This window comes from Diadema antillarum, unplaced genomic scaffold, assembly GCF_040938485.1.
Source record: "Diadema antillarum isolate AM-2024a unplaced genomic scaffold, OU_Dant_1.0 scf00000028, whole genome shotgun sequence".
In the NCBI taxonomy this organism is placed as follows: Eukaryota; Metazoa; Echinodermata; class Echinoidea; order Diadematoida; family Diadematidae; genus Diadema; species Diadema antillarum.
The window spans coordinates 437286-659101 of record NW_027270917.1 but is presented as its reverse complement, the minus strand read 5'-3'; the positions used below and the strand labels follow the sequence as shown (position 1 = coordinate 659101).

The window sequence follows — 221816 nt, the reverse complement described above, 5'->3', positions numbered from 1 at the left end:
AAAGCTTATTCAACAAGGATCCTAAAAATTATAATGAAGTTCAAACATACGGGTTGGCCTTGATATTGTACAGGGTGAAGAAAAAGATAAAGTGTTAAAATTAAGCATTTACTTATATACCAGTGCAGTGCACATTAGCATGACATGTAAGGATCAATGTACTTTTCATATTTCATGCATTTCAATTTTTCAAGTAGTGATATTAGAGTGGAGACAATGTTTAGTCTGTTTATAATTCATTCATTTCTCTGAGGTAACCATGTTTAAAGGTCGAGGGTCAATTAACTTTTCCATGTATATTTATCCATGCCTTCAACCAAGAGTATATGTGAGTTAACCAATGGCCAAGATAAAGAGTAAGTAAACTATACATTCTTGAAAGACACTTGCTGGTAGATTGCTCGGTGCAGGCAAGCGGATGTTTGGCATTTCCTATGTTTCATGTTTTGCTCCTAATTAATGCATTCATTTCAGATGAGTAATGAATTTCTGGCCAAAACTTCCGGGCCACCTGTTGCCACAACCACTGGGCCACTTGTTGCCACAACCACTGGGCCACCTGTTGCTACAACCACTGGGCCACCTGTTGCTACAACCACTGGGCCACTTATATATATATATATATATAAAAGGGCCGAGGGCGCCCTTTGCATGGAAGATTTGGTACGAGGTCAGTTCGGACGTCAGGACCTAGGGTCAGGTCAAATCAGAAAACCAGTTTCTAAACTTAAGCCTAATGAGCGCCGCGCGGAGATCGTCAGCTTAGCTGTGAGGGAACATGACGACATCCAGTATGTCCGCGCGGTCCAGATGTCGGTGCAAGGGGCATGGACTTCGTGGGAAATGTGCGACAGAGACAGCTTTCATACAGAAATCTCTTCGACACGAGTCCTAGACTTGCTTCAATTTCTACTTGGCGCGACGTATGATACCACACCATCACCTGTTAACCTAAAACGATGGGGTATAGCGCATGAAGACTCTTGCAACCTGTGCAAAGAGAGAGCCACCACTACACATATTCTCGCGGGATGCCCCACGAGTCTCTGACAGGGAAGATACACTTGGCGGCATAATCGAGTTCTGCGCGTTATCGCTGAGGCATGCAGCAATCAAATTGGACAATGCAACACCAAACCTATGCAAGCCAGACGATGTCATGTGAATTTTGTGAAGGAAGGTGAACAAAGCAAGACAAAATCACAGAGGGCCTTTTCTTCGTGCTTAGATGAGGTAAACGATTGCAAAATCTTGGCGGATCTAGACAAAAAACTTGTCTTCCCTCAAATTGTTTTCGTCACCAGCCTACGCCCGGATATCGTGATATGGTCAGAGGAAAAAAGGCAGGTGTTTATCATTGAACTGACTGTCCCAGATGAAGCAGGCATGCAAAGAGCTCGCGAGAGAAAACGTGACAAATACGAATACCTCTTTTTGGAGATTCAAAAACGGAGATGGAAGGTAGACCTTTGGACAATAGAGGTCGGCTGCCGTGGATTCTCCAATGGGTCTTTAGCTTACGTCCTACGACGTCTAGGTAGTGGAACGAGGACGACAAGGAAAGTAGAAGGAGAAGCATGCAGCCGTGCCAAGAGGGCCTCGTTTCACTTGTGGTTGATGAGAAATGAGACTCAGTGGTCCACGCCTACCTATATGACGTCATAATAACTACTTAGAGACAATAACCATGGTGCCCAACAACGCGAGTACAACAGTACTGTGGCAACGCGCCTACAACTCTTGCAACGAGCGCGCATGGTTTCATCACCTACTCGGATCATTTGAAATCCTTAAAGCCATCGAAGAAGCTGTTGAGAAAGCCATGAATAAGCAAATGACAAAGTTTGTCCAGCGCCTTGACCCAGTTGAGCAAAAGTGCACCAGTCTCAAGGAGAAGTCCGATCAACATGATGGCTGCATCTTTGACCTGGAAGCATCCCTCAAAGCAAAAGATGCTGAAATAAAACGTCTCACCACCGCTCTTGATGATCAAGCAACAGCCGTCAACAATCTCAAACTGACGATGAATGAAGCAGAGCAATATTCCCGCCGCAACTCCCTGAAGTTCCATGGTGTCAAAGAGAGCAGACTAGAAGACACAGACCAACTCATCCGCCAGCTCTGTTCCGACCAGCTCGATGTGCCCATTACTCTCAATGATCTTGACAGATCGCATCGTGTTGCCCCCCACAACGACATCGCGACATCCCAGCCGTCAAACTCCAACAATAACAGCAACAAGCCACGCACGATCATAGTGAAATTCAGTTCTTACCGTATTCGCAATGCGGTTATCCGTGCCTGTAGGAAACTCAAAGGCAGTGGTATGTCTGTTACGGAAGCTCTCACTCCCATGAATCAGGAACTCCTCTGGTCAGCAAAAAAACATCCCAAGGTCAAAGACGCTTGGTCAATGGATGGACGAATCATCGTACTCTTGCCAGCAACAAACAGAAAGACAATAAAGAAGACCATCCGTAGTAAATGTGACTTGGAAAAGCTTTGACATGGGCCTAAATTGATCCCAAATAGGCACTCAGATATTGGGTAACTTGTTGAATTTTGTATATTTTTTTTTCTTTTGAATTATATGTACACACTTGTATATCTCTGATTTTCTGTATAACTTTTGCACTTCTTTTCTTTTTTCTTTTTTTTTTCCCCAAATGTTTGAGCCTTGTAATAGTTTGATTACTCAAGTGGTCGAAGACAACGGAACCTCAGATACTTTATATACAGATACTCCAGTAATAGTGCATGATGATGTGAGGGTTTCTCCCTTAACATCTGTTTTTCAGGAAGAATCAACTACATCTTCCAATTTCTGTAGTGAACAAAATGAAAATGTTGAAAATGAAGAAACTCACTCAAGTGTAGTCAAGTATTATCTGGCTAACGAGTTTGATGTAACAGTTCAGCAATTAATGTTAACAGATAATTTTAGTATGTTACATTTTAATGCAAGGAGTCTGTCCCGAAATTTTGATCAAATTCACAGTTATATCTCAAGTATCCAATTTTCGTTCTCAGTGATAGGAATATCAGAGACATGGATAAACTCATCTTTGACTTTACCATTTGTGATTGATGGCTACAAATTTGTCCATGTGGATAGACCCAGTGGCCGTGGTGGTGGAGTTGGTTTGTTTATACATGAAAGCTTGAATTTTACGTTAAAGAATAATTATGAGGAATGTGAAGGTGTTGATTATCTGATTGTAGAAATTGAACGTAAATCCCGTAATAATATAATTGTAGGAGTCGTGTATCGACAGCCCAAATCATCAGTGTCTGCATTTACATCTTTCTTTGATAACTTGTTGAACACTGAGGATTGGAAGAGTAAAAAAGTGTACCTTATGGGAGATACTAATATTGATTTGATGAAAAAACAAGACAATGCACAGGTATTTGATTTTGTTAATACAGTTGTTTCATCCGGGTTTTGCTCAACTATAGACAAACCCACAAGGGTGAATTCATTATCGGCCACTCTTATCGACAACATCTATACAAATGATGTGGGATACTGTAATCTGTGTGGTATTTTATTGACTGAAATATCAGATCATTTTCCTGTATTCTATTTATCTAATGAAGCTGTCTGTGATGATAATGTTGAGCAGGTATCCTTTTGTTACAGGAATGTAACGAGGGCAAGTATCGGTGAGCTAATAGAAGGGTTGAAAACAACAGATTGGTCAGATGTGTATAAGGAAGATGATCCTGATGCATCATATAATGTATTTTGTGCAATATTTACAGGTTTATATAACACACACTTGCCGAAAATTATTAAGCATGTGAAGAAATGTAAGAAAAGTAGGAAACCATGGGTAACCTCTCGTATTTTAAAGATCATCAATAAGAAAAACAAAGTTTATAGAGAATATCTTCAATGCCCGTCAGAATATAGATATGAAAAATACAAGAAATTACGTAATCATGTTACAGCTTGTTTGCGAAGAGCAAAAAGGAGTTATTATTTTAGTAAATTTGACTCAGTAAAAAATAATTCAAAAAAGATGTAGTTTCATATAAATTCTATACTCGGTAAGAAAAATAATGTGCAAAGTGAAGGTATCATATTTCATTTCATTAGTACTTCAGTTTAAGTAGTTACAATATATCGTTTGATGATGTGTCGAATTGTTAATTGACTATCATGTATCTATATGTGCATGTGCATTTATATGTGATCTGTTTGTTATTCTTGTCATGTTATGCTCTGTTATCTTGCCAGTGGAGGAAGATTTTCTGTATTTTTTAAATCAGACAATAAATGATTGAATCTTGAATCTTGAATAAAATAAATATTTTGTCGAATATATTTTGGTTGAATGAAATTTTACTGGATGAAATAGTTTTTTAGTTGGTGTCGAACATAAATATTTGATTCCCTTCTGGCGCGCCATATATACCCCATTGTTGTCCGCTACTGTGATGCAGACACCACAGAAATTTCGATATCACTTCTTTCTGTTCCATCTTGTCACACTGATGCGATGGGAGAGGGCATATTTCAAGTGCTCCAAAGCGAAATAAAAAAAAAAGAACACGTGTTGGCGCAACTGTTGTGCCTTTGGCAGTGATACTGCAAGTGTGATGACAGGGCACAGCAAAGGCTGCATAGCCTTCACAAGAAAGAAGCAGGAGAACATTTATCTGTCAGGTTACCCCTGCCATCTTTTGCACCTTTGTGCTGAAAAGGCTGGAAAGGAATTGGAGGTTGGAGAAGAAATTTTGATTGATATCTACTACCATCTTCATAAGATTGCCAAGAGATTGTCTCGGCTCCAGGATTTTCAGAGCCTATGTGGGAAAGAGCAACGAAAAATTCTGAAGGTGAGCAACCTGGGCCCTGTTTCATAAAGTTGTTCGTAAAGTTACGAACAACTTACGAGCGACTGGTGATCAGTTCTGGGGGGTGTTTCATAAAGCTGTTCGTAAAGTTACGAATGACTTACGAGCGACTGGTGATCAGTTCTTGTGCTGAATCATGGAAATTCTGCTAATTATAGCACATCAGAACTGATCACCAGTTGCTCATGAGTCATTCGTAACTTTACGAACAACTTTATGAAACGGCCCCCTGATGTGCTATACTTATCAGAATTTCAATAATTCAGCATAAGAACTGATCACCAGTCGCTCGTAAGTCGTTCGTAACTTTACGAACAGCTTTATGAAACACCCCCCTGGTACTGTAGGCCTATGTACTTGTTTTTAAGTCAGTGAAAAGTAATTGTTGTTGTCAAGCATAAGTTCTGTAATCAGACATTAAGTGGATTTTTTTTTTCAAGGAAAAGTTCTATTACAGTCACTGTAACTTCACTTTTTAGTTTTTACATACTTTGTGTGCATTATTCAATATATTTGTCCTGTATTAAAGCATAAGAATAAGCCTATAAAGTAAGATTGAATAAGGGTTAGAACACAATAATCTCTCGAAATCGAGAATGGACATCGTCTCGGGGTTTGTTTGTTAAATTTGACAAAATCTGGAGAAGCCACTGTTATTGAACAGTTATTACAGAGCGTAACAGAGCAAAACTGCAATAAACTGTCAACTCTTTCAAAACACGGCTACTCATGTGGTTCTTCAGCGTCACTCCAGACTAAGTGCAAACCCTAAGACATTCACCATTCACCATCATTCACCACTTACACCCACCATCGAAGCTTATCTTGGCATATCGAAAGTAAACATCAGAGCCGGCACAGCCACGATTGCAAGCAGTGCGGAAAGCTATTCTCCAGGAGAGATAGCCTCTTGACTCACTACAGGAGGCTGCATCGGGGTCATACAGGAGATTCCCCAACAGCTGGAAGGGACAAGTGCGACCACTCCTGCGAACTCCGCAGCCGCAAAGCTGCTGCAAAGTAGATGAAGAGCACTGTTTAGATTCCTGAGACTCCAACTCCCTGTGCAGATATTGAGGTGCAGTCTCACCGGGAACACGGCAAGACGTGCAAGAAGGACGTGGGAAGCCATGTGGTATGCTAGCTGTGTGATGATGGGGCCTCCAGATCCCGAATCCGAGATGTCAGACTCGGAGCCGGACAACCAAGTATCCGAGCTGGATGACACCATGGAACTTCATATAAGACAGGTACAGGCAAACCAGCCTGTCAGAGAACTACCAATCCCGGATCTCCTTCAAAATCAGCGGGTGAACATGGGTGAAGAATCCTCTCGGTCGATTTATTGTGTAGGCGAAAAGATATGGGAGTAGAGCCAAGACAGGCAGTATGAAGTGGTGCTCCTTCGAGCAGGGAGCAAAAACGCACCTCAACATCTCATAAAGTTGCACCATGTGGAGGCTTGGACACCAGGTCAACTTATGACGGAGGGGGAATTGACCAAGGTTCTTGTTGGCCGGGTACACATGATCACAGAGACCGTCTGCGAGATGACATACAAGGACGGAGTCTTGTTCAACAAGCTGGAACGACGCAAGGAATTCTTTGTTGATGCTGTGGTGGGAGTTCAGACCTAGCGAAGAGGTTCAATGACTAGCGACGCTCCAGTGTTTTATATGTGTATAAGATAATATGGACTGCTATCAAGAGAGCTTTGTTTATTTTTGTTTATTCATGCAATCAAGTGTAAATACAATTCAATCTACCGTAAGAGCTACCACTGGTAAAGTACAAATCACCTCAACGACAGGAATGGTAATACATACACAAGGTGCTCTTAATTTCAGATTTATGTCATAACAAAGTCGGAAGGCCAAACTCTCGGGACCTATAAATAACTCAAACGCAAAGTAATGATTCAGCTTTTACCATTGTGTTGATAAGAGTTACGTACGTTCATGCAAAGTTGCAAGAAAGTGTTTCATGTTTTCATGTAAGATATTTGTTTTAGAGTGCTTAGAAGAAGAGGTAAAGACTACTATGCTAATTGGAGAGGTTCAAATAAGCAGGTCAACATTGCGTTATTGTTTATGTTTCTAACTGTAAGGGAGACGGAATTTTAGTGTCCGGTCTTGGTCATTTCATTGTGTATAAGAAGCCATGCCCCAGTCAAGGGACTGACTAGTCTTAGGGAGGGGCTGTGTAATGAAATGAGATTAGAGCACTGGAAGTAGGCGTCTCTGGTACGTCTAGTAGGACGTAGGTGGCGTGCGGTGACCCCATGACCCAAGGGCAGAGTGGGGGGCACGGGTCACACATGGGTATAATCTCACTCGGGCTGTGGGAGGGAGAAGCTCTTAGCTGATTCTCTACAGAGGCCAACATGGTCCATGGTGTGTCTCCCTTTCTTTGTTGTGTATTGCATAAAAGGCACTGTGTATCGGCTCTTTCTTGTGGTAATCAATTATGCACCGTGGCCGACAAACTCTCCGGATGGGCGAGTACAGTAATAAAGTTTCTTCTTTATACGCACTTATTGTCGCTTGTGAAATAACGATGTGTACTCGGCGTGATATGGAAATGTGGTCTGACCCCTGTGAGCTTGAGTGAAGTGTCTGTGAATATAAACCCCCCAAAAATCCCACACATGAACTGGAGAAATCAGGTTGTATTACAATATTGATGTAAACTTATACATTCAATCCAAGCTCAGAAAAAGTGTGAATTTTGCATGACATGCAAAATATAGCAATGTGATATTGATATAATATGCTCACGTTGCATGAGTTTTTAGCTCATCTGATTACCACTGCCACTGCTTAAGTTGAACTTGAGGCCAAGGTCATATATAAGTGAAGACATTCCTGAAATTGGAAGCTTGAGGCAAGCTGATGGTGAGTTTGTAGTAGACACTGCATCGGGTTTGAACAGGTAAATAAGTTTTTTAACCTAGCTTGGCCTTTATTAAATATGTCTCATCCCTACATCCACCTCTGGAATAAGTGCTGCATATCATTCTTCTTGAAAGCGTAAAGTTTGCCCTGGTTTTACGACAGATATTTCGTTCTCTGAGAAACAAAAAACAACTTTCACATATCTGGGTAACTTGGATGTATGATGACTTTCTCCAACAACACAGGTATTTGGCACTATCATCACATAATTTTGCAACTGACGCAGCATTTAAAAAGATACTGACTACTCCGTACCGAAGTGCTAGTGTACAACTGCATACAGCGCATCCATAGCGATAATGCCACATAACTGCACTTTTGGTACCTTTTGTCTCGGCAGGTCACATATATAACATTGCATATTGAAGGCTTCACTTTGAAGTGAAATTGTCATCCTTTACTTTAAATGACCATAGACCACATAAGAGATGATTCCAGTGTCCATGCTTACTGTGGAAAGCTAATTCACACACTGTGTCATCTGTCCCCAATCTCTTCAGCTTGGTCTGCTAGTGAAGGCAAGCTCTGGTCAGCTGACTCTGATTCTCCACCAGAGGGCGCTACATAGATTGTTACTCTCCTCCTTGGGTTGTTCACTTCCAAGTCGATCCTTTGCACACTCCAGCTGAAGAGAAAGTGGAAAAAAATGTTTTGAGAGAGAACTTTTAGATTGATCATGTATACACAAAGGTCTATGAATATTTCAGTCTGTGTTTAGTGGCTACTAGGACACACACTGCTCCATAAGAAGATAGTATAAAAATGGATTATTTTTGTGAAGTAATTTTTCAAGCTCTGCTGAGTATGTTAAAATTTTGTGTGTTTTAAAATTCTTTGGAGTCAAAATCTTTACATCATGGTACATAAAAACTGTATGACATGCAAACTCATTTGGGTGCTCTTACTTTTGCATTAGTTTCTGGTCATGCAACATGCGTGAAAATTTCCACTTTTACAGGACACACATTATGGAACTTAAAATAAACAATGGAGCTTTGAACATCTTTATGCTGTTATCTGTATTGCCACAAACAAAGATAAAATTAAAGGGGACCTCCGGATGATTTTCAGACTTTTACATTTGAACAACTATAAATCAATTAAACTGAATACAGAGTTTCAGAATTTATAGTGATTGGGATGAGGAATGAGAATGTTTTCAAAATTTATAACAAATTGCAATGAACAAAGATGATGACATGGCAGCCTCACCATAAGAATGCATGAGTTGGGGCTCAAGGAAGCAGTACAAAAGAAGAAGGCATGCATACATTCTTAACAGGTGAAGTTATTGAGCAGGTGGTATTGTAATGGAATTGCACTGCTACATTTTTGAAATATATGAGGCTCTGATGTCATCAACACTGTTCAGTGTAATTTGTTTAAGATTTGCAATTTATTGGTTTCTCTGCTCAAGGACCACAACAAATTCCACGAATCTATACATGGAACTATTGATTTATGTACTACATGATGTGAAATTATGAAAATCGTCCGGAATGTCCCTTTAATGATATCCAAAATCTGAAGAACAAAAATCCTGACTGATCGATTTCAGATACAAAGAATTTTGACTCACTCATCCTGCATACTGGCTCGGGAGGACCATGTGTAGAGAGTTCCTTGTCGGACAGCTCCTCTTACTGGGATGGCTAGCTGTAGCAGTTGAAAGCAAGATCAACCCAGAGCGCAAGATTGCATTATTTCATCAGTAAGACGGATGCTTTCTTTCCTGATCTAAATGACACTCCTGGTTTAGCTTAGAAACATGGGTCATAATTTCCAAAAGGGATACTGTATACACTGCATGTGACTGTTATATGGGATAAAATTCAAGGATTCCATGTACATACTCAGTATACAATGTATTGCTGTTAAATCTTGAACATTAACATCCACAGATATTTTTTTTTAAACATACAAACATACTTAGATGGAAACATTCATGACAGTCATTATAGGTAGAGTTTCATATATGCTATGTCAACTACCTCAGAGATACTAAAACTTATCAATTTGAAATTTACTTGGCTTTTATCTTGCTGAATCACCAGGTTTTTTGTGAACCATAACACTTACATTTGCTTGAAGAGCAGCGATGCCATTGAATCTATTTCCAAGGTCAACAAACTTTGTCTTGATAGGAAGGCCCAGGACTTCTGTTGCCCCATTGTGTTGACGGACGATCTCTAAAGTCTTGGAGTAATATGAGCCAGATGCAACATTGTCTGTAGCAAAACACAAAAATGAAAATGAATCAGAAAATTGCCTCTATTACACACATCTTTTCACACAAAAAAGGCATGGTACTCTGAAATAGATATATAAATATTGTAAAATGGACAAGGCAATGCAGTTTGTAATTCAGAAATATCTTAGTATGGCATAACTTAAAGATAATATAGAGTTTTGGTACCTCAAGTTTCCCTGAGTTTCCTTGTCTTAGTTTGTGTTTCAGGTTAAAGTACCTTTCATATAACTAACACTGTGAGACTTACTCGCCCCAAAGTGCTCTCATGTCTTAGTAATCATGCAATAATGGTTTCGTACAATACGTGTATATTGATTGTCGCGGTACCGCGTCGAGTCAAACTAACGGCTCGTTCTAATTTTTCAGAGCCCACTCTGCTCTGATACGAAACCATTATTGCATGATCACTAAGCCATGAGAGCACTTTGGGGCGAGTAAGTCTCACAGTGTTAGTTATATGAAAGGTACTTTAACCTGAAACACAAACTAAGACAAGGAAACTCCGGGAAACTTTTGAGGTACCCAAACTTTATATTATCTTTAAGGGAAAGCATGTGCTTTTTAATTTGAATCTACTGGAGAAAAACAGCTGCATTGAGTGTCTTTGATAGCAAGGTAATCACAATTCACAAGTTCAGTTACTCACACCCGACAAGGATTGTGGTAGAAATCACACAAGAAAAGACTCTCTATTGGGCAATATCAAAATCTACACAATGAATCATTAATTTCATTCCTTGGTATATTACCAAATGTATAGAAAATAAAATCAAGTACAAAATAGGAAACCTTTAGTTCCTAATGAGAGGCCAAGCAGTAAATCAATAACAACAATATCACTTTTAATCTCTGTAACTTTGCTCTAGAAATGTTGGGTCTTTTTTTTTTTTTTTTTTTTTGTACGGTAAAATTTTGTTGGCAATTAAAGACTTTTTACTGGCATGGCCACTATATCACACTATAATATTTGTATTCAGCAAGAAAACTGTGTGAAAATTACTCTTGAGACAATAACAGAGGATCTTGTTATAAGACCCTTGTGTCATGGCTGAGTGGATAAGAGCGCTCGTCAGTGAACGACATGAGCGTGGTATGGTTCGTGAGCGTATGAGCCATGCCAAGCCCGACAAGTTTGCCTTTCAGCAAGGCACTTTGTCCACATTGCTGCTCTCCACCCAGGAGTATGAATTGGTACCCAGTAGGATGAGAAAGCTTATGTTGATTGATCAGCATGTGCGCGGCTGTAAAATGGCGACTGGCTGGAATGCTCCCCAGGGATTGGAGAGTGAGCACTGTTAGTGCTGGTTGGAAATAATGTATCCAGTGACAAGGGTAATAATAGGATGTAAAGTGCATTGAGATATTCATGTAACAAGTGTGAAATGAGCTATATCAAATCAAGCAATTATTATCATTATTGAAAGAAAGATATTATTCAGAGGGGTGAAGGCTCAGGTTTGCGTTTCTTCAGTTTGTCTCCCTCTACAAATGAAAATTTGTTAAGATCGCAACTGCTGATCTATAAATTAACAAACATGTCATTAAGTTGTCCGCCTTGGACTACTTAACATAACAATGTCGGAATTTTGGAGCTTGGGCATATGTTCCATGTTCATCGTGTCACTGCCGGCAACCAGGGACAGCCTGGTGGTAGTGTCGCTGCCCGGAAAGCAGTAGATGACAGGTTTGAGTCCCACTGGTTCTTTTTCCGACATGTTTGTTAATTTATAGATCAGCAGTTGCGATCCTAACAAATTTTCATTTGTAGAGGGGCAATTCCACGGTAACTAGGACACAGGTGCCAAAAATTCAAAATGATATTTGTTTCAAACACCATACATTTTCAGACAGTACTTGAGTTGAAGTTTTAAGAATCATTATGTTTTTCAATAAAAGCGGCCATTTTGAATTTCAAAATGGCTGCCAGAATATGCCTATAACTCAATGGCGAAAAGAGTGTATTGTCGCATAAATTACTCTCTGTATATCCACTTTATTAGTACTCTAAACAACAATCTTTCATATGTATGCAGTTACCAAAGAAGTCTTTTACCACACGATAGAAAAAAAAGCTGGTAGCTTTAAAGAATTTGATAAAAACTGTTAATTACTTTGATAATGATGGATGTAACGTCAGTTACCAAAAACAAGGAATTTTTAAGTTTATTCATCAAAGGAAGTGACCTGTATGATGTAACTTGGGATTTCTAATGTATGCCCATATGCCTTTATTTTAATACCAGAAATAAGGATACTTGGCATACTGGCGAGTCAAAATGAACACTACAAAATGTGGAACGTCAGTTACCGAAACGTCATACATGAGTATGTAACGTCAGTTACCATGACAGTAATTATAACTGAGGCAAATTTTTTGACTTTTGACCATTTCAATACATCTGGGAAGTCAACTTACAACAAAGAGCAGCTATCCCTTTCATAGGGAATGATGTCATTGCCATGGTATGTCCATGGATATTTTTTTAAAATTTTATTTTATTTCTAAATTCATTTATTCATTCATTTACCTTTTTTTTTTTTTGATTCAGCACAAGTTTAAGGTTAAATCATCTGGAAGTTTAGTTTGCCACATGCAGTATATGCACTCAAATTAGTACATTCCCAGTCCTACAGGATGATAAAGCTACCAAAGTTTGTAGGCCTAATCAGTGACATGATTGCATGTTAACCACATTTTCTATAAAAACAAACAAACAAACAAACAAACTTCTGCACAGCTGTATGTTAGTACCAACAGTTTAACAATCTTCACCAATGTTCGCTTTTGCTGGCATTTTTTTTTTTCAGGAAGCTTAGTCAAGTTTCTACCTCAAGGCAAATGCACAAACAGATATTTCTTCTCTTGCACTTAAATGTGTGGTGTAGTTAACATGGCTCATCTTGTATTATGGTACGTAGGGCATGTACTCATTATTGTTTGAAACTTAACACTGATGCAGAGACTCCAACTCTCCCGTTTTCGACGGGAGATCTCCCGCCGAAAGCCTATTTTTGCACAATCTCCCGTTCTCCCGTTTGAGATTTGATTTCTCCCGCCCTGGCTCTGTGTCTCCCGGTGGAAAGGATTTCTAACTTATTTCTATCGTATGTTGAAAAAATAAACCTTAGATAGCAACAGAGAACATCTAGAATCCTAGGAACTCCGCGCTCCGCACACATCAACTTGGAGTCTCCCGTTTGCTAGGGGTTTCCGGCGGGAGAATCTCCAGATCAGAAGGTGCTTGGGGTTGGAGTCTCTGCTGATGTTGCTCAAAGTGAGAGAGGATTCTATAGGGTTTTAAAAAAATTGTTCATACAGTGTGTATTTGTTGATTACTTTATTCTATTCATGCAGGGACATTTTGTAATACAACACATGATAATTATGAACAGGAAGAGTTTTTATATTGATTTTAGTATTCTTTCATTGCAAAGTCCAATTTCTTGGTATCTCGAATGTATTTGCAAGCCGTGATATATCAGTGAAAAGGAAAAGAAAAACAGTTAAATTACTTCAAGCTAGGTATAAAACAGTAATGCTCTTTTGACCAAAAAAGCATTTCTTTTTCTTCTTCACAGAGAAATATTAAAAATGCAGCACTTTTCATTTAAATCAATTGATGATGGAGATCATCAGGAGTAAAATAAAGAAAAGAAGGAGAAATACATCACAATAGATTTCATACATATTTATGCATATTTATGAGTTGATACATGTTTTTTTCCCCATGACCTGGAAGATATTCTGATATTTTTTTCAAGCACAAAAATATCCATGTTTTGTGTAGTACTACAAGGTATTATGGGTGGAGCACAAGATAAAAACTTTCCTGTTCATTAAAAAACAAACAAACAAACAAACAAACAAAAAAGCCCTTAGTCATGTCAATATATTTATACTTGGAACTGCTTAATCTATTAATGGCTCTGTGTAATCATAAATGTTGAATAAAAGTTAAATCTTCAGACAAATGTCAAGAAATATCCTCTTGTGCATTTACATTATTTTTGCCCAACTGTGCTATGGCATGGGGGGGGGGGGGTGCCCCCTAAGGTCCCACCCAATATTATTTGTGTCTTTAGATTTTGTTTTAATTTGTTGCTGGAGTTGCCTGGGATTGTCACTGGTACATTGCAGCAGTATAATAGCCTGTTAAATAAATTAGTTCTCTGTAAACCCCACGGCAAAGTATGTGTAACGTCAGTTACGTAACGTCAGTTACGTAACGTCAGTTACTGACATGTTTACCTTTAAGTTTTCATAGAACACAAAGAAAATGGACTACTGTTTCATTTCATTGTGTATTTATGACTGATGAACCAAGGTATGACTCCATATCAACCAAATCATTCTGAATGGTCAAAATTATGAAATATCACATAGCTATTCCCAATCATGATTTTGCATGTGTAAACCCTATGGCAAATGTAAGCGTAACGTCAGTTACGTAACGTCAGTTACCGTCATGCCTTCACTGAAATTGGCATGGTGGTAAAAGGAGACAACTAAAGTGCACATTATTTTGCACACCTGTTCCTAAGAACCTAGGTGTATTGCCATATTAAACACATAAAGGCTAAAAGTCAGGGACATGAGATATTTCCATTTACATCTACACCATAATTTCCCATGTCCTTTTTCCGTAACGTCAGTTACCGACACATTTTCACTTGCTATGTGATAAGAAATGCAGTTTGAGAGAAAAACTTTCCACCTATTTCTTCATTCTCATGAACTTATTCATCAATGCTAATAGCAAGCCCAAGGTGCTTTCCTTCACAAAACTACAAGGTAAACAATTTCATGAAAATCCTTACGTGTAACGTCAGTTACCATGGAATTGCCCAGAGGGAGACAAACTGAAGAAACTCAAACCTGATTATCATTATTATTTGAGGGACTGCCAGGATATGGTTTTACCTTGTATTCTCTTGTAGAAGTAGGCTGCTCCTCCAAGTGAGATTATCCCTCCAACAGCTGCAATCTGCTTGAGGGCAGCTGTACTTACAGGCACTGTACTTCTTAATGTGTGATACCTGAGGGTGTGATTAAAGAAAAATGGGATATTTTCAATCAATAAAAAAAAGTTTCTTTTCAACCAATTCAATCTTGAGTTTATGAATTCAAGACATCCATTTAATATTCAAACACTAAGATTTTTTCTGCAATATATCTTAAAAAACAACTGAATGACAAAAGTGGGAACGTATCAGATTGTGTGTTGATACTGGTGATAAGTGTACACATTCCTGTGCAGTATTAACCAATTAGACTACACAGTACATGATTTCTGTGACAAATACAGGAATGTGTAATGTATACAGACTTATTTGCTTCATGTTACCACAGGGTGCCATCAAGAACACAGCTTTCTGAAATTGTAGAATTGAGAACTGATGATTAGTGGGTTAAGGCAATGTCATGTTACTAGCTAGACCTACTATCTATCCACGAGTGTCAGTAATTGCCATGTGTGGCATTGCAGAGTACCCTACATGTTAACCCTGAGGTGCTCCTTTACACAGTTGTACCGTACTGTGGGAGCTGAATGCAAGAAGCATCGGGGCTAGTCGCAGTTTAATAGCTAGCTGTCAGCCTTCTCTGCTCTGCTCTTAATACGACAGACTGAGGAAATCAAAACTATTTTATGGTGTGCAAATTCCACTGCACTGCTTCCCTTCAGTGGTAATAAAAACATGGCAAAAAATCAAATCAAATAATAATAATAATAGGCCTATTTCTACTACTACTACTACTAATAATAACAATAATATTAAAATAGAATATAAAGACGTCTTGTTCTTTCAGTATCATTTTCATGTCTGCACATTCTGTCAAAGTTCTTATTGTTGATTTGATTGGCTTACAAATGAGTGACCATAATAACAATATTTGAGCAAAGATTCCTACTCTTTTAATGTGCCACATTCGCACGTACAACTCAGTCGACTGCATGCCAAGTGCGCATATTCTGCTCGAATACAGAAACCCACCCACACCGATTGATATAATTTAAATTGCTAAATGACACAGTACAATGAAAGCATTTCTCGCAATTCCATCCCTGTCACATGTAGCTTCCATTTTGTGTGGTGATGTACTATGAAGTGGTGGTCCCTCCTAAACTTGAGAGTATTAAAATTCCAAATTTCTGACACTGTTTTGTGTATATATTCAAGTCATAATAATAATGTACAATAATGAATTGCTACTGTACAATAATGTGTAGCTATACAATGTACATGTATAGCTACTGGCACTGCACTGGTCAATTGAAAACAATCATATGTAGATTTGTCATACAATTTGTACATGTAAATCTACATCAAAACAAAGCTTGGCATTTTCTCAACAAACTTTGCTCACGGCATGTCCAGGGTAACCATGGTAACACTGTCAATAGTCCAACCAGATGCTGTTCAAAGCACAGATTATAACAATACAGTGACTGGGCTGTGGCCTGTAATAGTAAAACACTGTCAACAGGAATGTATCAAACTTCAAAGTAACATAGATTTGAAAAACAGAACATTTTCCCAAAGCATGACTATATTATGTTGGTGTCTTAACAAAATGATCAGGGATGATCATTTTTTCCGGCAGCGTATTGATCCAGACAGAGCCAGATGATGTGGCACACACCCAACAGGGGCGAGGGGGGTTTTCCACCCCAGCACATACAAAAATTTAGTTACACCTGATTATGAAAGGTGTCCGTGCCTGACTGTGCAGCTTTGTGGCGGTGACGGCCGATGGCCTGGTCGCGATGGTCTGACGTCTGTGCAGTAGAAGAAAGGAAAAATGTAACAGCACCAAAAATGCATCTGTTATGTTGTGCTGGTCATTGATTATTTGACAAAACATATGGTCCATGGGTGTGCAAATGTAATACCAACTAGAAATGTCTACCGCTAACTGTTTAATACTCACAAAACTTTCAGAACTCCCTTGATGCCGACGTGTGTACCGGTATATACGCTGGTGTGTCGCTTCGCTGCTTATGACTTCGCTGCGGACGAGAATCTCGAGCTCGACGGAGTTTGTGACTGTTTGTTTTTTCCTCGGGTGAGCTAACACCAGTTGCTGTAAAGCTGAACACCTAATACATCAAATATGAGAGGCTGTGCCCTAGACACAAACGGTACCCCTGAATCTTGACGAACGTTCAAGGATCACAACCCTGTTAGTGATTTCCAGGAGGATCTAGAGTCTTCTACACCACGGAGGGTGGTCTCTTCGATTGTATATTAACTCGTCTCAGCTCTATAGCATTTCTACAGAACACATAACATACACGTGCGCGCGAGTATGGCACGCCAGTTGTATTACTCCAGTACCAGTCAAAGAAAATTACAATTTGGCAATAAGATATTTCGCTGTGCTGATGCATGATGCTAGCATCTTGGAAAGGTCAAAAAGCAAAAATTTTGCTCATTCGACAGCTAGGAATGCAACAAGAGCAAAGAGAATGGTCATACGATGTATGCAGTAATACAAGCACGTCGGATGAATTCGGTAAAATTCGGCGAAGGTTTTATCAAACGTCTACAATGGACCAATCTAACAGCAGCAGACGACGTGTCACAGCTGAAAAAAACAAATTCGTGAATTGTAGGTGCATACCGAACACCTAACTTCGAATTACGCTAATTGTAATATTCTTCGAAAGAAAAGGTGGACCTGCAACCGCCCCGAACACGTACTTTGGTAATCTTAAATCATTGTCAGCATTACTATTTAGATTTTGCTTGGTCTTGCTACCGTTTTGAGTTATGCATCCCGATGGAATCCATACCATTTTAGCTCATTTTCTCTGCTCATTTTTCCACGGAAGAAAAGGTGGCACGCGCACAGAACGCTACTATTGGCGTTGCCCGGCTTAGAAACCATCACTGGAAAGGCGAGGACCATTTTTTTAAAATCTTTTATTTATTTTATTATCTATTATTTATCTTTTTATTTTTTCAGTTTGGAAAGCCCGTCTAACAACGATGAATGTGAATGAACAGCGGGCAAATGCATGAGGCTGATGCATAGGCCTAACTCAAACGGTAGCAAGACCATGCAAATCCTAATGGTATTAATGCTGACAATGATTCAAAATTGCAGAAGTACGTTTTCGGGACGGGCGCACGTGCGTGGGGGACATGGAACTCTTCCTTTTTGAAAGATCGTCGTTAGCCTACTCAGGGTGTTTCAAAGCATACATCATTCAAATGACACGGAAAAGCTTTAGATTCACTTTGTATTAGTATGACATGTATCCCGGTTAAATATCAATAAAACGCTCACCAAAGAAAACAGTTACTAGTACACTAGCAGGTGGTTACCGGTAATACTGACGGACGGACGTATGTGTACATCAAAGCCTAATCTTGAGGCATTTCGTGGCGGAGGCATAAAAACAGCGACAGCTACAATATGATATACGCTTGTATCACCGCATTGACGAAATACAGGAAATACAAGAAATATTCTGAGGATATAATTGACCAATACGATTATTAAATTAATGATCACTTAAAGATATAAACCTCCATGCATGAATCAAACCTGGCCTGTATTGCACCTACAAGTGTGACGCGGCGGCGGCAGCAAGACGCTATACTGAATCCAAAGATAAACTTTAGGCCTATATATAATTACCATCTGGTACACGTCCCGGAGGAATGCAGTTATCTCATTCATTTCAAAACCGATTTTCATCAAACAAACTGATAATTCCTGTTAATATCTTATGCTCTTTTAAGATTTCATAAAGTGGGTTCCAAGTATCGCACAAAAAGTTAAAAGCTGAATCCGTGTCTCAGTGGCCGACTATCCTTTTTTTTTTTCCCCACTTGATCTTTGATTCTGCGGCCCAACATTTTCTTTGGATAATCACGGACGACTCTATCCAACTATCACATCTAAGTATACTTCCACTTTATTCCCTTTTCTCTTCTTTCTTTTACCTTGTTTTTTTTTAAGCACTTTAAAATGCTGTTTTAGGGAGTTATTTTGCAAAAGAAAATGAAAGGTAGGCCTACATGAAAACCATAAACTGACAACTCAGAAACTATAGAAAATAAGATTGGTATATGATAGCCAATAATCAAAACATAAAATTATTACAATGTAACAGGGCTGGCGGAACGGGGGGGGGGGGGGGGGGGCTCGGGCCCCACCTTTTTTGGCACCATGCAAAGGAATACATATAAGGTGTCACCACCTTGGCCCCCATGCACTTTTCTTTTTTTCTTTTTTTTTACCCCGGAAGTGAGGTAGTGGCACTATAGAAAGAAATACGGTGTAGATAGAAACCTTGAATTGTGAGCGCTGTAAGGCTTGGTTTTTGCGCTGAAGACCCTTTTTTATCATGATTTTTTGCTGGTCTTAGCTGATGAAACCCGGAAGTGGCACCAAAAGTCTGAAGTGCCCCCCACTTTTGAAAAACGTGGCGCCTGCCATGTGTAAATTATTTGGAGAGGGGGAGAAAAGAAGGTGGCAACGATATCATAGTGCAGATAAGGACGGATGGAGAATGTGGTAACTTACAAATTAATTTCATTTCCTAGTTATCCTATTCCATTTACTTTTTCTTCTTCAATATAATCGTAAAATGATTGCACTATTTGTTTTGGTGTAAAACATGTTAACCTTCACTTTTTAATTCCCTTGCTTTATACATAATTGATTTTCATGATCGTGTGTCATTTCGAGTGCTGTTCATTATTCCAAAGGTTTGTTAATCCGAAAATGAAATCAGGTTTGTTATTCCAAAGGTTTGTAATTCCGAAACACGCAAATTCCCTACACCTAGATGTTTTTTAATCCGAAAATGGGGAAAAAAGGTTCGTTAATCTGAACATTTGTGGTGTTATTCCGAAGGTTCGTTATTCCAAAGGTTCGTTCATCCAAAATGAAATACACTTCATTAATCCGAAGGTTCGTTAGTCCGAAAATGAAATAAGGTTAGTTAATCTGATACGAAGAGACGGTGCGTACCAACGAACCTATATGGAATTACGAACCCTTTCATTTTGTACCGCACCTTCGGATCAAGAAGCGTATTTCATTTTTCGGATTAATGAAAAAGAACTCTCGGCTCTCGGGGTATACCTTGGGGGTATAGGGCCTATACACGTATAATGCGCCTGCTGTTAAGCATATCATTTAGGATCTGTGAGTAGGGAAATGGTTTTTACACTATTCAAATGGGAAAATTTGAAGAAAAAAAATACACGTAGGCCTATTGTTGTGTATGCACCTATACACTTGATGAAGCCTGATTTCTTCCTTACTGAATTGAATTAAAGTATTCTTTTCATGGTTTTCAATTTCAGTTAATCAATTTATCCCAACCCCCCCCCCCAAATCCCGATTAATTTTCACAAATAATGGCATGTAAATTTCCGGTTGAAGCATCTTACGAGAATGCATGTGTGTGATGTGAGTGTGTTTGTGTGTGTGTTGCAGTTTAGTTGCAGTTGTTGTAGACATATCATTTTAATAAAACAACAAAAAAAGTACCCCCAATCGAAATGGCGTAATTTTCCACCAAAAAAAAAAAAAAGAGTTCTTGATGAGCAAATGATTTGGAAGGGGGGGGGGGGGGTCTGCACTTATCAACTAACATCTGTTTGAAAATGAGAATAATTTGTTGAGTCGGTTACAGGCTCGTTGATCCGAAAATGAAGGGAAAAAAAAGGTTAGTAATTCTGAGGGTTCGTTAGTAAGCACCTTCTTTTCATTTTCCGATCTACAAAAACCTTCGGAAAAACAAACCTTATTTCATTTTCAGATAAACAAATCTTCCGAAAACAAACCTTATTTCATTCTCAGATTTACGAACCTTCAGATGTTTTCAGATTTACGAACCTTCAGATCAGAATAATGAACCTTTCAAACAATGCCAAAATGTTTCGATTTATAAACACTTCTTCATTTTTCAGATCAACGAATGTCTATAGGTGTAGGAAATTGGTGAGTTCTGGAATATCGAATCTTCGGAATAACGAACCTTATTTCATTTTCGGATTAACGAATCTTTAGAATAACGAACATTGCCCATTGAGTCATGCATGAATGAGCACACATTAGAGTGAAGGTGGTAACTTTTCAAAAGTCATAAGAGTCATTATTTGTGGTTTGTGAGTCAATGTTTTGACAAAGCCTGTTTCTGGAGAATGTTTAGGTGCTGCTTTTTATCATCTATCATTTGATCATCTCACACATTTCCTGACACTTTGCACGTCTGAACACAATTCTAAGGTAAAACTGATTATGTTCAACTCTCATAGAACTACAAAAATCCATTCAGTTTATTGAAAAAATGACATCAGATATTGTTACAAAGATGTAAAAACACATGTATGAACTTAAAGGACAAGTCCACCTTTATATACATGTGGATTGAGTGAATGCAGCAATACTAGTAGAACACATCAGCGAAAGTTTGGGGAAAATCGGACAATCCGTTCAAAAGTTATGAATTCTTTAAGTATCTGCGTAGTCACTGCTGGATGAGAAGACTACTAAAGTGTATGATGTCATATGCGTACAACCATTATAAAGAAAATAAAAAGAGAATTTCACAAAACTTTACTTTTTGAATAAAGTGCACATTTCTTCGACTTGTTACTGACGTATGTTAAGGGTAATATTATTCCCCCTGTCTTCCGAAAGAGAGCAGTCAAGTGTTCTTTTGCTATGCAAGAAAAGTGAAAATATGTTGAATTTTCTTTATTCTTTCTTTATATCGTTGTACTCATGTGACATCACAAGCTATAGTAGTCTTCTCATCCAGCCTTGAGTGAGCAGAAACTTCAAAAATTCATAACTTTTGAACGGATTGTCCAATTTTGCTCAATTTTGCTCAAACTCTCACTGATGTGTTCTACTAATATTGCTGCATTCACTCAACCCATTATGTCTATGAAGGTGAACTTGTCCTTTAAGAGGTACGGGTATTCGTTGCGCCATGTTTTAAAGATATAAATAAGAAATACTGTCATTGTAGGCCTACTGTTAATATTTAATGGCATATGGGTCAAACGGTGGATGATATAACAAAAACGTCACTTAAACATACACCACGCAGAAACAGAATTTGTATATAACTGTATTTACATAGCGTAAACTAAGATCTTTATAATTTTTCTTTGCTAAAAAAAAGTGTATCAGAAATATTGAAATCTACTCTGTATGTACATGGAGAATGCAGAAATAGAATAATGGTAGTCTTCGGAGGGAATACAAATTTGAAAACACTGTAACAATCACAACTGAATGATACTATTCAAATTAATGAATTTTTGTGGCGAGTTGTTTTTATTGCAACTGATTGACAAACTGCCTTCATCAGCGTAAATTGATAAATTTGGGGCATATTTATGTCATTGTAGGGCAATTTGCAAGAATTACAGTGTCTGATTTCACATCCATCAATATATTTAATAATGATACGTGTCAAAAATCAAAAGCATTCTGTATCATACATAAAAGAAAAGTTGATGTGCCTTATGTTTTGTGTCTAAATAAGCTGATCTCACTTTTGAGGTTTTCATTCTGACTTTTTGTGCTCAAACACCATTCTGACTTTTTGTGCTTAAACTCCATTCTGACTTTTTTGTGCTCAAACTCCAGACTTTTTTGTGCTCAAACTCCATTCTGACTTTTTTGTGCTCAAACTTCATTCTGACTTTTCTGTGCTCAAACTCCATTCTGACTCTTTGTGCTCAAACTCCATTCTGACTTTTCTGTGCTCAAACTCCATTCTGACTCTTTGTGCTCAAACTCCATTCTGACTTTTGGTGCTAAAACTCCATTCTGATTTGTTGTGCTCAAACTCCATTTTGACTCTGTGCTCAAACTCCATTCTGACTCTTTGTGCTTAAACTCCATTCTGAATCTTTGTGCTCAAACTCCATGCTGACTCTTTGTGCTGAAACTCCATGACTTTTTGTGCTCAAACTCCACTTTGACTTTTTGTGCTCAAACTCCATTCTGACTCTTTGTGCTTAAACTCCATTCTGACTCTTTGTTCTTAAACTCCATTCTGACTTTTTGTGCTCAAACTCCATTGACTTTTTGTGCTTAAACTCCATTCTGACTCTTTGTGCTCAAACTCCATTCTGATTATCTTGCTGGCATATGATACTTCCCCACAAGAACTATTTCATTCATATCTACATTGAAAGCAATTTAGTTTTTAATTTTTGAAAAGAAGTCTAGCCTCCATACATGCTGTATTATGTAGAATTCACCTTCATTAACCAGTGTCATATAGCATAGTTTTTGTTACACAAATTTGAAGCCTCAATATGAACTAAATATGCAATATCATCATCAGCAGCAGCAGCAGCCTCACTTTTATCATTATCATCATCGTCGTCATCAGCATCACTACGACCATCCTCCTCCTCCTCATCATCATCATCAGCAGCAGCATCACATCAATTACCATTCATCATCATCACCATCATAGTCATCATCACCATCATAGTCATCATCCCCATCATCATCATCACCACTGATAACAATCTTGTATAATTATATACCAGCCTATATCATCACTATTCATCACAGCTTTCTCATCATAATTTCTTCCTCCCATACTACTCTGGCACTAACAAATATATTTCCAGAAATCACAGGCAAAAAGAACTGAATAACAGCAGCCTTTGAGGTACAATCCAACTTTCCACTTTATTAATCCTGCTAGTCATAGACAAGTGCACTTCTATTAAATTCCAACATTTGTGTGTCTGTGTGTGTTTATGTGTGTTATGTGTGTGTGTTTGTGAATCAATCAATTATTAAAAACCATCCTCTGCAAGCGTTCTCTGATACTTAATTAGGCATTGAGTTTCATACAAAATACATATAACTCTTCACGTCCTCCTGTACATCAGCGAGAAAACTGACCAATCAGAACAGAGCTCAAGTAAACAGAACTCTGTCCCTCTGGTCCTCGCTCTTTTATTTATCAAATCCATCATAAATAATAGTTGCAAGAAAAATAGAAAGAGGAATAACACATCCGCTACGAGACATTAAAGAGTGAAGCTTAATAATTTTGCACATCTTACAAATACAAATAAAATTACAGTCATTATTTTTGTTGTTTCCTCATTTATATACAGACACATAGGGGTGGAGACCACACGGCAGGGCTCAGGCACTGGCATGGAAAAACATGACTGGAGAACCTTCAGGAAACATTTCAAATAGGCAGCATCCATCAAACACTGACAGCCAGATTGCCGATAAATGGAATCGATAAAAACATTTTACTGCTCAGGGCTGTTGAATAATGCTCAAGTTATATGGTGACAATTCCTTTATATCCACGAGAAATAAATACTGAATCTTCAACGACAGACAATCACCTTGGATGTGGAAGACCCAAAACTTCCTGATAGCAGAAAAAGAATAGAAAATTCTATTGAGAGTGAATGAAAACGTAAATTGTGCACTTGGATTATCACCTACTTGTAATTGTTTATGAAATCACTGCAGTTAAATGAAATGGCAGTGCATGCATGGTTGACCCCGACAAACTTGCTAATTTGAGACTATGAATGCTTGCTGTAAAGTTTGTATGGCCAAAAAGACAAAAATGACTGCATTTAATGAACCTGCTGATTGTCACATATTCTGATCAAATGAGAGGACAAGAAAATGGTGGATCTTTGATCCATTCTATCTTCGAAGAAGACAACTGTACTGAAATGTCCAATTTGGAGTAATCATGAAATTTGAACAAAACTGATCTATAGACACTACTCTATGCATAACCTGATTCCAAGCAAACAATAATCATCTGCTATTTACATTTGGTAATATACTGACACACTTGCTATATATGACGATACCATACATACATGCCATCAAAGATGACATTTGCTTGAATTCATGATCATGCAGCTATCTGACATCCATAGAGACTTTGGACTTTACATCGGAATTGGCATCTTTGATCAATTCTTCCAGGTATTTTGGGTCAAATCAGTAAGTACCTATTATACACATACAAGGCCTATTTGTTAACACTTTCTCCTGTAGGACAAAGTATGCCCCTGCCTGTGCTAGTTGAAGTAACCCAGAGGCTCACTCTCTGGCCTGGGAAACAACTCATAACCTTCAGTCCTGCAGAATATCAACATAAAACTCACATCCTGTTGGTTTGGATCATTGTAACACAAAAACCTGGCTGAGAGAATGAATACAAGGCTAGGTCTGTGGCTTTAAAGCTACAATAATACAAGGCCAATTCAACTCTCAATCTGCCCAACCATCACAATTCAACACAAATATTACCTTAGGGAATGAACACATTTTGACTTTAAACATTTTTTAGTCACAGAGGATATTGTTTTCCTTGGTTGATTTGAACACATTTCATCATTGAGGAAAGGACAAAATGAGACAAAAAATAAAAGAGAGGAAATATCATAATTTCAGCATACTTCAAAGGTCCCTTGTTTGCTTAGTACTTTCCACCATAAACTTCACGCTTGTCTCAGAACCCTCCCTTTAATGAAGTATGACCAATCAGACAAACTGTGCTGCCTACGAGTATAGAAACCCCTTGATGTAATATAATCATTTTTTTTTTTTTTTTTTTTTTTTGGCTGGTTAAATAAATGAAAGAAATTGGTACATGCTAACTTGAGTCTACTAGGGCTTCAGAGTGAAAAAAAAAGATGAAAAGACAATAGTTATTCTCATGATGCATTTCATTTGTTAACCCATTGAGGACGGACTGATTTTGTTACAACACTCATTTCAAATAGACACCTGCCCGAGTATACTTGGGACTCGTCCTCGACGGGTTAAAAAGCAAGGTGGATAAACTCTGCGCACAAAGAGCTCTACACTACTTCCAGTTGTTCATTTTGTAGCATTTAAGCAACCCACATGAAATTACCAGTCATCTCATTTAGTCCTTGTTTGATAAAAACTTTCTTGCAGTAAAGCATAGACACACTCATGTTCCAAAGAAGGTAGGCTACACTGCCTCAATGTCTTTTCTAGCAAGTCTACTTCTATCTGTCACACCCATCTTCACTTCTACCTATCTCTCCCTCCATCCCTCAAGGGGTTAAGGGCATCTCTGCCAATCATACATGATCTTACAATAAAGCTAATATGAAAGCAAAGAGAAGTTTCATGTTGGGGGAGAGGTTGATTCATTCCTGATAGCTGTACTGGCTGTACAGTTGAGGGCGCTACACTCAAATATGAAATAGCAGCTTTTGATGACCAAAAATTTGAAGCTGACTCCTTACCATATCTGACTGGATACTGTATATATCTGATTATATGTCACATTATTGAAGACAGGAAGGGAGAAATATGGCACATTCTATGGCAAACTTTACATTCGATATTTCTCCAATCATTCAAATGATGTTATCTACAGAGGTGATTATACATTCAATCTGAAACTTCTTTACCTACCTACACAAGTACATGACATCTTAGTATTCTATAAGAAAAGAGACATAACTCTAAGATGTGTAATATGCTCTTTTTTTTTTTCCAATGAAGAAACGGAGGAGAAACTGCAGCGTTGATGCACACATTACATCTAATGCCATTAAACTGGCACACTACTGGAATGTATCACAGGTTCAAAAAAACCTAAAAACATCAACAATAGACTGTGACCACATCTATCAGAATGGTTCCCTGCCTCAAAGTCTCTTTTTAGGGTAAACTACACTTTTGACAATAACTTGCAGTTCTTCAATTTTCTCTGAATACTACTTTGTATGATACCTTATTCTGAAAGAAAGTCTGAAAATACTCTCTGCAAATTTGCATTGAACATATAAACTCAAATGATTTTCAGAGGATAGCATGAAACTCTTTTGGATCATCTCTTTGATGAAAGAAAAAATCCTGAAGTCTGACATGGAACTCCATGACATTGAACTCTATCATCATGTTTTTGAGACTTCACTGACCTGACTGAGCCTAGTATAGCTAGTGAAGTGAGTTTCCAAACAAAAATCTTTCATTTCTACAATACTGTTTCATTTTGATAGACAAGATCACAGCTTACATGTTCTAGCATCATACAAATGAAAATTCACGAGTTGTTCTGACTGATGATATCCTTCTGTTCAGTTCATTTAAAAATTCCCCGTCAAAATATATATATATAAATATGTATATAACATTTGATGGTGCCTCCTGTGCTCTCCACCCCTATTCACCACATGCTTCGTTCCAGCTCATAAATACATTTACATGTGAGCGTAGGGCATGTCCATTTGTCTCCCAGGGGGGTGCTGTCCATGGTACCAGCCATACGAGGAACGCAGGGGATCCGGGCAGCCTATTTGACCGAAGGAGGGACCATTCCTGAGCTTACATTGTTCATCGCTACCCATCCAGTGAAAACGTCCCTGGTTACAAAAAAAGAAGACAAATGCAAATATCATTTAGAGGATGCAACAGGTATGTCATGAATGATTCCTACTGCCAATAATGCATCACCTTCAGCAAAGATTTAATCCCTCCAATGTCATAGGAGGTGGTCAAAGTAATTAGTCTACCTTTTTGTACTGAGCTGTGTGTTAACCACTACTGCTTGTGGTGCAAAAGTCCTGTCATATTGGAATGTATAAAGGAAAAACAAAAAGTGTCTGTGTTGCCATGATATTCAAAGAATATACTAAGCCATGGAATCAAAATCCTTGCCAATTGCATCTTATAGCAATTCATAGATATAAGATTCAAAATAAGCAATGGCACAGATTAGTGAAGAAAAAAAAAAATAGTGTGTTTACAATTAGATCTCTAATATAAGTAGTAACTTATATGGATGGCTATGCAGTAATATGTCATGCTGTAATAAATACATATGCAGAGTTCATTCTTGATAAGTTATGCAAACTGATTAATATGGCAGATAAATGGGTTAGATTTTGCAACCAGCATGAGAGTTAATTATACGTTAATTTTTTTTTTAGCTCTGAAAAACAATGCATAAGGTGCAAGACACAACAAATATGCATGATGAAAAAGTGTAGGATACATAATTCACCCAAAGAATTTATAAAAAAAAGAAAGTATAAAGGGCATTTTGCTTTATTGTATAGCAAATATGATATTCTGTTTCCTCCTTGTTTTGACACCCATACTAAGAGACTTTAAGGAAAATCTAATATGTGTCATGCCAAGAATTATTTGTATATCCCCTGTCCCCTGTCATGACGTAAAAGGAACAATAATGTTGGTATACAGTAATCTGCCATGATTCAGAAACTGACCTCAGCAAGAGCAACAGTATAAAGAAGTTATAATCTTTTGCAACAAAAGACAGTAAGAAATACATGTCTACTCTTTGAGATGGAAACATTGAGATTTTCTTGTATGGAGTGCTGTGTGAAGGTGTAAAACAACTGCAAATCATTGAAATACTCTGTTTCCACAACACAAAACTCTGCAGGTGGAAAAACTATCATACTACTAGCCAATTAGTGCAACTTTAAGTACATTTTTTCTCTGTCCGTACTCTTGCTTCCACTAAATGAAAATTGAGATTTTTTTTACCCTTTGTGAATGCAAACATTCCATGTTAAGAGAGAAAAATGGAGGAAAGGATAGCTGAAGGGTATCCTTCACCACATTATAAGAATACCACCAATATCCTGTGTTCCTACAATGTACCAATATATGGTTAAAATTTGAATGCTTGATCAATCTACTAGTATGTCCTACTTTCTACATGAATAGATATGTGCATATATGAATATGCTAGACCTGTATGGAAGGAAATATTTCAAACTTGCATACATGAAATGAAGGTTAGTTTAGATTAATCCATGATGCATAGCAAGTAAGGCACACTCATCAAACCAACAAGCAGATTTACGGGTATTACATACAAAATGCAACATGCATAAAGGAGTGCAAAAACAGCATTAACAGATAACAACAACATAAACAATGGCAAACAAAGAGAAAATTTGTCAATCAATGTTTCACACACAGTCACAGATTCCATGAGTTCCCATAGCATAAATGTATTATAAAGAAAGTGCTTGCATAGCTCATGAGAGATTAGGACAAAGTGCACTTTTCTAGATCAAAGCATGAAGCTAGCCCATGTCCAAGTGGATCAAAACCAGTTTCATATTGACATGACTAGAATGAATGCTGAATAGGAAATGTATCATGTTATAAGCCAGCAGATAAAGTTCTTATCTAAAGGGGATTTCACACCAGGCCTGTGTAGAGTTGCTGAAATAATTCACATTCTTGGGGGAAAAAATGAAGAAAGCAAATGATTACAAGAATGAGAAGTTTTGGGGTAAATACTTGGATCCAGCCTCAGAGGATTCTTTATTGGACTGGTGTGGGGTAGCGTACTATTGTGTAGACATGGTGTACAGCGGTGTAGTGTGAAGTACATTTGTAAATAAACTTCATGTTTTTGTGCCCTGTGCTCTACACTGAAAGTATGTTTAAAAAAAAGAGAGAAATAAAATAAAAATAAACATGTTTAATTCTTCTTTTTTTTTTGCAGCCATCTTGTGTACCCATTGGCATCACTTGGCATAATTATTGTTATGTAGGCCAGTGTAGGCACAGTGTAGGGTAGGGCAAGCTCAGTGCAGCTTGCATAAAATCCTGTGCAACTCTATGCAGGCTTGGTGTGAAAGTCACTTAAACTAAAAGAGCTTGTGGTAGTGAGATTACACTCCCCTTCAATCAAATATTACAGACAGTTCATAGAGATTCAAAGGAGGGATGAGGATGAATCTGTCCTTAGTCTTATTCATTAAAGTCCAAGCCTTTCTCTACTCCATTCATCTCTGAGACCCTCTACCAAACTTGAATAGTAGTACTGAGCCCTCTCATCAATAGGAAGCAGTAACAATGGGATGTTGACTCAGTTGTCACAAACTAACACAGAACTATTTACAGACTCCCACCAGAGCGAGGTAAGAAGTCATACACACGCCTTTTTTTCTCTTTGTTGTCATCCTTGTAGGGATAATGGTCCATGGAGTGTTTCTATGGCAACATCTGCTTCGGTCACGGAGCACCATATTCTAATGGTTTGATTGAAAGATCCCACTTCCATCAGATCTTTCATCCTCTACTTGTATCTTTACTCTTTTGGACATCAGTATTCAAAAGGTCACTTCAAGTAACAAACTCTAGAGACTGAATAAATTGATTTAAAATCATCCAGTGTGGTGAGGGAGCTAGAAGAGAAATTGAACTATATATATATATATATATATATATATATATATATATATATATATATATATATATATATATATATTGTTTGTTTTCAATGAATCCCCACTTAATCTGAATTTTTATCCATAATGTGATTTCTGTGAGGAATGTAACAACCTTCCCTACCCTCACTCTTCTCTAATTGACATCAATTTCAGGATTAAATCAATCTAAACCAAGTGAATTACTTGAATAAAGATGTTCTGAAATCGAATTAATCTTTATAATCCTGCCATTTACAACATGGTTTTCCAAGGGTATTGTGATCATGATTAATGACTTTTTTTCTGGAAGAAAAAACTTTCATGTATTCCTTGATGCCTATGAAGAAAAATTCACTTTATGTGGCGTGAGGTTAGCTTTTTGAACAGCTCCCTCACTTGATGCTAAAATGCCACTGAAATAATAGGTATGCGATGGATTTGAAAGAGGACACTTGGTTAAAAAAAGCAACAGAAAGACCAGATTGGCTGCTTCTACCGGCCCTAATGTCTTAGTATGAACTGATGGGTATAGACTAAGCTTGAAGATGTGGTTATAATACATAATTTTCTTTTCCTTTGAACGCCCATGAGTGATGAGATGAGAATGTGAAATGCTTGAGATACACTGAACTAATTTTAGAAGACCAAGCTAAACCAAGGGTTAGAATTGTGAGTGAGGGTTATTTATGATAGAATGGTGAGACGAAAGAAGCCATCTTGTATTAGTACCATGCATACACTCTCTTCTTTTATCAAGAGACCTGGAATAGGATTACTTGGCTTTAATTTCAATTTCAGTGATAACTTCCTACTTCTAGAGGGCTGGATTGAATTTCATCTCGGGACACTTAAAGCAACACAAAATGGATGCTGAATACTGAATGGCTGATTCTGCTCCCCCCCCCCCCCCCCCCCCCCCCCCCCGCACTATAAGATTTCTGCCAATTATAGACACTTTGTCAATTAATAGACATGTCTTCATTCAAGACAATTTGTCAAATTAAGTTTGGTGCAGGAGGACTCTGTGGCATAGTATCTGAGATTCTTTTCCCCCTGATTTTGTCAAAACGCCATGATAGAACCAGTATCACCATGGCTAAACTCTCGGCATAGCGGCTCAAATAGCTTTGATATATTCTGGGTCAATATATTCCATCAAAAAAGGACACTTTATTCTTCAAAACAGTAATTATTTTGGCTCATATTCTTCCAAATTTGTTCAAAACAAGTATGCATGGTTTGTGTATCCATTTATAGAAAGTTTGTATGCATACTTATATGCATACAGAAATATGGAATGGTGATAAGTGAGTTGGCAAACATAAATGAAGTGATATCAGAGTTCATTGACTCAATTCATATCAAGTTAAAGTGAAGAACGGGATATTTATATCTGGCTATGCCGGGGATTTCATAATTCTTCATTGTTTGAATATGATTTCAAGAAAAGCCAAATATGATATATCTTCATGATAAAAAAGGGCAGTGGTTAACATCGTTTTTTTTTGCATGATGTTACTTTTACTAGATGCTCCTACATGATGTCACAATGTTTAATGAGTCTTATCATTTTAACGAAGAGTGAGTGAGGATTTCTCATAAACATGTCACATTTACTTCTTTCAGCTCAGTTATAAAAAGTCAACCCTTTACTGCCCCCCTTTTTCCTGGAAAGTTTAGAGAGAAAATTGTTGAAGTGTGGTTGTATACCTGCAGTGGTCTACAACACATTGCGTACTGCAATATTCATTGTCCCAATCGGGACTAGGGATAGACGGCCTGTTACACCCATTACGCGTACACAGCTGCTGTTGTGGCTCTACTATGGCTGTCGGAGGCGTCTGTTGCCAAGGAAACATATGATGCCATCACAAAGGAGAAAGAGTGAGAGAATGAGAGAAGGGAATAAAAACAAGGAAAGAAAACAAAGAGAAAAACTAATGTTTAGTTTCATTTATCTCCTATAAGGTGTAAATATTTTGCAAATTCAATTTTATACAACCTTAAAAGTTCATTACAAAAATCATAACTTTACTCCTGGAGTATCCGTAACGGGTTTAATACTGACTATGTATTACCATAACCAAAATCCTTTTGTAACAAGAATCTGCTGCTGACTTAACTCTTAAACTAATGTCTAATAAACCTTTTTGTTTTATCTAATAGCTCAGACTGACGGTTCTTGGAGTGAAAAGATTGATGTTGGGGTATGAGTTTTCTTCAATTTGTATCCCTCTGTATAAACAGCTCATCTACATTTTAACAAACATTTCCGACATGTTTGTTAAAATGTAGATCAGCAGTTGCGATCTTTCAAATGTCATTTTTACAGAGGGAGACAAATTGAGGAAAAGTCATGCCCCATATCTTCACCCCTCTGCTTAATAATCTCTTGCCTTCATGATTGTTATTTTCCAATTCAATGAGTAAATTTATCATCCTGCTTTCTGCATCCTTTGATATTTATTCTTATAACTTCCTTCTCTCAGCTAATACACCTAGCTAAATGGTACCACAAACTCATGTTTTGCATGCAAAATAAAATCTGCACATTAAGACACACATTGTTATCACAACATTTTGACACATCACTGGCAGACCTGCACCTCAAGAGGCTTGGAATATTTTTAATCCATCTCTTTACCATCAACAAAAATATCACATGTTATTTGCCTTCAGTTGTGATAGCCTCGCAATAATTTCTACAGAGATGCACGATTATGACATCTATCAATTATTGAATAAATCCTTTTTATTGTTCCTTCTTGTAAAAATCTAAAATTCTTCCCTTCCATGCTCCAATAGTCACATGTAGTATAGCAACAACAGGCGAGTTAATCTTTGTATTCTAAAGAGAAATTTCATTTGGAAAACAAGATTTGATATACCTGAAAATCATGTCCACAACATGATCCAGTTTAGTTTTTCTACTGTCAGAGAGGGATCTTCTTGACATGCTAGTTATCGTAAAGAGATAATTGATTTACCTTAATCTCTATATCTCACATATTTTTCTATATCTCCATTAATATTTAGATGTGATGTTGGACACGATAACAAAATTGTGCAGGTCTGCAAAAAGACAGACATAACATACAGGGAAACAAACAAAGAACCAAACTTTGTTGTATTAATGACATTGACACAAACACCAAACATGATACAATTAGCTCTGACATGAAATTTGGGTGGCTGGAAAGATCAGTGTACTTACCATGGGCTTGACCACTCTCTGGACATTCTGCATGGGTGGGACCATGGCCGCTGGCTGGGCGAAGGGACTGGCCGCTGATGTCATGGTAGCACTGACCGGAACGTTACTGGACGTTGGTGGCTTGGGGGCAATGATACGAGGGGCAATGGTCTGGTGCTGACCAAGAGCTCCTGCACCTCCTCCATTGGCTCCATGGGGAGGAGAGACAGAGACAGGACCGGTCAGTCTCTGCTGCTTGCTGGGAGATTGTTCCTCTGGGTCCATCTGGTCTACTGCAGCCTGCATGAACGATACAGACACACACAGCTGGTTACTCTTGGTAAATGTTGGTTGAACATGGTATAAAACTTGTACTTAAAAATTCAATGTTACCATGCCTTCCACTCTATAAAATTCCAGACTCATTCACCAAAGGGAGTCATTCAGAAGAAACTGGGTAAGGAAGTGGTGATTACCTACTTTAACCCCATAAGGAAGGGCTGATTTTGCTATAACACACATTTTCCATGGACAACTACCGGAGCATACCCGGGCTAGTCTTCAATGGGTTAAGGCATCATTTATGATGTTAAGATATTCTGTTTTAAATGGAGAAATGTATTTCAATATCATTTGGCTCAGCAGTTCTACCTCCACTTTCACAGCTTCTTCTAGAAGAATGTAGAGACTCTTTTGGATGGTGATAAATGTCTTTCTTATTTCTGACTTTTTGTGGCAATTTATGAAAACTACTGACCCACAAATTGATATTCTTTCTTTTTTTTAATATAGGTACAGCATTTTCCTTCTTTGAGGATGGGACTGCAGTTGCTTCCCTTTCAAATAATATTTCATCGTTCTAAATCCCTCATCTTTACCATTGAAACCCCAGCAAAAGAAAATTTCATCTTCTCTTGTCATTGAAAGACGTTGATAGAAACAGATAGTGAAGTTGTTCGAAGACTTTGAGAACTTTATCTTTCTAGCACAGAAAATTCGCGAGATACCTGGTAGTCACCTCCTACAGTTAGGATGAAAACTATGATCAATGCATCAAATTGTGTGTATCAATGCCCAGATAGACAGAGTTTATTCCCACTGTGACAATGTTTTAGTAACTGGAACCTTTAAGCTGTTCATAACCTTGCCCTTCACTTTAAACTGAACTCCGGCCTTGATGATGGCTGGAATACTTCACAATGGCATGGTATCCACTAACTACATGAGGCAGGTGGTTTGGTATGCCCCCAGTAGCAGGCCAAGAAATGGTTCCTCAGGCTAATGGTGAGATGACATGGAATAAACCACAGAACTTGTTTGAAATGGGTGCTCTAATTAGATCAGACGAGTTTCTTTTTCTCATGCACACTATGCTCCTTGCCTCTGTCTGTCTTTCCCATCCAGTCTGCCAAAGTGTGTACACTTCTCTTTCTCTCACTCTCTCCCTGAATACACATTTGAGCTGGCCTTATTGTTTTGATTAGCCTGTCTGTATAGATAATCCAGATGCCAGTGAAGACACAAGTACATATTTCTGCCCCTCTGGCTGAATGTCACAGGTGTAATTGAATTCAATTCCAACAAGGACTGACATTTCCCAAGGTAAATTCAAGTTCCAGAAGAGAAGCCAACATGTCTTCCTGCCTTTTTACATCTCTCCACACTGGATGTGGATTTCTCCTGGTTCCAAGCTTTCAAACTCATTATATCCTCCTCTCAACTCTCAGGACTCTTTCTAGATAATGTGTCTTGTCAGAAATAGTTCACATGCCTTGATTTAGTCTGCTTCCTTCTCTCACTCTATCATTGCATTATGTGGTTGACTACAGTCCTTCAACCAAATATATTGCTTAATCGGCAAAAAATGCTCTTGTATATATAAATTACTATGACAGTAGGAAATTTCGTTAACCTTTTGCTTACTTTTGTTAATATCAAATTCTTGAACTTTGTAGCTTTAATTAGATGATCAAAATACAACTATTCATCTGTTTCTTTCTTTCTGTTAATAAGCACTATGATAAATATGGCTCAATATTCAATGTTTGAAAAAATAAGTGTAATAAGCTGCAGCTCATATATATGTGTATGTTAGTCCCAAAGTGTGGTTTCAATGGAAGATGGCACCCTGTTGTAGATTCCATACATACACCCTTACACCTTCGCCATTGGCAAAATTTGATTTGATTTTCGGCAATGAAGATCTGAACTACAAAGAATGACCATGAAAAATCCTTGATAAAATATAGATCCCCTATTTCAACTTATTTTCCTGCCCATATAACAAACTATCAAACACTGTTGACTCAATTTGATAATAACACAAATTAGTTTGAATTACCATGTTTTTGTGTCCTTTTCTGTGACACTTTCCCATGCAAAGAGTCATATTTCTATAAACCATTACAAGCTTGATTCAATGATTCGTAAATAATCTAGATCCTGCATTCTCTCATGATAACCTCCGTAAGTCTGAAGAAAATATGATAAAAAAAACTTATGGTGAACTTCTACATGCAAAGGAATCATTTCAATATCAATGATGTTCATGTAATAGGCTGGGCATGGTTGCCGTGGTTAATCTCCTCTTGAACCTTTGAAAGCAAGAACCTTAATGGACTGTGGTCATCTGCTACTTCTAACTTGTAAACAAAGCACTTGAATACTTCATAGTATCAATTGCTTTGTTCTAAATTCATGATAAAAAAAAAACCAAGGCAAGAAGAGAGAGAAAAAAATGTGTAGCTTGTGAATCAGAGAGAAAATTAAGAGTGTGCTTTCATTTCTCCTTCCAAAGTTGAGCTGATTCCTCTTCAAGGTTACGTGGATCAAATCCTTCAGTCTGTTCCACCATGTCAATCAAGGGAACAATATGTAATAGGTGCTCTAGAGAAAACAAACTCTGCTTCTGTGCAAAGCATGTGTCAAGTTACGATCAATGTACTTCTAGCCAGCTTCCCCCATCCTTGAGATGGGAAAGACGAGGAGGAGGAGAAGGGGGAGGAGGATGATGTGTTCCTCTCCTTCACGACGTCAACCAACAATCAAACAAGGCCAGGCTTGGGGAAGGAGATGGATGCTATTTACCCCTCCTCCCTGAATCAACCCAAACAACCCAGAGAAAAGCCTCTAGAAAGAGAGAAAAAAAAGACATCTAATACTCATGACATCAAGAGGATCATACTTTCTGGAGTTGTCCTGCCATGTCAAACTCAAACAGATTTGGGGAGGAGCAATGGTTGAAAAAAAAATCAATACTTTTGATTCCATTTGATATTCCATCACTTAAACATCATTTTGATACTACTATTACAGGAATATAAACCTAAGTTTTATAATGTTTGCTTTTTGTGTCAAGTTGGAAGTACACAAAAATGAATATACAGTAATAATGTGGAGATACCATGCAGTACTGCCTTGAAAAACATTCTCCTCCTCATTCAATGTAAAAAAAAAAGTGATTTGAATATCACATGTATTATTCTAAACATGTCAATCCACTTAGTAATAATTTATTTCATGCATAGTCATAGAAAAATTTGCCAATAAAATCATAAATTTTTGTTGTTTTGCTTATTATATTACATAAATGTTGTCTAACTGGAGGATGATCTAAATTTTAGAAGTGGCATACTTTTATCAGTGGAATGTGATAACTTCTTTCCCTAATGGACAAAGATTAAATTATAATATTCCATGCTGAGTATCTGGGTTGAACTCCTTCTACAAACCCATGGTGTTTTCTTTCTCTCAAATCCCTCACTCTCATAATAATTACACCCAACATCAACAATGCATTTTGCAGATTTCGAAGTAAATTCATCAGATTATGAAAAGTAATGTCAGTGTCCCAGAATTCTGCTTTTTGTAACAAATTACTTGTGGCAATTCCTAATGACTCCTTGCAGTAAGATGTTCCTTAATATTGCACAAAGCCTGCCGTTTCTCTCACCCACGATGTGAGAGTGGGATCGTGAACAGTGATCAGCTTAGAGATGGATATTTGGAGGAAACAGGATTCTTTTTTTCTCTTTAAAAAAAAAAGGAGAAATATTCTGAGAATGAGAATTCAGAGAAAAAATGGAAGCATCCAACACTTTGGGAACTTGTTAGTCAGACAAATTGAGTTATGCTGGCATGGAGATCTAGCACATATTATTGATTACTGCACAAGATGATGGCTGTGTCGTGCACTGACCCAGTTGGCTTGTTTGTGTTGTGTGTTATTCTTCACTCCAGAGATTGGTGAGTGAGATAGAGTAAATGTTAGCATAGCTGATTACTCCAGGGATGGGCAGGTGGTAGAAGGAGGAGGAGGACAAGGGAATAGGATGAGAAGGGAAAGGGGGGGGGGGGATATTCACTACAAGTATATACACCTTACAAGATACTTGACTATCATCTTTTTCACTTGTCATGTTAAAGCAATAATTCTCTCCCTATATAAGTTTTTCATCATGACTATCCACTATTCCTCCACTCTTTTTATCAACATTCGATTCACATTCACCATTTCTCCCATGCATTATTTTCACTAACATCATCATCCATACCTCCATCAGTCAATGGAGGATGTAAAAGTATGTTCACTTAAGATACATTTGTATGCTAGACTTTGGCATCAAGAGCAAACTATACCTGCATTGGCTATTTCTATCTCTGTCAATCCTATGAGCTGAAATATCTCAGACGCTATTACCTTGTATTAAACCCTGATTGTCAAATTTAAGTCTTTTTTTTCAGCTGAACTTTGTCCCTATAGAGATGAATCTCAAATCCTTTAGCCAAGAAAATGTGACAGTAGCTTATATCTTTTACACTTCACCATCAAGAAGTGCAGTGAAGTAGAAATGTACATGTAGCAAAACAAGTCACAACAAATCGGCACAATCAGCAACACACATCCCTGCATACACACTAAACAGCTGATGAACACATTAAACACAGCTGTACATGCATCGAAGTTTGAGAAACAACTGCCTGCAACTCAAATCCACACTTCTATATCACATGTTAAGCATGTGTATATCAATCAGCTATAATAGCTTTTATTGACAGTCATCAAAGGATGGAAAAGGACTGGGTTATGATGCCTCTGGGAAACATACTCATATCTACCATTACTATATGAATTTTTAGAAATATCATATTCCTTGAAGGTGACTTCACCAAACCATGGTTATAAGCATAAATTCTTAAGTAAAAATCAAAATGTAGAAGCGCTACATTTACCCAGGAGTAAAGAGGGATTGGTTGCTCATCACCCAGGAGTAAAGGGAGATTAGTAGCTTGCTATCCAGGACTAAATCAGGACTAGTAGCCTACTACCCAAGAGTAAAGTAGGACTATAGTAGCCTGTAGCCTGCAACCCAGAGGTAGTGTAAGATTGGTAGCCTACTACCCAGGAGTAAAGTAGGACTAGTAGCCTACTACCCAGGAGTAAAGTAGGACTATAGTAGCCTGCTGCCCAGGGGTAAAGAGGGATAAGTAGCAAGCTACCCACGAGTAAAGTGGGATTAGTAACCTCCAACCCAGGGGTAAAGTAAGATTAGTAGCCTACTACCCAGGAGTAAAGTAGGACTAGTAGCCTGCTACCCAGTAGTAAAGTGTGATTAGTAGTCTGCTATCCAGGGGTAAAGTAGGACTTGTAGCCTGCTACCCACAAGTTAAGAGGGATTAGCAGCCTGCTACTCAGGAGTAAAGAGGGACTAGTAGTCTGCTACCCAGGAGTAAAGTAGGACTATAGTAGCCTGCTGCCCAGGGGTAAAGAGGGATAAGTAGCAAGCTACCCACGAGTAAAGTGGGATTAGTAACCTGCAACCCAGGGGTAAAGTAAGATTAGTAGCCTACTACCTAGGAGTAAAGTAGGACTAGTAGCCTGCTACCCAGGAGTAAAGTGTGATTAGTAGCCTGCTATCCAGGAGTAAAGTAGGACTTGTAGCCTGCTACCCAGGAGTAAAGTGGGATTAGTAGCCTGCTATCCAGGAATAAAGTAGGACTTGCAGCCTGCTACCCAAAAGTAGAGAGGGATTAGCAGCCTGCTACCCAGGAGTAAAGAGGGACTAGTAGTCTGCTACCCAGGAGTAAAGTAGGACTATAGTAGCCTGCTGCCCAGGGGTAAAGAGGGATAAAAGAGTGAAGTGGGATTAGTAGCCTGCTACCCAGGAGTAAAGTAGGACTAATAGTCTGCTAGCCAGGACTAAAGTGTGATTAGTAACCTGCTATCCAGGAGTAAAGTAGGCCTTGTAGCCTGCTTCCCACAAGAAAACAGGGAATAGTAGCCTGCTACCCAGGAGTAAAGAGGGACTATTAGTCTGCTACCCAGGAGTAAAGAGGGATTAGTAGCCTGCTACTCAAGAGTTAAGTGGGACGAGCAGCCTGCTACCCAGGAGTAAAGTAGGACTAGCAGCCTGCTTCCCAGGAGTAAAGAGGGACTAGCAACATGCTTACCAGGAGTAAAGCAGGGTTAATAGCCTGCTACAAAGGAGTAAAGAGGGACTAGTAGCCTATTATCCAGGAGTAAAATGGGACTAGCAGCCTGCTATCCAGGAGTAAAGAGGGATTAGTGGCCTGCTACACAGGAGTAAAGTGGGATTAGTAACCTGCTACACAGGAGTAAAGCAGGGTTAGTAGCCTGCTACACAGGAGTAAAGAGGGACTAGTAGCCTACTATCCAGGAGTAAAATGGGACTAGCAGCCTGCTATCCAGGAGTAAAGAGGCATTAGCGGCCTGCTACACAGGAGTAAAGTAGGACTAGTAGCCTGCTATCCAGGAGTAAATTAGGGTCTGTTTGTCTTTACCTAGGAGCAAAGTGTGCTTAAGAAAGCTAAACTCATACAGAAAAAGCAACTGGCTCTGAATTGCCTAGAAGTATGTGGTAATGGTATCTAATGGAAACTTATGTCTAAAATAAAAGAATTCAGCATCACATGCCAGGCATTTTCCCCCTCCTTTTTGTATTTACACAATTTGTTTGGCTGAGGTACAGCCAAGCATTATGGCAAATGAAAGAGACAGAGAGAGAGAGAGAGAGAGAGAGAGAGAAAGAGACAATACATTTCCCTGTTTCTGAATGTCAAATGTAACATTATTTGGCAGTCAAGAGCTATTCTTCTCGCTCAAAGATTCATGGGTGAATTCCTGCAATCACATGGTCCTCTCCTCTCAGAAATGAACTCTTCAACATTTTCACATTGACAATAAAATCTACAATTATGAGAGAGGGAGAGAGAGAAGGACAGCAAGGAGAAGAAAGATAGACAGATGGATGAGCATAAGGTCACCAAAGTGGAAAAAGGTCTTACAGAAGAGGGATGGAAAGATGAGAGGGGAGAGAGGTTTGCAGAACTCTCTTATATGACTATTAGTTTATAAATGGTGACAAATTACACTCATTTCTTGTGTCTAGGGTTTGAGCTGGCTTAAAACATTTGCCAGTTTATCTACATGGGTAGACCAATGCATATTTGATAAAAATGAAGAGATTTTCTGACAAACAGAGGGAGCAGAAGATTTACAACCAATCATCCTGTCTCCTCATGCCTAATTGATTGATTTCTGGCCCATTGAGATCTCCTGCAATTTTTCAAAGGTCAGACCAGTATTGTAAGACCTGAGAGCGGGAAGTAATTGAGAAAAACCCCCTGGGGATACAAGACTACATGAAGTAACGAGATGGAAGCAAGATGCAGAGAATGTCTCCCATGATGACACCGAGTCATTAGGAAAATTACAATGTAAATTGTGCTAATTAGAATTGCTCCAGGTTGGAAATCATGTAACTATTGACTAATTGGTCAGCATGGCAAGCTCAGTAGGATATACAGTAACTCATACTATGGTCACATGGTATATGCATATCAACAATATTACACCAGGAGAAGCATGAATACTATAAGCATAGATACACTATGCACCATGATTTAACTTTCACCATTACTGATGACTGCATAACCAGATTTTCACGTATAGACTGTGGTACCTACATGTTAAAATGCAAAAGCAGTCAATTACATATTCATGTCTGCCTTTTTCTTTTTTAAGAGGCATTCCTTGAATAACATGTATTCACATGCAGAGACATCTTGGAACAGACCATGAAATGAGGATATCTCATATCCAAGGAAGTATCAGAGGAAAAGGAGAAATACAAGCCCAGACTTGTGGGAGTGTAGAGGAAAGAGCCAAGGAGAGAGAGAATGGAGCAGAGAACATGTGTGTTTGTACAAGAGATGAATGAATGGATTTATCCATGAATAATGGAGTAACAGATGGTTAGAGGTGACTGGGGCTGGGACAAAGTGCTTGTCACAGGGAGAGAGAGGGAGCGGAATGGATGACTGGGGAAGGAGAGAAAACCCTCCCACAGAGTGCAACAGGATAAATAGAGACAGGGTAATGGATGGTCAGAAGTCAAATGCACCAGCAAATATCAGAACAGATGACCAGTGGATGAAGGAAATGTAGTATTCTGTATTGATGACTGTATGAATGAATTGGTGGTAGGATTACCAAATCAACTTCATCTGGTTATAAAGATTCTTCAGGGACAAAGGAACTTGGAACATAATTCATGTCATCCAGAAAAACTGACAATAACCCCTAAGGCAAAGTGATGATGGCAGACATGGGTGACACATCAAGATGTTAGAAATAAAACGACAAAAAATGGCTGCTGGATGAATGTAGAAAACGAGTGAGATAGGAGAGAGTGGAGGTAGACAGGTATGGCTCTACCATGTGGAGAAATGGCTGCCGTGGTAAACAAAGAAAGGGCAAATAAACATGTGAATCATCAGACAAAAATTTGATAGAGAATGCGTCACTCTACCAATCAGTTAGCTTGTCAAAACAATTAGTTCTGGGTCTAGAGACTGAGGCTGAAATGTGAGGGTAGGACTGGGGGCTACAGGAGAAACAGGCTACAGCAGAATCAGGCTGAAGAGAGAGAGAGAGAAAAAAAAAAGGAATGTTGGACAGGCCAAGAATACATCAACAATACAAAAGCTGCAACTAGAGAAGATAGAGGAGTTTAAATGATGAGAAAATAAATTGTACAGAGGAATAAAGTACATTTATACAGATTAATGAGATCAAACATAAAGAACTCCCTGCTAAATGAAGAATATGTTTCAATGAAGACAGAAGGCAATATGTGTGTATCAATAGAAGTGTGGCCTTATGACAGTTTGTAGAAATTGATAAAAATGATATTAGTGAAGGATGTTGAGAAGAGATGAAGAATGTGGGGTGAAGAGAGAGGATTGATAGAACTTGAATGTATTCAGTGGGGAAGAGTTTCTCACCCACACACAATATTGACAAGAATGAAAATATCACGGGAACTCTACAGACTGCAAGAAGGAAGAATGAACACACACACACACACACACACACACACAAAATGAGCAAGAAAAGTGAACATTGTCATTGAGGGAAATTTTGCTGGGAAGGTAGAAGTTAGTCATGCGATAGAGAGACAAGTATGCTGACAGAGATTGACAGAGTTTAGTGGGTTGGAATAATTGGTCTTGGATACTATGATGAAGGCTTACATCTAGGAGGAGGCTGTGCTGAGGTGTAGTGGAGAAAAAAAGGAGGTTTGTCTTAGGAAGAGTGGAGAATGGCAGCTAGGAGCAAGGCTCAAGGGGAAACAACACAAAGGTTGAAGAACATCTACTCTGACTGATACAACTACCCAGAGGACATGTGGAAGCTGGCTGACAGAGGAGGGGAACGAGAGGGAGGGGGGAACGAGGGGGGAAGAGAGAAGAGGAGGGTGATGGATGGGGGTGGTACTGAAAGTGAAACATGAATGGTAGAGGGAACAGTGAGGAAGAGAGATAGAAGATATCGAGCAGTTCATAAAAAACGGGAGTAAGATGTGCCTTGTAGGAGATAGATGTTTTCAACTCACACAATATTTGGATCCAGGTAAAAACAATCGAGAACTAAAACACTGGCTGGAATATAGCTAAATGTGTGTGTGTCGGGGGGGGGGGGGGGGGGGGGAGGGGACGTTTGTTTAACCACATCAAATGAAATAGACAAGTTCAATTAATGATGAGAACCACTTTAGTTGTGCAGGTACCTTATTATATATATTTTTTTAAAATTGACAAGGAAAGCACTGTAGACATCAATCATGAGACTAGAATGAAAGGTCAGAAGTCACAATGCTGATGACTAGTCTTATTTCTCAGACCTACCTTTGACACTAGGCTGGCTCTGTAGGCTGCAAGTTTTTTCAGGTATTCCTTCTTGGCTGTCTCCGTCTTCTGTTTGTATGCCTGATAGAAGGACAAGATCAAGGAAAACATTCACTTCTGATCTGCACTCAAAGTATGAGCCAATATTGAATGGAATTGAAGTGATTTACCTGCACACACACACAAATGGCGATCATGAGATCATATCGCTAAATGGGTAGAAAACATAAAAACTCAAGTAAACTGAAATAAAGATTCAAGAATCTAGGATATTTCATCCCCACAATTACAAAGTGGATACAAAGATTACAGTGACGTTTAGATAATATGCTGTATAGCTTTGTTGATGATCATGAAAAAATATGAATATTAAATGCTTTATTAGATGGCAGGTGATCATAATAATAATAAAAAGGATCAAAAAAATTATGCACAAAGCTGAAACAGTTTGAGGGTTGGCTAGGGTAATAAAGATTACCACAAAATCCACAAAATATTTGAAATAAATCTTTTGAATAATCCTTTCACCTGAAATTAATTGGTATGTTAAGAAAATGCCAGCCAGAGGTATTGGTAACATCACAGGATGATAATTGCAAAAGTATTGTAATTGCTGGATAATGATTGGCAGGGCAAACTTTGTGGAAATTTGTAGAAAGGATGAAAAAGGAGATAATTTTTGAAAGCAAACATCCTCATTTTGTGACCTACCCCCTTTTGTTCTGCATCAAGACTGTCCCACATGGATGCGACTATTTTGGAGACCTCACCAAAGCTGGCGTTAGGATTCTGACCCTTGATGGCTGCTTGAGTGTCTCGGAAGAAGAGGGCGTAAGCAGAAACTGGTTTCTGGGGTTCATTGGGGTCCTTCTTGCGCTTCCTCTTGGGTGGCTTCTTTTTCGTCTCCTTGACAACCACCTCTGGTCGTTTTGCTTGTGCTGCAAACTGGTGTGTACAAAAGAGCAGGAAGAAACTGATTGTACATGACATGTACTTTACTATCAGGACTTAAATGACCGCATGTATCATCATTTCACAAACCGCAGTTGTCATAGGAAATACAAGAAGGGGGGCATAACTGGCATTTTGACAGAATAATACAAATATCAAATGCAATAGATACGTATGTAGCAAGGGGGTGATGCAGGGGTCATTCTTAAAAAAAAAAAAATGTTGAATAATTCATAGCCATGAACTAAATAAAATCTTAGTTCACGGGGTAATTAATTTTGTTCTTGTTATACTTCCCCACGAGAAGCCAACAGTAATGGTAGAATTTCACCTGTCTATTACTTATGTTAAACTTTTGGAAGATGATAAAAGTGGAGATATCCTTCAGAAAACTGTATTGCTATGTATTCAGACTGTGATAAGCTTCTGCTCTGAGTGTATGTTGCTTACTTGTGCCAAAGGTGTATTGTCATCACTGTCTTCACTGCTCTCTAGGTGACCAGGTCTTGTAGCCACCATGAGAGGAGGTGAGCCAGACTGGCCTGCCATCAGAGATGCATGATGCTGCTGAGACATTGGAGGCAGGCCTCCATGATGCATGCCCAGTCCTAGCTGTGAGTGGTTGATAGTGGACAGGTGTTGTGGACCAGGGGGTTGAGGTGGCCCCATTTCTGTGTGTGGATGGTGGTGGAAGAAGTTACTGTCCTGAGGGTGATGTGGTGGCTGCTGGGGGTGGTGGTGGACTGGCTGTGGGTGGGGATGATGCTGGGGCTGGCTTTGTTGCTGTGACATGATGTAGGAGGGGTTCATGTGGGCCGAAGCCCCCGACATTGCACTCCCCAGGGCGGTGCCCATGGCAGTAGGGTCCATGTTGCCTGTGAAGTGTCCCATGCTTGTCTCAGTGATAGGTGGCACATCAAACATCTGTGGGGGGAACTGGGGGTTGACTGGGGCGTTGGCCGAGGTGGCAATGGGTAAACTTTCCGTCATATGTGAGAGGGGCTCGGTAAATGCTGGAGATGTTTGGCTGGAGTAGCTGGGGGTGACATTGGAGAGGGATGTTGTGTAGGTGCCTGAAGGGCTCACTGTGTGGCTGAGAGATGGAGACTGAGCCTGAGACATGGTTGGAGAGTTGGTGGAGGTGCGAGGGCTGGGTACTGTGGTCGCCTGCTGGGGGTTGAGGGGGGAGGTAAGAGATGACATCTGCTGTGGACTCCCGGCTGTATGGAATGTGGGCTCCCCACCACCCCCTCCACCTCCATGCTCTGGATACCCCACTCCTGAGGCTGCATTCATTCCGGCTGTACCACCCTCACCAGGCATACGGGGCGGTGTGATAGGCAGGATCTCAAAGTCCTCACCAAAGCTGGGAGCATGAAATGCCTGCAAAACCAAAGTAAAAATAAAAAAGTATATTTATCATGCACAATTACACACATAAACGGGGGAAACTTACAGAAAACAAGAGATTCATCCCTTAACATGCAGTAACTCTGAACCATCTTAAGCAAAGAAATAAAAAATATATATATCAAGATATAGCGTAGCCCTTCAAACTGGCCATTGACAAACTGATGATATATTACACAAGTTCATACAACATTTTCAATACACAGAAGAAATGCTGACTAGGTGAGAAAGTGAATGCGCGGGGGAAAAACATACAAGTATCAAAGCATTAGATTTTTGGCCTTAGAATTAGTAAAGACAGAAAATAAACAAAGTGCGTACCTGCTCTACAAGACCAACAAAAAGGCTAATTTTCCTGTAAGTCTGTAATAAGCATTTTTTTGTAAATTCAGCTGATTTAGGGGTTTGAGTGTTTTCAGAGTGAATCTTACTGTGGCTAAATTGGACATTTGGAAGCAGACAGTTAAACATATGTATTGCTTTTGAAGTTTTTGTTGACATTTTTTTTTCTATCTCAATTTGGTTTACTTTTATTTGATGAAAATCGGTTTTGGAATAGCTCAGACATCCCGTAACAAAGTAAAACAAAGTTATTGTAACAAAAGTTGTGGCCCACCTTTTGATACAACTGCTCTGTCGTGGTTATCTCAGCCACTTCAATGCCAATTTTCACCATATAAATAATGAATTCCTCTTGGAATTAAAAGCTCTTTCATATTTCATAAGAAGTTTTTCATTATCTCACCAAAAAATGTTAGAAAAGAGAAATAAGGTCTCAACCAAAACTATATATGATCCCTTTCGGGAATGAAAACAAAGACTTGGAAGAAAAAAAAAGAGAGAAAGAAAAAGGAGAGAAGTGGAGAGTGAGAAAAAGAAGGAAGGGGGGAAGCAGCATCATAGAATTTTATAGCATCACAAATAGGTTAAGTTTTACTTTGAAAAGGGCTTAAGAAGGCCTTCACTGCTAAGTTTGCATAGATACCATCAAAATGGTATGCAAAGCTTCTGATAGCATCATCCAGTTTGGCAGAATTTTCCAGGAATTAACTCCTGAGATGATATTCTAAAGTGACGTCCAAACCAACCCATCCATCACTCCTAAATTTTATGTCCTTCTTTGGTCTTGCTTGCCATGGCTTCTTCTATTCTAAAGTCAGAGAAGAGCTCTTAAATTTTCTCACATCACCGTGACATAAAGCCCTAAACAGCAAAGCCTGGATAGAATTACCATTTGCATAGTGTATGTGTGTGTGTCTGTGTGTGTGGTGGGGGGATAGGAAGCCCAGTTTATGAATGGAGTATGATATATCCCCTGACATTGCCTAAGCCCTATGGCACTTAAATCTAAGTCCACTGCGATGACTGTATGAATTGTTAGCTGGGAAAGACAGAGTTGTTATCATAATGGTCGCCATTGCTAACAAAGGGAAAGGTCAGAAGCAGCAATAAGGCAGCGACGTGGGGATTAGTGAGGCTGAGAGATGGAACCAGTCTTGAATGGAGAGTAGCATCTATTGAGGAGACATGCATGTCATACTGCATGCACAATAAAAACCATGTTTTCAGGTAACACTTAAACAGGTCATGTTTGATATTCAGTGCAATATGATATTTATCTCATGGCAGCACACACACAATTACGCTGAGTTATGTTCAATCTTTTTGCATGAAAATGTAACATTCTATCAAAGAAAAAAAAGGAGGAAATATTTGACATTCTAATTGGCACAGTAATGTCTAAACAGCTTACATTTCATTACTAACATGCACAGATAAAAAAATAAGTAAAAACATGAAAGGAGAGTTTTTCCGTCAAGTCAAAGTGACAAAAAACAATAATGGCATGCAAGGTGACCAGGTCATGAAAGGCAAGAAATGATAAACTCCTATTTTCTATAACATCTATTGTACAAAACTAGCATGAGAATAATATTTCTGTTATATAAGAGATTTCAAAGAATTACTACTGAATAGTATCTCTGAAATGATAAATCCTTTATTTCAATTCATTTGATTTTCATCCTTTTTCTGCCTTTCATAACATTCTAAAAACTGTACAGGATTTGAGATTTAATTAAGAAAATTACAAGAAAATTACAAAGTATCCTCCTGATTTATTGTATAGTAAAATTTTCCACAGACTGGAAGAGTACATGTATATAAAGACATTTTGTGAAACATATGATTTTGCTCTATTCTTAAATACAGGAAGTGAGAATTGTAAAAACTTTCGAGGTAGATCAAACCTGAAGTCCAAATCTAGGTCACAATCATGACAAATATCAAACAAGACATTTTTTTTTCCTAAACTGAAAATCTTTGTTTATCTTTCTTTTAATTAGAATTTCAACTTTAACCACCTTTCCTTGGGTTTGTTGCAGCTTTGCATAAAATAATATGATTCACATCCATACGAATACTTCCATCTGTGATTTCACATGATACTTCCATGGAACTTGTCACTTGCGGTAGGATGTTGTTCAATTTTGAGGCGCACCTCAAGCACTGCCTTGTTTAAGTAAGGGAAGATGAGAGCAAGATATTGTCCTTGGTGTTTCTTGCTAGCAGGGAGACCTGTGAGAGGAGATGAGTTCATTCTCACGGTTTTCTTGTCTGCCTCAAACCCTCGCGGATTTGATTGAGACAAAATTATTCTCGCTGTGGTACTTTTTCTTCCTTACATATAAAGCCAGAAGGCAGCGGTGTCTGTCAACCTTTTTCCATTGCTACTGTTATTGTGCCTCATTTCAAAACATCGCTGATGGACCTTTCAACCTTCAAAAATTGCTCCAAACTGTATATATCTCAAATGACACAAGATTTTAGATAAAATGGGATTGAAAATATTTTCAAAGGTAAAGAATTTCACAAACACTTGGGTATAATGTTGTCTTTAATAAGATTTAGTGATGAGTTTACCTCTGACATATTTCTGGAGTTGTAAGCTGGTCTCCCGCTCCGCGTAATGTGTGTCACTTCTCGAGGGCTGCAATAATCGTAGCTGTTAGCAAAGCCAGATGTTATCTCGTGTGACTGCATTTGAGAAGAACAAGTAGAAGAAAACAAAATCATAAATATCTGGCTTTTGTCATGCTTCAAAATTGTTACAAAAAGCATTTTTACAAAAGATCAAAATAGCTCTACAATTTTGTCTTTCTGTATTCTTATGGTTTTCTAAACTGGAACTATCCTGGGGACCAATCAATGACTATGGCCCTCATTGTTGTCATTAACTGGGTCCAGCACACAGAGTATTTCCTATTTTTCTTTCCATATATATCACATAGGAACACATACACACACAGTCCTGTGCACACAGTACTGCACACGATGGAGGGAAATGAATGTATTCCATATCAGCCGTCATTCACCTCCAACCCTTTCACCTGGGCTCTGCCAAAATAAACAGAAATCAATAAGAAGGGGGGCATCCTTACCCTACTACTGCCTTCCCAAATGCTACAAAAATACACACCAGGCATCAATCGATGCTCCCTGATACAGTTGAAAAAATAGCTCAGCCATATCTTGGCCAAGTTTCCCCTCCCTACTCCCTTTTCCTCTGTTCGTTTCTCCTCTGGTGGAAGGAATCTGTGCGCTGACCCTTGCAGGGGTTAATATAGGGAGACAAATGAAACCAGCTCATAGAGTGTACTGAGCTTGGTTGATGTCATTGCTCTAGGAGAGTGTACTCTCATATCTCAGGCTCATCAAACTTGTGCTAAACATTTCTTCCTGTACCACTTTCTTCAAGCCAGGTGTGTGCTGATGATCTGATAAATATACATTTTATTTAAATTGACTGTTTACATCAATGTGTAAAACTGCAACTATCTACACAGAGAAACCATTTATTTCCACAGTAATCTACAGAACCTGAAAGAAACTATAATATACTTTACAGCTTGGAAGGCAATACTAATGTTTCATTTCTGCTATCTTTTGGACAGGATGTTGGTGCTGCCTTGGACTGAATTATTAGTTGATAGCTTGAACTTGAATCTAGAGAGTAACTACACCAGTTTCATACAGACTTCTCCATTTCCCAAAGAGTAGTCTGTCTCACAGCTCCATCCAGTGACATACCATGTCCTCACATTACATGAGCCTATCTCCTGAAGATATGAATGTACTCCACCATGACTACAATACCTCCATCCAATCCTTAACCATCTGTTAACATATCTTGATCAGTGTCTTCTAACAAGTCTGCACTCCAGAAATAAAGAATAAACTTCTACAGCATATCTACCAATAATGCCTCCCTAGCATGTAATTTACCTCATCTGTTTTCTTGAATCTAAGGGACAAGTTGATGTATTCTCTCTTACAGTGCACCGTTATTATAATTTGTCAATCTATCTCTCTCTCTCTCTTTATACTACTTCATCTTTTTTTTATCTATTTTACCTCCATAACCGTCTTCCACCAATTCTCCCAATTCATTCTTTGAAAATAAAAAAGCTAGGACATTCCCTGGAAATCAGCTTAACCTGCATACAAACACTGCGCCAAAGCTTGGAAACAGCAACAGCATGTGGCAACTATGCATGAGATGAATAAATCAAGGATTAAACAGAAACAAAATGAACTGCCTGTGCTCTTGAGATTACCAACGTTTGCGCTCTCTCCTTCACTGAAAGTAGAAATTGCTGTAACGAGAGAAATGGAAGGTCTCTTCCTCCTCTGCTTCTTTTGAGTAAACAAAATTACGCTGGAAAAAAAAAATCAATCCTCACGTAATTGCTTTCTCAAGGTCAACCATGACAAGACTGAACATTGTTTTTGGTGTATTTAGCTGCATGTGGCTTGTTTGATTGACAAGACAAGAAAAGGTACAGAGTGGTGAGTACAAGATAAAACTCATATTGGGAGAAAAAACAGAAGGAGAAGAAAATCCAGGAAATTCCCAAGGTCCTCATTTCTTTTTTATCTTAGTCATGTTTATTCAACTGCTGCAAGAGGATGCAGGAAATATGAAGATCACGAAGAAGGACAAGTATCATATTTGCATTTTGTGGTGGTTTGTGGACTGGATTATCTTCTGACTTTCAGTTTTTGCAGAATTTTGTAGCTGGGGTGAAGTGCATAAATGAGTTGAGATTCAGAAGGTAAATGTTGTGGTGTTGGAAAAGGTCAGCTCATTAATGATGGAATATGAGCTTAATTGATATTGATTTTTCTAAAGTAATATATTAAATACATTGAACGAGACAATAGAACAACAGATAATATTATACCAAGACTGAAAAGCAAACAAGCCCAGGTGCATTACATGATGATCACACTCAGAATAATTACCAGTATAGCTCCATAAGACATGATTTGTGTTTTTGGAGACAGTTGGTATTGAGGTGAAGATACCAATTGGATAGCCTGAGTACAGACATTAACATAGACATCATCAGTGACACCAGTGACTCATGCTCCACATCTCTATCATCCACCCCATTCATGGAGGGGAGTGAAAGCAGTGTGCCCCACCCCCACACCAGCACTCCATCATCTCTGTCAAATGAAAGCATTCACCTACATCTAACTCTCCTCTCCCAATTTACATCCTGACACACCCACCTTTCCCTAGCTGGATGCATCTACCAATCACCTTACCCATTGCTATGGCTTATTACTCCATCTTGACATACCCCTTTCATAGGAGGATCATCCCCTTCTAGTCCTTTCAAAATGTCCCTATAGCTGGCCTAAGACCTACAACTATTACCCTTGTCTAGTTCCAAACTAAGATATGCCCTTTTCAGGCCCTAATAACAGCTATGACTTAAGCCATTCATCTAGTCCTAAGACCTGTTACCCTGGTCCCAATATCAGTCCATTCTACATGTCCACCCACTGCCTGACAGGGCATCATCCATCATCATGCCCGTTGCTATGGACACAAAAACTCACAACTTTGGAGGTCACATCATTCATCACTGGACCTCGTTAATATGGCCGTACAATCCCTCTTTGAGACTTATAACTGTGGCCCTTTGCTCTATCCTTAAAATACCCTTTCCCTTTCTAGCAGGAGTATACTCTACTATCAGACCTCACACACCCTTGTCACTTCTCTTTCTTGGCAATATATCCCCAGCTATTTTTTTTCCCCTCATCTCCTATACTCATACTGCATCTTGGGTTTCACTTTAACTTCTCCTGGCAATTTGAGGACACACATGTCATACATTACAAATTTTCCTGTATGGCATTTAAAGGAAATGAAGAGCGAAGTCCAGAGCTACCCTTCAAAATTTGATTATCTCCTCATTTCCTATCCAATGAACTTCAAAGATGAAGACAGACACACAATGTTTTCTCTCATCTATTGCATCTTCTCTGCATTTGATACTGTTGCAAAAAGAAGGAAAGAAAGAAATAATACTGATGCCACTTTCATAAAAGCTCCCATGGTTATGCTGATAAATAATGAATGATGTTGATAATACTGTGTATCTATGTTTACTCCACTCTATAACAAAGACAAGAATTATTTTCTTGTTATAAATGACAATGTCACTGTAATGATTTGCATGTATACTCTGTACATCCTGTATCTTTCTCTCGTCCATTTCTTCTACATATATGATTTTTCTATCTTTTTGATAAAATTCCATGCAAAACACCAATATGCTGTTGGTGTTGGTTGACTAACAAATAACATTATATGTACATTCTAGCCTGAAATCAAGGAGCTACAACGTAGCATGTAAACTTTTATGTTTGTAGTATATTTGAAATTCAATATATCACTTTTTAACTGGTATTATTTGTGGCTTCACTTGTACAATTTCAGGTAAAAAAAATGTTGACATATTTTGTTAGAAACATGTATATAAGAAATATATGTGGGCTTTATATTACATAAATCATCAAACGGAGACACATTAGGTAGAGATAAGGATGAGTTACGGCCATCAGTTTGGGGGAAATCTGTCAAATTTTGCAAACTGGATCATTCATCAGAGGTGTTTGGGTTATACGGGGAGGATGGCAGTGTTCCAAAGACAGTAACATGGTCTCAATGAATGTCTTTTGGAATAAACAGATTGGTAAATGAAGATTAATCATCCCACTGAATCTCAATGGAAACCCTCCTGACAGGTTACAAAAAAAAAAGGAACAAGAAATATGAATGGCTTTTTATTACAAACATTTTTGTTCTAATATAATATAAGAATTCTCATTTAAACTAAGGGGATGATAATCACCTTTTCATATTTCTGATAATTCTATGTAAATATCATAAAAAAGCCATGAATCTTGTAATACATTACAAAGGGACAACTTAATCACTTAGCATTGAGTACTATGTGACCTTGGCATAATATTTTCTGTCTCTCTGGCATAAACAAAACCTCTTACAGAATCTTTTACCACTTTCAAAAAGAATACGTTTTTAGGGCCTTACAGCTTGGAAAAATATTCCAGGCAGCGGGCTTCATTGATTCATTATCAGTATCATACATAGGCCCTTGAGAAATTTGAATGATAATAGTGTATCGTTTGGATTCATGTGTTTAGCCCCTTGACATGAGACTCATGGTGTGAAACTTATGCTGAATACATTCACTTATTTGGAAAGTAGCAAAAAATATGTATTTGAGCAAGAGAGAAAGAGAATGCTCCAGGCTAAGGCTAGATTATATAAAACAGCTGTAAATATGGAACATCTGAACATGTACTTGGATCTTTATATAGATACGTTGTCTGGACACACATGATATGACAATTTATCGGACATGAAGGCAATCTATAGTCCCTTGGTGGTTTCCTAAGGGTGAAACCTAACACCAGTAGCAATTACTGGAAGCTAATCACTGTCTATTGTTCTGCCTATCTACCCTCGATGGCAAATAATTAGAGCAGGGAAAGAATTAGTCCATGTCATTCTGGTATAAGAGAAAAGTACAAGGAATAAAAGAAAGGATTGAGATAGAGATAGAGAGAGAAAGGCAGAGAGAAAGAAATAGACAGAGAGATTGAGTTGACTGGAGGAAGGACAAGAAGATGACCGGTCATTTGAATCTCGTTCTCGCTAGCGAGTAAAATGACCACAAGTCTCACGTCATGCTGCTAAATTGAATTGCATGATCCTTACGACCCATTACACATTCACCAGCATCAGGCTAAACAAAGAGGTCTAAAAGTTAGATCATTATGTAGGTTTTTAAACACCTATTAGTACACCCATCGGGTGGATATTTTACATCAAACTACCGACCTGATGCACTGGACTTCAAGTGTTACAACTTGGAACATCTTATGTGACCATCACTGCAGGCCAATGTACTTTGTATGATCTGTAGTCTAGTGCGTCTTAATAAAAATTGAGAAAGTCAAGGGAGTGATGGCACTAATGGTCATCTAGTGTGGTCAGCTGGTGTGTATTCCTGGCATGGAACTCATTTGAAGGCATTTAACACTATATAAGAACACTACTACCATGAATTAAGCAGCTCCCATACATACTCATACTTTATAGAGATTATACACAGCTAGAGTTGTCACAATGTCATAGTCACAACACATATGACAAAAGAAAAAGAAAAGAAGTTGAGTAAAAACATGTTTGCTATGCTACAGAAATTTTTCCAACATTTCTTTTTTTTTAAATGTGACATATAGTCTGACACAACTACAGCTGACTCAGCGAGAAGATGCTAAGCGCATTCACAAACAGTCTTATCAGTGGAGAACTTGGTTTGGCACGCACACAAATAATAAAACTGCAATCGATAACCTAAACAGATTAGGACAGCTGTCATAACAGTTCTTAGTTCTTCACGGAAATTTTACCTCACTGAAGCAAAATATGGATTCAAGCTCTCTAGCTTGGCAAGAAATGGTGAGATACAAAGGTACAATATGACATCAGTCTTTTCACATTATGCAATTTATGAAAGAAAAAAAAACCCAGAAAAAATATGATCTTATTGTTTCTCTTTAAAAAATACAGATTTTTATAGGTTGAGTATACTCATAAAAATATTGAAAATCAAGAATGTTGGCAGTAGGTCAAAAAAAAGAAGAATAAACAAACCAGGCAAATTATCTCTACATGCTGTGAGTATACAGAAGAGATTTGAAATGTGTGTTTTGATGAGTACCTTACACAAGAGCTATGTGTAATGATTATATCATAGATGGGGGCTACAGAAAGAATCAGAGAGACTGAAGAAAAGGACTGGTTTAATGCACATAATGGTTTTCCCTTATCAAGATAATCAATACACAAGGGATGAGGAATGAATGAGAGAGAGAAAGGAAGAGGGCAAAGAAAACCCCAGAGACAAGGAACACGAAGAAAATAATGGAAATTCATTCAGGGATTAATTATCCACCAAATGAAATGACTTTGAGTCTAATCATCCACACCAAACTCCCTCCAATGGTCCCCAGGGAAATGTGCGTCTAATTTACAGCTGTCACTTGGGATGAGATTGTGCAGGTCATTAAGGATCCCATCGCCATGGTAACCTTGCTAATTACTTACACCAGGCTGCCCTTCTTATAACCTGCTGAAGGAAAGCTTTCACCTCATGTGGTGTTACTAGCAGGGATGTTTTAATTACTTGCAAAATTGTTTTTCACAGGACCCTCACTACAGAAAAGGAAAGTTATCAGTATTTTACAAATATTTATTTTGCTTATTTATTGTGGGATCTCAATTTTCTATTTGAATTCAAACAAAGATGTAATGATAATGGTGCGGTATAATGATGCATGTTGTGACATAAATGCCCTCTTTCAGACTCAACTAGGATATGATTGGGAAATGATATATAGATACATGTACAAACATTTTCTGTATGTATTTGCGTGTGGGTGTGTATGTGTGTATGTGTGTGTGTGTGTGTGTGTGTGTGTGCGTGTGTGCATATTTGTTAATTTAGATACTGATCAACCACCTTAACAATTTAACTTTAGAAGAACTGAATAATTTGATAAAGGCCTCAGATCATAGTTCTGAATTATATATGTAGATCTAGGAGGCACTTCATAGGATAGTGACATAATCTAGAGTTTAATCAACACAAATTAATGTACATGAGTAGGGCTGTTTCCCACCCCCTACATATATAAATGTACACACAGAAACACAGACACACACGCACACACACACAAACTCATTTGAACTTCTTCAAATAAATTTAATGTCGGCATTATAATGACTCAAAGATTGGACTAATGCAGCATGGTTTTGCAACCGAAATATATCAATCCTTTTAATCAAATTCATTCCCCTGCTATCGAAGCCAAAATCAGGTCATATTTGAATTTACTGATGTCAGAAATGAATGACACACACAGTCAGAAAAAAAAAGATGTGTCTCTTAGAGATAAGGCGGTGATAACTAAGGAAAAATGGGAGGTGGAATAAGTAGAAATCTGTCTTAAAAAGTCCATCAATTAGGACTGATGCAGAAATCGGCATTAAGCTACAAAATGTATGCCTCGGGTTGTGAGCCACTTTCACCATGTAATTGGATTTTCAATTTTAATGGCGCATTTCACGCATGGCCTCACATTGCATGCAGTTGGAGCAAAATGTAGTAATGAGTCAATGAATTGATTTTGTACAATTTCAGATTTATTATACATTAAATATGTGCGCTGAGCAAAAGCTAATTGCATTTCAGCAGCGTAATGGAGCGCGGGCTCGGTAACAAATCTCTTCAGGGCATGTGAGCCAAGCCGCTGTGAGTAGGGGTCGGGTGGCTGAGTAACAGCTCTAATTGGTGTACACTCTCTACAAGACAAGTAACACACAGATGTCATGATGGGCTCCAAAGGTACAGGGCTTGTCAGCAAAGGTGCAAAGACATGGTGATATATTTAGTAGGCTATAGGAAAGTAAGCATTGGTTGAAATGGATTGTACTGTTTGGAAGGAATTTTTCTCTGTTATGGGAAAAATAAACACCACTATACTGTACTCAACCACATTACAGACTGAGAACATTATATTGCAAAAAAACACCACCAAAACACAGTTTATTTCATGAAGCACCTTGTACTAGCTGGCAAGGATGATAACATTAAATACTAGCATGGAAACACTCAAAGTGACAGTTTAAAGCACAGCCCTCTAGAATATTGCCCAAAAAAGTAACAAAACGCAACAACCCAACCAAATGTACATCTCAGTCAGTTTTCTTCTATTTCACCACAAGACCAAAACCTGTGTGCCAGCATGCTTTGAAAACTGCCTAGAAATATTTTCACATTAAATTGCTGGCAAATTTCATGAATATGTGTTTTTTATTCTCGCATTCTGTTTTGCATAAATATTTTCAATTCTAAAAGGTTGCTTACTTCAAAGATATCATGTTATCATGAAGCATACGTGGTTGAATTCAATTAATGCTGATTATTCAATGAACTTGTCATTATGAACCAAATGTTGACAATGTTATGTGGGGCTGGTAAGTATAGTAAATGACTTTTTGTTAGAAAACAGAGATTCCTCTTCTATCCAGCTTCATCAAAAGAAAACCAAAGCATACGATACAATAAGCCTCAATGGGCACCATGGTTGACACAGGCTTGGAGTTTTGTCAAGGCCCACTGGAATACACCATCTGTGCACCCATGGGATTAACACAGTCTCTCTTTACCCCTCTGGTCTACACAACTCCCCCTCAATCACTCCTTAATACACCATAGAGGGAGTGTTACAAGAGGGACTCAACATTTCAAAGCATTTAATCATACGTGAGACTATCCTTTGATATTTTATAACTCTTCTCCCTGTGGTTTCAAGGATTTCATTCAAATCACTTCAAAAACATGTTCAAACAGGTTGACATCATGGACTTTGGTATACTTCAAAGGCTAGGACAATATTGACCTAATGTACCAGACAAGCAATAAAGAGAATTGATGTCATATGTGACCTTATCATGTGGCTAGAAATCCTTACACAAAAGGGGGAAAGTTGTATGCTGCCCTCCTGTGTCCCAATGGATACTGTCATAATTCAACCAAATAAGACATAAAGACATTGATTGATTTCTGTAGATAGGTCAAGAAGGGTTTGTCTGGGGTCTCATTCTCATTCACCAACAATAAACAAAAAGCATTTACTTTAATCAGATAAGCAGAATGATTAACAGATCACAGCTCTCACTAAATTGCTTCGATAATTGGAAAATACATAATACATCTAATTTATAAAAAAAAAGCTAAGTGAATGAGTTCTATTTATAAACAGAGATATCTTAGACTGGATCCCTGTACTATAAGATTATTCCTTTCTATAAAATCAACAAATGTATACAAACTACATACCTTACAACAAGCTTTGCCTAAAGAAGAAAAACACTTGAACGAGTATGCAGAGTTGAGATATCATGCTGCATGTTAATCATCAAGTATTATATTTCAGATAAAAGCAACACATATAACAAACACCAGTACTTCAGATCACTACTGTTTGCACACATACATTCACTTGCAAAGAATATTGTCCCTGGTTATTGCTACAACACACATGGACGGAGAAGGGACAATTAAACATCAAGCAGCCGGTATCAGATTCTCTTCCAAAATGAGAGCTTTGTATGGCATGTGGTTGAGAGTATGTTGATTGACAGCTGTAAGAGTGGGAAAATATAGACATAGAATCATTATCGCTTTTTCTCCATTTCTCAAATTGTGCCCTTTGTCAGTAAAGTGTCAGTCATTGATGAAATCTGCTGGCAGACCCATAGCGAGGGAAGTGACTCAATCGAAAGATAAACAGACATTAATTTCCCATGATCCTTCAGAAATCTTACCACCGACACTCCATGGAGAAGGGGCAATGACAGGCTGTTGTGGGGGGGGGGGGGGTATAGGGCTGGCTGGGCCAAATCAACTGAGCTGGAAAATTTGCCATACTATATTTTTCAGGCAAAGCAAACAGATCATCTTTTTTTTTTTTCATTAACTTGTTGAAGTATTGCGGGTAGCTACATTTGGGAAGTGCTATGTGTAAGTAGAAGTTTTAAGAGGCTGGCTAGACAAGACACATTTTCCCTCACAACTGTTTGCTACAGACTGGCCTTGGGCTTCTATGTGAAACCGATGATCTTTATCATTAAGACAATCTAGCAAAATAAAAGGATCTAGAATGCACAATATATATAAATGTTTATGTGTATTAAACTATTAACTGGATGTGCATGACCGACCTGTATGTGTGTATTACTAAAGCATTCAGATCTGCCAAAGTATTGACTAGACCCAAAATATGGCACAGCGAACGGATCATCTTTTCCCCCCTTTTTTTGACAACTGTGCACTCATGAGAAAACACAAAGAAATATTCCAGTTGAAACAAAGACCTGTTCAGTTTTTAGAAGGCTGGTTTTGATGGTTTAGATGGTATGTATTCACTCAGAAAATTCATTCCACTTTTATGTAATGCAGCAATCATTTGCCAAGCCCTCATAACTGACCCATGAAAACATTCCATAAACAAGCCTTGAAATTGTAGTTTTGTATAGATGGCTACATAAACAAGTAAGTTTATCTTTCCGTCATACACAAACACAAAATTTCTCAACGGGATTTGTGTAATCATTTGACTGATACTGATTAGGAGCTCATGACAGCAACATAGATTGTTCCATAAAAGCCTGTTTCTCCCAGAAAGCAGTTAGGTCTATTTGATCAGAAATACTACATTAAAAATTCAGGAATGATGAGGCTAATGAGAGATCAGAAAGCCAGAGTATTAGTAAGGGGTGGGGAGAGGGGGGCTACAAAGCACTCTGTATAAGTGGCAAGAGGCTAAGGAAAGGAAAGCAATATATCGATGTTTAATTAGCTGTTGAGATCTGTCTAGTGTCCCTAGAGGGTTGGGTGATGCAGTCCACCAATCAGCCATGATAAACAGCTCTCTCCATTATCGCTGCTCCACTCTAGAGAAAGCCCTTGTGTATTCAAAACTTGGCTTGTCAGAGGAGATGAGGAGGAGGGGAGGAGGTGGAAGGGGGAGGAAGATGGGAGGAGGATGGATGAAGGATGGAAGAAAGGAGAATAGTTTGGAGGAGGAAGAAGAGGAGGAAGAGGAGACAAAAAGGGGGAAGAAGTGGAGATGGGTTGGTTGTGGTATGGGATGGAACGTAAGGACTTACAGTAACAAGGAAAGATGTAAAAAGTAAGCTATATATGGTAACATCACCAACTGATCCAGTGAATCACCTCTGTAATGAACTCTCCGTCTCAATGGACAAGTGAAGAGCTGATTTGACCAAATAATTGTAGCATGAAGACTGAGAATATCACACACAAATCTAGGGTTAAGTCCAAACTCTGTGTGCACAGCAGGAAAAGCAAAATGCAATGAAAGACGAAGCATACCAAAAACAGCGAAAGATGAAATGAAAACAAATGAAAAGAAAAGATTCCATCATGTCCTTTGTACAGAAGTAAAGCAAGAAATATTGGTCATAACCAGCTCAATACCCTGTGGGGGTGGTCAAGAATCATCACACCATAAATTACATTTCAAAGAACAACTAAGAGAAGAAAAGAATCATTTCATTCTGGATATTAAAAGATAAGTTTTCAGATTTCCCATTCACTGCCGGAACATCATTACAAATGTCATCGCAGAAATAATTGCAGACACATATCTGATTTACAGCTTCCCCCCTAAAAACACTGGCTCTCTCATGTTTACACAGCTTCCTATCAACAAACACCAATGGGCAATCCTGGGCAAATACATGGAGGTATCAAATATGTCACTTTATCAAATTGCATGTTTCCAGCTCACAATGATGCTACTTCCTGCCACTGGGGTTGATGTCGTGATGAAGTCCATTTTGTATGTAAATGAAACAACAATGTTAACACAGTGCAGTGTTGCTTTCTTTCCCCCATGGACACCACTGTGGCATGGGAGATGAAGCATGGGAAGCCAACAGAAGTCAAATTCAGAATGCATAAATCTCTCATTTACATTCGCCATGAAGCAATCCTTTACATACATCAAATAAATACTCTTCTATTTACATAATTTTGACACTTTGACACCTCTAGATCCACTGGTATTTGCTTTCTTTTATGATGACAAAACAAAAAATGAAGGAGAGAAAATGGGGGGGGGGGGATAGAAAAGCAAGAGGCTGAAAGAAGGGGACAAAGTTATTTGTTATAAAGTATGGCATAAATTTGGGTGGAGTGTTTGCGCACAATCACAACCCCGTAATGGCTCATGTAAAGACTGAATAATTCATGGGGCAAACAGCCGAGTTTAAGAGTAATTGAATCCCGCTGAGGCCTTCATCCATAAGCAATTAGCTGGCGTTAAGCACCCTTGTTTCTTCATTCCAAAGCAGGGTTTTTTCCTACCTTTTTTTTTTTTTGGGGGGGGGAGTTACATGGACTGAGGACTAAAATACCCAAGTAAAGGATGTTATAAAGGAAGGTGATAAAGGCAGAGAGAATGAACAAGACAACTTTCTAGGGTTAATATACGACATCACACTGCTTTAAAAAGAGATGGGTATATATCACCCTTCCACGGTGGTTATAGACTCACAAATCATGTTGACTACTGATTTCTGATGAGAAGAGGAGCTTCAGGGTGCAATGTAAACTCTTTGTGTGTTTTGAGTACCCATTGGCACAAAAAAAAAACCCTCATAGCATTGTACACACTGTCCAAATTCCCTGGCACACACACAAAAAAGTTTAAATAGACCAACACATAGCTGAGAGCTTCAAGAGTAACAGCCAGAGCTCCAGAACTAATAAAATACTTAACCCAAATTAACTGTCAGCTTTCTATCTCAGTGAGTCACACCTGTATTATTTCAATCTTTACCATTCTACAAGATTTGCCAAACATAAGAAATTCCCTCTGGACCAGAGTTTCCATATTTTCCACATGATTATGACTATTAGGAAATATATAATGAAGTGATTGCAACAATTAAACCCTAAAGACATTATGAGACTTCCACACCCTTATCTGATCATACATGCTTTCACTAATCTGATGTGGTAAAAATGACAGCCAACTAAATCAGATCTTTAATTGATTCCTGTTTTCTCAGGGAATTGGTTAGAGTCTAAACACAGACAAGCAAGTGGAGTAATGAATCAAGGCGGCCGGCCCTGGCTAACGGTAGCCCCAAGTCCTCTCCTGACACGCCTGGGCAAGAGGCAGATGTGAAGATTAGCTGCACGCTATGGCACCCTAATCAAATGGAAATTTGGGCCCACGGCAGTGAAATCCGATACTACAGACCGACACCTGTTTGACAGCTTATGAATTCACTCATATTCACTACACCCTGCTCCCTAGGAGAGGAGCAAGAAAAAAAAATTGAATGGGATTATCACGTCAGCGATTGAGTGCCAAAATATCTCTCCTACACAATAAGCCAGCTCTCCCAAGGCAGTCAAACATCCATTTCATCACCCAATTTCTCTCTCCCCTCTAGCGCATAAAGATGCCACAGTAATTTCTGCTAAAAGTTCATTCCAAATTACACCTGATTTATTCCCTGATGACGACCTTTTTTAAACAAATATGCTAAATAGTCTCCTCATGCCGTACTCTTCCACAAGCACAACACTTCTTGTGTTTATTTATATCCTGCTCACCCTTCAAAAATCCTTGTTTCTTCCCCTCTTCTCTCCGCCTCATTCCACTTTCCCCTCCATTGCCTGCCCATCCAGAGAAAAATTTGTCCAGTTAAAGGCTTGCAGAATGGCCTCTGGCTATTACTGCTTAGTATCTGTAAGAGTGGCTATACATCACTTATACATTATAACCACAGGCACGATACTTCAAGGCGTCTAGGATAAAAAAGAAATCTTTGTTTATCACCGCCCGACGATTTTCTCACCTAACTGTTCTCTTCATCTATCTCTTTCTCTCTCTCTCTCCCATGGCAGTTCTCTCCATTTGCATCAAAGTGTGTGTGTGTGTCTGTCTGTGTGTGTCTGTGTGTGTGTGTCTTTGTGTGTGCACTAATGTGTGTAGGTGTGTGTATGTGTATATGATACAATACATATGACAATCAGTTGTACAATGTAACAGGCATGCACCTGTAATGTGAGGAGGAGGAGAGAAGTGAAATCAATGGAGTCTGTTCTGTTGACATGCTACTGCCAGATGTTTTTCCCCATTTATTGAAAAGTTGAAGTCTGAATCTCATCATAAATTGATATTGACTATTGTATGGATGGATAAATCAATACGGATGGATAATTAATGACCCTGGATACAGCTATCAGTTGGCTCCAGTTTCATACACACACAACACACACACAGCGCGTGCACACATGTGTAAATTGATAGAAAGAGAAAGAGATAAACAGAAAGATAAGTACAACTACCTATCTTACTCATGTTTCAGAGATTGAACAATTGCTTTCAATTTTCAGTTAAAGGTGCATGGTCCCGGTGTTTTAGTCAAATACGTACGTGGGCGCACGGCGCAAATTTCCTATAGAGACCTACGCTATCGACACCTCTTTAGTGCTTACGCTTTGGCCCACTTCCCCGAGTCCGAAGAAGTCCGATCCACTGTAGTCAGTGGTCCGATCACAGTTCGGCTCATGATTCGGCTGAGGGGGATGACAGCTTTAGCAAACTTCTTTTGTGATGTCATAATAACAAGCACATATGCACGCACCCTGGCATTACTACAGACTGCGCGATGCGCAGAGAAGACAACGAAGACAACGTTACTTAGCAACACCTACGCACTTTACTCTTGATGACAGCTCAACTTCGGTAATCTTTGTATCAATGCTAACGGTGATCGGCAGTATCATCAACAGCGCCCTCTACACTACCGGGACTATGCCCCTTTAAATGGTCAGTGTGGTTGATAACACAAACCTTGTCAAATATTATGCACATTCAATATGAATGCAGGAAATAGAGCCCTCTTTACAGTATATGAATACATGACTATGTCACAACAAAGCCTTTAGCAAGCACAGTCAAACCTGTCTTAGTGGTCACTTGTCTTTAATGGCCACTTTTTTCATGTCCTTTGGGTAGAAGCTATAGTCAGGTTTGACTGTACTCCGGGTTCATATCTACTGAAGATTTGTGGTAGATAGGTTCATACAAATCATGTAGCTGTAGGTTTGTCTACCTCAGGTTAAAGCTTACCAATAACAAGACACCTTGTGATAAACTGCACTTCCTCATATTGATAAGAAACAACAACATTACAATAAGCCCTTTGTGCTGTGTATTTTACTAATGCCACTTTCATTCAATGTCAGCAAATAATCTACCCATACACGAGCTGTAGTTCCACATTGACACTTAACAAACAGCTGAGGTCACTGCATGGCAGTGTAGTGCACACTGGTTCTTGTTTTACTTTCTTTTTTCAATTGCATCTGACTGTAATCAATCAATGGATGATGACTTGTCTCACTGTGAGAAAACTTTAACAATCAAGTACAATTCTATGTGCTTTGGGGCCCTGTCTAATGAAGTACTGTGAGTAGAATGAGAAAGAATGATCTGCTTCACCTGTGGCTACTGATGTCCAGTATGGCCACTGATTCACACCAACTTTCCACTCATCACTTCGTTCCCTGCCCATGGGGAGAAAACTTGAAGCAAAACGATGCTGGAAAAGGGAAGACACGATGATCATACATCTGAGTGAAAGCTGATGAGGGCAAAATCTTCTCCTCTGAAATTAAACTCTAGCGTAAGCCTGAAGCTTTCCATTAGCTTGTATTGAGGTCATGGCATGGCTGGACAATACACAGGCTGGTCAACAAGGGAAAGTCAATTACAATTTGACCCCATTATGCCAAACAGAGATGAGCTACGCTCAATCAATAAATTTGTGACCAATTACCCTCTGCCCAATGTTAAAAGGCAACGAGTGCCATCTCTATATTTTTCCTGCCTACCCCTTACACCAACAAATCTTCACACTATTGAAGATAGTGTGATATGAACCTGTCACTGTATACAGGAATATCAGATGCTATAGATATCAATATAGCTCTTCTGTTTGTGTGTCCGCAATATCACAGAACGTCAGCTTGCATAATGTATGAATTGTATGTCATGATGATATCTATATGAATACTATGATAGATATCTACATTTGAATGAATGTGAATTACATTTGTATGATATTGCAACTTTTGACCAGTGCCACACTACACTTCTGCAAAGCATAACTAATTCATTCTGTCACAGTAGGGTTGTCAATAGAACACATGTATGTAGGTTTGCATGGCCCACTATGAACAGAGGACACAGCACAGCTAGATGTGTGTTTGTCACGCATTATAAGTAGGAGCCCAGTGATGGCATTATGAAATCATTTCACTGTCAATTCATTGCTCTATTTTATGGCATTATGATACAGCAGTGTACTTCATACATAGCATTCCTGCGGCTTTTCACATGAAGGAAACTAATGCACACAATATTATCATAAAAGGATTACTTTATGTCAAATTGTGTTAGAGAATGGCCTACACTCAATAATCATGAAGCATATGTTTGAGTATTTCTGTACAAGTATTATTTTCATAATACATGTAATATTATTCAAAACAGAGTTATCAGTCTCAGCAATGGTTTCCATACAATCCTTTTGTCATGAAGTGGCATTTTCTCTTTCTGTAGGTGACAATTAAAGCAAACTTCTTTGCTCTTTAATTTCTTTCTTTACAGATGTGTGGAGATTAAAAGTCTTCAAGCACTTACATGCCTTCTATACTTGAGTTTCCTTTAGAAATCTGATATTTCATTGCGAATGTGTTGTACCGATACATTTCTAATTCGTAAATTGCTAATATTGTTAAGTTGTTGTTAAGAAATCTGATATTTCTTTGCAAATGTGTTGTACCCATAGATTTCTAATTTGTAAATTGCTAATATTGTTAAGTTGTTGTTAAGAAATCTGATATTTCTTTGCAAATGTGTTGTACCCATAGATTTCTAATTTGTAAATTGCTAATATTGTTAAGTTGTTGTTTATGGTTTTTTTTATAATGATCACATTGACTATTGGTGTGTTTGAATTGCATAACACTATGACCTCTTTAACTATGACTATCAGAAAAAACAAAATAATTTCACGAAATGAACATGAAAAAAAAGTGTGTTTGAAAGCAGAAACATTATTTGTATTCATGAATAATGAATTGAAAATAAAACTTTATTGAAAAGGAGAAAAGAGAGAAAAAAATTCAATCTACCAAGCTCATGGAGTCTTCATTCATTGGTTGATAGATTTGAGGATCATGTCATTAGGCTGAGACCAAGACTCATAGTGCATATAAATAAATATGTATTTATTTCTGGACATTGCAAATGAAATTTATGATATTAAGCAGGAAGAGAAGAGAGCGAAGAGAGGGGCGGTAAAGTGAAACCAGACTGTATGGCTTCCTTTCTTCCGGTATCAGACAAGTGAATGGGATGAGTCACACCACGCAAAGCTTGTCTCTTTTGTTCCAAGAAATTGGTCAGGATTCTCTAAAACAAATTACTGATCGTGCCTCCCTGTCTAAACAGAGAAGAGCAGTGGGCTGCAAACACAAAGTGCCATTCATCACCTCAGCAGCCTGTGAGTGAGGAAATATCACAGCTTTCTTACACTTTTACCTTTTTCATACAAAGGTCTTCACCTCATATAACACAACCTAAATGCATAAATTCACAGGATTTATACACCTCTTGTCTTTTCTGTAATGGTCAGGATAGATAAAAACAAAAACAAAAAACAGATGAACAGATATTGCACTTTTCAAATATCATAAATTAAAATATCCCTACCTATAGATATCATACATAGTCATAAAAACATATATTGTCTATCTTTGTTGCACAGTAAAAAATATGTTTGTTCATGATGGATTTCAAAGCTACAAGGAAAAACAAATAATTTTGAGATATAATCAGGTTTCTATAGATCATACGACCATTACCTATCCAGTTTGAGTCAGTTTTGAATGAACTGCCTCTTGAAATAAATTTTCCTGCTTGAGGAGAGGATGTGACTAAGAACGTCATTGGAGAAGGAGACAGGGAGGGGTGGGGAGAATGAATGGGAACTTTGGAGACACACATGTCTACAAAGTATGTTCATACATGCCTATCTCTATTTCAGCTTCTTCTTCTACATCAAATGACAAAATTTACAACTGTTATCTGATAAGTCAGATCAGATTTCTGTGGCAGTCATTAATCAGCGTGTGGAAAGTGTTTACATCCACGTCAAGTGTGAAGTACAAGGCAGGACCTATGAGACTGTTTAGCTTCAAAAACTGTGATATACTTACTGAAATCCAATGTTTGCAAAGTCAGTAAACAAAGCCCTGCATGGTAAGTATGCTGCGTACCACGCTGGCAAGATAAACCACTTTGGAAGAGAGTAGATTGCTCTCAGCTAATACTAATGACCAGTTTATCAGATTTTGCCTGTCTTTAACCCTAGTACTGCCAATGAACCATTCCAACATCCTGAAAATCCATCATTCAAACAGTCTCATACCTGATAAGGAAGTTTTTACCAATCCGTAATTCTTCTGATATGTATACAACCTTGTCTGACTTCAAGTCAGATTTGTTATTATGATAGATTTCATGTACAGTAGGTTTACCATAGTCTTTTACAGAGGTCAACAAAGGGTCAAATGACTTTAATAAGTTGTTCACACATCTGAATGCAGAGAAACTTACAAGCACTGTGTTCTATAACATTTTGATATTTTCTTTGACATAATATTGAATTCTGCAGGCTCTACACTATGAATCTCTTCCACATGAAGAGACAGATGATAAAAACAAATTTTACCCTTTTAACTATAAAATGGTACATAGCTAGAGCAAAGGAAATGACTAGTAAGATAAATGGACAGTGGCTGAAAAAAATGTAACCTCATTTGGTCACTGAAATACAAAGATATAATTTTACTCTCACACTGAAATGGAATCATACATTCATCCACATTGCAGCAGGCTGTGCTCTGTAGGACTTGAAACCTTGCTTTACGGTTATCACTTCATATCATTATCACTTCCAGCAACAATTACAAACAATCTGAATCTACTCTTTATTAATCCTATCAACACACTCTCTAAGTCCTCTCATGCAAGTATAGCGCATTACAGTTATTCAACAACATGACCATTGCACAGCCATGACAATTCACTCACCGACATCAGTAAAGTTCGCATCTCCACTGCCCCCTGAACTGAACAAAAAATCTGGCTCTACGACGGCTTGACTGTGGGTATTATTCCCCTTGCGTCGCTGGCTCAGTGACACAATGCGTGGCCGGACAAAACGGGGGAAAGAGAGCGAGGAATAAGAAATGACGGCAAGACAGGGGAGGAAGACTGTCAGGATCCCAGAGCGTTGTAAGCGTGATTACCAAAGCTGTGAACAGACCGCAGGCTGTGAGCAAACTGATGATGATAGAATTGGGAGTAAGTCATCACTAGGTGGCTGAAAGTAAGGTATCTCATGAATCACACGGTGACTAATTGAGGGATGGGGTGGAGGATGGTAAAGTGGGTCTTCTTTGTTTACAACCCTGTTTGTTTGTTTATTTGTTTGTTTGTTTGTGGGGGAGTGGTGTGGGCAGAAAATCCAAACAAGAGTCTCCAGTGCTTTGTCTGTACATACATATCAATATTTAGTTTTACCATGAATTCTTGACTTTTTATCATTGCTCTTCATTGTGTGTCTATCTCTAATTTTTGACATCAATGCTTCTCAGTATTTGTGCATTTTCATTGCAGGTTTTTGTGACATCATACGAGAGCATATTATACTTCTTAGTGGAATTCAAAGTTTATTTGATGAAAATTGGTTTTCAAAATCAATGGCTGAGATATCAAAAAACAAACAGGTCCTAATAAAAGGTGGGACCCACCTTCATTGTATATTCTTTCATATTTCATAAGTGGTTTCTATATAATCATCTTGCAAGAAGTTAAAATCTGAATTCCCCTCTCAATCAAATTTATACCATCCCATTAAGCAATTACATTTTTTTTTTCAATACACACACATCTGTGAGAATGTCCACAGCAAGCAATTAAAGCTCAGAGAAATATTCTCTCTCCAAACATTCTACATTAGTGACTGAAATGTGAAGTGAATTGTTTTAATAATCAGAATTCAATCCTATATTGTATGAATTTTGCCAACGTACAGTCATGCCAAAACTTCCCAGTCATAGTTGTTCAAAGGCAGCAGCCTTGTGGTTGAAGATTTATGTACATTTTCAGAGGGGTAAAACTTGTCACAATTGATAAGAAATGTGCACAGCTGTTCTTTTCTTTAAGGTAAATAGCACATATAGTGAGTCATATTTCGGCTTTTCCAAGTATTGAATGCGTGGTGGCTGTAAGCATAAGATGATTCACTGAGGCAACTCACTCAGTGACTGATATTTTATGCAGGGGCATTGACACTATAAATTTAGTAAATATGCAGGTATTGCACATTTCTACCAACAGCAATTTACATCTAAACCTTTGATTCAGTTTTCTATATTTGTGCCTAGGTCAATTAGATTTTATGTCTAGCAATAACTACCACTTTTGGCAAATTGAAAAGCTGTTCTTTTTTTCATGCTGTCGCATGCATCAACTGTTCTGCTGATGTAAACTTTACCAGAAAATAAGAGAAAAACTTTGAACTTCACCATGGATTAGGCAATAAATCCACACAATGATAGAAGCAGGAAATCTTCTATGTTGCTGAACTTTTCATTTAAACACTTCCTACCTCTCTCTCTTCAACGAAGATAAGTGACTGAAGAAACTACTGTCAAATTAAGTGTGCAGTAGGTATTCTAACTTTTTGTAAGCATTGCAACTATAATTTGCTCCAAAAAAAAATCTCCTTAATCATCTCATTACTTGACTAAGCAGCTGCACATACAATTCTAAAACAACAATAACAACAACAACAACAACAACAACAACAACAACAACAACAACAACCACCTATGTTTTGTTCAACCAACATTTCCCACTAAAAATGAGTAAAATGTAAGACAAGCATGTTTTCAGGCATATTTTCAGAGTGATAAAGTGATCAAGACAAGTGATGGTTAGATACAAAGTAACTGAGGTCTAACAGTAATTTCATCGATTAGCAATGTAACAAGAAAAACAAAACAAAACAAAAACAAACCCAAAGCAAAGCAAGCAATGAACCAGCATTCATTTACTTTTGTAAATTTTTTGTTCAGAAAAAACCAACAGACAATAAAAATTCTCTGAGCAAACTACCCTAGTGCATCGAAAATTATTGTTTCTAGTTTCATACGATGGATTAAAAAAAAAGGAAAAAACTATAACAATGCATCTACTAGATTTCTAGGCAATTGTGGCTTTTGTGATTCTAGCAATGACAAGATTATCATTCTTCTAAAGTAGAAAAACCCTGCAATATTCAATAGTAGATAATTCTTATGTTACTAATGTTCCTTCTTATTCATTTTCCCCCTTTTATTTACGGGAGGGGGGGGGGGGAGGGCAGGGGTGCACAGCAGACAAAATTAGAATGAATCATGTTGTGACACGCACATTTCACACAAACACTGTAAAAATCATAAGTGTTGTTTATTGCCAGGTCAAAATGTTATCTGGTTCTGGAAGAATCATGTAAAGGTAGGAGTTACACTGTTATGAAATATTTTAAAAAAATGAATGAATGAAAGAATGGAGTAAATATCATTCATGGTAAGTATTACACAAGGTGTGTAAGTCTAGCTGAGTTACACAAGCTGAAGTATTCTCTTTGAAAGCATGATTTATCTTTTAATATCTGAGACTATTGATGTGCTGAAAGGAAAAAAAAATGTTTTATTCATCTCTCCCAACAATGAAGAGCAATTCAATTGAACTGGGTCAAAAACCTGATTATACAAAATCCATTAAAGGCCATTCTCTAGAGAGTGCTAATTCATTTTCCTTACACAGTTCCCTTTTCTTCTCTTTCTTTCTTTCTTTCTCTCTCTCTGTCAGATATGGGATGGGTTAATAATTTACCAGAAAGGGGTTGGAATATATAATGATTATACCCTCAAGTGCGTATCAGTCGTACTGCTACATGTACACATGTCAATACACTCATATCACGCGTAGCTGCGCCCGCACAAATGAATACACACAAATACACACACAAAGCTCCCAGAAAGCTTGTGATAATACAGCCAAATGCCTCTGTGCTCTTAGCAATGATGCATTGTACCTTGACTCTCATTCTCAATCAAATTCCTTTTTACCTCACAAAATAGAAAGGAGAACATACTATCATCATAGAATGCTAAGAAAGCATGACACAAACAATCATTAGCAACATTACTGCAGAGTCAGTTATGATATGAAAGAGAAATATTAGTTTCGATTGATGCAATTTCATTTTTGATGCCTAGATTTACATATAATCACATATCACACATACCCACTTCCAATTGCATCAGTTAGATCACCTACAGTAACCACGGCAACACTCAAATGCTAACAGCTGATTGGATATTGTCATAGGGGCTGCCATAACTTGAAGTTGCCATGATAACCGAGCCTTCATAAAACAGATCACAGAAACATTCAGCTGCATTCAGTATTAAAAATGGATGTATACACAGTGACCAAAAACAGAACTGGTCAGTTTCATATACAGTACATCCTAGAGCAGATAATCTAGCAGTGCTTCAGCCAAAGTAATACTGTCCAGCTCCTCTCAAGATAAGCTGTGCATCTTTCTGTTCATAAATTTGGTTGAATTGCTTGCTGTAAACCATTCACACAGATGTATGTTCAAATGTCCCTTTCAAATCCGCCTCAATCCAAACTTTTGGCGGTAATTATATATTTTCTGAACATGACTTTTAGAATGGAAAAATACAATTATGAGGGAGGAAAGAAAAATGTGTGTGTGCGTGGGGGGGGGGGGGGGGCAAATGTTTATTTATTTTCCAATTCTTTTCATCAACCCAATCTATATGATGTGAATAGTAGGATGATAGCCTGAGAAACAAAAAATAAAGACCAAATTTATCTTAATTAGTGAAAAAGCAAGTTTGCCTTGGAGAGCTCTTAGTCTGATTGTCCTAGTCAGGTTGGCTGACAATAATCATTTGGATAACCACTGACGCAGAGCACAAAGGTGAGTGTCTGTCCAGTGCCCCGAATGATGCAATCTAGATTAATTATTATCAACTCAATTGTCCATCTCCTGGCAACCCTGACCATCCTTTGCCTCTTACCAGCCTGGGTCACACACCTTGTGATGTGAGCTATGGCATCAATTCAATTGGGATGCCCGACAATCTGTATTTTCTCTCCAACAAAGGCATGTCCAATTGCATATTACCAAGATATAAACTTGTTCCCCAAGGCGATTTTTCACATGGCGCCCTCATGGTTAGGGCAAAGAAAATGTAAATGTGAGCCAAATGTTGATGACTATTAAACAGTCTCTACCTATGGAAGAGCTAAGCTAAAGTCAGTTTTCTCTAAAAACAGCAGCAACATTTGTAATCCTACCTGGTCAATTATAATACAGAGAAATGTCACATGACAATATGGATGAAGCATGATTTCAATTTTCATGTCAAGGAAAGTTATCCCTATAAAGGTTTTTTTTTTTTTTTTTTTTTTTTGGGGGGGGGGGGGGGGAGGTCCTGTATCCTGAGCTTCTGAAGTGGTCTTAGAGACATTTAATTTTCATTCTGAGCTTGGGGTGAAGATAGCAATAATGTGGGTGTGGTATAAACACAAATGCAATTTATTACCTCCTTTTCAGAAGATTGGTTAATTCTCCCAAATAATTGGATGAAAACATAGAGAGATATAGAAAAAATGAGAGAGAGAGAGAGAGAGAAAAATACTGGAAAGGAGGAAAGAGGGGGAAATGTAACTTTTGAGATCACGTCAATTCAAGGAATTCATCTACAACAACAGCTTCATTTTCTCTCTATCACATTGCAAGTAAGTGATACTCGTCATCCACACACAAAAAAAAGAGGAAAAAAAACCCTTTACTCATAAAGCGAGGTGGACAAAACATTTTTCACTTGGCACACACATTCAGGAGACCAAACAACTCTTTCTAATGCTGTTTATATCCATGATGAGCTCAGGATAAACAAAATAAATCTCATTCTCACTTATCTATGGAGGTGACACCAGAGTTGGTGGCTGGGAAAGAAAGTTGGATGGTTAGAAAGGATCATCACATGATGGGGATGGGGTTAAGAAATAGGAATGGGTGGGGAGAGGGTTAGGGAAGGACAGGATGAGTCTATTTAAGACTACCAAGGATGCAAACAATGAGACGGACAGGAAGACAGACAAACCAGTGTGTCAGACAGAGAAGCATTTAGATTGTTGGTTCACTAGCAGAAAAATGAGTGGGGACAGGAATAAAATACAATTAATTGCAGCTAAGAAAGAGTAAAGCAAGCAGTAAAAAACAAAGCATGAATACACTTTGGTAGGCAGAGTAAGATAGGAATAAATGACTGAAAAGATGACTGTTGGGGGGGGGGGGAATATGAAGGATTGTAAAATGACAAACAAAATGAATACACCAGACATAACAACATGGCAGCCTTCGTATCATTACGTAGTAACAGAAATCAGTGTGTGCTAACGTATTTGTGTGGAAGCAAGGAAAATTTGCAGAACTCGAGAACCATAGAGATGATAGCATGCTAAATATAATTAAGACTTGGCTACAATCAAATGATCTTCTTGACTTTCATGTGCCAGGATTTCCCTAGAGGGTAAGATGTTGTTGTCTTTCCAAGATTCTGACAAATAAACAGATTGCTCCAGCACAAGTTTCTCTCGTCCCAGAACAAGTCTGTGCACTCCAATATTCCTGCCACAGAATTCACGGAATGTACACACCTAAATACTGTTGCTAAGCTTCTACTTACAAGCTATACAAGCTATTCCCGTATAAAACAGATACACTATGGCTTCTCTTCAGTGCTACAGAAGGACAAGACCTTGGGATGACTACTGAAATAATCCAGGTTATTGATTTCTAAGAAAGCATAACAAAATTAACACTTGGACAATATTACCACGGTCCAGAAGATACTAATATCATTTTGATGAGGATAGAAACAGTTTCATGGGAGGACAGTAATCAAGTCAAGCAGGTTGAGGGCCTGCATAAAAACCAATAAAGCAATGTGTTAGTTAGTGCCACACGATTAATAATACGATCTATTGATCTACTCCCTTGTGAGGGTGCTACAACAATAGAGGAGTGTGGGATAGTAGACCAGCTAGCCAGGGGAGTATGTCAACTGATGGAGGTAATTGGATGGCAGAGAATTGAGAGTCTCCTCTGTATTATATTTTAATTAATGGTGACAAGTCACTACAACAGGGGAAATTCATTGTCATTTGCTATGTACAGTTTCCTTTGGCATACAATAGCTAGCATGCATGCCATAAAACCAATACAAACATGTGACTTGAATTTAGATCAAAAACATGAATTTCATTTTTAATGTTTCCAGTTGACATTGTTTACATGCTTGTGACAATTTGATGTGATGAATAAAGAAATGAATTCAATGCATGGATAAAGTAAAGGTGATTTGCCACCAAATTTGTAAACTGTTGTCTTAAATATCATCAGAGTCTACCAGTCATGATACGTCCACATCTTGGTTAGATCACCAGTTCCTGATGCTCACCTTCCTCTACTTCTACAGCAAAAACAAGTTTCCTTCTATCCTTTATGGCTAAAAGTCTATGAATTAATTGAGCAGTAAAGCAAGGAAATATTCCAATCAAACTTGAAACAATCAAAAACAGCATCCTAAGCCGACCTTCTTGCAATGACAATGAAAAGTGGAATATAATGAGTATGACGAGAAATCTTGACTGACAATGGTTTACTGGATATTATTAGAACATATTGAGTCCAGTAAGGACAAAGTATATTGTCTCTTTCCAAGTAGGCTTAATTACACTCTGCTTAAAAAAATGAAAGAGACATTCTAGTTTTATATACATTTCTTGACAACATTGGACACACATGTTTACACATGAGTATATAAACATACATTTATGTCTATAGATGAATATATACATATGTGTGTGTGTGTGTGTGTGTGTGTGTGCTTTCATGGTCGTTCACTCACACGACCTGAATATTTCACTGTATACCTTAACTCTCCTTATCCCTACTTCCTTTGTATTTTACAGGTAGTTATGGAAAAAAATTTTCAACATCAAATATGGATGAAGCCATAACACAACAGATGAATCTTACATAAATCTAGTAGGAGGCGAATGAAAAAAACTCAATATATTTCGCTTAAATATGAAGTGAAGTTAGGATGTAATGAGACAGAACATGAACAAGTCTATATTCTTGAAGGTTGTTTAGATCTGAACCATGAATTAAGCATTATCTGAATTACCTTTTTTTTTCTTTTTCAAATTTCAATCCCTCAGGAAAGACCAGATCAGTTATGCGACTCAGGCCCTTATCTTAATAAATCATAAGTCACTTGAAAGTACTTCTTCCATTATGTAGCTGAACTAATTTTCTTCAATTTAAAAGTCCAACATTGAATTCAGGATGTGTTGGTAAGGTCACCATCTGTGAAACACAAATTTGACAAATTTATGACGTATTTTGACCACAGTGGTAAATTCATAGGACCACTAGAGCTAGTCATCAGACTGTAGCCTAGCTCTATTCACTGCACAGAACAAGATATGGTTGGAGGCCAAGAGAAAATAGTCTGTCACAGAAGGAAAACTGCAATATGGCTTTGCCAGATTAGGGAAGAAAAACTTGGTCTGAATTTTCAAGGCTGCTACAAATACAAATTACTGTCATTACTAGTTTTATTTCCATCCAATTATCATAAATCACCTCTCCAGGATTTTGTTTTTGGTGACTAAATGCTTTCTTTCCCCTTTATCATCTGTTGAACATCAATGGATACACTTGCCAGTAAAAGCGCTTTTCTATTCTTTCCAAGCAGCCACACCATTCCCCCCCCCCCCCCCATAATGGGTCCTCCATTATAGCCAAGCTAAGTCGTAACCCATTAACAGCTTAATTCTAAAAAGCAATGTTCCAGTTAGCACAGCGGCTGGCTCCTCCAACACTGAATAATGGACATAATTGATGATGAGTTTGCTGTTATGATTACGGTATCCTTAGCTTTCCCTTTCCCCACCAATCAATCACAGCAATCCGGGGTAATCACACCCCACTGCAGATGGCTGCCGTGCCTGTAACATGTCTCAGTATGAGCAGCATTGCCTTGTTCCTCTACACAACAATCAAAATATTTGTGACCTCTGACTACAGAGATACTAACCTGTTTGTGTTAAGCTAATGGATGGCAACTTGGAGTAGACTGTTTGACAGATAATTATCAACTATGACACTGACATGTAGCAGGTGTTTGATCTCATTTACTCCATGCTTTTAGCTCAATCTGACAGTGACAAGATGATATAACTTTAAATATATCTTTTGTAACAGTGAGAAAAAAACTGGATATCACAGCATGAGGTTTCTCTCTTATCTTACTAATATTTTCATACAATGTCATGTACCACTTTTATCCTACATTCATTACAGGAGGAAACATAATGTATCCATCTCCAACAAGCAGTGCTCATGTAATATCAGATTGTAGTATGTACACACAAGAGTAATCCAGTCTACCAAGCACATTTTGTTCCATAATAATATAGCAATGTCTTCAGCAAAAGATATGATGCTGAATTCATGAACAGCTCTTAAAAGTTTACAGAATAAAAGAGAGAACTAATGATATAAAAGAATGCGAAGTGACCAACAGACAGAAATAAATATGAAAAACAGCAATACCATAGCTTCTCAAAATGATTTATACTCATTCTAGCAGAAACTTAGGTATTATCTTTTTGTCCACTGCTACAAACAAACCACGATGTTGTTGGGTTTTTTTTTTGTGAATGAGCCTATTGTTGATAATATTTATTTGTCATTTACTCTTACGTATTACCAATAGAATAAATACAAATGATACTGGTAATGATTATTTCTAAATCAATCTCTTACTTGTAAAATAACCAAAAACACCCCAGGATATCAGTGGCCTGGAACTAGCCTTGCTATTCTCAAGGCACGCTAAGGCTTAATATGTCCTATAGTAATAATTAATGAATAGGAACACACTCCTAGAAATCAACTCAGCTGCTCCATCACAATATAAGAGTATTCTCATAAAAAGCATCTGCTAGAACATCACAACTACAGTATTAAGCCACAATCTATCACATTCTTGCTGGGAGTTGCACCTGAAAGAAGGACAGAAAGATAGGGGGGGGGGGGGGAGAGACAGAAGAATTTTTGATGTGGCATCAAGATGAGATAACAAATTGTCTGGGGTACAGTGTTTTTGTGAAGACAGCAATAGCTGAAGGATCTTTTGTCTGGTGCAGGCAGGTGTGAAGCAAATGGCTCCTTTTCAAACTCAGGAATGGGAAAATAAATGCAAACAAAAATAGTAGGAAAAACAAGATAGCAAGAAACTGATAGTGAGAGAGAAAGAGATATAAAGAACTTGGTAAGATCAAACATATTGGCAAGTAAGAAAAAAAACAGGGCATGAGACACAGGGGAGAGATTGGTAAGAGACGAGCACACACACACACACACACACACAAACACACACACACCACACGCACACACACACACACACACACACACACACACACACAACACACATCACACACACACACACACACACACACACACACACACACACACACAACACACACACACACACACACACACACACACACACACACGTACACACACACACATATACAGTGTACGTGTAGGCACACACACAGACAGGATATTGGCACAAATTATTCAGTCAAACATTCATAATGCCTGCATATGCCCAACACATTCAGCACCGATTACATCCCAATCTAAGGTCTTTGACAAGATATTTTGCCCAATCCTGTCCATAATCCTGTCACATTGGTCCTGTGTCATGCCTGGCTAATTACCAGACGCACCCCGCCAAACACCGAACTATACAAACAATGCCTCAGGCTCATGCTGTCTACTTGTCAATCTTCAAAATCTAATATCAGTCAATGAAACAAAGAATAAAAGGAGCAAAATGAAACAGAGCTTCAAGAGGGAGAGAAGATGAAAAAATGGAAACAAAATAAGTGTAGAGAAAGATGGAGGAGGATGGGAAAAGTGCACAAAAGTGCTGGTGACTGTTTCGCATCTTGCAAGTACGATTTCTCAACAAATATGTTCTGTGCGTTTATACACCCAGGCAAACTAGAAGCCCAGAAGTCCTCTTCTGTGTAAGAGTGGAAAGGGAAAAAAAGGGGAAAAGAGAGAAAAAAGGGAATTGATTGTATTTGTTTTGTCTATTTTGGTTGCTGTTTCCATTTCATATCTGTGCATCCATAGGGCACGCAGACTCATGTTTCCACAGGGTAACGTTTCCAGTTTTTTCCTTCAAATCAGAAAACATGACGAAACACCCGTCAATATCGGACGATTGAATCGTGGATCAAAGTGAAGGTTGTGAGAAGGAGTCGGAGTGAGAGGAGGCAAATCACGTCAGTCATGTGATAGTACACCTGTAAACTCAGACTCAAGCAGGTGACGCTGTCAATGTAGCTGAAGAAAATGGCTAGCAATCACTCAGACAGCTCTTATCAGCATGAAAAAAACTCAACCTTTTCAAGTCACTTCCTATACGAGCGAAGAGAAGAAGACATTGATTAAACAACTATTGACAAGCAGTCTTCTCCCTTCTAGCCTCTCATTCTTCATACCATCATTCAGAGATAAACAAGGAATAAAAACCAGCAATCTCTTTCAGCACTAGGAAGTTGTTTTTTTTTTCTAAAATCAAACCCCTTACAAAAATACAGTAAAAAAAAAACACATTGAGACATAAATGAGAAAATTTCATGATTTAACTTTCATTTTGCCACTCGATGGTTAGGCATACAGTATTTTGTCTTACATACATCAAATAAATTCTAGAAAGCTCTGCCACTGACTTGACAACCATTTCTGATGCTCTTCACCACACACCTGCTCTTACCTCTTTGTCTAATGGACAAACCCCACTGTGCAAAGGTCAAATACACAAAGGGACTGTCCCAAGTGACAAAGATGGGGGTGTGTGCTTTCATCTACCTTCAATTAGAAGCATTCCCATGAGAGGTTTCATGATTATCATAATTCACTGACCTTGCTACCCTCTTCCCCATGCAGGACTCTGCGCTGTAAGGCAGTCAAGGGGAAAAATAAATAAATCTTTTCCCCCTTTTTTTTCTCTTGATCATGACTCATAAATTAAGACTCTTCAAAAAAGGCTCCTTTCCCAACATATATGAGTCATTACTATATGCTGAATTATACCATATATCTAAAATGCATTCATATATCAAGGATGAACAATGTATTGCTGAAAAAAACACACAAAGTCTTCTTTGTCACATAGTCAAATTCACTAATCCATGCCAGTCTCTATGATATAAACACATGAATCATTATGCAGTTTCTCTTTATCTTTTTTTTTGCAAGATATATTCACTCGAGAACCAGAATATATTAATTCAACTTATTTTTCAATGAAACTATTGAATATATTTTCCTTTGAAATATCAAGGACAATACACAGATACAGTGAAAAATTCAGGTAGATTTCAGGGTTTTTTCCGCACAATCAGACAATTTAAAAAAAACTAACTGAACAACAAAAACCCACAGAAGACAGAATAAATAATTACTAAGTCTTCATATGACATAATCATGCCGTACCTGTAGCATTCAATGACTTTAAAGGCAAATTCTCTTAAAACTTCATACTAGACCTGATATGAATGCATCTTCGATTCTATTTAATGAAGAAAAGTATTATCTGTGGTACAATGTCTTTCTGTTTTCAGTGATTAGCAACCTTATAGCACAAACCATCGCAAAAAGCCAAATTTGTGTTTATGATATCTTTACACTAAGCTTACTGTAGGTCACATCAGGACTAGTGACAAGCATAGTGAAAGTAACAGATTTCACTCACAGTCCATTCTACCCCATTTAGAAGTGCAGATCAGTCTAGCAATTAGGCTTCCCCCCCCTTTTTTAAAATAAAGTGATGGCTTTCAAAAACAAACGAACAATTAACATGAGAAAAACCACACTGTGTCATGAACAATTTCCACATGCAATGGATCCTGATCCATCAAGCAATTAACAGAGTCCCAGCATCACGGACACGGCAACATCATCCAATCTTTCAGACCAACAAGCAATTACCATGTGAACCACTCAAGTTCCTTGGCAAACAATCCAGAAATCTCTGGAAATTAATCACAAAGATGAAATGCATTTTTCTACCCTCTTTTTTTTCCTCTCCCTCTTATCATCTCTCTCTCTCTCTCTCTCTCTCTCTCTAAGGAGACCATACCACACAGGCTAAAAAAACCCACCATTTTTTTTTATCTTTACTGTTGCTTCTGTTATAGCTATAAATGTCTAAAACTTCATCACTAACTGAAAATGTAGAATTGGATGACAATGCAACATTAAAAAGTAAGACATAATGTTCCAAAAATGCTACAAAATAAAGGACAATAAGCACTTAGATAAGAAGCTTGGTAATTCATCATGAAGAGAGGAAAAGTAAACGTGTTCCTATCTGATCCAATCTGCTCTAGGAAAACACAAAAACAAAAGCTACCTTTGTATAAGACTCGACTAGCGTCTAGCTCATCACGTCATATGGGGGGGGGGGGTGTCTGGAGGATATGAGTCATGTAACAATTACAACATTTTTCCAATCAGCATACACCTGTTACAGGTGGACTGTAAGGTTTGGGAGATGGGAAGATATATGTTCAAATAGAAACACAACACCAGCAAGGAGAATCTCTGCAGTAGCACCTACAGAAAGCAGATAAGAATTCATTTTACCAATAACTACTTGGGACAGCGAACCAGTGTAGGGCTTGAAGGAAAACAGCAATTATTTCACAAGCAGATTGTTTCCATGTTTCCATAAATAGTAAGAAAAGGTTGAATACATGGATTGCCTGTATGTAATGTGTCACCATGACAACAGATGACCATGGGTGAATTTAGTATCAAGAATGCCGCAAGCAACACTTCAGTGAGAAAGTCAGAACTGAAATAGGGGAAGCTGTCCAGTAAACACATCCACACATCAGATGGACAGTCATTATTTAACAATGACCTCTGTCTACAGCATACAACAAAAAACAAGAGCTACAAAGCTTAAACTCTACACTTTAGTCTAGAATGTTGTGCAATCACACTTTTTCATCCCCTCATATTTTATGAGTGTTGCTGTCAAACCTCTGTGAAGCATAGCAGAACAATATCAGGTAAAATTCACACATCTTGATGATTTGTTGGAAATACACCTTAATAATCACAAGGTGATGTCTAACCATGTTAGTGACTAGTATGATGGCAGTGGCACGAGATAGAGACTTCTCGCAGAAAGTTTGAATGGTTTACGGCAAATGAAGAAGTTAAGAGCTGTGAAGGAGGAGTAGGAAGAGCATGTAAAAAGGAGTGTAGAAGGGGGTAAGAGAGGGAGAGGAAATTGTATCAATCGTCTCTCTCTTGATGACCCCAATAATGATGGGCCGGATCACTGCTGAGTGCCCCTCTATTGATCCCAGGGAAGGAATCGATAGCGGGCTGACCCCCGCTCCCCTCCCCACCTGGCCCAGATGAGGCAGCTGTGGGCCAAGTGGTCGCAACGGACCCCAAATCTAAATTGGCAACATTACGACAGGTTTCCTCTTTCAACCATGATTCGGCTAGACTTTCAAGACCAGTAATACCAAAGAACTCAGCCAAATACTAAAAACAACAGAAAAAAACCCAAACGTTACAAGCTCTTCCTCTCAGGTGAAGCAATTCTCTGTCTCCACCTTTTTTCTTCTTCACTGTGATTGACATCTAGACATCGAAGTTCCTTGCTATTCACACCTTACGATAAAAAAAATAATAAATGTCTAGCCACGTTACACTATTGGAAAGAATACTTACATCTAGTGGAGACTTAACTTCTATTGTGAATCAATTATTGGCAGTGGCAGTATTTTGATATTTAATTTTCTGATATTCAACATTCATGAATAGGAAGCAAACACTGCATCATGAAGACACGACTCTTCCAGTCTATGAACATTCAAAGATTAAGTGACAAAAATCCACAATGACTCTCAACATTCAGACAAATATACTAAAAATGATAATACAACAGACATCACTCTCCTGTTGTAGAGTTTATCAAGGGAAGCCAATATAGCATGAATGAAAAGAATTCACACTCCTATCATCAAAAAATATGGAAAGACATGGAATGGCCTTGATCAAGGACTTGGCTGATATTTTTCCTTGACAGATAACAATGATGGAGCATCTAGAGGGTGTGGGTAATCTTCCATTTACATTATCTCCTCACTTTATCCTTGTCACTGTGACTAGGGAGAGAGCAGAGGCAGAAGTGTGACGCCAGGAATTATTGTGTTGCTATTACCACTATGCTATTACACTCTTAATTGTAGTATATGACATGATCAAATGACGTGTGACAGCTAATATCTCCTAGCGATGCTTTCAAAACGCTGTTTTGTTCTTGATGAAAATGCTCAACCATACTTGGGTGGCTCCTCTCCCGCCCCTCCCCTACACTCTATCACTGCCTCCCAGCAGCCCAGGGATAAGGTAAAAAGGCACTGATACTCCTTTTCCAGTCCTGCCGTGCGTTGACTCCTGTCGCCTACGGACCCAATGTGGCAGTCACTTATCGCTAGCGGCATGTAGGTAGAGAGACTGGGCCAGAGCCACCACCACGCAAGTCAATAGCATTCATATTCGGTTACGTGCCATCAGTTGATGGAGTATCTAATTGTTCGTGATGAAGTGCTATGGCATTATCTAATAGGCCTTTGAAATCAGGTGATTGTCAATCACACATCACACTAGACCATGGCTCAATTACTTGATCTAAAGGTGGCCATGAATATGAACTGCTGCTCTTCTTGAACACATTTCAAGAATTCTCTCTAGCAGTTTTTTGTAAGATAGCAGTATTCACTTTAGTTCCAGAGTAGTCATCTAATATGAGAAGAAATAAATGCCTAGATTTTTTGAAAGGAAAATTCTGTGATGAAACTTATCACATATCGTTTAGCTCACAAATATGAAAAAAAAAATGAAAAGAGAGAAATTGTGATACTTGCAGTATTTCAAAAGATATGCCACCTCAATCATGCTGCATTAATAAAATACATCAGCATATCTTTATTTGTACTCTTCAAAGAACAAACAGAAAATCCTTATAATTTAAAGGGGGAAAAAAAACTTTTTGATAGCAAGAGAAGAGTGAGACAAAGAGATCTGGTAGAAGTGATGTACTTTTGTGACAGTGAACATCAGAGGCAAGAACAAATCAGATGGCGTGATGGAGTACCTTGTCAGAGGCAGGAGATGAACAATGTTTTACAAATGAAAATTGGGAAAGATTCATTTCACTCCAGGACATGGTAGGTAAAAAAGGGAGAAAAGGGGGTAAGGAAGTAAGGAGAGGGATGTGGGAGAGGGGGAGGGGTGGTATGGATAGGGGCAGGAGGAGGGGAAGGGGGAAGGGGGGAGAGAAGGGAACAGAAGACAAAGAGGGGGTTTTAGGGAAGGGAAAGGATGCAGTAGATGAGAGAGGCATGATGACTGAGTTTAGGGTAGTGAGGAACAGTGATGCTGTGCTGGGGAAGGCAAGGGAAAGGGGAGGGGAAGGGGGAATTTAAGGCTGCTATGCTGGAAAGGCAACAGAAGTTTATGCAATAGAAAACTACTGAAAAAACACAACAGGCTGAAGGGAAATATTGCATGTCTTAAAACAGCTTTGCAATGCATTTATTAATGGATGGATAAACAGACCTTAAGCCATTTTTAACTTGATATTCATGACAACAGAAAAAACCCCAACATTTCCCATTTTGCTAGTCTTCCTTGATATTATGTTATATTATTCACATTTACTCATCAATAACTGATCTATCTTTAATGAATCCATCACACATGGTATTAGTTTACATTTTCCATATCCACATGCATCTGTTTTGGTCCCTCACAAACCTTGTGTTGTTTCTCCTTCATACCTGTCCATTCAGTCCCATCAATTTCCTTTTCATTCTATCAAAGCATTCTGTAAACAGAACTCTCCACCCTACAAAATAAAAATCCTGAGTAGATGTCATCAATCAGGGGGACTTGAGTGGGTGCAGGGAGGGAGGGAGAGAGAGAGAGAGAGACGGGTTACAGGACAGTAGAGGGAGAGAGGTTGGTTTGAATAAAACTGCTCTCTTTAACCATATACAACAAATCTTATGTTATTTTCTCTTTAAGACTACATCGTCAAATACAAAACCACACTGTGAAATATGATAAAAGTGTGTTTTACAACTATAAACACATTTCTAATCAAAAGCATATTTTTGTCATACTCAATCTAATTCAGAAGAAACAGTGATTTTCTTGGTATTTAACCACAGTAAAAGTGGTTATTGGTAGAAATTCAGTCGTTTAATTCATTGATGAGCATGTTATAAAAACCATTTTAACAGCTTGATTTTATGACAAAATAGTGAAAACATAGTTTGTTGACTCATCTTCCCCCATCAATGCTATCTTACACTATCAATGCTACCTTTACGCAAACATAAGCATGCCGGGTACACACTGCACATATACCACATCCTCACACATACACAACCTCACATCACTCACACACACACTTACTTTAAACTGCCCTTTATCCTCTGTTGGTGTACAAGTAGCTACAGCTTTATTACATGACATTTTAGACTGTTTACTTTGCCTCCGTCATGATAATATTGGATCGCTAACATAACATTCTTACTTCCCCCCACTGTTGTCTGAAATGCAGCTGTCATAGCCACCAAGGAACATTAATCTGCACATTACTAGAATATGAGACCATTCTGAAGCAAATAATTTTCACACAACAATAGATATATAATGTACTCTTAAATGAATCCCACAAGGATTGGAAGAGTCATCCTCCAGCATTCCCACTGATTCCCACTGATCAGTTACTAGCCATCCCCTTTAAAGGGGTGGTTTGCATGGCAACTATCAAAACCACACAGATAAAACGTGAGTTTTATTATGTACTTACATTGTCAAATGTTTTGCTTTATGCATAAGATTTAAAAGTACATGGACTGATGCCACCTACTAAAATTCTTTATAGAGCTCTACACATTAAAGAACCAAGAATATAATATAGTAATAATATTAACATTATAATAACAGAACAAAAGATGGAAACAAAATTAGTTTTGATCCTGGAATAATAAATTTAGGGGTAGTGAGACTCTGTATGATCATTCTTGATTAAAGATGCAAAGCATTAAATAGACCCCAAATTATAATCCTAGAAATGATGCTTAAAGCGATGTCATTGTGGCATGGTCATTTTGTCTGGACATGGCTTGAGTTTGAATGCTGTCATGCTATGTCTCAAAGGATCAAAACTCTGTTGACAAAAGAGAGGAGCGAACAGGAGACAAAGTATTGCTGTTTTCTTTTCCTCTTAATCTACATGTAGTTGAAATTCAAATTTGATTTAATGCAACAGCAGTCCTTAATTTGAGATCTCTACTTTGTTTGTATTGTGAAGAACACTGTCATAGATCCAGCTCACAAACAAAAAACAAAACACTCCAGATCTCAAAGCCACTCTTTGCTTGAGTTCATCCAGTGACTCACATCTACCTTTCCCCTTTCTCTCCTGCTTCTCTCATCCCGTCTGTCCAGCCAAGATAATATTTGTCCTCACAACACTCCCCAGAAAGGTTCATCATACCTCACGCCTGCAGCATACATTATATTTTCATTTTATCCCCTCCCCCTCCCCCCAAAAAGGAGAAAATGGCTTCAAAAATATAATCACTCTACCAAGAATTTCTTTCTTCATAGAATCACAAAGCCCAAAATACACAAAAGGTTTTCCTCTTCTCCTGAAATGCGATCAGTTTGATATTTTGATGGAACACAATCTGCATCTCATAAATAGCCTCTCAAAGGGAAAGAATGAAGAGAAGACCTGAGTTGGGAGAAATGTGAAGAGGTTTTCTTCAGCTCTTTACAGTATCTCATCCTACCAGGTCATTCCTAGCCTGAAAGGTCGCAATGTAATTTGAAGCTGTAATATCTCTAAATTGCTCTAATATATGAATGATGATGGTGATGATGATGATGATGATGACGATGATAATAATAGTAAAAATGATGATGGTACTACTACTTCTACTAATACTACTACTACTACTACGACTACGACTACTACTACTACTAACAACTAATAATACTACTACTAATAAAAAAATAATTATAATAATTTTTTCACCTCATCATTAACAAACTGGTCTGATGGATAGAAGAAATCATTACAATAAAAAGCTTTCCCTGTCCTAGAAATGAATACAGAAAAGCTTTTTGCTATGTGCGAACCTCCCACAGAATGACAGATAATCCTGCTACACCTTGACAACGAGAATAAATTGATTGGGAGTCACATTTATCAATATCTCATGGCCAGCAGTCACTGGCTTAATAAAGTATTTCATCGAACATAACCATGGACAAGATTAAGTCTGAACTTACCAAACACTCTCACATGAGTATGTAATACCATCAGCTACTGCAAGAGATCATAATAAATACACTTTTTTCCCAAAAATTGCTGATTAGGTTTCAATTTGTGCTAGCTGGTGGTCACTGTTTGTCGGCATGAAACCTTTCACAGTGACTCGTTGACTTTTTTTTTCTCCTCAAGTTAGGAATATCTGATTCTTCTGGTAACTACAGGGAAATGTAGCAAAACAATTTCTGGAACGGATACAAGTGATACATTTCACATCTCAAGAGACATTACTTGTTTGAGAAGGAAAAGAAAGTTTTGGATCCAATTGAACCAATGATATACAGATGCTACTCAGGAGACACCAAGAACTTTGGCCTCTCTGTAATGAGTAACATGTTTTGTCAGGTAAACCTACTCTCCACTCGTCACCAGGCACAGAAATCAGCAGTGTCACAGCAACTGTCATGCCTGACCTCAAATCAAGGAAAATAACAGACCAGAAATCATATGGACTTTCACAATATACAGATTATGTGTGAAGAAGAACACAAGTATCAGCAGTATCTGTAAATCAAATCTGAAGAATGTCTGATGAATAATTTGGAAAAAAAAAATTGTGTAGAGTTCTGCCCAGAGGCAGGAAACTAGTAGTGGGAGTTCAAAAAAATGACAAACAAAATGTACACTTACTTTACATATTACATTTGACTAAAGACTATTTCTCGTGTGTGTGTGATTGTGTGTGTGTGTGTGTGTGTGCGTGTGTGTGTGTGTGTGTGTGTGTTTGAGTGTGTGTTATCAATGATAGAGGGCAATTAATATATTTTGCGGGGCTTTCATTTTCATGAATTTTGCAAGTTGGGTGCTATTTGTGAACTTAAAAACATGCAAAATATTCATTCTAATCCTGACATGAATGTAATGTGCACGTGTATGTTTCTCCATTCATTGCTATACTCCTTGACCGCAAATTAAACTACTCACAAAATTGTTGCAAAATTCCCATTCTCAACAAATGAGACTCGCTAAATATATGGCATATGCAGTTGTTAGTACTACAAGGTATTACAGGGCTACCTGCAACTAACCTTAGCTTCTTTTTCAGACATCTATGCAGCAGAAAGATTATTTCACTGCAATTTTTTCTCACACCTCAGGACAAGTACACTCAGTTTCCAACAGCACAACACATAATGGAAATGTGAGTGAGCAAATACCTTTGTTACTGGTAGTTTTTGATCATTTAATATAAAGTTTTCCTGAATGAAGTGTTTCCAGTACCTCAATGACTTCAATGCATGCACAGAGGAGTAACCTCTTGTACATAGAAGGAATAATTGTAAAGTTGAGGGGAAAAGGTCTTGTCTTCATTGAGATAGCTAGCATGACCCTCAACCTACATAATGATATATGTCAAGGCTTATCTCAGATATTAATCTAATAGAATGAGCAGAAATGCATTGATTTTTTCCCCTCCCAAACTCTACTTATTTGCTTGGCTGTTTTGTCATGCTCCATTGATTTAATGATTAACCTGAAATGGCCATGTCAGCAGAGTAGATGGAAAATAGAGAACAGGGGAAGAAGAAAAGAGGGAAAGATGGAAAAGGGGAAAGTTCTGGACCCCAACCAAGGACTGATGACATTTAGCATCTCTCTCCAACTCCAAGGAGCTGCTCTGTGTTTCACTATCTCATCCCTTCACTAAAACCTTCCTTGTCACAAGGTAACACAGAGATCTCATGTCTGTGGAAAAATATGTGAACACCTTTTGCATAGGAATCTTCAGATTTCATTATTTCTTGTCTTAATTAAACTTGCTCTCTAATGGTGAAAAAGAAATCTCAAGAGTTGAGAGTGAATTGCCACAGGGACAGTCACTCTTAGCAGTCAGACCTTTCCTCCTGGGGCTGTTTTCTAGGAAAACACCAAAGTCAGGTAAAATTGACTTCAAATTTCTCCTTCTTCCACACTGAATTCAATTTGTCCAAAGATGTTGACAATGAAGTGCCCTCTATTTTGCTTTGTGACAATTTACTGCAATCTTGAATGAATTGAAAGATAACAAGCCAAGAATTTGATGTCCCTACTCCAACCTGTCCTTCCAACCCTGAGGGATATACATGGAAATCAGAAGACCAACTGAACACAGTTCTTTTGTAAGAATACCTTACCCCTTGTAATTGAATTGAAGAATGGAAAGAACACATCAAAATGATCCTAAAAGCATCCTCCATCCTTTACATCAACGTTTGTCCTCTGGTAATTATGTCATGCCTGCCAGGCCCATCGGTTCCAGACATGTTTTCTGGTCCTACACTGGCATAAAACACATTTGTGAAATGTTGTGTGTCAGGAGGGAACCATTCAGATGGCATTGATCAAATGTGTATCACATTTTTCCATCCAGCATTCATTCTTGGAAGTCTTCACCATTCACAGCAAAGTAAGGCAGTGTTCAGGTCAAGATAAATAATCAGGTTTGGAGGGAAGGCATCTTAAATGCTTCAGAAGATAACAAATTTCCTTTGGTTGAGGACAAAAATCTTAGAATAAATGTCTTCCCAAAATGCATCTGTACATGAATAGAGCCATTATTCTACAGACATTGTTTTACTTCATTCAGGGATGGAAATTCCATAAGCAGATGGTGGGGGGAGTCATTGGTCTTCAACATTTTCTACAGATCAACATATGTGAGTCAAGTGCATGAATTCTTCTGAGATTAGAGTCCATACAAACATTCCTTGGTACAGTCCAGCCACATCATGAAAACTTGTAAAGGCTTCATCTTTTCCACCCATCCAGTTGTCTCACTGAAGCCCTGCACAGCAACCGATTCAGTTTAACACTTGTTTTGTTTTTGTTGTAACAAGAAAGAATATGCTGTCCGCCCAAACTGTTTACTTAGCCCTGGAATGATGACTAAAGTAGTTCAGATGATCCAGATTACATAACTCAGTGACATCTCCCGTCAAATCCAATTTAGATGCAAAATGTACGAAAATTCACTGGAAAGCTAATCAGGCGGAGAAAATTGACCTCAAAGGTTTGTGCCTTGATGAGATTTGATGAGTTTGCTGCACCTCATGTGATAAGGACTGTCTACTGGGTGTGAGGATGACGGCATTCCAATTGTCTTCTGGCATTGATTTGGCACGCCACGCTAGTTAGGCCTGTCACAGGTCAGCATTAATCTACATACAAATTCAACGATTACGGATAATGAATACCGACTCACTACGAGGGAAAGGAGAACAAACATGGAGATTGATACAAAAACAGGGTGGAACATGGAGCAGTAGAGGGGAGAGGTAATAAAGAGAGAGAAAATACCTTGACTGGCAACAAAAAAATCTTGTCACTGGAAGGAAACATAAGCTTATGAACAGGAAAAATAACAGGGCAATAGAAACAATTATGGGGTGCTGGCGAACAGCTTGCGATTTGTGCATGGACGATACCAATTGCTGCATGATTAGATCAGGCAGGAAATTGGCCTGCCATCGCAATATCCTTTGATTGACAGGCCTGCGGATGAGATATGAAACCAACCTAGACAGGTAACGCGAGAACACGCCAAGTTTCCTCCGGACGTTCTCCCCTGCACAGAAGGACCGTAAGGAGTCGGGGATAGCGCTGACAACGAGCACCGTTCAACCCATCCCTTGGCAAGCACTGGCCAATGGTGTCTCTCAAGCACTTTTTAAGCCACAAGTTTAGGATTGATGGAATCTGGCTTTCTACATGATTTGTATTAACACATACAATCACAACAAGGGAGGAAGAGGGAAACTTTTGTATTTGCATGAAATAAAAAAACAACAATATAAATTATATCTACCTTCCCTAGGTTGGTGACTTTTCTCTCAGATTCATTTGAATAAAAAATGGAAAGCAGCAGCACTTCCCTTCTTTCCCTTTGGGAATATCTACCGTGTGCTGTTCAGTTCTTCTCCCTTCTTGACAGGTTGCTTGGAAGAAAAAAACCCCAGAGTATAAATAGAGAGACAGAGATAGATAGGGAAAGAGAGAGATAGGAGAGAGGGAAGAAGAAAGCTCTAACCCAATTTGAATAACTATGAATTAATAAAATACAATTTGCGTGATATGAGACCGTGGATCAGGCTAGTGTTTCTGAAAGACTAAACTTATGCTGGTAAGGTAAGACTTGGTAAACAGAGCGACACAAGATGGAAATGAAATAAGACGTACTAAAGTAACGCATTTCATCTCTGATTTACAGCATTATAAGTGTTGGCAATATTTGATGAAGGCAGCATTACACCAAACACAGTGTCACACTTGGCTCTCTCTCCTGCACCCCTTCCTTAACTCTTCTTTAATGTGAACTTGGATAGAAAGTGACTGTAATACAATTATATACCTCCCCTTCAAGTCAGGACAGGAAATTCAACACCACTTGCATTTGGAACATACCTGTTTACTGTCCTTAATTGAAAAATAGCCTACATACCATAACAACCCAAGACAAATCTGAATTCTCTGACCCTGCTCATGAGGAAATTCAGTATTTTGTTTTCAAATTTCTCTTCCAGAGAAAATGGTCGCAATCAAATCAAGATGAAGAATAATGCCAGACAGTTGTCTGTTTGACTTTGTTGTAAATATAATATTAGAAAGCAAATTTGAACCAATTCACATTTTCCTTTTCCAATATCCAGTGGATTTATATGTACTCACAAAACACCATCACATCTATTTTCATTGGAGAAATTAAAACATTTAAGTAGTGACTAGAAAGCACTACATTTTTCAAATGTCTTGTAACATCATAAATTGCCAATGCAAATTTGATATAATTATAACTGACATTTTTGTACATTCTTATTTTGTTTGGGAAGTAAAAAGTGTAAAAGCAATACATAAACATATATATATACATTCTTTTTTTTCCCAGGCAGGCTACTATAGAATATAGATCTGGAAAATGCATATGAACTTGGTACAACTGCTGTTAACAATTTTAGTTAAAGACAGTAATAATGATAGTGACAAAGATGATGGCAATGATGATAATAAAGATATTGATATCAACATCAATATTTGCTCACTAGATGGTATATCTTGGATTTTCTTCAACTCCAACAGTTTGTGTGTGTGTGTGTGTGTGTGTGTGTGTGTGTGTGTGTGTGTGTGTGTGTGCCTTGATGTTCCATGACTAACCAATACAACCCCACAAAAAGAAAAGAACAAAAACAAATCAGTAGAGATTTTGTGAGAGGAAGGCACAAAGCACTATTACCAATACTTCATATAACAGAGACTTATAGGAGCTTCAGTTCAGTCAGTGTGAAACTTGCCTACTGTACCACCTGGTAATCAAACACTGATAAATATGCTTTGATAGCAACAACTGCTATATATATGGATGAAAAAAAAAATACATTAACACCTGTCCAAGGCCAAATCCTACTGTTGTTTGCAATTCTCATCGGACATGAACTCACAGAGAGCCAGAATGACAATAGCTATCCTTACCACTACCTATCAACATATTAAGACTAACTTTGACAACACAGTGATGAAATATCTGACCAAACTAAACAAGGAAGCCTTCAATAATCAATTATTTCAACCCATAATCATTCCAATCCTCATTAAAAAAAAAATGAATGGTAACCCTGAACCTGATATAAAGAGGGTTTTATTGGAAGATGGAGAGGAATCCCAACCAGGCAGAAGGTCAACAAACACAGAGTTTAGTTGGTTTTAGTGTTTAAACGGGTTTTGAGTTATCAGTTGGTTTTAGGGTTTAAAACCGATCTAGAGTCATTAGTTGCTTTCAAGGTTTGAAACTGATTTAGAGTTAAGAGAATATGAATATTCATACTTGTGGTTATAAAATAATTGGATTACAGAAAAAAAATGTGTAGTTTCAAAAATATAACTTTGCTGATGTGCATACTTTCCTTTTGGAGAGGATTGGTAACTATCTTGGTAGTCTACTTTCAAGGCACCTGAAATTTTGTTCAAATATGTAAAAGTGTGATGGAGGCCTTTTCTAGTTTGATCAAATGAATATCCATGAGGAATCTTGAATTCAGGAGAGAGATTAGCCCAGTAGCTCTCTCTCTCTTATTTACCGTCCATGCTTTCATTTTTTCTCTTTTATTTTGCTTCTGTTTAGATACCTATATCCATAAGTGCAACAGACTCTAGAGTCTAATCTGAGGTAGGCATTCAGATACAAAATATTGTTAGCTGAGAACCAGAAGGTCATTATCGCAATTTTGGGGGATAATGAATTATTGGTATCACACTGTAGAGCTCGATCTCCTCTACATTATGGTGTCAATTTTGAATTATTTTGATTTTCAGTAAAATGTTAACAATCAAAACTAAAAGGGTGCAATTTTATCTGATCTTTGGAACAATGCTTACTAATCTACCTACTTTTGATTAAACAAACTTTTTTATTTAATGAAAAATGACTGTTTTGTTTTTACTTACACTCAAATCTGAGAACTCAACAGAGCCCTTCTGCTTCTCAGCATATTCCTTTCAGTGGGTAAATCTAAAAGAACCCTAGTCTAAACAAATTACTGACATGATTAGAGATGAATCCCATGCTACACAAAATATTTTAAATCACAAAGTTTTCTCATTGCCCTAAAGTTAACTGCTTTGGTAACATGACATTTTCAAATGCCAGGCTAAACAAGACTAACATCTGACATCAACCAAGGGGTTAAATCAAGTCAAGTCTCATAGAATTGTTAGCAAGCAATATGACATCATAGCACTATGGTCTGTCCAACAGAGATGCTATGAAAAGCTCCATTTACTGCACACCACATATACAGATTGACACAATACCTGCACGGCAGGTTGGATTATTCACTGAATTAATCTAACAGAATTCAATTACACTCCTTCTCATGCATGAGAGAATGAGAAAGAGAGAAAGATATGGAGAGGGAGAGGGGGAGGGAGGGAGAGAGGGAGAGAGAGAGAGCAAGAAAGGCAGATTTTTTTTAAAAACAGACCTCATGACTAAAAACAAATAAGATAAGATTGATTGCCTTGACTGAAAGTACTTTGTCCCCTGGACAGCTAATAATAATTTTTGATCAACTACTTTTCTCTGCAACTTCATTAGTTCACCCGAACCTGTGCGGGTTTGGCAGAAAATGGAGGATAAAGCTAAACAAAATGAAATTACATCCTGCATTAATACAATGAAAGAGGAGAGAAAACTGCATGAATGGCAGAACAGAGTTACAATTACGTTTACTTATAGACTTCATTAAGCTGGTTAAATTTTGACTTGAGCATTGCTGTACATGTATGATATGGGGCACAAAGGATGTTTTGTACCTCCCTTTACTACAAGGATAAAAAGACATGAAAAACAAACAAACTTGTTTCCCCTCTCTAGGTAACACTCAATTTTATGATAGGCCTATTTCAATCCTTTGTTTTAGAAATATCAAATTCCATGGAAAACCCATAATTACAATTATTCTATATCATTTACAGATTTATTAAACTCTTTGCTTGTTCATGTGACTTTTCTCCTCAAAGATTGAACCAAAAGCCACCCCAACTTCACTTTTCTACTTAGAAGTCTTAAATCAATTCTCATTACTGTGAGCTCCCAACCAGACAGAATTTCTTCACTCCTAAAATCATGAAGGAAGAGCCATGTTTACATAAAAGAAACAACACAGAAAATTAATTTTAACTGATTTTGTGCTTACAATATGAACAAAAGAAGATATTATAACATTTATTCCATGAGAAAAACAGCAAATCAAAATTGTAACGCATCCAAGCTGCTTGTCTTCTACGTTTTAGAACATTCGACTGAGGAAGAGAAATTAGGAGCATGCAAAGAGATGAGATGTGAACGGGGAAAACAACACCTGAATGAAATCAAAGGCAAGGGGTATCATAAACTTTTACTGTGGGTCCCATGGCTGTCTGGATTAGTGATGGATAGGGGTGGTGGCCCCTCCCCTAAACCTACCCTACCATAGCTAGAATGGGAGACAACATCATAGCAGATACCAAGATCATCACTTTCAGAGGAACAGGGTGTAGAAAAGGCTACGCTCACTTATAACTGCTCATTTCAACTTCTTCTCTCCGTGGGGAAAATTTGGTTAGTCTGGAATGTAGATTACTACAGACAGAATTTAATAGTATGATAAGACTGCCACAGGAAATTATGAAAGAAAAAAAGAGACAGAAAAATATAGTAACAGCGTTTGACCACTTTGCCTGATTGCACATATTGCTTGTTTCGATGTGATGCATTGTAAAACAATTAAATTGCAAGGACATGTATAGAATGTTAAGACTAAGGCAGCAACATTTATTTTACTCTAAAAAAATTGATGAAATGCTTGGAAGTGAAATTGTTTGTTACAACTCAAAATTAATTCTAATATTACCACACTGAAGAGTTACTTAAAGAATAGATTTACATAGATTTAGAGACATTTGAAGTCATTAGCTATGCAGAATGCTAGCTATGGCTTGCTTCAAGATGACTGAATTGTCAACTTTTTAAAAACTTGTTTAAAGGCAAAATGGGCAAATTTTACTCACAACTGTGTAAGATAGTATCAACTATCACACATACATGTACATGTTCTCAATAAATCTATTCATTATGAAAAAGAACAACATCTGTACAAAACATAGGCCTAATGTGTACAATGGTATAGGCCTACGGTAAAAGCTATTATTTTTGTGTACACATATTTTTGCAAGTGAGGAGCTCAAACACATTTTCTTGAGATGGTGTTTTTGCAATTCAACACTGAGGCTATAGCAAGTGCACTAATAAGTAATATTTTTATGTGCTGTTAACTTCGCGGCCTAACAGTGATTTGCAAAATTCATAGAAATTAAATCCTTAAAAAGAAACAGCTCTTCCAGTACATAGAATAAAAAAAAAAAAAAAGTAGTAATGATGAGGTTTGTATAGAAGGGTGAAATTCTGTTTTTGTGAACGTGTTTTACATTGCACCAAACAGGACATGTGCAAACATTAAAGATGCTTTCTTTCTTTGAAGGTGAACTCTTTAATAGACTGGGTTCAACACAGCAGATGGCCATTGAATGAGTGCTTTATCACAGGAATGGCTGCACAAAGCTTTCAAAATACATCTACATCCAAAGCTAACCACTTTATATGTGATGATGTCATTAGATCGAGGGCTGAATAGCTGGCGTAGCAACATGTCAGTGTGGAAAAGCATCACACTTAGCTGTCAACAAAAGCAACATCGTTGAACACAATAATCTTTAAATAGGTCTAAGAATTATCCAATGGTTGCATATCTGATAGCAATCAAAAGATAAGTTAAAAGATGAGATTTACGTATTTACAGTGAAGTAATGACCAAGGTCCCTTTGTGTCAAGCATGTAACACTTCCTTGGCATTATAACAAATGTACTGCACCAATCATCAGACAACATCATAATCATCAAAAATATTGTCTTACACAAGGACCAGTCACTGCCTTGCTATGCTCCGGAGTCATCTGCTATTTAAATGGCTTCTACAAGACAAAAGAAAGCCATTTACAGGGTTTGAAATTGAAAGACTAGGCAGCCTATGGCCAACATGCTCTAGGCATCCCCACAATCCTTTGTCCCTCTAACCTGGAGTCGTTGAAAGGTCATTCCTACCACTCACACGTGTGCAGAGGTTCCATTCCCCTGGACCCTCCCACCTACCCCACCCTAAGGAAAGGGGAGGGGAGAAAGAGAAATAGAATGAGAAAGAGAGATAAACATGGAGAGAGGAAGAGAGAGAAAGAAAAAGGGCATAGCTAACACTGCAGCATACAACAAAGAGAAAGCTTTCCAACCCACCCCTCCCCCCTCCCCCCTTCCTCACCGCATCTTGCCATTCAAGTCACTCCTCAGTATGGTTACAAAGGGTATTCACTGTGTTTACATTCTCCACCCTATGTACTGCTTTTCTGGTTCAAGAGATGACTACACTGAACTACTTTGTGCATACACCCTGCTGCCCTCTCCAGCTGCATACATGGAACACTGAACTGAGTTTGAAAGACGGACTGGCTTTTCAATCTCATTCTGAGAAAATGAGTTCAACAGCAGAAACTTTTTCTCCTTCGAATATTGGAGGAAATGTTTCACTGTAGACGGTCATTCATGCAACCTTGTAATGTAACACAGCGACATCATATAGTATTCCACTTTCGTACAAAGGAATATTGGAGAGTCATACATTATTACACCTCATAAAACATCACTGCAACCCTTCTCCTGAAAATAACTTTCATGCCTGTATTTTGAAACAAGAATATCTGAAGGTTGTGACACATGAAAAACAGAATAAAAAGTCTCATACAACTTCTATTCTTAGTCTAGCCCAAGACGCTGAGGTGATTGGTTAACAAAGAAAAGAAAAATAAAACACCATGTATACGTAACATAATACCTAGAGTCTTTTATTGTCTACATAGAATTCTGGTCTATACTGCAAAATAATCATGAAAACATGTGCAATGTACAGAGACTTTTAGCTGTTTTGTTTTGTTTTGTTTTTTAAATCTTGATGATGATATCACAGAAATACAAATTCCATTTTCTAGTGTTTCACTTCTTAAAATATTTGCTACATAATAATGTAACTAAATGATATTAATACCTTACTGGGAAATATATTTATGCTTATGTTTGAAAACAGGGAAATACGAGGAACTTGAAACTTTGACAAAGCCAAGAATCATACAATCGCATGCAGAAGATATGAGAGTTGCTTGATTCATTTCCCCGCAAAATACTATAAATGGATGTTTAAAAAAAAAAGAGAAATCTGGATGGATAATCAAGACACCCATGAAAAAACAGTGTGATATTGATTCTTCCTTCTAAATACTGTAACAGTGGAAATTTTTGCGCATTTTGGGCAACCAGAAGCTAGCATGAAAATACAAGCTCACAAATATTTTTGCTTGCCATATCATCCAGTAATTAATGTCCGGATTCAGCAGAATTAAAAACACGCAAAATTCATCTTTCTCAGCCAAGCATGAAAAATTACTTGGGCGAAAATATCCACCTTTACAGCACCTATTTTTGTCTTGCCTAAAGTCTTGGGACTCTTACATCAAATTGATTGGCAATGACATCTTGTGTATCCAAAGACATTTGTTTGAAATATGTACTGAGAACTGACAGACTTAAAAAAAAATAAGTGTACTGACTACCATTGATTATAAAACACAAACTGGCCAATGAAATCGAGGCCTGTTCATTATTTTATTGTAGATTTCAATGCACCCTGAAAGTAAGTTCATAAACCCTACTCGGGTTTGTAAATATTCTAACAAATAAGCAAATAAATTGTCAAAAAGGAAAACAAGAAAATACATAGAGTAAACACCAATAAGTCCTATCTATGATAAAATGATTATGTGTCTCAAACTTCAAAATTGCTTCCACAACAGTGGAACCACCCAGTATGTAAATCGACATATGGTGATAGAGTAGGGAGGTGATGGCAGCAGGCTGGGTGGTTCTACGGAGGGCCTTTAAACTCACAGCCAGAGCTGTCCCACTCTCCCAGCCCCACAAACCAGGGGGACGTGACTTACTGCTGCTGGTAAAGACCTGCAGTATATTCCACACATACCTCGAACAACTTTTCACATAGGGACATAACGTAAACACATTCATAAAATTTTATCTTTAGAAATTCAGATTTACATCACTTGGATGGCTCTCAAAATAAATTCCACTTGGCATTTTCATGCACTTGAAAATGGACGCAATATATGTCAACACACAACTGTGTTCTTATAATAATGTTAGCCTGAAGAGGAATAGATTGATCTAAATATTTATGCCAAAATAGGACATAAATCTGTCCCAAACGCCCGAGATAAAACTTCCAAGGAGATAGAAGAGAGAGGAATATTTTCTTCTCTTCTAAATTGGCAACAATCGGCAGCTGCTTGAATTATATCTTTCATTTATGAGTGCTCAGTTATGAATCCTTGTCAAGCAGTGCATACCAAAGTTCTTACAGAAAGATAATAACCAATTTGTTTGTTGGATGGCTTCAGCTTGATTTACGGCATAAGAGGCCCATTTTATATTCTCCTCTTGTCAGAATCTTTGAATTTATCGCTGGTGATCAGTCACATGGAGAAATGGGGGCAAAAATGGAAGACAAAGACAAGATAGCAAGAATACTTGGGAAATAAGTGTGACATGGATGCTGTGAGTAATTCAACAAAGATGGGTCAAATACTAGTAGAGGTTAATGACCTTTGAACTTATATCTCAGCATAACTTTCCTTTTCCAACTCCCATAGATAAAGCAATTCATCATTTGTCCATAATCATTCTTGCTTGACACAATCTGATTCTTCACATTTTCCCCTAGATATCATTTTGCTACAACATTTCATACAAACACAATGGTTTAACACCCGTCCCTCCTCTCTATATACACAGACAAAATATATTTTCCATCATATTTGCTGACTCAAACCTTCCTTGTCATTTGTTGTGGTCATGTATCCTTTCGGCAATACACAATTTTGATTTCAATTTCTGCAGGTAAGTGTATACGAGCAAGTCAACAGCTTAAATATAATTTCACTGCATGACGTAAATACCAGTATGAAGTAGTCAGCAGTGGGATGTAGAGATAAGAGGATTCCTCCAACCAATCATCTTTTTTTTTTTCATCCAATGGACTTCACCAAAAGCTTTTACCATTCCCCTTGGATTCACAACTATGTTTGCCAGACTTCAAATTTCATATTGTTATATTTGGACTGTGTAAAAGTGTACTTGTATCTCATACAAGAGAGGCATGTTACTTATTTCATTATCATCAAAAGGCTTGTTTTTGTTTTTAGACATTACAAAATGGTAACTTAGAGCTTACAGGGTCATGTCATTGATTTTATCGTGAAATAGAACTAGAAGCATGTAACATTCTTGGGTACAGTACTTGGATTCAATTATAAACATACAAGGCATTTTCTCTGTGAAGATAAGTTCATGCAACCAAAATTATCACATAGTAATATCTAAGATGGTTGTAGCTTCATTGTTGTTGTATATTTCCTGTCAAGATAAATCTAGTTAGTGCATATTGTATATTACAGAAATTTTCAAGAGCTTTACAAAACAGTACCACATTCAGATGATACTTTTTAAACTAATGGAAGAGAATCATAACTGTGTCCTAGTATTACAGATACTAGCACATCTTGTATTGTCTGATGAACTATTAATACACATTGATTTTGAAATGAGATTTAGATATAAAATCACAGATAATGGCAGAACAAAGAAAATGCCTGTTTTTGATACTGAAAGTATCAGGAATTTCCCAATGTACATTGCACACGCTCTATTGTTGACTGCTTTATTCAAAGCTTTCTAATGCATTCTTTCTTTCCTTGGTACCTTCACCTTCTGCCTTGTGTTTGTCACATTGCCTTGTATTGTAAACAGTTTGTCTTGATTATTGGCGGGACAATGAACAATGTTTCAGATACTACTACTACTACTGCTACTACTATTACTACAACAACAACAACTACTACTACTACTACTACTACTACTACTACTACTACTACTACTACTACTACTACTACTACTACTACCAATGATGTGAATAAAGACAATGACTGTTACAAACTTAAAATGACAATAGGCCTTCCTGGCAGTAAATATGACATGATTTATCTACAAATCTGAATTTTAGTTACCACACTCTGTGATATATGATTGTTGATCAACACTATGCCGTAGGAAAAAACACTAGTCAGACGTCATCTCATCAAACAGACTTACAGTCTAGAGTAACCTACGTCATTAGGTTTGATGTTTTGACTCACAGAACAGGTATATGAGTGAGGGAAAGGAAGGAGAGATAATCAGGGAACAGAGAGCTGGTTGAAAGCTATTTATAATATGCTTCACACAAATAATATTTGTTGTATGAGGGGGCCCAGTTCTCTTTGAGCTCCACATATAACCATCTATGATGATAAAATGCCAGATTCAATAACCTTCACTGAGAAAGCTAGTGCAGAATTCAAAATCAGGCTAATACCATCGGAAAAATAGAAGTTTATAATGGAAGGAGGTAGTCTCTGTACCAGGCTCCTCTATGATTTTCAAACTTGCAAATTACACACAGAGCTTCTAGAGATATTCCTACAAATAATTCAAACAGATACTGGTGATCACATAGCCAAGAGAGTTAGAAAAGCAGGGAACAACCTAATTTCTTTGCTTTCACTTAAAAGAGTCAGAAAAAGCTTCAAAGAATAAGATTAACTCAGTAGACAGCATAATACTTATGATAACTCTGATATGATAACAAAAATTGTGATAATGGTTACAAGTAATAATATATTTACAGAGGCCAACATCTTAACCATTAACATTGAAAACAAATTTAACTTTTTAACCTGAAACAAGAAATGCATAGGGATGCAAACACATGAAAAAAGGGGGAAAAAAATTACTGGAGTCAAACTTTAAGTCCATTTCATTTTCTAAGTCAAAACATGGAATCTCAGGATGCTACAATGTAGATGAACTGAATTGCATGCTGTTTTAACACTTTTTGCTTCTTTAGTTTTGTCATTGTGTTAGTTTTGAGCATCACTGCTACATCAACAATTTAAGGGAACAACAAAAAACTACATACACCATTTAAACAGACATCCTATGTTAACTTAGAAGATAAGTCTTCTTCAACTCAGGAAGAAAGAAAGTGGTAAAGACGAAAGAGCATTGAATTGCACTAACAAATATACACAGCCTGCCTACAAGCCACCGGAGGCTGCTCTTCCATCTGACAGTGTATTTATACAACTTTTATCACAGTTACTAACTGTGTATACATGAATTAAACAAACTGCTCCAAGGCTTTGCTCATTTTTACCATCCGTCTCTGTTTGAGATTGTAATCCTAGCCAGCAAGACAGAATAAATTGTATGATTTATGACAGACTGCAATCAAATATTCTACTTTGACAAGATCTTTTCACTGCAACTCTTTCTTTGTCTGGTCTTCTTTTCAATTCAATGAAGAGAGAGACAAATTATCATAGGACAAATAGCAAGGCATGATGGAAAAATCATTTAGCTTTTGCTAGGGTTCCAAACATTTACAAGTTCAAGTCTTCAGCTTTAAACATATGGTCTTTGATTTGAAAAGGTATATTTGAATAAAAGCCATCACAGCCAACACACATGGGCAAACTATTCAGCATGTTGACACACAGTATTTGTTATCACATGCAATGAAATATTACATTTATTACTACAATGCAGGTGTGGTCCTCTTCAATGCTCACTTCTCTGCTATCAAGAATTCACAACATATTTTATGAAAGTATTTCAAATTGTTACATGTTTCTATGATTTAATCTTACTGCATTATTGGTCATCATCTTGTGAAATACAGTCTCTTTTTCACCTCCTACTTGGGAGTTGGGAACATTGAAAACTTCACTTTGTAATAATGTATTGTATTATGTTTTTAAAAAATGGCTCTCAGATAATTTTCATGAAAATTTTTTAGTTATCTACGACTTACCATTCACGTGGCTCATTTTCCTGGTTCTAGAATAATTCATTAGCGTCTCCACATGCAGAGCTGAACGTAAGTAAATTTCTATGACAACAGCAAGGACATTAAAAGCAAAGGTTGTGTTTGAAGCTGAAAGGAAAACACGCAGCTTGGTACTGGCTCCTGTGATCCTACCAGCATTATGCACATGCAATTATTACTGCAGTAAACATAATCCTGTCAAAGCTGTGCATAATTAATGACATCTGAATTCATATTACATGGCTGCAACATATCAGCCAGAAGCACAGTGGTAAGGATAAATTCATTTCCAAGATAACATCAGGATTTCCCCACAAGCCTCACAGACCGACTGTATCTACTATCTCAATATTTCAGCACACAAAAATAATCATGCTAAATATTAGATTGTTTATATTTTTTTTGTATAATATTGAAGTCAAAACAACATGAATTGCATCAAGCTAATCACATCCAATGAATATTATTTTTCAACACAATGAGATTACATGAAAAAGCTTCATCATGAAGCAATTTAAACAAACATGCCTGTTTCAGTTATTTCCTTCAAACTTACAAAGGAATTTTCATCATGGGGAAATAATTGTTTGATTGTGCGTGCTCAGGGCCCTCAGGAAGAAGAGTACCTGCCTACTGATGGGGCTACCCTGTGGAAATATGACTGAATGAATGAATAAATAAAAATAGCTATTAACACAAAATGTTCATTATTCAAGCGACACCAAGTTTTTGATAAACACACAGGCTTAACATATTGTACAGGAAAATAGAGAGACATAAATAGGAAGAGTGAAAAAGTGAGAAAAAGAGTGGATACAAAGAAGACAGGATAAAGAGTGAAAAACTGATGAAGAGCATCAGCCTGAAGTCACTAATGTGATAAGCCTAATCATTTCAACTTGTGTGTCAAAGTCTTGATGAATGGAAATCATATGATAGCTTGAGAGGAGCAACCCTTTCTGGAAGGCAAGTCTCAAGTCTAGATTCCCAAGATGGCAACATCTTGCCTCAGGAATGACGACTTCACATTGCCACTGCCAGTTAGTTGAATAATAGTTTGCCCCAATTTCCGCAGTGTTACCCTGTCTTTAAATCCTCCATTCTATTCAACATATGAAAGGCTTTCAATCCCACTTGCAAACTCCTTTTGTGACGCTTTCTTTATTGGTTGTCATGGTGATATATTTGGATTGCATCCCAAGGGGGGACAGTGAGCTGAGAGTGCAGTCTTTTTCTTTCCCCCGTTTCTCTCTTCTTTTTGGTGTGTTCCTGTTTCGCTAGATGCTAGCTTCCATTATTGTCACACCCTCAGGGAGAAAAGAACACCCAATGAAACGGGAAAATTCATTAGGAGTGCCCAAGAAAAGCAGAAGGAAGAGGTGAAGGGGTAAATGAGAGTGAGAGGAAGAAGGGTGAATCTGGGAGAGTGAATTAATCACTGTGATGGACACTCCTGTGTATTTTCTAAACAATGTCCTGACATGGCTGCTATTTGGAAAGTAAACATGACAATCTCATGAAAACGTTAAGACTTGGGTGTTGGACAATGCTTACTTGCCATGTGAAGTCACAATAGAAAGTGCAGGATAATTACTGCATAATTGCATTATGTCCTTATCATCACATGAAAGTGTTAAGGATCAATAAGCCAAGGCTCTTGTAGCATTTGTAATAACTTTCCTATAACAAGTTTCAATGTGTACATGTTCAATCCATATCTTGAGTAACATGCATGCATTACTGATATCAAACCTTCATCTAATGATTGGCAGTTGTTTCTGGGAACCAGTAAGCATTTAGTCTGTAACCTCACCACTGATCTCTCTAGTGGATATGACGCCCACATCTTCCCTCGCAGGCAGCCATAGAGCCAGGTACCATCCCTCAGCCTCTGGCTACCAGCTGCCAGGGTTACATCAGAAAGGTGCTGACGGGCGGCAGAAAACATGTAAGACTTTAGTGCCGGTGTCACGATCATTACAGATCACTCTGTCACACTATCTTGTCAGATTCTTGTGACGACGAATCCTGAATTGTATGTCGAGGATTGGTACAGGGTGAGTTGACAGCAAAGAATCATGAAGAGAACTCAGCAAACAGTGGCTGGGATGTGAAAGGGTAACGATAGTTGGAGAGGATCTTAATGCCGTCAACAGAGATCGTCTATTTCTGCAGAGCAACACTCTGTGCCTAGCATCGATGATGAAACGTGAGCCTCCATTAATAGCCAGCCCCATCTGTCAGCTTCCACTGCCCAAAATTACTATTCCACTTTCATTGACCAATTCTAATCTACTTTCTTTAGTATTGGTCACATCGCCATGGATACATTCCTTTGTGTCTCTCTCTTAATCATATTTCCCCTAAAGACACACCTTTTGTTCTCCTAGCTAGATCCTCGTATGATTCACAGATCACTTCAATTTCACTGAAATAGAACAGTCATCTTTAAATTGCAAGGATTTGAATGGCTCAAAGAGAATTTCGAGAGACGGCAAGGAAGTATGAAGGACTGCTTTATGTGGGCTCAGTCTGGTGTCAGTATTTCACAACAGAAGCAAAAAGAGTGAAGGTATGATCGTTACCGTGTGAAGTGATTTTTGACGACATCAAGTGAAAAGAGTGCAATGACTTTGGTCAGGATTTTACAGCATTAGTTAAGACAGCAGGTATTATAACATGTATGATAACCTATGATTACTTCTTTGAAAAATTATCAGACTCTGAAATGTTCTCTTAATTTTGGAGTAAACTGGTTTCAAATCTGATCAGAAATGAAAGGCTGGTGTGGAAATTTGACACTCTATATACCGACAAGGGTTTTTTTTATTTGCACCAAACTGTAAAGAGAATCTGTATTGAAGACATTATGACCACAGACAAACACACGAGGAATGCCGACATGGATGATATAGACCATGAGGTGTAAATCATGCTTGTAATATGCTGAATCCTACCTGTATTCATCCATAATGCTTGTACGGAATACAGAAAACCTGTCCAGCATTCTAATCCAACTCCTAGCTCCTTCCAATAAATAACAAGAATTACATACAGTATGCACTTTCAGCAAAACAAATTCGAATGCCATGACAGACATAGAAGGCTGAGAGAGAAAGACTCAGGGAAAAGAAGAGAGAAAAAGAGAGAGAAGAGTGATTATTTGAGGGTAGTAGGAACCAGTGATAGATACAGACACACATATTTGGTTCTATGTTTAAATAGCACAGGATGACAAGAAAGAAAGAGAAGCCCCTTTCATGAATTTTTTCCCCTGTCTGTGTAAAAGAGGAGGAGATGGTGAGAGTTAGAGGCACGTGGATGCTCCCTATTGTCATGCAGATTTCAGTGAAACCCTGTTTGAATGGGACTTGTGGCAGGTGCCTGATTCACAGCCAATCTCTCTCCCTCTCTCTTCCCAGAGCTATCACACTGTCTGTCTTTCTTTACATTATTCCTCCTATGTCCTACCAAGCATGTCTTTAATTCAAAAATTTCTTTGTCTTTCTGTCATGAATTTTTTTCTCCTGCATACCGCTCATGTCTATCACACACAGATTCAAACAGTTGTCAGCCTTTCTTCTTCTGTATCTGCGTTTATTCAGATGATATATTTCTTTTACATGTGCCATAAATATAAGTACTAAGCTTTTGTTTTCCTTTTCCAATATCCCTTTAAAATATCTCTTTGTAAAAGTGCTAGAAAAGTATCAAAATTCTTCCTCTGCATGTCACAGGTAATTTTCTATTTTTCTTATTTGGCTGCTGTCTTTAGGTTTACATCTATTTCTTGGTCTTCTTTTCACCTTCAGGTAAGTAAAACATAGAAAGTCAAGAGGGTTTCAATGTGAATTGCATCCATTATTGAGAGAGTATTGTCAATCTGTAGCAAAAATTTGAGAATAGCTGCACAAAAAGCTACAGGATAACAGCGTATTTCACTGACAAGACATGCTTTGTAGACTGAGATTAGGGTATTACTACACTTCAAATTTTCATTAGCTGTTGTGGATGGGGGAGGGGGAAGAGCATTGTAAGTATGTGTGAATGTAAAGAATGGAGACATAAAAGTGTATTCATACAACACTCAACAGTATGCACACTATACATATGTCAAGATACTGAAAATGACTTCTCTAGGATTAAGCGTAATGAATTAAAATGGCCTCTTAAACAGGGGAAGTACATGTATATCATATGATCCATATTTGCCCCCTACAATGTATAATAGAAGCTAAGAACACACAGAGTATACTATTTACTCCTTATCATTCACATTCATTTCCTTTTCACAAATTCTATCAAAATCACAAAAAGATTTATGCTTTTTAAGCAAATATGCAAATAATCAAGCTTCTCATTATGCCCCTTCCACATGATCTCGAATCTTTTGTTACTGCTCGGATATGGTTTCACTCTGTAGGTATTGTTTTCTTTTGTTTCTCTCTCATTTAAGCCAAATTACAGCTGTTAAACGGAACAGAAATATGAAATGGTAGTCAATTGAATTATAGAGAATACTGAACAAAGTTTCAAAGAATTTTCAGGTCAATTATGCATAGAAAATATGTACTATTAGTGCTTTGTCTGCTCTTTGCATTGATGAGTATAAAATTATTAACTATAAAAAAAAAAAAATTAATGGAAAGTATAAGATGTGCATTTCTTTCTTTCTACTTCTTGCAGTGAATAATTACATCTTCCAAATTAAGTCTTAACTGCCCGTAAAGGTTCGTATTTGTATAGCACATCTCCAAGCTTCCATGGAATTCTACATCTCTCTAATAAAATAAGATTTGCTTTATTCCCAGGTGCTTCATTACCATTAATTAACCTAAATTTACTCCTTATGGGAAATACATTATCTTGCTCACTGACAAGCTGAAATTATTGATACCTGCAACAAATTAAGGAATGAAGTCTGATCTTAGTCATTTCTCCAATTAGATAGAAAATAAATTGTTTTACCACGTTCATTTCTGAGACAAGTACAGATGATACTGTTCAGTCTCATATTGAGATATCAATCATAAATCAAGATTACCGATCTCATATTTTTGCAGAGAAAAATAGGTAATTCAAATGAAAATATGCACTTTTATGTGAAGTTCATTCATTCTTTTTCCATGCTCTGACCTTCCACATGACACACACACACACACACACACACCCCCAAAAAAAAACAAACACCACAAACAAACAAAACAAACAAACAAACAAACAAATGAAAAGACAACCCACTGATATACTGTAGACAGACATTGCCTTGCCCATTATGGCAACACATATTACTAGATTCAATAAATATGTTGCAAGCTCCTTTTCAAATTCAGGTAAGAAAGATTGAAATTGTTATATCGGGAGAATAAAGTATACACGATTTGAGAAAGTAAAATCTCCTTTGATGTGATTCTTTGGAGTCCAGTAAGCATACCTGTATTGTATGTACAGTGTAGATAGACGTCAGTCTCGGCTGTACAGCAAATGGTGCAAAATGTTAAATTGGCTCTGTGAGTGCAAATATGGACTGTATACGTAAATCTCAACACTACAATAAAAAAATTGATATAATTGAACAGAATTGATAATATAAAAAACGAGTAATTAAGTAGTAATACATGAGAAAATGCCATTGCTATTTTTATAGGTTTACATTGATAAATACAACACTGAGCATAAGCAATAAAGCATGTAAAGTTCACCAAAGATAAAACATTGAACTAAAAAAGTGTATAGAAGCTGTCTCTTCCATTTCTAATGTTTGACAATGCCTTCATAAAGGAAGATGGATTTGGGGTATAAAAATGACACTTGTGTTTGCTAGATGTACAATAAGAGAGTGAGCTTCAATATACTGGGTCACTGCTATCTTGTTTTCTTCCATTTTGATGACTCACAGTATTAATGGGTGATGATGTAAAAGATAGCAGCACTAATAAACTCTTTAATGTCCTCTGTTGTTAATGAGAAGCAGGAAATGTGATTCTCAAGGCTCACTGTACCACAACACCCCTTTTCCATCAGTACCCACTAGGACGAGGTCATAGCTGATCTCCTTTTTAAAATCACTTATATGTAATATGGCATCCTCTGTTTGGATACTAGTATACTGCTTGTGTATGATTGTTTTTATCTGCAACTTTCATCTTCATCCCCTCCTCCCTCTCTATGTATTGGTATACTAATGGTTTGATCTCAAACTCATTTTGTGTAAGTATCCCATCTAAAAGTTGTCATCTTCAATATAAAGCCATCCCTGGAACCATCAACCTTGAGCTTAATGTGCACAATCAAAATCATCAATACAATAATGGTTGCGGATTCTTGCATAATTGCCCTGGGAACATCAGGTAGTTACACCAAGCTGGGGGGAAAACCACTTTGAGGCAAGGACAATTAGGGACAATTTAAGGAAAACAAGCCTGAGACCATTACAGTTTGTTGTTAGTGTGTCTTCCTGGATGGCATTGCACTCTTTTGGCACTGACCTTCTCTCATGGCGCACAACTCACACACGCTGTGAGAGACAAACTGAAGCTAGCTCTGCGGACATCACAATGCCAGAAAGACAAGTTCACTGCCAAGATGATTTGCCTGATGGGTCAGCACACGGTCGCTCACTTCAACTTTGATTAGGGCTAAATCAAGCTGCTGTTGTGCCTTATGGAAACAACATACAATCACTGCCCTGATTCCAACCTTTCAATTATCTGGGTCGGCAGAGACAAGTTGTCGTTTCATGTCTAATTTAAAAACAAACTTTGAGATGAGGACCCATGCAGATTGGGAAATTGCAGCATTAGCTGAAAGATGTATCTTCCTTTTATTTTCTCTCTATGGGAATGAGATTACTTACAATTCTTAAACAAATACATGCCTTTTGCACATATATATTTTTTTTTGCCGAAGAATAACCAACAACTGCCATACATTATTTTTAAACATTTCCTTTATTTCTTCTGGATGAACCTGCTTTGTACACACATTATTGGTCCCTTAGATTCCTTAGATACCATGTCGTGACTGCCATTTTTTTTTTTTTTAATTTGTAGCCTGAATCAGTCAAATAAAACTCACAAATCTTCACTATATCGTGCCAAGATGGAAAATAAAACAAAAAGCAACCAAGTGACCTAGCATGGAATAGTTCATCCTAAACATCTTGATTGTATTATTCACTTTGCAAGTATGCTTAGTCTTCAGTACAATGTTTAGTCCTTTAGTTGCATTTTAAGCAGTGTGCTTATATGCAAGACTTGGCTTCACTGGAATGAGAACAAAAAAATTATTCTGTTTGTAGTTACTCATATCCCCTCTCGAGAAATTTTGTACACAAAGCTTCAAATATTATACCTATTTCTTTAAATCAACTTTTTTCAAACCGGAAGGTGTGGCTTGGATGAGAAGATTTGAACTGTCACACACAATATCCCTTTCATGATACAGACAAAATTCAGACACAAACGAAGGACAGGACCTGACAAATATGGCTGTAACTTTCACATTGAATATAATATGATATTAAATGCTTATTACTGACAGTAGAGTCCAATGTGTACAATATTCAATACCCCACCCCCCCCCCCCCCCCCCCCAAAAAAAAACGCCATAGAGACATGGATGAGATACAGAAAATACCTTTCTTATGTTGTCATGGCAGCAAATCATAACATATTGGAAAGGAAATTGTGTGTGTCCATGGCCATGAGCTTCATGCCTGAGTGTGTGTGTGTGTGTGTGTGTGTGTGTGTGTGTGTGTGTGTGTTATGCATGTGTGAGAGAGAAAGGGAGGGGGAGGGGTAGGATTAATGAGATAGTGAAGAGAAGGAATGGGGGAGGGGGTAAGGGATTGTGGAAAGAGTGCCATTCTAAACCCTCTTGCCCATGTGGGAACAGAGCACTAGTAAGTCCTCATCTTTCACCCAACGCATTAGATAAGGTAAACATGTCACAGTCAGGATGATAAATCATCTTCCCTCTTCACCCTCCCATAGGCGCCTCTACGTTTAACCCACACAATCTCAACTCATCTTGCTGCTTCTTCACATATGGAGAATAAGATTCCTTATGGAGTATTAAAGCAGTTAGTTACATAGGGGACTGCGCTCAGCCCTTTTAACTGCCAAGGAAACTTGTGTTTTTCAAAGTCTTTTCTGTCACAAGTAGTCGCACACTCAAAGTGCGATTTACCAAAATGACCATTTCACTTGTCTCTCTCCTGTGGTCATGATAGAGAAAGAAGTAATGCAAAGCTGTGCATAGAGAGTTTGAGACACAGCAGCATCTATGCATCTGATCTGAGACTATGCACAAGGATCTCTGAAGAAATACCTTGAAACTGGCATTATACAGGTTCAGACTGGAGAAATCTTGGACATATTTCACTGACAAAAGACTCGTCAGACTACAAGCCATCTGGCAGGATTAAGAACACATTCAGCAGACAAGACTGGTGGGTTCAGTGTGAAAGACATGACACTTCTTTATGGCCTGCTGGAAGAGCAGTGCCATGATAATCAACGTATTGATTGTAGGCATTTTTGGCAAGACAAGATGTGGGTAGAATGACTGTTTGATTTGCTCAGACTATACAACAAGTTAGAATTTCGGAAAGTGCACTCAACATTCATATAACACCACATAGATTTGAAACTTGCATGACAAAAATGACACAAGATAAGTGGAAGCCATGCTCTTATTCACAGTTGTCCATTCAGAACACACACATTTACAGATGACTATACCTAAAACTCAATAAAACAAGACTATTGGAATATCAGAATGAATTCAAATTCTTTTGGTTATAAAGCATTTGCCAACAACCTGGATGCCATAACAGAATCCTGTAGTACACAGACTGTGATGAATTAAAGAGAATATCACTATTCATAGATAATCCATGGGAACCCCATGTTTTCACTGTACTGTGGAATGAAATAGCATTTCATTTTGATACCTTATAACTTTGAATAAATTCCCTATTTTTCAATCTTAAATTCAATTACTAGTTCTATTCACATATACCAGGGGTCAAGCTTGGGTCATTGTTTAGGCAAATGCAGCCTGGACATTCAGAATCTTAATTAGCAGCTGATTGATTTTTATTTTCATATTGTCGTGTGTGAACAGTGGCAAATAAAATTGGTTTTCACAGTGCGATGCAAAAAACCGATTATCTCCTGTGTGTGAATGTAGCTACTATTCACAAAAACGAAACAAAACAGGGAATCTTAAATGAGCTGAAGAGACTTACTGAAACAAATTCCAGTTTTGTTTGCAAATGATGGGTAAGATTTTTCTTCCATGAATTTTGATGAGCTTGGCTCTCATAGAGTAGGCAGAATGTTAGTTTATCTAGGTCTCTGTTGTTCAGTATCATTCATTATTCCATCCATTGTCACTTTTTAAAAATCTTCTCATTCATTTACAGAGAGTGTGTTATTTCATGGAGCAAAGGAATAAGGTCAAAGTTCATGAAATGACCGAGTCAGGCATTTTCAGAAGAGATGATAAATTTTTTTTTTTTTCTGCTTTGCGTACATTTTCTTCTATCCATTGATAGGATACATAATCAGGTTGTCAATATTGTACTTGAAGAAACTGACTCCACTGATTTTCCCCCCCTCAAATTCACATTCTAGGAAGTCATGAATCTAGAGAGAAAAAAAACAAAAAACAAAGTAGAAGTATGTTTCCCACAGTTCACCAAGTCAGTGCAATAAGGTACAATCACATGTGTGTTTATCCCACTAAGAAATAATGCCATAGGAACGACTAAATAGTTCTTGAATTTCCATGTCATTCTAGTCTGGTTTAGATATGACACGATATTTTTCCAGCATGAATATGAATCATCCAAATATATTTCTTGCATTTAATAAGCAAAAGCTGAATTTAGATTCAAATCAAGTTGTTCAAGCATGTGGCAATTAGACATCAAAATAATTCTATGGTCCTCATAAATTAAACATTTCATGACAGATTTAGCGCCATTCAGTCTCTGAAAGCACGAAATGGCAATTTCTTCAATAAAGGGCGGAGTGTGTGGAACACATGATTAAAAATTGTATGATAAAAAGAGTCAATATTTCAGGTTATCAATCACAGGAATTAAATTGTTCTGTGAAATCAGAAAAAAATAGAGTGATGGCATGATTTGAAAGGAAGGTGGCCAGGGAGGAAAAGCTTGTGAGACTGATTGATATGGGATTAATCATTCTTTAAAATCATATTCATTCGCTTCCATTCAAATAAAAACAGGATTTGTATTTGGTATGTACAATGTTAACAAAATTCACCATTGGTCACAGTTAGCATAAATAATAATTCCTTTAGTGTGTGATATTCTTGCCCTTGGGATACCTGTTTTCTATCAGCAGGCCATAAAAAGATCTCCTTCAGACCAAGGACTACAACTTGACAAGTTTGCCTTCTCTTTCATACAGTCCCCACTCCTTGCAGCTGAGATGTGTACATGGTTTGACAGAGACTGCCATTTTTACTTCTACCCTCACTCAGGTATAGTGACTGGCAGCCTTCTACCATCCCATCTGCAGGGCAGTAGGCGGCTGGCTCCCGCTAAACGACAGACACCCATCGCAACAAACCCCCGCGACAATGAACAGAGAAGCACAGTAGCAAGACGCACGCGAGCCTCCGGCTTTGAAGTCAATCAATAGACGGGGTTGTAACACGACTCGGCCGCGGGAGAAATCACGTTATCTCTCCTCAATCCTGTCCGCAAGTTTACGCAGCAGCTCCGAGAGGATTCTCCCTCCAAATTCCCTCCTTTTTTTTTTTTGACATCACCCAACTGGGTAATATCGGCACGTTTGCCATGCTCACGTCGCAAAGTGATGACTATCCCTAGGTATAGCGTATAACCCTCGCCAGGGGGTGGAAGCGATGAGGGTAACATCCATTGATGAAGTGATGGTCTACTAATTTAAATGATAAGCAACACATATAGATTTAGAAAGAGAGGAAGGGAGAGGAAAAGAGGGTGAGTTCCTGAGGTCAGAGGTGAATGTACTGTGGACAGAAAAGCAACAATGAACTCAATCACACGTCCCCTATCTTACAGGGGTCCTCTAATACCACCTGCTTCTCTTGTCAAACTAATCTATGCTTCCACAGTGTTTGATGGTATTGACTGATGCATTTCTTTTAGTGACCATCATCCTTCTATCTTCTAGTCCATCACAATGGATTTCAGAATTTGGTCAGCATCTCTCATGGCAAAAAACCAACAACAACAACAAACTCTAAAACAATTGAAACCTGTTTTGTGGTATTCACCTGAAATTTTCTGCCATGCACACATCTCGCCAAAATGCACCAGAATCTATGAAACACAGGATTCATTGACATACCCGTATTGGTCAGCTGATGGACATTTCTGACCACACTATGAAGTAGACAATGCCTAGCAGTGCTTTGTGTGGAGATGGGCCAAGGGGCATAGCAGTTACCACAATTGGATTAGATAGTCACTGACCAAGAAAGGAATATCATAAAAGGAGAACAGCATCTGAGTAAGGAGAGAAAGCATTAGTCAGCAGGAATACCTTCAAGTTTCCTTCAGCACAGAACCCACATTTGTATCGGTGTTGTGGGAAATTAGTAACCAACTGCTACAAAACACATATGACAGGGAACAATCTTTGTTGTAAATAGAAGCTGAAGGGCAATAACGGTACCTGCAATTTGGAAGGGGAGGGGGTTTCTAATGATATTACCCCCTCCAGCTTCCACTCCTCTAACGAGGTACGTCTTGCAATTGCCAGTGACAGACAGAACTTGCCAAAAAACAGCCAAATTATTACCAAATGATTGGCCAACTTCCTCCATACGATATTTAGTCTGTACTTTTGTACTCTTGTCGAGGAGGGGATTCTTTTTTTCTCCTCCTCTGTGGATGCAATGGGAGGATGAAGACCTTCTGTGTGCTAATACAAACTGGCAAGGAATTCTAGCTTTTAATATCGGATGTTGGTGATGTAATGGGATGCGAAGGATCAGCACAATCGGGCAAATAAAAATCCCAGTTTACCAGGGCTGGGAATTGAGACAGATTCCTTGCACTAAGCACTCTCGTCAGCTAAGTAATCGGAGGAGGATATCAGCAGGAGGGGATTGCCTGCTTTCTTTTTTCTTCCTGCCGTTGACTTCTCTTGTCCCTCTTTCTGGGAGGAAACAGTGGGGTGACCTTCCCCCAACCCCAATTCATACTTTCCTCTGACCAACACACCAACCTCAGCTATCTCGTTTCTATGACAACAAGGTTAGAAATCAGGCTCAGGCAAACACTGCTCTATATCTCTCTGCTATGTATATGCATAAGCACTAAGTAAAATGGTTTTGAAAACAGAAGTGCTTCTCTTGCATAATAATAACAGCACTCCCAGAATAGCCTGCTTTACGGACTCAAAGCACTCTACAGCTAAATTATCATAATGCAAGGCCAAACGAAAAAATGCTAATGAAGTTTTGATTGGATGCAAATACAAAGATATGGATCTGTGTTGCATGATGCAGTATAGAGTCACTGACATCCGCAGCTGGTACAAGCATCCATTAAGATATGATTTTATACGTTGGTGTTTCATAATATCATATGAACATAATCTAGAATATTCATTTCTCAAGACCAGGGGACAACCTAGATATGTAATTGAAGAAAAAAAACACAACAACAGCATATACACTTCACTTTCCTTTTTTTTTTCTCTAGCTTCAGCTGTCTCACAGAAAAGCTATTAGTGGATACGGAAATAAGTAGCACATTTCTGTTGCTATGTAGTACTATATATGGTCATGGAGGAGAAGTAACAAGCAGCTATGATTATTCCACTGGAAGGGGCAGGAAAATTACTAGACTGAAGTGATTTCTAATCTCCTTAAAAATGCACAAATGAACAGATTATCAAATACTGACTAAGGTTACATGTCCCTTTTAATTTCTGCTATATTGTTTCCGGGCAATGTCCAATTCAAAGTCTTATACAAGGATGGCTGATTAGCTATAGGAGATTCAAATCCACATTAAATGTAGTTGTCATCTCACACCGGAAATTTGTCAGGAAACATTGACGTCAGGAAACATTGACCTCACAAAGAAAACAATTTTTTGTTTTGATTCAAGACGAACAATCTTCTTGCTGTTTTTTACCAAGGATGAACTTTTGCCAGTTTGAACAAAATCCCCACAGCATTACAGAGTAATCTTTATTTGTACTGTTTGTAGACTGCATTCTGCTTTTGGGAAAAGAATGATAATTACTAAAGTGGCAACAATGAGAAAACAGCAACAATAATGAATACAACAACAATGATATCATTAATAATAATAATAGCGGTGGTAGTATTAGTAGTAGCAGTAATAACAATAATAATGATAATAATAATAATAATAATGATAAGAATAATAATAATAATGATAATAACTATGATAATAATAACAACAATAACAAAACTAGAATTAGTGGTAAGATAGCTATATCATAATATGAAATGGTATCAATTTTACTTTTTGATACCATTGGCATTCTATTGCACCTGAAAGCATCATCCCTATAAAAGCACAGGAATAGTATTGTAAAAATGGTTATATAACAATCAAGTCTTGCATTTGTAATCAAATTCTGCTTGGAATATATCAACATGACTGACATAGAAGTCAGAGTCTCATGCTACTTTCAGGTATGCATCTACGGACATGAAGGTTTTAAAGTTTCAAACACAAATTTACTTGATTTGTGCAGGCACCATATGTTGTTTGTGCCATATATCCTTCAATAACATGGGAAATATAAGGCAAGAAAACAAGACGGGCAAGCTAGAGGCAAGTATATTAGATGCAACTTCGAGCTGTTCTACAAGAGAAAAAACACAATGCAACTATAATTTGATTTCCAATTCTCTATCCTTGAGCATGCTTCATAATGGTTATGAGAAGTAATATCTACCATGCACCTTTAACTTGATTACAATTCAGAAGAAAGTGAGAGGACACATCTGAATATAACCAAGAAAAAAAAAAGAAGGGTCAAATAATGTAACGAGAGAAGCACAATGCAGGGATATGATATATTCGTGTATTAAGAATACAATGTCATGTTGGAAGTATTTGTCAGGTTATATTGGGAAGGAATACCAATGTAATGCAAGCACAATAAAATTTCGGGCAGGGAAATTGTCCAGTGAGACTGCAGGTGCAGGACAACTCCTACAGGTTACACATTAGCCAGGGATACCAGCTGTGGTATGTAGGGAGAATGGTGGTAGCCTATCGTAGTGTACTACATAACCTGTTGCATTTTGTCATCCCTGCACTGATAAGACAGACAAAAATCCCTTGCTCTTTCAAACTTTTGGGCTTCTAGCATCCACTTTATTCAACTTAAAATCAAAATTGCAGCTGTATGTACTACAAATGATAAAAGCATGGTCTATGAGAAATGTAAACATAGAAAGTTTCAGTATAAAGATGACAGATAGCAGACTGATAAATGAAGGAATGACAAACAAGTTTGTCAAATCCTACTTTCATAAGCTGGTTCCATCTCTTACCACCTGTAAACCTTGATGAGATTTTCAATAAGGAAGCATACCAGCTACCTGCTAATTGGCCACACGTTACATAATGCGGGTGGTGCTAGAGAAGAAAAATAACATTGATCTTCCAGCACAGCTTACCTTAGACAGAAAGTGATCAAAATCGTTATCAACTGCACAGAATCCTGCATCCATATCGACGGATATGGCCGAAGGACGCTGCACCCGGTTAAAAATCGCAATGTTCACGGTTGATTCAAACCTCAGTCGGTAAGGAGTAAGAAGAACAGTACAAAGAAGTCCAAGATGATGATCCCAAACCTGTTGTTTTTACACAGCAGATTTAAACATCCAGAATGAGAGGACCAGAACAAAGGATTCCATGAACTTTCTTCAATTCTATGAAAATCTGATAAACAAATAAGCCCCAGACTGGTAGAGGAAAATTATCCCAAGAAAGTGATGCGATCTCCAAACTTTGGAAGTAGGAGATGGGTGGAATCTAACTGGTGTCAGGAGGCCTCTGGCAGTCGGCGTAGTATCACCCTCAGGTAGTCAGGTAAGATAATGGGCTTCCGACAGACTCTTTGTAAAGATGACGTGTGGATGGGCTCTATAGCACACTGGTCCCTAGCGAGTCCGGCACTTGTTACCATAGCAGGCTGAAAGTCAGGCTAGTAGGTACAATACACGCACATGCACACGCGCCATCCATCGAAGAGAGAGGAGGAGAAAAAGCAGAGCATTGGCCCAAAGCCAAGCAGGGGCAGTTGATCTGTGTAAAAGCAGGGCTTTGAATAAAGGAAAAAGGTCCTGAGAACAGAGTGCGACATAAAACACACACAGACATACACACACACACACTTACTCACACAACAACATATACACACAGGCACACATGCATATTACTTGATACAGTGCAGAGGGGGTATTGCTAGTATACATAGTACATGCAACGCAAGACTGAACAAGAGAGTCGTTCGAAACAAAGCACTGCCACAACACGCGACAGGCCTTTTTTGCTTCTATTTTTCATTCCTCTAACCCCATCCCTGTTTTTTTCCCTTCTCTCTCTCTTTCTCTTGTCCTGTCTTGACAATCACAACACCACAAAACTGGCTGTCACTCACCCTTCCCTTAACAACACTGCAACACAAAAGAGAAAGAAAGAAGGGGATAGAAGCCCAGTTTGAGACTCCGCCCCTCACTCGCCAAGTCAGTCATGGTTGACTAATGTATGCATCTGCATCGTGAATGGCTACAGAGCTCTGTTTGTCATTCGTGCATAATGAGGTGGCGCACGAGCCTGGTGGAGGATACACGTGCCAGGAGACAAAGGTGGAGAAGGAATAATTGTTTGCCCACGTGCTGCTCAACAGAGAATGCCATTTATTGGAAGAAGTAATTGACCCAAGCAAAGCTCTTCCCACCACTGCTCACACTCCACCAACCAAACTTGGTCTCCGAACCCCAAAGTGTCCTGGATGGTCCCCAGTCACTCTCCCCCTCTGCTACCCTATGAACTACTTCTCCCACATTTTCTCAAACACATTTCAATTTTCCCCTGTTCTGTACCTCCCCATCTCCCCCCCCCCCCCTTCTCTGGTAGGATCCTCAATTTTTTTTTCTCCATTCATTTTGACAGTTTTATACTTCCCATGAAATAATCATGAACAGAATACGAGTTAACTCATTTTAACTCGGTTTAACAGAAACCCTTATTTCCTTTCTCAAATCAGATCATCTATGAATATTTATAAATTGAAGACTATTTTAAAAACCCATATCATAGCCTCAGTGTGATCATCCACAAGCTTATAGCAAAGAATTGTGTTAAACCTGTATGAAATCTAATCCCTTATTAAATCAAGCAATATTATCTATTTGTTCTTCAGACTACTCTCTCAACCTAAATCTGCCTGTTTCTAAATATCAACTGTTCTTAGTTGTATGCCTTGTTGGATTCTCAGTTGGATGAAGGAGGCCTCACATCCATGGTCTAACCCTCCTCACTTTTTATTTTACATAGTAATGAAGAATTTGTGTCACTGTGAAATAAGTAATATATATGTCTGCTTTGTATTTCTTTTTCTCTACTTTGTTTACATTAATCATCATCATCCCTCTCTTCTAAATGCTTTGATTCCTTTCAGTAGTTTTCATAGCCAGTATATCAACATCTATTCACGCTACAGGGTTCTATCATCATTAGTCACTTAAACTTATGATTCTCTACATACATTGTTGTGGCACAATCATGCTTTTCCCACTACAGGGTGAACTTTTCATCTTGTTATTTGTCTTTATCTGACAAAATGTCCATTCCTCTCTCAATCTCTTTCTTGATCGTATCCTTTAATCCTAATCCTATATTACTCTTTGCTTCCACTTTGTAGCAACTCTCCATACCCACTGCTCAAGAAACCTTCCCAGACACCAATCCAAAACTCACCTGATAATCTCCAGTAGTAACAGTAGTCAGTGTAGAGAGACGGTTCTGCACCAAGAGTGATGGAGGCAGGGACACTCCCTTGTCTTGCCCGAGACAGTGGCTGAACTACCAGTATGTTCTTGGTGGTGTTTTCCTTGTGAGTTGTGATCCTTTCAACTTATATCAATCTGGTCAAAGTCAGTGTCTCTCTGCTGTGACTGGATTCTACTGAACAAAAATAACAGATAACCATGGAAACACAACAGAGTACTTACCACAGATGATAAACATAACTGTATTTATGACACGATGATATAACAAAGAATTCTGCATGAACACAAATAGCAACAGTTACTATGCGCAAGTAAAATTCCTATAAGAGCACATCAGAAACTTGTACAATTTCAAGCAAAGTGCATTACTGCTGCATCATGTGTCTTTACAATGTTACAATATCAATGCCACAAAATCTTCTGAACTTGCACAAAAACTTACAGCTTGCTTTGACACACGTTTTTCACACATTTGACAGTGAAGTAGACAAGAGGTAATGTAAAACGGGAATAGTGAGACAGAGAGAGAGAGAGAGAGAGAGAGAGAGAGATTCACAGGGGGGGGGGGGGGTAGGGGAGTAATCTTATTCAACCTCTGCAAGAATAGGCTAATTGAAACAAACAAAAATATACATGTATGGTCCACAGAGACCATTAAAAATGGATATACTTTTTACCACATAAAAAACTATCAAGAATATTCACAAAATTGGGAATGCCTGGTAGTTAAGAAAGCTTTGGTCTTCAGTGTACTGTAATTAATATTTCTTTTTGGGGCGGGGGGTTCAGCCATTAGGAAATGGTATATCATATAGTGCTATCTATATGAAGAATGGTTTATATTGCAACATGAGAACACACTTTTATGAAAGATTAAAAGTCAATCACTTCAGTAACTTAGTAGATGATGTTAACTAAAATTATTCTCTTCTGGACGGATGAAGGAAAAACAATGCATTATGGGTATGAATAAGAAAGAGCATTTGAGATTGAAAACTAGATTGCAATCAAAGTAATACTATGAAATTTTGATGGAAATTATGATCAAATATTGTTATAATATATTTTAAATAAAAATCATTTACAGACAGTGCTGCTTTTTCAAAGCTTGCAAGAGTTTACCACATCTGATACAAACATGGAAATCCCCCAAAAAACAACTTTTAAGCATTCTTATATTCAGAGTCAAATGTGGGATGTTGATTTTAATCTTATTTACCATTTTATAAATGGAAAGTACAAAAATGTTTCACAACATTTACAAATGTTACTTAATGATAAAATTTGTTCAAATTATGAAATACTGTAAACGTGGAAATTTTCGCGGTACATTAATTTTCGCGGATTTCGCGCTATGTTCGGCTAGCGCGAATTCAAAAACGCGCGAATATATCTTCGCAATTTTCTATGCACATTTTGAACGGCCTGAATTGTGTGCGCTTCGTCGATGATACTGCTACGTAGTACAGACGTCTAGACATGTTTACGCATATAGCAGTATCATCGCACGCACCGCACGCACCGAGCCCATGGCCGATTGCTGTGCTACATCCCCGCGACTACAGTCATGACAGTACTAGTACTACAGTACATGACATATTGTATCGAGTAAAATACACATGTACTACCGGTACGCAGTTGAGCGCTTGTACTCGCACTCGCGCCGCTCGCTACGTTGCTTATCGTACGCTTGCATCGCTGGATGAAAACAGAGACTGTGTATTAACCCGCTGCGGAGCGCGAATTTAAGAACCCGCGAATATGTTTTCGAGTCGCTCAGCGCGAAAAAACTAATCGCGCGAAAATATTGACGTTTACAGTACTATCAAATATACAAAGCAAGCAATAATTTTGAATTAGAAGGATTTTTTATATTAAAATTCTGGAAAAAAATACACAGTTTAATTAGTGAGTGAACAAGCTATTCCTGGTAGGTAGATCAGAATATATCAACAAACTATACCATTAATAGACTTTATCATCACCAGAGTATAGTGCATACAACACACACTCTCTACAAAAATACAATACACAATCTCATTCAAACACACACTCTCATACAAACACATAGCACACCCTTAGACACATAAAGCACATATCACACATTCACATGACGAAGGCAGATATCTCACATCTAAATTCATCTCAAACTATTGTCCTTGAGTAGAGCTAAGAATGAGAAGCTAGAGGTTGGTAGCAAACTGAGAGATGAAGTAGAGAGGAGAGGACATTAAAAAAATAAAGGAAGCTTCCACCATGACCACCCTATTTATAATTTCATCCTTTGGCTTGGCTGCATTCTAAAGAACTCTAGCTGCTGCATCATTCCATGGAGTTCAGGAACAAAAGCTCTAGATATCACGATATCATGGTCAGAGGAATTCCCCCGTTCTTTACATTCTGGTCTTTCTCTGAAAGGCAGAGCTTTAAAAGCGATCTTTTGATACAGCTTGATTCAAAATAAAACATGAACAGCATCAAGACAAGAAATAGCACACTACTTGACAGAAAACCAAAGCATGCCAGATTCACGGTTGTTCATGCCCTAATACTTGATAGTGCATCCAGTAGACTTTGCAACAGTTCTTATTTGACTGTTAGTGAATAAAAAAATAAATTTTAAAAATGGGGAAACACAGAAAGACAGCAGGCACAACAGAACTACAAGAATGAACATTTAAGATAATATCAATGGCCAGAAATTATCATTGAAGCCCGTCAGACAAACCAGAACAATTTAGTCACTATAAAAACATATCTTTTTGAAATAGCAATGACAAACTGACGAAAAAATTGGAAGACAATCTGACTTAAAACCTCTTGCCTGTAAAACACTAAAGGGTTGTATTTACAAAAAAAAAGAAGAAAACCAATATTAAAATACTGCAAACACTTATCACCACAGCAAACATATAAAGAGACAAACTAACACATCTCTCATGCTAGAATACTGCAAGGTATAATATTTTGGAAACATAAACAGAGAAAGAAAGTGAGAGAGAGAGAGAGAGAGAGGAAACACAAAAACACAGCTATACTAATAATACATATGCCATCTGTTGCAATGTTTAACAGAAATTAGATTTATAATGATGTTCTTTGAAATTAATGCATAATGAAACAGTTCACATAGTGATACATGTATGCCACATGTTTTCATCAACGGAGTTGTAACAAAATATATAGCTTTTGAAATATTGAATAAAACTTTTTGAAAACAAGCATGCTTAAAATGAACAAAAAACAAACAAACAAAATGCAATGATATTGTGTGCATCATACATGAATACAAAATATTAGTATTAAAAGGCTTATCAAAAAAAAACATATGAAGAGACAAAACATGCTATAGATCACTTATACATTGATTAAAGAATAGAAGCAACTAGAGAAAGGAAATAAAGTCAACATATCTATACTACAATTTATGCTTCTAATCCAAATGCATCTAATTCAAACAATAATAATTTTGATATTTTCATCTCATCCCACTAAAACTGTTAATAAATCAAATTGCATATTACCAGAAAGACACAATTACGGAAAATTGAAGACAGCACATTGGTGCTAACATCTATTTGGTGGACATGATAACACTGAAATAATACTTTCAATAAAGCAACTATCATGTTTAATACATTGATAAGGGCAGAGGGTCACAGAGAACACATGGAAGTCATGGATCATGGGATTCAATTCAAATTTAATGGCCATTACTGATGACTGTTAGTTTAATTCTTCCGACATGTCAGAACAGAGGTACTGTCTGGTCACCCTTTTAAATGTATAGTTGACACCTATATATGCACTTGAGACACCCTTTGCCAAATCAGTTCCAAAGAATGAACAAAGTGTATCTAGTCACTATTCTTTTCATAAACTTCATCATCAACCACATCATTCCACAAGATTTGTGGTCAAGTGTTGATGGCATGCTAAGGCAATATTCTTGCAGTCTGCTTCATCTATCATCAAAATTATTTCTTTTTTCACCTCTATTGAAATGAATGCTGGCAGTTAGTAAAAAAAAAAAAACCACACAAAACAAAATGAAACACCTTAACCCATAACACATTAAGAACTAAAAGAAAAAGTCTTTAAAAGATAAAGAAATGCTTTATGTGCTGCTTAAGGCATTGGTACGTAGGGCATTAGTTTGGTCACACGTACGCATATGGGCAATGCAATGAAAGAATATGGGCCTAACAACTAACCACTCTGTTCATAATTAAACATTGAGATCTGTCTTCTTCTTTTTATCTCCTTTACCTTCACTTTCCCATCTATTTTATATTGCACATGATTGGGAAGGTGCAATGAGTTTTATGAGCCTTAATGCACCCCTGAGCTTAGAGGTAATTTTCTTTTATTGTGATCTACGAGTGATGGGAGGAGCCATGTTGGGGTGGAAGGTTGATGAGAAGGGGCTGATGAGGGCACTGAGGAGATGAAAATCAAATAAAAGCTCCAGGCTATCAGGAGGCACCAACATATTCAGCTTTTTGATAAACACAAAACATTCAAGCTTGAAAAAAAAAAGGTTTTAGATTTGCAAGTCCCCATGGTGAAGAAAATGAGTGAATAGAGTAGCAAAATGGTACAAACAAAAGAATTTGGCAACATTAAAAGGGATCGTACAGTTTTGGTTGAGACCTAATTTCATGTTTCTAACATTTTTTGGTGAGATAATGAGAAACCTCTTATGAAATATGAAAGAGCATGTAATTCTATGAGGAATTAAACGTTTATTTGATGAAAATTAGTTTTGAAATGGCTGAGATATCCAAAAAAGAGCGATTCTAATAAAGTGTGGGACCCAAACTTTATTACGATCACTTTGTTTTACTTTGTTTTTGGATGTTTCAGTCATTCCAAACCCGATTTTCATCAAATAAACTCTGAATTCCTCTTAAAATGGTATGCTCTGTACTATATCATAAGTGTTATCTTGGTATCTCGCAAAAAGTTAAAAGCCCAATTCTCATCTCTATCAATACTGTACCATCCCTTTAACAAAATGAATGAAATTTATCAAAATGATCACACATTCACATTCTATCATGCTACCACTTAATAGAATGAAAAGATGAAACATTCAGTGCTATAAACATCATAGTTCATCACCAAGTCAACATGGTCAGAAATTGTTACATCACAGAACAAGGCTTATCAAAAAAAAAAAAAGCAAAACAAACATAAGCACAATCATCTAAAGAGTCATTACTACACATTTGCTAATTCAACACAACAAAATATATCTTTGACAAAAGATTAAACAGTAAGTTATGTTTGGACAAATGCCACAGAATTAATAAAACTATATAACATAAAATAGCAGGCACTACACAAGATGAATACACACTAACATATGACAATTTAGACAAAACATCTATACTGCAGGCAATATGATGAGATGTTACACATCACTGCTCATAAATACAGTTACCATAGAGATACACTTAGTGAGAGCTGGAGAGAAAGAGAGAGAAAGACAATCCAAATCTGATTACCAACTTGATATGTTTTGCTCATTCTCCCCCCTCCCTCTCTCTTTCCTCATCCTGTTGCATTATGGAATTGCACTCTACACTGAAATTGATAAAAAGACCTACTATGTGTTCAACTCTTGGCTTGTTCAGCGATATCGAAAATCTGTGGCCTGACAGTGTTACTTAGTACCAAACAAGGAGCAATGGGACGTGTAGAGGTTGTTATTGTGGTGAGCAGAGAGAGACAAGGAGAGAGAGCTAAAGAAGCTGGCCATGTGTGGATAGCATTTTAGTGCTTGGTAGTAAAGGGTGAAGGAGAGAGAGGGAGAGAGGGAGGAAGGTAGAGGAGTGGTCTGTCAATTCCATGGGGGGTGGAAGCAAAGGTCAGAACAGCCGTGGGGGTTATTCTCCCTTCCACCACCTGTCTTGGCCTATTCACATGCAAATCGGAAACCCACAAAGGATACAATTAAACCAAGGCAAATAAGAATTAATGAATTGCTTTCTTTTCCACAAAATTTTATCATGAAGAGACATACACATTTGAAAACTCCCTTCACTTCTTTTTTTTTTCTTTCTTAACCTTGTCATGGACCAAACCATTTATGTGGAGGGATTTGGAACACGGAGGGATGAAGAGAATGGGTATTTTTGTCCTATTTCCTGTAATCCAATTTCATTGGCTCAGTTCAAAATTTAATTACTTTCAAAAAATAACACATGCAGGAACCAAGGTCGGGCATGTCTGCTTATTGGTTTACATCCTCCCATCTTCTCTCAAGAATGTCACAACTCCTAATAAATCAATTCAGTAATTCAGCAATTTTGCTGTTGATCATGAGCCTCAGATTAGTTGTGATATTATCATTTCCCAAGGTTGTGCCAGAACTGGAGTTGCTTCTCTTAAAAAATTGACAATTATGTCTGTTTTTCTTTTTCTTTTAAGCAAGCTGTAATCACAAGCATTTGAAAATATATGTGCACAGTTAAGCTCTGTCAGTTACTGATTAAATTATTATCTTTTTGCCATCAGACTTTTTCAGATATGTAAAAAAAAAAAAATAAGCATAATTTGTGGATATTGGAACCAAAGCTTTTATACACAATTTTGAAATCTTCAGTAATATCAACAGGCTCATTAAAGTTGGTGATTCAAATCTAATCATTTTGAATCACACACAGAAAAAAAAATATGAAAGGCATAAAAACTGCACATCAGAGCCAGAAATAATTACTAATAGATATAAAATGGAACAAAGACTGCAATCTAATTATCCCACAAATTACATCACTTGTTGAAACTGATAATTTTTTGTTTTCTTTCGAGTTGACAGTGAAAGAAAAAATATAAAGAGAAATATCTTCAATAGTATTTGCCTACAGTAGATATATTAATCAGCATGACAGCCAATGTTAATGTGAATTGATTCTTTTTTTTTTATCATATGTTAAGCTGTTCACTTCTGGAACATAGATATCTGTGAGTAAAGGCTTCTGTTATATTATTGCACAGATACTTAAAATCACACTTTATCTAACAGCAAGCAGCAATAATTTCTTTTCATTTATATGTGTACATGAAGTCACTCAAAAACTTTAATTTTCCTCAGTGTTCTTTGAATCTCTAAGTTCTTGAAAATTAGGCAGGTTCATCTTTTTTTTACATTATTTTCAAGAATTATTTAGTGATTGCAGAAGAAAATAAACATATTGAGCAATGATGTTCATTTGTGTTGTAAGAAGGTAAGCAGCATATCAATGCATGGCTTAGACATTCAAATATTCGACATTGACTTTATATTGCACAATGCATGATAGAGGTAGATTCATTATATGAAACAAATGTCTAAAATGACATGAGCACTCTACTCTGTGAGAGATTCTACACATTAAATTTTGATAAATCTGCATCAGTCAGATATTACATTTTTGAAGAGAGCTGAGTTATTTATGACAGTGTGTTCTTATAATGTAAATGCAGAATGTGCCTCTCTCATCTCAAAGGAGAATGTTCAGAGGGTTCAGACACACGCATGACAATGCTGATGGGAGAAACAGAGTTTTGATTGCAAAATGAAAAAAAAAAGGGGGGAGGGGAAAAGATGAACTATCAGCTTCTGCATCTCTATGCTGACAAAGTTTCTATGACTATTATATACGTTGACAACTGGTCAGTACAATTGTGACTGCCCAGCTCAAAACCCACAAAAAGTTGCAAATAAAGACTCTTTGTAATGGACCGTCATTTGGGTTGACCAACTCAAACATTTACATTTTATCTCTACCTGCTGTTAAAATTTGGTGGCTTACAACAAAGCTGAAATTGAGATATTAGTGCTTTTCTGGACCATATTTTTGCTTTCATTGATACTTCAGTAAGACATATTCAATATTAAAAAGACAACAGTTAATATTATAAATACATATAGTGATATGCTATTAATATCAGCACTGTGAATAAGCTTTAAAAGAATTTCAGTAGGTTACTCATCACAAAAAAAAAAATGGTCCTAAATTCACTGTTCTGCCTAAAAGACACAGCCTTACATGTTTTTACTAGAAACAAAGTTGATTATATAAGTGATACATTTTAGCAAATTCAAAAACAAACACCTGCTTGGATGTCCAATGCTAATTCTAGCTCTCTTTGTATTTAAGAAGTCAAACTTCACTGCATAAGAATCTGATGTCATGGTAATAAATGCATTATTGAATAGTATCTCTGTGAGAGATACATTGTAACCCATGATATGATCTGTTAATCTTATAAAACAAACACTAACTTTTAGTAAGTTACCTATATCCAGTGTACTGCTACGAGGGTTATAGATCACCTCTACAGCACAAGCACAGGTCCACATAATGTTACACCTCTTGTGACAATGTGACATGCAAGAAAAACTAAGGATCATTCAATTGGACAGGCTCATCTCCTGGGTCAATACCATTAGGTGTGCAAACATGGGGAGGATTACTGTCTTATTGACAGAGGGACAAGGAAACAATAGGATCAGATTATCACTGCCATTGTGGTCATACAAGAGAAGAGTTTGTGTGTGTGTGTGTGTGTGTGTGTGTGTGTTTTCTACTTCTTTTTCTTTCACTTCTTCTACCACATCAGTATTCACACACAAGAGTTATTAGGTTTTGTATCGTGGTGCAGAATTCAATTCTATTTGCCACCATTTACACATGCCATGCAGGGTAAATTATTGGAGAGTTTAAAAAAAAAGAAAAAAGCTGACATGAAAAAAAAAATAATTTGGCTGTAAATGAAACCTTTTATTCTCTAGACTGCCTCCATGATATTTATTCATGATAAATGCTAATGCATGAAAGTGAACCGAGAGCTGAAATATCAGAGCTATATCACAGTATGAAATGATGGCTTGAAGCTGCATCAAATACTGCATACGCTATAGATTTAGCAAGTCTTATTTTTCGCGAATGGTTAAATTTGCAATTGTGGAGCACAACATCGAACAGAGAAATGAATGCATGCATGTCACATTCATGTTGGGATCAGAGTTAATATTTTCATATTTTGAAATTTGCAAATGGCACCTGACTTGCAAAATTAGCAAAAATAAAAACCTCGCAAAATATTCAGCATATACAGTATCAAACAAATATGAATGTACAACATAAATGTGCTGAATATGCCCTGTATTACACATAATTAAGGACAACATCATACCCTTCCAGTAGATTCCATTATCATAAATAATGGCTAATGAAATTGGGTATATTATTGTACATTTGGCTAAAAGTCAGTCATCAGTATCATACAATACAGTCAGGACACTGAAGATTCATCATATCCTATACAAGAATTCTTGAATCTATATTACAGTGTAAATTTGGCAAAATAAGTTTGATAAGACAAGATTTCTGTGATTAGTCTACCAAATGTTTTTGCTTCATACCGAGGTAGATGTGGTACTGTAAAAGTGAAATTCTTTGCGTTTTTTGCAGGACATGAATCTACGGTGAAAAAAAGGAAAACAAAGAAAAATTTTGCTTGTTGTATATTGTCATATTACCTAATATTTTGATTCTGCAGAATTAAAAATATGCGAAATTTATCTCCTCTCACTAAAATTACTCATCCGAAAATGTCCTCTTTTACATTAAATCAGTTTCCTGGCACAATCAATGTGCGAAGTGCATCTAGCCATACCTATGGACACACATGCATCAATGCCCTTCTTCCATCAAACTTTCATATCTCATTCTTTGACATAGTAGAGAAAGATTTCTTTTTTTACAATTAAATATAATGCGAATATCAAGTGAACATAGACCATACAGACAATCACTTTAATCTAATTGAAACCTGATCACAATATCACTTTATCATCAGATTCTAACTGTGTATATATCATCACTGCCACAGCACATATTTAATTTGCATTAAGCAAGTACCCCCCCCCCATGTAATAAATTAATGTATTCATCATATATGCCTGTAAAATTTGTGTATTATGCATATGTGCAGTACTGACTCTCAATGTGTTAGAGTACAGTAGTGTATCATAACTTTAAGCCCAGGTGTAGTGCATCTTTAACAACAGGTGCGGTTCATAGTGAATGTTTGATGAAGAGACACAGCCATAAAACTGCAGAGAGAAAGAGAGATGCCAAACTTGTGACAAGGCAAGCCAGAGAATTAGTAATGTGACCCATTATTTGCTTACTTAGGGTATATATCGCAGGTTTCCATGGTAACAGTTATTCCTTGAATCTGTGCTAGGAGCTAGCCTTAGTTACAATAAAGATATCACTGGTTTATGAAGTCATAAAAAGTGCCAAGGAAATGGTGAATGAGTAGTGGATAAGGACACTAAATGTGCTCTTGGGATTCTTTACCCAGCAGTATGTTCTCATCTCCCAACTCTTCTTCTCTCAGACCCAGTACATCCTTCTCCTCACTGATCTTTCTCATCAAGTCAATTACTGTGTTTTTCATCTTACTTATAGTTTTCTAGCAAGGAGTTGCAGGTTTAATTTGACTTAATTTGATCAGTTTGTGCAATTAATAAATCAGGTTTCATATACAAATATCAAAATAAACAGTGGTTCAAGAATTCACAAATTTGATCAAGCAAAAAACTTGGTGAAGAATAATTTGCAAATATAAAGCAAAAACATTAATATTCTAGGGAAAATACAGAAACAGAAAGATTCCTTTTCTTCTCCCTCCCATTAGAAATGCTGATTTTGCTACTGCGACGGGCCAAAAGTCCTCAGACCAAATAGGGCAATTGCAGGCAGATCTGTTAAATAATATTCAACCTAACAAGGCACTTGAATACACAAACTTTGCTATTAAAAGAAGTTTTAGATCCAGAGGATGGATTTTGCCTTGGGCTTCTTTATTCAGCTGAATAAAGACTCACAACATGAACACACACGATTCTAAATCTTAATTCATCATTGCATGATGCGAGAAAAAAGATTTTGTAAATTTCTAAGATGGGTCATGATTTATAAATGACTCAAAGCATCATTAGCTACACTAGTTTACCTTACAGCCTTTGGCTTATTTGAAGTAAAAATGTGGATACATCAGACATACCCACATAATACACAGAGGATCATGGGTAATACAAATTCACAAAACTTGTGCAGGAACTACGTAGGGTTATAAAAGTGCAACTACAGTAGCATAGCAGACTATTATAGCAGATTATTATAATTGAAAACAAACTGGCAATTCATAGAAAAGCAGATGAAATTTGAAGAAATAATCATAATTTTGCCCTGAATCATGAAAATTTCATCCTAATGCAACAAGACATCAGACCAATGAAAGTATAGGAATTGTAGTCAAATTTCACAGACAAGCAATGGTATTTTCAGAAAGAAAATTTCTGGACATATAAGCTTTGTAAGATCACAATATGTTACAATTCATTTGGAAGATATTTTGAGACTACAAACTACACTGTACTGCATAATATTTATCCCCCCCCCAAAAAAAAAAAGAAAAAAAAAGATGTGGAATTTATGAAATAAATGAAAACTGCGAGTTATATCCATGAGAGAATACCATAATCAAAGATGCAATGTTGTCAGGACAAGAAGATGAAAAGCTTCTTGACCATGAATAACATGAAAATTAATATATTTGCATTTCCATCTTTCCTTCATATTGATCAAAATATGAGACAACAAAGGAAGCTCAAGTGAAGTACAGTGTAATCAGGTTTGATATATCTAGCACACCACTTACACATTACCACTGCAATAAATCAATTCATCTCACATCAACTGAATGCAGATTTTTCTTGTCATCAATGCCAAGAACATCAGTACAATTTTTGATGCTGCTTCTTCTAATATCAAAAGCAAATGCTTTTATCATTTACAAATGTCTCCTGAAAGCATCATAAACCTCTTCCAAGTCATGTCCTATATTCCCTAGAATGAAGTATGCCAATTTTGGCTGGCATACGGGATAAGCAGATAACATATTCACATTGTTATTTTCTTAAGAATCCTGACATCTCACATAAAATGCTACAAAAACATGACCCAGTTCTGAATATCTAAAAAAAAAGAAATGCACTGTTGTAACAATGCAGGTGCTGAGGAACAAGATGGATATGAAAGGTTGGGGAACATCTTGAGAGCTTTCAACCTTTGTGTAATATATACAAAACAGTCTACACATCAAAGATCAACTGAACGTTGAAATGTCCCGGGGGAATGGTTTACATTTTCGTTTTATCTTGCTTGAATGATAAAAGGAAAGGGCAACATAGTAATTTCTGACAAAATTACAAGTGGGTTAATTTGGAGGACGATTCTTTGTCATCATACTTGCCCTATTCAGGCACCCTGAGTCAACAGAACCATTTTTTGATTGACAGATTCTGGCCAATGGATCCATTATTTACATTTGAAAGAAATCAGCTCATAATAGAGACTTCTTCTTCCCTCTGGCCTGTCTATTGACACTGTGATGCAGAGAACAGCCTTGGGCAGGTTTTTCAGAATCAAGTGTCAGAACAAGAGAAAGTCAGCCCAGCAGGGACAGAATGAAGCAGAAATACTGACTGCTTCAAGAAATTTACATTCCGGTGACAAATAATGAATTAGATCTATTGCATGAAGAGCTCACAGGTAGAGTAAAATGCATCTCATTTGGGTGTTGAAAGTGAGGAAATTTAGGTGGAAGTAAAAACCAATGATGAAAACATTCAAAGTTAAAAACAGCGAGGCCGGTATCTGAAATTATTCAATGTCAACAATGCTGATTTATGAATGAATGTAAAAAGAATTCCATATCAGAAAAAAAGCTTACAAATTAAACTGTCATCATCTAGCAATGGAAACCCAAAATTTTAAAAGTTACATCCATTTTGATGGAAAATGGCTTCACTCACACCCTCTGGGACATTCATCTTGTTAAATCAGAATCCAACATTGAATTAAATGCTTATCATGGCATTCTCTGCGGATTATCACAATGGGTGGTGTGGTTAATGACTTGAACAGGTAACATTAAGCATAATATTAGGCTGCTTATAACAAGTAAGGTATTCATCCATCTTCAAGCAAGATATTTCTCATATCATGTTGCTTTCAAAATGGGAAAAACACACATGCGCTTTTTTTGGGCCAATGGGCAAAGAATATAACACTTTTGAAAATAAAAAGACGAAAGCAAGAAAGTGCTCTCTGTCTATCACTATGGATTTCAGTAACACAAGACAGGCATTGTAAAAATGAAGGAAACATAAGAAAAGGCTAGATAATTTTCTCTTTTTGGTGTAAATAGGGCAGAGAAGATAGATGGGAAATGGGAGGGAGAATCAGGCCGTTTGAATGGCGCGGGTTTGTTTAGCAGTGGAAGAGACGTGACCACGGAGGTGGTAACGATGCGAAGAGATCGATGTGGGATAGATTGAATTCATCACGCCCTGACAATGATTGATCTGTATGGTGATATACCAGAAACCCAGTCACCTTAAGGCTGTGTTTACACTGCATTCTTGGCAGCATGATACATGATGAAACTTTGTTACCTACTGGCTGTGTTTACACTCCACTACATGGATGGGTACACTTTCCAGCATGCCACCTCTACACTACACGATCTGTGGCAATGTAACAAAAATCAAGTCACAAAGAACATGGTGTGTTTACACAGCAATATCTGAACCATGATAACCCGCTCTCTTATTACCCATTGGACGCTATGGTTACATTCAATCATCAATACCACTGACAGCAAGTGAAGTGTGGACTGCAATTACATTGTACCAAGTTTTCTATTGGGTTGCCAGTGAGAACGCTCTGGTGGTAATACACAGTGTTTCATTCATCCCTATATGAATCTGAGAAATTGCCCTAGATCGGAGAAGTATGCTTCCTCTTCAATTTCTTTGCCCCCCCTTTTTTTAACGATTCTGAATTCAATATTCTACTAAATCCTTTCAAATCAACGACATCCTTGAACATATTGCACCGACAAACATGTAACCATGATAAGGTAGGTCTAACACCAGTGCCGCATAAGGTAATCAAGTTTAGTAAGCCTGTGCTGTATCTGTAATGATGTGGTTAATGTTTGCAAATGGCAAATAATAAGTGCACAACAGGAAATAAAATAATACCACAAAGTTCAACAATGCTCAACATGAAGAAATACCTAGGATTTAATATACACATCAATGTAATATCTGCTTGAACTGAACTAGTTTTGAGTGATATCACCTATTTATTGTGGTATGGATACCATGTACAGTTTAAATAAATATTATAGTTTAAATCAATGCTTAAAACTCACCTATCCTATCAATCATATCTTTTCTGTCATATTATATATATGACAATATTATACATTCTGTCTTTTAATTTGATTTCTTTGTCCCATATTAATGTGCTTAGAAAAGCTGAAATAAGAATAATAAGAAATAATAATAATAATAAGTGATATTTGTTATCATTAATATTGTTCTGAACATGAACCCAACAGCTCAGCTTTGTTTAGCAGGTGTTAGTTAATAAGGTTCTTCACTGGTATGCTGTGATCAAGATGTTATATAGCACCAAAAAAGATGAATAAAACCTATCTACTTCCGAGAGCATTTACTTGATGCTCCTGTCACTGCATCCCAGCATGATGTGATTTTATATACTTGAGAAAGTTGAAATGAGTGCTAGTGACTCATCATACCATCGTTAAATCACAAATCCTATACCAACATTATGTCTGTTTACAGAGAAGTCATAGTTCACACAGTCTTGTTTTTGTGGTTCAATGCACTGTCAGACTCGAAGCAAAATGAGTGCATTAGTTCAGTGAGAGTTCCTTGACCTTTTAGAATTTATGTATGATACAGCACAGAAGTCATTTGTGAAGAGGAAAAGCATGCAACCTACCTTTATAACAATATAGCAGTTTATGTAGTGATAATTCAAACTTTTATTTTACTTGAATAATCTCAATCACACAGCAAGACATAAGGAATAGATAACTGGACCAAGAAAAATATGAATTATTATTTATTTTAATCTGAATACATCCCGAAATATCAAATATGAGAGCACATATAAAACATTCTAAGTGCTATAGAGATAGATGTTATCCTTTTAATCCTTATCTTACAACTAGATGGAAAAGACACATCATAGCTCTTCTATGATTTTATGTGTTTCTCAGGAAAAAAAAATATTACTGGCAAAAGTGAACATCTTTACCAGGAAGGATGTCTTATGTCTGCTTACTGTGAAGATGAACAAAATTTGTTAACATATCATACATTTCAATTTGTCTAATATGTATGTAGTGCTGTTCATTAAAATATTGTAGTCACTTAAGACAACCTCAATCTACAGACAAAGGAAGTGCCTATTTGTTTGTTTGTTTGTTTTTTGACAGGTGCAAAGCTTTGAGAGGCTCTTTATTCTGCCTTCAGTGCAGTATAAGCCTGTAATTTGTGCAAACAACATCAAGACTCTCACAAAAGTTCATTAATTACTAACATACAGCCTGATAATCAGTGCCCCCGTCAATTTTACTAACACAAAAGATGATGTGAATCATAAAAATGCTTGTAGGAATGGCCCAATTACATGCATTGTGTTCGCTAACCTGCCAAAAACCACAAGTTTAAATCTTAATGTTATGCCTCATGCATTCTTTGCATAACATCAGTTGCAGTCATTTGTAAGTGTGTGTGTGTGTGTGTGTGTGTGTGTGTGTGTGTGTGTGTGAGTGTGCGTGTGTGTGTAGTGTGTGTGTAGTGTGTGCTGTAAGCAGTGGTGTGGACGAACAGAAGCTCTACTTTTCCACTGGAAATTCTTTAGTATTGAGTTGTTCTGTTGTTGTTGTTTTTTTAACAGACTGGCATCATTATCACCATGGGGGGGGGGGGGGGGGGAGGGGGGGCATCTTGACACTGCAGACCTGATTGTGAAGATCAATTCCAGGCTGCAAGGAGCTGATGTAATTAAATGCCACCTAACACATCACTGAATGCAACATCACTGAGGCCTTTTAATGAGCTCATATGATAAAATGCCTGTGGCTTCCTACGTCAAAGTCAAGCAAAGAACTCTCCTGGATTAGCTCTCTTATATGATCTCTTCTGACAGGCATCAGCTGCTGGCAAACATACTTTTTGACAATTGCAGGACTCAATTTGCATTGGAGTCTAGGCAAAGAACACACCACTATCTAATCAGACAAAGACATCATGATGCAAATAGAAAGTGACTGTTTGTTTTTCTCTAATATCACAGTCATGCACTAATGATTTCCAGGATAGAAAGAGATGAGGAGAAGTACTAATATGATTTTTTTTTTTCAACTCAGACCAGAGAGGAACAGAGGATTTTGTTTGTTTGTTTGTTTTCAATAGGCTAAGGGTTGTGCAGCTACCAACATGAGGTACATTGTAGCTCAGTACTAAAAGAGGATATATCAACATCTAGATTAGATCTAGTGTGACTTCCACACACTGTTACTTGCCTTCTCATTCCCTTCCAGTATTACATGCTAAGAGTATATTATACAGTCAAACCTGCCTTAGCGGCCACCTGTCTATAGCAGCCACCTGTCTATAGCGGCCACTGAAAAGCCCTGTTAAAGACCCTGTGTATAGCGGCCACCTGTCTAACGCGGCCAGCGGCCACAAATTTTGTTTCCCGCGGTAGATTTTAACCTGTGTATAGCGGCCAAAAACCCGAAGGACCCGTAGCCGAGCCTATAATTCAGCGTGTTTTTCTGCTTTGTAGCCATGCCAGTCATTCCTGGGCAACGTTCAGTGATTGCCACCGCTGCATTCATCACTCATTCAGTCATAATAATGCACTAGTGTTGAGCTTTTTCACGACTGTACACATGGTACTGCGCAACAATTTAATAAACACCGGCATTGTTCGATGCATGAAACACACGTGTGCATACGTACACACAGCATACACACATACATGTTATGTAAGTACTTATAGATGTATAAACGATGATACATGTACATGTAGGCAATGCACACAAAGTTGGATTACCTGTCTATAGCGGCCACCTGTCTATAACGGCCACTTTTTTCGTCTCCCTTGGGTGGCCGCTATAGACAGGTTTGACTGTACTCTTGATATTTGTTCTATAGCATACCATGTTCAATGGGTGAGTTAAATCGAGTATAATATGGATGTCACTATGCCTTGAAATTCTATCAGTGTGTAAATAGTTATTTGTAGTCAAACACGATCAATACGGTACATTTATTACAAAATAAAAATAAAAATATAGATTCACTTTAATGTCTACAGAATGAACATTTTTCAAATAATAAAAAGCTGACACTTTCTACCAATTTTCCAAAACTGTGGTTAGTAGAAGTCTTAACTCTTCTATTGTTCACAGGAATTCTTTTGAATATGTATGTAAATGCATTTCCTATCATCATGGACTAAAAACCTACCAGCAGCAAAATTCAATTCATATGTTAACCATGAATGTGATGGCAAATCAGTAAGACTGGTAATAGTTGTTAATTTGTGCAGCTTTTTATCCCATGCTCTGTTGAGCACATCTTGCCTATGATGGAACATGGATACACACATTGGTAATTGCATTTCTAAGATCTGTTCCTCCTTCTTCCTCTTTCTCTTGCTCTAGTCCCAAGTATACTTTGGCAGGTGCCTATGGGAAATGTGTGTTATAACAAATTCAGCTCATTCTCAACGGGTTAGCGTCACCTTATCACTCAATGTCTCAATATCTTGAAAAAAAAAGAATCGGTGTGCCATGCCTTGTGTAATGCAAAGACAGAACGGAAGAAAATGAAGAACATAAATAGACCCATGAAAAGGAGAAAAAAATCAAGTGGATTACCGGTACTAGCACCTTGTTACAGCTCCAAGCAATACCCTTTAACGTGTTTTCATTTTCACACTCAACAACAGCTCATGATAACAAAAAATATGGCCTAACGTTGTCAGTCTACATGCTTTTATGCATCTGTGTATGTCTGTGTTAAAATGTGTGTGTGTGTGTGTGTGTGTGTGTGTGTGTGTGTGTGTGTGTGCTAAGGTGGGTGTCCTGATAAAATATCTCCGATTTCAGGCAGTATTTTGAAAGACGTAACCATATTATGGGTATCAAGTTCTGCTTGACAATAAACAGGGAGAGGCAAGGAGTCTTTATGAGTCCATCACTCACCACCTTTCGATACAAGCAATTTGAAAATGCCAACCATATGTGTGTGGGTACAGAAAACATGGCTGAAGAATTCTGCCTGCTGACATTTCTGATTCTTTCTTTTATCTATCCTCTGCAGTCTGGATCCATTACCTTCCTTTCATCATACCTCCTGTCTCCAACCCTTTGTTCCTATTCTCTTCCATAATACTCTTTTTCCTTCCCTGCAGATTAAAGAGAATGGACACTATAGCTTCAGGATTTGTTTATCTTCAGTGTATTTCCATCTTTTATTTTTCAGCAAAGGATTTTATTTTATTCATTTCACACACACAAACAAAAGAAAAATCTCCATGAAATGTAAAATGTTGGAAATAAATGGCAAAAAATTTAGAAGGATTTAATTTGCTCATATAATTATAATAAAATTATTTTGGACAGCACTTCTGGGAAAAAAACTTCAGAACTGCTTCCCCCCCCCCCCCCTAAACTATCTTCATAAGTGAGGTGATGTAACTCTTTATGGTACAAGGACTTCTGCTGTTTTCTTCCCCTATGTTATCCAAAACTGCCATATTCTAATACCCACAACAAGCTTTCATGTGAGACACTTGTTCCGTGTTCACACACAAATTGGAAGCCTTTAATCCAACTGTCAAACCACTCACTAGGAGAGTTTGCGTTAACCGCACCCGAAACCTCAACTACCACCATTTCTCGGTTGCAGTGGCTGAAATCTCATCTTGGACCAGAATGTGGGTCATGAGGTCAGGTTGATATGAAAGTCAATGTTTGTTCCAGCATCTGATAAAGCATCAACCCCAGCACATTGGGATAGCTCTGCTGAATTAAGTGCCACTTTGTGAATAAAACAACAGTGATTGCACCATTTTATTGCCATACAGTAATGAAACACAGGCATGGAATTGACTCATAAGTGTTTGAGATGGACCAATATATTTCCCTTTCCCTGCAAAACAACAATAAGCCGCATAGAAATATCACTTACCCAGATTGCTACCTGCATAATTGATATGTATAGCTTCACAAAATTACTGCCAACTCACAAACTTCCATCCTAAAGAGGTTGGAATAGGTCAATAACTACATCTTATCTCAGAAAAAAACATATCCAGTTGTTTTAATTATCTATTGGAAAACATTTAGTATTGATTTATTTCTGTAACGGTGTTCAAGACTCCGGCCTTTTGACAATCACACCATGTATTACACTGTCAGGTGTTGAGAACTTCCCTATTAAGGAGTTTGAAATGCAATTGATAGAAGGTTTGAAGTCATGCTGAAGACAAACTTTGGGAACTTGTTATCTTTTTAATTGGAAATGTCTGGTGATATGGAGTCACTGGTGGGTCATTGCTGACACAGAAGGATATCCAACGAAAGCATGAATTCATCTGTTTTGATTTCTGTCATAATCTTTTCGGATTTGCACGAAAGCAAAAAAAAGTGTACTTTTGATGTTGCTTTTGCATAGATTATGTCCTGGTCTCTATTTCAATTTCTTTAGCTGTGTGTGGGTATTTTGTGATTGGGCCCTGGGCATCTTACTTGGTGGAGTATTCAATGCATAGATTCTCATCAAGCAATTACAATCGTCATTATTTTTAAAACAATTATTATCATAATTGGCAGTTATTTTTAATATTTTACTATCTGTAATATTTTTGATGAAATACAAAGAATGGTTCCTTTCATCTTATGTATGGTTGTATGTATGTAATATCTCTAATCTTTATACATAGAAAAGGGTCACAATTAAGCCATAGAGCTGCTTTGACAATTCAAGCCAACAATTTTCTGTTCATAGCGACTGTTTTGGCATGATTTAAATTCCAAAACATCGCTCTAACACGTTGCACGGCTCTTTCTTACATATAATCCTAAAGGAATAATTATGATTGCAGCATCTTTGGAAGTGGTTTCTACATCTAAGACCAGGTTTGACAAATTCCCTGTCCTCATAAACTTCTGATCTTTCTTATCGATTTGGATAATCTGTCTTTTGTTTACAAAAAAAAAGAAGAAAAATAGCATTAAGTCAATGTGTGAGACTGGAGCACATCAATAGGCAACATTTTTAATAGGGGTCTTCAATTAGCCCCAAATTCCTGCTTTCTTGTACATTTTCTTTTTAGAAAGGAAGCTATTTTAGATGAATTAATTAAACAAGAGACCCGGGGGTCACGTGCTCACCTGAGTATCGCAATTTCAGCTTCCACCCATTCTTGCACACTCTTACCTGAGAACATAGGAAACTTAGGTCTGCATATATGGATCCCCCTCAACTCCAGGGTGGAGGGGGGGGGGGGGGGGGGGGCAGGCAGCCCTGGATCTGCAATGAACAAACTTGGAACTAAAGTCATCCATGTACAAACTCATGATTTCTTTGCTTTATCATTTCTGGTTCTAGAGTAGAAGAGGGACATGGTGCCCATTTGAAGGAACTGAGATTCTATCCCCCCTAGGGATGCTACCTGCTAAGTTTGGTCAAAATTCATCATGAGGTTTTCAAAAAGAAGATGAACATGTACAATTCAGGCCCCATTAGGACCCATCCCCATCCCCTCTCCTGGGTCCCAAGATGGGGGGGGGGGGGGGGGGGGGGGAGAGCACCCCTGATTCCACCAATCCTGTGAACAGACTTGAAACTACAGTCATCAATGTACTAACTCACAGCAGGCCTATTATCTTAGCCCTATCACTTCTGACCAGTTCTAGAGAAGATTTTTAAAGATTCCTTAGTTTTAGGAGGTTTGGGCCCCCCTGGGGGCCCCCCAGGTGGGCCATGGTGCCCATTTGAACAAATTGAGATCCTATCCCCCTAGGGATGCTAGCTACCAAGTTTGGTAAAAATCAGACATGGGGATCTCAAAGTGAAGATGAAAATGTACAATTTAGGCCCCATCAGGACCCCTCCCCACTCCCCTCCCCTGGGTCCCAAGGGGGGGGGGGGGGCACCCCTGTTTCCCCCATGAAGAAACTTGAAACTACAGTCATCAATGTACTAACTCATAGTATTAACTAAGCCCTATCACTTCTGGTTCTAGAGAAGAAGATTTTTAAAGATTCCTTATTTTTAGGGGGTTTGGGCCCCTCTGGGGTCCCCCAGGTGGGCCATGGTGCCAATTTGAACAAATTGAAATCCTATCCCCCTAGGGATGCTACCTGCCAAGTTTGGTGAAAATTGGTCCTGGGGTTCTCAAGAAGAAGATGAAAATGTAAAAAGTTTACGCACGACAGACGACGCATGACGGACGGTGGACGAAGAGCGATCGCAATAGCTCACTTGAGCCTTCGGCTCAGGTCAGCTAAAAAGGGGGAGTTTTAATGCTTACAATGGCTAAGCCACTGTGGGAGTTGCTATTTTTAGTGAACTGCCATGAAAAACTAAATTAAACCTTGTATGATAAAGATCATATTTATACACAAAAAAAATCCTTAAATCCAACATAAACACTAATATTCAAAATTCGATTTCTTGTTTTCATCATCGAATATTTGCTGGATTTCACCTCATGTCCTACTGCAACTGTAAATCTATCCTATACGTATGTAGGGTGTGCAATATAATTCAATAATATCTGAAACGATGATATATATAAATATCATTCTGACTTTCAGCTCTCTAATGTTCATCATAGATTGGAAGATTCAAACATGTACTGCCACACAATTATGCATTGATGCTAACATAGGGAAAAACAAACACAGAATTGAAGGGGATCCTCATAGATGGCTCACCCTTCAAAACATAACTAGATTACTTGCAAGTAGGTATATTGACAAGAAAAGAGTCAAGATTGACTGACAAAGGCAGCAGAAAATTTCATTTCTTTTTGAAGATAGTCAGAAAGAAAAATTAATTTGAAGGATGTAATCTAAGCAGTAGCCTTCTGGTCTGTTACCATGGTAACTACAGAGGTGGACTGGTACTTGTTAAGCTCCCTGGTGAGCTTGCCACACAGCTAAGAAAAGTACAAGTTCAAGTTCAGACCATCACTTGTTACTAAACAATATTTGCTGTATATATACAGACTTGTGGATTCAATCAATACATCCGAGGGGATCCATGTATACTCCTGACATCCTAGTGTGCCTTCACTCAGCTGCATAATAGAAATGACAAAGTTATCTCAAGCCCTCCCTCCCCATGTGTGGCAAAAGAATTAAAATCCAATGCCACGGCCTGGACTGCAAACTTCGAAAAACTTGAAATCAATACGCCAACTTTGATTTGAGTGCTTTATATTACACAAGACAGGCTGATATGTGGAGTTTTTGAAGGTAAATAATGGGCACTGAAAAGTTTGATGCAAACTAAAGGCAGAATATGGAGAGAAAGAAGAACGAGTAATTTCACCAAATAAAAAGGTAGGAATTCACAGAGGTAGTTCAAATTTGGTCCATGGATTATTCAAACGTGTAAGGAGGTATGGCACATCACATATTCTCACTGGCATAAGTAATGAATGAAACCTACCATATGCACACGGAAGGTACACTCCTTCTGCACTTGTTTTAGACAATGAATGAAACTTTAAAAGCTATCTCATGAAACCAAATTATATTTCTAATTGTGCAAAGGAGTTATCAGCTATTGCCCACTCATCTGAGCACATCTTAAAAAAAAGACAATTTCTCAAACAATAAAACATAATTCCATATCATGATTTTATGTTTGTGACATTTCCTTTCACCCAAGACTGCATCTATTGACATCAAAGTGAGACAGTTGACTCATAATCAGGGAAATCACATCAACTCTTGAATTGAAAAAAAAAGAAGAGAATACTGACATTTAGTGGGGTTTGATATTTCTTTCATGAATGTGATCATGGGCATTATCAATTCATGTTACCTCTTAACCCATTCCCCACAGGAACCTGACGGCATGGAACAGGTTAAAGGACAAGTTCACCTTCATAAACGTAAGGATTGAGAAAATGCAACAATATTAGTAGAACACATCAGTGAAAGTTTGAGGAAAATTGGACAATCGATGCAAAAGTTATGAATTTTTTAAATTTTTGTGTTGGAACCGCTGGATGAGGAGACTACTACAGCTTGTGAGTCATATGCGTACAACAGTATAAAGAAAATATAAAAGAAAATTCAACATATTTTCACTTTTTTTGCATAATAAAAGAGCAATTGACTTGCCTCTTTCTAAAGGCAGGGGGAATAATATTACCCATAACATTTATCGGTAACGAGTCAGGGGAATGTGTACTTTTTTCAAAAGATGGAATTTTGTGAAATTCTCTTTATATTTTCCTTATATTGTTGTACGCATGTGACATCTAAGTTATTCATACACTGCAGTAGTCTTCTCATCCAGCGGGTACTGCACAAAAACTTCAAAAATTCATAACTTTTGAACGGATTGTCTGATTTTCCTCAAACTTTCAATGATGTGTTCTACTAATATTGCTACATTCTCTCAATCCTTATGTTTATGAAGGTGAACTTGTCCTTTAATATTGTAATATTGCGCATCATTTCAACTTAGTTGTAAAATTGTAACTTTCCACGAAGTTGGATGTATTAATTTCAGTGTATGACATTAATTAGTGACAATCAAAAGTGTTTGGACATGTGTCCCTCTGACATAGGAGATGAGCTCATGGAGCTCTCTGACAGGAATGATTCAATAGATGCATTCACACTGACAGTAAAATGCCATGGTATTTTGCAATGTGAATGCAGTAGGTGCATTAACACTGACAGTAAAATGCCACGGTATTTTGCAATGTGAATGCAGATACGCCGCGAAATAAAATGCAAAATACCACATGTGGTATATAAGGTCCTTATTAAAACTGTGCACGAAATATGCATTGGAGAAAATGAAATACCACTTATTGTACAGCAGCATATTTCTAACATGACCCAACATACCTTGCGTCTTTTCCCAACGAAGATATGCACAAACCATATGGTTATCTGAAATACCATAATGGCAGTCTTTCCTGAATGGAAAAAGGTACCAAGTGAATTACCGCAGTATCTTTTACTGTGGTATTTTGTTAATGAGAACAGTGCCATCGATCAGCATGATCTTCAGTACTACATTAATTCCAATGTGAATGCACCTAGTACTTACAATCTGGCTATATGAATTATTCATTGATTTCTTTCAGTCCATCACCTAAAGCAAAGTGTGACATTGATCACAATGTAGTGTTTCTACAGAATGTTTACAGCTGCTTCATGGTTTTCATGAAATAGACTACACACTCAAAAGCACAGCAATACCTCCTGTATTAAGTGCTACACAATCAATTGTGGAATTATAGGGAAGGAATTTATTCTGTTAGAATAACTATAAGCTCTCAGTCAAGACCTTCAGTACATCCACACACACACACACATACACACACACACACGCACACACATACACACATACACACGCACACACACACACACACACACACACACACACACACACGCTGATCTTGCAATGTATTGAGACATATTTAGCTTACTTTAGTTTGTTTGGTTTGTTTGGGTTTTTTTTTTTAATCCAGACTACATCATTATGGCAATGGGATTTTTATTTTGCAGTCTAATTATCCTCAGTGCATTAGAACACTAAGTGCACTCATAAAACACACAAAGTCTGACTACATCATTGAAAAAAAAAAAAAAAAAATCAGAGCACAAAATTGTACCGGATTGCAGTGACGGCATAAACCTAAGTGTGGGCACCCCGTTGCCAGAAACCCAACAATTAAACACAACTTTACATCAAACTGAAGTATCACTCTCAAGTTGCATTTGATCCTGTGTTCTGCTGCTGAAAGAGCCTTGTGTTTGACTCTCATTCACTATTCAGAATTAAATCATTATGGGGGAGCCTTCGCTTAGTGCTAACCAAAATGAATCCCTACAAACAACAAACGTATGGTCCGTACATCAACACAACAAAAACGGCAAGTACTGAAAAGTGAAATGGCCTTGCTATCTCTATATCCACAGAATATGGCATTTCAAGAAATAAACTTGCATCAATGCGAACTTCAGTGCCTGAAAAAAAAAATGGTGATAAAACATAGAAATCAACTAGTGGGACTACAGGATCATTTAACAGGAGTTTTATTGCCTATTGCCTATAGGGAAACAAACACAACTTTGCATTTGATTCATCGCAGTGCATTTGATATTTCCATACACACTTAAATGAAATTCATTTCAGCAATGTACTTGCACTTTTTTTTTTTATAGGTACACAAAACTGTGTGTGATTACCATGGTGGACATTTTGCATTTGATTTTTCGAATTGCGTATAAATGCAAATTTCTTAGTAACATTGCCCTGAACTCTAAAGTCTGTTTGTGCAACATGACATCATATTGACACCATGGTGATAGGCAGTAGGATACACAGACATGATTTTTTTTAACAGGTTGAGATATGACCTTCTGCATAAAAACAAATAAAGGAGAGAAATACTTACAGTGTGTTCACATCAACTGCAGATGGTTGTATCTACCGCTCCCTTAGATGACATTCTGACAAACAAAGGAAACAGGAAGAAAAGAGAAATAAATTGCATTTGGTGGTTTAGCTAGAGATATTGTTTCATCTGCACACAGTTATTTCTTTCTATTACGTTTGTCTTGTGATGTACTAAAATAGTATGGCTAATTTGTTGTAGCAAAACATTTTTTTTTTCATGCAAGTAATACATTAAGTAACACACAGGCATTCTTGGTAATTATACTAAGTAAAAAATTCCAAGATATTGTATGTAGGGTTGCCTTTCTTAATTTGTTCTTATTATAAATGTTTTATTATCACTGTGATGCAAAAAAGAAGAAGGGAAAAAAAAAAGAATTCATCCAAAGATTACGGCCTCCAAACAGTTCTAATAAACTAAGAACAAGCAGTCGCTGAAATCAATATTAGCCATCTAGGCAGTCTTGATGATGATAAAATTCTGGCCAGTGAAATCTCAGGCAGAATAGGAAAGAAATATGGATTTCATCTTCAATTCTGTAATATTGACTTGGTCAGGCATATGTTACATTGACATTAATGAAAATGGTGGTAGGCAGAAGTCAAAGAGACGAAGAGAATTGAGGAACCTTGCTGCCCAGTACATATCATGAGGGAAAACAAATTTGAGTGGACAAAGAGGAAAAGTGTGTCGTGTAATGAAGGCCTCTGATACAGCCTGGTTAGCAAACAGTGTGCTCTCACACACAAGATCAACAGGGAGAAAGGAGAGTGAGAGTACAAGCCCCTTCGTCTCTCAATATGACATTAAGACTGAACACATAATTTTAACAGCTCCATCAAACCTGATGCTCCTCATTGCCATCAGATACTATTTCTGCACAATTTGGGCCAACAAAAAACAAACAAGATGCATGCCCCATGTCACTATGATTTTTTCTCCCACTTTCATTGCACAATGTAATCTATGCACTAAGCTCACAACGTCGAATTTCTTGGCATTACGCTTGAACTCCAGGAAAAGTACATGGTCATGTACTTTCCAGCACAATAACAGATCTAGGTTGAGACTTGTTCTCCTTTTTTTTTCCCCCATCATCTTCGTTCTGTTTGTTTTGGGTCTCTGACATTTTGGGAGAGACATTGTATCAAGTGTTTCAGGGAAAATGTCACGTAAAAGGTAATGTCACTTTTCATAGTGGACATTTGGGGTTCCTCACTCCTGATTGAAATCATTCCAGGCTATTATGTTGACAAGCCAGAATTGATGGGCAGGCGATGTCTTTGGCTCACTGTTTTTTTTCTCCCATTTTTTCCTTCCAATTTGACCCACATACTCTTCTCTGGCATGTGAATTCTCTTGTACACTTTACAATTGGAATGATTTTGCTACTATTACTTAAAGTTGTATATAGGAATTTTCTAGCCAGTTTAACAATCAAAGGTAATCTTCATTTACAATCATAATTTATAAAGACAGGGTTTATTCTTTCATTTTGGAATTCACGTATCACTGAATTTGAAATGCAATTCTCTGCTGCTGATTTGAGGTCACGAGGCAGCTCAGATCTGTTTGGCAACTATTCTTTTTGTGAAATTATCAACAGATCCTCCTTTACGTTTGCCTTCTTAAATTTGTGGTCAAATGATCAATCATGGAGCTGTTTGTTACACAACAAAACATATATTGACTAACCAGACAAGATGCTTCATAACTAGAGACTAGTATCAATCAGAAAATGATTTTGATTCAAAAGTGATGTCTTGACATAGGTGACGAGAAATGTTAAAAAAAGTAAGATGATGCCATTTCAAGGTCCAAGTAATAGTATGATTTTTTTTTTTCAGAGAAGCTTGAGATCTGGTAGCAATCACTTTAAGAAAACACACACACACACACACACACACACACACACACACACACACACACACACACAATGCCTCTTGTATCCTTCATATGTTGCATGAATTCTCATGTTACTTCCTGGACATCAAAATGTTTTGCAAACTATAGCAAATTGTAATTGTCATACTTCATACATTATGTTCGAAGAATGAACACCTCCTTTTTATTCTGTTTCTCAATTTTTAATGAGTAATGGAATGAAAGCTTTCAATATATGCACTGACATCAATTTTTGTGTGACAAGATGACTGATGTGGTTCAAACTGTCATATCATAAAGAAAAACTGAAAATCAAACACCAAATTTGAATATTCAGCAATTAATGCGTTTTTATTGTTGGAAATTGGAGAAGATGAAGTTAAGCAGAACTCCTCCCCCTACAAAAAAAAAAAGAAGAAGAGAGAACTGTCAAAAGTGATTCCAACTCGTACATCTCATCATCACCTCATGTGTGTTTATTTCACTTGCATCAAAGTAGTAAATGCAAATTTATGATGATGAAAAAGGTAATATTTTTCCATACTACACAGAAAGAGATATCTGAAAAGAAGGGTTTAGAATGGATAGGTATCCAGTACAGTGAATCATTTAGGTTCTGATGAATTATTCCTTCTGACAGATTGCACGAGTTCCATTTTTTGCTCCATTAATCATTTCCACAGAACGTGGCATGAGCTAGACACGTAGAATAACTTGATACGTACACAGAATGCAGTTGGTGATGAGAAAGACCCTTGATCCGTCCGTGGGATACACAAGTGCAACTGGCACTGAAATATTAGAATTAGGCCTTTTATGTGTGACCCACAAAGAGGGGAGAGGAGTTGATCTTATCATATCGGGGATAAATATTCTGACTAATGGCTCATGCAATGCCAGCTGTACAGCTCTCTTGCACACAGCTACTGTAGAACCTCACTAAATGTGGAACAAAGTACTCTATCTTGATGGCTTGTCCTACTTATTTTTTGAACAGTCTGATAATATGTCAGCTGCCATACATCATTTTTTTCTTATTTCTTAAAGGGGGGTGGTTGCAGGAAGGTTTTCAGTTTTAGATGATGTGTTGTCTCACATGGCATTAATGGCGCAAAAAAATTGGGGAGATAAGAGATCATACTTGAGGGTTTCTGTTCACATTTTCAGATAAGCATAACTCTTCAAACAACATGCCCTCTATCCTCACTACAAAGTGTACATTCAGTGAGAAATACATGTCTATAAATACACCTCTTCTCTTTCATGTTCATATTAGTTCTTATCTAAACATTTTTATTTTTCTCTTGCAAAAACCAGAAGTAAAGAGGAAGGAAAAGTTTGTTTTGACAGATGATGGTACGCAGTATTGTCAGTGTAGGGGAAAAAATAACTCCACACACCAAAATATAGACTGACATTACCCCATGATATTTGGTAGAAAGTAATTAGCAGGAATGGAGGCATAGAGTAAGAACATTCACACACACACACACACACACACACACACACACACACACACACACACACACACACACAAATGACATAACTATTCAATTACATGATAAACACCTAGACTTCATAATTTATACAGTATACTGCATATGACACAGAATACCATGCAAACACTTTTCACACTCAATGCCAAGAAGAGAAAGTTTGCTCCTTTTGTGCTAATTACATGGCTGAAAACCATGCAAAACATGTTTGCACACACTTCAAATTTATAAGTTCAAGCAACTCAAGAATAGACACTGTTACAAAACATAGCAGAATGACTGGTGAACATCTTGTAAACCGCAGTAAAATGAACTACACAAAAATCAATCTGACATAATAACAACTAAATATACTAAAGCAACCAATGTTTTTCTAACCGTAAGTTACCACTTTCTCAGCACACACAAAGGTAAGTTGCATGAATCACCCAATCCCCCTCCCCCCCCCCCAAAAAAAAAAAAAAAATATATATATGATATAAGATGGGGATGAAGTGGTCATTGCAGTCATTACAACTACAGAATTACAACAAATGATGGAAGAAAATAAAGATATGAGGGTTATTTCACGTATTAAACGCATCAGCACATTAGATTAAAGCAACAAAAGATAATGACTAAAGATATACAGCATATCTCATAACAAGAAGAGGGCATGGAGAAACAAACATATCAGTCATAACACAAGCAAAGTGGATCAAAACAATTCTTTTTCTAAAGATACTAAAAATAAATTGAGTCAAGGAATTACATAGTGTGGGTCTCCCTATTAGAGAGATGTAAGTCGACACAGTAAAATCAGTACAGGCTGTATCTCCATATCTTGTATTGGCTGGAAATGGATGACTAATTTGGACATGCTGTTATTTCTATTTGGGAAAAAGAATTTTGAATTCATATAGGTAATGACATCTAATAATTAAGTAAGTATTGATATTTTTTACATGGATATATCAGTTTTCTTTCTCTTTGTATGATGTTGTCTAAAGTATATTTTTTGGTCATAATCAATTTGGTACACATTATTTTTTTAATCATTTTTATAATGATTATATCACGGGGCATGTTCAACATAACAAGCCTATTCTGGCTTTTTACGCACATACCATTTTCTGATTAACCACATATACACTGATAATGAGCTTGTGTTTTTTTATGTACCTATGCTATCTATTTTCCCCATGTCATCTTTTTTCCTTTTTCATAATCTTGCCTTGTTTTGTCAATGTTTTCATTGTTTTATATCTGCACTTTTGTACAATTTGCTCATATTAACTTGTATTTCACATCTATAATTTCATATTGAATTGGAAATAAAGACTGAATTGAATTGAACAATGGGAAATGTAGAGCTAAGTATATATATAAAAAAAAGATGATGAGTAAGAGATTGAAGGATCATGTGTTTACACAAAATGTGCCTGTGCCTGTGTGGATTTCTCTGCTAAAATGTGTCCTACCACTCTCTGAGAGGAGTCACATGCTTGTTTGTAACAATTCTTCACAGCAACTTGTGCTCTGGTGTTGCCTATCATATCTTGAAGGTTGGCTGTGATGTGAACGCATCACTTTGGATGTGATGGCCTCCTGTTTGGTAACAGGGTTTCATTTAGTGAGCTTGATACAAACAGCTTGGGAAATAGAAAGAGAAAAAGAGCACCACATAAAACACAGTGAGCGGGAACAGAGAATGAGAGGTAGAGAGAGAGAACAGGGAAAGAGCGAGAGAGAGAAAGAGCGAGAGAGAGAGAGAGGCGGAAGGAAATAGAGGAGGAGAGAGTTAAAAGATATGGCCAGCAAGAGGGAGCGCTACCCTTGTAGCATAACAATGATTTACTTTCACCATATTCTTGAAGTTCTTAAGAGCATTTCTCATATTTTCCTCTTATGGTGTGAGTGAAAGATGAAAAGAAGAAGTCTCCATTCCATTAAGTATCTCTGATCATTCATCAATGCTTGAGAAAATAAAACACAGAGAGCTGACCTTGTAACCAGAGCTGCACACAGACAATGTGCTCTGAAAAGTCTAGCTTCACATATTCAGCTTTTTTTTCTTTTTTTCTTTTTTCTTTTTTGCATTTTATACAATGTCCAAGTTTCACAGAGAAAAAAAATACAATTTGCAGATTGAGGTTGGCATCACAGAAGCATGTTTCTAGTCTATGATGGGTCGATCCTCTGCCTTGAAAATGACAAACAAAAAGGGAACCTTGAAGTTTTCTCTTGGTAACATATTATTTTCTTTGCATTTTGAGAGACCAAAAGCATGTTTTTGATAAAAGTTAATGGTGTGCTCTTCACCAAAGCAAAAATTATTTATCTATTGCTTTGAAGATAATTCCTTCTTTTACTACCAAATTAACATATTTTTCTTTTCAGATTCTTAAATATATTTTTATGGGTGTGCAGGGTTCTAACTATAAAGACATGGTCTAATGACAAAATTATTACATTGTATTGTGAATTGACATAGTACACATTCCAAGATTAAAGGCCTGCATGTATGGAAATTATACATCAAACTTTCTCAAAACACTTTAATTCAAGACATTCAACACATTTCCACATGTTCACTTTGGCATTTGATTACCAGTCATGCATTATTTATTTTTCGTGTCCACTTGTGAGAGTTAACTGACCTGGGCACAACATCACAAGGGATTTTAGCACCCTGGAATAATCATATTCAAGTATAGGAGGTCAAAATCAAAGTGAAATAGTAGCATTTCAATATCTTTTTGAGCTGTGTAGTTTAAGTAGAAGCAGTATGAGCAGCAGTGGGTGTGATACTGTAAAACCAGAAATTTTCGTGTGCATCTTAATTTTAATTTTCAAGGTTAACAAAACTAAAATGCGTGCAGAAATTCTTGTCTACACTATGCATGTTGGTAGCAATTCCAGAAAATTTCATGGCACAAAAAAGGCCTCCAGCTCCATTTTGCAAAAATTTCATGACATGGGTACTTCTGGTTTTACCGAAGACATAACTGTCAAAGAAATGGCAGTTTGTGCATTACTAGTTAGAATAAGTTGTATTGGTCATAGGAAAAGAAAACATGGAATTAGCAGCAAAAGTGGTTTCCAGAAGTAAGTTAATTATTCATTCGGAAGACTTTCATTCAGACGACTGAAGGGTATTTGCACTTACTCAGGACTCAACAGCATGTGCGTTCAAATTTTATGATGCAATAAAAACAGAAATCAGCATGGAAAGTATGTCAAATATTGTCGAAGCCATTGTTTCTGTGAGAGGTTCAAGTCCCCTTCTAGTGTAGAGGTGTTTTAGATTACTTTCCAGCAAATCCTATTCACTATTTAATAAGACCTAAACTTATTTTTACTAATATTTGTTCACTACAGGGCTACCAACCCCTGCAGACCAGCAAATACATAAATGGATAGTGTAAATTTTATTCTCTTGAAAGGCAAACACATTTTGGAATTAAAATGTAGAAATTTTGCAGATGGAGCATGCAATATCAAATCTCTCAAAAATTCTCTTTTTCCTAATTTCAATATCATGTCTGAGTTGGAGGGGAAAACCCTTAATGTGCTAAACATGCAATGCTTGGTTGATCTGTCAATACCTCGGGTCACTTTTGAATCAACTCGGATATATCCAGTATATGTGCTAGAAACCAAGCCATTGCCCTAATCAAAAAGCTACTGTGAAACATGTGCAGTATTCCTTAAGTTATTGTGCTCTATCATTATAAACAGAAATACTGCAAACTTCAGAGATAAAAGTGTTAATCCCAAGAAGACTAAATTCATTCACAGCTTACACTGTCCATGTGACTAACACAGTAAAGTACATAGATATCAGTTCACTAAATGCATATCACTTACAAGCTCACTGTGTGCACTATCCATGCACTCAAAAGGTAATGGCCTGAAGTTATCTTTGCAATATGAAGACATAACTTAAAGAAATCATGAAGCATGATATTAACATCATTTTGGTATCATTCAAGACAAGTTCCTTCAATTAATCAGACTTCATTCATAGTGGTCGTTAGGGGCCACTTTACTCTGATTACAGTCAATTCATTTAATCACTAGCTACCGGTCTACAGAAAAAGACGTCTGCTCCTAGTGAGTATTCCTCTTTTCTCTCAGCCCTTTCTCTCTTTCATGCTTGCTTAATTGTGGCAGGTATTGTACATGTTGTGCATTGATAATTTTTCAAGTTCAGTGGAGTCTTCATTAGTTAATGGCCATTGGACCCCTTCGTCCACTCAGCCCTCATTTCCGAGTGGCAGCGATTTGGGAGCATGGCCTGGATCGGCAGGAAACCACAATCGTTGGCACAGTGAGGCATAAAGGTCACATTTTTTTAAGCCAATAACAAGGCACTCATCTCTCTTATAGCATTGACATCAACAAACATAGACAGAACACAAGAAATAGACTTCAGTTTTCAATTTGCAATTAATTCTGCATTATGTGAATGAAGAATACTCTCCTTTATCTTTTTCTTTACATTATCAGATAGACGCACAAATCCTGTCAAGAACTTATGATACTGTAAAAGTGGTTTCTTTCGCGTACAGATACTTTCGCGGTTTCCATCGGTGCCGACTTTTTCGCGTGTGTTTAAATTCGCGGTCGGCAAAATCTGTGAATTCACAGTCGGCAAAAAATGTTTTATTTTGCACATGAAAACCCAAACTATAATCCAATTATTCTTTTATTTATCAAATAGAAATTAAAATTAAATGCAGGCTTACCTGAAATCCCATATCTCGAGTACTTTATAACATGCCTGTAAAGTTGTAATATCCATAATATCAATACGCTCAATGCGCGGAATCTTCATGTGTGCATGTGCGCAATAGCATTGTAACAAGCGGCGAGTTCAAAACATTTTCTTGCGTGGTTAATTTCGCGCGACTTTTCAAAACATTTTCGCGTGGTGTTAAATTCGCGGTTCAACCTCAAAGCGCAAAAAGCGCGAAAATAAAACCACCGCAAAAGAAACCACTTTTACAGTAGCAGAAAGCAGAGCATTGAAAAAAAAAATAGGTTAGGTATAAGATGATAACAAATAATATTTACAAGAGATATTGCAACATCACACACTATGATTTCAGTTGTATGGTGGGAAAAATAAAAGAAGATCATGTTTATACTAATATGTGGAACAATAGAACATTACACCACAATGCTGTAAAGCTACAGACAGAGTAGCAGAAAGTTATGAGCTGATGCCAAAGCTAAGAAAGTAGTGGTGCCAGCATCTCACTCCCCTGGAGCTCTGGGGACAACCTCTGGTCAGATGGGGCATAAGAACCTAGCACACAGTCATACCCACAGCTATCAGCTTCTGTTGAAAGCTACATTGGATTCAATATCCCACTAATCACTTATTGAACTCAACATCACAAAGTTACATGTGTTTTGATGACAGAGTTTGAATGCCATTCCATGTCATAATGAATGACCTGCTCTCAAGTGGAAGTTGCCATACATCAAATGTTTTGATGTCTAACATGAAAAGTACTCATTTAATCTGTGCATACCACGGTGGGAGTAGTATGACCCTAAAGACTGAAACAAAACTTTGAAATGTGGAAAAAGATCTGTTATTTATATCTTTCACAAAAGATCTACGCACAGAAAATTCTATTTTTTACTTTTGAATATACCACAATGCAACAAGGTCATCATTCCAATTATACTAGCACACTTATCTCTTGGTCGTCAACAGATTTGACAGTGAGAACAAAACTGTTTGTCAGTGATAAATTGGATGTCTACATAACAAATTTTGTGATATTGTATAGCAGAGATTCCAGGCTATAGGTAGTATGTGCCTGGAAGAACAGAAAAAGTGGATTGCCTTTGAGAGGCAGTCTACCACTAAACTGTGTTGTGTAGTGATTGCCAGCCGTGTGACTGGGTACTGATGCTCACTGTCAGCCTGTCAATAAACATCACATCTGCCAAGCTTTCCTGCATGTCTCACACAGCTTGGATTTCAGCCTTCTACACTGGATGAGGAGTTTGTATCCTGCCACAGAGTCAATGGCCGTCCAAAACCTGCCGTAATTCTCTTGGTTTCTGAATAAATGATACACTGCTTCCTCCTTTCATGTACAACATGGACCCACACCTGCTCTAAGAACAAGGACACACCAAATCAAAAATGTGTTTTCTGTTTCAAAGATAGAATGTTCTTGGTGTGCTGGTCACAAATCAAATCAAAACAGATCTCAACTGCTTCACAGTGATTGCAGTTCATTGAGGAGCAACAAGCATGATCTTTTGCTGCAGAAAATGTCTTTTAAACATATTTAACAACTAGGGGCATTTTCCATCTTTGGTGTTTATTTGGAGATGAGCTTAATCTTCCACAACGGCAGAAGGGCAGTAATGACACTTACCATCTAAATGTGCCAATTCAGGTATGCAATAGACTGGGCTACAAGTACACAGTACTACATCAGCACTGATTACAGCTCTGTGACCAAAAAAATGCTAACAAATCCATTCAAACTGGATTTCTGAAATAATAGGAATTTCTAAGCAATAATGCTATTGATAGTCAATTTCTAGAATGTTTCAGAAAAATAGTTAATGAGGAAGATCACTTTATATAACTTCACAGCAACGACCAAAGAATAGAGAAGAATGAGTACAAACAGGAGCATCACAAATAATTTTATTCTATGTGAAATGTCAATAGATAATGTTATATATATATACTTTTGTGACATCTGGCAGGCTCTTTGCTAGTGAGGTTACAGGGACAGCTTGAACACCTGTTATTACATCATTGCTGAAGTTACTTTGGCTATAAACTGTAAAACCAGAAATGTTTACATGTGCCTCCATTCTGCAAATTTCATGCCAGCCAAGATTCACAAAATTAAAATGCGTGCAAAAGTTCCTGTCTACACTACTGTATATCCAAATGCACTGAATGTCTGTGGCAATTCCCAAAAACGCCTTGCCACAAAAAGAGGCTGTTGGCTGAAATTCTCAAAAATTTTATGCCACCAACATGTCTTGCTTTACAGTAAACTCACAGAATGTTCTGTATATCATCATTTCCTGCATCTTCTGAAAGTAGCAGTCCTCAATGCAGCCATGCATACGGCTTCCATGAATGAGCTTGTAAGATTAAGATGACGAAGTACTGGTTCAATTTCACTCCTTGTCACTCGTGTGTTGTTGGTTGTATGAGAAAGTGAATCCTACCATGGTATAGTCATGTAGGTATTCTCTGGGAACACTGCATTCTTCATGTACACAGACTATACACCCTCTAAACAAATTCACCACATCTCATAAATGTGACCCTGCATCACAAAAACCAACAAAAAGTTACCACCTATGGATTTTTAGTTAAGGACAGATTCTGAAAGAGCAGACTCTATAAAATGGAGTATATCTCCTTCCAAACCTGTGTAAATAATGGTAATGAGAAAAGAGGCTCTGAAATTTAGGGTCTATTCAAGCGCTTAATCTCACCAAGCTGTGCTCCGTGCAATGAATGGGACAAAAAGCAGGATGTTAAACTTTGTAATAATTACAATGAAGAGATTATCAGATTAAGCTGAAATTTTCTACACTCATTAAGCACATTCTATTCATGGCTGATACCAATTTTGAATGCAGTATCCCCTATCCATTCCAAAGTTATCAGAGTTGAAAGTGAACAGCAGACGTTTATACGGTTTTCATGAAATGAAAAAGGGGTCTCTAAGACATGCCTATCACATTATTCAAAAATGAAATACAGTTCTGTAAAAACTGCTAAAACACAATTTCCCATTCATTCTATAAATCCATACTCTAGAATTACATAGAAAAAAAAAATCCTTTCAGAAAACATTAAAAAAAGAAATGAAGATTGACTACGTTCACCCATTTCACTTATTTTGAGTCCTCACGCTAAATCAGAGCATGCCACGTTTTGTTTAGGGGATGGAAAGTCACATATATTCATTTTGCTCTTAAAATTTTACTTTAACAATCATGAATAAGGAAGATACAAATAATAACTCAGACAGTTGACAAGCATTCAAGAACCTACAATAAGGTGTTGTTCATGTTTGATCTTTGGAGCTATAAACATATGGTTCCATGGCTTTCCAAAGTTAAGTTATTATGCTAGACAAATACACATTAAAAAGACAAACCATCCTATAATACAATCCCCACAGAATGGAGCAAACATCATCAGAAATACATCTCTCACGCAGCCGGCCTCATGTAAAGGTCAACATTTCCATGGCAGCCTAGATCTTATCTCAACTACCCCCTCCCTTCTGAATAATTACTACATAACAGTAAAGTTATGGCCTCTGCTGTCTACCTACATTAAATGCTTTGCATCAAAATGGATGAGTTTCATTTGAACTCACTAGGTCAATTTGAGGACAAATCATTTAACTCTCTTCAGCCTTTGGATAATGAGTAATATCATGTATTTATTTTAGCTTATATTTCATCTACTCTCCATTGCCATGCCTTAGCATGCACGACTGAGATTGTTTTTCTAATCATCATTCTTAGTGCATAATGCAATAAAAACGAAAATCAAAGTTCACTTGTAGAGAGAAAACTGATCTGTTTCCATATGCAGTATTTGGCATCTGCAACTTTAAAGGGGATGACTAGTAACTGATCAGTGGGAATCAGTGGGAATGCTGGGGGATGATTGTTCCAATCCTTGTGGGATTCATTTAAGAGTACATTATATATATATCTATTGTTGTGTGAAAATTATTTGCTTCAGAATGGTCTCATATTCAAGTAATGTGCAGTTCAATGTTTCCAGGTTAGCATGCCTGTACAGTGACGGGGCGATCGTTAACGGCCCGTTATTTTTCAGTCATTCTGCTTCTCCGTCTTGACAACTTCATTTCAAATACAAGCATCCACTTTGTATGGTTGCAAAAGATATTTGGATTTCAGCTCTTCTGGATGACTCAATGGAGGTTGTTTGATGGATACTTCACAGACCATAATATACAAGGAGTTACAGGTAGAGCTTATTTTGATTGATGATATTCATTGTAGTATGCATTTATATGGATAATTACACTGCATGATTGGCATAATCAGTCATGTTTGATATTCAGTAGTCATAAATAGGCATTCGAATAATTAATATGATAATGGCAATGGCAATACATAACATGATAGTAATAACCATACTGCTGACACAGACAGTAACAAGAAAAATTCTGAGCATATCATTTGAACATTATCAGGCAACGATTACCAATTCAGAGACGAATCTATCTGAGTTATCGTCCGTCATGCAGTATTTCTCATTTTCCATGACAAACATGTATGCTGGACTGGAAAGTTGCACAAGAGAAATTGGAGTCTTTATGTCCTCAGTTTTGCATTTGTCAGGCATAGAGAATCCTTGGACTTCACTGAGGCATAAAATGAGTGACTAACTAGTCTTGCAATATATCTCCCATTTCACGTTGATTCCCTTTTATGTTCCAATTTTTCACTAAATTCTCATCTTCTAGTCTACTGTACTCCCCCCTCCCCCACCCCCTTTTTGGTGACCTATTCTTCTCTTCAGCAGTAATCAGGCTATGCAGGGGATGATTCAGCATTCTAATTTCATGAATTCGGCCTGCTCGACCGACCGTGAAAATAGGATCGGCACGCAGTCTGCCCGTGTGCGGGTGAGCACGGCCCGTTTGCCCACACTGCCTGCTTGCCTGCCGTAAAAACGATCAAGCTCCAGAGGTGAGTGCCCAGTGGTGCAATCATGTTGTGAGCCAGGATGGCATCATTGGCACGTAGGATGAAATGGCTTAATTATCCCATTGTGACACACAGCCTTAATCTGTAATGGCCTCTCCACTGCAGGCAACACGTTGCTTATGTCAGTCATCACTACAGGCCTTGCCCAGGAACTTCACAAAGCGAACTGGTTATACTGTTATATTCAGGAATACAGGAAATAACTGGTATGTCAGTATGGAATTGTCATACTGCTTATTTCACACATACAATTGTATGAGTCAGACCTTTCATGAATATGATTTAAGATAACATTACAAGCCCTAGTCTGAGATTGATACTTTTTACACTGATAAGGAACCAATGTCTTGATGTCTTTAATATGCAATATATAGTGTATATTGTGTTTAAGGAATCGCTTCAGACTATTTATTTTTGATGAGACAAATTCAGGCATTCAGGTTACAGATTAACAGTGTAAGGAAAGAGAGAGAAAAAAATCTCTGCTGAGCTTATTGGAGTGTTACCAAAACATTTCATACCGGTACATGAACACAGAATCCCATAATAGAAGCATTTCATAGGAAGTAAACCAGCGTATACCTAGAATCACCACTGACTCAAATGACAAGGATTTAGCATCAACAATGAAAATGCAGCTAAATGATTCTCTGGTTATATTTTTCTTCTTAATCACCAATTCCATAAAATTTCGTTAAAGAACATGCTCCATTTTCCCCTTTTGTTTTGTTTTTGTTTCTTATGTTTTTTTGTGCATTTTTTTTTTTTTTTATAAGAAGCAAGTATGATTATCGATGGACAGGCCTCATATGACTTCAAAGTGAAATCATGAGAAAAGATGAAAGGAAGAAAGAAAATACAAGGGTCCGGATATAGCAGGGTGACTAAGCCAAACTTGATGATCTCATTATAATGGGATTCCCCTGTATGACATGAACACAAAGCACCTGAATGATAAACATATAATTTGCTTAATGGGAGCATTACAAGAAAGAAAACTAATAGAATAGAATAGAATGGAATAGAATAGAATGGAATAGAATAGAAAAGACAGAATAGAATAGAAGAGAATAGAATAGAATAGAATAGAATAGAATAGAATAGAATAGAATAGAACAGAACAGAATAGAAGAGAAGAGAAGAGAAGAGAAGAGAAGCGAAGAGAAGAGAAGAGAAGAGAATAGGATAGGATAGGATAGAACAGAACAGAACAGAACAGAACAGAACAGAATAGAATAGAATAGAATAGAATAGAATAGAATAGAATAGAATAGAATAGAATAGAATGGAATAGAATAAAATAAAATAGAACAGAACAGAAAATAATAAAGAACAAGAGTAGGAATAAAACAAGTCAAAATAAAAACAAAATAGAGCTAAAATTAGATAAGAGCAATTTCATTGAATTAAACATGAAGGAATGGAAAATGAACATATATTTATACACGTATCAAAGATGATATTATACAGATGGCAAGACTGAACTGGGGACAATCCCCTGCCACATACATTCTGTGTTGATTATAATGTTGATTATAATTTCATCCTTCAGTGTGTCTGTGACATATTTGTCTGCTGTCAATCAAAATCAAAATCTTTTTAAAAAAAGAGAGAGAAGAAAAGCATACACTCAATGGTAGGCAACTCCTAATGCCTTGAACACTGGACAGAAAGAAGTCTGGCACAACAAGCTAAAGGATCTTACAAGGAATTCAGAGATAACAAAGACTTTTACATGATGATCCATTAATCATACCTACGTCAGCCTCACTCTCCCAACTCAAAATCCATCTCGCAGGAAGGCACCTGACAAGCCATTATGATTTCTGCGCACACACGTAATGTTTACATTACGCCAGCTGAGAAATCTGTCACTGTGAAACACAGAGCTCTGACAAGGGAGAGATGCCTCCCTGCCATATACTACACCATATACCCTGCTTCACAGTTTGAAAGCAATCAAGCCCACATACACACAGACAAATGCTTATCACCTTTAACAAACAGCATTTGGCACATGCTAACACCAATCCACTTGACTGCAGTACAGAGTAACTCTCGTCATTGCATCTCACATCACATCCACACATAATGATGATAAATGATGAAACTACAGTTGAAATACTGGTGCCCAGACATTAGTTCCTGAATGGCAATTAATGTATTATTGCCTTGTATCCCTAATTAGTAATTCATCTTCACTTGTATGTTGCTATTTGGTATCACATGGCACCTAGCAGTTTTTCAATCATCTATACCAATAAAATATTCAGATTTTCAGGAAAACACCTGTATGCAAAATCTTGAAGTTGAATTTAGTCCCAAGTTATCAATTTCCTTATTTCCAGTGATGACATAATAAGGCAATTTATTCAATTATCTAAACTGTAATACTTTGTGTTATCTGGACAGCCAATACAAAAAACCTTACACACTCTTTTTTGTGCTGCTTTTTTTTTCATTTTCTTTTTTTTTTTTTTTTGGTGGGGGGGGGGGGGGGGCAATGGCTTCAACTTTGGAATAAACTACACAACTAAATGGCTTCAGAAAGACACATTTTAGGTATCAAAAGCTAATGAGGTATACAATAAGCTTGCTGTGAGTCATATTATGGGTACTTACCAGCCCCAGGGTAAAGCAGAGCAACACCCACTGAAGTGAATTTGGTTGTTTTGACACTGTACGATTCAGTCATATAACCATGAAAAAATGCAAGTTTTGGTCTGTTTGTGAAAACAGGGTGATATCTCAGGCATTCAATCTGTGCTTGGTGCAAAGCCATGCTGTATTTCATGTCGGCCAGGTAGTATGGTCTGTATATGGTCATCTAATGAGACCAATTTTGCAACAATAGATTTAAGAATCAATATGCACTGAAAATCGATGGCTAAGCCTGTACATACTGTGTACTAGCAAATGTGTAACATCAATGCAAAGTTGATATTACATAATATTATCCATTATTTCTTGTAATGAACAATATCATGCTCACTCCACTGCTCACTAACAATGAATGGACTGGATAATTCTCCTTGCTAAGGGAGAAAAATTCTAAATTTTTGGGTAATAAACAAACCTAAATTGTTCATTCCTCAAAAACCCAGTGCAACTCCTGGTTCCAAGAGATAGTAAAATGTCCTTGATTGATCAGAAAATAGGAGAGGGAGGAAGAGTGAGGTAGACGGAGAGTGAGAGAAATAAACAGACAGCAGCCATTCTTGTGACTGAATGCTTTTACCCCTAATGGCTAAAAATTAACCTCCATCTTACATTAGCAAGATTAGGAGAGATCACAAGACTGAAAGAGTGAGGGAAAAAAACGGTGATGCTTTTAGAAGCTAATGACACGTAATTCACAGGAAAATGATAAATCATGGCCCCTAATTGACACTAGATCAATAGAAAGATCTCAGCAATGAATGACCATCTCTCAGATTAATCACATGGTAATGGTATGCATTTGTTAGCAGAATATAAATGCTCTCTGGTTGTTATCAATCTCTCTCTACAAAGCATGGGTCTGTGAAAAACAATACACGCAGGGAACAATGATCCTTTCCTTTTCCATGAAGCACGTAACTTACAGAATATACAATAGTTTCAAATGCCATTTCATACCGGCAAGCAGGTGTTTCAGTACACACATTGTATATGCTCTCAGACTAATATTCAATAGGTTCTAACGAAACATTTTCACCTAATGAATGCTGCCTAAATATTTGCATCATGATAATTTTAATTGATTTGAGAACACTACATATTAGTCTGAAATTATGGATTATAAAGGGGCAAACTTCTTGAAAAAAAAAGCAATCTAGTCAGAAGCACAAATCCACATCTGTAAGAAATCACTCATTCAAAGTAGAAAATTTGACAAAATCAACACATTCTAGTACATGGCTCTTGTTAAAAATACTCACACTGATATATGCATGGAATGACGAATATAGAAAACAAGAAACATAGCATGTTTCAACGACAGAAATGAAAAAGCCTCATTCTCCATCTTTCCATGACAAAAACATAAGATCATAACTCATTAAAATATGCCAGCACAGCAATCATGAGTATCATCATGAATCTTATTAAAAACAAAGATAACAACCTGACACTTGCTTTCCTCAAGCAAATTAGTTGGTAAGATAGTATTTCATACCAAAGCTTTCATTTAAGCAGACCTAATTGAAGACATGCATTATAGTGTAACTATAGAGGGCACTGTTCATACAAAAGGAATAATCTGCAAGGCACTGCCACATTAAAAAAAAAAAAAAATGTGTGAATAAATCACAAGACACTATGTAGGACTGTTAGTTTCTGCGTGCATGTAAGAGTACTGTGTAGTATACACAACTATGTGTGTGTGTGTGTGTGTGTGTGAGTTCGTGGGTGTGTGTGTGTGTGTGTATCTGTGTTTCTGTGTGTCTGTTTGCTTGAAGACTCCTGCTTGTGAGAGCATAAAATGTATGTACTGGTAGCAACAAGTTAGGTAAAATTGGTAGAGTGCAGTTACATAGTGCTAAATGCAACTCTGACAGTTAGATATATGAGATATGGTACCAGGTATTAAGTTTTATGCATCCATTCTCGTATAAACATTAGCATGTATGAGAACAGCATTTGATATTTCTAGGAACACTTCCTTGAATGAAATTTAGAATTGACCATGAGCTTTGTAAGAATATTCAAATATGTAAACTACGAGCAATGTGACAGGGAGAAACATTTCTTTCAGCATAAGATATGAACTTGTTGGAAAAATCACTTCACTCTTGGGGAGATTCATTCAAAAGAGCATCATATAAAAAGGCTCAGACGATCTATTTCACTATTCTATGATTATTTCATCACTATTTTAAACTATGACACTTGTAGATATATCACGTGAGGGTGAGTAATATTTCCACTCATCATACTTACAGCTACTCTTGAAAATATGTCTTGTACAATTTTTACTCACAATCACCATGTGTGCCAAATTTCTTCTGAATTACTAACAACTGTACAAACTGTCAGAGAATTTCAATCTGTAAGATGTTATTCAAATTCATGAAATTCTTCCGTTGAGATGTTTTCATTGCAACTGATTGACAAAATTGCCCTACATCAACATAAATAAGCACTGACTTGATCAGTATTTAACACACTGATTAATTCAGTGTGTATTTACGTCGATGTAGGGCAATTTGTCAATCAGTTGCAACTGTAAGATCTTGTCCTGATTTTTTGGTAAAAATGAATTGTTACCATGGCAATACATCTTCTGCTACTATTCAAAAATTTTGTCCTGCACAACTTCATAGCACAGCCACCATGTGTGCCAAATTTCTTTTCAATCACTTAAAAAATGGAGAAATTCCATCTAAAAGGGTTTTACCTGATCTGGGGGCAATAATGCCCTGTTACCACAGAAACGCACTTTCCAGTACTCTTTAAAAATGTGTCAAATTTACATCACGTTTTCATGTGTGCCAATTTCGCAATGCATTGCTGAAAAAAAAAGGAGTAGTTCAATCCGTATGGCTTATACCTGATTTAGAGGGCCATGATGTGAGCGCTGTTACCATGGCAATACTCTTTCTGCTACTATTGAGAAATGTGTCTAGCACAAATTTACAATGACCTCAACATGTGTGCAAAATTTTGGTTTAAATTATTTGAAAACTGGAGGAGTTTGATCTGCAAGCATTTTACCTGATTTGGGGGAGTACAGTACTCTCAGCATAATGGTTAGGCTTCAGCAGAGCGTTTCTTACCTGATTAAGCGAAGTACCCGATTAACAGAAGAACACATCTCATTCACAATTGACACACACAGTGTGTATGTACATGTATGCATTGTACACTGCACCAAACACCTACACTGTATGCTTAACACGCGTGCTTGCACGGCACATTATACATACCTTACACTTGCTCAGTCACGAGCAATAATTTACACTTTTTTATGGACGAATCGTTATGTCTTCAGAAAACTTTGTTTGTTTGACTATAGACTCCTCGCTAACACACAGGCGTTTTCCGAAATGAACATGTCTCTTTGCGTGCACTAGTCACGTAGAACGTCGGGTTACATTTCAAGAAGTGACTGGGGAAAAGCAAAATTATGGAGCTGGTGCATGGCCTGATTTTTGTTGCAAACTTCTCTTATTGTAAATGTTGTTGTGGAGCAAGGGAGGAGCACAAGTGTGTTCAACTCCTGTCTGTCTATGCAATTGTGAGTGCCAGCTACATGTGTTACTTGTGGCAAGTCCGTTCTGGTTACAGGTACATGTGTTTTCATGTTTAATCACTCCCCAAATGATCGGTCTCCTTTGCAAATCAAGCAGAGAATGCAATTAGCCGTGGAAAATTTGACATTCATGATTTCTTAAAGTGTTACATCTGCGATAAAATGCAAGTAGAAATTAGATTAGTAGAAAATTATTTACCCATTTATGCGGAGAGGCAACCCGATTATCAGGTAATTTTAATGTGCATTATTACTGATTTTGATATTACTACCCAATTAAACAGAGTATCCATTTAAGCGATACCTGATTACGTGGAGAGTACTGTACACACTTACCATGGCAGCATGCTTTCCAGAATCCTTGTAAAATGTGTCTAGCATAACTTTACATTGAACTAAATGTTTGAACCACCCAAAAACTGGAAAAGTAGTTTGATCTGCCAGTCTTTTACCTTATCTGGGGGGCATAAATATCCTGTTTCTTTGACAGTGCACTATCTAGTACTCTTAAAATATGTGTCTTGAACAATTTTATACCAAGATCTTAATGTGTGCCAATTTTCTTGTGAATCACTGGGAACTGGAGTAGTTAGATCAGCAAGCCTTTTACCGGATTTTGAGGGCCATGTGTTGTTACCATGGCAACACTCCACTACTCTTGAAAAATGTGTCTTGCGCAAATTTACATTGAGCTTAACATGTGTGCCAAATTTCTTCTGAATCTCTTGAAAACTGGAGACGTACGTAGATCGATCTGCAAGCCTTTTACCTGATTTTGGGGCCATGATGTGCCATTACCATGGCAACACACTTTCTGCTACTCTTGAAAAATGTGCCTCTCACAACTTTACATTGAACTATAAAACATGTGCATAGAATTTTGCTTGAATTGCTGAAAATTGGAGAGAAGTAGTTTCATCTGCAAGTCTTCTATGTGATTTTGGGTCATAATGTGCTGTTACCATAGTAACACTTTCTGCTACTGGTGAAATATATATCTTGCACAACTTTGAATTGAGCTTAACATGTGTGCCACATTTTGTTTGAATTGCTTGAAGACTAGAGAAGTAGTTCAAGAGTTGTTTGACCCACAATTCTTTTTTTAAAGGATTTCTATACACATGCTGTTGCCATGGCAGCACATTTCTTGACACTTGCAAAAAGTTGTTTGGCATCATTCCATATAATAGCAATCCCATGTCTCAAATTCCAGCTTTTTAAAAATGCTCAAAAAGTGAGTATTACGATCCACAAAATTTTGTATGGTTTGTATAAATAATGATTTGTGTAAAAAATGTTGTTGCCATGGCTACACATTTCTTGATGTACACAAAAAAAGGATCATGTGCACCGAATTTCAATAGAACTGTTTAAAACTGAGAGTAGCTTGATCCACCACAGTTTGGCATGATTTTTATAAGAACCAATGATCATGCAACACATCACTCAATACATACAAAGGTGTCTTGTAGATCTACCAATGGCAGTGGTCACATTTGCTAAAATTTCAGCTTACTTGCTATTAAAAAAAATAATAATAATGAGGGAGCAGTTCAGGCTAAAAGACTTTGCAATGGACTGAATGACTGACCACGCGACTGCCCGACAACTAACCACTTGACCTCAGAATCCCTCTAAACCCCCATATACACTATGTGTTGGTGAAGGTATAAGAAAATCTCTACAGCATTACATTTCAATTTCTCTTTACTTCAACATTGATTTTGTAAGCTTCATATTATGGGAGAGTCTAATAGAAAAGTATATCCACTTGCCATTCTATTACTCAAGAAAATTCTTAGTTTGAATACAGCCTATTGAACTGTTTCATATTTTTCCTAATTCACCATTTGCAAAGAGAAATGTGGGAGTTAATACAGTAAACCACTGGTGCCACATAATGACACTCAGTGATTTCTGCATATAATATCTGACAGCCATTTAATGAACGACAGTGATTTTATGCAGGATTTACACTTTGATATATGTTTCTACAAAGCCAATCTACAGCTTTATCAGAGAAGCTCACCCCATATACCCAGAAGGATGAGAATTAACACCAAACGATGCATTCCACTTGACTGACTTTCATCTGATCATCTCTGATACTAATGAAATGTGAAAGGTGGGTCACCTTGCTAGATTGGCAAAACCTTGTGTGACAATCAACAGGAGCAGCAATTTACCTCCCAGAACTCTGGCCATCAAGCTCTGACCCAATGTGTTACCAATTTCCGCATACGAAGGAGCACACACAGATCTCACTTTGCAGTGGCAGTACGTTAGCCCATCACCAATTTACTGAAATGGTGTATGCACTGCCTTCTACTATCAGCTTTCATGCTCATCAATAAACGGTGTGTATATATTGTAAATGTGTGTGTATGTGTGTGTGTGTGTGTGTGTGTGTGTGTGTGTGTGTGTGAGTGTGCATATGTTCATCCAGTATACACTGATTTCTTTTTATTCTTTTAGACACTTTATACCCTCATCTCACATACAAACATACAAATGTACTGAGGAAACTAAAAGAGTAAAACGTTGCTTTTTAGCCTAATAATAGTACCTGACAAATATGGGCAGTTCCTGTATTTAAGAAAACCTTACCCTTTATCAAACTCATTCCAATTTAAACCTGTCAGTGAATGTAAGAAATATAATACAATATTAAATGTGCAACTATACTGTGTTTTTCTTTGCTTCATTCAGTCTCAATCAAACATACACAATATACATACAAATTATTATATCAACCTACAGTATGGAATCCTTCCATCACTACAATAACATATCAACACAGCAAGTGACATGCATAATTTGCATTGTTTGCAATGTTAGCAATTGTTCATTAAGCACATGATGATGGTGCCTCTAGTTCATGAGCTTGGGCATTGTGAATTCACCCGAAATATCACATTTTTTTCTTCTTCTTTTTTTCTCCAAAGCAGGGAAATTCGCATCCATACAATGTACACATCATACTATAGTACTATACTGCACTGATGTGCTATTTGTAAGTCCTGTGTGTACACTGCTATAAAGCTGTTCATTATGGTGCAGCTTATTGTTTTGTAACTAGGCTTGTAAACTTTATCACCTGCCTTAATAATGTATTTAGGATATTTACAGATTGATTTAGGGAAATACCAATGCCAGTAAGTAGTAAAAAGATACCATGAAACATAATGACAAGTACAAATAATTGTATGGTATTTCTGTGAACTGACATGACATTCATGGCTTTTACATGAGCCGGAACACCATGTAAGACCTACAGTCCCATCTACATAACTACAACGGGACTCCCCTGCATTTATAGTTTGTCCCCTCATGGGAACGGTTGTTCATTTATCATTTATGGGTGTGACACAATCTGATTTGCTCATGTAACACCTTTAGGCATGGCAGAACAGCCAGAAAACCACTCCAAACCAAACCACTGTTCCAGAAGAAGAAAAAAAAAATGGAAGATAGTAGCCACAGGGGTAGAAGGATAATGTAGAACTAGACATGATTGTCTGCAAATCACCAGGCCTTGATGCACCTTGCCACATCAGCTGCATCTAAATAAAGTCCTTCTTGGCATTTAACGGATGTCCCATTTTTTTTTTTTTTTTATGCATCAAGGGAACGATCGCCAGGAGGAACAAGATGATTTTTTTCCCTCTTCCTCCTGTCTCCCTCACAAAGTTCTTTTTTCATCCTACCTCAGCAGTCCAGGGGAGAAGTGTTTGTGCTGCGGTGCTTGCGGAACAAGTGTTTGGACTGGGACGACTGTCCGATTTAAATTAAATGTCACATCTCAGACCCAATTCTTGCCGCGGTTGTTTCTCATGCAGGGTAAGGCGATATGCCGTTGTTATTTCTCGCATTGTGGCTAACAAGTGTTTGAGGAGTATGACGCATTGCAGTAAGATGATCACGAAGATCGTTTACGGAGCACCGTGAAGCACTGCATTCAAATTGAATGAGCTGGGGGTATCTGTCACAACACCACCACCGTTTACGTTACAAAGCTCATTTCTGGCTGTGGTAACGAGCCCGTATGCAAATTTCACAGTAAACATTGACTCTGCCTGGGTGATTGCTTTCCAAGATTGGATTGCTCCATGTGAATAAAAGAAGGTGAAATCACACAAACTAATGGAAACTCTCCACAAGATACTCAGCACTATCTCAAAAACATCAATGTTATAGGATGCTACCTATCACATCATCTCAGCAACCAAGATTTCTGAAAGAGTGCTTTCAAGAATCAGGAAGGAAGACAATCACACACAACACCCTTCATCAATTCCAGCAAAGCTATCTATAAACACATTTCCCCCTGTCCTCTCAACCACAAGGAGAAAAAATAAAACATAACAATTTTCTTAAGTAGGTGAATATATATTTTTAGCCTTATAAAATAGTCAATAATCTCACAAACCCTTCCAAAACAGACTCACACAGAAATAAAAGAACCTGAAAATTCAAAGAAAAAAAAAAACAAACCCAAGAATCTCCTCATTTTTTACTTCCGTTTGCTCTCAATACTGACAATTGTGTATTACAATTCTGAGCACTCAGCATGGCAAAAACATCTTAAACAAGGCTACAGCACTGAGTTATTCAATGGACACTGTTGATGAGTGTTTTAAGTGATGTTCCAGCCTTGTTGAAGTACTCGCCTAATGGCACAATCTATCTCCAAGCCCAGTAGCTATCAGGGTCATTTGACATGCCCTTTATAGGCACTCTGACATCTTTCCTTCTCTGTCTTCTCCACTCTGTCTCAATAACAAACCAGTCCTTACTTCTGTCTTTATGGGCAGAATTTGATATAAAATTGAAAACCGACCATGTTCATAGTTTCTTCACGTGACACATTGAATTATAAATACACTTTATCAATTTACCATATCACTCATGCAACAAATCCAGACAGCAAGGGGACACATGCATGTTTACATCACAATTTCTGTGTCATGTCTATTAACACATCTTACTATTTTGTTTTGGGATGTGCAACTATGATGTATCCTTGTTACCAGTAATCACTTTTCTGTTAAAAGAAATCTACATGCATGAGACTGAAAGCACTACATTATGAACTTCCTCAAAAATAGGAGTACACCCTTCCTAAAAATAAAACTAGGATAGTCAGATAACATCCCTCCCCATAAACCATGTCTAATTATTTCTGCTTAAATGCATTATTTCAGTTGAATTTTAGATTTCAAAGGGCTTTAGATAATTGATTTGTGACAGAGAAAGTGCAAAACTCCTCATGAACATGGTGCAGGAATTATTCTCAACTTCATCAAAATTGTGCAATAATATATGAAACTGTGGATTTTTAAATCAACTGAATTATTCAAATATCAGTGATAATAAATCACAAGATTTCAACTGAATTATGACAATTTTGCCGCCATTAATATGTAATGCATTCAAACGTCAAACGGTATAGATAAAAGGTATTCTTCAATCTGAAAGTATTTATTACCACCGAATTGTCACATGCAACTCATTTCTTCCAATTCTTTTTGCACAAATGTCTCTGGATGCAGTTTATATGCATTCACATTAAACAATAGAACTTGAAAACTGCCCAGAAAGGGCACTTTTTTCTTAAGAAATAAAAAGTAGAGAAAATCATAGAATATCAAAAGTCACAAGTCCTAACTGCCTCATGAAGCAAGCGAGTATCATTAAGTAACAAACTGGGATAAGAATAGCCCACAATCTGATTAGCATAAGGAGTTTAAGGCATTTGTAATTCAGCTGACTTCATTTGGAATATATCTTTTCCATGTCGTCTTTTCACTACCTTGATGCTCCCCTGATAGCAGTAGATTTTCTGCAGCAAATGATTAAAAATGCAAATAGTTTTACACCTTACATAATGAAGGAGAATCTGATTTTCATCTGTGATGACACATCTGTCAGTGGAGACCAATTATTCAACAAGCAGAGGTTTTTTAGTCCTGTACAGGCACTCCCGTTTTAACATTAGCTTCAAAATATATTTCTTTACAAATGCCAAGATGTACATTATCAAATGGAAAACACTTTTCCTACAAAGTCAGATTCTTTGAATGTTACAATGAATGTTTGAATATGTTGTAAATCAAATGAAGAAACTATCAAGCTGCCATGTCTGAAAGACAAGGTGTGTGGTTAACTGTATAACACTCCCCTCTGCATCCACCTTGCCCCTCTGGGGATGAAACCACTGTCATGGAAACAGACACCATGGATCTGTGGGCATCCCAGCCTCATAACCTTGGGCAATGTCAGGTTGTTGAGGCTGGAGTGATGAAAAGGACTTGTACCTTGACAGCTCATCTCAAATGAGGACGGACCATCTGAACACAGCTATGACAGATTTTCTGAAACTGTACAAGCTGCCATGAATGACTCACAACTAAAAGCTTGCGTTAATGAATCATAAATAAGATTTCTATCTTCTTCTTTCTCTTCATTTTCTCTTTTCTCCTGACTTTTTTTCATTGCTGATGCTTGATAGCCGCTGGAGAGTAGTCAAAACACTCAGCAAACAGGCAGACATCTCGGCTCCAGCTGGGAGCACTTGATGGGATACCTCTCACACCTACAAGTGCATTTAGAATGCTTGATTTGATGCTGAGAGCAGCTAGCTTCTTTCTTCTTCTTTGTCCATTTCAGATACTTCAGTTTCTGCAGTACATCTTCCTTGGAAATCATCTTTCAATGATTACAGTATTAGTGTATCATATGCACATTACTAACCATTTTCCACACTTCATAGAATTCAATGTTCCAAGTCATGTTTACCATTCAATCCAATAAAACACAAGGTTTGGTCATTGAGAATCAGGTGCTTTCCCTTCTTCCAACTCTAGCTTTATCTTAGGTTTTGTCTTGATCCATCAAGGCTTTATTCCAGTCACTTACAGAAGTAAAGAGTGTATTCTCATAAACACAAAAAATGAATAGTCTTCTGAAAATGTTTTCATATACTGATGACCTCACTATGAACACTTTTCTTTATCTACTACAGTATGTTTTTTATTCTGCACAGAAATATATGCTTAGATGGTCCAAAATGATGTAACAGTACCAATTAATTTTGTCTTCATGGCAAAAGTGTCATCAGTGAGGTTGATTTTAGGATTCTCTAAGTGTTACCAAGAATGAGAATGTATGGGGCATATGGGTAAAACCTTTTAAAAGATGGATGGACTAGCATACTTTGCTTTTATTCCAGCACATCCAGAAAATGCATGTCTCTGCTTGTACCAAGATTAGATGAGAGTGAGTTATATCACATCTCCATCATCAGTCCATAGGAATCTAGGATATTAGAGGCAGCAGGAACAGCATATGACGCCAGAACTACTTGTGAGTACAGAGTGATCTCGGCGTAACAGACTGACAGGCCAATACATCCATGAGCAAACTCCATTAACAGCCAAGAACTTAACACAGGTCATACAATTGTATCTGTATGACGCACACACAGTAAATCATAGCAATTGCAAAATTTATAATGAAAGAAAGCCTAAATGAAATTTGAATTCAGAATGTCATCATTGCTTTAATGCATGTTCTCTCATGCTTCTTCAATGGAATACTTAATCCTCCTACATTTCCTGCATTTTTATCTTGAATGCATAAATAACACAGTTTGAGAGAAAAAAAAGAGCAAAAATCTGTGCTGTTCGCTGCAAAGACACACATCTCCCTTCCCTGCTTCCACTCCTATTCTCATTCTGTCTCTCCCTCTTTCTTTTCTGTTTTTTCTTTCTTTCTCTCTCTCAACAAGAAGAGTCTACTCCATCAGAAATTCAGTGCTGACATTTTACCTGGCCATCAACCTCACCTCTTCAAAAATAAAGATGGTAATTTGCACCAGCAGAAAGACTAAGATTGACACCACTCCAAGCACAAGACAACCTGTTCGTCTGATTTCACATTCCACCAGATCAAGAGGAGACTCCCTCTCCAAGACCAGAGAGTATTCCAACACACTGCCACACCAACTCACACATAGTGAGATTAGCACACTTGGTACATCATCATTCCAGGGTGTGCACACATGTGTGTGTGTATGTATGTATGTGTGTGTGTGTGTGTTTGTAAATGCCATTATCTAAAGTTATAAAAACCAGCTAGTCATGCACGCACACTAAGCACACATACATGTATCCTAGGTTGATTAATTACTGAAAAAGTAGAAAATAACAGACACAACTCATCTTACTCGGCCGAGCATGAAATATTACTGGGATGAATGTTTCTACTTTTTCATCTGGCTGAAGTTCAGGTAAAACTTAAAGTGGAGTAAAAATGAAGCTACACTTGTCAGAAAAAGGTTGGATTTCTGGTTTGAATGTCTAAATGCATGTGATGAAGTTAATGGTTTTGGTAAAATGTTCTTGGTAAACAGATTAGTTATGTTATACGTATTCCTTTGCAATGTTATTTTGTTTTAGTAATGTGACTATGCGGTACAAAGTACAGCACTTTTAGGATCCAGGCAGATACCGTGGTGTATAAGAACTCATTACTGAGAATTCTTTTCTGCATATTGAAATCATTGTATACTTGAAGGCTTTGCAAGTACAAGGTATATGGATGTGCATGAATATGTATGATCTGTGTATAGGTAATTTCTATAGTATGTTTGTATCAATCTAGTCATTGTGTGATATTAGTCCAGTGATATGATTTTTAGAATTGTCTTTTAAGCTATATATGCTGCACCTGTTTATGACTTAATGAGATGCAGAGTATTTAGGCACCTATCTTTAGTCTAATTTCACTACTCAATGAAATGAATGTTAAATCCCTAGAAATCAATTGTCCATAAATGTATACCACAGTATGTGCGGCATAACAATAATCCTCAGCTGCTATGCTACCCTACCTTCTCTTTCTATATTGATCACATGACCCTGCCAGAATTACACTCTCACGTAAATGCAAATCTGCCTTCTCTCCCAGTCCCCTTGTCAAGGGTGCACCCAGCGTTTACATAAAACCACCAACAGGACTCCACGTCTCTCCACAGCTAACTTGAGAGAGCTGAAGCATCTTTCTGTTGTTTTAGTCTCTCCCGATTTGAAAGTCAAAGAGGTCATTAGGGGTATCATCTGACAGTGTGGGTTAACTCGGCTTGAAAAAAAAAGGAGGTGAGAAAAGGAGAGAGAATCAGGAAGAGAGTAAGAAAGAGGAGAAAGAGAGGGAGGAAGACAGAGAGGGAGAAAGAGAAGACACAAGGGAAAGATAAGGAACATCTTTTCTTACAGAGGAGTTTTTGAAATGAACACAGATTTCCAGACCGAAAAGAGAATCCAATCACGAGTATTTATCAATTAGATCCATTCACTCTTTTGCCATGCATAGAACAATAATTACTGGTTTGAAATGTTGAAAACGAGTCATTCATCACTCTTTTTTCCAAGCTATCAGAAAAGATTTCTGTTTATCAATTCAAACTCCATTCTATTCCAATACATATGCACACACCCATGATCTTCTTCATGCATTCATCATATCTGATGTTCTGTGAAGAAAGAATTAATCACACTTCACACTTTATTCCTCATAGCTAGATTTTCAATTTAATCCCTTGGATAGAATACAATAGAAAGCATAATGTGGCATATTTAGCCTGCTCCATTCATGAAGGTCTTCCTAACACACTGCCACAGAATCTGGTTTGTTAATCATCTTCATGACATGCACACATTAATGTGATACTTCAAAAATGGAAACTAGAAAGTAGGCACAACAATTGCTTCTTGAAAAGTATGAATGTCACTATTTTTAGTGTTTTTAATTGAGAAAACAGTGGGCCAGAGGGAAATATGTTGTGGAAATTTGTGATCAACTTCACTGCTTGTTTTAGTAGTTCCCGGTAAGTAGTATTCAGTTTGTTTTGGTTGAAGTACAATTTCCCCACACAATGTTGCAATAAAGCAATAATACACAATATACACAATGTTACGATAGGTAATACTGTACTGTACTGTAAAACTGTACAGTTATAAGGTATTGTGCGGAAAAGACTCCTGACAAACACAAGTTTCTCAGGCGACAAAATTCGAATACCTCAAGAAACTGAGGAATGAACATTGTGTATACGTTTTCATTCCACAACAAAGTATAATGATCAGTGGTAATGCCTAACAATTTAGCAGATCTCTTTTCAGTATTAAATGTCCATCAGTACAAATCAACTAATCAATACAATTAACTTTTGAAAAATTATACTGTTAATGGAAAAAGGCTAATGAGATACTGTATACACCATATATTTCGCAAGTCTAAATTTTCGCGAATCGGGACTTCCCGACAATTTCTCGAGAGGTTGCATTCACGATCGTGGAGTCCTGTACTGAACGGAGAAATGTATGTACGCGTACACGTCACAGTCATATCGGCATTAGAGTCAATATTCCGCGTGTTTTTAATTTCGCAAATAGCAGCTGACTCGCGAAATTCGTGAAAATAAAAACCTTGCGAAATATTCGGCGTATACAGTAGTCTTTGTAATGTCTTTCAGTGGAACTGAAGAGAAATATAACATGATCCTAGCTGATAGAAGTATCATGTGGGACAGAACGCAAGACAAACAAACATACATACTCTCCCATCACGCATCTCATAGGTGGAAGAAAACAAAAATAACAAAACAAATAACTTGGACATGTATTGAAAGCTTCCCAACATAAGCAGAAAGAAACTCTGAGGAGAAACTAAATAAAAGATACATTGTACACATACAAGTTTCTTTCATCAACATCCAAATGGCATGCTCTTGACTAGACAATATCATCCCCAATCTTATCAACTCGCAAATGTCAACAAGATTGTAGCCAGAACATGGCAAGGTATATATCTCCAATCCAGAGCAAGTTGCTCTGCCATAAATCGTTTAATTCACAATTTCCTTTTGTCATTTCAAACAAGAGAGAAGGAGTGGGAAAGAGAGTGAGAGAGGGAGTGAGAAAGAAAGAAAAGATAAAAATATGAAATCCAATTGTATGCACATCAATTTTATGCCATAGATTCAATAAAATATTGGCCACATTTTCCCTCCAGCGATCAACTAAAATCGGAAAAACTTTCAGGAATCTGCAAGCTAACTGTAGCTTAAGTAATGGAATATGCATTTAGGTTTTATGTGCAAAAGCTATCCAGACCCTGTTCCCACTCTCAGTTGATCCCTTCAATACAAAGACAAATGTAGCTACAAGAAGCTTTACTGTGCAGCATGAACACAGTTTTAGGGAAGTAATAATATCCACAACTGTGTCAATTGTTCTTGTAGTAACATTCAGTTAGAAAATTGCATGTATGCATCAAATTAAAGGAGGATGTGAGAATTGCTAAATGAAATTAAACTGCTGGTAGATGCTATTTAGGAAGGCATTTAAAACCGTGCATTTCAACACTTTCAGAACATATGCTGTCAATTCATTTGCAGGCTTGTAAACAAATATGAACATGACTGTTTGATGACTGTCTACAAATGTTGAGGTTAAACTCCAAATGTGAACAGGACATTGGAGTCACCATGCTAGCATGACTGGAAGAAATCTCCTGCTGCAAATTCCAAAGACGCTAAGGTAGTCAAAATACAACATAATCCCCCAGCAAAAATCAAACATTTGACAAGAGTGCTGGTAAAAAGGTAGTGGGTATAGGGTAAATCCCTCTGGAAAATGGAACGACACACGAATCACTTAGAGAAATCTTTGACTTTATTCAGCAGTAATGATAGAGCCTGACGTTTGCTGGGCATCCAAACTCTAGGCAATACTACCAAACAAGAATCTCTTTCCCAACTTAATCCAGGTTTCCTCTCCAGTAGGCTCCTGGAACCAAATGCTTTTTACATTTCCCAATGAAATGGGTTGGAGTAAATTTGATCGCATTTGTGTGCATTGAAATAGGATTACTCCCATTCTTTCCACCCTCTTTTAAAGGGCACATCACAATTTGTTTGCCACTGTACTTATAGCAAGAGTCAGTTCAGACATAATCCAGGAAATATGTCTAAACCCAAATAAATAATGCTATTGCGTCATAGCTTTTCCAATCTTGGGTCTATACAGGTACATTTCCCTCTTGACGTTTCTCAGTTCCTTTTCCCTATCATGTTAGAAACCCAAGGTAGATTTCAAAAGGTTTTTGCAAGATTACCAACAGAAGTAAAATAACTGTGGAAAGGTATGATATAAGAGAGAAAATTGTTTGTGTTAACTTGTAAGCAAACTTAACAATTTTTACTTAATGTTTAAAGAAAGTGAATATTTTACATCCTTTGAGATGATAATTGTTCTGAGAATGAAAAGGTATGAAGACTGAAAAAGAGGACACAAATCACTAAAAAAAGAAATGAGCAAAAGTAGATAAGTATGAGATAACTTTGATGCACAATTATGAAAGAAGATCATGTAATGTGATAAACATGGAGCATCAAAGACACATTTGTAGATGGTTCGGTCAAATGACCATAATGTTGCTTATGTTGAAGTCATTATTTCAATTTGCATCATAAAATGGCACTTCCACATTACCTGAAAGAAAAAAAAATCATTGCAATGCTGCCCTACTCAAAGCAACTATTTAACATTGGGAGCAGTCATTTCAAAACATTACAAAAAGTGCGGTGACATCCTCCATAGGAAACGAGCGTTTTTAAATGCACTGCGCAGAGCGCACAATCAGGTATAGGACATTTACACGGACTCTCGACTTTACGAACTCATACCTCCCAGAATATGTCTTTTTGCTTAAATGCACCTGGTTTTTATGAAAATCTAGATTTCAAGCTTGGTCTACATACCTCATTTGTAGAGTTTTGTGAAAATTTTACATCGGTACCTTTCGAGTTGAAAATTAGGTGTCATTTCTCACTCAAACGCAATCAGCTCTACGACAACACGCAATTTTACATTGACGGCGCGGTGTGCCAACTGTGAGCCTGAAGGCCATTTTGGGAGGGTTATTTTACTGCCATACCTGTTGTATTTGTACAATGCACCTGCCTAGTAAGTTGCAGCAAATACTCACGTGTATTCATACTGAGTTTGGAGGAATTTTGTGAAACTTCACCATCGGTACCTTTTCAATATTCATAAACCATGTCAGTTTAGCCCCGAGTGAATAACCCACCAATATGTTCATACACTAAAGCAATTGCGTGCTTCTCACTTGAATACGCTATGCTGATTGGCTAAATGTCATTGGCCTTACGAGGTCGCACCGGGTAAACGCATAATCGTGATGTAGCGCGTATGCAAATTCGTGACATGACAATAGGTGCGCGCGTCTTTATTACTATTTATATTTCATTAATACATTAGCTCAACGTAGCATTTGCGGCGCGTGATTGCATCATGAATATGTATCATTCTTTAACGCTCAACGCACTGTGACGTAAATGACGGATCTACGTCATAGCTCATTATCTGTTTGTTACCGTTCGCGTGTAGACTTTTTGTAATGAATGTTGGAATTATCACATTTGATGCATATGTATACTTAAATTGCATCACAAACACCCTACCGTACAAAAATTCGCAATAAAGCCGAAAATATAAGGAGATACAACTAATTTTCTCAATAAACCATAACGGTGACGATTATTTATAGAAATGGTTTCTGATAAAACTATTCTTCATATTTTGTATATATTCAGCAACACTGAACAATGATTTTACTGATTAACATTTTAATGTTAGTTATTTTTATCTCGAACTCACATTTTAGAACTATTTCGAAGCATTAAAGCTGTTCTTTTTTTTTTATTCATCTGCAAATGTTAGCAAGGGGCTTTAATATCATTCAAGGGCAGCACATTCTCCAAGAACAAAGACATCTGCTATGCTAATGCAAATTATGTTTAGATTTGGTGATTTCTTCTTTTGTAAATGAGCAAGTAGGAAAACTTAACACAAGTCCTATAATCATGACTATGTCAGCATACTTAGAGGTGGTTGCAGGATGACATGTCCTTACAGTGGGAAGGTCTTATGGTCACAACTTTCTAATAATTTTTGCATCCTTTAGTCATCCAAAAAATCAAAACATTCATTATGTGAGATAGTTCTCTACAAGGCTTCTTGAACAGCTTCATATCTATGCACATCAGAAATATAAGCCTGCTGATAATTTCAAGAACAAACTGAAGATGTGGCTAATGAAAAAAAAATGAAGCTGTGGGAGCTCTGAGCATCCTATGGCTTGACATTTTTGCATGTTACAAATTTATCATCACTACAATCATCTTTTTTTCATTCTCAATTCTACTGACTGGTCTACTGGTTATAAGTCATATATATGACACATGCTAAAGGTATAGCATGATATAGTTTTGATTGAGACCTGGCTTCAGGCTTCTAATATTTTTGGTGAGATAATGAGAAACCTCTTATGCAGGGTGCTACATAAGCACTTGCCCGATTGCCCGGGGCAAGTGAAAATCAAAGTCGGGTAAGTGTTCTGGAACAATGAGAAAAAATACTTGCCCGAATTGGGCAAGCAAAAAGTTTTGAAGCCATCTTTACTTCTCACCACTTACGTGAAAAAGTCCCATCAATCCAACACCAACACTCTATCCAACCAAGTTTGTTACTCCCCATATGTGCTGTTTATTCAAAAGATTGGGCTTTACAAGTGATTTCTTATATATAAGAAATCACTTGTAAAGCCAAGGGCTTGATAAAGCCCAATCATTTGAATAAACAGCACATATGGGGAGTAACAAACTTGGTTGGATAGAGTGTCTTTAGAGTTTCTTTTCGGGCAAGTATAATTCATGTTCGGGTAAGTGTTCTGCAACAGTTTGAAAATTTGCTTGCCCGACCGGGCAAGTGGTAACAAAAAGTTATGTAGCACCCTGTTATGAAATATGACAGAGCATGTAATTCCAAGAGGAATTCAAAGTTTTATTTGATGAAAGTTGGTTTTGAAATGGCTGAGACATCCAAAACAAGCTATCCTAATTAAAGGTGGGACCCAGCCTTTTATAAGGATTTCTATGGTTTACTTTGTTTTGGATATCTCAGCCATTTCAAAACCAATTTTCATCAAATGAATTTTTAATTCCTCTTAGAATGGCATGATCTGTAACATTTCACAAGTGGTTCCTCAGTATCTTGCAAAAAGTTAAAAGCTCAATCCTCATCCCCACCAATACTATATTGTATCTTTCAACTTAAATATTATGAATGCATCACCATTTGGTAATAAAATGATGGTCTTGACATTATTCAAGAATTTAACAGAATCACTCTGAATATGATTTCAAGTACTAGTTAGCCTTCATGGTTTCAGAATACAGCCAGAAACTTAAAATTGGGAAAAAACAAGTTAACTAAATTGTAGAATAATTACATGTGCTCAAGATTTGTTGCGTATGTTCATTGGAGGCATGATGGTTCGTTATTATCTATCTATATGTGAGTACTAACTTAAAAACTCTGTCCTTACAAAAAGGCAGATTTCTTCACATTAAAATAACCACCTCTAAGGAAAGAAAAGAGCATTCCTTATATATGATTTTTATAACACAACATTAAAATTCACAATCCCCTGTCCATGAATGCGTTTAACACAATATATCAGAACTTGAAATTATTTTCCTGATTGTACTATAACTCCTAGAGCACACCCTGTATAGGGCATCCTATGATACAAATGACACAGCCCTCAAGGGGAGATCCCCCATCTGTGGGCCGTCTCTATCGGCTTCAGTCTCACTAGTTTGCCCCATGAAGAAGCAGAATGCCTGTATAAACTAGTGCAGGCCCTACTACCAACACTCATGCAAAAATCAACATTCACACAGTGGCAATTAGAGTAATTCTGCCTGGAATGGCTGCATTAATGGCTTCATGCACATAGCACATGAAATTGTGTATCTGTGGATAATAGTGTAATGCTGATAACACCCTCCATGGTGGTCTCATTTCCAAAATAAAAACCAGATTATTTGTATTGCGGCAAAAACGAACACTTTTTCCATTTTGTCTGATCTTTCTTGTCACTGAAATTGCCTTGCACCAAATACACACAAGCATAAATATACACACAATGTATGGACACGTATATATGTATTCATATTTATACACATTTTGTATAATCACAGTAAGTCCTATTATCTGTAAGGGTACTCGATCTTTGTGATTATTACAGAAACACCTATCAACGTACCATCTTTATTCTCACCCATTTCCAGTATTTGCTCTTTTATGACACAATGAAACATTCAACTTACCAAGATTTGCTGATGTTGATGTTTAAAGGTAGTGATTGCTGAAGTTTTAACTTGGTCACACCAAGTCACAATTACTCTGAATGCATTATACTTGCTTTGACAAAGGGAGGTTAATATGTACAGAATATGGCATTTAATTTTTTTTTTTTGTCTTCAAAACAAGAATATAGAAAGAGAAATTACAAAGTTACACAAAACAGGGGGTTTTTTTTCAATCATAACTGTATCTTGGAACAGAAATTATTTTTACCAACAGCTTCTACAAAGACTAAAACAAAATACTGACACTGTTTGAGAAAACACTATTCTATTTGTAGCAACTGCATAGTCATAGCAAGAGGAAAGTTTACAAAGGTACAGATTGCAACGATTCTCACAGAATTACCTTAGGTTAGAAAAAATATATAAAACAAAACAAAATGACTTCATGCTTGGTGACACCACTTCCTGCTTGGTATAAAAAGAAAAAGATACTGCATGAGACACATATACCAAGTTTCATATCATGTTGTCAAGTTATGCTTAGCCTTACAAATTGGCACATAACAAAATATGAATACAGATGTGCATGTTGATATGCTTCTAGTTCTTGTTACATGTAGCAACTGTTCTTCTTTACGTGAATACACACATTACATAGCCATCATTATCATCAATGGCTCCAAGTTTCAACCAGACAAATGAGCTCACTCACATGGAGACAATTTTTTTAAAATCTAAGTGCAAAATCTGTTGGTTCTGTCACAAAATAGTGTTACACAAATCTTTCATTCTCTCATACTAAAATAATGCCACAAGCAAATGCTGCAAAGGATAAAAACACAAATGAGAAAATTTGTATGTTTGCAATTTTGAGCCCCTGAAGCATCATTCATTTTAAGTCTTTATGTAATTGAAACTGACAACTGTCATCAAGTCATTTTTGTAGTTTAGAGAGAAAGGACAATATCGAGATGTTACAAGCTTTCAAACAATCTACTTTTAGTTTTGTTTGTCCTATTCATTTATTCCTCTGAAATAAAGATAAAGAATGATAGTGGGGAATGATTTTGAAACATGTACCCTGGTTTACATAGTTCACATACCCCTCATTTTATCATAAAATAATTACTTTACTTCCATTTCACTCTGCCAATATTTCAAGAACTAGGTCTACTTCCTCCAGGCTTACTTAGACAACACAGTGCACCATACCAAATCTAGCCTATACATATGGATGCATTACATATGAACTAAGACTAGTATAGAGTTGGTATGTGGTCCACTAGGTGAGTAAATTCTGATATGCACAACGCTAAATATGTGGCCCAAACAGAATTTTTCTTGGTTATTTAAAATGACATTCATAGTTGTTTCAGCAAGATCTAGGGAAAGATGACACTTGTCTCTATTTTCTCTTCCTCACTAGTCCACAAAGAAAAGAGGGTAACATTCCTCACAAACAAAGCCTACTCTTCTGAGTGCTTTCACATTAATCTAACATTTCGCCCTGAAGTCATATACCTCTTCACCATAATCCTGTTTTCTTTTGAAATTGCACCACACTTGTCATCTCCTCTGCAAGTCCATCAATTTTCCATTTATCTGGTAATTCTGAAACACATGTAAATCTCTATCCCTCAGCCTCCTAATGGCATCTTCTCCTGACCTTATATAATAATTTCTTTACTTCTCTTTTTGCTTCAGAGCTTTCTACCAGCACAAATCAACCTCATTCCTTTTTCTTGCCCTTTGCATCTTTATAAATTTCCCTCTTATATCAACCTTCCTCTAAAATGTACTTATCTCTAATTCTACTCTTCTTCTTTGTTTCATTTTCTTGTCTATCCTTGCCCATTTCTTCATTCCCTTCATTTCAAACATGTTTGTATCAATAAGAGGAAGAAGCTAAAATCTTCCTGAGTATAAAACATCAGTTTCAAAATATAAAACAACAACAAAAATTCATGGCAGAAGGACTTTTTCAAACAAAACAAAACAAAAATGAGTAAAGAATCAGAGAATAAATTTGCTCAACATGCCTACACTTGAAGGCCTAATGGTTTTCCCCCATTAATAAACTTGTGCATTTTCATTACACTTTCCATTATGGCTACAATTTCATCACTGCCAGATGGAAAACATTGACAAGGGTCCAATTTGCAATGCCATTTGCGGTCCCCACCATAATTTCCCCTCTTCCGGACGAGACAATATCTTGTTCATTTATCCACTTCATTCAGACTTTCCCCTCTTCCAATCTACTCCTCTACAATCTAATGCAGACTTTCAATCTTTTTCTAGGGCAAATTTCAAATTGGTAATTGTGTCACTATCAATTTGTGTCCACATTAATCATCATCCAGCAAGACAAAATACTCGCTGCTGGATTCTCCTACTTAAGTCATTACACACAAAAAAAATCAAATCATATCTAATAACTCCCAGAACAACTGTAAGTTAAGTGTCCTTTGAATTAATTGCAATTAGTGATGCAAACAAGAAAATGGATGAACAATAATTTCTTGAATAGATGGTAGAGTCAATGAACTCTTACATCCTTTACACTTTACTTACATTCTTGAAGATTGGCTGATGAACATTTTTCTCATTTTTCTCACCTTGTTCAGTTTCTCAAAGAATTCACGCTATTCTGCAACACACACCAGAATTTAATTTTTCAACATGGCCTATTCAAAAGACAACTTGAAATACCAACATCTACAATAATGCCCATAATCACTCTTCAACTTTCCTTTTGTATGAAGCTTTTCTGGCTTTGTCATTTGGGTGTTTGTTTGCTTTGTTTGTTTGTTTGTTTGTTTGTTTGTTTTTAATCGGAATGTAAATCACAGTTCATTTAACAAATCTTAAATAAGTCAAACAAAATAAACATCAGTTATCATATTCAAATGCACTCTGAACACCACAAAGTGAAAAGGCTAATCTTTAGACAGGAAAAGAATATCATTACTACATTCTCAGCTGATACAAAGAGACATAATCTCACACTGCAGTTAAACCTACCTCCATTATACACAAATGGTGAAATATTGCTCTTTTGAACGATCACACATGCTCAAATATCAGAAATTATTTTATGAAGATTGAACACACATGGCTTTAGAAACAGTGGGTCATCATCTAGTCCTGAACTTTTCATCGCTCAACTTGAGTGAACATTATCCTGCAGACTTTTTTCCCTTAACTCTTTATGTGTCGCGTTCACACGCCCAACTCAGTCGACGGCGTGCCAACTTCGCATATTCTACTCAAACGCATGAACCCACCCAAAACAATCTATAAATCGCCAAACACCGGCACTACAATGAAAAAGTTTTTCGCGATTCCATTCTTGTCACATGTAGCTTGCATTTTATGAGGTGATTGACTATCAAGGGGTGTTCCTTACTAGATTTGCAAGTTTCTATCACTGTATTGTGTGCAAAAGTCATGCCTTTTATACATAATGTAGCTACTGGTCATTTGAAAGAAAAGCAATCTTAGATTTGTCGTACAATTTACATCAAACCAAAGCTTAACATTTTCTCTACAAAGTTTGCTCATAACATATCCAGGGTAACAAAAATCTGAAAAGTTATAAAGATTTGAAAAAAGAGCATTTTCTCAAAACATAAACTATGTTGGTATCTCAAAATAATGTGGCACACAGGGGGTTTATACCATGGCACATAAAGAGTTAATAATCATGTTTAGTGACAAAATTCCTTCATTTGTCAATGACATCCATGAAATCTCCAATTGGATTACCATCATCTAATACACCTGTTCACAAGCACTGCTCTTTTTTTCTAATAAGCCAAATACACTTGTGTCACAATACAGGCCATGTTAAAGGAGTTCCTTTAGAAACAGGACTTTGATGCCAGCTTAGCATACCTGTATTAGGTGCCCAGAGTGGTCAATGATTTTATAACCACACATTATTATGACCACATTTCAGCAAACACATAAGGAGACATGTACCGGTACATCCACTGGGACAATATCACATTAAGAATAGAGATTAAGTAGTTCAGTCTAGACATCTAGTGAATCTTAAAATTACGAGTCTTGCTAACTGAGAAAATGAATTCATGATACATATGTGGGACAAACTGATATAAAGTGGTTTTCCTTTACTGTGCCCTCAGGCATACATGAAGTGGACAACTCAAATGTCTCCACCCTTTAAAATATTTGATCTTTTGGCCAGTTATAAAACAAATTTCCAAATTAGCTCTTAAAGATTAGAACTTCAATATATTTCTTGGCAGTCAATACAAACATTCCTTTCTCAGAAGCACTTTGGATCAGCATAATCTACAGTAGATGTAGATGTAATATGATATACATTTTGTATGGCCATCAAGTGGTAGCCACTTTATAAAGGTTGGCAGTTTCTGTGGGAATCATATCTACATTTTATTGCAGTCCCTCCTAATACTACCATTTGAGAGGTTTACTCAAAGAATGCATTAAACAATGATGAAAATGAAATAGATGAGAACAAAAACTACATACAATCTGATATACTGCAAGAGCTCCTCTATGTTGTTTTTCTCCAATGTACCAAGTTATTTCAATAAGGAGATATCAAATGAATATTGAATCCACAAAACTAAATGTAATGACCAATTTACTCAGTAAATCTATTTCAAACAGAAGCAGTAATTAAAGTAAAAACAATTTATTGGTCAAACAATACACAAGTTGATTGCACAATGAGAAGATTGGAACTACTTGGATGTCAACATAATTATATCCATGAAATTTGCAGCCTGAGGGCAACTAAAATAAAAAGCCATCTTTGGCAAGAGACAAAGAGGATGAATGTCATTACAAACCTTGTTCAAAGATGTTGCTTTCCTCCTGACTTGAAAGTATTCTCTTATTTTTTCAGTAAAAAATAGAGATTAAACAATTCAATTTCATTGGCAAAAGGATGAATATCAGAGAAGCAATCTTGCAATTATGCCAACATTTTCAGTGATCTAGTCTCCTTCTTAATCTACTTTCAGTCACAGTATTACTCCTGTAAGTGACCACGCATCACAAAACAAACAAAAAGTCGCACTCCTTGATTTTATGTGAGGACTCCAAAAAGTTGAAATGGGTCAACCGAGTCAGTCTTAAGTTTTACACGTAATCTGAAAGAGCTATTCTTCTTTGACATTATTCTTAAGTTTGGGGTCATAAAATAAATGAGAAATTGTGTTTTCAGCAGTTTTTGTACAACCCTTTTTTGTAAAGTGGTGTGATCAGGTAGAGGTCCCTTTTCATTTCTTGAAAATCCTCTGCACACCCTTCGCTTTCAACTCTAATAACTTTTGAAAGGAAAGTGCTGCAGCCTTGAAAGTTGGCATTAATTATGAACAGAATGTGTGAATAGAGCATGCTCAATTTCTGCTTTATCTGATAATCCCTTCATTGTTGTTGCTACAGTGGTTTACATCCTGTTTTTTGTCCCATTCATAGCACAGCCAGCACGGTTTGGTAAAGATTAAAATAATGCTTGGATAAACCCTGTACTTCACAGCCTCTTTTCTCAGTTCACACTTTTCCAGAGTGCATGCTTTCTTTCCAATATTTCAGTAGGTTAGGAGAGTCCATATGAATTGAGTTACACATTATTTTAAAGCTTAGAGTCAGCTCTTTCAAAATCTGCCCTTAACTAAAAATTCATGTTTGGTGACTTTTTGTTGGTTTTGTGATGCAGGGTCACATGGTAGACACATTAGGAGTATAGCAGTACAGATATCTTCCATTATTATCCACACAGAGGATTTTTAGAGCCCAAATACAAGTGTTATTTGGTCGACAAACCTCCTAACCTCCGACCCACTTAGAAAGTTTGTTGAACTCGACCAATATTTTTTGCCGAGGCGACCAATATTTAAAATATTGGGTGGCAAGAGGGGGATTCCCCAAAGTTTTTATAAACTGCACCGTGATTGGCTGAGATATATACGAGATGACCTGAAATATGAAGTAAAAACTTCTGTGATTGGTCAATCACGAATTAACTATACTATCGTTTCTTCTAAAATTCTGTGTTTATGCAAACAAATTTCATATATCAATTAGTTGAAATTGTTTTGCATACAATTTTTCAAAATATCACTTTCATACCAGGAAATTAAATTCAGGTTTGAGGAAAACAAGCCGCATTTTTTTTTTTTGTGTGTGTGTGCGTGAGCAGGCGACGATTGATCAGCTCAGCGCTACTGATAGATAGCCCGCGCGCGATATACAAATTACATGTAGACGGCCGCCGCCACTTGCATTTGCATGCATGTTACGTACATATTATATGTCAATACTATACTAAGTACAGTAGACCATAGGACTACAGTACGAGTAATACGATCTTTCACGATCTACGGAAGATGTGACGTGAATTGCGTCTCAGATCTCGGATATAAGAACATCTAATTCTGGTCTAAATTAGCTAGATCTCGGCCGAACCGTAGCATGACGGCTACCATGGATACATAGATCACTGTTTTATCAGGAAATGAAGTAGATTAACTTGCACTGAAGAGTGTACCATACCCCACGTCAGGATCAAGTACTGCAGCTATAAGTAGGAGACCATACAGCACTCGGAGACAGAAAGGGTAAGTGAAAATATCCTTTGCTAAAATCCTCTCTAGGATAATAATGATAATATTGGATGTCCTATTTTCGATTAATACAAGGAAATATTGGACTCGCTAAGCAAAATATTGGACTCGTCTTCGACTCGTCCAATATTTGTGCATAGCTCGTCCAATATTTCCTTGTATTCATCTCAAGGCCATCCAATATTATATAAATATTATCATGTCATCATGAGATATTGTCCAAAACATGGAATAGGGTGTTCCTCAGGGGTTTGAGCACATCACTACAAAATGCTTGAATTCTTGTGCAACATCCTCAAAAGCCAGCAACATGCTATGCAACATCCTCAAGAATTGGCAACATGCTAAAAATGTAATCAAGCATCTGAAAAACAATTTGCAAAAATTGAGAAACATCAAATTACTCAGAAAATTTGCATGCAAAACATCAGACAGAACATCAAAAGTAAGCAGCAAAAACAAGAATTGTAAGTCATGAAATACTGCACTCTACGTGCTCACAATGTGCACTCTGTGCAGACAATTTCTGCACTATTCTTATGTTCAGAGCTTGCAACATGCTCGAATTTAAAGTTGTGGACCACCCTGAGGTATCATATGCTATCCACATCCTACAATCTTGTTTGTATCAATCAACAAGTTTTAAATGTTTGTGATGGAATAGAGAGTTAATGCATTGGCTAAGCAACATGGGAACAATACAGCACTGCAAAGCAGAACCTCTTTATCTTTTCCTGTCATTATGCTTATTGAGCCCAGCAGTCAGCTGTCATGATAACATGTGGCAAAACTGGCATGAGAGGGCAGTCTTTCACATCAGTGAGAAGACTTGGGTTTTTAATATGACTTGAGTACATCACTTCACTACATTCAGACCAGCAAGTGTCTCAATGATGAGATGGTAACGACAGTAAGACAAGTAAAAACCATAAGATTTGTAATACACACACATTCTTTTTTAGCAAGACATATCATATCAAATTTATTTCTATAAAACCTTTAAATGACGATGTAAATTTGATATAAGTTATATGTCCAGGATTGTATTACAGTTACACAAATTCTGCTGGAAAAAAAAAGAAACTAACTTTTCTTGTTGACAGATAGAATGGAAAACTAGCCTTAGAAATTTATCAAGACTGAGATTTAGGTGATTTGGTCATTCCGTGATTGGAGGCGTCTGTCAGTAATCATATAAATAGGTAAATATCAAATAAAAAGTGTCAAATCCATAAAACACATCAATCTACAATCTGTAAGTACTATACTAATTTACCCAACATAGTAAATAAACAAAATATGACTATGATAAAACAATCTTTACAAGATTTTGTCTTTACACTTCTTTTGTTTAAAAAAAAAGGGGGGGCAGCACCCCGAGTGCCCCCTCTCGGATTTGCCACTGATACTTCAAATTCCTCTGAGAATGGTACGCTCTGTATTATTTCATTATAAGTGGTTTCTTGGTATCATGCAGAAAGTTAAAAGCCCAATCCTCATCTCCATCAATTCTAGACCATCTCTTAAAGCTATGACAACATACTAACATCTGGGTAAAAATCAGTTAAGGATAAGTGATATATGTAACATGTATGCTCGTATGAATTTGAAATTTGATGTTATTCTTAAATTTCATAATTTCAATCCATACATGAATCTACATGTAAATACTTCAAATTGTTTTTTCCAGTTTCAATGACCCATTAAATCAAAATTACAATTGGGGGTCATCATCCATAATAATGAGCTATAACAGATATAAGATGTGCATTTCTTTTTGCACATTTGCACTCTGAATCGCAATTGATGCACACGCAGAATTTAAATCTTGACTGCCGGGCCTGTATGACATCCTTTCAAGTCATATAGACTTGAAATTTGGTGGACATATTCTCCATGATATCATTCACACATTTCATGCACAGATTTAACAACTTGACTGCGTTAAATTTGAGAGTGAAACTGGGGCAAACACGCAGACTATCAAGCCTACATGGTGAGCTGTCAAGGGCACCCTTCCAGGCAGTGGAGGCAAGGCTGACATGTTTAGACTGGTATCTCACAAGGTTCATCTTTCATCAGCAATATTTGGAGGAGCAGCCTGATCTGATTTTTTTATTTTATTTTTTATTTTTTGCATTTCTACCAAAGGTGACAGTCACCTACCTTGCAAGGCGGACTCTGCCACATCAGCCCAACTCCATCAAATTCCTCAAGATTTTCTGTTATAGTTTCATCAAAAATGTTTTCCAGTTGTCTGATGCCCCTTACCATGAGAAGGGGGAACCCACTCTTGCATCCTTCTCACCCATCCCTCTCCCCTCCCCCCCCCCCCCACCCCATTAAAAAAAAAAAAATCTTGAAGCTCTATAGTCTCTTCACTCCCTCTGGCAGTGCAGACAAAAATCTCATTGCCAATCTGCTGCTCTCTGACTTTGGTTTCTCTACATATAACATAAAAAATTATGTTATCATCAACTGCCAAAACACTGACTGTATCACCAAGCAGATAAATAATATTGTCATTTTGTATATGGTCGATTGCTGGTGTAGCAGCATTTTTATATGAATCGTACTTTCATTTTCTCTATGATCAACACTACCTACCTAGAAATGTTTTGGTCCATCCTCTGACCATGATATCTGCTTGTTAGTTAGACTTAGAGTCTAAGAACAATTTTAAAAATGCTCTGTTACCCAGTGTCAATAAACACTCACTTTCTATGATTTATGAATTCCTCTCAAAAAGTATAATTTCACCACCGGTCACTCCTCCGATCACCATAGGCATAGCAATGCAAGATGGAGACATAAATCTCTTTCTTCCTCCACTCCACCTCTCTAGATGTTTTGCATGCTTCTTGCAACTTCTCCAAAGAGTCCAAGAACATAGTGTAATTTCATTCACAAATTAAACAATTCATGCTCATAAATGCACCTCTTGGCCAGCATTTGATGTGACAGCACAGAAACGTTACCACACAAACTCGCTCAACATCCTCTCAGTCTCACTCTAAAAAAATTGGATCGGATTAGCGAGCTCAATAGACATCTAACCGTTAATATTAAATTAACATAAATCTCTTTCTCTCTCTCTGTTGCCTTCTCAAATTCAAAACCAAGGGCAAGGTTCCACCTCCGGCCTCCCCTGTCAAAATTCAACTGCATTCAAAAATGCATAGCCCGTGGTAGAACCTTGGTGGTGTGTGTGTTTTTTTCAAATAACATTAGAAAAACAACAAGGTTGAAGAACAACAATAAAATTGCTTTATAATCATGTTAGAATATAACAGAAGTGGGAACCTAATTTTATCATGTTTATCATATAAAGTAATATTAGCGTTAATATCATAATAACAACAATAACAACAATATTATTAACAATGGTAATAATAATTTACAGACTTCTACGTAACACTAATCATGTTACAGCGAGGGTAGTAACTAATCAATAGCTTCGTTCGAGCTTCGAGTTTGATACGAGTTCTAACAAAGGTAAAGTGACCGGTTTTTCCTGACAATATAATCTCCATATACATTTGCCATACTAATTGACCGAATACTACGCTACGGTACGTCTTCTTTCAATCAGTATCACCGCTTTGATCGTGATATGAAATATTGAGTCCTAAGTAATTGTTGGTACATCAGTATATCGCTCTGTTTCCTGAACAGTTCTGCTACTTTATGCATCATCATAAGCACAGCTGGAGTTTAAAAAATGGAAGCGAAATGTAGGAACTCACGATAATGTTTGTCATGAAAACCACCTTCCGTTCGCAGCGGCTGAAAAATCGGCAACAAAGGAAAGTTTGATGCATAACGTTACATGAAATCTGTAGTTACGAAAATACTGTTCATATTCATTCTTGGGCAAATAAATAAGTAAATAATATATACAGAAATATATTAAGCATTCAGACCAAAACTGAGTGGTATTTTTATTGGCATTTTTATTTACGTGGACCAATAAAGCCCCAGTCGCATAAATTGTGTTCGTGTGATCACATCACACATCCTCATCATCCGCTACTACATTCGCGCTGAGCTGCTAGCGCGTCGCTGCGGCGGGGATCTCGGCAGTAAAACACCTACAAAACTCCGGGCCGCACTCTCGCAAGCCGACCGGCCGGGCGGTAAGCTATCTCGCACCCGCTCGGGGTCGCGCTCTCGGCCCTGCTGTCATGCTGGGTACGTGGATGATCAGTCAGTGGCAGTTATAAGAGTATTAAACATTAACGAGGTATTGGTAAATTACCCTTGATAACGCTTACCTTTTGTAATTTCAAATATCACATAGGCCTAGATACTAGAATTCTCTAACTTTAGAGGTCTACATTATTTTTCATGGTCTATGTTTATGTCACAATAATCAGAACAGCTTATTTATTCAGTGACATAGAATTAGGTCTAACGCCGGGTAGCGGTTAGTCCTATACGTATAGAGAACGTCTGAAGTACTAGACTCTAGTAGAGTCTACTTATTAAAACTTTGTTTTGATTAGCATTCAAGCAGAGTTCCATGCATTCTCTTCTTCTTCTTCTTCTTCTTCTTCTTCTTCTTCTTCTTCTTCTTCTTCTTCTTCTTCTTCTTCTTCTTCTTCTTCTTCTTCTTCTTCTTCTTCTTCTTCTTCCGGTAAACCCTCAAATGGTCGAGGATGAACGCACTGCGAGAATATAGGGCCTACGCATAAGCTGCACTGGGGCAACAGAAATTTGAAATCAGGTGCAAAATATTTAGCATGTTACAGGTGCAAGTAAAAATCTCTGGATGAAGAGTTACATCCTACGGAGTTCCCTCAACGCAGATTTGAAGGCGATGAGGGATGGGTATGCGGCGGGATATATGATCAGCAGGCAGGTTGTTCCAGTCCCGGATGGTGCATGGGAAGAATGAGTGGGCGTATGCTGTCTCATCCTCCATCAGTCACTTGCACACTGTCACTGTGCAGTGTCAGTCAAAAGAGGATTTAGAGACCTTTGCGAAGCACACCTTCTGAAAGTCCATGGGCCTCTGAATATTTTCACTTTAAAATTTGTTATGTTGTGAGGTTCAATTTGTAATGAGGGAAATTGACATTTGTGGGTAGGTGAAGGGTAACTCTGCATGACATCCTGACAAACGATTACTTGAACAGTTTTTGAGATCATTTCACAAGTTCTATGGAAGAATCTTTCCAAGATTATTACCAATTTGTAACACTTGCTTTTAACACTAAAAGTGGACAGTTCAGTGATCTTTATTAAAACTTATTTCATGTTGATATATGTTTGTAGTTAGAGAGAGCCTGAAATACAGTGAGTATGAGTGCATCAATTGAAACAGAACACATTATTTTGATATATCATTAGATACTGTTTGATTGAAGGGTACACTAAGCTTGTCCAAATCTATTATTTCTTTGCACATGATCTCTAATATTTTAGAATCTCAGTGTCATCATGTGCAATAAGATTCATATCACATTATGTGACTTATTATTTACATTGATGCTAATTTCCAGTGCCATAAATTGACTTGTTGAAACATCATCAAGTTCTAGTAGAATATGTTCAGCACATAAAGTACAATTCATACAGCTGGTGGTGGTCTAGAGCTCAGCATGATGATGACTGAAAAGAATCTTCAAAATCTTCCACTAGTCTCTGAGTGCTTAAATCAAGACATCAAAGTGCTCTGATTTGTTGTTGTTGTTTTCTTTTTTCTTCTATCAATCAATCATGCAGTAGATCACTCTATTCAGCAGACAAACTCTTCATCTCTCTGAGGGTACCATACCACCATGATTGCCGAGCTTTGGAGTAGGGGAGTGTGCTGTGCTTCCAGAATACTGCCCTCTACAGTGTCATCTGGTACAGTGTCAGGAAGGAGATGTCTGTCAGCTTTGACCTGCCATGGAATCATTTGGAATCTTAGAATCAAACTTCCATCCTTACCTGGCTCAAGACTCTATCAGTCCATGCAGGTGACTACCTTCAGGGGCGGATCCAGGAATTCCATAAAGAGGGGGCACCCTTTACAAAACTGAAGGGGGTGCACACACCCCTTCCCCCATTTTTTTTTTTTTAAAACAAAAAATAAGGGGAGGCGCGCCCAGTGTGCTCCTGGATCTGCCACTGTACTTTTAATGCTTATATGTTTACATTGCTTTGTTATAGTTGTGGGGGATTATTGATTCAAATTGTTGATCTTCCTAATCTGTTCCAGGATCAAAATAAACTTATTAATTTAAAGTGACAGAACTTTGGCAAATCGCCAGAGCAACTACTTAAATTAGAACAGTATTAACCATTTTAATCTGCGTGAAGGAAGTTATGGTCACAGTAAAATCCCCTTATAGTTTGTTTTTAACCTGTTGAGGATAGGCTGATTTTGCTATAACACGCATTTCCCATAGATACTTGCCCGAGTATACTCGGGACTCGTCCTAAACGGGTTAAATTTCACGTAACTACTAAGAAAAGGGCTCAAACCATAGCATTATACTCATGTTTTCATACCTTTTCACACCAAGTCATTGTATTTTTACTGGTTGTAGGAAACGTTTCACATATATTTTTTCATCTTTTCTACTGTTTACTTGTAAAGACATTTTTAAGGAGCTGCAGTTGTAAGACATTTTGGTATTAATGGTAGAAAAATCAAATCCATGCAACTAGAAATAGAAGAGGAATAAAGCTCTAAGTGCACGCACATACAAACATGTGCAAAGCTACCAATATTATTAAAAGTACATGTATATGATATCTGATATTAGTTTTAAGTCTACCATTGGCTTTGGCCAGTATAATTAACTGTTCTAGACACTGAGTCTTCACTGTCATGAGATATTCCCATTGATATAGAAGTTCCACTTCAGATGGAAAGGTACTCACAGATATTAGACTGCGAAGAAAGCAAGAATGATATGTGTGATTCAGAAAAAACAGTAATTTAGATCATTTTGTTTTGTAATGAATTGAAGGTTTCCTCAGAGGGTGCATCCTTGGCAAAGTATCCAGAGGTGTGCAGACAGTGTCGTCCACTGCTCCATCCTTCTAATATTACCATGGTAACCAGCATCGCTACAGGGAGGAGATGCCTTGTCCAGTCCTCTGCCATCAAGCAACAGAGGAAGGCTGTAGTTGAAAAGAAGTCCACCTCAGGTGGACAGCAACTGACCATTGGCCAGAGAGGTAAGGACTTACTTGGTTGAAAAGATGTATGTGGGTCATTCCATGAAGTTGGGTACACAATGGGCAGTACTGTTCATCATGTTATGTATCTGTTTTCAGAGGTCCCAACAAAAGTTATTTTAATCTAATATCCACATTGTCTGATTAATGAGGAGTGATAGAATATATTATCAAAAGGGCATAGTTGAGACTTTATGAAAATCCCGTTTTTTGATGATTAAAAATGTTATTTTTTTGTAATTTTTGTGTTTCTTTTGTGACATCAAAACATTGTTTGTGTTGTTTGAATATTAAATAAATACAATTTACAGTAAAGAAAAATGAGTTGTGTATTTATTCACATTATTAACTCTCATAGTCGGCACTAATAGACAATTCCCCAATGAAGAGGTTTTTCTTGGAAAATTACCTCTTATGAGATCATGTTACTATCGTAACATTTCGTGTCCGCGAAATGGTAATGAGGATTAAATATTTGCGAGTGGAAAACTGCAGAAATACGAGAGAAACATGGCAAGAAATGTCTTATATATGTTTGTTGTCAATGGATCTTTAAAACTGTGAAAAGAAACAATCGCGTTTGACTGCTTTTGGAAAATATGGAGGAATAAGGTGCTTGTATATTTTCTTCGTGTCCGTGGAAAAAGTTACGATGGGAACAATTCTCCACGATCCATTCGGCAAATGACGTACGCTCACGAGTTGACGACACATTGCCCGGGTTTCCGGATGATGCGACTTGAATGTGACGAGTGCGATCGGCTTGCAGACGACCGGTTAGAACAGCTGAAGCCGCTTTTGTGTTTCGTGGGCAGCTGTTACGATGGAAACGACGTGTCGCTTTTGACAAGGTAGGCTAGCTATCTTTCTCATGTTCTGACATGATCGTATCGTACTTATATTACACTTTATGATCGATATTTCGTAGATTATACCCACAGTTAACGAAATTGTGTGGGCAGAGCCTCGAAGAATATTTCATTAAAAAAAAAACCACAATCGGCGCGAGTAAAGTAATTCGTAATGATATTGCATCTTTAGTCCCACTCGTGTCTTTTTATGTAAGTAAATACATGTAGTTGATTACACATGGAAGTCTGGTGGTAAACGACGACATCAGCGCCCTTTAGTAGTATCGAGTCTAGACTAGTATGACCAAGGAGGTACTACGCTTGCCTAGTACCTCCTTGGGGCTTGGTATGACCTCTTGCTGTAGTATAAGACTTCCTTATTGAGTTATCACCACATAAACCAAACGTAATTTATTGGTGAGATAGTTTGCTGAGAACAAGGTTCCACAAGGACAGGCGCATGCAGAAGAACGTCGCACGCTATTCTCGACGATATATCCGTATGGGATGACCTCATCGAGAGTGTGACAACACGATGTCAATATGCAGGATTTATAGCACATTCTGAGCTAAATTTTAGGTCATTTAGAAAATAAAATATTTCACTAAGGAGGCTGACAATCGCTAGTTTACCGAAACTAGGGGCCCTCAACCATACAAGTTACTACTAATATGACACTAGTCTCTGTCTATCTTACAAACGGCAAAATTTGCACATGAAGTTTACTTCGCTAGTGTTTCTAAGTTTAAAAATGACCATTTAATCGCAGAGGGCACCCTTCAAAATACAATTCAAATAATGCCATTAATATACAACCCAATATAAATTTGAGGTACAGTGGAAACTCGATATAAAGATCAGTGTTCTACTGTTCTTTATAACAAGATTCCCCTGTATTAAAAAATGTAGTGTTCATATTTACCTAGAAGGTTGCCAGAATATATATTGTAATCTGCAAATCATATTTGAACTACATTTCAGTTTTAATTTTATTTTAATTTTAATGTTGTCTTTTCCCCCCTACAGCCCCCCCCCCCCTCCTTCCAACTTATGATTACTTCAAGTTCAGGCTGGTTAAACACCGATAGACATGGCTAAGAAAAAGCCTTTCCATCTTCGGTTGCGATGTAGTATTGATTCGGAGGCCCGGAAGCCCTCAAAAAAACAGTCAACAGTAAAGTTAGTAAACAGTAATGAAGCTGCTTCCCGAACAACAAAGTGGCGACATAAGTTGAAGGCCAACAACCCACAAGAATACACAAAATTGTTGAAAAAAGCTGCGGAATATAACAAGTTACAGAGGATCGAAATGTCCCTAGCGGAGTCCACCTTAAAGAAGAGAAATATCTCCACTGAAGAGAAGGAAAAGTCTGAAAAGTTCCTAGAACAAAAGAAGCGGTGTAATGCGACTGCAGCTCTGCGAATGAGGAAAATGAGAGCAAAGAAAAAGGAGGAGCAACTACGGCTTCAATCAAACAAAATGAAACAAACACCTAGCACCAGAGCTCAAGACAAAAGGCAAAAAGAAAAATTACAAGCACAGGCAAGAAAGAAGCGAGAGAGACGAGCAGCAATGTCAAAAGAAGAACATGAGCAATACAACGCAATGCGACGAGAGAAATACAAGCAGAAAAAAGAAAAAGAAAAGCTTATGTGGATTGAATCGCAGAAGCTCAAGGCTCGAGAAGCAGAGCTAAAGAAAGAAGAGGAACGTTTGAAAGAAATTGCAGAGGCATTCGATCAGAAACATGCGGAGTTGGAAGTCACTCGCAAGAAACTCTCATCTGCAGGATGTGACGTGAGAAGTTCTTCGGCTAGAAGAAAAAGTTTGGAGAGAGTAAGGGCAGTTATGCCACAAGACCGAGAAAAGTGTGTTTCTACGATGATAGATCTATTTCAGAAGTCCTCTCCAAAAAAGCGTGCAGCACTGAAGAAGAGAGGAATGCACACTGGCCTTGAGGATGCCCATCATGAAGTCCAAAATCTCCTGACATCAAGCATTAGTGAGGAAATGGGCAGACTAAAGAGGAGCAAGAAGAAGAAAGACCTAGAAAAAAGAAGGAATATTGCTGCATCACTAAAGATCTTGAGCAAGTACCGACTTCAGAAAAAAGGATCGGCTCTCTTGCAGATGGGCCGCAAGATCATCTCCTCGGCAAGCAAGAAGAAGCAAATGCACGACAAGAGAAAGCTGTCCCCAGAGGTAGCAAGCGCAGTCATCTCGTTCTACGAAGAATCAGCCATCGACCTGCCTGATAAGAAAATGGTATCCATGAAGACCATGAAAAATATTCGATATCTTCAACAGTCAGTGGCGGCTTTGTTCTTGAAGTTCAAATCACAGAATCCAGACATGAAAGTAGGTGCAAAAACATTCTACAGCCTCCGGCCACATCATGTAAAGCTCCAAGGATCAATCAAATTCAGGGCATGTTTGTGCGAATACTGCACAAATATTGAGTTGAAGGCAACAGCAATTAATAATTTAGCACACAGTTACGGAATGAAGTCCTTCTTTGATGGCGTTCACTCAGTGAATCGCGTCACAATGTGTCCCAAGTCTGAAGGAGCGAAGACGTACATGCGACATTGCTCCGAGAGGAAATGCAAAGAATGTGGTCCCAAATTGTTGAGATCTTACCTGAGACCGCTGGTGGAAAAACACGGCCCTAAGCATATGACATGGAAGAAATGGATTCGGGTCAGAGTGGACGAGAATGGGAAGACGATCACCAAGCAACAGATTGTCACCAACGACGGGACAGTATCTCAATGTCTGGAGGAACTTGAAGGGGAGACGGTCACTATCAGTAAGCATCTGCATAGTGCGTCTTGGCAATCTCAGCAGTTTGCTACACTTACCAAGGACATGCCAAACAACTGGGTCGTCATGGTCTTGGACTTTGCAGAGAACTTTGTATGCAAGTACCAAGACGAAATACAAAGCGCACATTGGTATCACACAAACGTCACAATCCACCCTATTGTTTGCTATCACAGATGTCCAACATGTGATGAGACAATGCAGGAGTCACTCGTCTTCATAACAGGCGATAATCGACATACATATCATGCAGTGCACCAGTTCATGTCACAGGCAGTACAGCATCTCCGGCAAAACATGGAAATTGACAAGATCATCAGATTTACAGATCAATGTGCAGCCCAATACAAAAGTAGAGGACCATTCAAGGACATTGCTCTTGCACAGCAACATTACCAAGTTCCAGTAGAGCATCACTATTTTGGTGCCAGACATGGGAAAGGTCCGAGCGATGGGGAAACGGCTGTTGTGAAACGACAAGCTTCATTAGCTATTAGTTCTGGGCGTAAAGTAATGAACAATGCAAAAGATGTATATGAGTTCTGCCAAGATGAATTGACAATACAACCAAGCCAAGCCGAATGTCTCCACTTTCAACGGAAAGTGTTCTTCGTAGAGGAAATGAATCACAACAGAGATCACAAGGACGTCCAGACCATCAAGGGCACCAGGCAACTGCACTGTGTAAAGGGTGAAAGCAGTGGACGGCTGTGGACAAGGAACCTGTCTTGTTTCTGTAAAGGCTGTGTTCTCGGGAATCAGCAGTGTGACAGCAGAGGGACTGTAGATGACTGGAAAAGTGAAAAGCTGTTTGCTGCTACGATTGAGACATCTCATGGTAAGAACTAAATTAACCTTAATATTTACCTAGAAGGTTGCCAATATATATATTCATTTAGTATTATTGACTAATGCTAGTTATTTGTGATCCAAGCAGAAAGTTTTCAAACAGACCCATCTTATTCATTGGTTGTTTTAAAGTCAGTGGTTAATATTGTGGGTCGATTTAAAAAATTGTACAACTGCGATGTCTAAGCAGTGTAACAATGTTCAAGTGGATGAATAAACGGCCAAGAATATAAAAGTTTTGAAAATCCTGCCTTCACTATCCAGATTTCTATGAATAAAGAATGAACCATTTCAGTAACAGTTTATTCAACACTATAGCCAATGGGGAAATTTGAGCATCGTAAAACAGTCATTGCAAATTTACATTTTTGCAGTAGTATTTAAATTATCATTTTCACAGCAATTTTTGCAGGGCTTCATTTCTACACTATATCAGATTTACTAGTAGCACGTGGGACCATGTAGCTCAGATTTTTTTCAACTGGATTCATTGTTAACCAATGCCTTTAACATATATTTCTGTAAGTCCAGGGTTTTTGAAAGATGTTCTTAAACTTATAACTCATGAATTGCTGCTGCACATTACACCATTGTCTTGCCATACGCTGCCACGATGACCAAATGTTGTTCTATACTACAGAGTTAAATATGTGCGCACTATCTGTACATATTTTTCTTTGGATAGACCAATGTTTTTGTTCGTTACAGAGTGGTACAACAGCAAAATTGTGTAAGTGTGAGGTGTTCTTTACAGATACAGGTGATACTGAAGACCCGTCTTCCATGACTGTTGCAGATGATGACTTGGATGCTGACGGCCCGTCTTCCATGACTGATGCAGATGATTACTGGGAAAGCGAATCCTCCCCTTCCTCTTCACCTGTGAAGCAACTGCATGTTACCGGTTTGTACAAATCAGTAATATCGCTGTTTATGTTTTCTTCAACCCTTTTTTATATTAGGGAGTTAATTTTGGCGATATGAAAAACAGTTTATTTGTCCCTCGGATGAAACATTTAAGGTAGCCAATGCCTTTTGCAGAGCCCACAAAATGCCCCAATCATTGTTTGAAACCAAAGATATTAGTATTTGGGCAATATCTGTGAAATTTCGAAATCAAAAGTTGTGTAGAATTCAAAAGATAACAGTTGTAGTGTAGTCGGCATTCAAGCAACAACAGTGCATTTATCGTTCGGGGACTGTAATATAATACTTAAAATCCAAATAATAATGTCAGTAGGTATACGAATGTCATAGTAAAGAATTCACTTATTTCTTTTTGCTGTATTTTTAGTGATAAAATATACCATGAACATGATCAATCGATCAAACAGGTCTGTAAAAGGTAGACTAAGTCTAGAATAAATGTAAGGCCTTATAATAAATATACCAAAATAATTTGAATCATAGTTTTCAACTTAACTCCATAAATAAAGTTGCACAGAGGTTTCACAATATTGTCTGCTTGAATACTGTAGTGTTCCCACTAATTCTGACAAATTTCATGCAAAAGTCATTGTCTACCATTAAGGTCTTTTTTATGTATAATCTTCAACTTTCACAGATAACGTGGTCATAGGTGTTCCAACTTCCCACCCGCCTTCTACGTCTGACAGACAGCTTCCCGTTGAAGTCCCAACTTCTAACTTGCTGTCTACTGGTACTGAGCTTCATGTTGAAGACCAAACCTCTCACTCGTCAACGTGTGACACACAGCTTCACATGGAACTCCCTACTTCTCACTCGCCATCTACTGCTGGCACTCGGGTTCATGTTACAGGTTTGTAAAAATTATTTTTTACATCTCAACTTTCAAAGTTCAATTCAAGATTCAAATAATTTACTATCATGCACTGAAGCATAGAAATCATTTCAAATTTTCTGATATACAAAGGAAAAAAATGGCAAGTGGTATAATGTTAACAAATGTACTTAAGATTTTACTTGTTCTAATCATTGAAATTGGTCCCTGCACATGTATTGATGTTCTTGGCAATTTAGGTTTTAACAATCATAGCGCACATGGATTGGAACCCCACCAGCATGAACCCAAACACATGCGCACACACACACATTTATACATACCTCACAAATGAACACACACCTGCAAATGTCCCCATTTTTAACGCTTAAGTCCACCCACACCAAAATACTGATGTGCACTTAAACACCTCAGTGACCTCACCCACTGCAATGCGTATGTATCCACGTGCACTTACAGCATGGAGTCAGCATGAACACACACGTGGGACACATGCTCACCTGCACCCAATTCTAGTCCCAAAATGTCTGTGTTATTTATGTTTAAAGTTAATATACCCAATTGCACATGCAATATATTATGTACATGTGAAGGGATATTTTTTTCCCAACAAGTTAATCACACCTCCACTTTATGCATATTTAGGGAGGCTGTTACAAGATTTATGGAGAGACATACCAGTTCAATTCTGTTCAAATGAGTTTTTCTGTGGATCAAAATTCTCTTTCAGAATAACTATGTCTGAATGCAGGAGGATGTATGTCTTCTTTCATATTAAAGATCACTGGAGATCCTTTTACTGATTATGTTACGTGCAGTACTGGTTATCTGAGAATTGTCTATTGGTGACAGTTTTCTTCTATTTTGCAAAAGCATTGTTACTTTATAATTTTAGATATTTTATCTTTATTCATATATACAGCTTATCGCCAAACTCAGGACCTTCAAACTGGGGATTTTGTTGCCGTTGTATATGGTAAGACGTGGTGGGTCGGAGAAGTCCTGGAGCTGAAAGGAGAAGATGCACATATCAACTTCTTACTCAATAAGGGTGATAACAAGTACTCTTGGCCAGACAAACCGGAGCAAGACTGGATTCGGAGAACTGGGATCTTTGCCATCTTCCCCTCTCCACCAATTCCTGTGTCCTCAAGACATCTTGGATTTGAAGAAAACACTTTTCGTTCACTGGCAACTAGAATCGACACATTCATCAATCTTGAAGAATAGGATTAGTAGGACAGGATGCTGCATTTTAGAACAGGAACATGTATATGTGAATTAAAACAGCCTCAGGACAGCTTTGGCATTCTTCAAATTTTCTAAAATGTTTTATTGGAAGAGTATATGTAAGGAATAAAATACAATGTTTAATGGTGAAAATTCACCTTCCGTATCTCATTCCATTGTATGTTTGCCTTTTTTCATTCTTCCCATGAAAGATATTAAAATTAGCAAATGCCGAAGCTGTTTCGATCCTTTTATGTTATGAGGCACTACTGGCCAGGATCTCCTGCACATCATTCAGTGTAGAGTCTTAGTGCTGTAGTATTCGGTTATTTTAAAACCCAGTTAACCTACTTCAAAAATATGGTTGTGTTTCGGTCATATAATGTACAAATTTTTATACAGGTTGTACATATTCCTTCATTATTTTGCAGGTAATATTTATAGTGATAATTTTACTCGTAATTCTATTTGTAATAATATTTTCAGAACATAATGAGAATCAAAACAGTTATCCAAACCCAAACCATTTTGACCAAAGACGGTTTGGTTACTGCTTTGTTAACCTTTTTACTACAGCACTAGTGTAGACGTGCAGGACTGCGCTGCAGTCATCAGCTGAGGAGCTAGTAGCATGTGGCCTCAACTAGAACAAAATGCAAATGAAAGTATGGGTTATTTGGAATTTTTCATGTGAAAAATGAAGTTTGAATTCTGAATCAAAACATTGATTGAAAAACAAACACACATGCTCATATAAAAAACTGTTGACAACTCATGAGAAACAGGAAAATCTTAAATCAACAAGATATTGTTATAATTCATGGTTTAGGAACTTAATTTTTAATTCATTTAATAGAATTGATATTTGTATGCTAATCAGAAATCAAGTTTTTATGTGACATTACTTTAATACTAAATAGAATGACACAAGTTAACAATACAGGGGAACCGAGAACAAGATTCTTAAATTTCTTGGGACCATCAAAGTTAGATTGCTGTATTGAATCCTTGATAGTATCAGGGCTATTATACATAAGTATTATGAGTATAGGGAACTTCATTATAGTGAGGTCCTTAAGACCATATAAATTAGTGTGTTATATTGTAAATATGTTCTACTAGTAACACAAAAGAATACAAAGAAGTGGGACAAGAAAGATTACATTGTAGTAGTGGAGTTCGTCAGATCAGTGTTCTACTGTTCTTTATAACAAGATTCCCCTGTATTAAAAAATGTAGTGTTCATCACAACGGTGATGGCAAAGAAATTCAAATTTAGAATTCCTGTAATAACTTCAAAACTTGAACAAAAGCAAAATGCAGGCACTATGTGACTAAAATTAAAAGTATTGTAATAAAATAGTATCAATATAATGTACATGCAAGAATATGGATGTAAATATAAAAGTCACTGTAACTTGAAAACGCATTGATAAACCAATACAAGAACTGGAGTGCCAAAAATATTAGTAAGGTAACATGCAAGAAAATGTGAATATGAGTTGTAACAAAATCTGAAGATATTGGGAATTTCATTTTGAATTAATGAATAAAATTATAATTCTGTCGTTCAATATGTCATTGTGATAGGCATGCACATTAAATTTGAGCCTACCCAGACTACATGCATCAAGTTTTCTGTAATCTGTACATTGTGTAGGAGGAAAGATAATCTTTCAAAGAAGGGTAAACGATTGTAATTAATTAAAATTATCCATGTGATTGCTTATTTTTGTTCAATTAAAAGCTGTTCTTGAAGAAAATCAAACAAAAATAATGAGATACATGCATTATTTGAGTAAAACTAGCAATTTGATGTTTCACGTGTAACAGGACGCCGGTATCTTGGTGTCTTTGTTACATGTGAAACCACCAAATAAACTTTGGGACAAATACATTATGATTATAAGAATAAAATTCTTATATATATCTTTATATAATTATTCTCAGTCATTACTTGAAATTTAAAAATGTTGAAAGTCTGATAAATCGAAAGACAAATTTATTGTTTCACATGTAACAGGACACCAGAATCTTTGTGTAATTGTTACATGTGAAACCTTAAAATGAAGTTTGGGCAAATAGTCATTTTGTATATGTGTCCGCATCTTTACTCTCCGATCTTATTTAAACATTAACCTGTCCTCTTATGCTTCACTCTATTTCCTTTATTATTCATGCTACATTTAAAAGAATATTAACAAATAGGACACTATTTTAGTGTTTCACATGTAACGGGACACCGGTATCTTGGTGTCTTTGTTACATGTGAAACCACCAAATAAACTTTGGGACAAATACATTATAATTATAAGAATAAAATTCTTATATATATCTTTATATAATTATTCTCAGTCATTACTTGAAATTTAAAAATGTTGAAAGTCTTATAAATCGAGAGACAAATTTATTGTTTCACATGTAACAGGACACCATAATCTCTGTGTAATTGTTACCTGTGAAACCTTAAAATGAAGTTTGGGCAAATAGTCATTTTCTGTATGTCCGCATCTTTACTCTCCGATCTTATTTAAACATCAACCTGTCCTCTTATGCTTCACTCTATTTCCTTTATTATTCATGCTACATTTAAAAGAATATTAACAAATAGGACACTATTTTAGTGTTTCACATGTAACAGGACACCAGAAAATCTGTGTAATTGTTACATGTGAAACCGTAAATGAAGTTTTGGGCAAAGTAGTCATTTTTGTATGTCATTTTGCATATTTATTTTCTGATCTTATAAACATTAGCATGTCCCCCTATGGCTCACCATATTTCCTGAATTATTCATGCTTCATTTCAAAGAATATTAACAAAAAGGACTATGTTTCAGTGTTTCACATGTAACAGGACACCGGAATCTTTGTGTAATCGTTACATGTGAAACCTCAAACAAGGTTTTGGGAAAATAGAGTCTTTTTGTATTTGTTAACCTTTTCACTTTCTGATCCTATTTAGGCATTAGCATGTCCTCTTATACTTCACCCTGTTTCCAGTATTAGTTGTGCAGCATTTCAAAGATATATTTACATTAAGATTGAATTTCAAAATTGACCCCTAAAACTGTCTGCAGACCTTTCTAATAAGAAAATGTTGTAGGATTTTTAAAATTTTTAACTTTCGATTGGTATTTTTTGCTGTTGCTGGTGTGGAAAGAGTCACAACATACTTTCCAAATATTTCTTGATTTATAAATATCTTGTGGCAAACTAAGAGAAAAAGCAGATTTTCTTCAGATCAAATTGGAAGGTTGGTGTCCCTGTTACATGTGAAACAAGTGGGCGTTATCTTGAATGTGTGATGATGTGTAGTGGCTACGCTGCAAGATTCAAACTTCTAATAGTTTGTTTGATATACTCCATGTATCTATGTTTCTTGAGATGACAATAACTAAGCTCTGCATTAGTTTTGAAATTTTGAGCCTCATGTCACACTTTGTGTACCCAACTTCATGGAATGACCCATGTCTGTATTATGCATAAATAATATCTGTCATTCAAAAGCTCCTGTGACTCAATCAGTATAATGAGCATTACATGATTAGAGATATTTATTAGCAAACTTCACAACTGTAGGAACAACTCGATGATTCAGTAAATCCTATAGATTCTTGTTTCACTGTAGCTACTGTCAGTTGTGCTTGTGCAGAGGGTGCAGTCTTGCAGTACTGACCCTATTTTGACTCTCTGTAATGCATTGTATTTGCCTTGACTTTGCTGATTTTTCATTTGTGCATTATCTGTTTCATTCACCAAGGTTTTGACTACTGTATTATCCCCAGCCAAGGAAGTAAATTTACAATGTTGTTTGAAATATATGAACCACCACCTGTGGAGAAATTATAGAATACTTTTTGTTACTATGACAGTCTTCTGTTGAACTTTTTAGACACATGTGCTCTTGGGATCATAATCTCTCCTTCAAGCTGAGAGGTTGCTGCTACTTATTTGTTAGTGATAGCAATGGTGATCTGTACTGAGACCTAATTTGTCACCTGAAATTCTCAGCTCTTTTCCACTGCATCCTGTTCGTGAGGTCCTTTAGATCCAGATGAGGCCTAAAAGACTACCCTGTGACATTTGTGACAGCAGTGTATTCCCTCCTAAGTACAATTGCGTCAAAGATCTTATTCTGTATATGATGATATAAATGGTATCCAGGGTACCAAATAAAAATCAGCCATTTTGTTGAATTATTTATTTTTTTAAAAAGGTTGTACCCAGGGTTGCCAAAAAGTAGATATTATTTTGGTGCTGGAGCTAGCGTGCGCTAGCCACTGCACTGCACTGCACTGAAGCACGCACTATTGGTAGCACAGCGTGCCATGCATGCATAGTATAACATGCAGTGGCATGGGAATGACTAGGTACACGCACACACAGTGCATGCATTTCTCTGTGACTGTCTTCGAGTGGACGTGAGGTGGCGCTACACAACGCGGTAACCCGGGGTACTACGGTACCCCGGGGTATCGCGTGATGCATCATAATAACAAACTGCGTAAGTGACATACTGTATACGCCATTAATAGCAAGTACAATTTTTTGCTATCATGGAGTACAGTATATTAAAGCGAAGAAATGTAGGAGTGCACTGTGCATTCATATCGCAATCAGAGTTAATTCTTAGTGCATGTTGTTCAGTTTGCGAAAAATAAAAAAATTGAAGAAAAAAACCCCACCAAATATATGGCGTATGCAGTAGATGTCCTACAGTCCAAAGACATCATCATCAAATAGTAAATTTGAGGAATTCCAGACAGGTTGTGAATGAGCAGACACATGGATCTGCCATGTATTAGATTTTGTTATCACAAAGTTTTGCATTATGATATGGTACTCTGCACCAGACATCCTCTTTATGGGTACTGATGGTAACCAATGGAAACCATCTAGCAGAAAGTTGAATAGATGTAACAAAATTATACAAAACAATTTGATAAAGATAATAAGCATTTTAGAAGTATGAAATGGAGTCAAAGATAGTTCGGGAAAAAGTAGCAATAGAATATGATTTTTACAAGAAATCTGATTTGAACTTCAATCAAGAGAACCTGCTGGTATAAACATATCAAACTCATAGTTTTTGCAAGGAAACTTAGGGTATCATCACCACTTGTAGAACTCTTGAATCTGATAAGTTTGCTGATCACTTCACAAACATCAGTTGTGATATACCTGAATTAGATCTTCACAGTCTACCAGCATTTTTGCCTGCTTGTTCACATCTTTGGTGCAACTGCATGTGGTGTTTAAAGAGCTGAAACTAAGACAGCCAGGGAAATCCAGTGGCCCAGATAAATCCCTGCTTGTCTTTTTATCCCGTTGAGGACGGACTGATTTTGCTACAACATGAATTTGCCATAGACCCCTGCCTGAGTATACTCGGGACTCGTCCTCAACGGGTTAAGGATTTGCTGTAGAGCTCATGAACACCTCTCTGTGCAGTGAAAAACACATCCTTCCAGTCAGGATTTGTTCCATCACAATGACAATAGGTTATTATAGTCCTGGTGTCCAGAGAGAATTCTTCATCCCCAAAGACCAATCAATCACTCCACCATAAAGATGGCTGAGATATTTATTACCATTATTGTTTCAATTTGATCTGGAATCGAATCAAGTTGGTGCCAGAGCAGATCCCCCTACAGTACAGTGTCTCATCATCTCCAACTTTCTCTGCAAAAAGCTTGTTGACAGTAAACCGTCACTTTGATTGCCTTGAACGGTTTCAGTTGTGCTACCATGTTGTAGACCATCCGGTCATCATACATCAACTGTTTGTTCTTGATATTTGTCTATGGGAGATAGGACTGACATGCAATTTTCTGACTGTCAGACAAAATGAAGTTTGCTGCCATGGCATCTTTTCGTATCTAAAGGAAATGATGACTTGGGTCTTCAACATTTGAAGATAGAACATAATCTTTAGTGTCATCATGGCAGCATGTTAGATTTCATAAAAGTTTTGTGTCTTTTAGTCTATTTTTCTGTTTTAGTACTTGTGTGTCACCTGCTGAATGCTCTTGTGAACCATGCTACTGTATTCATGAATGAAGGAAATCAGAAAATGATCAGAGTTTCTCCAAGTAGTCTAGCGGATATAGGGCACATATAGGGTGAATCATGCACATTATGGTAAAATCACCATATTTGGTACACATGTACATGATGCCAATACAAGTCATTTCTGATATGGAAGCCACTCTGATTCTGCCTGTGGCGGCCATGGTGGCCATTTTTCAAAATGGCCGCCATGTGATATAGCAATGCTGTGTATTTTGGAAACTATAAGTCCGATTGTCGTGATTCTTGTACCAAAGTATAGGTTTTGAGGGTCAAGGATTCCAATAAAATAATTTTTGAGAGGATAAAACCATGGCAACCTACTTATTGGCGGCCATTTTGAAAAAATATGGCCACCATGCTAGATATAACATCTCCTTAGAACGTATGGACAAAGGGTCATGACTATGATACCAACTTATATGTTTTTGGCGTCAAGGACTCCGATGAATTCAACTGTAAGTGAGTATGAATAGTTTCATCCTACGTTTTGGCGGCCATTTTAATAAATATGGCTGCCATACAACGGATAATGAATATTGTATATCTTCGAACTCAATGAATATATAATCACGATTCAAGTGTAAAAGTATAGATTAGGGTGAAGGTTTTCAATATAATGATGTTTTAGCAAAGTGAATAGGTTCATCATATCCTTTGTTTTGGTGGCCATTTAATAAATATGGCCTCCCTCCAGTTAAACATGGCTGCCGCTGTACATTCTATTCATATATCTTTAAAACCAATGGATGCATCTTCATGATTCTGGTACAAAAATATGTTTTTGAGGTTCAATTATTTAAATGGATACATCTTTTCGTGTATGCAACCATCACATCCTATGTTTTGGCTGCCATTTTGAAATATGGCCACCGCAATATATACTATACTGTACGTCTTTGAAACTAATTGGGGTCAATGATTTAAAACAAGCATTTGTTGATGAATAGACCTAACATATTTCGTTTTCATGTCCACTTTGATAGATATGCCTGCCGCACTACATAGAGTATGCACACACACACACACACATTATATACAGTGTGGCCTAGAATTAACGGAAACGCGAGTTTTCGCAAATATTTGCACATTTGCATTACTTTGATGCCAAAATGAATGACGTAGAGTTGTGAGAAGAATGACACCAAAATCATCCGATTTGGTTGAGTAGTTTTCATTCTACAGATTGTTTTGTAAAGACGGGTCGAGCGTAAATTTCTTAGCTCAATTCAACAAATTTCAGCATTGAACAAAAGCCACTTGGGAGACTAACAAAGAATTGAGGCCGCACATCACAATGTGGAATGCTTGAATAGGATTATTGTCGAAGATTTACCTTCAATTGTAGGGTAGTCTCCGTTGCTGAGCTTTGATGAAATAAAGTAAGAAATTAATGATTAACAAAAACATGTCTAGAAAGAAAAGTACTCAACCAAATTGGACAATTTCGTGTTGATTTTGGAAAAATATCCGTTTCCATTTTCTGAGGGGCCACCCTCTATGTATTATATACATGTATTGTCCCATTGACAAGAATCGTTCACCTATTATTGGTAAATGAACCTATGTCGTTGCGGCGTTTAGTTCTTTATTGTTCATTGATTGTTGTCGATTGACCATACCTCTATCACATTCACTATTCAAGTAGGTATTGAACATCACATAAGTACAATTGTCGCATACGTGGAATACTAAAGATAATTATGTTGAATATCAAAGGTAGAATAAAATGGTGAGAATGGAATAGAAGACTTTCCCCCCAATTTTGGATGCATAGACAGGAGAGTACAATAAGTGTACTGGCATAGTTTCCAGCCACAAAGACATGATTATTGCAGCCTTATAAGACCTACTGATTTCTACAGTTTGTTTTAAGTTCTTGTTCATTATTTCATAGTATGACCTTGTCAAAACTGTTACACAAAATTATAAGGAATCATATGAAGGAATCGAATTAGCTCTGACCAGGGAGGTGAGACACCTTCCTGCTCTGACAATCCAAAACAATTATTGTTCCTGATCATCCATTGCTGAGCGGTGATGAACGTGAATGCATATATAGATGCAGGTGCACTTTAGAGAATGTCTTCAGTATTTCTACTGGTGCCGGTCAGTAAGATCGATTTACTGAATATTTTATTCTGCAGTTTTATCTTCCAATAATTATGAACATAAAAATTTGTATTTCTTTGAGGTTTTCCTTAAATTCATAAATTAGCATAATTTTTCTTGTAGTTTATATTTTGCTAGTAGACTCATGTGGAGCTGCAAATGACAATTAGATGTAAACCTATAAAGATGTATTGTATAATACCTATCATATTTGCCGGAGAGATGATGAACTACAACACCTAACTGCCTTAGGGGTTCCGCTCCGGATTTGGATAAGGTTTACTCCCTAGCCTTTGATTAACCAGAAAACTGCCCGCAAGGAAGCGGAAGACTCGTGGAGGGCGGGAACGTCTTTCTACCCGTACAGGACCAGAAGGACCTGCCCACTGCCACTATTAATTTTACTTTATCGTTTGATGTATAAGATTCAGTGTAGTTATAAGTATCAGAACAGCCTGGTCAATCATGGATTTTATAGACATACATATAGTGTGTTTACATTTGATGTAAGTGACCCAAGAAGTTTTAGAAGTTTTCTCACACTTAGTGTCATTTTGCCAAAGAAAACAGATGTACTAATTGGTTGAAAACTATGATTTTTATTCCATAGTCCAGGGACCAGAGAAAGCGAGAGTCTATATTTCTAGAAAATATATAATCTTGATTAATATGTACTTCAGACATGAAATTGTGAAGATCATGTTTTTCACATACACTGTACACACATAAATCCTATAAAGGAAGTTGAGCATATTTTCCAAAATGCTTACAAAGTTAGAATACTAAAAATGAGTGAACAAGTAATTGTTGACCCCTTAAGCAAACGTTTACACCAGAATCAATCCACAATGGGCATCCTGCTTTCATAACACTCGTACGCTATTTATTAAATGGCCGCCAAAACAAAGGATGTGATGAACCTATTCACTTTGCTAAAACATCATTATATTGAAAACTTGAAAACGCCTTTTTTTTTTTTTTTTTTTTTTGATTCCGGTGGTCGAGTCTACAGTATGTTATCTTATCACAGTTGATGTGTTAAAACCCTTACGCGATCATCGCTTTTTGCCCGTGATCGAGAAAGATGCAAATGTGCATATTGATCAAGCGAATGTATGAATCGTGTCTCTTTATGATCTGTTGTTGATACATACATACACCATAAGATTCTCTCCAGTGAATTTTTTAATGAAAAAAAAATATAATTGAGTGTTAATATTTGTTAACCATTATATTGTTAGAAAATCATAGAGGTAAAAAAGAAGAAGACATAATTGAAATGTGATGAAAAGAAATTGATACTGAGATCTCTCAGAAACTGTTAAAACTTTCATTTACGGATTTGAAAAAAAAAGAGACTGTTCAGCAGAGATAATAGATATTTGATTATTATACATCCAATAGGAGAGAGAAAAAAAAAGGAAAGAAAAATACTTTCGACAAGAAAAATGTTTTGGGTTTTGTTAAACGAGTTTGTTGGATTGGACAAAAGTTTATTGTTTTTAATGATACAAATCAGTTCCTATGATACTACACCTGTATAAGGACATAATTATATGGCGTTTTGTATAGTTGAGTTTTTCAAATGTAGTAACTCAAGACGGAGTAATTTTTGTGTGTGTGTGTGTGTGTGGTTTGTAACAAGAAACAGCCAAAAGTGGGAAAACACCACCAAACCATTTTATCGTAAAACTTATAGCTAGTTTGTAATCACAAAATTGAAATTAAAGAATATTTTTCAGATTTGTTCAATGTGTGAAATAACTATGTCATGACCACAGAAATGTGCGACCTAAATTGGTTTAGTAAAGTCAGGGTTATCACTATATGCAGTGAAAAGAGTATCTATCTTAAGCGAGGTCATAACCTACGCGACATGTTGGTTGTTTTTTTTTTTCACAATGCTTATCATTAATGCCTGAGCACTTGTTCTGAATTTTCAAAAGTGCATATAACGAATTCTATACATGGATAATTCTAATGCACACTTCTTGGAAGTGCTTCTACTGGGTCCAAGATTAGAAATATGGTGAGAAAAAAAAAAGCAAATCTACAAAATCAAGTTAAATGGTGTAAATCTGCATCTAGAGTGCAGAGGGAGAAGAGATCTCCGTCAGCATGGTGTATTGTTATTGATTGAATGATGTAAATTTTCTTCATTTGGATGAATCAAAATGGAAAGCTTTGAACCTTGATCTCACGTGAAGTGAATTATCATAAGATGCCTTATTTTGGACTTTTTTGAGTGGCGATTTTTGCATCCGTGATATTTTATCACCGTTTGATGTGCTAAAATCCTTACACGATCTTTGTTTTGTATATATCTCGTTTGTAAAAAAAATTTAAAAAAATAAAAAAAGAGAGAAAAAAAATATTGAAAACTTTCACCCAAAAACTATACTTTTACACTTGAATCGTGATTATATATCTTTTGAGTTCGAAGATATACAATATTCATCATCTGTTGTATGGCAGCCATATTTATCAAAATGGCCGCCAAAACGTAGGATGAAACGATTCATATTCACTTACAGTTGAATTAATCAGAATCCTTGACCCAAAAACATATAAGTTGGTACCAGAGTCATGACCCTTTGTCCATACGTTTTAAGGAGATGTTATATCTAGCATGGTGGCCATATTTTTTCAAAATGGCCGCCAATAAGTAGGTTGCCATGGTTTTATCCTCTCAAAAATCATTTTATTGGAATCCTTGACCCTCAAAACCTATACTTTGGTACAAGAATCACGACAATCGGACTTATAGTTTCCAAAATACACAGCATTGCTATATCACATGGCGGCCATTTTGAAAAATGGCCGCCACGGCCGCCACAGGCAGAATCAGAGTGGCTTCCATATCAGAAATGACTTGTATTGGCATCATGTACATGTGTACCAAATATGGTGATTTTACCATAATGTGCATGATTTTTTCTATATCCGCTGGACTAAAGCATCTCTTCCCTGCATGCATACATCCACATGACAAGAACTATGAATTTGGGTAACTTTGACCTACCACCCTAAATTTAGTGTCTTTCATAAAAAAATTAAAAAAATTAAAAAAAGGAAGGAGGTGTGTGTGTGTGTGGGAGGGGGGGGGAGGTGGGGGGGGGGATGGGGACTTGGCAAGATGTTGAACAAGTCCAGCACACTGATGTAGAACATGAAGAATTAAGAGTGTATGTAATGTTCTTGATATAATGTCTTTGACAAGTTCTCTTCCTTGGGAGTTTAGCTGGTAAAGTAATGGTAATTATCCCCAGAGCATTTTTGTGAGACATTATTTTTTGTTTTTCTCTTTTCATGCACTATTCTTTATTATGCAAAGTTGCACAGACGTCCAAGGATGTATCATATGCAGGCATCATTGTCTTGGGCATAGGCGTGACAGGTAAGAAAACCCTACATTCTAAAGAAATTTGGTGTTGTCAAGTTTTTCATGGAATTTCTTTTCAAACCACTTCGTCAGCACATTAAAAGATCAGATCACTTGTAAAGGCAAGGCAGGAGGTGCTAATGTTTGTGATTGAAGGTTCTAGGAATAGGATACATCAGAGAAAACAAAGACAAATCCACAACAGAAGATCTTCGCCAGTAAGATCAAAATTCTATGATAAAGTTTCCCAGATTGAAATTAAAAGGAGATATGAAACTCATCACACTGAAGACGAGTTAGGTGATACACTGGGGGTCATCAGATATCGGTCATGGGTGATCAACAACGAAAATGATATTAAATAGCGTATCACCTAACGAGTTAATTTCTCTATATCTGATCGCACTATCCAGTGATGCACCTTATATGTTTTGGTTTTTTGTCTTTTGTTTTTTTTTTTACATAAGTCAAAATGGAGAAAGGATGCCTATATTTTGATTTCCATTTTGTTCCAGTTCTTTAAAGAATTTAAAATCCCCGAACAGCTTCAACTGTTTAAAATGTATTCAGTTATGGTTTTCACCCTGTTTGTGTTAACCACATTTCGAGCAATCAGAAACTAGCGCGGAAATAAAAGCACACAAATATTTTTGCTTGCCATATGTTCCTGTGAGTGATGTCTTGATTCCTTGGAATTAAGAACACATGAAACTCTTCTTACCCGGCCAAGCGCAAAAAATTAGTTGCGCGAAAATATACACTTTTACAGTACCACATGAAATAAAGTACAGAGAACATTGTTTACAGAAAGTGCTATCATAGGTTTTAGCTGTTCATGTGATTTAAGTAGCTCAATATGTTTCATTTATTTTTGATAGGGCTCATGTTCTACACTGTTGGAAAAGAACTGTTTTCATCAAACAGTCCAAATGGTATATACACCAACGCTCTGAAGCTCTGTAAGAATAATGTTCAGGTAAGTGCACTTGTCTTGTCAAAGCATAATTGCACATGTAACAATACCTAACCCCAGCCCTGGTCAGGTTAATTCAATTTGCCCAACTCTCTCACTGACTATTAGTGAAAGACCAGGAAGCTACAGATTAGACATTGTGTGCTACTTTTGGTGTATAAGTTCAACAATAATGAAATAAAACACTCAGTATGTGGTCTGCTTGCATTTTACCCAAACTTGTGAACAGAGAAAAAAAAGATACTTGCTTGTTTTCATTTCTAATTTTCTTGATAGACACATGTACGAAGCACTGAAAAATGCACATTTTCACATTTTGCAAGGTTTGATTTCATGTCCCAGCAACATCCAGGTACTGAGGGCAACATGTTTATTAGATTGTTTTTATTGTTAGTATAATAGAATGAGAATTTCAAGGAGTAATTCTAGTAATATTCTGGAAATTTCTATCAGAGTAGGTAAAATAATGAGTTGTGAAAAGGCAGTTCATTTTCACCCATACGAAAATCAGAGTATTTCCCAATGATAAACAAGCCTTTCTAGTGTCTCAGAGCTTACCTCATCATCTTACTGCATGCTGCGCCTGGAGTACTCACAGTGTGCGTATGCACACCTCAAATACGCGCAGCTTGATGAACTCTCTTGTTTGTGGCCATATTTGCCAATGATAATCCATCAAAAACTCAAAATTCCTAGATCCAGACAGTGGCCCAGATCACTCCCAAAATTTAATCATGTGTTCCCTTTGTCACATTCAACTTTTCCTGTGTGTTTCATCCAATTCTGTTCTCAACTTTCTTAGTTATTTTACAAACAGACAGATAAAACAATGCCAGCAAAAACATAACCTCCTTGACGGAGGTAAAAATCAGTCAAAGTCAGGATACTATTGATTTATGACACAGAAATGCATTGGTTTGACTTTGATATGAACGTGGTTGGTTGAACTTCTTTGGTAAAATTGTGTAATTTGATAATTAATTAGCTGTTCTCTCACTGAAGGCAGAATTACACAAATTTTGACAGATTATTTTTTTTTTAATGTTTTGATGATTGCTATGGTGTATACACTGAGAATTACATGGAGTAAAGACAGCATGGTATTGTTGGGTATGCCAGTCTATGCCATAGTGTCTCATGTTGTGATGTCACAATGTCTTGTTTGGATTCATGTATTCATGGCACACCTTTACAGATCCAAGATGCTCTTGGGACACCCATCAAGGGATATGGAGAAATGACAAGGAGGAAACGAAGGAGACATGTCAGGTAAGCCGTTGATGAGTCACCTTGACACATCGCCTAGCAACAGACATGTAGCACAGGTTCATGAAATGAACTGATCCTACCGTGAAGGAAGTAGGGTTAGAGTTTTAATGGGGAAGAGGAATCGAAGGCCGTTTTAAGTCATACTACATTGAAGTTTTGATGGATTATTGTATCGAAAAATGCACCTTTGGTGTCTTGTCAGGATCAGGTGGAAGCTTTATGGAGTATGAACATGTTTATTGGTACTTGTAAAATAGTCTCAAAGATGAATCATAATCAGGAGAAGTTAATAACTGGCTGAACAAACCAGGACACATTTTGTGTCTCAATACTTGGAGAAAATTGAGTGAACTTTGTTCTTTCTATTGCCCATTTTTCAATGCATTAGATAATGAAGTGCTGTTCTTCTTTGCTTTGTTTTCCTTTTTACTCTTTGAAGCTTGTCATATTTTTATGTTTTACTCCATATATATTTTGATTTTTTTTTTGTAATGTGCAGGACTTCAAAGCTAACCATGCTGTAATGACTTTGCCAGATGAATGACACTTCATTAATTGATGCATGAATATATACATATATGAACGAGAATATAAAGATTTTGACATATAGCAGAATAACACTATGCAATAGAACTTGAGTACATCTGATATCAGTAGTTATCAGTAATTAGTTGAAAAGTTATTTCTCATTTGATTTCACAGCCATCTGGAATACTCCCAGAATGGAGTAAATTTCATGAGGATGAAATTCTATCTAGAAGGACCTCATAGGAAGGCCACTGTTCATCTGGAAATGAAGCAGGTTTGTAGCCCAACATCCAAGTTTGTTAACAGCTTATTTGTTGTTACTTTTTATTGAATGAAAAAAAGTTTGTGCTTGAAATTGGACAATGTCAATTTGATGAATGGCATTATCTCCACTTTGAGGTATTTCTATCTCTTTTTAAGCTGTGCTGGTGGAAAATAGTCTCATTGGTGACATCCATACACTTTCAAGCGCAGATTTGTAAGTGTTTAAGAAAGTGGAAAGAAAACGAGTGCTTCGTAGTGGGAAGGGACTAGTTTCATGCTCAGAGCTCATACCCGATGTAACTCAAAACCAGTTTTGCATTCAACCCATTTGTCCCAATCACCATCACCCAACAATGATATGAAACCATCACATGTTTTCAATTGGGCCTGCACGAAGTGTTGACAATCATTTACTTCATCGTTGTTCTGTTAAAGGGACTGTACAGTACTGGTTGACGTGAGGATTCAGCTTGTAACGTTTTGCGAGATATTTAGAAACCACATTATGAAGTGTTAAAGAGCATACATTTCTAAGGGGAATCAAAAGTGTATTTGATGAAAATCAGTTTTGAAATGACCGAGATATCCAAAACAAAGTAAAACAAAGAGATCCTAATAAAAGTCATGACCTGTCACTTTTATCAGGAAAGCTTTTTTGGATATCTCGGCCATTTCAAGACCCTATTTTCATCAACTAAACGTTGAATCCTTTTTGGAATTACATGCTCTTTCATTTCATGAGGTTTCTCATTATCTCACAAAAAAATGGTATAAACCTGACGTTAGGTCTCGACCAAAACTATACGATCCCTTTAAAGTGTTTTTCATTATGTGTGAATAAACGAATTTATTCTCCCACTGCTTTGAAAGTAACATGCTCAAAGATTATGAAAATGTGCTGCTCCAGTCATTGATGGCAATGTATTCATATTACATTGTACAGTTGAACCTCTCGTATCTGGACAAGTCGGGACCGGGGCTCATCCGGATAAGGGATTTGGCCGGATACGGGAGACTCGATGCTTTATACATGTACATATACATACACATGTACTGATGTAGCCCATTGTAGTACCACATGTAGTACAAAGTAATGTGTACACTGCAACCTTTTCATTGTTACACTCAGTAACAGACCTCAAAATAGAGGTCCGTGTTTGCAAGAATGCAATCATTTTCTTGTATAAATTCTTGGGATGATTTACCTAAATAATTATTTAGAAATGTATCAGGTACATGTATATGTAATTCATGTGTGTTTGTGTAGGAGTTCTCAAGGAGTTGGGAATCCCCCTTTCCTCCCGTAATTATAAAAAAAAAGAAAATCACGGTGAGATCGCGTCCGTATAATAGAGAGATCCGGATAAAGGGAGGCCGGATAAGAGAGGTTGAACTGTATTTGTTTAATCGTTTTTTGTATCTTTGTACCTATCATTTTGACTTGTAGAATGAGAATGGAAGGTATGAATACCGTTACCTCTTTGTGGAATTGGATGGATACCCAAGTGGCACCATCATCTTGGAAGACAACAGGTAGTGGTCCTGATGGGACTCCTAGCCCTGTGATAGGAAGCCTGTGTCATCATAGTGTCTTCTCTCAAAGATCCTGACAGACATCACTGATATGGGTTGTATTTGGATTGCCACCATGATAAGAACCTTTCAGTCCTGTGTAAACCATCAGAGACAAAAAGTGACTTAGGACATAAGTCTGCACACCGGTACTGGAGCAACTATATGCGTTGGCTTAAATTTAAGACATATGAGGGTATGACAGTGATGAAGTGATAGTCAGTGATTTGAAATTCAGTGTAATATGTATGATCCATTGCAACTACAATGTTCATACTATAATCAGCTTGTTTTATCTCATGAGACTGTGAATCTTGTCCAGTGGACAGGCTTCATACAGTAGACATCAGACTAAGAAGGACAAATTGATACAAATATCCATCACAGTAGTCTGTGTCAAGTTTTATATGAGAGTGCCTATATCTTCAGCAGTTGATTTTCACTGTGTTTGTAGAATCTTATATCATTTTCAATTTTTTATTTGCCAATATCTGCCAATGGCATTCAGTTACCATGTAATAGAAGAAATGAAATGACCCAATATAACTGTATGTGTTTGTTGAGATAACCTAAATATAGCAGTGGCGGATCCGGGGGGGCGCAACCAGCGTGCACCCCCCCCCCCCCCTTTATTTTTCGTGAAAAACAAAAGAAATAAAAAGAACAAATATGAAATGAAACCGGAAGTGCCAACAGAAATATTAGTCACGCCCCCCCCCCCCCCCCCCCCCCCCCCCCCCCTTTACAGAATTCCTGGATCCGCCCCTGTATAGGGTCACCCAAAATTACAGGTATGGCAAGTTGAGTGTTACATCCTGGAACTCCAGTTTGACATAATGTTATTGGGGGAAAATTTTCAAGATGATACACAAGTAAAATGTTATCACATTCTTCTTCTTTTTTCTTTTCTTTTTTTTTTTTGGGGGGGGGGGGGGTTACATATTGGCAAGTAATATGTTACCATATCCCATGAAATGCCTTAATATCTTCCTAAATGTTTAAAACAGTTCTTAGATGTATCCACACAAATAGCTGATAATTTCAAGTGATAAAAGTCACAGAGGCCTGCATCAAAACTACTCTTTTTAAATCTAATTATAAGCATATCTGATAATGGCAAAGTCATATGACCCACCAAATTATCATAGTTTTGAGGAAATCATGTCATGAATAGAAATGTTTGTACATTTTGTCTTGTTTGCCAGCATTGGAATGATGCTTTATGCATATTATAAAGTCTTGTACATGAATCAATGCTTGTTAAAATAGGATTTGCCAAATTGGTATTCACACTGGAACAGTTGGGGAAAAGAGTGCAAACTGAATTGATATAAGTTGTGGTTCAAGTTCTTGTTTCTTTTTATTTTTGTAAAGGGTAAGTTGTAATAGTGTGTTGAAACACTGTGTTGGTTCAAGTCATTGATACCATGCAGTTTTATTAAACCTTTACCATGAAACACAAAATATATATGGCTAAGTAGTAGAAGAAAACTGTTACACATTGTATTTGATCAACCTCCAGTCTCGGATCTTGGTTTCGATGCTCCCATGTGCAAATGTGATCATGCAACTCCTTCATGGAAGTAATTTCTCTCTCAGTGGATTTTTAAGTTGCATACTATTCAGAATGTGATATCTGGTACAGATGGATAAGTGTGTCTGAGCATTGTTGTGTGTAATCATGCCATCCCCTCCAGTAAGAGGCAAAACACTCTGTCCCTGGGATAGGACATTAAATGGAAGTCCCATGTGTGAGAGAGTCACAGCTCGTGCATGTAAAAGTATTGATCAAAAAGAGCAGGATACCTAAACCTGGTGAAGTGGTCTCGCCTCACATCAAACTGGACCCCATGGAAGACCACCTAGTGCAGCTGAATACATGTATTGGCTCTCCAACCATCTTCTCAGATGGCAAAATGAAACAAACAAAAGTCAGGCTATCATTTTGCAATATTCTCATTTACATTTTTATCAAGCTGTAGAAAAATGTCAGGGTGTTGTGATATGATTTTTCTGTCACTGTCTTAGATATATTGATGGTATCAATAGACAGCTCACACGACAAACTGAATATGAGTTGCAAGGATTGTTAAAAACAAGAATTTACTGTACTGAAATTAAGTCTGTGTTGTAAAAATAGCCACAAAATGGAATAACTGGAACTTGTGATATTTCATTCCCAGTTATTGAGTTAGTGCCACATAGGAAGAAATGAATTACTTTGATATTTGTGTTAAGCTAATGTGTAACATGGAGCATCAGCCTTTAGGACACTTGTACTCCAATGTGTACGGAATTCTTATCTTTACATTGCCCAATTGAAATGATTACTTGAAATTGCTGTTAAAATTTTGATCTCATTACAAGATATTTACCTCCAAAAGTTTTAGTTGTCAGTGCCACAGCCTTCATTAGCAAAATGACCTGTCTTCACCTTGATTGTTTTCTTAGGCCTTTATTGGTTCACTCTTGGGTGACTACATTTTAAGCTTAAATTCAGGACTCTTGAGACCGGACACTTCACACATGTACATGTAGTTGACATTTGCCAGAGCACAATGGGTTGTTCTTTATTTCACTGCTGACCACATTGTACCACAAGGTGGCGCTGTTAACACAATATTAATGAGATGTGTGCTCTGCACATCAAACTCTGTAACATTGATCACATGAAATAATTATTTCACGGCATTTGCTTGGCTGATGAGATATTTGAGTGAAAATATGTTTTTCGAGTGAAGTGCTTCATAAATGAGGTTTTTTATTAAAATATTTTGCTTTGTTTATCCCCTGTCACATGGGTTCTGTTCTTCTGAATGTAGTTTATCAAAGCAAATGTACAACGCAAAGTGTGTATATCAGTAACTACCATGTATCTTCTAATTCCTCGAAGGTTCATTTCATTTCACTCAATTATTTCATGTCCAACAAAAATGTGATTACAATGTACAATAAGACATTTGAATACACATGATTACTAAAAAATCAGTACAACATTGTAATTCATTAAATAAATGAAATGAACAATGGTTGTATTTCTAGGTGGTCTATACTCAATCCAGTTACCTTTTCCTGGATTTCCAGATTATTTTAAAAGACTTGCTGTGTTTATGTCTTTGCCAATTTGAAGATCTATGAAGATTGATATTTTTAATTTTTTTTTTCAACTACTGAGATACACACGTATATCATGAAAGAGTCTTGAATCAATTCATTTGTACTGGAAGTATTAAAATTCTAACCATCACAAACTGGCAAAATAATGATTGTGTGCTCATTTTGTTTTAAGAAAATGAAGGATTCCAGTTGTATTTTAATGTGTTTGTTTGTTTGTTTTTTGTTTTTTGATGGGCATGGTGATTTCAAACAACTTAAACCATGTAGATTACTGTTTTGAAGTTTGACAAACTATATTCATAAAGGATAGCCTACTTCTGATGCATTTCAAAGAAATTTAGTCAGTTGATTTGTTCTGCATATCTTGTTTAGAATAGAATAAGTCAGGTGTAGGCTATATGTGTCATTATTTTTTTCTCAGTGTGTGTGTTTGTTTGTTTGTTTCAGACCTTTGCCAAATCTACATATTTTTTCCTGTATATTTGTACAGTGTAAAACAAACCTCTTAGGAAGTGCAAAAGCTCACAACCCAAATGAGAAATGATATCTTTAACCTAGTTTCAGCTGTTGATTGTTTCTGCATTGA

At 37.2% G+C, this 221816-nt stretch overlaps 4 protein-coding genes and 1 long non-coding RNA gene across 7 annotated transcripts; 3 read left to right on the top strand and 2 right to left on the bottom strand.

Moving 5' to 3' along the window:
- Positions 1-8294: 8294 nt before the first annotated feature.
- Positions 8295-16455, bottom strand: LOC139735520 (cytochrome c oxidase assembly factor 1 homolog). Its single transcript, XM_071646282.1, has 5 exons — positions 16436-16455; positions 14990-15105; positions 9897-10045; positions 9397-9473; positions 8295-8442 (listed from the first exon to the last, which is right to left on the bottom strand). The coding sequence occupies exons 1-5, from the start codon at positions 16453-16455 to the stop codon at positions 8295-8297; spliced, it is 510 nt and encodes a 169-aa protein (XP_071502383.1).
- Positions 16456-25685: 9230 nt separating this feature from the next.
- Positions 25686-191042, bottom strand: LOC139736466 (TOX high mobility group box family member 4-like). Of its 3 annotated transcripts, none has more exons than XM_071647228.1 (10): positions 190996-191042; positions 145031-145085; positions 119377-119583; positions 48989-49102; positions 45107-46039; positions 44417-44650; positions 43706-43786; positions 33518-33796; positions 32014-32144; positions 25686-27468 (listed from the first exon to the last, which is right to left on the bottom strand). In XM_071647228.1, the coding sequence occupies exons 4-10, from the start codon at positions 48995-48997 to the stop codon at positions 27399-27401; spliced, it is 1737 nt and encodes a 578-aa protein (XP_071503329.1). In that variant the 5' UTR covers positions 48998-49102; positions 119377-119583; positions 145031-145085; positions 190996-191042; the 3' UTR covers positions 25686-27398. The 3 variants fall into 3 exon arrangements, with proteins under 3 accessions (XP_071503329.1, XP_071503335.1, XP_071503321.1); XM_071647234.1 differs by having other exon boundaries at positions 119377-119580; positions 190996-191030; XM_071647220.1 differs by lacking the exons at positions 119377-119583; positions 145031-145085; positions 190996-191042 and adding an exon at positions 117066-117599.
- Positions 191043-191317: 275 nt separating this feature from the next.
- LOC139737097 (mitochondrial import inner membrane translocase subunit Tim21-like) lies at positions 191318-218623 on the top strand. The gene is made up of 8 exons (XM_071647777.1): positions 191318-191440; positions 192977-193215; positions 194215-194425; positions 213460-213522; positions 214386-214483; positions 215676-215749; positions 216452-216551; positions 217989-218623. The coding sequence occupies exons 2-8, from the start codon at positions 193033-193035 to the stop codon at positions 218076-218078; spliced, it is 819 nt and encodes a 272-aa protein (XP_071503878.1). The 5' UTR covers positions 191318-191440; positions 192977-193032; the 3' UTR covers positions 218079-218623.
- LOC139737348 (uncharacterized) lies at positions 195788-199817 on the top strand (the record flags this gene model as incomplete). The annotated part of the gene is made up of 2 exons (XM_071648028.1): positions 195788-198939; positions 199705-199817. Coding segments are annotated over exons 1-2 (2685 nt in total), but the record flags the coding sequence as incomplete, so codon positions are not given.
- Positions 199839-203160, top strand: LOC139737106 (uncharacterized). Its single transcript, XR_011711360.1, has 3 exons — positions 199839-199854; positions 200515-200730; positions 201635-203160. It is a non-coding gene; the product is annotated as an uncharacterized lncRNA (long non-coding RNA).
- Positions 218624-221816: the final 3193 nt, after the last annotated feature.

Excerpts from the sequence above, each read along its gene's own strand:
- LOC139735520 (XM_071646282.1), bottom strand. The coding sequence starts at position 16,455 with ATGGTTACCCTGGACATGCC. Across the intron at positions 15,106-16,435 it reads ATGGTTACCCTGGACATGCC|GTATCACACATTAAGAAGTA; the intron begins GTGAGCAAAGTT and ends TCACACCCTCAG. Across the intron at positions 8,443-9,396 it reads CGAGCCAGTATGCAGGATGA|CTGGAGTGTGCAAAGGATCG; the intron begins GTGAGTCAAAAT and ends CTTTCTCTTCAG.
- LOC139736466 (XM_071647220.1), bottom strand. The coding sequence starts at position 117,119 with ATGGATGCAGGATTCTGTGCAGTTGATAACGATTTTGATCACTTTCTG. Across the intron at positions 49,103-117,065 it reads TTGATCACTTTCTGTCTAAG|TCACACGAGATAACATCTGG; the intron begins GTAAGCTGTGCT and ends TCTCAAATGCAG. Across the intron at positions 43,787-44,416 it reads TTGATGCAGAACAAAAGGGG|GCATACAAACAGAAGACGGA; the intron begins GTAGGTCACAAA and ends TCCTTCTATCAG.
- LOC139737097 (XM_071647777.1), top strand. The coding sequence starts at position 193,033 with ATGATTGCCGAGCTTTGGAGTAGGGGAGTGTGCTGTGCTTCCAGAATA. Across the intron at positions 194,426-213,459 it reads ACTGACCATTGGCCAGAGAG|TTGCACAGACGTCCAAGGAT; the intron begins GTAAGGACTTAC and ends TATTATGCAAAG. Across the intron at positions 213,523-214,385 it reads CTTGGGCATAGGCGTGACAG|GGCTCATGTTCTACACTGTT; the intron begins GTAAGAAAACCC and ends TATTTTTGATAG.